At 45.3% G+C, this 288,358-nt stretch overlaps 3 protein-coding genes across 7 annotated transcripts in view; 1 reads left to right on the top strand and 2 right to left on the bottom strand.

Annotated features, from left to right (window-relative positions):
• Positions 1–40,447, bottom strand: part of PRICKLE3 (prickle planar cell polarity protein 3) — a 92,260-nt gene extending 51,813 nt beyond the window's left edge. Inside the window, exons 1-2 of one of the 4 annotated variants that reach the window (XM_068248361.1) lie at positions 40,134–40,447; positions 29,445–29,643 (exon numbers count right to left, since the gene is read on the bottom strand). In XM_068248361.1, the coding sequence (XP_068104462.1) occupies positions 29,445–29,537 (93 nt within the window). In that variant the 5' untranslated portion in view covers positions 29,538–29,643; positions 40,134–40,447. Of the gene's footprint in view, positions 1–146; positions 275–6,645; positions 6,781–29,444; positions 29,644–40,133 lie in introns of those variants that run through there. The other 3 variants (XM_068248362.1, XM_068248363.1, XM_068248364.1) reach the window with 3 other exon arrangements.
• GNL3L (G protein nucleolar 3 like) lies at positions 40,249–74,856 on the top strand. The gene is made up of 15 exons (XM_068248365.1): positions 40,249–40,339; positions 40,426–40,463; positions 43,356–43,466; positions 46,017–46,133; positions 49,543–49,626; positions 53,136–53,271; positions 55,027–55,130; positions 57,415–57,559; positions 58,326–58,413; positions 61,168–61,345; positions 69,209–69,351; positions 69,950–70,086; positions 70,883–71,031; positions 73,197–73,371; positions 74,671–74,856. Exons 1-15 carry the CDS (start codon positions 40,327–40,329, stop codon positions 74,733–74,735), a joined length of 1,683 nt encoding a protein of 560 aa, XP_068104466.1. The 5' UTR covers positions 40,249–40,326; the 3' UTR covers positions 74,736–74,856.
• A 30,690-nt stretch (positions 74,857–105,546) lies between these two features.
• ITIH6 (inter-alpha-trypsin inhibitor heavy chain family member 6) lies at positions 105,547–224,929 on the bottom strand. Of its 2 annotated transcripts, XM_068248359.1 has the most exons (15): positions 224,665–224,929; positions 196,590–196,625; positions 167,498–167,652; positions 147,432–147,542; positions 145,187–145,434; positions 141,308–141,477; positions 141,097–141,213; positions 136,202–136,373; positions 122,929–124,473; positions 120,383–120,412; positions 115,467–115,523; positions 114,590–114,634; positions 110,636–110,749; positions 107,033–107,413; positions 105,547–106,737 (listed from the first exon to the last, which is right to left on the bottom strand). In XM_068248359.1, the coding sequence occupies exons 1-15, from the start codon at positions 224,767–224,769 to the stop codon at positions 106,496–106,498; spliced, it is 3,528 nt and encodes a 1,175-aa protein (XP_068104460.1). In that variant the 5' UTR covers positions 224,770–224,929; the 3' UTR covers positions 105,547–106,495. The 2 variants fall into 2 exon arrangements, with proteins under 2 accessions (XP_068104460.1, XP_068104461.1); XM_068248360.1 differs by lacking the exons at positions 196,590–196,625; positions 224,665–224,929 and adding an exon at positions 175,455–175,539.
• Between the last annotated feature and the right edge of the window lie 63,429 nt (positions 224,930–288,358).

The raw sequence follows: 288,358 nt of genomic DNA, 5'->3' as shown, positions 1-288,358 counted from the left end.
GTACTATACAATTATTCATCTGTGCTCCACTAGAGCAAACCTGAAGTGAGTATAAACTGAAAAAAAAACAATTGTACACACAAATATAGTCCATGTATGCACAGAAGAATGAAGCTCTTGAACGAAAAAAGCTGTGCAAGACTGACCTTACTCACGTGGAGCATGGCGCATGGAGCATGGAGGATTTGATTTCTGCAGCTCAGTCCCCCATCAATTAGCACTCTCAAACTGCGCACAAGACAGAGCTATTTAGGTATGAGCTCCCTATCCGTAGTGGCGCTGATTGAGACTGGAGCTGCTTTGCTGCCAAGCGCTAACCTGCGAGGACAAGAACCTCAGTTTAGTCAGCATTTAATTTAAGCCTGTCGTCACTCATCATTCCTGATGCTCAGCTAAGCATTTATTTTTGGAGTAGGGTCTGTCACGCTAGGTTTGAATGATAAATATACCTGGTTGTCATCAGCGTGGCAGTGGTACGTCAGACCATGTTTTTGGATGATTGAGTATGGTAGGGAACTCCCTACTCCATTCACTGCAGCATTGTTACACCTCCAGCTGTCCCTTAGCAGATTGCTATGCTGCTGTGCGTGATCTGTAGGCTAGTCTGCAGCTGCTTGCTGGATAACAGCATGCAGACTAAAGTTTCATGCATGTGCATAGCTAAAAGGAGCATACAGATGCACAATTTCTGTTGCCCACAGGCATCTGGACTCCATTCTTCTGAGGACAGCCCAGTGCTGGGTTATGTACAGAGGTGCCGCTAGTCTAGAGGCTAGCAGCATGTTCAGTAGCTATGGAGGTGTACGTTGGTACGACAGCGCAAGACGAAGCAGCATGTAAGTAGGAGAATAATAGGCTTGGCCGAGACAATCCACCAGTTCAGATCTCTCAGTGACACATGGGGGGAGGGGGCAGACGTACAGATTAGATGCTAGATTCTCCACAGAGGCACTCCTAAACCATTTAGTGTGTGTACAAAACCTTTCAACATATCGAATACTGATCTTTTATAACAATTAAATAAATGAAGCCCATGGTAGACTAGATTACATTTTTTGAAGTGTCCTGGTGCTTCTTGTTGTTGGGGTAACCCCTGTTAGGGATGATCGGAAACAGCAAATTCCGTTCCGCCGAAATTCACGGATTCTGCCAGCGCTTAATTCCGTCGCTATGAAAATCCGTCGGATTTTCGTAAATTCTGCGGAATTCCCCTCACTCACTCCCTACTCCCTCCTTCTACTCTTGTCTTTCAGGGAATTGTAGGATTTCAAAAGCCAGCTTACATACCTTGGCCGGGAATCGAACCCAGGTCTAGTGCTTGGTAGGCAGTTCTCCTCACCACTATACCACCACCAACACTACATGCTGAAGCCAGCATACATTGGCCAAGAATCGAACCCAGGCCTACCGCTCTGTAGGCTGCTATCCTAACCATTATACCACCAACACAACACACTACAATGCTACATGCTGAAGCCAGCCTAGCATGTACCATTGTGATATACCCAAGAGACCACTCTCTCTCTCTAGGATTTGATGCCATTGAACTGAATTTTCAGCTTAAAACCATCAACGGATACTGACAAAATTTCACAGGCAATTTCGGAATTCCGCCAGATTGAAAAAGCAATCCCGTTCCGACAGAACGGAATGACCAATTTCCGCCCAAAATTGCGGAAAATACAATTCCGCGGAAAGCGGTGACCATCCCTACTAGAGAGAGAGAGAGAGAGAGTTGAATCTACATGGCTATCTGGGGTTCTCTTCGGACAACTGTTGAACACAAAAGGCAAGGCCATGCCTGGGTGGGCTTGAACCACCAACCTTTCAGTTAACAGCCAAACGCACTAACCAATTGTGCCACAGAGACTGTGTACCACAAAGACTGTGCACGCAGTTGCTGTTGAATGATTTTATGGGGATGTATGTGTGTCTTTTGGAGGGAGGAAGTAAGTCTGCTCCAAGAAGTTTCAGCATGTAGTGTTGGTGGTATAATGGTTAGGATATCAGCCTACCAAGCGGTAGGCATTGGTTCGATTCCTGGCCAATGTATGTTGGCTTTTAAAATCCTACAAATCCCTAAGCAAGCTAATTTTTCTCTTGGATATATCACAATGGTACATGCTAGGATGGCTTCAGCATGTAGCATTGTAGTGTGTTGTGTTGGTGGTATAATGGTTAGGATAGCAGCCTACAGAGCGGTAGGCCTGGGTTCGATTCTTGGCCAATGTATGTGAGTTGGCTTTTAAAATCTTACAAATCCCTAAGCAAGCTCATTCTTCTCTTGGATATATCATAATGGTACATGCTAGGCTGGCTTCAGCATGCGGTGGTGGTATAGTGGTGAGGAGAACTGCCTACCAAGCACTAGACCTGGGTTTGATTCCCGGCCAATGTATGGAAGCTGGCTTTTGAAATCGTGCAATTCCCTGGAAGACAAGACAAGACCCCTCCGACCCCTCCCTCCGGGAGGAGTGAGGGAGAAAATAAGGAAGTCTGTCAAGCAGAAATACTTTTTAATAGGCAAAAAAGGTTGGTGGGAAAAAATTAGCATTCCGTAAAATTCAGCGGAATTTTGTATTTTTCCACGGAAATTCTGCCAGAGTGATATAGCAATTCCGTTCCGTCAGAACGGAATCACCAAATTCCGCCCGGAATCACGGAATTCTTAATTCCACGGAATCCAGCGACCATCCCTAACCCCTGTTCCTAGTCCCCGCTCGTCTTCATATTTGACGGAATCCTCCAGTCAAATCTTGAAACCAGGAAGCTCTCCTAGTAACGAAACTGTCCAGGCACAAAGTTCCAAATTGCACAAGCACAAAGAAAGCAATTTCACTACCCAGGCACAGTTTGGAACTCACGCCTGAGCACTTCAGATTAGCTCTGCTCTGCTCAGAGGAACTTCTAGGAGGTGCGGGAATTATGAGGACCAGGGACCTTGGAGACAACAGGCAGTGCCAGGACACTTCTAAAAGGGTAATCTAGCCCACCATGTCCTTAATTTAATAGATTTTACCGTTTCAGGTGTACTATCGAAATCATATAGACAAAAAAGCTCCTTATTATAGCTTACACACTAATATAAAACAGTTGCTAAGCGTCGTGCAAAAATACTATAACCAATAAATGCAAAATTCTGAATACTAAACATTTACAACCAAATTTAGGAATTAAACCACGACAGAATGTTGGTATAATTAGCGCACTGGTGCAAGATAACAGGGGCAAATAAAAGTATGTACTGTTGGTAATGTTTCCATCTGGAAAGGTGGTTGTCTCGCGTGGTGACTGTGAAAACTGAGATGAATAAATAGCCTTATCTTGGCAAGATGGGAAGTTTCTCTGTCAATCACCAGTCCCAGCTGGAAACACAGTGAGGGAAGCAGGTTGGTGCTTGAGTGTGATGAGTTTCCATAAAGGTATTATGACTCCCGGAAGTGACGTCACTTAGCCAACAGCCCAAGCATTTTGAGGGATCCACCTCCCTTTGTCAGGGCATGGTGATGTAGGCCAAAAAGATACATTCCATGGAAAAATCGAATGAGAAATATTATTTTGATCAATGGATTTAAATTAAAGGACCAGTATAGTGAAAAAAGTAAGCAGTTAAAATCTGACAGAACCGACAGGTTTTGGACTAGTCCATCTCCTCCTGGGGTTTTCTTTGTTTTCAAAAATATTTCCTAGATGGCAGTAGGATACCAGCCAGCCTCTCTACTCACTAGCACACTATTTTGGTAGTTAGACTTAGCAACTGCCATTCAGGGAATACTTTTGAAAACAAAGAAAATCTTGAGAATCCCCAATTAGGGGATGGACTAGTCCAAAACCTGTCCAGTTTTAACAGCTTACTTTTTTCTATGTACTGTGGTGGTGCTTTAAGCTTTTAGAAATATTTGAGGAATAACTGACCTGTAAATTACGCTAAAGTGGAATTATATATGATTAGTTGAAGAGATACACTCTATAGCACTGAAAATAACTGCAGGAAATCTTAGTTCCTATTAACCCCTTCCCGACTGCCTAACGCCGATAGGCGACAGGAAGGTGGCAGCCCCAGGACCACATAACGCTGAAAGGCGTCAAGTCCTGGGTGGGGTTTGTCAGGGGATAGCGCATGCCGATGTGCGCGCATCCCCATGTGAGTGACGGAGCTTAGCTCCGTCATCAGTCTACCAGCGGCGATTGACGCTAGCAGATTGTTAGACGAGGAAACAGCCCTGTCACTCGGCTGTCCCCTGGAGAGGCTCCGATCCCCTCTCATAGGCTGATGCCGATGAGAGATGATCGTGGGGACTGGCTGGAAGGGGGAGGGGGGTAAATAGACAAATGTGTTAAAAAAATTTCAAATAAACAAATGTAAAAATAAACAAACGGCACCAGCGAACAGAGCCCACCAACAGAAAGCTCTGTTGGTGGGCATAAAAGGGGGGGGGGGATTCATTTGTGTGCTCAGTAGTATGGCTCTGCAGCGAGCTATTAATGCTGCAGAGCACTAATCTGTAACAAATAGCCTGGTTACTGGGGGGGGGGGTCCTGAACTGGATAAAATAATTCTCCATACTACCTGTCCACAGGAACGGGGGCAAATCCTCTTAATGGGGACAGAGAAAAATCATATACTGTAAGGCAGGGCTCACACTTGAGCCTGTGGGGAACAACTAAGGTTTTCTATGGACGATTCTTTGCACGTTCCACACACTTCAGCTGACAGCTGTCTCGCTGTCGGTGATAGGAATTGCATCTGTTGTGCCAAAGAAAAAACAACAAAGCCATTATTTTCTTCCATGCGGAAAAAGGTACATTACACCTACTGACCGTGAATGTACATAGGGAAGCAGAGCAAGCATTTTTGCATGCATGTGATTTCCCCAAGTGTGATCCCTGCCTAAGGCTTATTTCTAAGGAAATATTCATAAAACCTAACCATTCATAAATATTTATATATTTAAAACCTCTAACTGGGGACCACAATTAATAAACGCTGAAGTATGATGTATAGTGACTCATGTAGACATCAGCCCCATTTCATTTTCATTTCTGTCACAAGATCCTGCAAACAGTGATGCAGCAATAGGGACAGTGGCGTAGTAACAGAGTTGCGGCCCCTGGACCAGAGGGACCCACTAGGGGCCTTCCTTCATCCATCTTATTAGCTTTTAATTGCTGCTATACTGGTAATGAACACCTCTATATCGGGCGCAGTGAAAAAAGGGCTTGGCTTCATAATGAAATGGCAGCGGTGGATAACGAAATCTGATAACGATAAACATCGTTGTCAAATTTTGTTAACGATAAATACCGCTGTTAAAACAGACGGGAAATAATAACGAAAATATATTAACGTTAAGAATCATTACGTAATTCAACAATACAGCTTAACCCAACCCTACCTTCACACAGAACCCCCCCCCTGGTGGTGCCTAAAACCAACCACTTCCCTGGGTGTGCCTAACCCTAACCACCCCCCTGGTGGCGCCTAAGCCTAATTACCCCCCAGTGGTGCCTAACCAAAACCACTCCCCCTGGTGTGCCTAACCCTAACCACTCCCTCTGCAAAAACACCCTTTTACACATAGAAATGATAAAATCTTTGATAACGTAAAATCTGTACATACAAAACGAAATAATATGACAAAAGCTATAACGTTGCAAGCTTGTAAAACGAGAACTACTTCAAAAACTATAATGTTCTAATGTTGTTAACAATATTTTTTCAGCTTTTTTCGCTGTATTAACGATAATTGTATTAAAGTCTATGGCGGCCAACTTTTTAACCACCGTCGTCCTGCGCCCTATTTTCCTGCTACCCTTCCTAGTTACACCACTGCCTGCAAATGAGGCAGTGGTATTTTTAATAGCCTGTATGGGAGTTCCAGTGTTCAGCACAGGTTTCCTGCAGGCTCTGTTCTGTGGGGCAAATCACATCTCTGCCTCCTCATTCCTAATGGCCCATACTCACGGGCTGCAAAAGTGGCCTGTCGCCAGCACACGTGAGCGTGTGGGCGACAGCTCCTCGCCAGGTCCCTCTGCGTACACACGCGGAAGAGAGACCAGCGGTGCGATGGAAGCTGTCGCCGACGTTCCTTCTCCCCCCGCTGGAAGCTCCGTATACCTCAATGGAGGTTGCTGTCGCTAGTCCGCGTACTCACGCGGACTAGCGACAGTTGCGGCGGCGACTGTCGCCAGGCGATTGAAACTTTCGCGTGTTGCGGCGACAATTGTAGCCCGTGAGTATGGGCCATTATGCACAGTATGTTGTATGTGAGCGTACATTGCCGTATCCAATCATATCTCCATGGGGGGAAAGGACGCTATAGCACAAGTGTACCCAGGGTCAGGTGCCCAATCACTATTTTGCCACCCATGATTTCTAGATACACCTCTGCTTACATACAAAGTAAAAAAACAAACAATAGTTCCTATTAGAGTCCATACAGAGAGATATACAGAGGCATTGTGCTGAATTCCTGCCTGGAGAAGCATTCATGGATTTCAGTGAATGGAGAGATGGAGAAAGCAGCACACGTCTGTACTTGTGACAGAGTCACACACTCATGGAAGATAAACAGAGAATGAGAGCTGGCAGGCAGGGAAAGTACACAAGACCAGCCTGACCTGACCAGCGAGCAGCCACCTTACCTGAGACCGGCGCCTCCGGGAACCGCGGAACATCCTGACCCTCTGGATTTCTCCTGATGACTGTTACTCCTTCCTGCTATTCAGTTCCGTTCACCTGAACCAGACCCCACCTCCCACACACAGCACTGCACCTCCCTTAGGGAGAGACAGCCCTACCTGGACAGTGACACTCCTAGACAGGGAGGGACGCCTCCCCGGAAACATGCAGCCTTAACTCTTACAGCTCTGAGCGAGTTCATGGGCATAGAATAATGAGACATGGATGGAAAAGATCTATTTTGCTGCTGTAAAGATAACCAGAGATTGCATCTTGATTCCGCCTGCTGCAAATTATTTCAACAACAGGCGAAAACCCAGACAGGCAAAACCGAATATACAGGCAGTCCCCTACTTACAAACAACTCGAGTTACAATTGTTGATACATGCAAACAAAGTTGTCTCCATGTACAAAATATACAGTACTGTTTTTGTTATTTCATGTTTTGTTATATAGCATTATAGCATTTTATAGACTGTTATAAGTAAAGACAAAGACAAATAACATTTATATCATGCTTTTCTCCTGGTGGACTCAAAGCACCAGAGCTGCAGCCACTAAGGTGCGCTCAGTAGGCAATAGCAGTATTAGGGAGTCTTGCCCAAGGACTCCCAACTGAATAGGTGCTGCTTACTGAACAGGCAGAGCAGAGATTCAAAACCTGGTCTCCTGTGTCAGAGGCAGAGCCCTTAAAGGGATACTGTAGGGGGTCGGGGGAAAATGAGTTGAAGTTACCCGGGGCTTCTAATGGTCCCCCACAGACATCCTGTGCCCGTGCAGCCACTCCCCGATACTCCGGTCCCGCCTCCGGTTCACTTCTGGAATTTCAGACTTTAAAGTCTGAAAACCACTGAGCCTGCGTTACCGTGTCCTCGCTCCCGCTGATGGCACCAGGAGCGTACTTTGCAGGCCCAGTATGGTCTGTGCCTGCGCCGTGCGCTCCTGGTGACATCAGGGGAAGCGAGGACACGGCAACGCAGGCGCAGTGGTTTTCAGACTTTAAAGTCTGAAATTCCAGAAGTGAACCGGAGGCGGGGCCGGAGTATCGGGGAGTGGCTGCGCCGGCACAGGATGTCTGCGGGGGACTGTTAGAAGCCCCGGGTAACTTAAACTCATTTTCCCCCGACCCCCCTACAGTATCCCTTTAACCAGTACAGTGCAAAAATGTGCCATTTTCATAATAAGCTGGGTAACACATTAAAAGCACATAGAAAAAAAAACAAAAATCGTTGTTTATGCTCTATGTTCAAATCCAGAGTTGTCTAAAAGTAAATTATTTATCCATGTTTCCCTAAGTATAACACACTACTCAACTTTCAAACAAATTTAACTTAAAAACAATTTGCCCGGTGACCAAAATCTCAGTAATACTGCTATGCACATACAGCGCATGGCAATATTACCCAGGAGGTGGGGGAAGAGCCCTTTAAGAAGGGAACCCCCAGATGCCCGCCCCCTTCCCAGGAGAAATGAGTATAGGGGTACAAAATACCCCTTACCTATTTCCACTAAGGGATAAATGAAGTAAAATCACGATGACGAGAAAAGGTCTTTAATATTCTTAATTCACCAGAAATACTTCCCTGTACCTTTAAAAAATAGTATCCCACGCCAATATCCTCGGAAAAGGTACCTGTACCTTTAACGTTTTCTTAAAGGTACAGGTAAGTATTTATGGTTAATTAGGAATAATAAAGGACTTTTTTCATTGTTCTGTTTTTATTTCATTTAACCCTTTGTGGAAATGGGTAAGGGGTACTTTGTACCTCCTCCTGGGGCACCGGAGGTGGGGAAGAACCCCTTGTCCATGGATTGGACAAGGGCTCGGGGGGGACGGGGGGGAGGCTCGGCCGCCCCTCCCCCCAGAGCCCTTCCCCCCCCCATACTATGGACCATGCAGGCTGGTATAGCTCAGGGTGCAAAGCCCCATGCGGCCGGGGCTCAGCATTCTGGCTAACCCAGCAAATTGGAAATTTCTAGCATGTAAGGGGGCTTTGCTATTAACCGCTAAAGTCGGCAGCCGCTCACGTGCCATTAAAGTCTATGGGAAAATGCAAACGTGTTGAATGTAAACAGCGAACACCTCTTGTTCGCTGCAAAACTGTTTTCCGGTGAACTGTGCAGCCCATCTCTATACCCTGTATGGTAGTACTACATGGACCAGCAACCCCTATTATTGACTACTAGAACACCAAGGACACCTGTATTGCTGAAGCAGTAAATAAGAGCGCATGTGGAAAGTGCACTAATTGGTCGCTTATGTAAAATATCGGTATTTGAGCCCCGAAGCGGAAATTTGGGCACCCGGTAAATAGTGGCCACTGGTACAGCGCCTGCTATATGTCAGGCACTGCAGGCAACCAAATACCAATATTTTTAGGCGTCTAAGGCGCCCAAGCATTTGCATTTTGTTTTTTCATGGGTGAGTGGGGGGGGAGGTTATGTTCAAGTAGCTAGTGTCTGTGTGTGTGTGAGCGTGTGTGTGTGTGTCTGTGTGTGTGTGTGGGGGGGGGGGGGGGGTGTTAGGGATTAGGCAGGTAATGTGTGTGTGTCAGGAGGTGTTTAAGGGTTAGGCGTTAGGTAGGTAGTTTGTGTATGTGTGTGTGTGTATGTGGGCAGGGGGGTTAAGGGTTAGGTAGGTAGTTTGTGTGGGAGGGGCTAGGGGGTTAAGGGTTAGCGGTTAGGCATTAGGTAGTTAGTTTGTGCATGGAGGGGTATGGGTTAGGCGTCAGGGGGGAGAGTTCTGTGTGAGAGTAGGGATAGGTTCGGCCATAGTAAAATATCGGTATTTAACCACTTGAGGACCACAGTCTTTCTACCCCTTAAGGACCAGAGCCTTTTTCTCCATTCAGACCACTGCAGCTTTCACGGTTTATTGCTCGGTCATACAACCTACCAACTTAATGAATTTTACCTCCTTTTCTTGTCACTAATACAGCTATCTTTTGGTGCTATTTGATTGCTGCTGCGAGTTTTAGTTTTTATTATATTCATCAAAAAAGACATGAATTTTGTCAAAAAAATGTTTTTTTTTTTTACTTTCTGTGCTAACATTTTTCAAATAAAGTAAAATTTCTGTATACATTTTTGTCCATATTTATTGTGCTACATGTCTTTGATAAAAAAAAAAATCCATTCAGTGTATATTTATTGGTTTGGGTAAAAGCAATAGCGTTTACAAACTATGGTGCCAAAAGTGAATTTTCCCATTTTGAAGCATCTCTGACTTTTCTGATCTCCTGTCATGTTTCATGAGGTGCTGAAATTCCAGGATAGTATAAATAACCCCCAAATGACCGCATTTTGGAAAGAAGACATCCCAAAGTATTCACTGAGAGGCATGGTGAGTTCATAGAAGATTTTATTTTTTGTCACAAGTTAGCGGAAAATGACACTTTGTGACAAAAAAAAAAAGTTTCCATTTCTTCTAACTTGCGACAAAAAAAATGAAATCTGCCACGGACTCACTATTCTCCTCTTTGAATACCTTGAAGTGTCTACTTTCCAAAATGGGGTCATTTGTGGGGTGTGTTTACTGTCCTGGCATTTTGGGGGGTGCTAAATTGTAAGCACCCCTGTAAAGCCTAAAGGTGCTCATTGGACTTTGGGCCCCTCAGCGCAGTTAGGGTGCAAAAAAGCGCCACACATGTGGTATCGCCGTACTCAGGAGAAGTAGTATAATGTGTTTTGGGGTGTATTTTTACACATACCCATGCTGGGTGGGAGAAATATCTCTGTAAATGACAATTTTTAGATTTTTTTTTTGCACACAATTGTCCATTTACAGAGATATTTCTCCCACTCAGCATGGGTATGTGTAAAAATACACCCCAAAACACATTATACTACTTCTCCTGAGTACGGCGATACCACATGTGTGGCGCTTTTTTGCACCCTAACTGCGCTGAGGGGCCCAAAGTCCAATAAGTACCTTTAGGATTTCACGGGTCATTTTGCGACATTTGGTTTCAATACTACTCCTCACGGTTTAGGGCTCCTAAAATGCCAGGGCAGTATAGGAACCCCACAAATGACCCCATTTTAGAAAGAAGATACCCCAAGGTATTCCGTTAGGAGTATGTTGAGTTCATAGAAGATTTTATTTTTTGTCACAAGTAAGCGGAAATTGATTTTAATTGTCTTTTTTTCACAAAGTGTCATTTTCCGTTAACTTGTGACAAAAAATAAAATCTTCTATGAACTCACCATACTCCTAACGGAATACCTTTGGGTGTCTTCTTTCTAAAATGGGGTCATTTGTGGGGTTCCTATACTGCCCTGGCATTTTAGGGGCCCTAAACCGTGAGGAGTAGTCTTGAAACCAAATGTCGCAAAATGACCTGTGAAATCCTAAAGGTACTCATTGGACTTTGGGCCCCTTAGGCCCGGTTCACATTAGCGGTGGCTATCCGGAATAGCCGTGCCGGAGCCGCACCGCATGCTGGCCGGACGAAACGGACGCACGGCATAGCAATGTAAGTCTATGCCAGGGTTCACATGTGTCCGTTTCGTCCGGACCGGAGCCGGACCGGATCCGGACTCCGGTGTCCGTTCCAACATGCGCTATTTTTTGGTCCGGCTCCTCCGGCAGCCGTATCCGGGGCGGAGCCGGACTGCACCATCCGGCCAATGGAAACCAATGAGAACCGGAGAGCGCACAACACACTGGCAAAAAATCCGGATGTTCTACCCCACTTCCTATGAGGATTGTTGCGGCGATATTGTATCGGGGACACATGGGCAACCATTTTGGAGTGGAGCAGCACGAGCTGGAGATGTTGGCAGCATGTTGGAGGTGGAGGTGAGTGCTAAACAGCGGAGGGCCTGATTCCACAGGTCCCCCTTCTGCTGACCTCCCAGACCCCAACATTTTTTTTTGTTTTTATACAGGTTGTTATCTCTTTAAGAATCCGGATCCGGACCGCAACCGTGTTCATACCGCACGGAAACCGTATGCAACCGGACCGGATCCGGACAGGAACCGTACGGTTCAGGTCCGATCCGGCTCCGGTGCGGTCCGGACATCCGGTGCGGTTTTTGCAAAACCGCAAGTGTGAACCGGGCCTTAGCGCAGTTAGGGTGCAAAAAAGTGCCACACATGTGGTATCGCCGTACTCAGGAGAAGTAGTATAATGTGTTTTGTGGGGTATTTTTACACATACCCATGCTGGGTGGGAGAAATATCTCTGTCAATAACAATTTTTTGATTTTTTTTTTACACACAATTGTCCATTTACAGAGAGATTTCTCCCACCCAGCATGGGTATGTGTAAAAATACACCTCAAAACACATTTTACTACTTCTTCTGAGTACGGCGATACCACATGTGTGACATTTTTTGCAACCTAGGTGCGCTAAGGGGCCTAACGTCCTATTCACAGGTCATTTTGAGGCATTTGGATTCTAGACTACTCCTCACGGTTTAGGGCCCCTAAAATGCCAGGGCAGTATAGGGACCCCACAAGTGACCCCATTTTAGAAAGAAGACACCCCAAGGTATTCTGTTAGGAGTATGGTGAGTTCATAGAAGATTTTTTTTTGTCACAAGTTAGCAGAAATTGACACTTTGTGAAAAAACAAAACAATACAAATCAATTTCCGCTAACTTGTGACAAAAAATAAAATCTTCTATGAACTCGTCATACACCTAACAGAATACCTTGGGGTGTCTTTTTTCTAAAATCGGGTCACTTGTGGGGTTCCTATACTGACCTGGCATTTTAGGGGCCCTAAACCGTGAGGAGTAGTCTTGAACCCAAATGTCGCAAAATGACCTGTGAAATCCTAAAGGTACTCATTGGACTTTGGGCCCCTTAGCGCAGTTAGGCTGCAAAAAAGTGCCACACATGTGGTACTGCCGTGCTCAGAAGAAGTAGTATAATGTGTTTTGTGGTGTATTTTTACATATACCAATGCTGGGTGGGAGAAATATCTCTGTAAATGACACATTGATTTTGTTTACACACAATTGTCCATTTACAGAGAGATTTCTCCCACCCAGCATGGGTATGTGTAAAAATACACCCCAAAACACATTATACTACTTTTCCTGAGTACGGCGGTACCACATGTGTGACACTTTTTTGCAGCCTAGGTGCGCTAAGGGGCCCAACGTCCTATTCACAGGTTATTTTGAGGCATTTGTTTTCTAGACTACTCCTCACGGTTTAGGGCCCCTAAAATGCCAGGGCAGTATAGAAACCCCACAAGTGACCCCATTTTAGAAAGAAGACACCCCAAGGTATTCCGTTAGGTGTATGGTGAGTTCATAGAAGATTTTATTTTTTGTCACAAGTTAGTGAAAAATGACACTTTGTGAAAAAACAATAAAAATAAATTTCCGCTAACTTTTGACAAAAAATAAAATCTTCTATGAACTCGTCATACACCTAACAGAATACCTTGGGGTGTCTTTTTTCTAAAAAGGGGTCACTTGTGGGGTTTCTATACTGCCCTGGCATTTTACGGGCCCAAAACCGTGAGTAGTCTGGAAACTAAATGTCTCAAAATGACTGTTCAGGGGTATAAGCATCTGCAAATTTTGATGACAGGTGGTCTATGAGGGGGCAAATTTTGTGGAACCGGTCATAAGCAGGGTGGCCTCTTAGATGACAGGTTGTATTGGGCCTGATCTGATGGATAGGAGTGCTTGGGGTGGTGACAGGAGGTGATTGATGGGTGTCTCAGGGGGTGGTTAGAGGGGAAAATAGATGCAATCAATGCACTGGGGAGGTGATCGGAAGGGGGTCTGAGGGGGATCTGAGGGTTTGGCCAAGTAATCAGGAGCCCACATGGGGCAAATTAGGGCCTGATCTGATGGGTAGGTGTGCTAGGGGGTATCAGGTGGTGACAGGAGGTGATTGATGGATGTCTCAAGGTGTGATTAGTAGGGGGAATAGATGAAAGCAATGCACTGGCGAGGTGATCAGGGCTTGGGTCTGAGGGCGTTCTGAGGGTGTGGGCGGGTGATTGGGTGCCCTAGGGGCAGATGGGGGTCTAATCTGATGGGTAGCAGTGACAGGTGGTGATAGGGGGTGATTGATGGGTAATTAGTGGGTATTTAGAGGAGAGAACAGATGTAAACAATGCACTTGGGAGGTGATCTGACGGCGGGTCTGCAGGCGATCTGATGGTGTGGGTGGGTGATCAGATTGCCCGCAAGGGGCAGGTTAGGGGCTGATTGATGGGTGGCAGTGACAGGGGGTGATTGATGGGTGGCAGTGACAGGGGGTGATTGACAGTTGATCGGTGGGTTATTACAGGGAAGAACAGATGTAAATAATGCACTGGCGAATTGATAAGGGGGGGTCTGAGGGCAATCTGAGCGTGTGGGCGGGTGATTGGGTGCCCGCAAGGGGCAGATTAGGGTCTGATCTGATGGGTAACAGTGACAGGTGGTGATAGGGGGTGATTGATGGGTAATTATTAGGTGTTTAGAGGAGAGAACAGATGTAAACAATGCACTTGGGAGGTGATCTGACGGCGGGTTTGCGGGCGATCTCATGGTGTGGGTGGGTGATCAGATTGCCCGCAAGGGGCAGGTTAGGGGCTGATTGATGGGTGGCAGTGACAGGGGGTGATTAATGGGTGATTGACAGGTGATCAGTGGGTTATTACAGGGAAGAACAGATGTAAATAATGCACTGGCGAATTGATAAGGGGGGGTCTGAGGGCAATCTGAGCGTGTGGGCGGTTGATTAGGTGCCCGCAAGGGGCAGATCAGGGTCTAATCTGATGGGTAACAGTAACAGGTGGTGATAGGGGGTGATTGATGGGTAATTAGTGGGTGTTTAGGGTAGAGAACAGATGTAAACAATGCACTTGGGAGGTGATCTGACAGCAGGTTTGCGGGGGATCTGATGGTGTGGGTGGGTGATCAGATTGCCCGCTAGGGGCAGGTTAGGGGCTGATTGATGGGTGGCAGTGACAGGGGGTGATTGACGGGTGATTGACAGGTGATTGACAGGTGATTGATAGGTGATCAGGGGGGATAGATGCATACAGTACACGGGGGGGGGGGGGGTCTGTGGAGAATCTGAGGGGTGGGGGGGGGGGGGGTGATCAGGAGGGAGCAGGGTGCAGTTAGGGACCTAATAAAAAAAATAGCGTTGACAGATAGTGACAGGGAGTGATTGATGTGTGATTAGGGGAGTGATTGGGTGTAAACAGTGGTCTGGGAGGTGGGCAGAGGGGGGGGGGTCTGAGGGGTGCTGTGGGCGATCAGGGGGCAGGAGGGGCAGATCAGTGTGCTTGGGTGCAGACCAGGGTGGCTGCAGCCTGCCCTGGTGGTCCCTCTGACACTGGGACCACCAGGGCAGGAGGCAGCCTGTATAATACACTTTGTATACATTACAAAGTGTATTATACACTTTGTAGAGGCGATCGTGGGGTTAACAACCCGCCGGCGCTTCCGAACGGCCGGCGGGTTGTCGTCGCGGGTGGGCAGAGCCAGTTGCCAGGGAAGCGCACGTCATCAATGACGAGATCGCTCCCCTGGCATGCCGAAAGGCCGCAACGCCCTTGGGCGTATTGCGGTCCTTTCAACGTCCACTTTGCCGCCGCCCATTGGCTGTGGGAGGTCGGCAAGTTGTTAATACCGATATTTTACTATCGGCAGTACTGGGCGCCCAAATTTCCAGGCGCCTTTATTTGATGTAACCTGTATGGGCTGGTAGTACAAACCTATAAAGTATAATATTTTGACATATTACCCTACTGACTGACCCTACCAGCTTAGACAGGGTAGCATAACTCGACAAAGTATAATTAGACACATGATAGATCCATCAGTATGCATGGCAGCAGACATAGGGCTTGATTCACTAAGAAAAATAGCATGCCTTATCAGAGTTAACACGCCTTATCAGAGTAGCATAGCGAGCGCTACTAACTTGTGCCTGCTAATTGGCAATGACGAGAGCTCCACTCGTCCTGACCTGAGCCCCTGCGGTCCAATCACGTTGTCTTGTTGAAATACCCAGCCCCGACGCAGCTTTAGCTTTGTCACTGATTCCTGGACATTCGTCTCCAGATTCTGCTGATACTGAATGGAATCCATGCGTCCCTCAACTTTGACAAGATTCGCAGTCTCTGCACTGGCCACACAGCCCCACAGCATGATGGAACCACCACCATATTTTACTGTAGGTAGCAGGTGTTTTTCTTGGAATGCTGTGTTGTTTTTCCTCCATGCATAATGCCCCTTGTTGTGCCCAAATAACTACATTTTAGTTTAATCAGTCCACAGCACCTTATTCCAAAATGAAGCTGGCTTGTCCAAATGTGCTTTAGCATACCTCAAGCGGCTTTGTTTGTGCTGTGGGCGGAGAAAAGGCTTCCTCTGCATCACTCTCACATACAGCTTCTCCTTGTGTAAAGTGCACCTAATGGTTAAACGATGCAGAGTGACTCCATCTACAGCAAGATGATGTAGTAGGTCTTTGCTGCTGGTCTGTGGGTTGACTCTGACTGTTCTCACCATTCGTTGCTTCTGTCTATCCAAGATTTTTTTTGGTTAGCCACTTCGAGCCTGTGCCTGAACTGAGCCTCTGGTCTTCCATTTTCTCAACATCTTCGTAACTATGGAAACAGACAGCCAAAATCACTGAGATAGCTTTCTGTATCCTTCCCCTAAACCATGATGGTGAACAATCTTTGTCTTCAGGTCATTCGAGAGTTTTTCTGATCCCCTTAAATACTCTTTCTTATAATTGGATTCACCAGCGTATGTAGGTCAGGGGTCACTGAGCTGCCCAAATATATGCACCTGCCCCATTTTATTTAAACAATTATTGCGCACTTGTAAATCCAATAAACTTAATTTCACTTCTCAAATATCACTGTGTGTGTCTCCTATATGATATACAGTATCTAACTGACATTTCTAATCATAACAACCAATGATTTATACTGGAAAATCATGACGATTAACAAGGTTGCTCAAACTTTCGCATCCCACTGTAGCTGCTGGACGATGTCTCCTCATGCTCGCTGCATTTGTCACTTGGGGGCTTATAGCTGCTGGTCGCTGTCTCCTCATGCTATTGGTCGCTGCATTTGTCACTTGGGGGCTTATAGTTGCTGGTCTCTGTCTCCTCAGGCTCATGGTCGCCACATTTGTTACTTGAGGGGTTTTAGCTGCTGGTTGCTGTCTTCTCAGGCTCATACTCACGTCATTTGGGGGCTTAAGGCCCATACACACGGGGCACAGCTGTAGTTTGTTATTGTTACACGAACTGTCGGCAGGTCACTCTGTCGCTTGAACCGTTCAATCGCCGGCAACTTCTGCCTCAAGAACCGTCCCTAGTCCGCCGCGCGTACCGACGTGTGTATGCGGACTAGGGACTAGAGACAACAGGCAGTGAAGGGAACATCCAGCGGGGGGACGAACCCTCCACAGACAGCTTCCGCCACATCTTTGTCCCTCTGTGCTACGTGTGTACAGCTGTCGCACAGAGGGACCTGGCGACGAACTGTCGCTGCTTTGTCTCTTGTCTGCTTGCAACTGCTGGTCTCTGTCTCCTCATGCTCGCTGCATTCGTCACTTGGAGGCTTATAGCTGCAGGTTGCTGTCTCCTCAGGCTCATGGTCGCTGCATTTGTCACTTGGGGGCTTATAGCTGCTGGTCGCTGTCTCCTCAGGCTCATGGTCGCTGCATTTGTCACTTGGGGGCTTATAGCTGCTGGTCGCTGTCTCCTCAGGCTCATGGTCGCTGCATTTGTCACTTGGGGGCTTATAGCTGCTGGTCGCTGTCTCCTCAGGCTCATGGTCGCTGCATTTGTCACTTGGGGGCTTATAGCTGCTGGTCGCTGTCTCCTCAGGCTCATGGTCGCTGCATTTGTCACTTGGGGGCTTATAGCTGCTGGTCGCTGTCTCCTCATGCTCATGGTCGCTGCATTTTTCACTTGGGGGCTTATAGCTGTTGTTTGCTGTCTCCTCATGCTCATGGCCGCTGCATTTGTCACTTGGGGGCTTATAGCTGCTGGTCGCTGTCTCCTCAGGCTCATGGTCGCTGCATTTGTCACTTGGGGGCTTATAGCTGCTGGTCGCTGTCTCCTCATGCTCATGGTCGCTGCATTTTTCACTTGGGGGCTTATAGCTGTTGTTTGCTGTCTCCTCATGCTCATGGTCGCTGCATTTGTCACTTGGGGGCTTATAGCTGCTGGTCGCTGTCTCCTCAGGCTCATGGTCGCTGCATTTGTCACTTGGGGGCTTATAGCTGCTGGTCGCTGTCTCCTCAGGCTCATGGTCGCTGCATTTTTCACTTGGGGGCTTATAGCTGTTGTTTGCTGTCTCCTCATGCTCATGGTCGCTGCATTTGTCACTTGGGGGCTTATAGCTGCTGGTCGCTGTCTCCTCAGGCTCATGGTCGCTGCATTTGTCACTTGGGGGCTTATAGCTGCTGGTCGCTGTCTCCTCATGCTCATGGTCGCTGCATTTTTCACTTGGGGGCTTATAGCTGTTGTTTGCTGTCTCCTCATGCTCGCTGCATTTGTCACTTGGGGGCTTATAGCTGCTGGTCGCTGTCTCCTCAGGCTCATGTCGCTGCATTTGTCACTTGGGGGCTTATAGCTGCTGGTCGCTGTCTCCTCAGGCTCATGGTCGCTGCATTTATCACTTGGGGGCTCATGTTTCTTATATTCTTCACCCAGGGCTCATGGTCCCCAGCATTTGTCATCTCGGGGGCTCACTGTTACTGCAGTTGTCATTTGGGGGACTCATGATTGCTGCATTTGTGACATGGAGGCTCATGGCTGCTATACTTGTAACCACTTGTAACCGATGCCTTATGGTTGCTGGGAAAGAAACATAATAATATGAGTTGTAGATGCAACTTTATGTAGTGGTTCCTCAACATATTCCAATGACTTCCTCCTGCTCAAAAAGGTTGAGAAAGGCTTCTTTACATCCTTTCCTGCGGTTTCAGCTCCACCTCTTCTGGTTGTATGATGATCACATGTGTATGCGGTTGTATGGCTACTCGCACCATTACAGACGACTCTTCTCTCATGTTTATAGGAGTACACAAGCAAGTTTTGTGTACTAAAAGCATGAAGTGTGAGAACTCGTTCGCATCTATCCTCCCTGCATGCAATTTCCAGGTGTGAAAGACACATAATAGAGTTAACAGCAAACAGGCTGCAGTCTGGGCCACTGAGAGAAGCTTGTTCCCTGAATGCTTAAATGAGAAGTACTGAACTGATTTTGAAATTGTACCCATAACTCTCTTAGGGAAAGGCTTGTGTTATTATAATGAAACCTGACGCACCACTGAAGCAATGTGACAATGTCAATGCGTGGATTGTGAAACTATTGCTGTGTGTTGCCGTGGAATGGAAAAGTTATAACGCACTACAAGGCACAGAGTGAACACACACGGAGGCCGGTTTCACACTTATATGAAAAAGTGGTATAGGCGCTCCACTAATGTTCCACAACTGATATATTCCAAAAGTCTATCTGGGTATTCTTCCTCCTCCGCAATATAATCAACAGATCTATTTGGGCGGTTCGCTATACAGAATGGGATTATCACTCCCCTAAAGGTTATACAGAGAATGTCCGTACAACGCTCACTTCTCACAGGCACTCAGACAGTTCTTTGCACAAAGTTCCACTATGTATATTAACCACTTCTCTACCACAGGGTTTTTCCCCTAAAAACCACAGCAATTTTAACATTTTAGGGAGGCAAGGGTTAATGGGCTTAATGGGGGTAAAATTTATTTTAAAAAAAACCTAACTGATGCTGATCACTCACTAATGCTGTATTAGTTATCTGAGATCCTCTCACGAGTGATCTCAGTAACTGTAACAGCATAGTGACTAATACAATGTTTACACACATTTTGAATGAATGAACACTGCCATTGGCTTTGGCAGTGCTCATTCAAACTTGTAAGCACTTTGATTGGCTGACCAGCGGGTGGCGATCGCGACCGCAAATCCGCGTGCACGCGACCGCGCATCCGCGTGCACGCGATCGCGCACGCGAACGCTCACAGCGGGAAAACAAACAGGAGATGCCTATCTACGCCCCTGTGCCCCAGGTGAATTTTAAAGGGGCGTAGATAAGCGTGGCAAGGGTTGCTAAGTGGTTAATCTCTGGGCTCTGACAGACCTAAATACTCTCACCAATGTAAAGTGGCTGATTTGTCACCGATCAGCAGAACTCGTTTTTCAGATAGCTCTCATATCAGTCAGCTTCCTTTCTCCCGTATTGTGGCTGCTCGTTTGCTTCAACTCGTTCCTCAGACATAGAAATCAAAACAGAACATAGGGTCAAACTGTTTCACACTTCACGTCCTGATTACAAGCACACGTGCAAAAGTGAGTGCACCTCTACAACAGTGAGTGCACCCCACACTGTGTGTTCGTGCTCCAACCTCCACCATTCACAATAGAAGGACTGCTCGCTCACCAGATCAATATGCTGACCTATCGGGGACCAGCAAATATCATTTAAAGGTCACCACTGGACTCTTCAAACTCCAGGCTTACTCAATGCCGGCATCCTTGCTTTGGCTTTTTCCTCAAAGAAAAAAGTTGTAATACATAGCGTGAAACTGCATCAAACTCCAATTCCTTATTAACTCCACATGTGCAAAACTGAGTGCACCCCTTGCAACAATGAGTGCACCCCACGCTGTATACCCGTGCTTTGGCTACCACCAATATCACTAGTAAAACTGCACGCTCACCAGATCAAAATGCTGGCCTGACGAGGGACAGCAATCAACGCTTCAATATCAGTAATGAAATCTTTGAACATCAGTCTTGATCAGCACCTATAAGGACTGACATGCAACTCTCATAGCGTAACTCCGTTTATTCTCCAGTAAAAAGATTAAAAATTGCACTCACATTGTATAAAATCATATGGGCATATATAAAATCATTAGGACGTCCTCACCACCGCTCTCACTCGCGTCTTCTCGTCTACTGCTTGAGGCCACGCCCTACCGGTTTCGTCTAGCCCCTGACGAGTCATACTGACGGGCTTTTGGGGGGATAAATACCCTGTTCTGTTGCTCTGTTGCGGCGAATCAGCGTTGCTCTTACTGCTTAGCTTAAGTGGGCAATAAAAAAAGAAAATTAAATTTGCTTCAGACTCTCAAGTGTTGATGGGTAGGTGAGTGTTAGTTGTAGATTGGGGGAGGTTACTGTTAGGTGTAGGTAAGTGGAAAGTTTGCATTAGGTGTAGATGGAGGGAGGTCAGTGTTAGGTGTAGATAGGGGAGGTTAGTGTTAGATGTAGCTGGGGGGAGGTTACTGTTAGGTGTTGGTAAGGGAGAAGTTAGGGTTAGGTGTAGATGGGGGCAGGTTACCATTAGGTGTAGGTAAGGGAGAGGTTAGGTGGAGATGGGGGAGTTGAGTGTTAGGTGTAGATAGGGGGAGGTTACTGTTAGGTGTTGGTAAGGGGAAAGTTAGCGTTAGGTGTAGATGGGGGGAGGTTACAGTGAAGTGTAGGTAAGGGGGAAGTTAAGGTTAGGTGTAGATGGGGGAGGTTACCATTAGGTGTAGGTAAGGGAGAGGTTAGGTGTAGATGGGGTAAGTGAGTGTTAGGTGTAGATAGGGGGAGGTTAGTGTTAGGTGTAGATAGGGGGAGGTTAGTGTTATGTGTAGATGGGGGAAGGTTAGTGTTAGGTGTAGGTAGGAGGAGGTTACCATTAGGTGTAGGTAAGGGAGAGGTTAGGTGGAGATGGGGTAGGTGAGTGTTAGGTGTAGCTAGGGAGAGGTTAGTGTTAGGTGTAGATGGGGGGAGGTTACTGTTAGGTGTAGGTAGGAGGAGGTTACCATTAGGTGTAGGTAAGGGAGAGGTTAGGTGTAGATAGGGGGAGGTTAGTGTTAGGTGTAGCTAGGGGGAGGTTAGTGTTAGGTGTAGATGGGGGGAGGTTACTGTTAGGTGTAGGTAGGAGGATGTTACCATTAGGTGTAGGTAAGGGAGAGGTTAGGTGTAGCTAGGGGGAGGTTAGTGTTAGGTGTAGCTAGGGGGAGGTTAGTGTTAGGTGTAGATGGGGGGAGGTTACTGTTAGGTGTAGGTAGGAGGATGTTACCATTAGGTGTAGGTAAGGGAGAGGTTAGGTGTAGATAGGGGGAGGTTAGTGTTAGGTGTAGCTAGGGGGAGGTTAGTGTTAGGTGTAGATGGGGGGAGGCTACTGTTAGGTGTAGGTAGGGGGGAGTTTAGTGTGAGAATAGGAAAAGATAAGGTGGTAATACAATAACAGTAAATTTACTGATAGTCTACTAACAGGAATAGGAGATAGAATATTGGTGATTTTACGGTTATATTTTTCTATTGTGTACACCATTTTAGCATGTGGCCCTTTTACATGTACGCCAAACAATAGATACTTCCATATTTCATTGTAGAACAGGTTTCCACGTTTTTCTATTCGGGGAAGGCGAATGCTTACCTTAGTAGCACGTTAATTCTATTTTGTATAGAAGCGCAAAGATGCACATATATTGTTAGGGGCCGCACGTGATTCTACAATTTTTTCGTATGTTTGCATTTCCGTTTTCGCATTTTTCATTTTCCCACCTGCCACAAACGTTTTAAATTCAATATATTTTAACTTTGTGCATGCAAACGCATTTCCAAAATCCAAAATTTCACTGGAAAATTCAAACGTAACGAATAGCAACTGCGGCAAAATGTATGCGTTTCCACACAGCCCAGTGTGCAGTGGAGGTATGAGATGAACTGAGACATACTGTACAGAGTGCAGAGCTGTCATTGATTGGTTGATCTGCTTCCCCCATTGATGAGAGAACAGGATTGTCAGGCTGGGAGATGTGGGGAGATAGTGGAAGGGTGGAGACCCTGAACAAGTGACTACACGACAGCCGCTGCTGGCATCCTGTATGAGTGGGCTGCCGAACAGACACAATATAGTGTGAGGCGGTTGTGCAATCCATGCATTCCCTTTTCTGGCATCTGTAGTCACCTCGTAAACTTTCTGTACAGGAATATTTTACAACTCCATTTTATCAGCATTGTGTAGGAGTTGCATAGCCTTTAGCAAAAGTTTTTGTTTTTTTTAAAGGCTGATGGCACTTTCAGAAAAGAATCTATAATGCACACCCTTTATATTTGCAGAGGCCACATTCACAAGGGCCATGTGACAGCAGTGCCGCAAGTTATGCTCCTGTTGCGTCACATACAGTGAGGCCGGTTTCACACTGCAAATTGGCGGCAGCAGTGCGGTGTGGCACGGAAGCCGCACTGCCAAAAACAGGACTAACTTGGTAATCCCTGTCTGGTAGCCGGCCAAGCAGGAAGTGACGCTCACTTCCTGTGGCCAAAGCGATCACTAGCGCAACGCGTAAAACTTGAGGCGTGTTTTCACACACACACGTCACCATAGACTTCCATGACTTCCAGTCCGCCACACGACGCCGCAGAACCGCGCGGTAATGTAGATCTGTCCTTGCGCCGGGGAAGCAGCGAAAACGTCACTTTTGTTGCACCACGCCGCATCGGTATGAATGGCCCCATAGACTTTCATTGGGCTGTGGAAAAATTACCACACCGCCCCAGTGTGAAAGGCCCTTGAAGCATACAGTCGATGAAAAGTATGCTTCATATTGCAACCCGTTATACTGTGACGCACCATCCGCACTGTGAACATCGCTTAGGTGGTGCACTGCAGTGCAGTAACCCTGTTGCTATGGAGGGCGGCGGAGGGACATCAAGTAGCGCACTATGGAGAGGGAGAACAATGGACTAGCTCAGCGCTCGTATAAAATAATCCAGCAATTTGGAACTATTGCTGATGCATTATGGGGGATCGGGGCCTGTCACCGTACACACACTAGATTCTTGGTACAGGCCCAAATTGGCCGCCTTGGTCAAGAACCATCTACATATGTACAAGACTTTACAGTAGAGCTGGGCGCAAAGTGTGTGAAAAAGAGAACATATTGGGAGCTTGACAAGCAGAAACACAATACTGCTTTTCATCCAGACTACAAAGCAGCAATCCTTTCCCCACACACCCACTTCCCTCTAGGAGAAAATCCACAGAATTATCTCATCAGTCTGAGAGAATATGTGCTTTTGTCAGGGATTTCACAAATATTTCTGCACCCTTTAATACTAGTGCAAACTATAGTGCTCACCTCTTAAAGGGAAATGATATCCCAGCTATAAGCGAGTTTCTGCCTCTCTCAATAACACATTACACTGCTGTGAAACTCACACTGACATAAAGCCAGTTGTATGTGTTAGTAATGGAGAGAATCCAAAGATATTACAACAAAAGGTGTTTAAGTAATACCTTAATGAATAACTGTACAAGATTTCTTTGTAAGCTTTCATAACTTAAAGCTTCTTCTTCAGACATGATATAGAACTGGATCATGATTTTACTTTTTAGGATTTTGCAATGGAAAAAGTACCAAAAAGTAGGTGAAAAAGTACTATAAAAATTATTTTGAGTATTTGTTTGCTTGTTGGTGGTTTAAAAACCACCCTGGTGTTCTATTGATTGCGCCAGGGTGGCGGCACAGCAGTATTTTTGCATCTTTTTTTTATTAATTATGTAGCTAGCCTAGCGCTAGCTACATGATTCCCTCCTCCCTGCGGCATCCCTCCCACCCCTCCGAACGCCGCCGACAATCAAGCCCGTCCGGAAATCCCATTCTGAACGGGATTTCCTTTAGGGCTTCCCCTGTCACCATGGCGACGAACAGAATGACGTCATCGAAGTCGTGATGTCACAGGGAGTCCCAATTCACCCCTCAGCGCTGCCTGTTACGTGTTGGGTAGCGGCGCATCGGCCAAGAAGGTTAAATGGTGTTTTATGGACAAGTTTGAAAATTTCACCTAGGATAAAACTCAGGCGATAAAGTGAATTGCATATGGGCCACAGAGTCTTACACCTGGACAGTGCGTTTTCCGGTGCGATGCTCCACCCTCATTGTATTGCACCGCACAAATCGTCATTCATATGACCCTGCAGCAGAATGTGCTAACAGGGCGATATCCATAGCATCGCCCCCCGCAAGCCCCTCCCCCAGTGACGTACTCCCTGCTGGACAGGAAGTGCGTGAGATTCCCGGGTCTCCCGTCATATTTGCGTTGTACCGCCACCAACATGTTTAAAATATATGCGTCTCTGTGGAAGTCTGACAGTAACGCACTGATGCCTTTGTGATGGCTCAGCGGGGAATAGTGCACTTCCGGCAAAACGCAACAAGAGTAAGTGTACTAGGCCCCATAGACTTTCATTTGCGTTACCCTGCGTGCAGAAAGGGTAATGCAGCACAATGAAAACAGCCTAGTGATTTTGTAGGTTTATTCAGTGACCACAAGCCTTAAAGGACAACTGAAGTTAGAGGAACAAGGAGGCTACCATATTTACTTCCTTTTAAACAATACCAGTTACCTGGCAGCCCTGCTGATCCATTTAGCTCAGTAGTGTTTGAATAACACCAGAAACAAGCAAACACCTGATCTGCTGCATGTTTGTTCAGGGTCTATGGCTAAAAGTATTAGATGCAGAGGATCAGCAGGACAGCCAGACAACTGGTATTGTTTAAAAGCAAATAAATATGGCAGCCTCCATATCCCTCTCACTTCAGTTGTCCTTTAAAGCAACTTACTTTAAAATAAACACATAATGAACCTGCAAATTAATATTCCTCTCAGAAACTCACCATTTTCTTCTTACGACGATTCTTTCCAATTCTGACAAGATTTTGTCAGAACTGAAATATACAGTATAAATTGCTGTCAGTTATACAGTATATCAATTGCTGAACTGATGAGCAAGGTAATGGCCATGTTTCCCAATTGCTTGAGTGGGTAATATTACAGTTTAAAGGGGAACTGAAGTAAGAGGTATTCGGAGGCTGCCATATTTATTTCCTTTTAATCAATACCAGTTGCCTGGCAGCCCTGCTGGTCTATTTCTCTGCAGTAGTATCTTAACCACTTGAGGACTGCAGGGCTAAACCCCCCTAGTGACCAGGCAATTTTTAGCTAAAATGGCCACTGCAGCTTTAAGGCCAAGCTGCAGGGCCGCACAACTCAGCACACAAGTGATCCCCCCCCCCTTTTCTCCCCACCAACAGAGCTCTCTGTTGGTGGGATCTGATCGCTCCCCCCATGTTTATTTTTTTTTTAAATAAATATTGTTGTTTTGTTTTGTTTTTTTAAAAAACCGTTTCTGTAAATTTATTCCCTCCCTCCCCACAGCCGGCCAATTATGGCGATCGGCTGTCATAGGCTTCTGCCTATGAGAGCCGATCGCTCTCTTGTCCCCCATGGGGACAGCCGTGTCATACGGCTGTCCCCAGAGCAGCGCTGCTGCTCATCGCAGCGCTGCTGCTCATCGCAGCGCTGCACCTAGTGAATAGACGGCACGATCGCCGTCTAACAGTCTCCCGAGCGGCAATAGCCGCTCGGAGACTGAAGGCGGGGCGGAGCTCCGCCCTCCGAGCATGAGATGGGCGCGCACCATGCGCGCGATCTCATGCAAAACAGAGCCCCAGGACTTTACGCCAATTGGCGTTAGGCGGTCCTGGGGCTGCCGCCGCGGCCACGCCTACAGGCGTGACGCGGGCGGCAGAAGGTTAATAACACCAGAAACCAGCATGCAGCTGGTCTTGTCAGATCTGACTTTAATGTCTGAAACACCCGATCTGCTGCATGCTTGTTCAGGGGCTATGGCTAATAGTATTACAGGCAGAGGATCAGCAGGAGGGCCTGGCAACTGGCATTGCTTAGATGGAAATAAATATGGCAGCCTCCATATCCCTCTCTTCAGTTGTCCTTTAACAGTGTGCTGATCAGGAAGCTGTTATGGGGTAATGGTCACTTTTAAAATGGAGGACACAGAATTCCATTGATCACAGTGGACAAATGGGACGCAGGAGAGGAGATAGAAATTGATGAGTAGACTACATGGGAGGTAAGTATGAGGTGTTTATGTTTCCTTCCAGTTCAGGTTTTCTTTAAAGTGATTCTTGAGTTAAAAAAAATATATTTTAACTTACCTGGGGCTTCTTGCAGCCCCCTGGAGTCCTCCTGTGCCCTCTACGCCAGTCCAAATCCCTCCGGCCAGCAGCGGCGACCCCCACTAAACTGGCCGGTGATTGCACTCCTGCGGGCGGGGTGTGTTCTGCACATGTGCAGTACGTGAACCTCGCTACTGCACATGCGAAAAGCGCTCCTGAGCACAGGAGCGCGATCAGGGTGTGCATGCGCGTTTACAGTGGTGTGATGTAACGACCGCATTGTAACGCGGCTTACCACACTGCGATGCATCACCTATGCAATGTACCCAGTTTGGCGGATGCAGCCTAATGGTGTGTGATGTAGGCGCACATCCCCCCATGCGCAGAAGACACTGTCCCATGAGGCGTCAGCAATCTTTAGAGGCTGCCAGCGGGGCCCAGGAGAGGACAACAGCTGCGGCAAAGGACAGACGTGACTTTCAGAGGCTGGAAGAAGCCCTGGGTAAGTAAAGATAGATTTATTTCATTGCTTGCTTGTCCTTTAATAATTACCATCACCTCTCCTTCCGTGTACAGTTACTGCTGAATACAATATAGATACTCACTACTACTGTTACTTTCTCAAACTTGTCCACACCCACATTCATACTATCCCCCCCCCCCCCCCCCCCCCCACACACACACAAACAGCGCAATGCTCAATGGGCATAAATGTTCTAGTGCTTAAATATAGGCAGTGATTATATGGACAAATAATCAGAAGATACATTTTTCCTTAATTGGTTAAATGAAAAAAGTATTTACTTTCTGAGTGACCCTCCTAATTCTTTCATACAGACTACTAAACTAACCACGGATTGCTAAACTGCAAAGCAGCTTCTTTGCATATAGCTGTATCAATCAGGCTTGGTAGGAGACAGTGGGTGTCTAACCAAAGCAGAAAATGTCTTGGCTGGAATGGCCCCGCATTATACACATCTTATACAGTCTGTCTGACACATTACATACAGTCACATGAGCTCTGACACACATGAATGTGCTTGGCATTGCTCTGCAGCTACTGCTCTCCTAAGGCCTTGTTCACATTGCGTTCAGCTCGCGTGTCCGTCCGCGTTGGGCTGTTTTCTAGGCGTCTTTTTTTCAGATTCCCGGCGCTTGGGTGGGCAATTCGTTTTTGTGCTTAGCAGTTTTCTAAGCGTTTTTTCAGAGCGGTTTTGTAATACACACCTTGACGCAAGTCAGGAAGTGAACTCTTTGACCCGGAAAAGAATAAATACAATGTATGTATTCTTAAAAACGTGAACGCAATCGCTGCACAAAGCGATTTTGTGAGCGTTTTGCGTTTTTCCTATACCTTCCATTGAGGCGGAATCGGCCCGAAAATGGTACAGGCACCACCTTGCTAGCCGCACAGCGCACAACCCGCGCTGATGTGAACCTTCTCATAGACATTCATTGTCCATGCGGTCGGGGGTAGTTTTTAAAAAACGCATGCGGGCAAAAAAAAGCCGAAAACGTCTGCAGTGTGAACATGCCCTTACTGTATGCAGAAGTCAGCAGAAAGCCACACACATCTGTTCACTGCATGCAGAAGTCAGCAGAAAGCCACACAAATCTGTTCTGTGCATACTATTTACTGGTATTGCAGACAGTTGTGTGACCTCGTGTGGCCGCATGCTGAAGTGCATTCCAGTTTCTAGTGATTTATTCCCGTCTCCAGCAGGCGTCAGTGTATATTCTGCATACAGCATACAAAGCGATTACTACACAGAAAAATAAAGAATAGAACCTTTCATAAGGAGCATCTTGGATCTGAAATTAGCAAATAATGCACGCAGGAATGCTACAGTAGAATTGCTACTTTTTTCTGCAACTGCTGTGCTTCACTTTACATTGAAATGAATTGAACAGTTTTGTTTCCCATGACTCTATGTGAAAATATTTTGTAATGCACAAATATTGATGCGTTATACAAAATTTGCGATGCGGGTTACGTAAAAAGACTGTGTCTCACTGTGTTGTCCAGGCTGCTCTGCACTGGCTATTCACAGGCGCGATCCCACTACTGATCGGCATGGGGGTTTTGACCTGCTCCGTTTCCGACCTGGGCCGATTCACCCCTCCTTAGGGCAACCTGGTGGCTCTGAGCTCCCCCGGAGCCACCATATTGATACCAAACTTAGTGCGGACACCCGATCGACATAGCACAGGGCAGACCAGAACTCCTGGACTCAAGCAATCCGGCAGCCTCAGCCTCCCAAGTAGCTAGGATTACAGACGCACGCCACTGCGCCCGGCGAATGCTAAGCTTTGCTGTATGTTACAAGACGTGTAAAGGTTTCTGGCGTCACTAACTCAACACTGACATCTTGTGTCAGCATTGCTAATTACAAGTGTAAAATATTAAAAGGTTTCTGACGTCACTAACTCAACCCTGACATCTAGTGTCAGCATTGCTAATTACAAGTGTAAAATATTAACATTAGCAATTCCCTACATCAGTTGCCCTCTTCTTTTCGTCCTCAGTATTTTTCACAAAAAGGTAATAAAACAAAATCTTCAAAAGCATTGACATGGAACTATTTACACTCCTGAATCTGTGTATATCTTCATGGAATATGTGGGGAATCCCTACCTAAGAGCGTGTTTTTCTCTTTCACTTTATTTGTACAGAACAAGTTACTTGTAACAGGAACAAAATATCAACCCAAGAAAAACTGCAACTTCCATCATTTTCCTTTACATATACTTCTGCCCTGTTGCAGCTTAGCTTTAATGCTCGTGTAAAGTGGATACCTGCTTGTGAGTGAATTTCTGGACGTGAGTGAACCTGGAACTTTTATGCCGGTCTTCTCCTCCCTCCACAGTGAAGGTCTTCAGCATGTCCATCAGGTCCTGGGTGGATGGGGGTGCCGTATTATTCTCCCACTGGCGTAGCTGGTTCTTTATCTGTTTCTGTAGTCGCTGGCATTTCCTGCTGCGGTAATCCTGTTATCTGAGATTCAGACCAGAGAATGCAAAGCTTGCTGTAGTTGACAGGCACACACATCTGAACATACAAGACACAAAAAATAAAGTTCCAGCTCTGTCGGCTGCCAAAGTTCTGCTGGGTCTCCAGAATCATAACAATCCTGTGCAGTGTTCTCCCAAGGCTCTTTTAGCCGGGTGCTCCACCCGGCTAATTTTGGGGAGCACCCAGCTGACATCAACTCATATCTTCATCTTCTTCCTATGCTGTAAGCAGAGTTGCGCCAGCCCTGCATTCTCCCAGTTGCGCCCCACCCGGCTACTTTGTCATGCCACCCGGCTGGAAAAATATTCTGGGGAGAACACTGCTGTGTGAGCCCCAAGCAGGTGCATACTGTGCCTGCACGAAGCCCGCACAGGATTGTTAGGATCCTGGAGTCCAGCACTGCCGATTTTCAGAGGCTGACATCGCTGAAACTGAGAGATGGAGGAGGACAGGAGAAGCCTCATTAGAATCCAGAGGTTTCCCCCTCCCCCATAGGGGCACTTTTTTTCTTACAGATCCTCTAGACCAGGCATGGGCAAACTTGGCCCTCCAACTGTTATGGAACTACAAGTCCCACAATGCATTTGCCTTTATGAGTCATGACTGTGGCTGTCAGACTCCTGCAATGCATTGTGGGACTTGTAGTTCCTTAACAGCTGGAGGGCCAAGTTTGCCCATGCCTGCTCTAGATACATACAGATCCATTTAATGCTGCTGCCGCTTTACCTCCTGCAGCTCTATCATGTATCAAGTTCTCACTTTAAAACTGTTTACACAACAGCAATCACAAACACATTAAAGTGAAAATAAACTGATGAGATAAACAATAGTATTTATGCTCTTACTCCTAAAAACGACTCCCATGGTCTTATTTTATATTTGACCATTTACAAACTAGATTGAATGTTTTGTTGCCTCTGCTCAGTAGCAGCCTAATAAGCGTCCCAGAGTTAGAAAAAACTCAATAGTTTATGTATTTAATCTCTCCCTGCACTCAGAAGTTGTATTCTGCCAGGAAACCATTTATGGCTGTAATTTGCTTATCATTGATGTTTACTGTATTCCTGCCAAGCTACCAACAAGACAGAAACTGTCACTTCCATGCCTAGAAATTAACTCTTTCAGGCAGCAAAATAGAAAAAAGTTAAAAAGCCTGGTTATTAATGTGTTTTGCACTGCACATACACATGTTTATGTCATCATGTCACATGTTGCCTCGGGTACACTTCAACCTTCCTGGCGGTAAGCCCGAGCTCAGCTCGGGCTATCCCGCGCAGGAGAATTTTTCAGGCCCTGCTGGGCTGACTTGCACAATTTGTTTTTTTATTATTACACGCAGCTAGCACTTTGCTAGCTGCGTGCAGTGCCCGATTGCCGCCGCTCCGCGCCGATTCACCGCTACCCGCAGCGCAATGCCCCCCCCCCCCCCCCGAGACCCCATGCGCAGCCTGGCCAATCAGTGCCAGGCAGCGCTGAGGGGTGGATCGGGACTCCCTTTGACGTCACAACGTCGATGAAGTTGGTGACGTCATCCCGCCCCGTCGTCATGGTTATGGGGGAAGCCCTAATGGAAATCCCGTTTAGAACTGGATTTCCTGATGGGCCTGATTGCCGGAGGCGATCGGAGGGGGTAGGGGGATGCCGCAGCTCAGCGGCTGTCATGATTTAAAAAAAAAAAAAAAAGTGCTGCGCTGCCCCCTGGCGGTTTTAATTGACCGCCAGGAGGGTTAATTTACTAATCCTTTTAGAACCTTCACTAAAGTCTGATTTGACCGAAGCATAATCTGCAATCTTATGCATGCTCGAATGGAACATTTTCAAAAGGTCTGATCTGATTTCCAATCGTTTCTCTGATCGATTCTGTACAGAAGTGATTAGAAAATCGATCATAAAAATGATCGTTAATCAGATCAGACCGGTTGGAAATTATTTATGCAACCCAGAATCAGATAGGAAGTTGCATGGTTTATACCAGGCATTATGGGGTCATTGACCAAACACTGCAAGAAAACCAGTTGAAGGATTTTCTCTAGCCTATCAAATGCTTGTTCTTTTATTCTGCAGCGCAGCCATATTAACCATTTCTTGCCCATATCTAGGGATGGTCGGAAATGCTGATTTCCAATTCTGTGGGAATTCCAATTACCGAAAATGCCGATTTCCGATACCGATTTTCGTGGAAAGGGGGTTTTTTTTGTCATTATTGTTACTAAAGCTATGTAATTTAACCACTTTACCCCCGCGCGTACGTATTTCTCCGCCCCTTTTTCCATCCTTTAAAAACCAGGGACGGAGAAACACGTACTTTCCGCGTTCCCGACGCTGCCCGCGCTCCCGCTCGTAAACACGCCGCCCGCCGCTAGTAAAACCGCCGCCGCCCGCTCGCCCAGAGATCAATGAACGGGAAAATCCATTCCCGTTCGTTGATCTAAGCCCCGCAATGATCAGCTGCTCTCCTATGGGCAGCGCGATCATTGTGAGAAAAAACTCACGTGTCCATGCTCATTATACTTCCTCCAAGCTTCCGGAAGGAAGCTTGGAGGTCGCATTAAAACAAAAAGTTACTGTGGCCATCTTGTGGCCAAATAGTAAACTACACCCTAACATTTTTTAACATACAAATAAATGACTTTTAACACATAAAATTAACTCATTACCTCCCACACTCCCCATTTTTTTTTTTTTTTGTAATTAAAAAAAAATTAAAAAATTTACAATTAAAAAAAATACATAAATAGTTACCTTAGGGACTGAACTTTTTAAATATTTATGTCAAGAGGGTATAACACTGTTACTTTATAAACTATGGGCTTGTAATTAGGGATGGACGCAAAACTGAAAAAAATGCACCTTTATTTCCAAATAAAATATTGGCGCCAAACATTGTGATAGGGACATAATTTAAATGGTTTTATAACCGGGACAAAAGGGCAAATACGTTTCATGGGTTTTAATTACAGTAGCATGCATTATTTAAAAACTATAATGGCCGAAAACTGAAAAATAATTATTTTTTCCCCCACATTTTTCCTATTTTCCCATTAAAACACATTTAGAAAAAAATAATTCTTGGCATAATGTCCCACCTAAAGAAAGCCTAATTGGTGGCGAAAAAAACAAGATATAGTTCATTTCATTGCGATAAGTAATAATAAAGTTATAGACGAATGAATGGAAGGAGCGCTGAAAGGTGAAAATTGCTCTGGTGGTCAGGGGGTAAAACCCCTCAGTGGTGAAGTGGTTAAAACATTGTTTTTCTGCTTCTATTTTATTTTGCAGATGTCTGCTATCATGCGGACATCCTTGATACACTACCGAATTCTCTGATTGCCTAATTACCTCTAAGATGGAAGCATTGGACCAATCACAAGCTGCAGAATTTTTCCACATTTCTAGGTAAGCCTCCGCTATCTCTGATTGGTCCAATATCTCAGAGTATTTCTGAGTCTTGTGATTGGCCTAAAATTTCCAATCAAAAGACTTGAAATTTAGAAATACTTGTTAGTACTGGTCTAATCAGAGAATGCGGTTGTAAGATCCGCTGTGTCTGGTCAGCGGCGGAATGCAGAGACTCGGGCTGCAGCTCTGCCTTCCGGGTCTCGGCAAGCCACTGACATCAGTGGAACGCAGGAGGCTTCTCAGTTCCCATTGGATATTTATTTATTGTATTTATAGCAGTGTGGGTGCGGACGGCTCTCCCCGGCGCTGGCCACGCTTGGGGGAGTCGCCTGCGTCACCCAGCCTCCCCCCTGCGAGGTGCCGCTGTGGTTCCCAGGCAGTGAGAGCGCCTGGGACCCCGCGGTCCCCCCGGTTATATGGGGGCATTGGGAAGCCTCCCCGTGGTGGTCCTGGATAGTGCTATTGTAGCATGAACTAATTCCCGCAGGGCGACCGCTTTGCGGCATTGGTTTTTGACCCTGCATAAGTCGGCATGCGAAAGTGAATGCATATTTGCATAAGCATTGCCTCATCAATAGCCAATTAGGCCAAATTTGCTTAGCCAGTTATGTCAGGTGTTCACTTGGGGTTTAATGCACACATTTAATTCTCTGTGTAGTGATGCCTTAATCCTCCACTTGAAGAACTACCAAAAGGTAATCAGGGGGGGAAAAATCATCCTTTCTATCACAAGAGATTGCAAATGCAGTTAACAAACCAGCCCAACTGTTTTGCACAGTGGATAAACTCTGCAGCCCGGCATGTTAAAAACTTAATATCCAGTCTTAAAAGGACCTCTGTGACCAATTTGCCCATTTCTTCTCAGACAAAGTCTCCGCTATAAGGTCCACCATCCAACTTACAGCATCTGAGCTTAATATAGAGCCATAGACCATTAGCAGAGACAAGTGTAACACCTTGGTCAAACTTCAAAGAAATTGATGAAGAAGTCACATCAAGCACCCTCCTTCACCTCCGCCAAACTACCTGTGACCTGGATCCTGGCCCAACAAAGTTCATGTTGAACTGCACCGACCTGTTTGTACCGGTATTCCTCAAGATTGTGAACTGTTCCTTACAATCAGGGATATTTCCTGCTTTACTGAAGGAAGCAATCATCAGGTCTCTCCTCAAAAAACCCTCCCTGGACCCAGATGCAATGACCAGCTACAGACCTGTCTGAGACAGGCTGTCTCTAACCTTCCCTTTCTGGGTAAGCTAATTGAAAAAGCTGTATATCTCCAGCTAGAAGCCAAAATCCTACAAAACAACAGTTATGACCCATTCCAGTCTGGTTTCAGGAAGCATCACAGCACTGAAACTGCCCTCATCCAAATATGCAACCACCTGCTGATGGCAAGAGACAGAGGAGAGTGCTCCATCCTCATACTGCTAGACCTCTCTGCAGCCTTTGATACAGTTACATCTTGATAAACAGGCTACAGGAATACTGCGGCATTGATGGCATAGTTATTCAGTGGTTCCAATCTTTCTTGAGTGGCAGAACCCAAAAAGTGTCTATGGGGCCCTTCCTGTCCACCTCTGCACCACTTAAGTATGGGGTGCCCCAGGGCTCAATCCTTTCTCCCCTGCTTTCCACGATTTACATGTTACCGCTTGGAAAACGAATCCAAAAACATGGCCTGACATACCACTGCTATGCGGACGACACCCAACTATATCTTTCCTTCAAGCCTGGTGTGACAGACCCAACTCTAACTATAAACTCCTGCTTACGTGAACAACAGCAATGGATGAGTGACAACTGGCTGAAACTAAATGCAGACAAAACTGGAGTCCTTCTGATAGGAGGGCAGCACATGACAACAAAACAACTTAACTTGCAGTCTTCACCACTGGGAATAGGAGGCACGGATCTACACAGCTCTGATCATGTGCGTAACCTGGGAGTTCTAATTGATGGGGATTTAAACTTCAGAACTCACATCTCTGCTGTGGTGAAATCATCCTATTTTCACCTTAAAGGATACCACAACTGACATGTGGCATAATGAGATAGACATGTGCATGTACAGTGCCTAGCACACAAATAACTATGCTGTGTTCCTTTTTTTCTTTCTCTGCCTGAAAAAGGTAAATATCAGGTATGTAAGTGGCTGACTCAGTCCTGACTCAGACAGGAAGTGACTACAGTGTGACCCTCACTGATAAGAAATTCCCCTTTTTTTAATCTCTTTCTTGCTCTCAGAAGCCATTTTATGCTAGGAAAGTGTTTTATAGTTGGAATTTCTTATCAGTGAAGGTCACACTGTAGTCACTTCCTGTCTGAGTCAGGACTGAGTCAGCCACTTACATACCTGATATTTACCTTTTTCAGGCAGAGAAAGAAAAAAAGGAACACAGCATAGTTATTTGTGTGCTAGGCACTGTACATACCCATGTCTATCTCATTCTGCCTCATGTCAGTTGTGGTATCCTTCAAAGAGACACTGAAGCAAGAATAAATATCGCTTCAGAGCTTATATTCAGCAGGGGCATGTGTGCCCCTGCTAAAACGCCGCTATCCCGCGGCTAAACGGGGGTCCCTTACCTCCCAAATCCCCCCCTGCAAAATCCGCAACCAACTTGGTCGTAGATTTTGCTGCTGTTGAGGCAGGGCTACCGGCTGCAGCCCTGCCTCTCAGCGACGTCTATCAGCGGCGCATCGCCGCCTCTCCCCCGCCCCTCTTAGCGAAGGAAGACTGAGAGGGGCGGGGGAGAGGCGGAGATACGCGCTGATAGACGCGCATGGAGGCAGGGCTGCGGCCATTAGCCCTTCCTCACCAGGAAGAGATCCCCGGGACTCCACGAGGGGATTTGGGAGGTAAGGAACCCCCGTTTTAGCCGCGGGATAGCGGCGTTTTAGCAGGGGCACACATGTCCCTTCTGAATATAAGCTCTGAAGCGAGATTTATTCTCGCTTCAGAGTCTCTTTAAGAACATCGCAAAAATCAAGCACCTCATCCCCCCAGAAGATCTACCAACCTTAGTTCATGCCTTCATTACCTCCCGACTGGATTACTGCAATGCTCTCTACACTGGCCTTCCAAAAAAGGACTTGTACCGCCTAGAGATGATACAGAATACTGCTGCCAGACTGCTAACCAACCAACCCCGTCACTGCCACATAACGCCAGTCCTGCACTCCCTACACTGATTACTTATAGAATGGAGGGTCCTATTCAAGATCGGCATACTGACATTTAAATCACTGAATAATCTGGGCCCTGGATACATGAAAAAAAATGTTGCAGCTGTGTAGCAATCCCCGCATTTTCAGATCCACAGGTTCTAATAATCTAGTCATACCCAGAGTTCACTTGGAAACTTTTGGTCCCAGAGCCTTCTGTCATGCTGCCCCTACGCTTTGGAACTCCTTACCTCAACAGATCAGGACAGCTCCATCCTTGGACGTGTTTAAATCCAGACTAAAAACCCACCTGTTCAGTTTGGCATCTGCAGAAATATAACTTTTGTTGTGTGAATACTTCATCCTACTGCCAATTACTGAATCTGAGAGAGCCTAAGTGCTTTGAGTCCTATGGGAGAAAAGCGCCATAGAAATGTTATTGTATTGTATAACAGCCAAGATGGCAGCCGTGATTTTAAAATTGAAACCGAACGAAACCTATTTGGTGTAGAATGGTGATTAAGGCATCAAATGAAAGAGGGCAGCACAAGCTACAGAAAGGCACGCATCTTTAAGTACTTTGCAGTACTGGTCGGAGTCTTAAAGGCAGGCCCATGAGAGCTGCTCGGAGTCCCTTTAACCTCTGCTGGATTCCTGCTGCCAACCTTGACTTGTACCTTGATTGCGCTTTGCCTTGCCCCCTGAACTGACCTTTGGTTGAACAAGGATTCGCATGAACTCTGCCTGATCTGACTTCGGCTTGCCCTGACTACGCTACTTCTAGGAAAGTTACTATCTAGACTCTCACTATCACAAGGAGCTCCTGGCCTATCTGCCACTTGATTCTATCGCCTGGATAGCTGCATCCACTAGGCCTCAGGTCTTGCATATTATATATATATTTACATACATATATATATATATTGTGCCCATACTGCATTGCCAGGAATGATCAGGTCCCGTCTGGTGGTTTAGCTATCTGTCAGACTGTATGCTACATCTACCTGCAGGGTGTATTGTAGTATTGTGTTAGGCAGGAATTTGCACAGGTGTTACGGGCTGGGCTCTAGGTCAGTCATATGGGCATACAGTCTGAACCGTGGTTATTGACCAGACAAGCCTGACAGCTGTAGTTTACAGCGGAAATCAGAATACCACAGAAATTTAAGACCAATCACAAGGCTCGTATACTACCGAGTTTTACAGAGTCTTGTGATTAGCCTACAATTTCCACTGTATTATGATTTCCACAAAATTCTGCAGCCTGTGATTGGTCCAATGTTTTTGAGATCTGTGATTGGGCTAAAATTTCAGAGTTGCAGTTATGTGGAATTTCCACAGAATCACTCACCTAAGGAGAGGGAAGGTTCTGGGTCCCATAGAAACTTCCTTTTTCTCTCCTGGTTGTCGTTCCTGTCAGGGCCGGCTCTAGCGTGGGGCAAGAGGGGGCATCGCCCCCTTAAATAATTACTCTGCCCCCTCAAACAGGTGGGGTGGCAGCGTAGAGAGAAGAGGGAGCAATGGGAACTGCGGTGGGGAAGGGGGACGTCCCCTCTCTCACTCCCGCCTCCAGATATCAGCAGCTGGCAGCGGCAACAGAAACTTCCTCTCTTCCCAGCGCGGGAGAGCGAGAGATCTGTGCGCCGCTACTCTGGTCTAGACTAGACCAGAGTAGTGGCACACAGATCTCTGTCCTACACTAGGAAGAGAGGAAGTGTTCTACCGCCACTGCCAGCCACCGGCCGCTCATATCTGGAGTGGGGAGCGAGAGAGCTAGAGCCCCAAGGTGAGGGAAGGGGGGGAGGGGGAAACGCTGCCCCTTCCCCACCGCTGTGCCCATCGCTCCCTCTTCTCACCGCTGCCACTCCACCTGGGGACATCTATACACCTGGCTATACTGGGAGTCGGGACACGGTAAGTCCTGACCACATATACTGGGGACACCTACTGTATACACCTGGCTATACTGGGGACACCTACAGACCTAGCTACATAGACTGGGGACATCTATACCCCTGGCTACATATACTGGGGTCACCTATACACCTGGCTACATACTGTATACTGGGGACATACTCACCTGGCTACATATACTGGGGACATACACACCTGGCTACATATACTGGGGACATATACACCTGGCTACATATACTGGGGACAACTATACGTGCATTTACTGGGGAAACGCTGTCTGTCATTACGTGCATTTACTGGTGAAAGGCTGTCTCTCATTACGTGCATTTGCTGGGGAAACGCTGTCTGTCATTATGTGCATTTACTTCATATTTTTTTATGTAACTACATTAGCTGGTATAACTACATTACAGTTAGCTCCGCCCACATGATGTCATGACCACGCCCATTTCCTCGTCCATTATGCCTCCTACCCATTTTTTGACTGCCCCCTCATATGTGCCTGTCTAGAACCGACTCTGGTTCCTGTGCTGGCTCCCCCGATCGGTTGGAGACTGTTCTCTGCCGTTAGAGGCTTTGGAAGTCTTTGGGTGCCCGAATGCTCCCGAAGACGGGCCGCTCTGTACTGCGCATGCACGAGTGACCTCTCTCGCGCACGCACAGTATGGAGTAGCCATCTTCGGGAGCACTTGGGCTAACCTAAGACTTCCACAGCCTCTCGCGGTGGAAGATTTGAATCGGGGATCCAGCGCTGGAACTTAGGGACCGTGAGAGGAAAGGGAAGGCTCATTAGGAGCCAAAGCCTTCCCTTTCTTTAGGTAAGTATCTTTTGTTTCTCTGGTTTTTTTTTTAAATTAACTTCAGATTCACTTTAATACACAGCACCCAAGATTACTGTGTCTCTGGACAGCTAACATCACAGGGCATTGGTCAGCAGCCTTGTTAAATGAACCCCTGACCCCTATGATGACAAAAACAGTAATAAAGAACAAAATATAAAAAAAAACACCTCTATCAACATTTTTTTTATTGAAAATTAAAATGTTCCCCCAATGTCCCAAAGAGGCCATTTTGGGGAGAAAACCCCTGGCTATCGCCTCTCATTATTTTAACCTTTTCAGTACCAGCCGTCTCTGGCCCCTTAAAGGAAAATTGAAGAGAGAAGTATATGGAGGCTGCAATATTTATTTCCTTAAACAATACCAGTTGCCTGGCTGTCCTGCTGATCCATTTGGTTGCAGTAGTGTCTGAATCACACACCTGAAACAAGCACGTGGATAATCTTGTCAGATTTGACAAGAACCTCAGAAAACATCTGATCTGCCGCATGCTTGTTCAGGTTCTATGCCTAAAAGTATTGGAGGTAGAGGATCAGCAGGATAGCCAGGCAATTGGTATTGCTTAAAAGGCAATACATATGGCAGCTTCTATATACCTCTCCTTTCAGAGACTTTTTTTTTTTTTTTTTTTAATGGATAACAGAGAATTCCATTGATCACAGTGGACAAATGGGACGCAGGAGAGGAGAGAAAGATTGAGGAGTAGACTACACAGCAGGTAAGTATGACATGTATGCAGGGGCGTAGCAATAGGGGTTGCAGAGGTTGCGACCGCATCGGGGCCCTTGGGTCAGAGGGGCCCCAAAGGGTCCACTCTCTATCACAGTATTAGCTCTCTATTGGTCCTGTGCTTGTCATAATCACTTCTATAGATGCTTTGAATAGTAGTAATCCTTAACAAACTGTTCCCCATCCCCTTCTTGCACCTCTGACACTGTAGTTGCCATTGGTAGGTTTTGGTGCGCCGTATAAATTATTACGTATAGAGTGCTTGGGGGGCCCCCATTGTAAAACTTGCATCGGGGCCCACAGCTCCTTAGCTACGCCACTGCATGTATGGTTATTTTCACTTTATATTTTCAGTTCAGGTTCTCTTTAAATGATTGTTATAAAAGGAAGGGGGGGGATTATATACAGTGTATTGGAGTTACCCTGCAAGCTTTGCCATTTCTAGAGATAACTGAAGGCAGTGTAGTAGGCAGATTGGTGGCTTCTTCCAGCACAGTATTTCCTACTGTCCCGTGTCCCCTCACCCGTAGCTCCGCCCACTGCAGAAGCACATGTACTCCTCCAGCAGCTCACAACTCTTTCCTTTACGGCACAGCTGACCGGATTTCACCGAGCATGTCCAGGCGCAGTAAGTCTCTCAGTAATGGTCGTATTGCCGCTCTACGATATCATAACTGCATTTTAAATCCCCCTGCTCTCTGTTTTACCCCGCAGAGCACCGAAGACCAGGGAAGGGAGCCAGAAAACCCCAGGTACACCTCAGAGCAGAACTGCGTGGAAGTGCGGTGCATGATGGGAAATGTAGTTTTTTGTATTGTCTAAGAACAGCTTGGAGGCTCTAAAGAAACTACAATCCCAGCGTGCAGTGCGGCAGCACGCGTTGAAACAGCACTGAACTAAGTTATTCCTTTATATTTCTTCCTTTTATTGTATGTATTACACATACATCAACTTTCTGCTTCCCTGTGTGCAATGACAATCTGTGCTGCTGTACTACTGCCCCATGTAATAAACTCGTGCGGCCCCAAAAGATGATGGGCAGCAGGGATTGTCATCATGCACTTTCATGGGCAAAACTGGGCAAGTGCCCAGGGCACCAGAGCCTACTGCAGGGCCCTGTAAGTCCCTACCCCCACCTTAAAGGGAGTCACTATATGTGTGTGTTGCAAGTAAATGGTGGTCACAGAGCTCTCCAAATTTGTTGCAGTGTTCTCACCTGTCTAGCCAGTGCACACCTCCTCCTTCAGTGTCTTTCTGACTCCATTTCTCCCTGTGCCTTCGCTGTTCATGTGCCTCGCCGACCGGCCCGCTCATGAGGCAGGGTGAAACTTTTTTGCCTCAGGCGGCAAACTTCTAGGGGCGGCACCCGCCTGTCCGTGGGTGCGGGGGGCCGTCCGCCGAGCCGGAGGGGTAGCGGGCAGGACGGAGGTATTGGGGCTAGCGGTGGGGAGGGAGGTCGGACCCCCCCTCCCTCGCCTGGGTTCCCTGATCTGCGCTCCCCTCCAGCTGTAAATAGTTAGGAAGCAGCCGATAGTAAGAGGCACGGGCGGGGGGACTCACCTTTTCTGCGGCCCAGCGTGCGCTCCACTGACGTCACTTCCTGCAACGCCGTCCACTTACAATACAGTGGACGGCGTTGCAGGAAGTGACGTCAGTGGAGCACTTTAGCGATTTGCAAAAGTGCTGCCAGTAAATACCAGGCCTGAAGTTCATTAGACTGATAAGTATGGAAGTCTAGCTATGCAGCGGCCTATGAACTACTGCAGGAGCTGTATTCTTATCACGGCTGAGGAGTCAGTATAAAAATCATCCGACCCGGACTCCTCAGTTTATGAAACCACCGACTCCAGGTACCCAAAAATTGCTCCGACTCCACAGCCCTAATTCTGATCATGCTGGATGGGGAGCTGGGTCATGCATACATTAGAAAGACCTCCAAATATCTGCAGGGAGTCCTGTTTTGCTAAATAAATCCCCAAAACATTGTCTAAAGAAGAAAAGCCTTCCCCAATTCATGGATATATTTTCTTTCGGCTCAGATGCAACATCTAGGGGGATGGGAACAAGAAGATCTGGCAGAATCAATTAGGAATCTCTTAAATTACTGGCTGAGCTCTAAAACAATTTATGAAGCACTGGAGGGAGGTAGAGTTAATATGCTACAATCCAAAATGCCTACATTTACTCTCATGCACAAGGTATGGCATAAAGTTAGGTTCCTACAACAGGTTATTGGTTTTACAATATATACACCGGTCTGGCGAAATTATGAGCTAACGGAACTGGCAGGGTTAGATTTCGGGCAAATTTTGTGGAAAAAGCAGGGGTGGATAAATTATCAATGATATGGAATGGGGAGGGTCTTGTGTCTTTCAACTCAATTGTACAAAGGTGCTATCCTGTTCCCAGGGGGGCTTTACAATTTCAATACTTACGATTCAAGCACGCAATTAAGAAACAGGCAGAGGCATACAAGTTTAGATCTCAATCATCCCCTGTTTTAAATATGGTGGCCCAAGCAACAACCAAACAAGGCCTTATTTCTCAATGTTATCTTATGTTACTTGAGGATTTTCACCGGAAATTCCCGTTGAAATGTAGAGATATGTGGACTAAAGATATTCCGCCTATATCAGATCAGGATTGGCTGGAGGCCCTTCAGGCTATACCCCTGTTATCAGTTAATGCTACCCAAAAGTTTATGCAGCTTCAGATAATTCATAGGTCCCACTATACACCTAAACGATTATTTAAATTTGGCCTACTTCCCTCGCCAGCCTGTCCTAGATGTGCTAGAGATCACGGAGACCTGCTACACATGCTATGGAATTGTCCCAAGTTAAGAAGATACTGGAATAGTATTTTGATGGCTATAGATCAAATTTTTAATATAAAGATTCCACGTACTGAGGTGGTTTGCATGTTGGGGGCATTTGAGGACGGTACTATATCCGATCACACTAGAATTGCGATTCTAAGAGTATTATTTGTGGCTAGAAAATTGATTCTTCAGATGTGGAAAAATCCCAACCCCCCCCACCATGAATATGTGGATAGTGCAGGTAAACGCTCCTCTAAAACTGGAAAAAATTATTTACAAACATAGGGGGGCTGTGGGTAAGTTTGAAAAAATATGGTGTAATTGGCTGGCCGCAGAGGATTATGTAGATCCAGATCTTATTAGAGACCAGATCTTGGCAAATATTGGTTTATCAAGAAATTCGAATGTTAATATTAGATAAGTTATGCTCGAACTTGTTGTATCACTATGTACTTTATTCTTGATGTACGAAAGTTCCTACCTGTTACTGCCTTGTATGACTTGTAAGACCTCAATAAACTGAGTTTTGTTAATTAAAAAAAAAAAGAAGAAAAGCCTTTCATATTTCACAATTGTGGGGTGATACCAAGTCTCCATAACCATGAGTGTTTTGTAATGTTTTGAAGTACCGTAAGTGCAGCGAAAGCAAACCTATAGCGCATAGAACTATATTTGTAGTGGGAGTGCTCCCATAGCTATTGCTTGCAAAAGGGTCCATGGTACCAAGTACACTTGTTTTTAGACATATAAAATTTATTCAGACGAGAGACTTTACGAGAGATTGAAGACAAATGGGGTTCATGCTTTCTGTTCTTTCCACCAGGAGAGCCACCCACTGAATCCTGGGAAGAATGCCAAGAAAGATCCTGGCGTGCCCAACCTGTCTCACTTCAAAGAACAGGCAAGGAAAGAGGCGGAGCAGAAGAAAAAAAGGGTAAGTGTGAATGGCGTTGAAAGAAAGTTTCACTTTCATTTCAAAATTACCCCAAACCTAGACCATTGCAGCAGAAGTACCGTACATTTGCCATGCCATATTACACATCTGGACCATATTACACATCTGGAAGGCAACCACTGGTAACAGCAGACTGGAAGATATATTACTCGTCCTTTCTTGGTTGTGACTAAAGGCCGCCTGTTCATTATTTGGTTTACAGCATTGATCTTTGGCAGACTCAATCGGAGTGATCCACCAGAGATCTATGCTGTGGCTGCCTGATTGTAATTTCGATCGATTTCTGACCAAGATGTCACTTGAAATGGGGCAGTCAGGTGCGTAGCGGCAGTGATGTTTTCGTGACTGGAGGACCCTCAGCTGGTCTTGTCATCCCCATGTGAAATGTGCATCCCCCACTTACTGAACCACTGGTGTGCTCCTCCTGTGTCTTTTCTCCATGTGTTTGGGCGCCTGTACCCTGTGACCTGATTGCATTTATGCGGTCATGTAGGTGCCACGATGTACAAGTGCCCGGCAGCTATGGAAAGAAGACACAGGAGGAGCGTGGGCGGATAGGCAAGCTTATGCCCCACTGTAACATTCTGCACAGCCCGGGGAGCACCTAGATGGGGCAGGGAGCATGCAAGTGCAGAAACGGCACAGATCAGACTGAGGTGCAGCGAGCAGGCAAGTGCACTAAAATGTCATACAAATCCTCAGAAAGCTGCCAGAAGTGGTTCTTTCTGTAGTCACCCAGTGCTCAAACAACATGCAGCACATACATTGTGACCATCACCAAAGACCAAGGCAAGTATTAGAAGGTTCTTTAAAAGGAACTCCTCTAGCAATAAACAAAATGAATCCAGATTTTTTTACCAAAATGCTGGCGCTGCCTAAAAGGAGAGGGCTCCATGACTCATATATGGCACTCGTGCCCTTTAAGTCAACCCTTTTGGGAAAACACATGTACAATTATTAAAGATTGTCTGTCTTAAATATGGAGATAGACAACGCTCCTGCTGCTTTATTACTGCTAATGCTTCCTATGCCAATTCGGAAATGTAAAAAGTCCCTCTTTAGACATTTCCTGTCGGCAGCTTGTCTTACTATTCCCAAATTTTGGAAAACTACTAAAATCCCACCCATTACGGTGGCCATACACTAGTTAGATTAGCATCAGATAGATCATCAGATAGATCTCTGATCTATCTGATGTGTTTAGGAACATTTTTTACTAGGATAAGATTTCCAATAGATTTCAGTATGAAATCTATTGAAAATCGATCTGATGGCATTTTTTGCCATCAGATTTCCATTAGGTCCAATGCAAAATGATAAGCAATCTAAATAGATCGACCTAGATTTTCCAGCATGTCAGATCGATTGAAATCGATCGAAATCGGCTGCAAATCGATCGGCCGCCGCTAATCGGCTCAGTGTATGGGACCCTTTAAGGCTTGGCTTGAAGAAATGAAACATATAGAGCAGATGGAAAACTTAGAGCAAGAAACACATAGTAGACAGCTTTCCCATGCTAACTCTTGGTTGCTTTGGCACATTTATCAAGAATTTGACGAAGGCAAGAAAATGTTAGACAGCTAGAAGTAATTGGGTTAAGACTTTCGCTGAGTTATTTGGTAGCCAAATAGCAATCAATAGCATCTTATCCACTTGGTGTTCTAATTGTGGTGGAAATATTCTTTGGGATCCACCGGGAGAGAGTATTTATGTGGGTGGGGAGAGGATGTTGTTTTTGAAGGAGTAAAATCGGACCTGCATGTGTGGGGGTTTAGATCTAAGACACAGTCGAATTTCTTGCTTAGTGTATTTTTGCTTGCATCATTATGACAAATGTGTCAAAATATCTTAATACTGTTCCTTATACAGTAATTCATTGGCTGTGTATTGATTTTGAATTCTCATTTTATAATTGCTAAATACCTGTACACTTGCGGTCCTAATAAAAACTTTTAAAACAAAAAAAAAAATGTATTCTTCAAGTTAGTTTCAAGTTGGTTTAAAACTGTTACAGCAGTACTCACATCCTAAGTTCTTATGACAGGGACCCTTTGGAAATATCAAGTACAGTATATCGTGTACATACAGTACACACATAAAACTCATGCGCGGAGTAGTAGACCGATGCCGAGTCTCCAACTCCCAACCGGTTTCGGCATTCCACTGTCGTCATGGGTGATTGGAGACTGAGAGCTAAGGTCTCAGAATATATAGGGCGCTGTCACTTACATTGTGCAGAAGGATCATTCCATTACCACACGCATAATTTTGAACCACCACTGCCAGCTGATATAGGAGCTGCGTGATTGGGCGAATAGGGTCATGTACTATCGTTCATGGTAGTCTGGGCTACGTAGTTCTTACACACTACGCTTAGGCTCCTGCTGCTTTTGGTGTTGAATGGTCACATATTCGTCTAACATGCGCATGGCTTGCTGGGACTCGCAGTTCAAACGAGAACCCGGCAAGTCAATAGTTTCAATACAAAGTCACCTGGGGAGCTGACCACTGATTTTTCTTTTCCTGCAGGTAGAAGAAATGAGAGCAAACCAAAAAGCTGCAAGACAGAAAGAGATGGCAAAGAGGAGGAGCTTGGATACATTCCAGAAAGATGTATTAAGGAGGCAGAGGGAGTTCGAACAAAAGGTGATTCTTTTGAAGGCCGGATGCTGATTATATGACACTAATGTCTTTTCACACTGTCTACGCTTGCTAGGTATAACAGGGAATATTAAAGGACAACTGAAGTGAGAAGTATATGGAGGCTGCCATATTTATTTCCTTTTAAACAGTACTAGTTGCCTGGCAGCTCTGCTGATCTATTTGGTTGGAGTAGTGTCTGAATAACACCAGAAACAAGCATGCAGCTAATCTTGTCAGATCTAACAATAATGTCAGAAACACCTGATCTGCTGCATGCTTGTTAAGGGTCTATGGCTAAAAGTATTAGAGGAAAAGGATCAGCAGGATGCCAGACAACTGGTATTGCTTAACCACCCTGGCGTTCTATTGATTGCGCCAGGGTGGCGGCGCAGCAGTATTTTTTCCTTTTTTAAAATCATGTAGCTAGCCTAGCGCTAGCTACATGATTCCCGCCTCCCTGCAGCATTCCTCCCACCGCTCCGATCACCGCCGGCGATCAAGCCCATCCGGAGATCCCGTTCTGAACGGGATTTCCTTTAGGGCTTCCCCCGTCGCCATGGCGATGAACAAAATGACGTAATCGACGTCACAGGGAGTCCCGATCCACCCCTCAGCGCTGCCTGGCACTGATAGGCAAGGCTGCGCTCGGGGTGGGGGGGGTGGGGTTCTGCAAAATGCTAGCTGCGTGTTTTAAAAAAAAAATTGCAAATCGGCCCAGTAGGGCCAGAGCGGTGCACGGCGGCGGTCATGGACGAGTTGAGCTCGTCCATACCGCCAAGAAGGTTAAAAGGAAATAAATATGGCAGTCTCCATATACCTCTCACTTCAGTTGTCCTTTAACCTTCCTGGCGGTAAGCCGCGCAGGAGGTTTTCTCAGGCCCCGCTGGGCCGATTTGAGTAAATTTTTTTTTTTTTTTTGCTGAACGCAGCTAGCACTTTGCTAGCTGCGTCAGCACTTTAATCGCCGCCGCCCCGTGCCGATTCACCGCATTCCGCGTCGCAGCACAGCCCCCCCCCCCTAGACCCCTGCGCTTCCTGGCCTATCAGCGCCAGGCAGCGGCAAGGGGTGGATCGGGACTCCCTTAGACGTCATTACGTCGGTGACGTCATCCCGCCCGTCGCCATGGCGATGGGGGAAGCCCTCCAGGAAATCCCGTTCTTTGGACGGGATTTCCTGATCGCCTATCGCTGGAGGCAATCGGCGCGGCTGGGGGGATGCCGCTGAGCAGCGGCTATCATGTAGCGAGCCCTAGGCTCGCTACATGATTTTAAAAAAATTAAAAAAACGGCTGCGCTGCCCCCTGGCGGTTTTTAATATACAGCCAGGGAGGTTAATGAAATATGGTAATAAACTGTTAATATATGCTTCTTTAATGTAAAATCTCCCCGAGCTTCGGTGTGGGGTGTTTTATAGCAGGCTCAGATAGAGGGTGTTGTTTGATTCTTGCTATCATTATCATTATTATCGTTTTAAACCTTGCATGCTTCATGTTCAGAAGATGAGGTAGCCGGCATCAGTAGGAATTTAAACTCTGGGAATACACCATGCGTTTTTTCGGCAGCTAGATGGTTTGATAAGTCCCGACATGTCCAATCTTGCTTTCGATCGTTTTACCGCTCGATTTCTGATAGAAGTGAATGGAAACTGATAAGAAAAGATAAAAGAATCGAGCGGAAAAACTAATCGAAAATCGATCGAGCGCTAAATCGACTGAAAAAACGCATCGTGTGTTCCCAGCATAAGCTATGTATGTATTTGTACATGGTTTGCTTGATGTCCTGATTGTACTGTGTTTTTAACTTTTCATGTATCTATTCCCCCCACCATTTGTTTTTGTACTATGTATGGAAGATGTTGGTGCTAAATATGTATAGATAATAATAAACTGAAATGCCCTGATGGATGGCTATATAAACTGGCAGCCCCCAAAAAATAACATTAATGTGTACCTGTAGGGGAAAAAAGTGCCTCATTTCAATACTTACCTCAGGATAACCCATAGGCTTGCTCTGTCCCCCTCACCTCCACCGATCCAGCGCTGGGACCACCTGAACCTCTTCAACCAGTCCTTGTCAAAGAGTGCGCGTGGTGACGTCATTCAAAAGAGGAGACAGTCACATGCTTACCTCGGAAGAGGGAAGCGTGTGGATCTTCCAGAGTCTTCCTGCGTCCTCCTTGAAACTACTGACCCCACTGTGGAAGTTTACCGGCTGCACTGCCATCCGGGAAGGAGCATGGCCGCTCTGTGCAGGCACAGGATGTCTTGCCCTGCGCAGTACCACAGAGCCAATTGGAGGAAAAAGCTGATGCTACTGCAGCAGAGTGAGGCGTCCTGTGCCAGCACAGTGCAGCTGCCCTCATTCATGGAGAGTTGGTCTCAAACTTCCAAAGGGTCACTGCGCTGGACCTCGGTGACCTCCAGGAAGACTTGGGAATACTCTGTAGCAGACTTTCTCAACCCTTTTACCCTGGAGGAACCAAATAACTTGCAAATAACTTTTGTATTTGAAGGAACCCCTTGCATTTATTTTGCAGGTGGCGTAGTCTTTAAAAGTAGGCGAGGCTGTTTATTTCACTATAATAATAATAATCCGAACATTTGTATAGCGCTTTTCTCCTGTCGGACTCAAAGCGCTCAAGAGGCCACCCTGCAGTGTTAGGGAGTCTTGCCTTGAACTCCTTACTGAATAGGTACTGACCCTTACCAGGATTCGAACCCTGGTCTCCCATGTCAAAGGCAGTGCCCTTAACCAGTACACTATCCAGCCCCTATTACACTGCCACTCATTATATGGTCTCCCTATCCTAGTGCTTTTTATTAATGTGCTCATTATTATTCTGAACCTTAATTTGGGGCTTCTTTTTACAGCCCCCCTTTATTATAATGTGCTCCTATTATACTTCCGCCACGATGGGGGAAAATGCCAAGAAACCCCTGCAGGGTACTCAAGGAACCCTGGCTGAGAAAGGCTGATCTGGAGGGTCCAGTTTCTGCTTGATAAAGTAATGGACAGGAAATTCCAGCTCTTCTGTTAAAGGACACCTGAAGTAAGAGGGATATGTAGGCTGCCATTTTTAATTCATTTTAAACAATGCAGATTTCCTGGCACTCCTGCTGCTACACTCCCTCTAATACTATTAACCATAGACCCTGAACAAGCGTGCAGCAGATCAGATGTGTCTGACTGGATTAGCGGCTCCTTTAACACTTGCTGCGATCCGCTCAAAAAAAATAAATAAAATTTAGATAGATAGATAGATAGAGAGAATGTAACACATCTCCACTCAGAGGAAGTCATTGGAAACTGCACAGTGTGAATTAGATACTCTCATGTCTCTCATGTAATTGAGGTAGAATTGTTTCATGTTCCATCCTACAGCAGAATAATATGCTATATGTGTGTTGTGCAGGAGTCTGATCTGAGGAACCTGGAGAAACATGAGCAGCTGGAGAATGAGAGTTCCAGGAAAGCCTATTACAGAGAGTTTAAAAAGGTAGGTGCTGGCACACTGGATTATCTGGCAAATCATGCTGCCTGCAATGCCTGTTAATGTCTGCACTATTAAACTATAAAGCTTCATGCTCATTGTATTAACAAAAAATTATCTGACCTCTACATTGGATAGATTTAAAACTACTCATGCTGGCCACATCCTATAAGACACTTTAAGGCCGGGTCCACACTACAATCGCTTTTGTGAGTGCCTGCGCTTGCTGAGCTCTTGTTAAAAAATCACTCCAATTCACTTTTATGAAAATCGAGGTAAAAATTGCTGCAATTTTCTATGCAATTTTTACCACGATTTTCATGAAAGTGAATTGGAGCATTTTTTTTTTGTTTTTTTTTAACAAGCGCTAATCAAATGCAAGGGCTCACAAAAGCGCTTGTAGTGTGGACCCGGCCTTAAAGGGACACTTAAGTCAAACAAAAAAAATGAGTTTTACTCACCTAGGGCTTCCAATAGCCCCCTGCAGCTGTCCGGTACCCTCGCCGTCTCCCTCCGATCCTCCTGGCCCCGCCGGCAGCCACTTCCTGTTTCGGTGACAGGAGCTGACAGGCTGGGGACGCGAGTGATTCTTCGCGTTCCCAGACACATTAGCACCCTCTATGCTGCTATATGATATATGCTATAGCAGCATAGATGGCGCTATTGTGGCCAGGAACGCGAAGTATCACTCACGTCCCCAGCCTGTCAGCTCCTGTCACCGAAACAGGAAGTGGCTGCCGGCGGGGCCAGGAGGATCGGAGAAAGACGGCGAGGGTACCGGACAGCTGCAGGGGGCTATTGGAAGCTCCAGGTGAGTAAAACTCATTTTTTTTTTTTGTTTGACTTAAGTGTCCCTTTAATAGATTAGACATTAGTTTATATATGATCATGGCAAGGAAATGAGTAGCGCTACTTAAAAACAGATAAGTGCCTACCTGCAAGAGAGTGCGAGCCCCACTTGTGGGGTAAAATACACACTGAGCACACACATGACCTGTCTACCACTGGAGGATGTTGGTTTCCTGTAACAGCTTGCATGCAACTTGTTAAGTATTCGTCCCTCCCACTGCGGAGAAGTCATCCTCGATGGGAGGGGACCTAACCCTAACTAAATCCTAGCCTATGTAAATGCATAGCCTTGGTGCGCCACCAAGTAAAATTGAAAATTGCGCAAAAGGTGGATCAGCGCATCACCAGGCCGCCTTCGAATGGCCTCCTATTAGAGGTGCGCTGAGCCCCCCCAGAAACTGCAAACGCACCTTGAACCCAAACAGAAGCTCTGCATATACACCAAAAGCAAAGCTGTTAAGTGGGAGCAGCTGACCAAAAATGAATAAAATTAGTACATGGCAAGGAAATGAGCAGCACTATTTAAAAACAGATAAGTGCCTACCTGCAAGAGAGTGCAAGCCCCATGAAAGTGAATGGGAGCGATTTTTTTTTTTTTTTTTTTTTTTTTTTTTTTTTTTTTTCCCCAAGCCTAATCAAACGCAAGCGCTCACAAAAGTGCTTATAGTGTGGACCCGGCCTTAATAGATTAGACATTAGTTTGTATATGAGCGTTGAATAAAAAAAAAAAAAAAAAAAAAGTTGGGTCCCCCACAGCTCTGGGTTCCCCCTATAGTTACACCCCAGCTCTCTATAGCTCTGACCTGCTCGGCATAGTCCTGGACACACCCCCTTGCTTTGAGCCCTGTGAGGATTAAAAGAACAAGGGGTTATAAGGTTACCTTACAACCTAGATTGTAGCAGCCATCCGAACTTTAGTCCGTTAAAGGGGAACTGAAGAGTGAGGTATATGGAGGCTGCCATGTTTATTTCCTTTTAAGCAATACCAATTGCCTGGCAGCCCTGCTGATCCTCTGCCTCTAATACTATTAGCCATAGCCCCTGAACAAGCATGAAGCAGATCCGGTGTTTCAGACTTTAAAGTCAGATCTGACAAGACTAGCTGCATGCTGGTTTCTGGTGTTATTCAGATAGTACTGTAGAGAAATAGACCAGCAGGGCTGCCAGGCAACTGGTATTGATTAAAAGGAAATAAGTATGGCAGCCTCTGTATACCTTTTACTTCAGTTCCCCTTTAAAGGGGTATTGTGGGGGTTTGGTAAGGATAAAAACCGCCACTTACCTGGCGCTTCGATCAGCCCCCTGTAGCAGTAATGTCCCACGCCGTCTTCCTCCGATCCGTCGTTCTCTGCCGCCGGTCCCGGTCTAGCGCGGCACGCTGTCCAACTGCGGCTGCGCCGCCGTGCTCGCTCCTGCCCACATCATCAGACGCTTACTGCGCAGGCGCAGTACAAGAAAACTTTGTACTGCGCCTGCGCAGTAAGCTTCTGATGTCATAAACGGCAGCGCACATTATTCAGCGATGCCAGACGAATAATGCCCAGTGCCAGTGGCGGAGAACGGCAGATCGGAGGAGGAAGGCGCAGGACATTACTGCTACAGGGGGCTGATAGAAGCCCCAGGTAAGTGGCTGTTTTTATCCTTAGCTAACCCCCACAGAACCCCTTTAAAGGAGCACTATCGCAAAAAAAAGTAGGCAGTTAAAATCTGACAGAACTAACAGGTTTTGGGCCGGTCCATCTCCTCATGGGGGATTCTCAGGGTTTTCTTTTTTTGGGGGGATAGTGGTCCTTTAATTCTACACACTTTTTCGGCTTGTGAGCTACTTTAAAAAATTAGCAAGTCAAAATTATCTACCTATGTACAATTTTAGGAGCACAATTGTATATACAGACTGGAAAATGTAGTGCAGTCATGATCTACCATGTCCTTCACGATCTACCTCGATCTACACATTGGGCACCCCTGCCCGAGATGATTCCCCACAGCAGGCTTTCTCAACCAGGGTTCCTTAAGGACTCTGCAGGGGTTCCTTGGCATGCTGTGCGTTATAGGTGCGTTTATATGTGGTTTTAGCTCCGTTAGACTGTTTGCACATGCTCAGTAAGGGGAGCGTCCCCTATTGTTCCTAGCCACATGGCTAATTAATGTTCACTGCACTGTGGTGTTGTCCAGAACATGAACAATTCGGATCTTCGGATCTTTTTTGTGAGTCAAATCATCCGGATCATCACAATGAAGGATTCGGTTCACAGTGGATGTCTGGAAGAAACAGGGACTGCAGCTTCTGTGCACAGGCACAATCTTCCTGCTGCATCCCTTCCCCATTAGCACCCTCAATGTGCCTTCATTCTCCTGCACCTCTCACTCTGCTGCACCCCTGCTTCCCTAGTAAAATTATTCAAAGATCCGGATCTTTTTAATGATCCGATTCGAATCATCCGAATCATTGAAAAGATACGGACTTCCCAGGATAGCACCAAGAGCCTCATAACGCCGCTCAATCTGACGTCCAACTTCAACACCGCCATGCGTTGCGTTAGGGGCACGTTATGCGACCTTAACGTCCCCTAAAATGCAATGTCTTGGTGTGAAAGAGGCCTAAATGTCTGTTGTATGAAGGACTACTGTAATGCAGTATGATTCTCAATCCTTTTTCTGCGTAGGTGGTTGATGCTGCTGATGTTATCTTGGAAATATTGGATGCCAGGGATCCCCTTGGCTGCAGATGCCCTCAGGTGGAGCAGGCAGTGGTACAGAGTGGAGCCAACAAGAAGCTTGTTCTGGTCCTTAACAAAATAGGTATGTAAGAAATAAAAAGGTCAATTAAAGTCGGAACTGACCATAATGTGATGTACATTAATGTTAGATGTTTGACTCTAGGATCCTTTTACTTTTCACATACATACATACATACATACATACATACTGTACAGACATTAGCTTACCCTGCTATTCCTATTGCTATATTATAGTGTACTGTGGTAGTTGCAGATAGAGACTGGGAATGAGACTGAGTGAATGTATGTGTGTCCCAGATTTCTGTCATCTGCACTAACATTTTAATCCGCTTCAGGACTTTGTATCATCCCTGAGACAAAACTGCTCAGCTGAAGGAAGAGTTTCATACCAGGAATTAGCTACCGTATTTCTTTCTGAGAGGAGTACGGTAATCAGGTGCGAAATAAAAGGCTAATTATCCAGTCTGTTTCAGTGTTATCTGGGAGAAGTGCACAGGCTGTGTCTGCTAGGTCTGCAGAAGTTTTGTGACTTGTGCTAAAAAAAAGTGCTATATTTGGGTTCATTTGGTGTATAGCAGAGGTGCCCACACTTTTTCGGCTTGTGAGCTACTGTAAAAAATTAGCAAGTCAAAATGATGTACAATTTTTGGTACTTATCCGTTAGCCGGGCGCATCCGGCAGGTGGCGCTGTTGATGTTAATTCCAATCATAATTACTTCACGTCAACCTGTGAATGTAAACGCCGGATGCGCCCGGCTTAAACAGATCAAGCCGCCGGCTTGCTTCGTGAGTGTCTCGCTCTCCTCCCCCTCTTGCCCTCTCTCGTATGAGCCTTGGGGAGGGGACATGCGTGTCCCCCCAGAGTCGTTCGTCGCGGCATTGCGACGAACGACTCTGGGGAGACACGCATGTCCCCTCCCCAGTGTTCTATAGGAGAGAGGGCAAGAGGGGGAGAAGAGCGAGACACGAAGCAAGCCGGCGGCTTGATCTGTTTAAGCCGGGCGCATCCGGTGGTTTACATTCACAGGTTGACGTGAAGTAATTATGATTGGAATTAACATCAACAGCGCCACCTGCCGGATGCGCCCGGCTAACGGATAAGTACCCAATTTCTTTAGGAGCACGTTTTGTATATACAGAATGGAAAATGTAGTGTGGTTGTGATCTACCATGAAGTCCTTTCTTATGGGCACCCCTGGTGTATAGGAAGGATTTCTCAGTATTTCAGGTTAGTTAGTAGCCCATGGGAAGGTTTATGTTTATTTCCTGTATATATTGTGAGTAGTTTGTACAGTACGAATAAAGCTTGGAGTTGGTGGACCACAAAAACTGTCTCTTCAAACTTGCTTCCAAATCTGCCTATCCCAGAAGGCAAAAGCACCTTCTACCTATCTCCCTGTTCTAAAATTTTGGTCAAAGTCCTTTTTGCATGAAAATTAGCCTTTTTTTTACCGGAAGCAAAATTCTTGCAACAGGATTTTCGTAGGATATGCAGAGTAGATCTTCACAAAAATGAGAACCTGAAAATGTGGTGTTTTTTTTTTTAGACTTCAGGGGATCTGACATTATTTTTCTCATGTCCATACATTCTCATACAAATTCTTAACTGTGTGAAAAATGTGTTTCCTCGTGCCACTATTGAATCGGTGTGAAAAGTATGGCAAAATGAAAATGGTGACACTCACTCATCACTAAACACTACACAAGACTCCTGTTAAATCTAGTTTATAATATTAATTTGGAATCTTATGTGTACCTAGCCACGCACATGCAATGTTAATCTGGAGTATCTGCATAGAACTTTTCTCTGTTTCAGATTTGGTGCCTAAACCTATTGTGGAGAAATGGCTAAAGTACTTGCGAAACGAGTTTCCTACTGTGGCTTTCAAGGCTTCTACTCAGCAACAGAATAAGAACTTGGTACAGCTGCTTTCCTATTCTTACCAGTTTTATTAACCTCCTTGGCAGTATTCCAGAGTGTGGCTCCGGAATACTTTTCATTGCAAAAAGCAATAACCCTGAGCTACACTTGTGTAGGCCACTAGAAGGGCTGTGTGCAGAGTGCGCAGAATAGCTCTAGGACCACTCACCTACCAGGGATCTGGTCAAGCAACCCATCTTTTCTGTGTCCTATTGGGGCCCAATCACATCACTATGCTGAGATCACTTTCTGTCACGTGACAACAGAGCATAGAGATAGAGCACCCCCAGGAGTACAGAAGGAAGACTGCAACGTGTGGCCCGGTCCCGGGTAGGTCAGCGACCTAAGCTCTGCTACGTTTTATGCATGGGGTAGCAAAGTGGGAGGGCCTATATTCTTAAGGGGTTAAATGAGCACTCTCTGGCTATTGCACTGGTGGGGGCTCTCTACCTAACTACACTGGGGGGGGGGGCACACTGTCTTACTACCTATAATGGGGGAGGGTGGCACTCTCTGCCTACCTATACTTTAGAGACCTCTCTGGCTATCTACACTGGGGAGGGGGTCACTCTCACTGCCTATAATTAGCAGTCTGAGTCATTCCAGATAAAACATATACAGTAATATAAATAAATAGTGAGGTAAGAAAATTTTAAAATAAATCCTTGCCCTCCACATATACATGATGTGGAGGGCAAATATTTATTTTTACTGCTTCGTTTGCTTTGATCGGTGTCCTGCTTCACACCACTGGGGTTGGGGCTGGTGGATGCTTCACATATAAAGCCTTGTATTAATAATATAGTGCCACTGTAATAGCTACAGAGACATTTCCTTATTGAACTCATCATAAAAGGTGCCGATCAGTTAAATTTGGTGCTGTAAAGGCCTGGCCGTTAGTTTAGATGGTAAATTTGGAGTGCATTTAGCAGATACACCAACACCGGTGCCAACCGTGCAGTTGTCTGTATTGTCATATGGATGCCACCTACAGCCAAACACCTCCCACTGCCTAGATGATGGGAGGTCAGTATTAGTTATGGCTAGGTACGAAACAGGAGGGGTAGGGTATAGGATGGTTATTCTTAGCTCTTAAGGTTTAATTAATGGTACAGTCTCCCAAGTAATTGGTCGGGTGCCGTCCATGGTGCTGATCGACAACGAACAATAGTTTTACCAACCTTCAGTCAATCTGAATTTTTTTTAGTCTGATAGGATTGCTTATCACTTTCTCCTCTGTTGGTGGGCCTAAACAATCTTTTCCAACCAAATCGTCAATTATTTGGGAAATTGGATTGTTAATGGGTATGGACTGGGGAGGGCAAGGTTAGGTTTGAATGTCAGGAAGGGGCTAATATTAAGGGGGGGGGGGTAGGTTTAGTTGTCAGGAAGGTTTACCTGTGTGGCTCACAGTGCAAGAGCAGTTGTGTTGCCTAGGTAACACGGGTCACGCTACTTGCACAGCACAGGCTACCTTGGCATTGCTCGTGAATGTAAAATTGGCATGCTTTCCCACACAAGACAACTTTACCGTACATTTGTGTATGTGCCTCAGAGACAGCGGAGTATTAAAGGTTAAAGGGAACCTAAACTGAGAATGATATGGATTTTTCCTTTTAAAATAATACAAGTTTCCAGACTCTCCTGCTGATCCTGTGTGTCTAATACTTTTAGCCACAGCCCCTCAACAAGCATGCAGATCAGGTGCTCTGACTGAAGTCAGACTGGATTAGCTTCATGCTTGTTTCAGGTGTGTGATTCAGCCACCACTGCAGCCAAAGAAATCAGCAGGACTGCCAAGCAACTGGTATTGTTTAAAAGGAAACAGCCATATCCCTCTCAGTTTAGGTTCCCTTTAAGTGTTTTTACAAATATAGCCGTTCTATGGCTCCAAATTCAACACATGTTGGCAATATACAAATCCAAAAATACTTGACAATCTACCCTGGATTTGGGTCTGGTGTTAGGGAAGGTAGATCCACCAACTCAAAGAAAAGGACAGAGATTTGACCTTCATTCCCTGTTCTGAAGGCAACTTGCCACTGAGACTGGAACAAAGGAAATTTTTTACCATTGGGGTGGTAAATTTGGGGGAATTTAATTTTTTTTAAGTTTGAGTAATCGTTAGGTGGGTGAACAGAAGGTTTGGCCATACCAAAGACTATCATCCCCAAGATGCTGTTTTCTAGAATAGAATTTTACTTCTGTGCATGTATTTAGTGGATGATTTTATGGAGTGTGGAATGCTGTTAATTTTTGCAATTTGCCTTTTTGTGGTTCCAGCAACAGAGCAGAGTGCCGGTCACCCAGGCTTCAGAGGATCTGCTCGGCTCTGGTGCTTGTGTTGGTGCCGACTGCTTGATGAAGCTCCTGGGAAACTACTGCAGAAACCTGGACATTAAGACCGCCATCAGTGTCGGAGTTGTAGGTATGCATTGTAAAGTGACCCTTAGCCTCTTTTTACGCTTGCATTGGTAACCTACGTCGTGTTATCCTGTTTTACCGAGGGTAACACAACGACAATTCAAGGCAATGAGGTCTAGCATACTTACCGCGTTACTTCGTGGTGCCCCAGAAATACCCATTACCTAAGCCACGGCAAAGTCAATATAGAGTTACCAGCCGACTTCTGCGTCGGAGGAAGTAATGTATGTGAATAGGCGACGCATAGATTTTAAAAATGTTGGTGGTGTGGTGCGGAAGGACAGGAATACAAGGAAACCCAGGAATCGTAATGATGTACTTCCTGTCCAGCAGGGAGTACGTCACTGTGCGAGGGTCATATGTTAGGCATTTTGTGCATTGTGGTGCAGCAGGGGAGTGCCATTACACTGTGAACTCACATTTGAAGTCTTGGCAGTGCTTGCTGACCCCCAGAAATTGCCAAAAAAGTGCTTTGCCAGTGGATCCCAAAGGAGGTGGTCCCACCAGCAGCATTGCAATCGTGGAGCAATCGCAAAACACTGCTTGCAGCAGTTTGGTAGTGATCCTGAACTGATTGAATCAGTGCCTACAGTAGCCAAAGCACAATCGCTCCAGGAAATCACAGCACTATTAGGCAAATAGTGGGCGCTTTTCACTTCTGAAAACCACTCGAAGGGATTGTTAGTAATATGAGTTCTTCAATGTATTCTCAAAAGTGCTTCTGTGCTGTATAAATGTACGAGAACAAATTGTGTACTTCTTTATTGCAGGCTTTCCAAATGTGGGAAAGAGCAGTTTAATCAACAGCCTGAAGAGGGCGCGTGCGTGTAACGTGGGAGCAACTCCTGGTGTAACCAAGTAAGCAGAGAAGCATAGCATTAACCTCTTTATGAGGAAAGCACAACATATACGGTGCTTAAACCGGACCTGAACGCAGAGCTTCCTCTCTGCTCTAAAAGATAAGCAACAGCATAATAGCTTTTAAAGAAAACCATTTCTTTGTTACAGCTGATACAAATCCTGAAATAAATCTTCAATTTGTCTACTTCCTGCTTTCATGGAAGCAGACATAGGGTTAACATCCTGTGTTAAGATCAAATTACAGCTGTGATTAGGCTTAGATTATGGGGAATTAGACAGGCTAAGCTTTTTAAATACATACAGTGTGCATGTCTCTGTTTTCCTTCTGTCCTGTGCAAGAGTTCATGTCCACTTAAATATAAACTGAAACAAATTCCCCAGTTCAACTTATCTAGGGCTTCCTCTAGCCCCCTGTAGTCGTTCTGGTCCCTCCCCATTATTCCGCTCAGATCCCTGCATCAGCTGTGCTCCTCTGAATGCGCAGCTCTGGGCCGCATGCTTTCTCGATCGCACTCCCATTGGGAGTGTTTTGTGCTTTGCAGTTCGTAGAAATTGCAACTGTACATGTGCCGAATGCTCCCGGCTCTGGGAGTGCAATGAAGGAAGAGCATGGTCATGGCACCGCATGCATAGTGGCTAGGGACTGGCTGAGTCGGCCAGCTTTTCGAGGGGTACAGCAGCTCAAAAGGAGCCGCTCAGAATGACGCCGAGGGACCAGGACCCCACTGCAGGGGGCTAGAAGAAGCCCTGGGTAAGTTAAACTGGGTAACTTTTTTTCGATGTGAAACACTGCATCTATTTTTTTTTTTTACTCACCTGGGGCTTCTTTCAGTGCCTTGCTGAAGCCCCGGTCCTCCACATTGTCCTGTCACTGGTAAAGATCGCGACTCGGGAGGTTGGGTCTTCTAACCCTAAGACCACCTCCCCCCCACCTGGTGGTGCCTAAACCTAACCCCTTCTTGGTAGTGCCTAAACCTTGGGACCCCCCCCCCCCCTGGTGGTGCCTGACCCTAAGAACCCACCCCCCTTGGTGGTGCCTAACCCTTAGGCGCCCCCCTGGTGGTGCCTAACCCTAAGTGGTTAGATTTAGGCCTGTTGGTGCCTAAACCAAACCTATCCCTAGTGGCACCTAACCCTAATTCCCCCCCCCCCCCTCCTTAACATAAACTCCCCTCTTCCGCAAGGTAAATTTGGGCACTTAGAGGTTATCCGCAAGCCACTTTTTTCTCTGCAGGCCTGTGCAGAAAAAAGTCCCCTCTTGCTGCTAACGGGTGTCTCCAGGTGCCCAACATTTACCTTCATAGCTGCATATCATGGCTTTGCGGAATCCGCAATTTGCTGTAAAATTGGGTGCTCTGAGGCACCCGCTAACTGCCGCCGCCACACGCCCAAATTTCCCCCTAATGCCGCTAAATATGTCTTTTATCATAGGCGCCTATGGCAGTGCTGTTTTTCCATAGGGGCTCCTGCACACTTTTTTCCCTGCTTCGGAACAAAGATGGGGACAAGCATAAGATGCATCCCACATCCACATCACCCAGCTACTGTAAGCAGCAGCTGAGTATAGGTTCCAATAAACGCCTTTATACATTACAATCTCTTATCATTTATCTGGGTACTGCTCTTGATAGCTTTTCAGAAGTCAGCAGATATTTGACAGAATGTTAATGTGGCCACCTTTATCCATATACTGCCTGATGCAGTACAAAGTATTACAAAATGTCGCTGAGCGCCATGTCTGCCCACAACTGCCCACTCTTGTCAATCCGCGCGAGAGCAACTTATTCTGATCAGTATACAGACAATCTTCCATTTCAGTTGTAAAATTCATTAGACATGCCCTAGTTTTGTTAGATTCTATACTTTTATTGAATCTAACGTAAAAAGTACCTATTGTATGATGTATGATATGTATGATTCATACAAAATTTAATGTAAAGCTCTGTCTCAGAGCTGCAAGGATCGGTGGATGCCAGCGGCACTAACTCGGCTGCTTTTCCGGCACCCATAAATAATTAGAGGCCTGAAACTCTGCCGTGGTGGTTTTTTCAAAAAGTGTTCAGAAGCTCTGTGGCCGAAGAACTTCAGATAACAGCCATGGTTGTCTTGGCGATGAAGGGGGGGAGGGGTTAGCGGCGTTTCAGACCTCTAATGATGTACGGATGTCGGGCGAGTTACTGCTGCTGACGCCCACCGATCCCTGCAGCTTTGAGCGTTTTGCATTAAACATTTTATAAAACATCTGAAAGTGTATAGTTGTATTAAAGTGTTCTGAGCAGTGTTGTAAAAAATTCCAAATGAACCTCCCCCAAGGAAGGTTCCTAAACTGTGCAGGCTATGAAGTATAAGACTAGCTTTTACTTACCTGGGGGGCTCCTCTGTAGCCCTTAACCCCCCCCCCACCACCACCACCCGTATAGAAGCCTCCATCTTCTCTCTCTATCCGCTGCCACACAATCCTCAAATTCCAGCTGGTTCTTTGTATGTCCCCGGCCATGCAATGCATGTTGGGAGATGTAGTTGCCATGCATTTAATGGTTACATTACATGCATGGCACGGTTGGGGACTTAGGAAGAACCAGCAGGAAACTGCAGATTGTGTGGCAGAAGAGAGAGAAGAGGGGGATTTCTATATAGACATGTGGGGCAACAGAGCAGCTTCCCTAGGTAAGTACATTCTTGTTTTATCCCCCCACAGCATCTAGCATGTGCACAAGGCTTACATCTTATCTCTCCGTTCTTCATCCACAGATGTCTGCAAGAGGTCCACCTGGACAAACACATCAAACTTCTGGACTGTCCAGGTATCGTCATGGCAACGTCAACATCGGATGCCGCCATGATCCTCCGGAACTGTATAAAAATCGAGCAGCTTGTAGATCCTGTGGGGCCAGTGGAAGCCATTCTGAGACGGTGCAATAGAGAACAGGTAACTGTTATTTGCATTTCAAGATAAGCTTGTTACTTTTAGCTTAAAAAAAAAACACTTCCTACAGGTCAGCAAAGGCACACAGACTGGGGGGAAAAAATTAGAGGACATACAGAGACCTATTTTTAGACATATATATTTGGGGCACTATTTTTAGGCATTTATTTTTTTTATTTTTGATGTTACAACTAGTGTTGGGCGAACATGGCCGCGATGTTCGGGTGTTCGACCCGAACTCCGAACATAATGGAAGTCAATGGGGACCCGAACTTTTGTACTTTGTAAAGCCTCCTTACATGCTACATACCCCAAATTTACAGGGTATGTGCACCTTGGGAGTGGGTACAAGAGGAACATTTTTTTTAGCAAAAAGAGCTTATAGTTTTTGAGAAAATCGATTTTAAAGTTTCAAAGGGAAAACTGTCTTTTAAATGCGGGAAATGTCTGTTTTCTTTGCACAGGTAACATGCTTTTTGTCGGCATGCAGTCATAAATGTAATACATATAAGAGGTTCCAGGAAAAGGGATCGGTAACGCTAACCCAGCAGCAGCACACGTGATGGAACAGGAGGAGGGTGGCGCAGGAGGAGAAGGCCACGCTTTGTGAGACACAACAACCCAGGCCTTGCATGAGGACAAGAAGCGTGCGGATAGCATGCTTTGTACCGCCATGCAGTCATAAATGTAATAAAGATAAGTGGTTCAATAAACAGGGACCACGCGGCAACGCTAACCCAGCAGCAGCAGACGTGATGGAACAGGAGGAGGTGCAGGAGGAGAAGGCCACGCTTTGTGAGACACAACAACCCAGGCCTTGCATGAGGACAAGAAGCGTGCGGATAGCATGCTTTGTACCGCCATGCAGTCATAAATGTAATAAAGATAAGTGGTTCAATAAACAGGGACCACGCGGCAACGCTAACCCAGCAGCAGCAGACGTGATGGAACAGGAGGAGGCGCAGGAGGAGAAGGCCACGCTTTGTGAGACACAACAACCCAGGCCTTGCATGAGGACAAGAAGCGTGCGGATAGCATGCTTTGTACCGCCATGCAGTCATAAATGTAATAAAGATAAGAGGTTCCATAAACAGGGACCGGCAACGCTAACCCAGCAGCAGCAGCAGCACACGTGATGGAACAGGAGCAGGCGCAGGAGGAGAAGGCCATGCTTTTTGAGACACAACAACCCAGGCCTTGCATGAGGACAAAAAGCGTGCGGATATAGCAGCAATGCTTTTTGCCGCCATGCAGTCATAAATGTAATACAGATGAGAGGTTCAATAAACAGGGACCGGAAACGCTACACCATCCCAGATGTTCATTGGTCATGTTACTTGGTTGGGGTCCTGGAGTGTTGCGTAGTCATTTCCAATCCAGGATTGATTCATTTTAATTTGAGTCAGACGGTCTGCATTTTCTGTGGAGAGGCGGATACGCCGATCTGTGACGATGCCTCCGGCAGCACTGAAACAGCGTTCCGACATAACGCTGGCTGCCGGGCAAGCCAGCACCTCTATTGCGTACATTGCCAGTTCGTGCCAGGTGTCTAGCTTCGATACCCAATAGTTGAAGGGTGCAGATGGATTGTTCGACACAGCTACGTCATCTGACATGTAGTCCTTGACCATCTTCTCCAGGCGATCGGTGTTGGAGGTGGATCTGCACGCTTGCTGTTCAGTGGGCTGCTGCTGCATGGGTGTCAGAAAATTTTCCCACTCCAAGGACACTGCCGATACCATTCACTTTTGGGCACTAGCTGCGGCTTGCGTTGTTTGCTGCCCTCCTGGTCGTCCTGGGTTTGCGGAAGCCAGTCTGTCGGCGTACAACTGGCTAGAGGAGGGGGAGGATGTCAATCTCCTCTCTAAAGTCTCCACAAGGGCCTGCTGGTATTCTTCCATTTTGACCTGTCTGACTCTTTCTTCAAGCAGTTTTGGAACATTGTGTTTGTACCGTGGATCCAGAAGGGTATAAACCCAGTAATTGGTGTTGTCCAGAATGCGCACAATGCGTGGGTCGCGTTCAATGCAGTCTAGCATGAATTGAGCCATGTGTGCCAGAGTCCTACCAGAATCCTCATCATCCTCTTGTGAGCGTTGTGATAGTTGTTGTGATGCATCATAGTCGTCACCTTCCTCCTGGTCTGCTTCTGCTGACCATTCGCGCTGAATTGTGGAAGTCCAACGTGCACCGCTCTGGCCCTCGTCAGTGGTGGCATGAAATTCCTGCTCCAACTCCAGCTGTTCCTCCTCCTCCTCTTCGTCATAGCTGCTGGGGCCAGCGTTCCCTGAGGCGGATGGCCTGATGTTGGTACCATCACGCTGATCGTTTTCTCCTTCAGATTCCCCCAGTTGCATCATGACAGCTGTTTCCTTGATTTTCAACATTGACCTCTTCAGTAAACACAGCAGTGGTATGGTAATGCTGACTGAAGAGTTGTCACTGCTCACAAGCAACGTGGATTGCTCAAAATTTTGGAGGACTTGGCAGAGGTCCAACATGTTAGCCCAATCGGATCCACAGAAGCTTGGCAGCTGTCCGGATGCGCCTCGGTACTGCGCCGTCATGTACTGGACCACTGCACTCTTCTGCTCACAAAAGCGTGCTAGCATGTGCAGCGTAGAATTCCAGCGCGTAGGGACATCACACAGCAAGCGATGGTGGGGGAGATTGAAGCGCTCCTGCATCTTGGCGAGTGCCCCCGAAGCAGTACTGGAATTTCTACAATGTTTGGCCACTCGACGCACCTTCAACAGAAGATCGGCCACGCCTGGGTATGTCCTCAGGAACCGCTGAACTACTAGGTTCATCACGTGCGCCAGGCAAGGGATGTGTGTCAGCTTAGCCAACCTTAAAGCGCGAATGAGATTACTCCCATTATCACACACAACCATGCCCGGTTTCAGGTCCAGCGGTGCCAGCCACAAATCCGTCTGTTCCTTTATTCCCTTCCAAATTTCCTCCCCTGTGTGCTGCTTATCCCCAAGGCAGATCAGCTTCAGCAACGCTTGCTGGCGCATGCCAACAGCTGTGCTGCACTGCTTCCACGATCCTACTGCTGCTGGGTTAGCGTTTCCGGATGAGGTACAGCTTTGAGATGCGTTGGAGGAGAAGGAGTCAGAGAGGTAGGTGCTGCTGTTGTTATCCAGTGGGAGGGACGGCGGTGCAGCTGTTTGCGGCGTGGGCAACACCCGCGCCGTAGCAGGTGAGGAATCGCTGCCAGGCTCCACAAGGTTCACCCAGTGCGCGGTAAGGGAGATGTATCGACCCTGTCCGAACGCACTCGTCCAAGTGTCAGTGGTGAGGTGAACCTTGCAGGCAACGGCATTCTTCAAGCTTCGGGTTATTTTGCTGACCACGTGCTCATGCAACTCAGGCACTGCAGAGCGCGCAAAGTGGTAGCGGCTGGGAACCACGTAACGTGGGATGGCCACTGACATCATGCCCTTGAAGCTGTTTGTCTCCACCACTCGATATGGCAGCATTTCGCAGGCCAGAAGCTTGGCTATGCTGGCTGTTACTGCTACGGCCCGGGGGTCATTTGCTGGCAATTTCCTCTTGCGCTCAAACATCTCCGACACAGACAACTGAACCGTAGCACTGCACACGGAAGGGCTGTTGGTTGTTGTGTTTGATGAACACTGGGAGACCTCAAGAGCACTACTCCGGAAAGTGACAGTGTCAGCGTCGTCTGATGTTTGTGAATGTTGTGAACCACGCAATGGCTGGGCTACTGCTGCTGCTGAGGCGGGTCTGGTGGTGAGTCTGGTGAACCCAAGGGAGGCAGTGTTGCTGGTACCCTGTCCTGCCGCGTTTGCCCACAGAGTGGGATGTTTGGATAGCATGTGGCGGCTCATGCTGGTGGTGGAGAGGTTGTTAATACTTTTCCCCCTGCTCAGGCGGGTCTTGCACACCTTGCAAATCGCCATGGTAACATCCTCAGTGCAGTCTTCAAAGAAAGCCCAGACTTTGGAGCACCTGCCTCCTTGCTGGCGATTTCTGTTTGCTCCTCTTTTGCCTCTCACTTGAACGTCCACGCTTGTGGTGCCTGAAATTGCGCGCCGCCTACCTTGTGGCACAAGGCGAACTCGTGCAGCAGTGGGTTCTTCAACAGACTCATCTGTGCTGCTGCTACGACGGCGATGTTCTCGTTCAGAAACAAAATCTGGGTCTATGTCCACATTGTCCATACCCTCCTCTTCCATCTCCTCAAACTCGTCATATGTCATTGTGGGGGGCCGCCGCCGTGGAGTAGAGCTCCCCAGAACAACCTCTGCGCAGCTCACTCCAACGTCGTCTTCCAGATCTTGTCGGCCGACCTCCTGCAATTGCAACCCCTCCTGCCCAACTTGCTCTGGGATTTGGGTTTCCGAGTCCTTCTCGGACTCGCCTTGTATTTCAGTGCGCGGTGCATTTCCCACAGTTAATGGTTGTGAATCCGGGCACAACATTTCTGGCTGTTCCTCCATTGACCTTTGAAAGGTGGAAGTTTGTTGGGCTGGGAATAGCTCCTGCGAATACCCCATTGTGTCCTGAGGTAATTCATCGGACTGGTTATCTGGCAGTTGTGTGCGTGGTGTCGCTGCCGGTTGTGTCAGCTTTGTGCCCACTGGCTCCTTGTAACTGGCTGAGGACTCGGACCTCGTGCGTGATGTGCTGGTGCTGCTTAACCCACTGCTGGACGCTTGAGAGGTCATCCAAGTAATTATCTGGTCCTGTTCTTTTGGATCTGTGAGGGTTGTTGTCCTGGACAACATGGGCGGTATTGAGTGGGTTTTCTTGGGTGCTCCCCTGTGGCCTGTATGTGAACCGTCAGGGGAAACACCTCTTCCCTTGCCCCTTCCTCTTTCACCGGATTTCTTCCTCATTTCACTTATCCTTACAGTACACGCTGACTGGCAGCAGTACAGTGGCAGTACAGAAATGCTATACAGTACCACTATTCCCAGCAGCGACACAGAGCACAATGCTATACAGTGGCGGGTGAGCGGTGTACCACTATTCCCAGCAGCGACACAGAGCACAATGCTATACAGTGGCAGGTGAGCGGTGTACCACTGTTCCCAGGCCCAGCAGACACAGAGTGGAAGTAAACACAATGCTATATAGTCTGGCTGAGCGGTGTACACAGAGTGGCAGTACACACAATGCTATATAGTCTGGCTGAGCGGTGTACACAGAGTGGCAGTACACACAATGCTATATAGTCTGGCTGAGCCGTGTACACAGAGTGTCAGTAAACAATGCTATATATAGCGTGGCTGAGCGAGGTACACAGTGGCAGTACACACAATGCTATATAGTCTGGCTGAGCGGTGTACACACAGTGTCAGTAAACAATGGTATATAGTCTGGCTGAGCGGTGTACACAGAGTGGCAGTACACACAATGCTATATAGTCTGGCTGAGCGGTGTACACAGAGTGGCAGTACACACAATGCTATATAGTCTGGCTGAGCGGTGTACACAGAGTGGCAGTACACACAATGCTATATAGTCTGGCTGAGCGGTGTACACAGAGTGGCAGTACACACAATGCTATATAGTCTGGCTGAGCGGTGTACACAGAGTGGCAGTACACACAATGATATATAGTCTGGCTGAGCCGTGTACACAGAGTGTCAGTAAACAATGCTATATATAGCATGGCTGAGCGAGGTACACAGTGGCAGTACACACAATGCTATATAGTCAGGCTGAGCCGTGTACACAGAGTGTCAGTAAACAATGGTATATAGTCTGGCTGAGCGGTGTACACAGAGTGTCAGTAAACAATGGTATATAGTCTGGCTGAGCGGTGTACACAGAGTGGCAGTAAACACAATGCTATATATAGCGTGGCTGAGCGAGGTGCACAGTGGCAGTACACACAATGCTATATAGTCAGGCTAAGCCGTGTACACAGAGTGTCAGAAAACACAATGCTATATATAGCGTGGCTGAGCGAGGTGCACAGTGGCAGTACACACAATGCTATATAGTCAGGCTGAGCCGTGTACACAGAGTGTCAGTAAACAATGGTATATAGTCTGGCTGAGCGGTGTACACAGAGTGGCAGTAAACAATGGTATATAGTTTGGCTGAGCGGTGTACACAGAGTGGCAGTAAACACAATGCTATATATAGCGTGGTTGAGCGAGGTGCACAGTGGCAGTACACACAATGCTATATAGTCAGGCTGAGCCGTGTACACAGAGTGTCAGTAAACAATGGTATATAGTCTGGCTGAGCGGTGTACACAGAGTGTCAGTAAACAATGGTATATAGTCTGGCTGAGCGGTGTACACAGAGTGGCAGTAAACACAATGCTATATATAGCGTGGCTGAGCGAGGTGCACAGTGGCAGTACACACAATGCTATATAGTCAGGCTAAGCCGTGTACAGAGTGTCAGAAAACACAATGCTATATATAGCGTGGCTGAGCGAGGTGCACAGTGGCAGTACACACAATGCTATATAGTCAGGCTAAGCCGTGTACACAGAGTGTCAGAAAACACAATGCTATATATAGCGTGGCTGAGCGAGGTGCACAGTGGCAGTACACACAATGCTATATAGCCAGGCTAAGCCGTGTACACAGAGTGTCAGAAAACACAATGCTATATATAGCGTGGCTGAGCGAGGTACACAGTGGCAGTAAACAATGCTATATATATAGTGTGGCTGAGCGAGCGGTGTACTACTGTTCCCAGCAGCGACACACAATGACTGGGGGGGACCCTGGCTAGCGTGGCTGGAGAGCGAACTACCCTGCCTGCCTACCCAAAGCTAAACCCACAGAGAAATGGCGGAGATATGACGTGGTTCGGGTATTTATTTACCCGAACCACGTGACCGTTCGGCCAATCAGAGCGCGTTCGGGCCCGAACCACGTGACCCGTTCGGCCAATCACAGCGCTAGCCGAACGTTCGGGGAACGTTCGGCCATGCGCTCTTAGTTCGGCCATGTGGCCGAACGGTTTGGCCGAGCACCGTCAGGAACTCGAACATCACCCGAACAGGGTGATGTTCTGCAGAACCCGAACAGTGGCGAACACTGTTTGCCCAACACTAGTTACAACCACTTTAAGGTGGAAATACAGCCATTGCATACGGTGCCTAAAATTACTGTAATGTCCTGCACTCTGTGTGGCATAAAATACTAAAAAAGTAATTAAGCCAAAGATATTTACTATAATTTTTCTGGGACTGTGGTCACTGGTCATAAGTTGTTAACTTCTTCGCTTGACATCCATCTTTGCCTACAGACTAATGTTGTCCACGTTACAGCAGGTCTTGGTGTTTTAAGTTACAGGGAAGGTCCGAGCAGCTTACAAAAATGTAATTTACTTACCACGGGGCTTCCTCCAGCCCCTAGCAGCCACTGTGTCCCTCGCTGCAGCTCCACACTCAGCTGCTGGGCCTGCGCAGTACACTCCACACGCAGGCGCTTTAGAGGACGACCTTGCGAGGTCGTCCTCTGCAGCAGAGGGGACTGGGAGCCAGCAGCTGAGTGCGGAGCTGCGGCGAGGGATATAGCAGCTGCTAGGGGCTGGAGGAAGCCCCGGGTAAGTACATGATGTTTTTTTAAGCTGCTTGGACCTTCCCTTTAAGACTTCACTTTAAAACTTTTTGGGAATGAAACAGTCCCTATTAATGGTAGGATTTACGGCACGTTATTTCATGTTAACCACTCTGGCGGTCTGATTATTTTGGTATTCTCTTAATGTAAAGGGCTGCATCTTTACTGCTTCACATTTAGAAATACTAAAATAATTAGTCTGCCAGTATAAGTAGCCAGAGAGTTACGTAATGTCAGGGATTGGAAAGGATTTTCTTGCTCTTTCCTGTGCTTTTCAGCAGTGCCCCTCTTGTCTCTGGCACAGATCCTGCAGCACTACAAGGTGACGGAGTTCAGGGACACTCTGGAGTTCCTGGCCATGCTGGCTAAGCGGCAGGGAAAGCTGAAGAAAGGTGGCATGCCGGACCACGAAAAGGCGGCTAAATCCGTCCTAACAGATTGGGTCAGGTAATAGCTTTTTCCTTGTCAGGTTTATTGTATGAAAAACATTATTCACTTGACACAGACGAGTTATCTCACTTTAAGATAATGCACTGTTTTTGTCTTTGGCCTGCAGAACTGTTGTGCTGTAAATTCCTGGCTTGCTTTGATCTCTTTCTGCAAGCAGAAAACCTAGAAACAAATTTGTCTCACATTTCCCCCTAGTGACAAGTGGCCATAAATACACATTAAAGCAGTACTAATTAAAAGGTAGGAAATCTAACAAAGAAGAAATAATAAAAAAAAATTGGCTAAAATAAATTGGCCTGGAGCATTTGCAAACCTCTCAATAAATTGGCTGCTAAATGGCTAATGGCCTGTGGAATTGGTGGACAATCTTATTTCTGGCCATACACTATATAGAGTTTATCTGAATTTGGGCAGGATTTACATGTATGAAGCCTATAGACACAAAAGACCAGGTGCCTTCAACTACACCCTATGTTACACCCTATGTAATGTCCAATTTATGCCCTTTTAAACTGGACCTGAAGTGAGGAAACTCTCACCTATTTTGCCCGTCTGACAGTCTTAACCACATTTTTTTTGTACCTCTTTTCTACAGCGGTAAAATCAGTTATTTCACACATCCGCCAGAAACGCACACGCTCCCCACACACATCAGCGCAGAAATCGTAACGGAAATGGGGAAAGCATTTGATTTTGAAGCACTGGAGATGGATAATTCTGAGTCTCTGTCAAGTAAGTAGACCTGATCATATGTTATGGCTTTTTGCAGGACTCCAGTTTCACGGGCTTCAAATGCTGGTCTGTAGACTTATCTGCGCCTTCAATCAGATAATACAACCATTAAACTGGGCCTTCTGTAAAGCAGGAAGGAAGGAAAATCCTATTGGTCCATCTAAATAGCTTATTATTACTTTTGGAACTGAACTTACTTACAAATCACAAACCTAGAATATAGCTCTGCTTTCCTGCAGCTGTGCATCTATCCATACAGGCTTAATCCTTAAAGAGAACCACCTAGCATAGGAGCACCACCTTCCCCCAAGCAGTCCTCCTGCTGAACTCCAGTCCCCCCCAACCAGATCTGCACACATGAGGCACTCTAGTCTCCCATGCCTCCAAAGCAAGTCCTCCTTGCTCTAAATGCACTCTTATGCCTGTCTCAATGTATATCTCTCATGTTTGTCAATGCAGTGTCTGCTATATGTACTACTGCCAACACTATGTGAACCACAAAAAATTCAGTGTTTGACGTCGCAATTGACGAATAAATCTGATTCTAGACAGTGATTATAAAATCACAAAAAAATATCTGTCATTGGAAAAGTCTCTGTATAAAGCGAATATCCCCTGGAAATTGGGCTTTATTAGTACACATGAGGTCATGCCAGTAGGGTTAAACAGAACTGTCTGCATATCCTCACACACTGTCTGTTGTGTAAACAGGATAAGCAAAAATGAATATAGTACGCCATCAGGTGGTCAAAAAGGTTAATTGATGTTAAAATATTTTTTTTTCTTCTTTTTGAAGAAATCCAGTCTGCTCCTCAGGGCATAGCCATGGAGGCCTCACACCCGACTACTGGAGCTGAGCAGGAAGTAGATGATGTGGAACTGGAGGACTCAAATGAAGAAATTGAAGCACCAGCTGACTCCATGGAAGAGGATAAAGATCAGGAGGTAGGAGGAGCATTGTATGGGTGATGTCAGACAGGAGCTCACTGCACTGTGATAGTTAGCCATGAATTTCCTCTACAAGCTTGTTAACAGTACTACACCTGATCTGCCGACACAGTCTCTTTCTTTACCTAGTTTGGTTGAAAAGAGGCTTAAAGAGGATCTGTAACATCAAAAGATCCCCTGGGGGATACTCACCTCGGGTGGGGGAAGCCTCTGGATCCTAATGAGGCTTCCCACGCCGTCCTCTGTCCCACGGGGGTCACGCTGCAGCCCTCCGTACAAGATGACGTCATTATTTACCTTCCCGGCTCCTGCGCAGGCGCTCTGACGGCTGTCGGCTCCAAACTACACAGAAATACCCGATCGCCGTCGGGTCTGCTCTACTGCGCAGGCGCAAGTTTCCGGCGCCTACGCAGTAGAGCAGACCCGACTGAGATTGGGTATTTCCGTGTAGTTCGGAGCGGAAAGCAGCCACAGCGCCCCCGCTGGAGCCAGCAAAGGTAAATATTGATTTTACAGTCGGGTCTGTCGCCGGCTGTTCGGAGGGCTGCAGCGAGACCCCCGTGGAACAGAGGATGGCGTGGGAAGCCTCATTAGGATCCGGAGGCTTCCCCCACCCGAGGTGAGTACCCCCCAGGGGATGTTTTTGAGGTTACAGAGTCTCTTTAAGATGCCCATTAACTATACGGTTATTAGTAAATAATATCTTCAATAAGATCATTCAGATTAAAAAAAAAAACATTGTATTTAATCTATCCAGAGCATTAACCCGTTCCTGACCTTGGTAATTAAAATCTACGCCCTGAACAAAAACTACGCATTTCAGGGCCTAAAGCCACTTCCGCAGGTAAATAAGCCTTCAAAGAAACAAAAATAAGAGCTTTTTGTTTGTTTGTCCCCCCTTTTAAGCTTATTTACCTGAGGAAGTGGCTCCAGGCCACGAAATGCGTTGTTTTTGTCCTAATTAATAAATCAGTTTAAACTTTCAAAGTTTTCATCATTGAAGGTAAGCTTATAGTTACCTTCCTTTAAAGCAGTATTCTTTTTTTATATTTTTATTGGGCGCCTATAGTCACTAGCTACATGTTTTCACTAAAACTAGCTGGCAGGTCCCCAAAGACATCCCCTACATGCTATGCAGCAGTGCAAGTTCTGTCCCTTTCCAAGTGCCCTTTCCTTATTGTTCCCGCTGGGCATGCTACTCACGCTAGTGGCAGTGTAGCATGCTTAACTAAGCAACGGCTGATGCTTACAATAGCCACGCAATAGTGATGCATCATGGCCGCTACTATGTTAATTACCGGTAACTATGTTAATCAACATAGTAGTTGATTAACATAGTAGTGGCCGTGCTAGTGAGGTAGCCCAGTAGCGATACATCTCCACCATGCGGCTATTGTAAGCATCGGCCGTTGCTTAGTTATGCACGCTACGCTTCCACTAGTGCACCCAAAGGGGACATTGTCACGCTAGTTTATTAGTTCTTGGAAGGGGATATTACTGGTGGCTGTTCCACCGCATTAGCATTAGTGAATCAACCTCAGTGTCAAGTGCTCCTTGAAAATGCAGAATTACATAAATTGTGTATTACAGACATATACTGAGCCAGAACAAGGTCCTCATGCACCAGAGGCAGATATTCCAAAGTGCGCCTCCCTCCCCAAATTGTGCCCACACCAGCATAGGTAGCCAGACCTGCCCCCAGTATTACATAGCTCCCCCCCCCTTTCAGTCACATTGAAACGTCTGACTCCAATTTATTAAAACCAGTGGGAATAAGGGGAGCAAAACGAATGCAAAAGAGGAGCTGATGCCCAAATCAAGGCTTCTGATTGGTCACTGCACAGCTGCTCAAGTTTTGCTCCAGTTTTCCTTGTGCTGGTTCTGATAACTCCACCTGACTGATAGCAAAAAAACAAAACATAACCATCCTTTTTTTTTCACACCAAGGGGTTCTTTTATAAAACCCTGCTGGAGAACAACTGAACATTTATAGCAACAGTGCAATCTTTTGCTACTGTACACAGAATCAGAGTACTGGAACTTACACAGTTTATATTCAGTTATGTACACCTGGGATAGTAAAGTAATAAAGCTACCTGGTTGGTTACTCATTGAAATATTTCATATAAATGTGTACACATTTTTTTTTTTCTTTTTAATAGTTTGGGCCAATGACTGTTGAAATTAAAAGCGCAAAAGGCAAAGGCCAGGTGGAAAAGGAGCAACCTGTCCCCCGAGCACCCAGCCTGAAGGAAATTCAAGCAGTTGACCCCCTTCAGCAAGGACAAGCCTTACATGCAGCCAGCAAGAGGAGGAAGAAGCTGCAGAAGAGAGCAAGTGAGTCTGAGCTATGCTGCAAAATGACAGTAAAGGTGCAATAGAACTACAACTGCAGCCAAAGAATCGGGCTGCTGGAGATGGTCCAGGAGATGCTAACTTAGTGTGTGTACAGACACTTAAAGGACACCTGACCCGAGGCAAACGTACCTAAGCACAGATGTATGCTCATGTTGGATCCACCGACCTCTTTGCGCTATGCATTACTCTACTTATCCCTACCTCCAGTCCCCGTAGTCATTCCTTCAAAAATTAGACTTTTGGCTAAAGTCATACATTTCACAGGAAGAGGCAGGCTTGCTATGATGTTCCCACCTATCACCCTCCCATTTCCTCATCTTAAGGGGAGTGAACAGGGGCAGGGAATAGGAGGGAGCATTGCCACAAGCCTGCCTTTTCCTGTGTGATAGTTTGACTGTAGCCAAAAGTAAATGGGCATATGTGGATTCAGCATGAACATACCCCTCTACTTCGCTTAGGCAGCGTTGTCTCAGGTCCGGTGTCTTTTAACTTTGTACAGGCACACCACTCTACCAACCTCAAACCTAGTGGAAGGTGCTGGACGTCAAATTGCCAACCAGGTGTAGAGAAGCAAAGTCCGCACATTCTGGGTTGTAAAAAAATCCAAAAGTTTATTAAGCAAACTGGTGCAGCATAAGAACTTTATGCTGTACCTGTTTGCTTAACCCCCCTGGCGGTATGTCAGGCGATAACAGGATTGATTTTATGCAATAGTGATCTGAAAATCAATCCCGCTATCAATAGATATTCTCAGACATGTCAGAAATTTATTGTTTCAATGCAACGATCTGATGGGAAATTGCATCGTGTGTACCTAGCATTACAGGTATCTGTTTTTGGTGATACATCTGATAGACCTTGCTCCTGTAGATTACCTTTTGGCTGTGTATAGCCAGGCTTGATGGAGGGAACACCTAAAACAGAATTGGTAGGTGTAGCCCTGCCTGGGAGCACTCATGGAGAAGGATGTGATCAGGTGATCGATATGTAAAGCTCTGATTTGCTGTGATGACTTCCTGGTTTAATGCATAATCATGACCAGCCAATCAGAGCATTAAAAATCTATCAGCTGATCAAACTGATCACATGCTTCTCCATGAGGTCTCCTAGGCAGGGCTGTCCACTAACATTGGGTTCCCAACACTATTCATAGTGACATGCCTGCCCTGCAGCAATCACTGCCTCAGGCTGCCTCCAGCAAGTGTCCTAACAGGATCCCTTTCATAACTCCCCTTATGTCATTGTCTGCTGCTCACTATATACCTTCTCTTCCTGCAGATAAAATCGCCACAAAGTTATCCGACACGTTAACACAAGCCATGAATTTTGGACTGGGCGACTGAACAGACAGAGGAGATAAAGTCTTCTACCGCAACTCCTGGCATGTGAAGCTGGATATAGACTGGGCTGTGTTCTGCTATAATATTTATCAATCCTTGCCTATTAAAGAGATTTTATACTAAAGGACCAGCTGTGAGAAAGCAGAATGTTATGCCTCTTTTGGAAGGAAAACAAAACTTATGTGCTTTGACTTATTAGGTGATTTTCAGCGTCACAATAAGGGTTGTAATATCTACAGAGAGCATGGTGAGAAATGGGCAGTCCTGGCTGCTGTCACATCTTTATGGATGGGATTATCTCATCTGACAAATGGCAGTTCCTGTATGTGCAGTGTAGGATTCACTAAAGGAGTTGCAGGATTATGCAAATTTTGCATTAACATTTTTACAACTTGAAGATTGACCAAGCGTATCCCACCTTGGCCTGACTGATCCATTTTCAAGTTGTATACATTTGCATATGAAATTAGCTTAATCCAGTATCAACTCAGAATTTGCATTTCATTAACCTTACCTAGGAATGATAATTCGAAATCGTAACAGTGTTCGGAAGCATTCCCAATGGATCTCAAATCTGAACTGATGTAGACTGTAGCAGATGTGAGGCTAACTCACCCTTCACCCTTATTGCTGCCTCTGTGCGCTGCGTTCCACGTGTAGTTCAGTCTCTCCGATACTTCCTTCTTCTCGCTGTGAAGAAGAAGTATCACAGAGATGGAATGTGATGTGGAGTGCAGCGCACAGAGGCAGAAACAAGGGTGAGGTAACTCCTCCACTGCCACAGTCTTCATAGGCAAACGTGGGGGGGGCGGGCTTGGGTTGGGGTTGGATTACAGCTGCCCAGAGTCCCTCCCCCCCCCCCCCCCACTCCACACACCAGGGCTGGTGCAGTGTCTCTGGACAGGCACAAGTTGACACCAGAATATCTGCAAGTATCCTGCAGCTCACAGCACCGCCCCTTTTCTTTCCCTGCTACTGCTATTTCGCTGCTATTGATTTTGGATGGAGCAGCAGTGTGTGTACAGAGCATGGCGTGTGTACAGGGCATGGGGCAGCAGCGTGTGTACAGGGCATGGGGCAGCAGCGTGTGTACAGGGCATGGGGCAGCAGCGTGTGTACAGGGCATGGGGCAGCAGCGTGTGTACAGGGCATGGGGCAGCAGCGTGTGTACAGGGCATGGGGCAGCAGCGTGTGTACAGAGCATGGGGCAGCAGCGCGTGTGCAGAGCATGAAGCAGCTCTGGGGAACTTGGAACAGACCTGTGCCCATGCTTCACTTTTCCCTTCATTAGCAATGTCGGCTGTCTTCATTATTATCTGTATCCAAACTGCTCCTGATCGATCACGTTGTCGATCGAGAGCATATCTGACATGTTGGAAATAATCTTCAGATACTGTCAGTTGGACAGGAAATTGCATTATGTGTACCCAACATGATATACTACCATATTATTATGAAGTGGGTAGTGGGTGTCAGGACACCTTCTGAAAAAGGACACAGGGAACAAAAACGGGGAGCCCAATGGGGCAGTACGTCAATACAATCGGGTAATTGTAGTAAGTGAAAATCTACTCACAAAGGTTGGTTGCAGAGGGGCAACCGACCGCAGGAATCAGGTGGAGACAATAAACCCGACTCCACTCGGGGAGGTCACCGAGGACCTGGATGCGGTCGCACTCCTTGGGTAAAAAAGGGGGACAGGTGTCTACCGTGGTGTACACCATGCGCGGTCTGTCTCCACCCCTCAAACGGGACACGTATGGGGGTACAAGATGCACTAGACAATTGTAAAGAGGCGCCCTAATCGTAGATAAAAGCATCTAAAAACAATTTAAAATTGACAAAAACGTGAGGTAGCTTACCTCAATGACGACAAATCTTTGTAATAAACAAAAGATTTATTATAGCACAGGCAACGCGTTTCGCGGGTCCAAGCCCGCTTCCTCAGGCCAATACAAGTGCCAAGCTAAATGAAATATTTAGCCAAGGGAGCCTCTCTCTAAATCTTTTGTTTATTACAAAGATTTGTCGTCATTGAGGTAAGCTACCTCACGTTTTTGTCAATTTTAAACTGTTTTTAGATGCTTTTATCTACGATTAGGGCGCCTCTTTACAATTGTCTAGTGCACCATATTATTATACTTAATGTGTGTTGTTGAGGGAGACCTTTCGCTAATCCTGCCCTTGAAAATCCTGGGTTTGCCCCTGGTCTTCATTAGTTCAGATTAGAGTTGTGTTCTGAATGCTTTAAAACGCTGTTCCGATTTCAAATGATTATTGTGATTAGTTTTGTTACTGATCCCCATAGAAGCACATTGCTCAACTCCCCTTCTGCCAGCTCATTTCTGCAATGTGAAAAGGATGATTAAAAAAAAAAGTAAGCTGAAGCTGGATAGTCTCTCAAAACATACAAAATATTTCTTGGACCAATAAAAAAAACAGCAGCTAAGTGTACAGGTTGAGACATCTGATGTGGCATCACTTTCTAAATGCCGGCTCAAACGTCTGGGATCATTTGACGGCATTCTTTCTGAATGCACCGCTTCTACTGTAAAGAGGACCTGTGAGATGCTGATATTCCCATCTGATGCCAGCTTTGTTGCCAGTTTAGATACCTAGCTACATACAAATTTAAACAACATTTTCATGAAGTCAGAAAACTAGTATTTTATTGATCATCTCTGCTCTGCATGTTTTCCTATGACTTGGCCTCTGGATTCTGCCCCTTTTCTCTGGCCTTGTTTCTCACCATAAAGCTAGACCTATTTTCCACGAGCAGCTGAAGACAATGAACTGACCGCCTGTCAGCTATTCTCAGTCACTGGCCTGGCTCTTGCTTATGCATGGCACAGGCTGTGGACAAGTGGCGCCCCCATGGAGTCACATCTGAGCACCATAGTTGCCATGCTCAAACACGACATGAGACTTTTTCTGCCGGGTAAGCCTACAGTGTGTTAAATATGACATGCAGTGTTACCAAGCGCTTCCATTTGGCTACATGTAATTGCAGCAGAATGGCACTTGTGGCTTTCGACAAATGAGCAGTTCAGCCATCTGCGTAAAAGAGGCCTAACACTCACTCATAACTCCTTGCACCATGGCACTGACTCTCACATGGTACATAGAATTAGTGGCCCTAACATTAACTTACCCCTCCCCCATCTCTCCAGTACAGCAGTGGAGAGGAGAGTATGAGTGGTAGAATGCACCTCACCTCCCTATCATAAGGCTTTACCAATGACATGGCAGCCTGTCAGTAAAAGACATAAATGTATTGCCCCATGTGGTGTCATTGTAGTAACCACCCCCTGCTGTAGGGGCGAGTAGGAGGGTTTATTGGATGCTGGGGGTGCTTTTAATTGCTGAAGCAATAATCCGAGGAGATGGCTGTACACTTTAAAGGAGACCTGAAGTGAGAGGTTTATGGTGGCTTCCATATTTTTTTCCTTTTTAACAAATAGAGTTGTCTGGCTGTCCTGATGATCCTCTATCTCTAATACTTTTAGCAATAGACCCTGAACAAGCATGCAGCAGATCAGGTGTTTGACTTGATTAGATTAGCTGCATTCTTGTTGTGTTATTCAGACTCTATTATGCCAGAAAGATCAGCAGACTGTTAGGCAACTGGCATTGTTTAAAACACAATTAATATGGCAACCTTAAAGAAAAACACTTCCATGCACATGACTAAATGTATAAAGTCCTTTAATTAGATTAGAAGTTTGACATCATACATCTGCCTCTGACACAGGAGACCCGGGTTCGAATCTCGGCTCTTCCTGCTCAGTAAGTCAGCACCTATTCAGTAGGAGACCATGGGAAAGACTCCCTAACCGCCTATAGAGCGCATCCTAGTGGCTGCAGCTCTGGTGCCTTGAGTCCGCCTGGAAAAAAGTGCAGTATAAATGTTTTTTGTCTCTTGTCTGCCTTAGCTGTTTTCCATTATGGTATATGTATACTTTGGATGCATGTCTGTGGGCACACAAACTCCCCTATGGTCATTTTTTTTACTTAAGCACGTGGCAATGATGTAGCTGAATTCAGAGCCTGTCTTGCAGCCTTGAGCAGATGGGAACCACTGCTCCTTATGTGTGAAAGATAAGGCAGTAAGCCTGGGAGACAAATCAGGAAGGTCCACTTTCCCAAGCCCCAGGGCCAAACAAAACTCCTCTAGATTCTCTGGAAAACATAAAGAACATGATTTCCCAATATAACGAGCTATGAGTGCAAAGGGGAAACACCAGCAATATTACGGCAATGCTTTCAATAAAGGCACAACAGGTAATGGTGCTGTAGTGTTTTGAAGGCAAAGTCTGGAAAGATCTGTAGTTTTGCGCCATCAAATTATAGTTTGTTGAGGGCTCTGGCCTTACTTAAAATGTCTTCTTTATCTGCGTAATAGTGATGTCGGCTGATTACATCCCTAGAAACTGCATCCACTTACCCCCTAGGCCTCAAAGCCCAATGGATGCGGTAAAACGTTAGTTGTGTTGACTCTAGTTTCCTTAGGTATCAATTAAACACCACTCTAACCACCCTTGCACCCTTGATTCTATTTAACACCACTCTAACCACCCTTGCATGATCGTCATTAGAGGTAGCCTCAGGAGCCCTTAATGGCGCAAATTGTTCTGCAGATTTCTATTTTCTTGATCTTCCTGTCTGTGGATAACTTATCTGAGAAACTGACTATAGTCTCATAGGGCAACTGAAATGTCCATAAATGTACTGTCGTGCGATAGGATCCGCTCCTCCCCTACCTCAACCATATGGCCAATTTGTGCTATATCAGAACAGAGGCCCCTGATCTCAAATCGGAACGTAGTCTACATTTTAGTGGGCAATACGATCAGTGTAAGTCTTGGTGGAGGGTTGGACTCTGTACTCACGATCGGGTCAGACTGCTCTGGAGTTGGTAGAGTGTGTAAAGGAGGCAGCGAAACACGGAGTACCGCAGTGCTTGCTTGCGTGTGCCCTAGAGCAGGGCTTTTCAACCTGTGGTACTTTGCTGTTGGCCAGGTGGTACACACCAGGTTTACCTGCCACTTGTCCTGGTCATATCTTGCCTCCACAAAGTTCATCTCCCCCTCGCTTATTCCTTTCTGTGCTGCCCTGCGGCATACTTCATACCTCAGATCAGTAGTGATGAGACAACCAGGCGAACGGTGCACAGTGACAGTGACACCACTGCTCACTTGCTGTATTTGAAGTATACGTACTGTCACTGTGCACCTTTCGCCTGTGTGTCTTCACTGCGGTCGGGTTAACGTTGATCCGAGGTCTGAACTATTCCTCAGAGCAGCACAGCAACAACGCCTCTGAATGCTAAGGAAACTTCCCCCTTCCTTCTCAGTAGAAGGGGTCCAGTGATAGGGCCCCCCGAAGATCTCCTTGTCAGCATGCCCACATGCGCAGTAGAGGCTCTCCGGATTCTGGTGGAAACAGCTGAGCCCGATCGGGTCCACTCTACTGCGCAGGCACACACAGGTGGTACTTTTCAGGTGATAAAAGTGGTACAATTAGTGAAAATATTGAAAAGCCCTGCCCTAGAGCTCCCAGGCACCATTTTGTCCTTGTCGGTAGAGTGTAAGGATGTTCTCTTGGTCTGAAAAAGCTGGGTAATATTGGAGGACTTTGATTTCTCGTTTTTCTTCATTCTTTTCCTCCCTGTCCTCTACTAGTAGCTGCCCACCTCCACCACAGTTATCATAATTCCAATATAGTCATTGCCTGAAGCCTGTGGAGTACTGTCTTTATTCATTCTATCTCAGTTGATAAAGTTGGTACGAGTAAAGTACCTAGAAAAGGGACTTGTCACAAGGTTGATCTAGTAAGCTTGCTTTTGGTAAGAAAAGATGGATCTTCTTAGTTTTCCAGGTGTTTTCTTCTGTGGTTCTCAAAGGCCATTCACCCTAAAGGAGTTAATTTGGGTACACAGCTCATTTGTTACCCCAGGTGCTGCCATAGCCCCCAATACATACACCTCATTTATAATAGAAATATTTATATTACACTGCCAGGTAGACTAATTAATACTCAGCGCAAGAGCCATTCTTGTATAATTAAAAAACTGAAGTAGAAGAAAAACAGATCAAGGAAATGAAAATAATATAGTAAAAGAGGGGAAAAAAAGGAAAGGGTGAGAGAGAGAAAAATAAGTAATTTATGAGAAGTTTTGTGAAGAGCTCAATGTGTGATCGCTGTAGTCCAACCGTTCTGATCACTGCAGTACGAATGTTTCTATTTAGTCCTGTGCCGATAACACTAGCTCTTCCAGCCTCATAACATCATGAACAGCTTCCACTAAGTCTGTCATGTGGATTATAATCAGCCTTGCATAATTTAGCTATGAGAAACCTAACTGAGGTCACAATATGGCACAATATAGATTTTTTGGCCTGTGAGATGGATCCTGGAAACATAGACAGCAACGCTATCTCAGGAGAGTGTGAGATGGTGCAACAATACAGTCTTCAAACCATTTAAATGCAAGCATCCACGAAGGATAAATCCTCTTGCATCACCTCCACATGTGCAAATAATCTCCAGTCTGTAGTCCACATCTCCAGCAGAGGTCTGAGGTTCCACTTTTCCATCTACTTAGCTGCAAAAAAAGGGTTCTGAACCTCTGATTCAAAATTCCATAATTCCTCTCGTGAGCTTTGTTAGATGCTGAGGGCATGTGAGTAAGAATCGAGGCCTTCTCCTATTAAAGCGAACCCAAACCAAACATTTTTTTAATTAAAAATATTGAGTTGCACCACTCTGACACATACAAAGATAAATAAACACTCCTTCAAGCCTATGAGCATTTCAGTGCATGCTTTTCACCCTTCTCTTTTCATAGCTAGGGTTATACTGGGGGCAGCCATTAGCAATTCATCCATTGCCGGACACCATCTACTCCACCAGTTTGCCGGAAAAATGCTGTCAATTTGAAAGGAAGGGAGGGATTCCTCCAATAAATGTAAAAAATGTTATATTTGTCATTATGCAGCTGAAAAAAGGCTGCTATTTATTATTATAATTTAGAAAATAGATTTTATTTCTGAAATCTTGAATTTTTAATTTGGGTCCACTTTAATGCACAGGGAAGGATTTATGTAAATCATCCTCCCCAATTTTACACAAGAAATACCCAGAAAAATCGGATAAATCTGGGAGAGAACATGCTCGGGCTGAGAGCTACTCACACACAACTCCTCAAACAAGGTACGTTTCCTGTTAATCGGATTAGGGGAGGAAGTCCCAAAACCCCGAAATTGTATGTATTGGAACCAGTGAGTAGGATCTAAGGGTCTATCATGACGTAAATCCGCAAAGCTTGAGAGGGTTCCATGTCTCAAAATATGCCTCAGCTGAGGCCAGTCCTCTGTAGATAAACTAAGAAAGGTTGAGGCATGTACCACAGGAGGAAAAGCTACATTATCAAAAAGCTCTACTAATGGGCCAGGAACAGTGGCTAAGGACCTTGTGGAGGAGAGCCGTGAATCCCAGACAAACACATTGTAAACCCAGGTAGGCAGAGAAAAAAAATGGCAGTATAATTTGAGTGAAAGTGTCTAATTTTGCTATTTTAGATTCTAACTTCACCCACTGGAGTTTGGAGTTTCTGTTGTAAAACTAATCAGCAATATGTGTGATAACCTCAGGCTTCTAATTATTATGTCCTGAAGACCTAGGCCTCTATCAACTTTAGGTTTGCTAAGCAGGGTGTACAGGTATTTAATACGGGGAAGTAGGAACCTTATCTGGGCCCCAAATGTAGTTAATAAAAGCTAAATGTATAAGTTTCAAAAAGGACTTGGGGAGTCTAATCAGAACAGCAAGTAGGATATACTGTAAAGACATTTAGGAAGAATATCCATCTTGAGACCATTAATATGCCCCAGCCATGATGGTCTGCCATATACCAATTTAGCAAGGTCTCAATTACGTTTTGAAGGAGTGTGGTGTAATTTCTGTTATATATATATGAGGTTATTAAAACGCATTAAAAACTGATGTGAAAGAACCCTAAACCCCCCCTTCCTGACACCTAACCCTAAAACCCCCTTCTTTATGCCTAAAACTAAAAGCCCCCTTCCTGATGCTTAACTCTAAAACCCCCTTCCTGATGCCTAACCCTAAACCCCCCCCCTTCCTGAGACCTATCCCTAAACTCCTTCTTTCCCGGCGCCTAACCCTAAACCCCCCTTTCCTGATGTCTAACCCTAACCCCCCCCCCCCTCCTTCCTGATGTCTTACCCTAAACCCCCCCTTCCTGACGCTGCAAATAATGTAAATACTAAAAAAGATACATTTCTAAAACAATACATTTCAAAAACAAATTTCAAAATGATAATTTCAAAATGATAAGTCTCAAATAAGAAACCTTTTGAGTAGATCACCGGGCGCCCACTATTTATCGAGCACCCAAATTTCTGCTTTTGGCCGCCAATAGCCAACATTTCCATTAGTGCCTATGTTGCACTTAAATCGCCAACTAGCCGCAGGCGCCCAAATTTCCTGCTTCCCTGTGAAGCGTGAGCCCCTTGATATAGACCGGAGCGCAGAGGACACTTTCTATATTGATTATGCTGCAGTCCAAATCCATAGCTCACACATTGATCATGATCTCCTCACTCTGAAGAATCCGGAGGTGATGGAAGAACATCAAAGAACACACTGGGCTGGTTCTGTTTTGGTTCTGGGCACGAATCTTCTCAAGGTAACAAAAGTGAGAGAACCAACAAGGAGAACTCAGATCTTTCATACCAGTATGTGGCCAGAACTAAAATTTCACATGCAGAAATCTTACTACATTGAGTAGCTAAGGCCCTATACAAATGCTAGATGGAACTCCGTTAAGGCGGTGTCCCTCAGCCATCCCTCCATCTTCCTGCATAGCAACAGACAGCGAAGCTAGACAAGGGTCCTGATCTCTGCTGGGCGACATGCCCCATTCATGTGTACATGGCTTTAATCCATTAGTAGCTTCTCAGGTCTATATAACCAGTAGTGGATGATTGGTGTCAGGACACCTTCTGGGGAAAAGGCACAGGAAACAAAAAACACGGGAGCCCAATAGTGTAATATGTTTAGTCAAAATTGTCAATGTAGAAGATAAGAATCTACTCACAAGAGTGGGTTGCAAGGGGGCAACCGACCACAGGAAGCAGGTGGAGACAATTAACCCGACTCCACTCGGGGAGGTCACTAAGGACCTGGATGCGGTCGCTCTCCTTGGAAAAAAGAAGGGAGGCAGATGTCCACCGTGGTGTAAACCACATATGTTCTGCCTCCACCCCTCACACGGGTATCGTATGGGGGTTAGGGATGCACTAAATGGTTTAAAGAGGCGCCCTGGTGGTATATAAAAGCGTTTAAAAGCAGTTTAAAACCGAGAAAGGTTTGAGGTTGCTTACCTCAAGGACGACAAATCTTTGTAGGGACAAAAGATTTTATTGGTAGCACAGGCAACGCGTTACACGGGTCTGAGCCCGCTTCCTCAGGCCAATAGCAGTGCCTATATTAGTAAACATGAGACTCCTAAGTATACTAGTATTAAAGATATACATACATTTACAGCATCAGATTGTAATCAGCGATAGCATTGTATCCAGTGTTTCATTTCATATATATTATTACAGATGAAATATTATAAATAAATAATGCACATATTATATTAGGAGTATTTACCCTTGTCTTACGGAGCTGCTGGCGTTTATCAGCCAGAGGTATATAGATAATCAAAACATGATTTTTCAAACATATGGAAAATTATGAAACATTGTTTAAAAAAGGTGGGGGTGGGGGGGGGGGGGGTGGGAAAAAAAAAAAACTTTAGTTTTCCACCTTAAAGGGAAGGTTCAGGGACACCTTGCAAAATTAAAAATCGATATCCACTTACCTGGGGCTTCCTCCAGCCCGTGGCAGGCAGGAGTTGCCCTCGCCGCCGCTCCAGAGGCTTCCGGTCGTCTTCGGTGGCCGACCCGACCTGGCCAGGCCGGCTGCCAGGTCGGGCTCTTCTGCACTCCAAGGACGGGCTCTTCTGCGTCCCACGCGGGCGCGCTGACGTCATCGGACGTCCGCCGGGCTGTACTGCTCCCTTAGCTTGCTATTTCAATTGGCCTGGTAAGTAAATGCTTACACTATATGTTTGCTCTTCATGCACTTCTGCTATGCCAGCGCTCCCCCTGCTGCTAACTTATGTGTACATATGCACTATTTGTTTTTAGCCACCAGTGACCAGCTTACTTTTTAACACATAGAGAAGCGCAGCCTTTTTGAGCCCAGCACTCTTTAAGAAATGTCATTTTATCCCAGTAGCTGGCCAAGTCTTTTTAGGTCTAATTATATGTTTTCATTTATTTATCTGTTCATCATGACAGCACACCTTTCTGGCAATCTCTTTTAATCCAAATTGTCCATAGTAATATGGGCAGAAAATTGTGTGCATATATATAGTTATTAAATTAAAGGAAGTTTTTATTATATTTTTACATTAAGGTGGAAAACTAAAGTTTTTTTTTTCCAACCCCCCCCCCCCCCCCCCCCCCCCACCTTTTTTAAACAATGTTTCATAATTTTCCATATGTTTGAAAAATCATGTTTTGATTATCTATATACCTCTGGCTGATAAACGCCAGCAGCTCCGTAAGACAAGGGTAAATACTCCTAATATAATATGTGCATTATTTATTTATAATATTTCATCTGTAATAATATATATGAAATGAAACACTGGATACAATGCTATCGCTGATTACAATCTGATGCTGTAAATGTATGTATATCTTTAATACTAGTATACTTAGGAGTCTCATGTTTACTAATATAGGCACTGCTATTGGCCTGAGGAAGCGGGCTCAGACCCGTGTAACGCGTTGCCTGTGCTACCAATAAAATCTTTTGTCCCTACAAAGATTTGTCGTCCTTGAGGTAAGCAACCTCAAACCTTTCTCGGTTTTAAACTGCTTTTAAACGCTTTTATATACCACCAGGGCACCTCTTTAAACCTTTTAGTGCTATATAACCAGTGTTTGGGTGGACTTAGGTTGGCCACACATGATACAATAAAATGATCCAATTTTACATCAATTTAATAAAACAATTAGAGAATCAAAAGCTTTTTTTATTATTTGTTTGAGAAATATGATTGCATTTCCATTATTTTTCCCTATACAAGTCCACGGGAGTGGGGGATTTTTCTGATCAATTCTTATGAAAATTGAATGGTGTAGGGTGGGTTTTCAATCTCTCAATGTACAGGTATAGAGGCAAGCAAATTTTTCAGAGTTTTCGATTATTATTTTTTTCCTAATTAAAGTGTAATGAAACCCTGCATGTCTTCTTTGCTCTAATAGATTATTTACAGCATATTATATACAACCAGCATTTTTTTTTACTAGAACAGCATTCAAAGAGTTACACACAGGAATTAGAAGTTCCCTGCCAGCAAAGCTGGATATCGGAACTGCAGATTATGTTATCTTGTATTTAATTGTATCAAGTAAGGAATGTAAACAAACACTTCTCTGATACTGCAGGCTCTGCTGAACAAAGTCAGACAATCAGAAAGCATTTCTGCTTATGTTTGAAGATGAATAAAGCAGTTATAAATAAAATGCAAAGTCAGCTCTCAGAGCAAAAAAGTGTACTTTGGGAACGTATAATTTCTAAATGAATACTAATCCTTATGCACAAAAGCAAATATGATAACCGTATGGCATATAAAAAGTAGGAAAACATGTTTTAATTGAATATTATGTCAGGGTTTTATACCGCTTTAAGGAAACATTGAACACATGTATGTGGTACATTGGTCATATTTTATGAATCAATCTGACAAATTAATTGTAATTCTTGAATTGAAAATACATTTTTAAATTTGATTGGTCCGTGGCCACCTTTAGACTCGTTTCCCACTCGAGGAATTAAAACATACCCTTTTGGTATAATTTCTACACCTCCAAGCAACACAGAAAGTGGATCCTATTATTAATAAGGTCCAAAATGAATCCAACTGTATCAACCGATTGCTCCAGGTGTGGTTTGGCATGGGGCACATTTGGGCATATAAATGGTCAGTGACTATCAAGGCCCCTTGACCCCCCAACGTAGTATTTTTTGGTCTATTTGATTCAGAGCATATGAGAAGACACCAAAAAACACTGATCAGAATATTGTGTCACTACATGAAGGAGAGTGCCTGAAAGTGGAATGGCATTTCCACCCCACTCATAGGACATGGATCCAGGCCATCAATAAAGTATTTGCACTATATAAACTTACCTATCGCAACAAGAACTGTCCTAAAAAAATTAATAAAGTATGAGTTGATTAAACTATGCCCCAGAACTGGCACAATAAATTTTTTTAGGATCACCTGATTCATGGTCCCAGTCTCTTGGTGGGGCGTGCCCTTGTGCCTCAATCCTCTCTCCCTCTTTTCTTTCTATTATCTGTTTTTCCACTCTTATCTCTCACACTAGACGATTAACGCTCTTAGAGCGTTTAGTAGATCCTTACCAAATCACTGTGCATGACAACAATGCATTGGGCTGTAGTGATTGACATTTGTCAGGGCTGGATTTCTAGAAAGACCACAAAGGTCCGGGCCTTGGGTGGCTGCAGGACAAGGGGCACATAAACATGAAAGAGGGGCTGCTACATATGAAAGAGGAGGCTGCAAATGTGGAGCAACAAATAAAAAGGGAAACTGATGCTCAAGGGAACTGTTCATGAAAGAAAGGGACTGGAAGACGGGCTGCACATGGAATGGGAGGGGCACTGCAGCACAAGAAAGTGGAGCCACAACTACTTGGCCTAGGGGCACAAAAAGTATAGATCTAACCTTGACATTTGGTCCTCTATAGTCTATACTCTAGGTTCTCAACGTGTGGTACGCGTACCCCAGGGGGTACTCCTGATGGTTCCAGGAGGTACTCAGGCTTGATAACAAATTTAGAATAACAAATTTAGAGTTTTAGAAATCTTATTTAAACACAACCAAATTAGTATTATAGTTAATTAAAAGCAATAGTCAATGTTTGGACTTGGTTTAGAACCAATTATCATGTACTACGATTAAATATATATTTGTCAAGGGGTACTTGCGATAATGTTTACTATGCTAGGGGGTACTTGGTGAGCACCGGGTTTTAACCTCCTTGCCGGTTATCTCGAGCTCAGCTCGGGATAACCTGCGCAGGAGGATTTCTCAGGCCCCGCTGGGACGATTTTTTATTGCATGCAGCTAGCACTTTGCTAGCTGCGTGCATATCTCGATCGCCGCCGCTACCCGCCGCGGCACCCCCCCCCCTCCAGACCCCTTGCGCAGTCTGGCCAATCAGTGCCAGGCTGCGCTGAGGGGTGGATCGGGATTCCCTCTGACGTCCATGACGTCGGTGACGTCATCTTGCCCCGTCGCCATGGCGACGGGGGAAGTTGAGCAGGAAATCCCGTTCTGAACGGGATTTCCTGCTTGCAAAGAGCGCCGGCGGCGATCGGAGTAGGTAGGGGGATGCCGCTTGTCAGCGGCTATCATGTAGCTAGCGCTAGGCTAGCTACACGAATAAAAAATAATTTTTTTTTTTAAAGTGCTGTGCCGCCCCCTTGCCGGCATAATTGGAACGGCAAGGGGGTTAAAAGGGGTACATACCAATACAATGTTGAGAAACAAAGCTCTATACTCTCTGAAAAAGGTTTTATCGCACTTGGTCTTATAGGCAGTGGGTGCTGATGTGCGTGAATTCAGGATACGTTTTCCTTGCTACTTTATTGTATCTAATGCTTTGCGCTATAACCCGGGTTATTATGTTTGTTTATGGTCCTTTCGGTCCCAGGTAAACAGCCATACTGATTGTATGTTGTTTGTACGATTTTCTGTACTTTATATGATAACCTCTGTAAAGGTTTACCGCTGTAATTACTTTGAAGTGTTCAATAAACGCTTATTATTAAAAATGTAAATAAATAGGATCCAATTGTAAAAAAAAAAAGATCTATTTGTCGCAACACCTGCCTGCCTGCTTTTTCTGCACGAGTGGATACATTTCCTATTGCTACCTCTGGCGAAGCAGGTTACTTTGGCGCCCGGAGCCAAGCGCCAAAGCTGGGCGCCGTCATAGCGCTAACCGCTGGGTATTTGAGTGACAGCAGGGTGACCCATCATTCGACTCACCCTGCGCCCTGCTCTCCGGCAGCACCATTATACGTACGCACCTATGGTGCAGATGCATCCGCCCTGGTTGCGAACGTGACAAGAAAATGGAGCGGAGTGGACCCTGAACTGTCTGCTCCGCTCTGTGCTGAACGGACTGTCACAATATGGAACCCAGTCTTTCCAACTGGTCTGCACTGAAGCATTTCCGTCTTGTTCCATGGAATCCAGCAGTTGGCTGGAAACACAGATTCTTTCAGTGAGATCTCTATCTCAGACATCTATGCAATGTAAGCACTTCCATCCTGTCCCATTTTCACCTTGTTAAACATACCCAGAGCACAGAGAGTCCTTTCTAAGCCAGAATGCCTGTGAAAGTATCATATGCCAGACAGGGCAAAATAAACATTTTCCAAAGAATTAATACTGGTGGAGTATGTGAAAACTGCTCTGCTGAGCACTACATTATATAGTGAAGAGTAAGCAGTTTAAAGAGACACTGTCTAATAGTATATTTCTTATGTAAAGTTGGTAAAAACTTAAGCTTTCTTAGCTACATATTTTATATATTAGAGTCTTATCCATGTCTCCCTCACCAAAACAATGTAAAATTAAAGTCACCAAGCAAGAGATCACACTTGCGCCCTACAGGAACCGCAGACAACTCCCCGCCTTTGTTTTTAGCAGTGCTGTGGAGTCTGAGCCTGAGTCGAGGAGTCAGAGCAATTTTGAGTGGGTAGTTTCATGAGCTGAGGAGTCGGAGTGGGATGATTTTTGGACCAACCCCACAGCCCTGGTTTTTAGTTACATTTTAAGCCATGCGTTTTTTTTACAGTAGCCAATGATTTCAAAAAGAAAATATGTGTGTTGTGTGGAAAAGTAGTACAGGTTGTATCTTCATTTCCAGATGCTTTATTGCTATGTGGCAAAACGCTGCAGTATTTTACAGGTGTGACTCATGCCTCATATACGGTCATAAGAAAAGCATGCAAATGTATGTATCAGTGCGCATATAAAGTTCAGTTCAAAATAGCTGCCAATTTTCTGTTGCTCCAGAAACAGAATCCAAATGTAATGTCCACTTATTAAAATCGGCGCTTCTTCCACAAACGCTCCTTTCCAGCACAAAAAAAACCTCCACCGCACCTCAAAAAATGACCTCACTCACCAGATCCTATGATCATATAGAATGATCATATGCGCTCACTTTGAACCTCTGCCCATTTGGTCTCAAAGGGGCTCCACTGCTTTAATAAAATAAAATTGTAATTTCCCATTTAAAACATACAGATTAAAAACTCACATTTCACAATGCATGTCTATTACAGGCATACAGTTTAGAGCAGGAGTTAATAGAGCAAATGCGGACAAGACCGCTCCAAGGGTTAATTTTTTGAGGTGTGGTGGAGGTTTTTTGTGCTGGAGGGGAGCGTTTGTGGAAGAAGCGGCGATTTTAATAAGTGGACATTGCATAAGAAAAGCATGCTTATGCAAAGCTATACAAAACTCATAACTGCAGCCACTGCCAGATAATACTTTTGCAATATTTCAGTAGAATAAAAAGCTTTTAAAGTGTACCTAAGATGGCCATCAGCGTGTATTTATACTTACCTTGGGCTCCCTCACCATCCTCTTCGGCCGCTCAGTTCACTTGCTACCCCACTTCTGTGCATGCACACGGTGCACACGCGGCCGAGCTGTGCAAGTGCAGAATAATGGAGCCGGCCAGAGTACTGGGCAGAAAGCAACTGAACTGAGCTGCCGGACGGCAAAGGAGTCCACGCACCTCATTGGGCTGAAGGAAGCACCAGGTAAGTGTAAATACATCCCTGATGGGCATTTCGGGTTCCCTTTAAAATGTCTTTTAGATTTGTTATTGCTGCCTGTGTTCCCATTTTTGGATATTTCCCATCACTCCCTGTCCTGACAAGAAGAAGATTTAGCTTCTCACTAAAAGGGATGGAGATAACAGTCAGTAAACGAAGCAAGTCCTTCCCCGGGTGCCCCATATACGTAATGTTCTTATGGCTATGGCCGTGCAGTGGTGTAATTCGGGTGCCAGTGATCGCCAGATAGTAATTAACGACATCATTCAGCTCATCCTGTGAAAAAATAACAGGCGGTGAGTATCCATCTACACATCAGTAAAACCTTTTTTTGCACAGTGGGGAAGAGGTAGAATGTCTGTGAAGTTTTCATACTTATTTTTCCTCACAGAGCTTCCAGAAAAGCCATGGAGACAGGAAGTGTACGGAAATTTCCGCACTGGGGCTGTGCACACATACTGGATTGAACCCGGCTGTGGCCAATAAAGACCGCCTTGGTCAAGAATCTAGAGTGAATCCACAGTGTGTACAACGGCCGCCCTATGCCTCCTAACAATTCCCGATTCCCGAACGCATTCCTATCCCCAATCAGCCCGCCTTCAGTAAGCTGCTCTGTCGCGTGCCGCTCATTGTCCCTCCACCCCTCCCCTCATAGCAACAGACGTGTCACTATACTACAGGCTATTGAAGCATCTGTACAGCATGGGGCTCCAAACTGTGTCCTGAGGGACAGAGTCCTGATCCCTGCCAGGCTACAGTATCTATTAATGTATCATTTCTGGCAGGTCATCCCTTGTCTATAGCCAAATACACACTATGGCCAATTTTACCACTTCTATATAGTATGAAAGATTGCCTACATAATCTGATCATAGTATTCAAAATCTTTTATCTTGTACTACACAGAAATAGTAAAATGTGCCATTGAATTTGTGTACACACAGGACCGGTTTTGTACTTTATACCGCCCAAGGCCCACTATCGCCAGCTGCCCCCGGACTGACAGCATCCTAACGCCCCCAACACAGTATGGATTCAATTGTAAGTTCCTCTGAGGACAATTATTGAAGTGATTGCAGGAATTAAATTATAAATAGATTGTAAGCTCCTTGATGACTGAGCAGCACATTCGGTGTGTGACAGGCAGCTCAGAGGTCACTGTGTGTGTCCATTTACTGCCCCTTCATCCCCTGAGTGCCAGATCTGGCTGTTGGTAGCCACCCACCACTATGTGCAAACTCTGTGTAGCAGGATGAATGTTCAACAGGCTAACTGTCTGCTACTGCCTCCCTGCTGCCCACAGCCCGCCCCTTGCTTTCCTAGTGCCCTAGGCCATGGCCTTTGTGGCCTTGCCTGAAATTCGGCATTGTGTTCACACCCTTAGGGCCCTTTTAAACTAGGACACGCAATAGCTTAGACAATTGAGTTGTGATGCATTTCCTTCTATTTCCACTACCGCGATTTCACCGTGATCCAACCAGTGTACTGCAAAATTGCGGGGCATTTGCGCTTTGACAGGAGGGAAAAAAACACCCTTGAGTTTAAACTGGCAAATTATGGGGAAAATCTCATAGTGGTGCAATTGTTATGTGGTTTTCCTGCCTTCCTATGATTTGTATAGGAGCGCAAATGTAGCAAAAGCACAGCAGGCCGGCGATTGCTATTCAGGAAAAACAAAATTGCACTAGTGAAAAAACAAGACCAGGATTTACATGTTAATCGCGGTGCTGTTGCAATATGCAGACGGCTAATGATCCGATTCTCAGATTGGATCGCAGCTAGTGGAAGAGGGCCGCTTAGCGTTTACTTGCAGTGCTAGTTTGCTGGGAAACTCCATTCTGCTTTCTAAGAAAAAAAAATTATTAAAATATTACTAAATAAAACAAATAATTGTTTAAAAAAAACCACTATTATACATTCTGTTTAAAACAAACCTAAAAGCGAAATTAATATAATGAATTGTATGTGTAGTACAGATAATGAATAGGACATTAGTAGCAAAGAAAAGCATCTCATGTTTTTATTTTCAGTGTTGTAGCTTTATTTATAACATTGCATCATACTGTCACATTTAGCAGTTTTAAAACCACACTCTGTCTTTTAAGTCTTAAGCTGCCTCTCACTTTTTCAGTATTTCAGAAAAAAAGGCTGTATTCCACCCAGTGGGTCAAATAGCTCAGAGAAGCTCTTTTGCATAGATAACTGAAGTTTTTTTTTTAACTCTTCCTGTACTGGAAAACAATATGAGACTCTTTTCTGTACTACTAATGTTCTATTTCTTAGCTGTACTACACATATATTCATTAATCTCAAAGGTTTATTTTCACTCGGGCTTGCTTTAAGTGCAGTGGTCCTCATCATGAAGCTTACTGGAGCTGCTGTATAAATCCCAGTAGTCAATAGGAATGGTCAAAGAGATTCTAAAGTTGATGCAATTTTTTATGAATTTGTACAGATTAAAAATGGATCAGTCACATCTGATCGCTATTGGAGGCAGCCATTACAGGTGTCCACAAATCTTATGGCCAAGTATAGTTAACACAAGGGGTTTATTAGTTTGGTAAGATTAAAACGTTAAAAAACAACACTTTTTATGTTACACTGTCACTTTAATAAGAAAAATATGTTTTTTTTCACTGTAACATTATGCGAATGACCGCTGCTAGCAGCAATCATTCACAATGGGATCAAGGCACAAATGCGGCAGCAGTTTTTAGTGCTGGTCGTAAGCCTTACATCCAGGAACCTATAGTGTAGGTCATTTGGATGTGAGACTTGTGTGGTTACAGTAAGTGGTTAAGCTATTCATTTAAATTATTTGCATCTCATTGGGCACCCCTAGTAGCCAATTACACCCAGCTTCTGCCTATCATTTGGATTTTAGCATGAAAGCTGAGGCGGCACACTGCCCTATTTCTTCCTTGTTTTGTCACCGGGATCCGCAGTGGCTGCATTCTCTTGAAATAATTAGGACTCGGGTCTGTTGGAATGTCATATATTATTGTAAATATTCTGTACATTTTACAGGCTTTACAGCAGAAACCATGTATACGCTTACATAAACACACAGCTTCACTGTACAAATACATAAAGCTTAAAGTCGTTAAAATACAATACAGCTAAACCTTACAGACAGAGTAGAAGAGGAGGGTTCAGGATTCTTACAAATAGTTCCTTAACACCCCGTCCCCTAAAGACATGAAATGCGTACGTGTAGCCGCGCCATCGTGTGAGCCAGACGCCAATATTAGTAAAAATATTGGTCATTTATACTATTTATATTTTATTATAGACTAACCCAGCCTGCATTTTCCCACTAACCATCCATTGTCTAACGCCTAACATAACCCCCCCTCCCCCCGTGTATAACACTAACCCTCTCATCTAATGCCTAACACTAACCCTCCTCTCCTAGTGCCCAACACTAACCCCCTTGTCTAATGCCTAACACTAACCCTCCTCTCCTAGTGCCCAACACTAACCCCCTTGTCTAATGCCTAACACTAACCCTCCTCTCCTAGTGCCCAACACTAACCCCCTTGTCTAATGCCTAACACTAACCCTCCTCTCCTAGTGCCCAACACTAACCCCCTTGTCTAATGCCTAACACTAACCCTCCTCTCCTAGTGCCCAACACTAACCCCCTTCTCTAATGCCTAACACTAACCCTCCTCTCCTAGTGCCCAACACTAACCCCCTTGTCTAATGCCTAACATTATCCCCCTCCTGTGTATAACACTAACCCCCTCATCTAATGCCTAACACTAACCCTCCTCTCCTAGTGCCCAACACTAACCCCCTTGTCTAATGCCTAACACTAATCCCAAGGGCTTTGTCTAAGAGTGTGTGCAGCTGAGCTCCAGTCAATGAACGAGCTGCTCTGAGCTACTGTGTAGGTGTGAGACGTCCTGCACCTGCGCATTGCAGCCACGTTCATTCACAAACGGGAGTGTGGCCCCAAACTTCCAGGGAATCCCGGTGTCCAGAGGGGGGTCCAGAGACACGGTCATTCTAATTTTTTCTCCTTGACAAGGTACAGGTTTGCTTTAAAGGGAACCTAAAATGAGAAGGATATGGATTTTTCCTTTTAAACTAATACCAGTTGCCTGACTCTCCTGCTGATCCTGTGTCTCTAATACTTTTAGCCACAGCCCTTCAACAAGCATGCAGATCAGGTGCTCTAACTGAAGTCAGACTGGATTAGCTGCATGCTTGTTTCCTGTGTGTGAATCAGCCACTACTGAAGCCAAGGAGATCAGCAGGACTACCAAGCAACTGGTATTGTTTAAAAGGAAACAGCCGTATCCCTTTCAGTTAAGGTTCCCTTTAAAGTGTACCCGAGGTGACATGTGACATGATGAGATAAACATGTGTATGTACAGTGCAAAACATATTAATAACCAGGCTGTTTTTCTTGTTTTTATTTTGCTGCTTGGAAGAGTTAATTTTCAGACATGGAAATTACAACTTTTGTCTTGTCTGTACCTTGTCAGAAATATAGTAAACCTCACTGATAAGCAAATTACACCCATAAAAGTTTTCCTGGCAAAATACAACTTGTGAGGGCAGGGAAGAGATAGAAAAAGGACAATAGTTGTATTTTAATTCTGGGACACTTAATAGACTGCCATTGAACAGAGACAATAAAACATTCAATCTAGTTAGCAAATGTTTAAATATAAAATAAAACCATGGGATATCTAAAAAAAAAGGTAATTTTTAGGAGTAGGAGGATAACTATTATTGTTAATCTCATCAGCTTATTTTCACCTTGCGTTCACTTTAAGCTATAATTATTAACTAACATAATAGTTTTAGTTGTGGTCTGTATTGATTGTTGGAACCCTTCTGGATTTCCAGAATATTTTGACCTGTAAACTCCAAGGCTGTGCATAATCAGTATAATGTCTTTATAAAGTGGCTTAAACTCCCTCATAACAATTATAGGAGATGTCTGTTATGTGAGTTCCTGAGTTTGGGTCGGAGAGCTTTATCTGACCTTGTAACTTATTGTCCTTTATAGAATTATTTTGAGAAAACTGCATTATTCTGAGAAATAACATTATGTATATAACCTATCAATTTTTTATATGTGCCTGACAAAAAGATGTCTTCCCTGGGTCACCAAAATAGCCAGAAATTACCCTGATTTCTATGCAGGTCTGCTGAAAGAAACGGCTGTTCTAATTCTGGGTTCCAAGTGACCTTGTTGGGCCGTTTTTACCCGTGGCATCTGTCATTGCTTTAGCCAGAGTACTATAGGACAAAACAAACTTCCTATAGTAGCCTGCCGTTCCCAGGAAAGCCTGTATGTGTTTTTGGTGATAGGCTGCAGCCATGCCACTATGGCATCAGCCTTCCCTATCTGTGGCTACAGGGTCTGACTGCCTACTCTGCGCCCTAATTATTAAACCTTTGTCACAGCTATCTGCTGGATGACGGTGAATGGATGGTCTGCAAAGCCTCCCACATGGGATTGGAATCTTCTATCACATGGCCGTCTCTCTCCGTCAAAGCTTTGATCAGCTGTGCTCTATTGCTGTTCGCCAATGCCTTGCGATTTGCACAAGGTTCGCAAATCAGTGAAATTCCAACTTTGGTATTTCAGAACTGAATCAGACATTCAGAAAAGAATAGTAGAAAAAAAGGAGAGAGCAAAGAAAAGGTGGGAAAAAGCATACCAATCTATTCGCTATCAATGTGAACCATTTTGCGGCCGGAACTCAAGTTCCGCAGGACAGAATACTAAGTAACCACTGTTCTATTGTTCTGATTGCAAAAAAACTGCGTTTGTCAGTTCTTCACGCTCTGATCTCCCAAAAAGCTGACTTCTGCCTAGTTTTGAGTTCTGCTATTCCACCGCTGCCACCAATGTGACAATCACCCACCAATCGCGTTGTATTATGCCACAGTTGCCATACAAGTCTCATCCACCGAGACTCAGTCTCATCCACAAATCCACTGTGAGTACAATAAACAAGATTGGTTGGTGCGCCCATACATGATACAATCTCGACTGTATGTACAATTGGTAAAATAAAATTATCAATTTTGCACTGGAAATCAAGGTAATATGCTGCCACCACTCTCTAGATTCACAAGATAAAGAGATCTCGAAATTGAATTATTCCTGAATGAAAGAAAGCGGTTAATAGCAACCTAACTAGCAAAATCAGCAATTTATAAAAATAAGACAATGTGGTAGTGTGTCTCAGTGTGAGGAAATGGAGTCTCTAACATACATCAGAATAATCAGATAATAAGGGCAAATTGGAATGATTCAATTGTTAGTTTTATTATTAAAACTATACATACAAATATACATTAGCACTGGCAGACAAATATGCCTGACAGCAGAACAGATTGGTTGAATAGAAGGAGTAAGGGATGAGAGAATGAGGTAGAATATCTGAAAGTTCAAAATACCGTGTTTGGCTGAGTCCAGTAAGCGATAAAGTCTTTGCGCTAAAATAATCCAAAGTGTACAGTTGGCCAGTGCCCTTCTGGCCTGTCGATGATGAATATTCAACAACAGATGATAAACAATGGACCATGTGTGTCCCTGGGTTTTACTCCTTTCTCCAGCTGGGAGTGGCTATGACACATTAAAGTCCCGCCTTGCGTAATTGGAACAGGGGGCAGTTCTTGCCCCAGAGAGAGAAAATATGGCAGAACGTGCTTGTCCTGGGCACGTGAGTCCAATCAACAAACAGACTGCACATTGGCACTCAGAGATGCGCTACAAGTTCACACATATGAAACATGAGGGCTATTACATTTGTAGTATTACAGTATTACTTTGAACCTGTATTTCTCCAGGTTCGGAAGTCCAATTGGTCTGAAAACCTCTCAGAACTGGCGCCAGGCTGAGCCCAACAACCTGTGTGAAGGTGAGTAACATTGGAGCCTCCTAACCCATGAAATATAAAGAAAATATGGAAGAGAGGCTGGAAAGCTGGCTCTTAACGATATCTGTCAGCTTTCATTTGAGATGGATTGACTACTAAACCTGGCGGGGTGTACTGTGCTTTCCAGGAATGATCCTTTGGCAAGACCTGGCTAATTGTACCCCTGTCCAGTGTGTTCTGGCAGAGCAAGGAAGAGTTTAATTGTTAGCTGCTTGTTGTGATACTGTAAATGAAATATGGGATGATGCATTTGATAATTAATTATGGTAAATGTGTCACAGCATGTCTCCAAGCATAAACCCTGTGGGACATCCTCAAACTGAAGGCGGAGGAGCGCAAGGTCTAACATCCACCAGGCTTTGTCATGGAGGAGAGAAGACTGCTACTGGAGAAGAAGATTCCAGTAGCAACCTGGCTGTGACGCTCTGGTGATCACCATACAATATTTACAAAAAGGTACTCACTTTTGTGAGATACTTTATGTATACCAGGGGTCTCAAACTCAATTTACCTGGGGGGCCGCAGAAGGCAAAGTCAGGATGAGGCTGGGCCGCATAAGGAATTTCACAATCACGGCCTCTGCCCGCCCCCTCACTCTTCCTTCACAGAGAGGGGCGGGGAGAGGCGGCGATCCGTGCGGCGATTGACGTCAGGAGGGGCAGAGCTGAGGCTGAAAGCTCTGCCCCTTCCAGGAAATGCCGGCGGATTGCCCCCCGGGCGATTTGGGGGCTCTGCAGCCCTCGTTTAGCGGCAGGGATGCGGCGGATTACTTGGGAGCACTGAAGCGAACTATAAGGAAGCTTTTGTCGGCGAGGGCCACAAAATATTGTATAGAGGGTCGCAAATGGCCCGCGGGCCGCGAGTTTGAGACCCCTGGTGTATACATTTTACATGTATCACCCAAAATCACCCACAATGATTGTTTTTACAGCAATCATTCCAAAACTGTCACTGACACACTGCCTGAAGGGGAGAAGGGGAAGACAAGTAGAAAGTCATGGTGGTTGAACATGAAGTGTCGCTAAGAACCTCATCAGGACATCTGTACACACACCCTCACTAGATTTTTGCCTGGCTTACCTACACAAACTGTTCACAGTATTCAAAATCTGTTGGCCCTTTATACTACATGGAATTGGTAAAATGTTTCAGTCTTTGGCCAATCAAAATAGGAAGTGTTTACACACCCTTTGTTTCTTCCCTTTGACATTTCCAGCCTTCCTGCTGGCCCTTCAATAAACCTAAAATACACCAGAAGCAAACACAGCCATCAGAAATAGAGCATGTGATTAAAACAATTACAAAATACGAGACTACCATACCATGAAAGTGAAAACTGTTAAAATCATCAGTAGTTCAGTTCTACAGATTGGAGAAGAAATAGGGAATAGAAGCTAGTAAAATGAGTTAAACTTCCCCATTAGTTGGCGAAGGCCCCCACAACATTTAAAGGTTAAGAGAAATGAGAGGAATATGGAGCCTGCCATCTTCATACCCTTATAAACAATGCCAGTTGCCTGGTTGCCGTACTGAGCTTTTGGATTTAGTTGTGTTTGAGTCACACACCTAAACAAGCATGCAGCCAGTGGAGTCAGAGCAGAATGCATGCTCATTCTAGGCCAGTGACTAATAGGACAACTGTAGCTAGAAGGCTATGGAGGCTGCCATATTTATTTCCTTTTAAACAATACAAGTTACCTGGGCCTTGAGGATAGGATTGGGGAACTGTGCTTTAACGTATTAGAAGCAGAGCATCAGCACAGACATCAGGCAACGGGCATGGTTTATTAGGGGAGATTTCTCCTCACCACCTGTTCTGGTCAAAACTTCAACGGTACACAAGGGGCGTCACAGAGTGGGGGCGGGGTGAGGGATCAGCATACACAGCAGCTAGTAGTGATGAGTCACAGATGAGGGGGGATTAGACAGGCCAAACACTAAATACATACAGGGTGGATTTTTCTAGGTTTTTCCTTCTGTCCTGTGCAAGAGTTCAGTTCCACTTTAAAGAGCTGTGGAAACTGAGGCAATACAGTGGTGTGGGCAGGGGAGCATCCACTAACAGAGGGGACTATCCGCACATGGTACATTTTGGCAGGGGACAGACACAGCGGTAAGTGTCTGTTCCCCTCACCGTATTGCTTCCGTTTCCACAGCTCTGGTCACCTCGGGTATCTTTTAAAAAGGTGGAAAAATCAATAAAAGCATGTATACGGCGTTACTCATTAGGGCTTCAGTTTAAAACATTATTATCACACTAAGGTATAAGAAGACTAACATAGAAAGAAAAAACTCAACAAAGCAAAATTCTCTGAATGACTCGTGAGAATCGCCTAACTGTGCATAGCAAGGCCAGATTTACATACTAGGACCAAGTTCTGGTGCCCTAAATTCTGCTCCCCCCATACCAGCAAATCCTGACACAAACCCGGGTTCTGGGGTCCCCCTGCCGATCTGCACCATAAGTGTGCTGGCTGGCTCTATTATCTGGCCAGCCTGGCCGTCACCTCGTCCCTTTTACCTGACCGGCGTAACTGTGCTCACCATCCTGGACCCATGCTGATGTCACTGCCCCTGAAGCATACAGAACTGGATGGGTGTGCTGGATGGCTGTGCTCATCCAGCTCTCTATGCTCCAGGAATGGTGACTTCAGTGCAGATCCAAGATGGTGAACGCGATTCCTGAACCCAGGACAGTCGCCTCTCAGCACACTGATGCCTCTAGGCTTAGTGCTAAATTCAGCCCTGATACAAAGGCGTAACTAGTCGAGGTCCTGGAGGAACAGCCACTGCAGCTGAAGGAGGGCCCAGGACTGTTGGTGCCCCAACCGCTTACCCTCCCAATAAAGCCCTCCCTCTAGAGAAGGCATTGTTGTGGCCTGACTTGTTATATGATCCCTAGCAGATGGCCCCCAGGCTGTGGGGATTGTCACAGGGAAGGGGGAATGGAGTGTGAACCATGGGAGACACCTCGTTTTTCTGGGACAGGCCTCATTGACATGACTTGAGCTTTATAAATGTGTTGTTGTGGGAGGGAGCAGACTGTACAATTTTCCGTGACTTGGCGAAGGAGCCTGTGTAGGAGGACACAAACTGAGGCAGTAGTTATCCATGCAGAGGTGACACAGGGGGACTGAAGGAGGCACACAGAGACGGAAGGAGGTACAAAGGAAGACAGAAGGAGGAATAAAGGGAGACAGAAGGACAAACAGGGGTTCAGACATGGCACAAGGGACTGAAGGAGACAGAAGGAGGCACAAAGGGGGGAAAAGATGCACAAGGCACAGGGGAACGCAGTGGCAGCTGTCTGCAACTTACGCTAAGCAGATGCAGCAGAAGCAAGCAATAGAACACCCACAGGGCGGGGCTTAGTCAGAGGGTGGGGCTTTGTTCTGGGGCGGGGCTTATTCCAGCAACATGGCGCCCCCAGGACCAATGGTACTCCAGGCAATGGCCTGTACTGCCTATGCCTAGAAGCGCCCCTGTTCAGTCCTAGTTAGTCACATTTCACCATGAAAATGATTAAATTCTGTTTTCTGCGCAGTATTACAGATAAAAAGTACAGATTTCATGCAGGATAATTTTTCACTACTATCCAGTGAATAAACTGGTTGAAAAATATTTCTCTATGAACTGGAATAATGTGTGGCAGGGACTTGTGGCCAACACAAACCTCTTGGTGCAGCTCTCTTGATGTTCTTCATTATGGCTACTAACCGTTTTGTCAGAACACAACTTATATTTGCAGAGTTGTCCAATGTTGCCACCTTTAGGTCTATACTACAAGCCTTGGTAGCAATATATTAGCTAGTTTGCCACAGCCTTATTGTTCATAAGCAGACAAAGAGTTACCTCTGATAATAAATGCCCTGTCTGTTGGTGGCAGGATAAGAAGTAAAGGAGCCACATGACTATTCACCCCTGCCTCAAACACCAAGCTCCAGTCTTAGTTTCATGCCTTAAAGAGACACTGAATAGAAAAAAATATTATGATATTATGATTTGTATGTGTAGTACAGCTAAGAAATAAAACATTAAGATCAGATACATCAGTCTAACTGTTTCCAGTACAGGAAGAGTTAAGAAACTCCAGTTGTTATCTCTATGCAAAAAAGCAATTAAGCTCTGCGACTTTCAAAGTCATGGAGAGGGCTGTCTTCTGACTTTTATTATCTCAAGTGTTATTGAACTATTTACTTTTTCTCTGCCAGAGGAGAGGTCATTAGTTCACAGACTGCTCTGAAAGAATCATTTTGAATGCTGAGTGTTGTGTAATCTGCACATATTATAGAATTGTTCAATGTTAGAAAAAACACTATATACCTGAAAATAAAAATATGAGAATATTTTCTTTGCTGCTAAACTTCTAGTAATTATTCATAGTACACAACCAATTCATTATATCATATTTTTTTTTCGCTTCAGTGTGTCTTTAACAAGACGGTGGTTGATAAGGACTACTATCACGAAAATCATAAAATGTAAAATTCATGTAAACGTATACAAATAAGCAGTACGTTTCTTCCAGAGTAAAATGAGGCATAAATTACTTTTCTCCTATGTTGCTGTTACTTGCAGAAGGTAGAAATCTGACAGAACCGACAGGTAGCATATTTTGTAGCACATTACCACAGCAGCTACAGCATGTAAATTTGGGTCATGCGCTTTTAAGCTTTTCCTGCTATTTGATCTCAATCACAATCTATTGTAGCCATGTCCATTCAATGCCACAACATGCTTGGCGTCCCATATGTTCTTTCTTTTACCGGCTGTGTGCTGTAGGGGACATGATAGCCGCACATTTTATATGCTACAGCATTTATTTCATGCGGAAGGTGTCTTATTGACTAGTTGTCACGGATGAACCGTGCAGAAACACAATCAATCGGTTTTCTGATTTTGATTCCCAGTACAATCCAGAATGCATGTCTAGGAACAGCAGAGAGCAAAGTCTGGGGTCTGGTCTATTCCAGCTGGATACAGCTGCTATTCTGGGATTACAATATTTGTCTTTAATTACCAGGAACAAAAGAATCTTCCTTCAGCAGGCCACTAGCAGCTAGCATGAAAAGGGACCGTTTGGTCCTTTTGTTGGCAGAGGAAGTCTGAGCACAGCAAGACTGCAGACTTGGTGGAACCAGATTTTAATAACTGTATTGTATGATGTTTTACCATTTTAAGAGATACCGTACTTATGATCTATATGAAAATTAAATCATTTGATTGCTAAGGTCCGTCCGAGCATCCTCATATTTCATTCATGAAGCTGACATACCCAACCGGTTATTAACCTTCTCAGTAACGGAATGTCCTACACTATTCATGTCTGGTATCAATGTGATCCGTATTCTTTGGGGATTGTGACTTTGCTATTATTATTGGTGTGCAATGAATGTGGCCTGAGATAAGGAAATGCCACATATTCTGGATTTAACATTCCTTCCCAAAATAAGATAATTTTCCAAACCAAGCCCAGGGGCTGGCACTGCATTCTGCCCTCAAGAGCTGGGTCCTATATATACAAAAGAACTGAAATCTGATAACTGTTCTCCATTTAACACTCTGTATATATTAAAGCTAGCACGAGAACCCACGGCTAGCTTCCCTGAATTCTGAAACAAAGGAACGTTGATTTCTTGGATCTCCACACAAAGGACATACATCTTCCAAAACTTTAAGTATTCATTAAGCAGTCCGGCCACTAGGGGCGTGTAATACTAGATATTACAAAGTGTGCTGTACTTAGGTGGAGTCCAGGGGTGCAGCTAAGGTTTTTGTGGCCCCAAGCGGACTGTAGCAAGAGGCCCTATCCTGCGGCGCGCGAAGCGCGCCGCGGCGAAAAATGGGTGTGGCTATCCCGCATAAGTGGGCGTGGCCATGACATGTGGGTGGAGCAGGAGGGCGGATTGGGGCGGGGCTGTTTGCGGGGAAAAAATGGATGTTGGGGTGATTGAGGCGCGCGTAGCGCGCCGAAAGATTGGCGCGGCCATGACATTGTATGGGCGAAGCTTAACCGTAGCACAGCAAATATAGCCAACTATGACCATTAAATAATAAATGCAGCAACAGTTACCCCAGACACCAGAAAATAAAAACGCAATTTGGGCCACATTTCAGCAGAAATCAAACGCAATTAGGGCACATTTTCAGCAGAAATCAAACGCAATTAGGGCACATTTTCAGCCGAAATCAAACGCAATTAGGGCACATTTTCAGCAGAAATCAAACGCAATTAGGGCAGAGTTCAGCAGAAATCAAACGCAATTAGGGCCACATTTTCAGCAGATATCAAACGCATTTAGGGCACAGTTCAGCAGAAATCAATCGCAATTAGGGCCACATTTTCAGCAGATATCAAACGCAATTAGGGCACAGTTCAGCAGAAATCAATCGCAATTAGGGCCACATTTTCAGCAGATATCAAACGCATTTAGGGCACAGTTCAGCAGAAATCAATCGCAATTAGGGCCACATTTTCAGCAGATATCAAACGCATTTAGGGCACAGTTCAGCAGAAATCAATCGCAATTAGGGCCACATTTTCAGCAGATATCAAACGCATTTAGGGCACAGTTCAGCAGAAATCAATCGCAATTAGGGCCACATTTTCAGCAGATATCAAACGCATTTAGGGCACAGTTCAGCAGAAATCAATCGCAATTAGGGCCACATTTTCAGCAGATATCAAACGCATTTAGGGCACAGTTCAGCAGAAATCAATCGCAATTAGGGCCACATTTTCAGCAGATATCAAACGCATTTAGGGCACAGTTCAGCAGAAATCAATCGCAATTAGGGCCACATTTTCAGCAGATATCAAACGCATTTAGGGCACAGTTCAGCAGAAATCAATCGCAATTAGGGCCACATTTTCAGCAGATATCAAACGCATTTAGGGCACAGTTCAGCAGAAATCAATCGCAATTAGGGCCACATTTTCAGCAGATATCAAACGCATTTAGGGCACAGTTCAGCAGAAATCAATCGCAATTAGGGCCACATTTTCAGCAGATATCAAACGCATTTAGGGCACAGTTCAGCAGAAATCAATCGCAATTAGGGCCACATTTTCAGCAGATATCAAACGCATTTAGGGCACAGTTCAGCAGAAATCAATCGCAATTAGGGCCACATTTTCAGCAGATATCAAACGCATTTAGGGCACAGTTCAGCAGAAATCAATCGCAATTAGGGCCACATTTTCAGCAGATATCAAACGCATTAGGGCACAGTTCAGCAGAAATCAATCGCAATTAGGGCCACATTTTCAGCAGATATCAAACGCATTTAGGGCACAGTTCAGCAGAAATCAATCGCAATTAGGGCCACATTTTCAGCAGATATCAAACGCAATTAGGGCACAGTTCAGCAGAAATCAATCGCAATTAGGGCCACATTTTCAGCAGATATCAAACGCAATTAGGGCACAGTTCAGCAGAAATCAATCGCAATTAGGGCCACATTTTCAGCAGATATCAAATGCAATTAGGGCACAGTTCAGCAGAAATCAATCGCAAATTCGCAATTAGGGCTGCGGCTGCAAAAAGAAAAGAATTTACTCACCTGGCAGGCTGGCACTGGCAGAAGTCTTCTCTCCCTGGTCTCCTCTCCCGGCCGGCTTCTCAGGCGCGCAGTTCCCACGGAGCTCCCTTCCTGGCTTCCTCCTCCAATCTCCCGCGCTGATTCATGCAGGGCTACGGGTCGGGAAGATGGCCACCCGAAGCCCTGTACTGGAGACATAGTCTCCAGAGCAGGGCTTCGGCGGCGGCCATCTTCCTGTAGCCCTGCTCTGCTCTGCCAGCCCGGCGGGGCTGCGGGGAAAAAGTGACGTCACGCCGACGTCACGGAGCCGCCGAGGCCCCTAAGATTGTGAGGCCCCAAGCGACCGCTTGGTTCGCTTTATGCCTCGCGGCGCCCCTGGTGGAGTCAGCAAAATGTGTGTTTCATTTTGCTATTCCATGATTAATCTGGCCCCTCAACTGTCTCAAGGACAGTGAACTAGCCCTCTGCTTTAAATCCGTAGTCATATTCAGGTGGATTCACTAAAGATACCGTGCTTGTGCAGTGCCGGTTAATACAAGCGAGCGCACACTACGTGCAGTCCTGTCACAGTAGCATGCGCTCTTAACTTCCACACAACCCTTCCTACTGCTATGTAATGTGATGGTAGCCCAACCTGATATTTCACTAGTGTGGCCCCTTCTATGTTAATTAGCGTAGCTTGCTTGTATTAACCTGTGCTGCTTGAGCCCGGTATCTTCAGTGAATCCACCTGATTGTCCTTTGTACACATTTTCACCAAGTTTTCCAAAGTTGACATTTTTTGTAAAATAACTTTGCTCCATGTTATGCTTCGGCCATGTCTTCCATATCCACCTTGTCTCAGATACTGTGGTTGCCTTTGAATATCACCAATGCCCTCCAATGGGTAATGGAGAAAAGGAGATTTATTTGGCGTCATTGTAAAATCCTTTAATCATGAAGGTAATTTGCTGAAACATATTTTCACCCATTGGTTCTGGTTTCTCCTGTGGCTTTTTCCAGTTCCCATGTTCGTTTTCTAGTTTCTTCTGCCTTCCAGGGTCCATTCTCATAACTGAGCTTTTTGTCTGGCCAAGATGTATAGCTATATGGGAAGAATGTTTTACTTCTTGTCTGACCTCCTGTAGACAAGACATGAACCCCAGAGATAACGCTATGTGTTCCAATGACATCAACAAGGAAAGGATTTTGTGTTGCCTACAAGAAAATAAATCATCTTTCATGATGTGTTTCGTAGCTGTGCAAACTGTATCCATCTCAAATTTATAAAACACCTCCATATGCTATATATCTGCTCCAAAATAACCAGTCTCCTTAAAAGTCCTAGTGCCCCGATGGAGCTCACATCTCCTGGAATACTGATACCAGGTAAGACATGTATGGTCCATCTAAAATTTCTTCCACATCTGTGTGTTTTACCAGCCAACATTTGGACATGTGCACTTGTGTCGTGGAGTCTTTTAGGGATTTATTTACAAGAACAGCTGGAGCTTTGCGATTATTTCTTTTCAGCATTCCTGATATGGTCAAATCATTGTTCTTTTTCCGCTCTGTCACTTCAATGTGTGCATTTTGGAACTGACCTAAAGAAAGAAACAAAGTAGGTTTCATTTTTGAATAGAAGCAATATTATTATTTTACAATGCTATTCATTTATTTAGTATTTATATAAAGCTGACATCTTCCACAGCACTTTAGAAGGTATAAATAGTCCTGCCACTTATTGTACCTCAGACAAGCTCACTAGAAAGGACCCAGCACTTCAAGGCAAGAGTGCTATCTACTATTGAACTTCTATTTCTGGTCTTTGCTATTTCAGAAGAACATGTCTGTCTGTCTCTGAAACATTCATTATCAATTGGTTATAGGTGATCTTACCTAACAAGCCTCCAGAGTTGGAAGATAAGCCATCTCCTCTAACTATGTAGAAACCCAAGTGGTTGAGCTGCAGGTATGTCGGATGCTGGTAGTGGTGAAACAGGACGAGCAGCTCTATGTTGTGGCCAATCCATATGGTGATGTTGGTGGAAGATGCTATTTTGATGGCCAGCCTTGGTTTTCGTAGCAGGGCAGATCGGTTTACGGGGAGGGTAATTTGTTTCTCTCCAATAAGTGTCAAGTTGTCTAAGGTTATATTGATGATGTAGTTGGAGCGTGGATGGTTGATGGTGATGGTAAGCATGTTGAGGTAAGTTCGTAGCCGGTTTTCATGACCAGTTCTCAGTGGTGCCTTCGTCAAATGTCCATTCACAGTGATACCTGTAGAGAGTAGCACTAGATATTACTTATTATTTCTCCAGACATATTGTATTAGAAGGTTATGGAATTCAAACATATCCTACACCTCAGAAAGTAAAAAAATAAGAGATATTTCTCATATGGTCCTACAGCTTATCTACTGTCAGGTCCAAAAATATCGGGAGATCGACACAATTCTAACATTTTTGGCTCTATGCACAACCACAATGGATTTGAAATAAAAACGAACATGATGTGCTGCAGACTGTCAGCTTTAATTTGAGGGTATTTACATCCAAATCAGGGGAACGGTGTAAAAATGTCAACAGTTTGCATATGTGCCTCCCACTTGTTAAGGGAGCAAAAGTAATGGGACAGAATAATAATCATAAATCACTTTTTAATATTTGGTAATCAATTACAGCCTGCAGTCTGGAACGCATAGACATCACCAGACGCTGCGTTTCATCCCTGGTGATGCTCTGCCAGGTCTCTACTGCAACTGTATTTAGTTCCTGCTTGTTCTTGGAGCATTTCTCCCTTCAGTTTTCTTTTCAGCAAGTGAAACTTTTGTTTTTTGATCTATGCACCCGAGCTCTGCACGGCTATTGTTAAGGTTATCTGTTTTATCGACCTGAGGAAGCGGGCTGAGTCCCGTGAAACGCGTTGTCTACAGTATAACCGTTATTTTAATAAAGACTCCTTTTTCTACCCACATGAGTCTTCTTTGGAGGTAAGAGACCTCCTCATCATACCATTTTTTTTTATTTATTTATTTTTTTTATTTTTTTTAATATTTATTTTTATTTATCTAATTTTATGATCAAAATTATCTAGCTGTTGCTACAACATATTTTTGGGCGCCTCCAGCAATGTGCTTCACTTGTATACTCCACACCTCCTTGAGGTGTCATCCCTATCCCTGGGTAACATTATCTACCGGGAAACAGGACTAAAGGAGGAGAGCGACCACCCACATCCAGAGGGTCCGGGTTACCGAGCGGAGACGGTTATCTTTCTGTAGGCATTTACGGTGGTTGCAGGACTGCAACCTACCTTTGTGAGTATATCTTATTCAGAAATTTACACCTCCAATTTATACTAACAGTACTGCACCATAAAGGCTCCCGGTCTCACATTTCGTACAGGTCAAGGTTAACCCTCTCCATTGTGAAGGGCGCACCCGAGACCCACCCATTGCGTAACATTCTACTTCTTTCCCTTCAATGGCTTCTGCCATGGTCAGGGACTAATGAATAGTTTTTATTGAAAAGCAGAAGGGCGAAACCTGGTCAGGTGTGGCAATTACTGTGATACTGCACTGACCACTTTTGTGTGCTGATATGAATAAAGATGCAATAGAGTCTCGTGAGCAAGGACCCGCAATGTAAGTTTTTTTTTTTCAATGTTTTACAAATGGAAATTAAAGAACTTTTTAATTTGAGACAATAGCTGATCTCAGTTTATACCTCTGTGGTGGCGGCCACTGCGTATGTGTTGTTTGAGCACTGGTGGCTGCAGTTTGATCAGAGTGTGGGAAATCCTTATACTTGATACAGCACTGAGGTTTTGATTGCTTTCACTGGTTGGCCATTTGTCAGGAACCGGCCCGCGGCACGCCTGCGTATACGGTTCCCGACTGCGGGTTTGACCTGATCAAGCGGGTAACAGCCTTATTTAAGCTAAAAACAAGGCTGGGACCCCTCAAACACTTCCCACTGCCACCACTAGCCGTTGCTAGACACGTTCACTCAGCTGTCGAGTGCTCAACACGCACTCCGCGTTTTCGTATTTGGGTCAGCTTTGCGCTTAGGCCGAATACGAGTACGCCACGCACACACACACAGTTGCAATCTTACGCTGTAATGAAGCAAAACCACTAACAGTCGTTCCGAACGATACTGTTAGACTTCCCACTCGGCTGTCGAGAGCAGAAGTGCCTCATACACACAATGCAATTACAATTTCATACGGTAGTGTTGCCCAAGCGTACAATTAGGCATGAACTTATACACGGTTACACTTCAGTCTCTTCTAGGCTATGAGTGTTAGTTTAGCACAGCAGAAGTCAAGCTTATTAAATAACGATTTAATATTCCATAAAAAACGTGGAACAATGCAGAACTTAATATATACAAAAGATGTACAAAAACAAAGTAAAAAAGTTACAAAGATAAAAGTTACAAAAATAAGAGGTTACAAAGATACACACACGGATATTTGCGTAAAAATAAAAATGGGGATTAAAAACGTTACCAACTTGAAGGTCTCAACGTTGTCGGCAGGAGTATGCCGCTTGTTCGACCAGAAGTCGAGATCATCTCTAGCTATGCGCTATCTCCAAGAGAAGATTCTTACTAGGTATCTGCCTCTGCTTTTTATACTCTGAGCTACGCCTGGAGGCTGCAACTTCCTTGGGGAGGGGAGGAACTAGGTTTTAATTAAATCTCAGACATATTCCATTTCCAGGTAAAAGTCTATACATCAAAGATTGTGAAGTGAGGCTTTCAACTCCAGGTGAAAACTTGATTAAGGCTTTTTCCTGTCTCCGTTTTTAAAGTCTGCAGAGATTCCAACCCCCTTCCAATAGATGTAATTTACAGGGTATCGTTTGCACCTCCACTAATAATTTAATTTCCAGTAGCCTGTCATGTACATTTCCAACATTCCTGTGTTAGTCTCCAGACTCTGGTCCTCTTGCTTTGTGTATTGAGACAATGGGCTGTCTCCTGGGTTCAAAAAGCCAGGCAGATAATCCCATTAGCACTCTCAGCGGAACTGCATACAGAAACTCAAAGCACCTCATATGGTCAAGACAATCACCCATTTCCTTGCCCCAAGCAACTCAAGGTAACAGCTCCCTTCTGGCAGACCTACACGGAACACAGGCAGAAAAATGAAAGAATATGTTCCTTTATTCCTAACATCATCAGCACCCCAATATATCACCACACCATTGTGGATTGGTTACCTCTAGCAGCTCCTTTGTCTATATACTTATCTGTGTGACTATAGCACCTGCATTTTATGATAGCTACAAATTACAGGTATGTTACAGATCTTTTGTCCAGGAGAACACTAGTAAATCAGGCTTGGTGTAGGCAGTGGTGTAACTTTAGCTCCCACAACTGTTGGAAGAGAGGGGGCGTACAGGTGGTGTTTACATCCCAGGGGGCCCCATACCATTTATGCTGGGGGCCACATGGGCTGTTGTTATGCCCTAGCTTTTAGTGTCTTACACACCTGTAATGGGGTCAGAGAGAAGCCTTAGAACATCTCCTGGTCGTCCATCTAGAGTAAAGCACAACTTCTCGTGTATCTGAGGTAAATTCACCACAAAATGTGGATCTCCATCAACTGTCAGAGAGAAGATGAAAAAAGATTAGCAGTATTTTACTCGGTAAATATAACCAGATCACAAAGCCAATATAACGAGACCACACAGCCAATACTGAAATAATTGTAAAACAAAGACCGAGAGCCAAATATAGTGTAGTAACTTTGTTATTCACAGTCGTAAACTGTAAGAAGTAATAGATATACTCACAAACAAGGGTTACCACACAGGCAATCACTCAAATAGCAGGTGGGGAGAATCGTAACCTGACCCCACTCAGGTTTTAAGAAGTTGCTCCCTGTAGGCAGGAAAAAAGATGGGGATAACTCCCCTCAACCAAGGGTGGACTAGCCTAGGTATAGAGGTTTGAACAGAGGCGCCAAAATAAAGTAAAAGTGCCTAAAAACAGTTTAAAAGGGGGAAGTTGACAAAGGCACTCGGCTGTGGTCCAGACAACTAGTAGCTTTTTTCTCCAATAATTGCCTGATGAAGCAGGATTGTGCCCGCGAAACGCGTTGCAAACTGGAGCTTTAAATAAACGTTATTTTTTGATAAAAATAAATAATTCTTCTCTGTTTGTCTTCGAGGGAGGTAAGTCCACCAACTTCCCCCTTTTAAACTGTTTTTAGTCTATTTTGGTGCCTCTGTTCAAACCTCAATACTGAAATAATGTTAAATGATGAAACTGAACCTTGACCAGAGATTATAGCTGAGGGCCAGGAGCAATAGTGAACTAAAGCTACCCATACACTGTTTGACTGTGGTGGCGATCACTAGTGATGGGCGAACAGTGTTCTCCACTGTTCGGGTTCGCCCGGATTTTGGCCTGTTCGGGTTCGGTTCGGCACCCCCCGAACACCTCATGGTGTTCGGGAGGGTGTTCGGGCACGCTGCCCGAAGCCGAACAGGCCTTCTTTGTTCGGCCGAACACAGCCGAAAAAGGGAGAGCTTAGCGGGGAAGGGTGGGGGGCATTTCCGCCCCCCCCCCCCCGCGCTCGGGGCATGCTCTCCCTTTATGCTGGGACCCTATAGGGGCCCCAAAGGGACATGTTCGGGTTGGGTTCGGGGTTCGGCTCGAACATGCCGAACATCAGGGTCATGTTCGGCCGAACCACACCGAACCCGAACATCCAGATGTTCGCCCAACACTAGCGATCACCCTCCGATCTACTTGCGATTGACAATACAACCGATATCGTGGGTCAAATGGGGAAAAATGCTTATCCCAATCATGGGATGTCGCCCACAGTTTGACCATGAAACAATGGCGGTAAGGTGGGGAACCACAATTTTTGCCCAATTCAGTGTGTGAAACCCAATTCAACTTTTGAATGTGGAATTGGGCCATAATATTGTGTAGTGTATGGGCTGCTCTAGGATCCGTACCACATACAGAGAGGAAGTTTGTTGCCACTGGTTACCGCCATGCCCCAATCATTGAGAAATATTGCTGAAGGGTACAAAAGACCTATGATCCTCCTGGCCAGTGTGCATCCCAGAAGCCAATCCCTGGGATAGACATATCACATCACATCTCGTACTCCATTACACATGGCAAAAAGGTTTGAATCCTGTGACATTATTACTAGATACTGAAAGCTTGCTCTTTTAATCTTACAAAGTCATCCAAAAAATGGTATCATCCTGATTCACAACTTTCTGCCCTATCTGATGGCTGACTGGTTCAATACTCTGCACTTTTCGCCATGTTATAATGAAACAGTTGTAGAGGTGCAGTTCATGTATTAATACACGAATATCTCAATAATTTATTGAAACAGAGAATCTCAATGCGGCCAGCATGGGCGAGGATTAGGGATGAAAATCAATGTGGCGTAGGTTCGCCAGCAGCAAACTTACACCCCATAATACCAACAAGGACCTTCACCTGAAGTCAGCTGGCCACTGGTGTCCGCAAAATCATCATTGACATCTTTGTATAGATCTTTTCCAGTGAGTGCTACCCACTACCTACTGTATGTGCCATCAACATAGCAAAGTAATTGATAGTCATTTTACTTTGTGAGAAATGTACATTTTAGGCCTCTTGCACACTGCAAGTGATTCCGATTCAGATTCCGCTTTTTAATCAGTTTTTACATTCGATTCAGATTCAGATTTGCAGTGTGCAGGGAGCAAACTGCAAATCGGAATCTGAATCGGATGTAAAAACTGATTAAAAAGCGGAATCTGAATCGGAATCACTTGCAGTGTGCAAGAGGCCTTTAAAACCACCCTGGCGTTCTATTAAGATCGCCAGGGCGGCTGCGGGAGGGTTTTTTTTAAATAAAAAAAAAACTATTTCATGCAGCCAACTAGATTGCGCTCCGGAGGCGTTCTTCCGATCGCCTCCGGCAGCCAGAAGTAACACGGAAGGCCGCAATGAGCAGCCTTCCGTGTTTGGCTTCTCCTGTCGCCATGGCGACGAGCGGAGTGACGTCATGGACGTCAGCCGACGTCCTGACGTCAGCCGCCTCCGATCCAGCCCTTAGCGCTGGCCGGAACTATTTGTTCCGGCTGCGCAGGGCTCAGGCGGCTGGGGGGACCCTCTTTCGCCGCTGCTCGCGGCGGATCGCCGCAGAGCGGCGGCGATCGGGCAGCACACACGGCTGGCAAAGTGCCGGCTGCGTGTGCTGCTTTTTATTTGAGCAAAATCGGCCCAGCAGGGCCTGAGCGGCAGCCATCGGCGGTGATGGACGAGCTGAGCTCGTCCATACCGCTAAGATGGTTAAAGAGAACCTGTACTGAGTAAAATTATTTAAAATAAACACATAAGGTAACTTCAAATGAACGTTAAATAGTAACCTCGCCGTCAGTTCCTCTCAGAAGCTCACCATTTTCTTCTGACAATGACCCCTTCCAGTTCTGACAACATTTTGTCAGAACTGAAATATATCAGTTGCTGTCAGTTATATATCAGTTGCTGTCAGTTATAGCTGAGTGGACAACTGATGTGCCCGGTAATGTCCATGTTTCCCTATGGCTCAAGTGGACGATGTTACAGTTTAACAGTGTGCTGACCAGAAAGCTGTTATGGGGTAATGGCCATTTTCAAAATGGAGGACGGAGAAGTCCCTTGATTACAGTGGACAAACAGGACGCGGGAGAGGAGAAAGAGTTTGAGGAGTAGACTACACAGGAGGTAAGTATGACCTAAATATGCCTATTTTGACTTTTAATTTTCAATTCAGGTTTTCTTTAAGTGTACCAGAGCCGAAGCTCGGGTACACAAAATCAGATACTTACCTAAAGAGAGGGAAGCCTCAGGAGTTTTTTGAGGTTTCCCTCGCTATTCCTTGGTCCCCCATTGCTGAGTGCGGCCCCCCATCACATCGGGGGTGCGTAGCTCCTCATCCTGGTTTATGCACGCTCAATGGCCGACCGAGCCTGCCAGTATCATGGAGCCGCATGCGCAGGCCGGCTTGCATGGCCAGGAAGAGGAGCTACGCAGCCCCGATGTGAAGGGGGGCCGCACACAGCATCTGTGGGGAGCTGCAGCTCGGCTTTGCTTTAAATTTATGTATTTTAACATTTTTTGTGATAATGATCTTTTCAGGTCAGAAGTGTCGAGTCAAATTCCATCCCTAGAAATGATTTCATTAGTGGGTAATGCCTCAATGGGTCCTGATGCACCAACTAGCAGTAAGATTGCCATGTGCAGGTAGGGCACAGTAATTTTACCATTGCTAAAACTGGGGAAAAACCGCCCGTTAACCTCTTAGCGCCTGTTAGCATTAACCTGATAACGCATGTGGCGCTTATGGGTTACCGGGCGGCGCTTCCGACATAAGACACGGCAATCTTACTGCTAGTTGGTGCATCCAGCCCTGTATACCTTGCAAGTTAAGGAATTTACTTACCAGAGGACATGAAAGTCTGAAGCAGAGGTGCACCAGCAGGAACGCCTAAATAAAGATAATTTATGTAAGTATTTGTACAGTAAATTGTGTAGTGTATGCGTTATACGTTAGTTGCACAACTGGGAGGACAAATGGCGGCAGAGGAGGATACATGGGGGACCTGGAGACATTTGGGGGTACAAGATACAGGGAGTCCCCAATGTCGTGGCAGGTCGGCGACGGGTCCGTATCGGCGGGCGTTCGTAAGTCAGGGACTCCCTGTATTCGGCATTAAAATAATTTTTCTCCCTATTTTTGGGGGAGAAAAAGTGCATCTTATATTTCACAAAATTTGGTAATTCCAAGTTTTCCAACAGTTACTGACAATTTTTTATATAACTAGTAAACGCCTGCTGATCTCAACCACAGCCATCTTTATAAACAGACAAGGCCTAGTTCACTGTGCTCAGCAGTGTTGCAAAATAATTCTGCATATCAACTCACTGCAAAACAATTGCGATCGCTTTTTTGCATAATGATGTTTTGGAGATTTTGTAGTGATTGTGTTTTGAAAATCTCATTCCAATGAATGAAAATCACAGCACAATCGCTGGTAAAAAGCTGCATGCACCACAAGTGCAATTGGTCGGAAATTGCATTCGCGGAGCACTTGCCGCAGTGCGAGTTATCCCATAGGACTAATTGTGCTGCAGCTCTTTGCAGATCACCGGCAATCAGCAAAGCGCAAGCTGAAAGCGCCCGAGTGAGAACAGGGCTTAATGCATGCGTTATGCAACTGACCACTGAGAATTCAGCTGCAGTATATTTTTGTCTAGTAGCTGAATAACTGCTTCACAGATGAATTGACATTTAGTGTTCAGGAGTTCTTTGCACTCACCATCATAGTCAATATCCGGTTCCATAAATGGATCTACGATTATTTCATAATCTGAATCTGCAAAACCAAGGAGGAAAGGAGTATTAATGTTTGTAATTCAGAATCTGGACTCCCAGTTGCTACACACTTGTGTGCCAATGGACACAGCATGAATGATCTTTGTGTCACTGTCTTGAAGGGTGGCTTCAAATCATCAAAAGATAGCAGAAACAACATTTATAAATTGGTTCTAACCTGTGGACAAAGGCTTGAATAAGGACAAAAACTTTTTATACTGGTATGAGCGCTGACGATATCTAATGCCATAACTCTTACTCAGCCTATATAGCTAAACCTGTGAACTCGGAATTTACGATACCTCTGTGACAGTCTGACTCCCAATTCTGTGAGTATTGTGTAAACAAAGTCTTATCTCAGCTAACAACCTCCCACCCCATTTAGATGTTCTGTTTCACTTAAAGTCAATGGGAACCGTTTTTTGTGTGTGTGTTTTGCTATAGAGGACAACTGACCTCATTCTCCTCTACTATTCTGTCCCCATTTCGTTTGTCTTTCTGCAGGCTGACCCCCAAAATATCAGTTTTTATTGTTTGACCAGTTCGGTCGAATATTGTATCAGGGTAGAGGAGGCAGATCTTCTTTTCCCTGCTCTGTCACACCGCCGTCATGCGCGACCATCTCCTCCCCTTGCTCCGCCCTCTCAGTCGCGCTCCCGCTGATGCCCGGCTCCCCTGCTCTCATTACAAGAGCACGCAGCGCTGAGGGCAGGTCTTCTTGCGTGGCTCCCTGCTACACACAGCGCACATTGATTCACAGGCAGTGCTGCAGGCAGATAAGGAAGGACATAAGAAAGTACGTATGAGTGTAATATTTATATAATACCAAAGCGGCAGCTCCTTTGACTGTGCAGTGACGAATCACAGTCACAACGTACTGGGTGCGCGCGCTGTTGGATATACGTGGGAGCGCGCGCACGTGCTCACGGCCGCGCACCCGAAATTCTCATTGTCTCGCGCTATTTTAGCTCTGCTTGAGACTGTGAGATATTTGGGAGCTAGAGGCTGCCGACTCGGAAGATAAAGCAAAGATCGGCAGGCTGCAGCCATCTTGGAATAATAAGGCAACTATTTACTGCTATATTTAACGAACCAGAGGCGGGGGAGCGGCGAAATTTAGAAGAGGTAATAGTATTTTTTATTTCAAAGCCGTACATGTCATTTTTTTGAAAAATGAAAATCTGATTCCCAATGGCTTTAAGGCATCTTAATGACATGTATTTATGTTCGAAAAAAATATATGTATCCCCTTTTGATGTTGCATGTATATATATACTGTATATATAGCTGTCTGTTACATCAGTTTGTAAGAAAACAGGATTGAAGTCCGACGAAGGCTATGCAGCCAAAAGCTTGCTTACTCTTATCCTATAAGTTGGCCAATAAATGGTATCATCCTGATTTAAAACTTCTTGCAAATTTTTGCAACTGCTTAATAGGCTTATATTGTGCTAAGGACAAAAATATACTTCAGGGATAATATCCCAGCCTGGAAAGCAGATGTCCTTCCAACCAGGGATCAGAGGCATAACTTGACCAGGAACCAGAGGCATAACTTGAAATCATTATTTACGCCCTCCTCCCCTATTTTCCTTCTAGTCAGGTAGTGGAAGATGGACCAACCTAACCACTACCATTTTTCATAATGCAAGTGATCACATTTGCATGATACAAAGACCAAACAACCACAGTGCCAAGCTACACAGACCAAGAGACCACAAAAGAGAGACGAACTGGGCATAGTCCATGCTATATACACTCACCTAAAGGATTATTAGGAAAACCTGCTCAATATCTCATGAATGCAATTATCTAATCAATCAATCAATCACATGGCAGTTGCTTCAATGCATTTAGGGGTGTGGTCCTGGTCAAGACAATCTCCTGAACTCCAAACTGAATGTCAGAATGGGAAAGAAAGGTGATTTAAGCAATTTTGAGCGTGGCATGGTTGTTGGTGCAGTCGGGCCGGTCTGAGTATTTCACAATCTGCTCAGTTACTGGGATTTTCCCACACAACCATTCCTAGGGTTTACACAGAATGGTGTGAAAAGAAAAAAACATCCAGTATGCGGCAGTCCTGTGGGCGAAAATGCCTTGTTGATGCTAGAGGTCAGAGGAGAATGGGCCGACTGATTCAAGCTGATAGAAGAGCAATGTAGACTGAAATAACCACTCGTTACAACCGAGGTATGCAGCAAAGTATTTGTGAAGCCACAACATGCACAACCTTGAGGCAGATGGGCTACAACAGCAGAAGACCCCACTGGGTACCACTCATCTCCACTACAAATAGGAAAAAGAGGCTGCAATTTGCACAAGCTCACCAAAATTGGACAGTTGAAGACTGGAAAAAATGTTGCCTGGTCTGATGAGTCTCGATAGAGTCAGAATGTGGCACAAACAGAATGAAAACATGGATCCATCATGCCTTGTTACCACTGTGCAGGCTGGTGGTGGTGGTGGTGTAAGGGTGTGGGGGATGTTTTCTTGGCACACTTTAGGCCCCTTAGTGCCAATTGGGCATAGTTTAAATGCCAAGGGCTACCTAAGCATTGTTTCTGACCATGTCCATCCCTTCATGACCACCATGTACCCATCCTCTGATGGCTACTTCCAGCAGGATAATGCACCATGTCACAAAGCTCGAATCATTTCAAATTGGTTTCTTGAACATGGCAATGAGTTCACTGTACTAAAATGGCCTCCGCAGTCACCAGAGCTCAACCCAATAGAGCATCTTTGGGATGTGATGGAACGGGAGCTTCGTGCCCTGTATGTGCATTCCACAAATCTCCATCAACTGCAAGATGCTATCCTATCAATATGGGCCAACATTTCTAAAGAATGCTTTCAGCCCCTCGTTGAATCAATGCCACATAGAATTAAGGCAGTTCTGAAGGTGAAAGGGGGTCAAACACGGTATTAGTATGGTGTTCCTAATAATCCTTTAGGTGAGTGTAGATTGAATGACAACTGAGCCATGTTACAAAGACCACAATGCCACGCCATATAGACTGAGTGACAAGAGGGACCTGTCTGTCTCTGTATTAAGCAATAAACAAGGAATATCAGTGGTAAAATACCTTCCGGACCTAATACCGAGTTCTGGATTCCTTTCCTCTGGCATGCTCCTTCATACAGTGCTTTCCCACATTCCACCAATAGAGTTTGTTTTTTTGTTTTGTTTTCTCGGAAAAACAAGTAACTGCTGTAGTTATTACCTTCTCCATTCTCCAAACTGGTGAAATGGCCAGACAATTGTTTTGCTGTCTATGTTAGCCCCCTCCAAGAGGATGAAGGACACTGTCCTGTGGCTGTAGGACCTGTAATTTGTCTCAGACATGTTATAGGACAGGAACAGACTTTCCAAGTACAGAAGCTCCCCTCTTCCACATAGAGAACGCCTCTTTTTGAGAGGTCTGTTGTACCTACTAGTACCTGTTGTCCTGTCATGAGGTTGGTTTATATTCACAGTCATTATGGGTAGGATTTTAAGAATGCACAGTACTTTGGGGTAATATTTGACTCTGCGCTCAATTATTTCACACATTCATGGTCTAAACACTTTTACAACTCAAAAAAGTCTAATCCTACTTCATGAAGGACACAACTTAAAGTGATATGAAACTCAGCATTATTACTTTGCTCTGAAAGATTCTTTACAGCATAAGACCTACTACCAGAAGAACAAAATAGTAGCAGGACAGCATTCAAACAGTTAAACCATCACTTTCTTCTTCCGTTTGAAGCTTAGATCCGAAGCTGAAGCTTATATCAGAAGTTGAGGAAGTGATTACATTATCTTGTTTCACAGAAGACAAATTCTCACTGGATACATTACAATATATAAATACAGCAGCTATGCAATAAACGGCAATGGCCACTTTCAGAGCAGATAAACTGTACTTTGGGAACTTGTCATTTGTAAACAGATAATAATACTTGTGCACAAAAGCAAATATGGTAACTGTATAAGTAGTATAAAGTATAAAAACACATTTTTATTGAATGTTATGTCAGAGTTGAATGACGTTTTAAATGCTAGTGCATGCCCTAATTATATTCCATCTTGATCGTTGTAACACCATCCTCTGTGGCCTATCAATTAACAGACTAGTATCTCACCAGTTGAACTCTGTTCCTTGACTCTTCTACCTCTCTTCTCACTCCTTAAAGTGTAGTGCACCCGTGGGGAAACAAAGTGGCCAATTTTGATACTTACCTCAGTAGAAGGAAGCCTTTTAGATAATCCACATGTTCCCCCAGGCTCGCCATTCCAGCACTAGCACCCTCTCAACTAGAGCCGGATAAACCTCAATGCAATTCTAGGCAGTTACCTAGGGCCTGGAGAGAGTCTAGGGGCCTGGTGGATGCTAGCCCCACAAATCATACTAAAAAAAGGATCTGGTCTAGCACCCAATCATGTAACTATTCTGATATAGGAAATATTTGAAGTAAGTTCCTGCCACAAAGACAATTTCAGGCATTCAAAACTACTTTCGGAGAAATTAATTTCTTTCACGACAGACTCGACTCGACTTGGCTGCCTGACTGTTTGATTATGGCCTGACTGACAAGTGTAAACAGACACTTGCCAAAAAAGCTCAGAGTCAGAGATAGCCCTTAAGTGCCTGTAGCAGATGTCAAATGTCACTTAGGAACATCAGCTGTGTGGTTATGATAATTTCCAAAGGCAAGATGGCAGCCTCCATAAAACAAATTCTATACCTCCAGCTGGCAAAATAAGATGATGCTATACAATAATACAATTATGTGAAAATAAAATTAGAAGTTTAATTCAGTTTTGCTTTAGGAGCTTTCAACATACAGCACAAGACGGTAAGAGAAAATACATACCTTCTGTGGAATATGTTTTGCTGCTAACACCTGGGAAATAAAAAAAAATACATTTTATGAGAAACTGTATTTTAAATTGGTTAACTATTCAAAAGCCACTTACAACATATATTTATCGACTGAGCTGAATATTTTCCTGTACAACAAATATGGAAAACTTTATGATGGATTTTTAACTTTTTGATTGGCTGGCTGCAATCATAGATCACATCTACTTCCTGTTTGTGACTATACAGAATGCAGAAATGATGTGTGATCATGAACAGCCAATCAGAAATTCAAATTGATAACGATTAAACAAATCACATAATTGTTCAAGGTTTCTAAGATTTCTTTTTCAGGAATTCAGAATTTGTCTTTTTCGATTAGGGCATTTTCCCTTTTAGGCCCATTACAAACATTATCTGATTCCAATTCTACTCTAATTCTACTTCTAATACTTCATAGCAAAAGTAATAAAAAGAAAAAAAAATCACTTTCTAGTAAAGGTGCATAGGCCATTTTCACTACGCAAAAGTTTGCATTGCAATTTTGCGCTCAAACACTGAAACCAATGCAGTTCAATGGACTTGTTTCCATTGAATGCGTTATTCCAAATGTACTGCAATGCAGAATAAAATATGGACTGCATGCTGCAGATTTCGGCCTCGCACACTGCCCCACATGCAAATTACGATTAATGAAAGTCCATGGTCCCGCAGGCAATTGTTTTGCATTTTCAATGTAAATTTTAGTATCCGTTGTCCCATCTAACATGCACCTTACTGTTTTCTGTGGAGTCACAGTAATGTCATGTTGCTATGGAGTTTAAAAATCAGATGTGAAAATTTGCATTAAAAATGCACATAAAAATGCATGCAGTTTTCAAATTGCATTCAACTCCCATATGCGAATTCAATGCGAAACGCACAGTATACTAGTGGAAAGAGGCCCTAAGGCTTCATATATGAACAAATCCACCAAAAGGCAGAGGCGTAACTACAAATCATGGGGCCCTTCAGCTAAACCTTGATGGGGCCCCCTTAATGTTCCAAAACATGCAACAAATTCCAATATAGGACTCGACCTTCCATGGCTATATATCTATGCTCAAGCACTTGACAAATGGCGACAGGCCCGAAATGCTGTGCTGGTTTAATGTTGTACTACCGCTCTTTAACCTCCTTAGCGGTAACCCCGTGCTGGACACGTGGTAAGCCGCTGCAGAGGATTTCTCAGGCCCCGCTGGGCCGATTTGCATAATCTTTTTTTTCATACACGCAGCTAGCACTTTGCTAGCTGCGTGTTACCTTTGATCGCCGCCGCTCTGCGCCGATTCGCCGCTACCCGCGGCGATAGAGGGTGCCCCCCCCCCCCCCCCCCCCGAGACCTCGTGCGCTGCCTGGCCAATCAGTGCCAGGCAGCGCTGAGGGGTGGATCGGGACTCCCTCTGACGTCACGACGTCAATGACGTCATCGCGCCCGTCGCCATGGCGACGAGGGAAGCCCTCATGGAAATCCCATTTAGAACGGGATTTCCTAATGTGCCTGATCGCCAGAGGCGATCGGAGGGGGTGGGGGGATGCCGCTGCTCAGCAGCTGTCATGTAGCTAGCGCTAGGCTAGCTACATGATTTTATAAAAAAAAAAAAAAAAATTTAAATAGTGCTGCGCTGCCTCCCTGGCAAATTTAATTGACCGCCAGGGAGGTTAAAGGTTAAAATACTTAATCTTAAAAGTTAAAATACATGTAAACATATACATATAAGAAATACGTTTCTTCCAGAGTGAAAGGAGCCATAAATTACTTTTCTCCTACGTTGCTGTCACTTACAGTAAGTAGTAGAAATCTGACATTACACTAAGTGCTTTTAAAAATAAAGAAAACCCTGGGAACCCCCCCCCATGAGAAGATAGGCTAGTCCAAAATCTGTCGGTAATGTCAGATTTCTACTACTTACTGTAAGTGACAGCAACATAGGAGAAAAGTAATTTATAGCTCATTTTACTCTGCAAGAAACGTATTTCTTATATGTATATGTTTACATGTATTTTAAATTTTAAGATTTTCGCGACAGAGGTCCTTTAATCGAATAAAAAGGATTTGGATATATAACCATGGAGGGTCGAGTCCTATATGGGAATTTGTTGCATGTTTTGGACTGTTGTATGAGTGGATTGATGGACCTTTCATATCATTAGGACTCCCTTCTATATATTGTTGTACATCCCTGATGCTAGCGGACATCCCATTTCTACAGCCCACTTAATGTTTGCAACCCTTCCCTTGCCTCCCATTGGTGACCCCTACAGCCTGGGGGCTCATCTTTTATGAAACAAGCTTGGCCATCAAGATCTTCACACCCATAAAAAGTGTAGCCACAAAAACACCTAATCTGAAGGACAGACCTCTTAATCAGAGGGAGTGAAGTAGTAGTTGGGCCCCCTTACATCTCTGGGCTCCCCTGAAGTTGCAGGCGCTGCTCCCCAGTAGTTACGCCCCATGGGCATAACTGAAGGGATTACTTACGCAATAAAGGTGGAAATTTACTTTTATAGGAAGTATACCTGTTATCTCTTCATAGTAGCTGTAGCTTGGAGGGGGGTTGAGTGACTCCACAAATGTTGGATATGCGAATGTGCCAGGCAGAAGTTCAGTCTCGTCAGGAAGCATTAGAAGCCTCAGAGATGTCGGATTGCTAGGGGACATTGTGGCTTCCACCTCAATCTGAGATTCTTCAATATAATCCACATCCTCTTCATCTGGAGTCAATGTTCTGGCTTGTGAAGGGGTAGTGACAGTATCGGTAACTATCTCCTGCACACTTTCTGTCGTTGTTGCTAAGGACACATTGTTGGTAACCAAAGAACTAGTTGGACTTTCGGATTTGGCAGAAGTGACAAGAAGTTTCTCTGTCCTAGATATTGTTGTTCCGGTTGGTACAAAACTGGTAATATGGAGAGCACTAGTGGGTGACAAAGTGGCATTGGGTTGAGGGACTACGTGAGTTGTTGGAGTTGAAGTAGAAATGGAAGCCACTGTTGTGATTTTTTCTGGAGTGCTGGTTGTTGTTTGCACTGCTTGAGTACCTTTGTTGGATGTAACTTGAACAGTTGTAGTTTTAGTAGTGGTAGGCCTTGTCATGCTTATCTTGGTAGTTGTTGAAGGTCTTGTTGCTTTACTGGTAGGTCTTGTTGTTCGGGGTGCTGTAGTCATCTTAGCTTTTACAGAAGTAGTACTTGGAGTAGGAGTGGTCACAGTAGACTGTAAAGTTGTAGTGATGGGTGTAGCTGCAGTGCTAGAAGGTGCTATAGTTGTAGCTTGGGTTGTCTTTGAATCTTCTGGGTCATCAGGCTTCACAACTATTAGAGATGTGACAGGTGTCACAAAGTTGTACTTAAGGGATAAGTTAGTAGCTTTCTCTGTCAGAATCCTTCGAGCTATAGTGTCATTGGCTTTGATTCTTGCCTGCAGCAAATCCTGAATTGTGAAGTAGGCCCACAGCCTTTGGACAAACCATTGAATTTCATCTACATTTCCAGAACATCCAAAATTGGGCTGTGTGGCATTATCCACCACCGCAATATCATTCTCCAAACTTATCTTTTCTTTCTGGTTGTGGGCAGTCATTCTAACCTGAAGATTTTTAGTCTCGGGCTTTAGTTTACCAGCGACCACCAATTCAGAACCCTCAAAATAATTGGGAAATAAGGTCTGTGTCACATTTTGGGCAGTTTCCCCCAGGTAGACCATTTCAATATCAAAGAGGAGAGGACTGGCAATTTCATCATAAAAGCCTTTGAGCTGTAGTGTTGCGTCAGAATACTCATAGATGCGACGTGCTATACCACGGTTTTCCAAGGAAAGTCTACGCATAAGACTGTAGTCAGCATCCTCACCAAATGCAAGGCAAAAAAGTGAAATGGTTCCCTTCAAGGCCTTTTGCGTATTCTCAATAATGCGAATGGAAGACGTCACTCCAGAAGTGGCTTCTCCATCTGTGAGGAATATGATGAGGGGGATCTTCTGCTTGGTGGGACCTTTCTCTGGTTTACTTGAGGTCTTGTTGAAGATGGAAGCAGCAGCCAGAATTGCAGCATTAATATCAGTCCCTAAAGAGATACATATGATTACTAAATTTATCAACATACATTTTAATACTTTCTTTAGTTAACTGCAGAATGCTGGTCAGATTTCTACAATTGTGTCTGTTTACCATTTATACTGTTGAAACTGGAACTCAAGGAGGCTCATCTCACACGGAAGTAGCATAAAGCACACTTAACAGTTGGCCGGTTAAAGGACAGCTGTAGTGAGAAGAATATGGAGGCTGCCATATTTATTTGCTTTTAAACAATACCAGTTCCGTGGCAGCCCTGTTGATCTATTTGGATGCAGTAGTGTCTGAACAACACCAGAAACAAGCATGCAGCTAATCTTGTAAGATGAATAATGTCAGAAACACCTGATCTGCTGCATTCTTGTTCAGGGTCTATAGCTAAAAGATTAGGGGCAATGGGTCAGCAGGACCGCCAGGCAACTGGTTTTGCTTAAAAGGAAATAAATATAGAAATCTCCATATACATCTCGTTAAAGTTGTACTTTAAGTATACTTATGCACGCAAGCATACATGTCCATTGGTCTCTTGCATAAAGCCAATTGTACCTCCTAACTCAATGGTTAAAATTGGTGGTAATGATGCCCTGGCACTCAGCAGGATTGGTTGTGAAGGCTGTCTGTTGTAATTTTCCCTTTAGTCACTCTATGGCAAAATGAGAGAAGACGATTCCAATAGTGGTTGTGATTTTGGACATGCCAACTCTTAAGCATGGTACACACTTTCAATTATGATTGGCCAATCACTGATCAATGACTAAAGAGTAGAGGACCTTCTTTGTTTATAAATGATCATATGAAAAAATAGATGAGAATTAGGAGCTATAATTGTCTTTGCTGAGATATAAGAGAGAAAAACAACAGTGGTGCATTCACTTATCCTTTTCAAGTCCCAAACCTCGAACGTAGCACAATACAGAGGATGGATGCCCAATAGGAATAATACAGTGATTGAACTGTTGGAGTTGGTATTGCAAAATAACTGTTTTATAGCGGACAGGTCAATGTACCGACAGACGAGGGGGACGTCGATGGGGGCGGCGTGTGCGCCGGCCTATGCATGCTTGCATTTGGGGGCATGGGAGAGGGGTGATGTGTACACCCACCCCCTGTTTGGCGCACACGCCGCCCTCTGGCTTCGTTACATGGACGACGTCTTCCTCGTCTGGAGGGGACCACGAAACAATTTGGTGACATTTTTGGAGGATTTAAGTCTCAACTCCAGAAATTTAAGGGTAACATACAGTATAGAAAATGATAAGTTGTCCTTTTTGGACGTGATGATAATGAAAAGAAGAGGTAGACTTGAGACAACCATTTTCAGGAAAGAGACAGCAGGAAACACATATCTTCATGCCTCAAGCTTTCACCCAAGGAGTCAGAAATGGGGTATACCTTATGGTCAGCTCGTGAGAATACGTCGGAATTGTTCGGAAGAGGAAGAATTCGGGATAGAAGTAGAGAAAATGTGTGAACGTTTCAAAAAACGCGGGTATCCTGAACAGGTACTAAACGATGCCAGAGAGCGGGTCGGTACAATCGATCGTGACGGCGTTCTGAGAAAGAAAAACAAAACTAAGAATTTAGGGCAGGGGAAGGTGAGATTCATAACTACATATGGGTCTCACTGGCCCCAGCTCAGGAAGGTGTTGGAAAAACACTGGCATATCCTGAGTTTGGATCCTGATCTTTCCAAAATCGTAGGCCCTTACCCGCTTATGACCCCAAGAAGGGCCCCAAATCTTAAAGACGCTTTGGTGAGGGCTGAGGTGCATTCCAAAAACATAGACCCAAACTGGGGGAGAGGGTTTTTGGGCCCCATTCCAGTTGGGATGTTCCCATGTGGGTCTTGTAAGTATTGCAAATTAGTGGATAAAACAAATGAGTTTGAAAATTCGAAAGGCAATAAAAAATATGACATCAGGAGCTTTGTGAACTGTAACTCTGAGGGTGTGATATATATGATTACTTGCCCTTGCGGACTGAAGTATATAGGGAAAACAAAGAGAAAGATTAAAGAAAGAATTGGGTAACATGTAGGAAACATTGCTGCTGCGGATGAAAAAAGCCCGTTGGGTACACATTTCGCGGTATTTCATGATAGCAATCCAGATTGTTTGAGGTACAAATGTATTATTAAACCAAAAAGGAGCACACGGGGAGGAGACTTTGAAAAATTACTATACCAGATAGAGAATAGATGGATTTACACTTTGGGAACTTTAATCCCACGAGGACTCAATTCTGAGTTGAATTTGGTCCATTTCTTGAAAGAATATGGGTAAAATTAGTAGTTTTTGTTAGGATTGTATGTATTCATCTCCCCCTCTATGAATAGGTGGGATTTGATTAGGTGTGACTATTGCTGAGAACTAATCTGGATTGCAGGGATGCTGCGAAATGTATCAATATTGGTGCTGAGGATGCTTGAATTAAGAACTAGGAAATAGGTGTCATGGATGTTGTGCAGATTGGTTGTATGTATCCCTGGAATAGGCGTGATGAGAAGATCCCTATGGAAGATGTAGATGAAAATGCATGAAGCTGCCTGCAGAAGTGCAGGCCGCTTGGAGGCTAATGGTGGCAAATGGGACAGAAAACGGGGAAAAGGGATAGATATGAGTATAAAAATGAATTACATATTTAACAACTAAAACATTTATAATCACCATGAAGAAAATAAAAACAACAAAGTGGCACCGGATTATTAAACTTTATACAGCACAAACTCTGAGACTCTATTGTTTCTATGACATGTAGCCACGTTCCTGGATAGTACTATCTATAACATCAGAAGATGGATTTGTGGAGCAAAGTCACATTAAGGATATAGAGCGCAGAATCAGAAATGACTCAGAGGAAGGCGTGGAAGGAAGACAGTTTTGTTTTAAATAGAAGAGGGTGTTCCCGTTATGACCCAGTCACAGCGTCATCACACTGACGAAGCTCACGTTGGTGGGCGTAACGCGTATGTGGGCGTGGCCAATACGCTGGTGATGGAGGGCTGCTCCAGGCGTCTGCACGAAGGGGATGCATGACAGGGTACAAGCCGGCTAAACATCATACACACACAGGTACCTGTATACTGCGGGACGCCGCAGTCAGAAGCCTTGACGACCATCAACTGAGGCAGCGAGAAGGTAATACCTTTATGCTGAGGGAAACACTAGAGGCCATACAGCCGTGTGGAGAGCCAGAGGGCTTATGATGGTATGGTGTGTCGAGGGAAGCCTATGATTAACTCCATAAGGAAGCGTTGAAAGATATGTGATTTGCAGAGGTTGGGCGCAGTTGCTGAAGACATACTCTGAACTGTGACAAAGTGCTGCATGAGGAATCATTACATTGTATATTCCGGAGTGAATACAGATAGGCGGACGTGCCTTGGCGGAACTGTTGTCATGCAATTACCTCCATTTGTTTAGCCAGTAGGGATTGGAAAATTCTATGGTTGATGAATGAAGGTTGGATGTGTATGGTGTGACCAGGAGCGCTCCTGTTAGTCCAGCGTTGGGATGGGAGTTTTAAGGGGTGGGGGTCTGAGGGAAAGTATTGTTGTGTATAATCACCTTTGATATAATAAAGATTATATAGTAAGTGAGTGGCGGTCCATTAGTGCATATGATAAAGCCAATTGTACCTCCTAACTCAATGGTTAAAATTGGTGGTAATGATGCCCTGGCACTCAGCAGGATTGGTTGTGAAGGCTGTCTGTTGTAATTTTCCCTTTAGTCACTCTATGGCAAAATGAGAGAAGACGATTCCAATAGTGGTTGTGATTTTGGACATGCCAACTCTTAAGCATGGTACACACTTTCAATTATGATTGGCCAATCACTGATCAATGACTAAAGAGTAGAGGACCTTCTTTGTTTATAAATGATCATATGAAAAAATGGATGAGAATTAGGAGCTATAATTGTCTTTGCTGAGATATAAGAGAGAAAAACAACAGTGGTGCATTCACTTATCCTTTTCAAGTCCCAAACCTCGAACGTAGCATATGCATCCTCAGTAATTCTCCCACATTTTTTATTGACCTTGCACGTAATATCAGCTTGTCTTGTCCGTTGTGCACCATGGTCTTGGCCAGTTGTTTATTTAGGCTTTGGCATGCCACAAGAACAAACATTTTATCCAAATGTTTTATTTTAAACTATTTCCTGCTCAAATAGAAAGCTTGGCTTTTTTAAGAGCTCCACCCTGTGTCTTCCTGCTGGCAATAAACCAATCATTATGGGCACTTCTTGTGCTCTTACAGGATATTGGAGGACAGGAAGGGGCAGTACAGAGCTCCTAGTCTGAAAAGGCAAGTTAAAACTTGTGTTATGTCTGTGCGTCTAGGTTTCTGGAGCTCTAGTGAAAGAATTTACCATATAAAAAAGGTACTGCAGATCACTCATGATCTGTAAATGTCCTTAAATCCTGGTGGTGTGGCTCCTCTTTGCCATGTCTCAGTTTAACTTCCAGCAGTGTCCTCCACATTCAAAGAACAAGGCTTTTTAAGGTTATGGATTGCACCCAGAACTTCCTGTCAGTGGTCCACACTACAACACTTGACAAAAGCCTGAACAAAAAGGACAGCCAAATTAAGGAAAATTGGATACTTACCTGCCGGTAATTTTCCTTTCCAGATGTATCCATGGCAGCACGATAGGGTTAAGTCCCGCCCACTTCACCCCATAGGACCAATAGTGAATAAATTGAATCCCTAGAGCGTCCCTCCCCAGTCTTGTCACTCGGAATCACCGAATCTAGGGAGGGAGCCTCGTGCTGCCATGGATACATCTGGAAAGGAAAATTACCGGCAGGTAAGTATCCAATTTTCCTTATTCCATATGTCTCCATGGCAGCACGATAGGGACATAACTAGTCAATAAAACATCGGGAGGGATGAGGTGCAATTCAGAAGTTTTAATTAGATTCATACATTATTTACAGTATTTACATTCAATACACTTGCACCAAATTGTACAGAGGAGTTTGCTGCTGGGTCTACTCTGTAATGCCTCATGAATGTGTTTAGCGAGCTCCAATTTGCTGCCTGGCAAATCTTGTCGGGTGACACTTTTGAGAATGCTGCCCATGAGGCAGCCATGCCTCTAGTCGAGTGGGCACGGACCTGTTCTGGTGGCACTAAGCCACTCATTTTGTAAGCCTCCTGGATAGTCCTGACTAGCCAATTTGCTATTGTTCTAGATGATGCTGAGAGTCCTTTTCTGTATCCTGTCGGTATTATAAAGAGTCTCTCCGATTTTCTGATAGCTGCCGTTCTTGAAATATACTCTTTCAAGACTGTGCCTACATCTAGCGGATGAGGAGATGTTCTATCCTCCTGCCAGAACGTAGGTAGAGTCCAGTCCTGGTTAAAATGATATACAGATGCAACCTTTGGAACAAAGTGTTGAATTGGTCTAAGAACCACCCTGTCTGGAAAGAACGTTAGAGATGGTTCCTCTACACCCAAGGCTTGGAGTTCTGACACTCGCCTGGCCGATGAGATGGCCACCAGAAATACAGCTTTGTAGGATAGATGTATTATGTCACAGTCTACTAGTGGTGTAAATGGTGGCCCTGCTAGAACCTTCAGCACAAGAGGTAAATCCCATTTAGGGAAAATCGTCTTTGTGGGAGGCTTCTGTTTCATCACCCCTCGAAGGAACTGTATCACTAAGGGGTGCAGGGCCCACCTGAAGTCGGTGAGTGCAGATAAAGCCGAGACCTGAACTTTCAAGGTGTGATAACCCAAGCCTTTGTCTAATCCTGTTTGTAGGAAGTGTAGTATCTCCTTAACCTTTGGCTTAAATGGATCGAGTTGTAGCTGATTCATGAAGGGTATAAATCTCTCCCAGATGTTCTGATAGGATAATCTGGTTGACGGCTTCCTGGCTTTCAATATTGTTTCAATAACTGAACTTGTGAAGCCTAAGGTTTCAAGTTTTTCCCTTTCAATGTCCACACCGTTAAGTCCAGCCTGCCTGGGTCTGGATGTAGAATCGGACCTTGGTGTAGAAGGTCCTGGCATTGTGGCAATCTCAGAGGTTCCCCTGATCTCAACTCCCATAGCAATGGGAACCAAGGCCTCCTTGGCCAGAATGGAATTACCGCTATCAGGGTGACTGACTCTCTCACCAACCTCAGGAGTAGGCGATGGATCAACGGAATTGGTGGAAATACGTATCCCACCTTGAAGTTCCACTCCGCTAATAGGGCATCCGTCGCTAGTGCATCTCTGGACTGCCATCTGGACATAAAGGTCTTGCACTTTGTATTCTTCGACGTTGCCATTAAGTCCACTTCTGGAGTAGCTATCTGGTTGCAGATCATTTGAAAGATGTTGTCGTTGAGGGTCCATTCGTTGTTGTCTAAACGATTTCTGCTGAGGTAGTCTGCTTCTGTGTTCTCCAGCCCCGGGATGTAGGTTGCTGATAGACTTAGGAGATGGTTTTCTGCTAGATTGAATATCGGTGCCACCTCCTGAAGAAGGGTCTTGGATCTCGTTCCACCCTGTTTGGACACGTACGCCACCGCTGTGCGGTTGTCCATGCGTAATAGCACTCGTTTCCCTTTGAGAAAAGACTTGAATCTCTGAAGAACTAGGTAAGCGGCTCTGATCTCCAGAATGTTCGCAGGGAGAGTCACATTCTTCTGCCCCCAAGCACCTTGTACAACCTGTCCCAACAGGTGCCCTCCCCAGCCCATCTGACTGGCATCTGTAGTCACAATGACTGGAGAAGGCTGGCATATTAGTAACGGGGTCGACAGATTCGACTTTTCCGTCCACCAAAGCAGACTGTTCCTCATTCGGTGCGTTATCAATACATCCTGTGTTAATCTCCTGCTGTACCACTGATTCAGAAATCCTGTTTGCCATTCCCTGCAGTGCCACTGGGCCCACCTGACCATCGGGATTGTCGAGGTCATTGTTCCAAGAAGACTTAAACATTGTGTCGCTGTTGTTGTTGACAAACATATCATATTGCGTACCTTTTGAATGAGTTTTTCTTGTTTTTCTGGCGGGAGGCTTATGGTATTTGCCTGAGTCTGGAACAAAGCACCTAGAAATATGAGCTGTCTTGTTGGTGTTAACTGACTCTTCCTGGTGTTGATCTTCCAACCGAACATTTCCAATTGGTGTAGCAGAATCTGCCTCTGTAACAGCAGCTGTTGCCTGTCTTGCCCTAACAGAAGTAGGTCGTCCAGGTAATGGAATAACCTGAGTCCCTTTATTCTTAGAACCTCCACTAGCGACAACAGAATTTTTGAAAAAGTTCTCGGGGCAGTACAGATGCCAAACGGTAGGCAACGGAATTGGAAGTGGCGGTTGCCGATCGCAAACCTCAGAAACTTCTGGTAGTGGGAATGAATCATGACGTGAAGATAGGCGTCCTCTAGGTCTATCGAGAGGGCCCAGTCGTTCTTCATAATTACGTTTGTTATAGTTTGTAAGGTCTCCATCTTGTATTTTTTTAGACTGATATGTCTGTTTAGAGTTCGTAAGTCCATTACTGGACGTAGCTCCCCTGATTTCTTCTTTACGAAGAACAGGGGTGAGTAGACGCCCCTGCCTCTTTCTCTCTGAGGAACTTGTATGATTGCATTTTTGTTCAATAACTCTTGAACATATTCCATCAAAATCTGTCTTTTCTTCTGAGAAACTGGTATTTTTGTAGTTCTGAATATCTGTGGTGGTCTTGTTGTGAACTTCCACCGGTGTCCTATTTTTACTGTCTGTACGACCCAGGGATCCTTGATGCCATCCGCCCAGACGTCCCCAAAAGCCTGCAGCCTCCCGCCAACTGGCAATGTCTGGGCGGTCTGAACATCAAAACGACTTCTGCTGGCCGGGACCCTGGCTGGTCTTTTTCTGCTTATTAAGTCTTTGCAGAGTTGATTGGGAGCTCTGCCAGTTCCGTCTAAAGCCTCCCGTTGGCCTGTAACCTGTAGTGGATCTAAATCTGTTTTGCTGATATGTAGGTCTCTGCGTCAGGTTCGGTCTTCTGCTCTTGCGATCTTGGGGAATCATCCCAGACTTTCCCCCAGTTATCCTTTTAATGGCCGTATCCAACTCTTGGCCGAACAGATTCTTCCCATCATAAGGGATCTTGCACCAGTCCTGTTTAGATACCTGATCAGCAGACCAGTGCTTCAGCCATAGGGCTCTTTTGGAAACAACAGAATGCAGCATTGATCTGGAGGAGCATCGGAGAACGTCAACTGCCGCCTCACCGATAAAATCGGCTGTAAGCTTGAAGTCATCCAATGCTGCAATAATTACTTCCTTATCTGTGTCAGCCCTTAAGGCGTCCTCAATGTTCTGAGTCCATCCTCTTAAGGCCTCAGCAACTGCCGTGAGAGCGACCGCTGGCTTGCAGGCACCTCCTGAAGATAAATAAGACTTTTTAAGCTCCGAGTCTATCTTTCTTTCTAATGGATCTGTGAATGATACAGAATTCTCACGGGGTAATGTTACATGTCTGGCTAAGGACATAATGGATGCATCCACTCTGGGGGGCTCGTCCAATACAGTCGTTTTGTCTTGTTCAAGCGGGTATAGCTTGTTTAGCTTATTAGCCATAGACGGTTTCTTATCAACCTTTTTCCATTCCTCTAAGATAATGTCATTAATATTACTTATAAACGGGAAGGTCTTGATACTCTTATTGAGATGTGAGTAGTATTCCCTCTGTGCTTGTGCAGAAGTACTTGGGGTCTCCTCATCTTGCCATTCCATGGCGTCTCTGACTGACTTAATATATGGTTGTACCAGGCTGAAGTCGAAACCAACTGGTGGTTGGTCCGGCTCTGTCTCGACATTAGTTGGTATTCCGGGATGTGTACCCGTATCCATGTTCTGGGTATTTGGTTGGGAGGGCAAGGTAGCTATATACTGGTTCATGGACTCCTGAACCGCTTGTTTGATCATATGAGCAATGTCCATTGGTCGTTCAGGTTCCCTGGCCATAGAGTCAAAGCATGCCCTGCACACTAGCTTGCCAGTCATGACTCTATTGCCACAGGCCCAGCATTTCTTCCCAGAAGGTGAAGGTGACTTTCTACGTCTGGGTGATCCGCGATCTTCCCCTCTTTTTGACAAAGAGCGCCTACTGGAGCGGGAACGAGATCGAGAGCGGGATCTAGAAGATGATCTTCTCCTTGGGGTAGATTTCCTCCCTGGAGAATATCCCTCATCTTGACCTCTGTAAGGATCCGCCTGGTCTAAGCCTCGTACCTGCTCCTGAATTAGGCTGTAATATAAGCAAAAACAGCCTATTAGTAAGCACTCTTTTGTAAATGAGAAGAAAGGCCACTTACTACCTGCTTCCTACCTCAGGCCATCCAACTGGTCACTATCAGGCAAAGACTCCATGATACAGCAACCCTGCCGCAGAAAACACAGAGCATACTATTAGTTTGCTCAAAATAATAATAATAATGCATGCCCCAGCGCTTCCCACCGAAGATTGTTTCTTACCAGTCACAGTGAATTACTGCCCATTCAGCTGGTCCCCACACTGACCGCGCTGCACTTCCGTCAGAAGCCAGCGAAAACTGACAGCTAGCTTCTTAAATATCCCTCCCCAGCTCTCCTGACCAATGAGGAGCGGAGGGGGAGGAGTCCCAGCCAGTCAGCCGCCGAGCGACCAATCACCGCCCCCGGCGGTGGAATGATGCGGCTGACGTCACAGAGCCGAAAGCGGAACTCCGGATGGAACGCACGCCAGAGCGTGCATCCTACTGCAGGGGGAGCGCCGGCGACACGCCATTAACCAGGTAACTAGTATGGAGTCAGCCACAGCAGCGCCTTGCGCTATGCATAAAAATAATTAGTAGTGTCTGGGTGCATTGCGGCCCGCACTAACCTTCACCATGGCCAGAAATGGTGTCCTTCTCCAGCCAGCGCCATTTAGTTGCTGGCAGGGAACCTCAGCAGGAGAGGCTCAACCTGCTGGCATGGTAGGAAGCAGGATCTCTGCAACATGTAATAACTTCTAATCCTCTTGCACCGGTCCAGGGGTGAGGTGATTACGAGGACAAAAGACTGGGGAGGGACGCTCTAGGGATTCAATTTATTCACTATTGGTCCTATGGGGTGAAGTGGGCGGGACTTAACCCTATCGTGCTGCCATGGAGACATATGGAAACACTGTTACTAGGCTCCAGTACTCTATTTATCAAGTTTTGGCCCTGCTACTCAATCAGTTCCAGCTTAAACTTCCAGCTTAATCTTCCAATCCTAATGAAAAATGCAATAATTTCGTATTATGGTCTACAGTAAGTCCTTTCTAACTCCTGCATGTTTTGCAGTGGACCCACAAGCCTAATCAGCTGTCAATCACCTAATCATTGTCCTCACCTCTGAAATGTGTAGGTAACACAGAGGGTCCATAGATCAACTGGCATCTGTTAAATAAGATCTATTCATAACTATGGTACCTAAATAAAAGCAACGGTGTAAGTTAACAGTTAATACCAACCCTGACAGTATGCTTTGCATTGATGCCTACTGTTGCTGTCAACTTAAAGTTAAAAAAAAAACAACAACCCTGAAGATGTTCTACATACTGTATGTATACAGTGGCACAACTGCTTTTAGAAGAAGATTTTGTTCCATAACATGCAACATTAGTAAATTCCCCAGAATCAGAATATTGTTATTAAACATCCGTGTACTGTAGTGGCCTAGTGCATAACACTGTTGCCTTGCAGTCAGGGTCGGGTCTAGCTGCAATGGGACCCCTGGACAAAATTAACCTGAGGTCTCATCTGACAAACCCTCCCTCCCCAACAGACCTGACCCCCTTCCCAAAAGTGTAATTGGGGGCCCCTTTGTTGAAGCCCAAATCACCACCAGGGGCCCAAAGCTGGCAGCCTTGTCCCACTGAGGTTTCCCCATAAATTCCCCGGGCCACTAATGAGTACCAGTGGTGCAGTGTCTCAACTGTACCAGCGGGCAAACTCCTCTGTCAGTCTGTGGCTTCATGTGCTCCCCAACTTCACCCAGGGACAGATCTAAGGGGGGCAAGTGGGTATCTTGCCCCAGGCGCAGTTTGTTGAATATCCGCTGGCTGCATCTTCTCTGTTACCCGTAGCACGTGATTATGTAATAACATGTGCCGAGTCATGGAGGAGAGGCGCACCTGGAAGAATAAAGACAGAAGTGCAGGGATTCTTGAACTGACAGAGAAGTGTGCCCGCTGGGTCAGGTGAGACTCTGCCAGAGACTCCCTGCAGGCGTGCTGGGGAGAAACAGTTAATTTGGGGGGGAGAAGTGGGAGGTCCAGCAATTGCCATATGGTAGCTTCAGTCCTGCTTGCAGTGCTAAGGTCCTAGGTTCAAATCTGGGCCAAGACACTGCTAGGGGTGGCTAGATAGTGTACTAGTTAATGGCTCTGCCTCTGACACAGGAGACCAGGGTTAGAATCTCGGCTCTTCCTATTCAGTAAGTCAGCACCTATTCAGTAGGAGATCTTGGGCAAGACTCCCTAACACTGCTACTGCCTACACAGCGCGTCCTTGTGGCTGCAGCTCTGGCACATTGAGTCCGCCAGGAGAAAAGTGTTTGTGTCTTGGTCTTGGAGATTAGAGTATGGCTATGGTAGTGATAAGAATATGACCTAAAGGACAGTTAGTGACATGGCAATGCACGCTATAAAGCAGTACACAATAATCATTCTTGATTACAAACAAGGTTATTTTAAATTGTTAAATAAGTCACTTACATCCGTCAGCCTCAATCTTATTCACATGCTCCTTTGCTGTCTTGATATTTTGGGCCGTGGCCTGGATGGAAGTGCCAGGTTTCCATACTTGCACCACATCTGAGAAGGTGATGATGTTGAAGGAGTCATCTCGGTGGAGGTCATTCAAGATGACATGCATGGCGCTCTTTGTCTAAGTAGGTGTACAAAATATGGAAGAGTAATTGGACTTAAAGCACGAAGGTCAGCCATGCTATCCCAGGAAAAAAACAACTCTTACATCAGTAGATAAATAATGGTTCTACTTAAAGGGGCACTATGGTGAAAAAAATGTAACTACGTGGAAACATACAAATAAGAAGTACGTTTTTTCCACAGTAAAATGAGCCATAAATTACTTTTCTCCTATGTTGCTGTCACTTACAGTAGGTAGTTGAAATCTGACAGAAGCAACAGGTTTTGGACTAGTCCATCTCTTCATGGGGGATTCTCAGGGATTTATTTATTTTCAAAAGCACTTAGTGAATGGCAGTTGCTCTGTCCAACTGCCAAAAAACTGCGCAGCAAGCAGGGAAGCTGGTCAGCATCGTTGATTAAATCCTTTTTAGGGAATATCTTAAAGAGTAACTGTCAGGCTGCAGAAGCTAATTTAAACCTCTATTCTCCTGTGTTAAACAGTTTAGAAGGAAGCCCAAAAGCCATTAGTGAAGATAAAAATCTCAGTTACCTTTGATGTGTGCTTATCAGTAAGGCTGTTAAAACCCAAAAGGACGCAAGCCGCATACTATACTGCAAAGCATTCTGGGGCCCTCCCCTCGGCTGCTAATGAGACGTTACAGCAGCTTGTAATCAGTCCAGCGCGTAGCTCTGATAAATCTCCGGGCAGAGTACACTGCAGGAGTCAGCTATTGTTCCTAGCCACATGGCTCATTAATATTCACTGCACACTGTGTTGTTCAAGTACGAGCTTATCTGTGATCAGGAAGCAGGCAGGACATGATGACACATTTGACAGAAAAACATGGAGCCTGCCATGAGCTGTCAGGAGCATCTATCTCTGCATATACTATATACAAATTCTGTGAAATCCAAACGTGGACAGTGAAATGCATATGTAATGTAAGTACAGCCAATCTTTAGCTACTGATATATGTGTTTATTTTCTCTGAGACCTTATACCTAACAGCTCCTCTTTAATAAAGAATAAAAGCCATGCTGAGAATCCCCTATGAAGAGATGGACTAGTTCAAAACCTGTCGCTTCTGTCAGATTTCTACTACCTACTGTAAGTGACAGTAACATAGGAGAAAAGTAATTTATGGCTCATTTTACTCTGGAAAAAACGTACTTTGATACTTGTCTATGTTTGCATATATTTAAAATTTTAAATTTTTTTGCCATAGTGCCCCTTTAACCACTTGAGGACTGCAGTGAGTAACCCCCTAAAGACCAGGCCTTTTATTGTGAAAATAGCCACTGCAGCTTTAAGGCCAAGCTGCAGGGCCGCACAACACAACACATGAGTGATTTCCCCCCCCCCCTTTCCCCCCACTAACAGAGCTCTCTGTTGGTGGGGTCTGATCGTCCCCCTGTGTTTATTTTTTGTGTGCAAATATTTATGTTACTTACTTTTCTTTATTTTTGGCTATGTTTGTATTTATCTATTTATTTATTTGAATCCCCTCCCCCCCCCCCAGCCAACCAATCCTAGCGATCGGCTGTCATAGGCTTCTGTTACACGGCTGTCCCCAGTACAGTGCTGCGGCTGATCGCAGCGCTGTACTGTGTGTAAAGACGGCAATCGCCGCTCAGAGACTGAATGCGAGACGGAGCTCCGCCCCTCAAGCAGGAGATGCGCGTGCACCCTGCGCGTGATCTCCTGCTGTAGCCGGCCCCAGGACCTGAGGCCAATTGGCGTTTCGGCGGTCCTGGGGGACCAGGCATTTTCCATCATTACTGCCTCTGACTGAAGCCAATCCTGATGTCATTTCTTCTTTTACTCATCCCTCCTACCCATTGAGCTCTGTACTAGAAACTACACTGTCATATCTAGCTTGCTTTGTAAACACGTGTTAGCAGAGCATAGACTGTATTTCAGCAGCTTCTGCAGATGGGTGCAGTATATTTCCCTTCTCGGCTTTGTGCTACACTGAACTGCCCTGCGTGGAGCTGGAAAGTGGGAGGGGAGATAACTTGCTTCCCTTTCCTCAGCAATGTACCAAATAGAGCCAGGTTGACTGTGATAAGATTCATTATAGCAGACACATTTATGATTATATTTGAATGCTTGCATTGGATGTAGACTAGTTAATAAACTTAGAGCAGTGGGTAATAGGGATTGACAGCCATAAAATTAAATCCCTCTTTAAAGCGGATCCGAAATGAAAAACTAACTATAACAAGTAACTTGTCTATATATCTTATCTAAAGTGTAGATAGTTTACACAGCAAATCTAGCTGCAAACAACTTCAATAGAATATGATTATTTCTTCCTGTGATACAATGACAGCAGCCATGTTGTTTGTAAACATTACACACAGGCAAGCTTATCTGCATCTTCAGCACTCAGCCTGTGAAAAAAACCTAATCCCCCCTCCTCCCCTCTGCCTCTGAAATCTCTGGCTAGTAATACCTCCCTCTCCTCCTGCCCAGACTGAGCTCCCATGAGCCCTTGCTACTGTCTGAAAATGCCTTGGCTCTCTGAAATGCTGTGGGCGAGGCTTGTTTAGTTTATAGGGAATTAGAGTATTAAAACAAAAACAAAAAAGTATTTGGCTTGAGGAATGCCCTATAAACTATAGGAAAGGAACACAATTATGCAATGAGTAAAAGTTCATCTCGGATGCACTTTAATAAGGTAATTCACTAGTTCACTACACAGCTGAACAATGGGGGTGATTTATCATGAAAAGTGTTCAGGAAACCTGAGGTTTTAAACTAACCAAGCAAGGGATTAATTACCGATAGAAAATTGTTTAGGGCATTGTGATTTGTTTTCGCACCATGCAATACTTGGTCTTGATCTGAATCCTGCTGAAATCTGACTGAGAATCACTTAAAGGGGAACTGTAGTGAGAGGTACATGGGGGCTGCCATGTTTATTTCCTTTTAAGCAATACCAGTTGCCTGGCAGCCCTGCTGATCCTCTGCCTCTAATACTATTAGCCATAGCCCCTGAACAAGCATGCAGCAGATCAGGTGTTTCAGACTTTAAAGTCAGATCTGACAAGACTAGCTGCATGCTTGTTTCTGGTGTTATTCAGATACTACTGCAGAGGGATAGACCAGCAGGGCTGCCAAGCAACTGGTATTGATTAAAAGGAAATAAATATGGCAGCCTCTGTATACTTCTTACTTCAGTTCCCCTTTAAATTGCTTCCCATTAGTGTTGTCCTGCTCAATACAGTACAAATCTATGCAGTCATTGACTCCCTGTTGATCCTCCTTAGTTGACAGCTAAAGAATGAAACAGATTTTGATTGCTCGCTCTAACGCTAGGTAATGCTTCACGTTTACCCCAGTATTTCTTGAATCAGTTCTTGATGAATCATCCTCAGTATATTTTATTTCTGCAGCCTAAAAGTAACCATACAGTGGTCAACATTTCCAGCAGATTCTATCACTTTGATCAAATCTGATCCATTGGCCCCAACACATCCTATAAACTTCTGGTTCTGATTTTGAACAGTTTATTGATAGGAATGGGTAATTGCATGTGGTTATACATTTTTACCGAGTGGGCTGGATGGGGGAGGGGAAGAAGTGGGGTATCATTGTCCAAATAGCATTGAGCAGGACAACATAATGTGAGCAGCAATTTGGTCAATTCTGGGTCAGTTTTCTGCTGTGTGTGTAGGGGAAGGGAGGGTTGTTGGGATATGGGGCAGGTGACACAACATCTTATTAAAGGTCAGGGGGCCCACATCTTACCGGAAAGGAGGGGGAGGGGGCCAGACCTCTTAGGCTACCTGCACTTGCAAGATACAAGTGGGTCAAGGTGGCCATTCAGGACTGTCTCATCCAATACTCCAGCAGGTGTACAAGTCAGTAAGCCCCGAGTGCACTTCTCTCCTCCTTACCCTGTCCACCAAAGCCACTCTGTCACCCCTCCTCCCCTCCCCATAGCAACAGTGGACGTCACTCTGGTTTACATGAGTTCAGCGCCTGCACAGTGCTCATCCTCTGTAGTGTTAAAAAATGGGTTACAGACTACCCAGCAAGCTCATGGTGAACCAGAGTGTGTAAGGGGCTACAATGGACCAAAAAGCCCTCTTACTAAAATGCTATGGTAAACAAAAGTTTGCCTTCTTAAAACAGTAGGTATTTGCGATTATTCAGATTGGAGTGAGGATATGAGGTCTCCTATGGTGCATCACTGCTGAATATGCAAAGCATCCTTTGTTGTCCATGAAAGCTAGACACACCTCCATAACCGCTGGAATACAATGATGTGTCAGCTTATGGCTCTGTATATTTAACATGCTGAGACCTCATTGCATTCTAGCGGTTCTGGAGGTGTGGCTAGCTCACAAGGACAAAAAAGGATGATTTGCATATATAGCAGTGATGCATCATGGGAGACCTCATATGCTCACTCCAATCTGAATAATCGCAAATACTTTCTGTTTTAAGAAGCAAACTTTTGTTTTTAAAAAAATTAGAATATGGATCGGTTTAATGGATCCAATCTGGCATAGTTATAGGATACAAGAAGAAAAACGTAGAGCTTTTACTCCCAGTAATCCACGAGTCTGCCTGTTTCATTTTAATATTGGTAACGGACGGTTTCTTCCAAACAGTCAACAACCTAGCTTAGCACCATGCATTGCCTCTTATCAGATCTAGTCACACATAGCAGGGCTGTGTGTGTTTTGCACAGGACACGTTAGCTTTTATATCTCACATAAGGTCTCACCTGTTTCATTTTGGTGCCGAACATGGAGCCGCTGACGTCAATGACAAAGATAACATTTTTCTGGATGGCTGGAAGTCCTCGTGGAGCGAAATAGTGGACAAAATATCCATTGTATATCTAGTGGGCAGACATGAGAAACGGCGGGTGATTTTCCATGTTTATAACCGCCTGTGACAAATAGCAGCTTGTGTGTGAGATATCACATATATACCTGAACATCTCCTGCCAGGTCTTTTGAGGCCACATCGTACTGGATAACAAAATCTGCTGCAATGCCAGGCTTGGAGTGGGCAGCCTGATCCTTAGGAGTTGGTCGAAAAGTAATTCGGGCACAGTGTGGGGTCTTCTCAAGTTCAGTAGACGGAGGCATTGCTGTCTCCCCTACAAAACAGATAAACATTTAAACAGGTGAACATTCAAGGTGGCCATAAATTAGTCAATGTGCCACCAGATTGACCATGAGATAGATCTCTAATCAAAGACCGATCTATTGCCTGCCCATACACGCACACAGATTTCCAATAGGTTGCAGCATAAAGTGTATTGGAAATTGTCCTGCTGTCACCCCCCCTCCCCCCAAATGTATACGTGTTCCACCCCTCCCACCCCTTCCGATCAAGAAAGGAATTGATTTTGTGCAGAACAGAAGCAGATCGGACATGTTGGAAAATTATCAGAATTATCCCATCGATCTGACATGAAAACTGTATCATTTGTGCCCTGCATCCGGATGGGAAAGAGTATGAATAAAGCTTTGTTACAACTGAGCTTCCAACTATACTGCATTTAGGGCCTGTTCACAAGCCATATGAAAAACGTCCACCTCTGCCTAGAATGCCCAACAGCTTTGTTCTCCCCACTTAACTCGCCCACTGCACTGTGTTACATAGTTACATAGTTTGGTTAAAAAAAAAAAAGACATCCGTCCATGAAGTTCAACCAGAAAAAAAAACCATCCTGAACCTGCACATATCTCTGTTGATCCAGGGGAAGGCGAAAAAAAAAACCTTACAAGGCCTTGGCCAATTAGCCTTAAAGGACCACTATCTGAAATTTCTGAAAAAATTAAAAATAGAAAATATTTATTCTGGAAAGAATGCTAGTAGAAGGGATAGGGAAGGATTAAGAATTAGTTTAAAAAAATAATCACCCTGCTGTTTACACTTTCAGGGCAGCGTGAATGTGACAGCTCTTCCGATGGAGGACAGCTCCAAGATAAGTTTATTAGACTGTACTTTGGACTGCTAACAGCTTTTCAAACAGTAAAACTGTCTCTTCCTGTGATGTTAGCTGAGCAGATAGGAGCTGTCCTCCCTTGGAAGAACACTCACATTCACGCTGCTGTAAATGTGTAAACAGCAGGGTGATTTATGTTTTAACTAATTCTTAACCCTTCACTTTCCCTTCTACTAGCATTATTTCCAGTATAAAGCTTTTTTAGTTTTTTTTTTTAGAAATTTTGCGATAGTGGTCCTTTAAAAGGTAAAAATTCCTTCCCGACTCCAGATGGCAATCAGATAAATCCCTGGATCAACTCTTCTCTGAATTACCTAATAATTTTAGCCGTGGATGCCCTTTAATGAAAGGAATGTAGCCAAGCCCTCTTTAACCTTCCTGGCGGTAACCCCGAACGTAGTTCGGGGTAAGCCGCGCAGGAGGTTTTCTCAGGCCCTGCTGGGCCGATTTGAATAATTTTTTTTTTGCTGAACGCAGTTAGCACTTTGCTAGCTGCGTCAGCACTTCGATCGCCGCCGCCCCGCGCTCGATCGCCGCTACCCGCGTCGCAAGACAGCCCCCCCCTCCTAGACCCCTGCGCTGCCTGGCCTATCAGCGCCAGGCAGCGGCAAGGGGTGGATCGGGACTCCCTTAGACGTCACGACGATTTCCTGATCGCCTATCGCCGGAGGCGATCGGCAGGGCTGGGGGGATGCCGCTGAGCAGCGGCTATCATGTAGCGAGCCCTCGGCTCGCTACATGATATAAAAAAATAAATAAATAAAAAAACGGCTGCGCTGCCCCCTGGCGGTTTTTAATATACCGCCAGGAGGGTTAAATATATAGTTTGCCATAACTCCTTCCTGAGGTAAGATATTCCAGATTTTAACCACTCTCACTGTGAAGGACCCCTTTCTAAATAGATGGCAAAAACTTTTTTCCTCCACCAGCAAACATGTCCCCTTGTATGTCGTACGACCCTAGGGACAAAAAGCTCATCTGCCAAAGTATTGCCCTCTGATGTATTTATACATGTTAATCAGGTCACCTCTCAGTCGCCTTTTTTTCCAAGCTAAATAAGCAGAGTTTGTCCGACCTTTCTTGGTAAATGAGCTCTCCTATTCCTCTGATTAATTTGGTTGCCCGTCTTTGTACCTGTTCTAGAAGGTCAATGTCCTTGCTATAGTGTGGTGCCCAAAACTATATCCCATACTCCAGACGTGGCCTCACAAGTGATTTACACAGAGGGAGTAGTATACTAGCATCTTGAGATAATCCTTCCCTATTTATGCATTCCAGAATTGTATTTGTTTAGCTATCAATGCTTGGCATTGTATATGATTCCGTAACGTGAACCAGTATTCACAAGTCCTTCTCCAAGTCTGATGTTCCCGGCTACATATATTTGAATAAAAATTTACATAATTCTGCATGAATTCGGAAATATTTGCATCTCATTGATCGTCCCTAAATAGAACATCTCGCTCTCTTGCAAGCAAGAAATGCGTGTGCGTAGTCCCTGCCCTGCAATGTCACCCGAGGGATGATGGGGTGCCGATTCCCGTCGAGCACATTTATTTAACGTGTGTACGGGCCTTTAGGATACAATCAATTATTGTGACCCGGGTGCATAACCCTTCATTATTGAAGGTTACATGGCAGCTGCTACTTAAATCAGCTTTCAATTTGTTTTCAATATTTGAGCGCAACTTCCATTTGCCGCCCACTCTTCCAAAAGACTTTCCACAAAAAGAAAACAAACAGAATAAAGCGTATACAATTACACAATCCACCTCAAAAGTTCTAAAGGTGGCCACACACGATACAATAAAATGATCCGATTTTACAGTAATTCGATAAAAAACGAGCGTATCTCTCGAAAAAATCGAAAGCTTTTGTTTCAGTCGACTGAAAAATCCGATTTCCCGTTCTTTTCGATTTAAATCGATCCAAAATGCCAGATATTTCTCTTCAATTTTTACTAAAGATTGTATGGTGTGTGTTGGATTGTCAATTTATTAATATACACACCCTAGCAATTTTCTCAGAGTTTCCAATCATTTTTATCATAATTGAGGAAAAATTTAACATTTATTTTTGCAATTCTGAAATTGAACAGATATTTAAAAAATTGTATGTTGTGTGGCCACCTTTAGATTATGTAATTTTGTGGCTATACCACCACTTACTCTTTAGTCTTGTTGCTTTCTATAGGAGAAGCAGCTTACTGTCCCTTCCCCACTCCAGTAATTTGTTAAAGAGGACCTGAACTGAGAACTTACTCTCTGCTCTAAAACATAAGCAACAGAATAATAACTTTTAAAGAAAAATGTTGTTACAGCTGATACAAGTCCAGGTGTACATCTGCAGTGTCTACCTCCTGCTTTCATGGAAGCAAACAGATTGTTAACACCCTGTGTTTACAAATTGCTCTGCAGTGGCAGTCAGCTGGCACAGCTGAATGATCAAATTACAACTTGTGTTTAGTCACAGATGGGGGGGGGGGATTTGACAGGCTAAACTCTCTAAATACATATAGGATGCATTTCTCTATGTTTTCCTGTCTGCAATAGCGATATTGCGGACCGGAACGCGAAGAAGGGTACGTGTGGCCAGAGCCGTGCAGGCGCAGTGGCCCGGCGGTGAAAAGGAAAGTACCAGGCGGTAGGAGAACGGAGGATCGTGGAGGACCAACGCGGGACAGGACAGCTGCTGGGGGCTTGCAGAAGCCCCAGGTAAGTGAAACAGTTTGTTTTAAAACTAACTTCAGTTCCACGAATATTGCAAAAATAAGCTGTAATATTCAGTAAAGGCCCTTTTAACAATTGGGTTGATCTAAGGATGCTTTAGCACTTTATCAGAGACCATCACATACCTCGCACATTGTTGGTGATCAGGCGGTTGGTGCGTAGAGGCATCACTCGGACATACTCAATCCCTGTCCTTTCAGAGATTGTCACCTGCACAGTAAGGTTTTGTACTATCTGTCCAGGCCTCACACTAACAGCATGCTCATATTTCCCAAGTTGTCTTCTCAGTAGCTCCTCGTAGGTCAGGGCAAAGGCTATTTCCCCACCAGCCTCCACATTCACCGACACACGGAACTTCTCTGTCTCCCTGTCCCTGCAGTGATGGAAACCCAGTTAGCTATACATCTCACTTAATCATCAGGTGACAGGAGGATTGAGCAGACAGTCTCGCAGTTGTGGCATTTGACAAAAAAGCAGTGTGAGTAGATTTTGAAGGCTATCTGATAAGTGCTGCCCACCATAGAGAGCATTTGCAGTGTGTCTCCTTATATTAACAAACAAGCAAACACAGAACACTTATATCGTGCTTTTCTCCTGGCGGACTCAAAGCGCCAGAGCTGCAGCCACTAGGATGCGCTCTATAGGCAGTAGCAGCGTTAGGGAGTCTTGCCCAAGGTCTCCTACTGAATAGGCGCTGGCTTACTGAACAGGCAGAGCCGAGATTCGAACCCTGGTCTCCTGTGTCAGAGGCAGAGCCCTTAACCATTACTCCATTCAGCCTCCGTTATTACTAGCTGATGGCCTGGCATTGCCTGGGTATGTATTTGGCTGGTGTTGGCCCCACCCACTATTTTTAACCCTAACACATAATTAGTCAATTACTCAATAACCTAGTATGTTAACTTTGTGGTCTTTGGCATCAATAATTTGCATTAAAATGAAACAAATCTGATTGGCTGTTTGTGGCTCCAACCCCTTTTCTGAATTTGAACCCCAGTCACCCAATGACCAACTGTACTAGGTTTGAGGCTTGTACCATTAACAATGCAAGAACGGCAGCAATTAAAGTATTCTTCTTGAAAATCAATAGGTGAATTTTGATTGGCTTTTGTAGGCCCCACCCACTTTTCTGAATATTAATCCCAGTCACCCAGTGACCAACTGTGCAAAGTTTGAGAACCCTGCCATTAACAGTGTAAGAATGGCTGCAGTTTATATTTTCCCCGTGAAATTTGTATTTGTCTCCGCCCACTTTTTGGTTATGGGGATAAAAAGTATCCTATATGTTATTCCAGGTAATGTACTATGGATGTGCCAAATTTCATTCAAATCCATTCAGCCATTGTTGAGTGATTGAGTAACAAACATCCAAACATCGTAACTTTCACATTTATAATATTAGTGAGATTATTAACAATGGTGGAATCTCTCTATCCTGTATTGCTGCACCATTGCAGTTCTCAAAAAAGAACCCATTGAAATTGAAGAGTGAAAGGAAACAAAGAGTGGGTGTGCACAACAAAGGTGGAAGAATATAAATGTCATTGTTCTGCAGCAAAGAGTGTGTGACCAAGGCTGTGGTATCTGAAGGCCAGGCCAGAGTTTAAAGCGCACCGGAAGTGATAGTGATATGGAGGCTGTCATATTTATTTCTTTTTAAACAATACTAGTTGCCTAGCTGTCCTGCTGATCTCTTTGGCTGCATTAATGTCTGAATCACACACCTGAAACAGGCTCGCCGTTTATCCAGTCAGACCTTAGTCATAAACACCTATTCCGCATGCTTGTTCAGGGTCTATGGGTAACGCTGGGTACACACCATGCTTTTATCCGCTCGATCCGCGGATCGATTGGGTTCAATTCGACTATTTCCGACATGCTCGATTCGGGCTTCGATCGTTCCTGCCGTCGATTTGCAAGTATGCAAAATCAATGGCAGGAACGATCGAAGCCCGAATCGAGCATGTCGGAAATAGTCGAATCGATCCCGATCGACCCGCAGATGGAGCGGGAAAATGCATGGTGTGTACCCAGCATAAGAGTATTAGAAACAGAGGCAAGATGAGATACTGAGATACTTAGTAGGAAAGGACATGGAACAACAGGATTGTTATGGTGGAATCACTGGGATTGGAGGTTCACCTACAGATTGCCTACCATAGGCACTGCAGGCTACAGACTATGAATCTGTCTGTTGGTCAGGTTTCAGCCAAGAAAGTTTGGCTAGTGGAATGGAGTCTCTGCAGATAGGCTACAAGAATACACAACGCTCCCCTGGTCTTGTCTGAAAGAACTCCTCCTTCTGATCTTTCCTGCTTTTTATGTGGGTAGATTTAATGACAAGGTGGTGAAGGAGGCTGGGATTTATACCTGGTTCCTACATGAGCTGTGGTCTTCCCCTGCCTTCTTGCTTCATCATACATCTTCTTAGCCTGGTGTTTCTCCTTAACTTCAGCGATATGTGTCTTGCCATTCACTGTCCTGTAGGAAAACATTTTTTTTAAATTAATGACATTGACTTTTAGGTCCTGATGATTTCCTTTTATCAGTCTTTATACCATTTTTTTCTCAGCAAATATGTCACATTGTTATTACCAGGAGATTAAATACATGCAAAAATGATCACAAATAGGTCAACAAATAATCATTCTTGAATGAGTGGATGCTGCCTTGCTCACCTGTAGTTTGTGCAGATACCTAAGACTGGTACAGTATAGCAAGGTAAACCCCAGTGAACTTCTGGAAACACCCTGCTAGCTGCTTTGCTAGCAGTAGCAGGGCCACTATAAGCCATGTTGTTCAACAATAAGGAGCTTGCACAGAGATTGAAAAGGAACCACATGTCTCATGGCTGGAAGCATCATTTCCCTCACATCAGAATCGTTTATTTTCGCCAAGCATAACAGGGTTATGCCCGGAATTGGATTTGGCACAATACAGAGCTCAAAAAGAAGACATACATAATAGGTTCACAAGCATGCAAGAACATCAAGCAGAGGAACAACAATAACCATTTACATCGTTCGTTCATGACAGATCATCCTGTGGTTCCCGTCCGAACACAGATCCTGTCTTACGTAGAGTTAGTCAGACCTGAGGGATGGTTGGTTGATTGATTGGCAGTGTCACAGCTCAGGCCGTGATCCTTGATGGGGTGGGAGTGCTGATGGGAGTATTTGGAGAGAGTTTAGGAGGCTGACAGCCAAGGGGAAGAATGCGTTCATGTGCCTAGCAGTCCTTGTTGAGATGGCCCAAAGCCTCTGGCCCAATGGGAGCAGATTAAAATAGCGGTTTCCTGGGTGGGAAAGGTCGTTTGCGATCCTCAGTGCCCTAGATTGCAGTCTTTTGTTGTATCGGTGGGCAAGTGAGTGGAGGGGTCTCCCAATAATCATCTCCGAAGTTCTGATGACCATCTGTAGTTTGTACTTGTCGTTGGCACCGTTAGGCCAGACCAAGATGGAAGAGCAGAGAATCGATTCAATGGTGGCGTGAAGTAGAAGCTTGTTAGAACCTCTTGGGCCAGGCCGAATTTTCTCCATTGATGTAGGAAGTAAAGTCTCTGCTGGGCTTTCCGCTGGATAGCAGTGATGTTGGTTCTCCAGCTGAGGTCATTGGAGATGGTAATGCCCACAAGACGAGCGCATGGTACTCTCGCAACCTCCATGCCGTCGATGAAGATGGGAGGTGGGGTGGAAGCACCCTTCCTGAAGTCTATGATCAGCTCAACAGTTTTTGCCGTGTTTAGCACTAGACCGTTCTCCTTACACCACTGGCAGATTCTCTCCACCTGCTGACAGTACTCCTGGACATTATCCTTGGTGACCAGGCCGACAATGGTGGTGTCATCAGCGAACTTGATGACCTTAACAGAGTCTGCCTTGGATCTGCAGTTGTTCGTGTAGAGGGAGAACAGCAGTGGCGACAAGACACAGCCTTGTGGTGCACCAGTGTTTGTTGTCATTACTTTTGAGTGGCTATTGCCCAACTTGACGACTTGTGTCCTGTTGGTGATAAAGTCTGTGCTCCACAGGCGTAGGCCGGGATGGACACCAAGTGCAGTTAGATCATCCTGGAGGATGCATGGGCAGATGATATTAAAGGCCGAGCTAAAGTCCAGGAATAGTATTCTGGCATACACATCTGATCTGTCAAGGTGGTCATAGATAAGCTCCAGGCAGATGTTTATGGCATCATCTGTGGACCTTTTTGCCCTGTAGGCGAACTGGTAGGGGTTGAGGAGGGGCAAGGTGGAGAGTTTCAGGATGGATAGGACCACGCGCTCCAGGGTTTTCATGATGATGGACGTCAGTGCCACAGGCCTGAAGTTATTAAGGTCGGAAACACCCTGCTTCTTGGGGACCGGTATGATAGTAGACCTTTTGAAGCATGCCTTCCGTTAGTGACCTGGAAAAGATGGAGGAGAGGATGGGAGCAAGTTGCCGAGAGCAGGTTTTCAGGCAGACAGGGGACACGCCGTCTGGGCCAGAGGCTTTCCTGGCGTTTAGTGTTGACAGGAGGCGCAGGACCTCGGTCTCTCCCACCACCAAGGGGAGGGGGGGGGGGGGAATTGGTCTTTGGCGTCATTCTTAGGGCCCGGAGGGGGAGTAGGTGTTACTAGGTGCTCCCCAGGTGTTGCCTGACCCTCAAACCTGCAGTAGAATTTACTAAGATCTTCCGCTAGTTCAGTGCTGGGTGGTGCCCGTTGGGGGGGAGGCTTGTAGTTTGTGGCAGCCTTGAGCCCTTTCTATACAGCCCATGAGTCATTTGAGCGCAGGTTGTGCTGCAACTTCTCAGCGTACTCCTTTTTGGCAGCTTTCAGTTCTCACTTTAGGTCATTTCTCGCCCTCCTGTAATCTTGCAACCTCTTTGTGCTTCCGCAGTTGCCGTAATTTGTTGGAGAACCACGGCTTGCACATCCCAAGCAAGCCCTCTGTTCTCTGTGTAACATTGGCCTCAATTCACCAGAGGAGAGTTAGTAAGTGATAAAAGGTCTGTATTTTACCTCATGCGGTATTTTAACATTTTTTTTTCCAATTCACCACTGTGCGAGGATAGTTAGGAGAGTGTTCGGTAGTAGGCGATAATGGAGCGATATGGATGCAAAAACCGAGCGAAAAAAGGTCGGTAGTTATGCGGTGTTAATGATTTGCATGCGATACTTTGCCGCTCTGGATGCTGGAATTAAAGTATTGTGGGTAGGAGGAGGAGGTTATTACCAGCACGTGACTGCAGAAGGTTTCCCTCCCTGTTTTTTGACCCCCTGCTTCCATTACAAATCCCTCCCTCCGTTCTGCATATTAAGCAACTAGTAACCTTAGCCTGTTTAAAAAACGGGCTAGGTCTGTCACCACTTCGCATGCGTGCGCACACACCCCCACCCCTTCTGGCCCCATCCTCCCTCAGCTCTCCTCAGTGTCTCTGCGTCCCTCCCTGCACATGCGCAGTGCTAAAAAGCACTGACACAGGGACATAGCGGACGCAGAGACACAGGTATATTATATAAAGAGACATTAAGCATTTACGATATTAAGTGGATGGGTGAAACGGAGCAGGTATTTGGAAACATTTTCACACTCCCTCCCGATGAAAAATGTATCCAAATTCCTCTTTCGTTTCTCCCATCCACTTAATATTGTAAATGCGTAATAATGCTTAATATGCTTAATATTGTAAATGGGCTGCTCTCTGGTGCCTGAAATATGTACAGTATAAGCTGTTACTGTGTGCTGCTAGTAAACTAGCTGCAGAGTGAGGTGCAGCAGCTGTGAGAAAAACCACATATCGCTAGGTACATATAGGTGAAAAATAGATCTAAAATAACTAATAGTCACCCCTTCTTTTTTTCCCTGGTGAATTGTGATTTTGAGAAAAATTAACAAATAACTACCATCTATCGCACAAATTTCGCATGAATTTCGACCTGTCAGTATTTCAGCCTATATTTCTGGAGAATTGCTATTTTGAGTTACCACATGAGGTAAATTACCGACGATGTTATAAATAGTTTGGTAACCTCTGGTGAATTTACGCCATTGTGTATACCTTCAACTGACAGCTCTCCTCTTTCATATGTAGCCCCTGATTAGCAACCTCCTAAATTTACTGTTTGTGCAGCCTCCTCTTCCTAATAGAACAACTCTGTCTTTCTTGTCCAGCGACTTACTTAACCACTTCTGGACCTTGGTAACTGAAAACTTTGTACTGTTTATTGCCTCTTATCCCTGCCAGGACGTAGATTTCAATCGCATGGCACTACACAGTCCTTGCTCTGGAACCTGTGCAGCCTGCTTGCTCAGCTGTCCGAATGACAGTTGAATTCCGTACGTTGGTCAGGAGACAATTTTATTGGCCCCTGGCCCTGTGATCACTGTAAGCCAGTCAGAGTGTAAAAATAGGAAAAGGCCGGCTACAGTCCTTAACCAGTAAAGTGGTGGTATATTGGTGCACGTTAAGAGTCCTCCCCTATAAGACACCACCCTACCCAGGTTGTTCTTCCTGCGTCAACTGAAAACATTTGGAATGCCGCGAGAGTTGCTGACCAGCTTTTACACTTCCACCATCGAATCCATCTTCTGCTCCTCCATCATCATAATCTGCAGGTGTAACCGCTAGCAACAGGTACAAATTCCAAAGAGTAATCAATGCTGTGGAGAGGATAATTTGGATCAGCCCTGCCACCCTTGGACCTCTTCCACACTTCTAGAATGAAGACCAGGGCCACCAGGAATACGCATGACCCTTCCCACCTGGCAGTACTACCAGCTTTTCCCAGCTTCGTAACATCTGTAAGCTTCGCCCTTTCCTGACCTCTGCCACCACCAAACTCCTCATCCATGCCCTCATAATTTCCCGCCTTGACTACTACAATGCCCTGCTGTCTGGTCTCCCTATGACCCGAACAGCCCCACTGCAGTCCATCATGAATGCGGCAGCCAGAATTATCCACTGCTCCCATCGCTCCACCACGGCAGATCCCCTCCTAGAATCCCTCCACTGGCTTCCTATCCAGTCCAGAATCAGATTCAAGATACTGTGTCTGACCTACAAATCTGTCCACAAAACCTGTCCAACCTACATTTCCGATCTTACTCAGAGGTACACACCTAGCCGCTCACTCCGCTCTTCCAATGAACTTCGCCTAACCGCCCCCCCGCATCACCCAGTCCAATGCACGCCTCCAGGCAGGGCCGGATTTCTGGCAAGGCCACATAGGCCATGGCCTAGGGCACCAGAAGTTTAGGGGCGGCTCAGTGAGGGGCAGGAAAGCTGTTCTATGCAGTCATCCCTATCTACAAGAACAGCTTTAACATTTGAACTCTCTGTCCTGTACTTGTGCCATCCCTGCAAGACCTGTTAGCTCTATCCTGCAGGTATACATCAGTATAACTCTCATGGTGACGCAATGGGTCCATCATTAATGAGATGGCAAGCATGACATAAAATTTCAAAATATAACTTCTAATCTATACGCATATTACTAAAATAGCTATTGTCTGTGACACCAATGATGGAAAGTAAGGCAAATTCTCATTGGGGCACAAAGAGATAACAACCATACAGATGGTATAATTGGCCTTGGGCGGAAAAAAGTACAAATCCGGCCCTGCCTCCAGGACTTCTCAAGAGCTACTCCAACACTATGGAACTCCCTACCTCAACCCATTAGGACAGCCCCCTCCTTCAACATCTTCAAGAAAGCCCTCAAAACTCACCTTTTTACTCTGGCCTACTAACCCCTCACAAGTGCTCTAAACCTACAGCTGAACTCTGGTCCCCTACCATTCGTGTCCTTACCTCTCCCTCTAGATTGTAAGCCTTTGGGCAGGGTCCTCCTCTTGTGTCCTACCTGATCTTGCACCTCCATTACTGTGAACCCATGCTATGTATCTGAGTGAACCTAACTTGCCTAATCTCCATGCTCCATCCAGTGACTGACTAAGCATTACCTTGTACTCATACTATGGTGTGTGATCTGGTTTTCTTGTATTCCTGTATTGTCATATTGCTGTATGTCACCCCTAAATATTGTCTGTAACCTAAATTAATGTTCAGCGCTGCGTAATATGTTGGCGCTTTATAAATACAATAAATAAAACAATAAATAAATAATTGGGCCTCCACTACAGAACAATCCCATCCAAACAAAGCAGGCGCAGGAGCACCTTCTTCCCCCCAAGCAGTCCTCTTGCTGAACTCCAGCATCTTCCCCATAAAAAAAACAGTCCCCCAGAAAAATTCCCAGCCTTCTACTCTAACCTTCCAGGCATCGTTGTGCAGTACTGCACCAACACCTTAATATCTTTTTTTGCAAACAATTATTATTGAAGAGGAGATCATACAAAAGTGCTATATAACAATTCACAATCGCAAGAGCATGCTGAGGAAAGTAATCATCACTTTGATGTCACTATATTATTTGTTCCACACCTTAATGTTTTAATCTCTATGTCTGTCTGCCATGCTTGTCAATTTGTCTGTCTTATACAAATGCCAATGCCATGTGTACCACAAGCGCGTGGCAAATAAAGCTGATTCTGTTTCAGCATCTACCTGCAAACATGCCTCAAGCAAAAGATCTCCTGCATTCCTCTCCTGAGGAGAAGCAATAGAGTGTTGTACCGTGTTAGCAATCAGTAAAAGCAAGACATTTTAAATCAGGATGATACCATTTATTGGCCAACTAAGTGATACATACAAAGTAAGCTTTTAGCTAATAAGCCTTCATCGGACTTAGCTCCTGCAGGAACTAAGTCCAATGAAGGCTTATCAGCCAAAAGCTTACTTTTTATTTATCTCCAAGTTAGCCAATAAATGGTATCATCCCAATTCAAAGCTTCTTGCTTCTCCTGAGGAGGAGAAGAGGAAGCACAAAAAGAACCACTTGGTACAGAGCCCCAATTCCTACTTCATGGACGTCAAATGTCCAGGATGCTACTAAAGCTGGTTCTAACTGTATGTAAACATGTGCACTAATGGAACTCCACATGTGCTGCTCATACCTCTACCAGTTGCTCGGTCAGCAATGGTTATAGCTGTAGTTACAAGCTTGGTAGACATACCAACAAATGACTGCTTCTTCCCATTTACTGTTGCTCTATGTTGCACAAAAAGCAGATGGGCATTTAAATCTATTTACAACAACAATTGGGTGTTCCGTAGTAAGTAAGCTGTTCTGAATTTCTAATTCCCACAAGATAAAAAAAAATCCCTCCACACTTTTTTGCTCTGAATAAAGCGTAATGAAAGAACTGCATCTAATTAAAAAGACAATACTTATTCATTGTGGTAAATCACAATCTAGCACACTCTGTTCTGAACCTCGCTGAGTCCCCTATTTTTAAAGAGTGGCTGCTAGCATTAATTAGTGATGGACTTCAGGAGGACAACAACATGTCCAATTGGTAATGTCCCTGACTTCAAATTAAGGAAAACACTAGCATTTAGGACAAATAACGTTGAGAGTTTCTTTCTTTTTTTCTCTCCTTAAAAAAAAATGCCAAGCAACTGAAACAGCCACTCCTCTGTTTGCAGGTCTCCAAGTGAACTGAAGTTTGAGAGAGACACGCATAGATGCCAGGCCAGCATAAACTTGAGAAGGACAGGGTTTGGCCAAAATTAACTTGGCCTGAGTGACAAACCCTTTCCTTGTGACAGGGAGTTGTGTGTGTGCTCGGATGCTGTGCTCCATTTCTTCCCCTCTTCTGTGTATCCTTGGTCACTTTCCAAAGCTCACTTCAAAGCCCGAGGTTATTTTTGAGTTCTTTTTCCGTGGCCAACATCAGCAGAACTTTAAGAAAACGGCAGCAACCTTTTCTGCTAATGCCTCCCTCTTATAACAACCCAGAGACAAGCAAACTGGCACTGTGACCAAAACATCTAGGGAGATTTCTATTGCTAAACGGGAATAAAAAGATGACATCTGGGGTATTTAAAGTGCACCTGTTGTAGCTATTTCTGACGTAAGTTAAAGGGCAACTGAAGAGAAAGGAATATGGAGGCTGCCATAATTATTTTCTTTTAAGCGATACTAGTTGCCTGGCAGACTTGCTGGTCCTCTTCCTCCAATACTTTTAGTAATATACCCTAAACACACATGCAGCAGATCAGGTGTTTGTGACATTATTGTCAGATCTGACAAGATTAGCTGCATGCTTGTTTCAAGCGTTATTCAGATACTGCTAAAACCAATAAGATCAGTAGGGCTGTCAGGCAACTGGTATTGTTTACAAGGAAATAAATATAGCAACCCCCATGTTCCTCTTACTTCAGTTGTCCTTTAAAGTGGAACTAAATTCAGAACTTCCTCTTTGTTCTAAAATATTAGCCACCGCACCATAACCTTTAGGTAAAAAAAAGTATTCATTAAAATTTATGGAAAACCTAAAAAAAAACCTGAAATTGTAATTGGCTTCACTTCTGCAGAAGGCACTGAAGGGGTTAAAGGGAACCAGAGAGGATCAAGTATACATACCTGGGGCTTCCTCCAGCCCCATAAGCCTGGATCGCTCCCACGCCGCCGTCCTCCGCTGCCTGGATCCGCCAATACCGGGTCCCGTCAATCCCGCCAGTCAGCCAGTCGGCCGGCGGACGCGGCCAATTCTCCGCATCACAGGGGGCTCCCTCCATACAGGTACGCGTGTGGCTGCCTACTGCGTACAGGTATGGAGGGAGCCCCTGTGATGCGGACAATTGGCCGCGTCCACCGGAAGTGACGGGCCCGGTACCGGCGGATCCAGGAAGCGGAGGATGGCGGCGTGGGAGCGATCCAGGCTTATGGGGCTGGAAGAAGCCCCAGGTATGTATAAAATCTTTTTCTATTTTAAAGATGCATTCCTCTCTGGTTCCCTTTAAGCCGCAGTCTATATTATATGGAGAGCTGCTCACAATATGCAGATTCTATAGTTGCTGATAACAACTAATTAGACAGGTTTATCAGTCTAAACAAACAGAAAAGTAATTTTTTTTCAGCAACTACTTTTGTAATAAAGACTTTAAATGTTTTAAACAACCACTATCGTAAAAAAAAAGTTAAATTTAACATGTATGGCAGGAATACACTAGCAGATTTGGTAAACAACTAATAAAGCCCAATCTACACGATAAGATTCTTTGTGCGATTCAATTACAATTCTAGTTACGATCCGATTAAATCCGACATGTCCGATCAGGATTCGATTCGATTAAATTCTATTTGCCATTGCAAAACAATGGCAAATTGAATTGAATCGAATCCCGATCGGACATGTCGGATTTAATCAGATCGTAAATAGAATCATAATTGAATCGCACAAAGAATCGTATTGTGTAGATGGGGCTGAACATCTACCTTTATAGTGCATTGTGCATGCTGACACATTTACCTGTTTGGTGGCTCCAAAGATTTATTTGGGGAGGTCTTTCTGGTGGAGTGGACGTCCTATCAGAGCTAGGAATGATGCCATCTGGAACACAGATTGTTCACTTCCTGCCAGGGCCGGTTCTAGCCTTTTTGCTGCCTGAGGCAAACTTGTGAGGATGCGCCCCCCGCTCCCTCCTCCCAAACTGGAATGATCACACAGCAATCGACAATTTGCACTGCAAGTTATAGCTGCAGTGAGCCCCCCAAAAAACATCCTCAGTATAGGTAGGTAGCCAGGTATAGGGACCCCTAGTATTGGAAGCTAAGTACAGTTTCCCCCGGTATAGGTTAGAAAGGTACAGTTGCCCCCAGTATAGGTTGGCCAGGCACTCTCTTCACTTCCTGTTTCTGCCTTGTGTTGTCCCCAGACTTCTACCGCCTGAGGAAGTTGCTTCACTTGGCATCATGGGTGGACCGGGCCTGCTTCCTGCCAACCTATCCATGCACATTCCATCTTTCTAATTTCCATGATTATCATTCTCAAGCAAGCATGGTTTTACCTCGGTACATAACTCTATCTGTAACTCAATATGTAAATACTTTAGATGGTCCTCATTTAAAAAGATCATTCCTGATCATTTTGGTTGAAAATGTAGCGTGCCTCTGATGTTGCTGTCCTCCCCACAGCAAATACAGTGAGATGGATCACTTTTGCCTGATACTTTTTTCTCCCTGCAGGGACCTCAAAGGAAGCTCCTTCAGCAGGAGACCACCCTGCATGTGAATGTCCACACCCTCCGCCTCTCTCCATAGAGAAGAATTCACTGCTTGGCCAGGAACTAAGCACTGTGTGTACAAGGCTTGTATAAAATCTGTCGCCCAAACAATCTCTATAATTTCAGCTAACAGTAATTAAAAATGTGGACAGAGCTTAAGAGTGGAAGTCGGTGCTCATATAATTGTGGATTGCGTCACCATAGAGGAATCAGGGAAATCGCAATGCTCATTTCCTTGGAGACTGGACTTCTAAACTTATACCAGTGCCTTGAGTCACGTGACTGAAGCGTTGCACAGAAAAAAGGGACCCGTTGAAACATTCATGTTCGGAGCATACAGGCAGCAGCATAGCAGGGGATTATGTAATGCATGAGAGGGAAAAATTCCTGGAAATCAGCCTTAGACTTGTTATGGTGAACTCCGATGGAAGAAAGTAATTAATTTTGAGGGATAACAAAGCAGGGGGCCACATGAGTTATACTAAGGGCTGCTCACAGCCAGCTGCTAAGAAGTATGGCAGCACTCAACAAGAAACCTCTACGTATGTGGTAATAACTTTTCTGTATTGAATTACTGACAATTCTCACAATATTAACCATTCAAATGTGCAAGGAAGCTTTCTCTAAATGGCTTAAAGTAACTAGATAAATCATGTACGAAGGAGAGCTCTAACAGCCCATAGAACAGCTTATGGCTTTATTCAGTTGTAAAATCTACAAACTTGAGATCCTGGGTCATCCTAGTCTGCACTCTTAGTTCTAGCTATAAAGTTATTTGGGTTGAAAAAAAAGACACATGTTCATCAAGTTCAATGAGAAAAATAGGGTACAACACTAGCCTGTACCCTCACATATGAAAACTAATACAAGATGAGTCTATAGAACAACACCTTAATAAGGCGTACGTTAAAAAGGGGCGCTGGGATAAAAGGGCGCGGGGTTTTTAACGATAAACATGGATAACGTTTAAAAATATAATGTACTATATTTCGTTTAAAAATAATGTTTTATAAAGTTATAAATCATTAAATAATGTGCATGAAATTGGCAATTGTGAAAACGTTAATCTTCCGTTTAAAAATTGAAACGTATAATAAAGTTTAAAAAAAAATAGTAAGTAACCCTCCCTGTACCTACCCCTAACCCCTAGACCCCCGTGTTGGTGCCTAAACCTAAGACCCCCCTGGTGGTGCCTAAACCTAAGACTCCCCTGGTGGTGCCTAAACCTAAGACCCCCCTGTTGATGCCTAAACCTAAGACCCCCGTGTTGGTGCCTAAACCTAAGACCCCCGTGTTGGTGCCTAAACCTAAGACTCCCCTGGTGGTGCCTAAACCTAAGACCCCCCTGTTGATGCCTAAACCTAAGACCCCCCTGTTGGTGCCTAAACCTAAGACCCCCCTGTTGGTGCCTAAACCTAAGACCCCCCTGGTGGTGCCTAAACCCAAGACCCCCCTGGTGGTGCCTAAACCTAAGACCCCCCTGGTGTTGCCTAAACCTAAGACCCCCCTGGTGGTGCCTAAACCTAAGACCCCCCTGGTGGTGCCTAAACCTAAGACCCCCCTGTGATAAGCATTAATAACGTGTGAAAAAAATATTGTGCTGTTTTTCGTTTAAAAATAATGTTTTAAAAAAGATTGTACTGTTTTTCGTTTAAAAATAATGTTTAAAAAATGATAAATCATAAAATAATGTGTAATCATGAGAAGCAGTTATAAAACAGTAAAAGTCTCCGGGCGCCGCTTATAAAACGTTATTTTTCTCCGGCGCCCTTTTTTCCTGTCGGGCGCCCATTAAACGATATTTATTATGGGAGTGAATGGCAGCGCCCGATTTGTCCACTTGCCTCAGGCGCCCGAATTTACTGTTACCCTTAATAAGTGCCTCAACAGATGATGCATCGGAGCATCCATGAACAAGAAAAGAGCATCTGTGTAGAGGGCTCCGTAATCAAAAAACTCTACGACCAGATAATGCTACAAAATCATTTTATTGAAGACATCCAGAAAAAAACATTAAAACAAGCAGCAAGGGGGTCCAACAAAGTATTGTATATCATAATAACAGTGTCCACAAAGGCTGTACAATATTGCTCAAAAACAGGCTTCCCTCAGTTACAACAAATATTCAAACAACACTCTCAGTCTAAATGACCTATATAAAAATCAGTAATACTCCAAATAAAAGTGGCTAGGCAGTGAGCAACATAAGTGCAATATCAAGACCTGATTTAATATGAACAAATGCAATATGGTTGCTAGTGCTACACGGTCAGCAGCGCCTATAAGGAGAAGAGTGCGTATAGACTGGAAAGATCAGGTACTTTTCTCCTTTTCATTCTTTCAATCTTTCCAGTCTATACACACTCTTCACCTTATAGGCGCTGACCGTGTAGCAACCATATTGCATTTGTTCATATTAAATGAGGTCTTGATATTGCACTTACTTTGCTCGCTGCCTAGCCCCTTTTATTTGGAGTTTATTTATTTATTTATTTGGAGTTTTACTGATTTTTATATAGGTAATTTAGACTGAGAGTGTTGTTTGAATATTTGTTGTAAGGGAAGCCTGTTTTTTGATCAATATTGTATGGTTGGATCAATTCAATGGTTGGATTGACTTCTTATCAGTCTTATCAGCTCTTTGAACAATGGTAAAATACTTTTTTAGGTGTTTCAACTTGATTCACAACAAAAGTTGTGAAAGCATAAAAGACCACTGACCACTGTTGAACGTGTGTATGGGGCTTAAAGAGAATCTGTAACGTCAAAACGTCCCCTAGGGGGTACTCACCTCGGGTGGGGGAAGCCTCCGGATCCTAATGAGGCTTCCCACGCCGTCCTCCGTCCCTCAGGGGTCTCGCTGCAGCCCTCCGTGCAAGATGACGTCAATATTTACCTTCCCGGCTCCTGCGCAGGCGCTCTGACGGCTGTCGGCTCCGAAGTAGGCGGAAATATCCAATCGCCGTTGGGTCTGCTCTACTGGGCAGGCGCAAGTTTCTGGCGCCTGCGCAGTAGAGCGGACCCGACTGAGACCGGGTATTTCCGTCTACTTCGGAGCCGAAAGCAGCCACAGCTAGAGCCTGCAAAGGTAAATATTGAATTTACAGTCGGGTATGTCGCCGGCTGTTCGGAGGGCTGCAGCGAGACCCCCGTGGGACAGAGGACGGCGTGGGAAGCCTCATTAGGATCCGGAGGCTTCCCCCACCCGAGGTGAGTACCCCCCAAGGGATGTTTTTGATGTTACAGAGTCTCTTTAAATAAACCCAGCTTATCTTAACTTTCCTGGTAAGTGAGAACTTCCATCCCTCTAATCAGTTTTGTTGCTGTACCTACTCTAAAACTGCAATGTCCCTCCTATAATGCAGTGCCCAGAACTAAATTCCATATTCAAAATGCAGCCTTACAAGAGAGCTAAAGACAGACAGTATTATGCTAGCATTCCAAGTCTTTATTTCTGTTTTTAATGCAACCCGACATTTGATTTGCTTTAGCTGAAGCTGTTTGGCATTGAATTTGATTATTTCATTTGTTGTCAACGAGTGTTTTATTCCTAAATCCCTCTCCAAGTTTGATGTCCCCATCCATATCCCTTTTATAATTTGGTATGGTGCTAGACTGCTAGTACGACCAAGATCCATGATTTTACATTTTTCAGCATTGAATTTCATTGGCCATTAGCCATTCAAACCAGATACTTCTGCGGTATGTCACTATCTTCCTGTGTGTTAATAATTTTGCAAAATGTTGTATCATCTGCAAGAATAGCAACATTACTTTCTACTTCATCTGCTTGGTAATTAATAAATAAATGGAACACTACTGGACCCAGGACTGACCCCTGTGGGACCACACTAGCAGTCACCCACTTTGAATATGATCCATTGTCCACAACTCTTTGCTTTCCATTAGCCAGTTTCTTATCCATGCACACAGATTCTTCCCCAAACCTTTTGTGCTGTGACCTGGATTACCTTTCTATTGTGGAAACCTGGCAGTGCCAAGCGGCAGGCCTAACCACCAAGCTCTCACACATGTTATACAGTATATTTGTTGATAGCAGTCATACAATATAGAGCCGGTTTATAGATAGTTCAAGTAAATCTGAGATGTCCAAATAAAAAGATTTTATACTCACCCAGGGCTTCCTCCAGCCCCATGAGCACTGATGCGCCCCAAGTGCCTTCGTTTGCGTGATATCGGTCCTGGTAATCTGGCCCAGCCAGTCAGCTTTGCTGCGCATGCGCAGAGGGGTCGTGCATGAGCAGAAGGGCCGACTGGTGTGATTTTGCCCCTCTCTCAATCCCTTAAAATTCCTTACATCTTAACCCTAGGGAGGGATCTTTGCAAGGTAACAAGCCAATTAGAAAGCCTGCAAGGCAAGATTTAAATTACTGTAATATGTTGATCCTTACCTTACTACGTTACATGTGTAGTTTGGTATATGGTTTAATGTTCCATATTAACATGATTTACATTCAGTGTATTGCTTATAGAGTTGGGCCGAACCTCCGATTTTAGGTTCGCGAACCCTGTTCGCGAACTTCCGCGAAAGCGAACCGCAATAGACTTCAATGGGGAGGTGAACTTTGAAAGTTTAAAAAAATTCTATCAGCTGGAAAAATGATAGAAAACATGTTTCAAAAGGTCTAATACCTGGAGCCACACCTAATTGAGTGAAATACACATCACTGCTGGAGGACCCGCCCACCCTCCCTCCCTCCTCCAAGCAAGGTCCTTTATACCATTTGACTCAGTTGTCTGCCTACACTAATTAGTTATGGGACAGCTGCTACACACTCTGCTAGCCGGAGGGAGGAGGGTCTCTTCTGCCAGGGAATTATACTATTTTAAAAACCAGTATACATCATACCATAGCTGGGAATCGAACCCAGATCTCACTGTGTGGTGGGCACATCACCCTAAGCACTGTACCACTACAGTAGTAAGTGAAGCTAGCCTAAAATGTACCATTTATGCTCAATGCAATAGAACCATTAGGTTGCTTAAAGGAGAACTGTAGTGAGAGGTATATGGAGGCTGCCATATTGATTTCCTTTTAAGCTATACCAGTTGCCTGGCAGCCCTGCTGATCTATTTGGCTGCAGTAGTGTGAATCACACCAGACACAAGCATGCAGCTAATCTTGTCAGATCTTACAAAAATGTCAAACACCAGATCTGCTGCATGCTTGTTCAGGGTCTAGGGCTAAAAGTATTGCAGGCAGAGGATCTGCAGGATAGCCAGGTAACTGGTATTGCTTAAAAGGAAATCAATATGGTAGCCTCCATATACCTTTCACTACAGTTCTCCTTTAAAGGGAACCTTAAGGGCCCATTCACACTTGAACGGGAATCGCACGATTCCCGCTCACGGCAAACCGCTAGCGGTTCTGCAAGAACCGCTACACAATGTAGCGAATGGCAGTGTTCTCACTGCCGCGGTTGCGGTTAGCGATAACCGCAACCGCGCTGCATGCAGCGGTTTGCCGGCGACGAGCGTTCCGCGATTTGCGATCGGGATTAGCATGCAAAGCACGCTAATCGCGATCGCTCCAAAACCGCTGCAGTGTCCAGTGATTTTTCCGCGATAATCGCAGGAAATTCACTCCCGCAAAACGCCGGCGGTAATCGCCAGCGTTCTGCGGTTCTAAGTGTGAATGGGCCCTAACTGAGAGTGATATGGCTGTTTCCTGTAAACAATACCAGTTGCCTGGCAGTCCAGCTGATCTTTGTGACTGCAATAGTGGCTGAATCACACCCTGAAACAAGCATGCAGCTAATCCAGTCTGACTTCAGTCAGAGCACCTGATCTGCATGCTTGTTCAGGTGCTGTGGCTAAAAGTATTAGAGACACAGGATCAACAGGCGATTCAGGCAACTGGTATTATTTTAAAAGGAAAAATCCATATCTTTCTCCGTTTAGGTTCCCTTTAAGGATTTGTAGTATAAAAGCCAACTCACATTGGCTGGGATTTGAACCTGGGTCTCACTGTATGGTGGGCAAGCACACTAACCACTATACCAACTAAAGCTGGCCTAAAATTTACTATTTATGCTCAATACAAGAGAAAAAGTAGACAAGACAAATAACATTTATATCACACTTTTCTCCTGGTGGACTCAAAGGACCAGAGCTGCAGCCACTAGGGCATGCTCTATAGGCAGTAGCAGTGTTAGGAAAAGAGAGAGATATGAATCTACCTGGCTATCTGGGGTTCTCTTTGGACAACTGTTGAACACAAAAGAGAAGGCCATGTCTGGCTAAATATCTGTAAGCAGTGGCTGCATGGTGTAATGGATAAGGGCGCTGCCTCTGACAAAGGAGACCAGAGTTCAAATCTCAGCTCTGTCTGTTCAGTAAGCCAGCACCTATTCAGTAGGAGACCTTAGGCAAGTCTTCCTAACACTGCTATCTTGTCTAATTTTTCTCTTGACAACTGTTGAACACAAAAGAGAAGGCCATGTCTGGCTAAATATCTGTAAGCAGTGGCTGCATGGTGTAATGGATAAGGGTGCTGCCTCTGACAAAGGAGACCAGAGTTCAAATCTCAGCTCTGTCTGTTCAGTAAGCCAGCACCTATTCAGTAGGAGACCTTAGGCAAGTCTTCCTAACACTGCTATCTTGTCTAATTTTTCTCTTGACAACTGTTGAACACAAAAGAGAAGGCCATGTCTGGCTAAATATCTGTAAGCAGTGGCTGCATGGTGTAATGGATAAGGGCGCTGCCTCTGACAAAGGAGACCAGAGTTCAAATCTCAGCTCTGTCTGTTCAGTAAGCCAGCACCTATTCAGTAGGAGACCTTAGGCAAGTCTTCCTAACACTGCTATCTTGTCTAATTTTTCTCTTGACAACTGTTGAACACAAAAGAGAAGGCCATGTCTGGCTAAATATCTGTAAGCAGTGGCTGCATTGTGTAATGGATAAGGGCGCTGCCTCTGACAAAGGAGACCAGAGTTCAAATCTCAGCTCTGTCTGTTTAGTAAGCCAGTACCTATTCAGTAGGAGACCTTAGGCAAGTCTTCCTAATACTGCTACTGCCTATAGAGCATGCCCTAGTGGCTGCAGCTCTGGTGCTTTGAGTCCGCCAGGAGAAAAGTGTGATATAAATGTTATTTGTCTTGTCTACTTTTTCTTTTGTATTGAGCATAAATGGTAAATTTTAGGCCAGCTTCATATGGTACAGTGGTTAGTGTGCTTGACCACCACACAGTGAGACCCAGGTTCAAATCCCAGCCAATGTGAGTTGGCTTTAATGCTACAAATCCTTAAAGGGAACCTAAACGGAGAAGGATATGGATTTTTCCTTTTAAAATAATACCAGTTGCCTGAATCGCCTGCTGATCCTGTGTCTCTAATACTTTTAGCCACAGCCCCTGAACAAACATGCAGATCAGGTGCTCTGACTGAAGTCAGACTGGATTAGCTGCATGCTTGTTTCAGGGTGTGATTCAGCCACTATTGCAGTCACAAAGATCAGCTGGACTGCCAGGCAACTGGTATTGTTTACAGGAAACAGCCATATCACTCTCAGTTAAGGTTCCCTTTAAAGGAGAACTGTAGTGAAAGGTATATGGAGGCTACCATATTGATTTCCTTTTAAGCAATACCAGTTACCTGGCTATCCTGCAGATCCTCTGCCTCCAATACTTTTAGCCCTAGACCCTGAGCAAGCATGCAGCAGATCTGGTGTTTGACATTTTTGTAAGATCTGACAAGATTAGCTGCATGCTTGTTTCTGGTGTGATTCACACTACTGCAGCCAAATAGATCAGCAGGGCTGCCAGGCAACTGGTATAGCTTAAAAGGAAATCAATATGGCAGCCTCCATATACCTCTCACTACAGTTCTCCTTTAAGCAACCTAATGGTTCTATTGCATTGAGCATAAATGGTACATTTTAGGCTAGCTTCACTTACTACTGTAGTGGTACAGTGCTTAGGGTGACGTGCCCACCACACAGTGAGATCTGGGTTTGATTACCAGCTATGGTATGATGTATACTGGTTTTTAAAATAGTATAATTCCCTGGCAGAAGAGACCCTCCTCCCTCCGGTAGGAGGGAATAGGTAGAAGGGGTGGAGGGAGGCCAATTAAAATCTCCCTAGCAGAGTGTGTAGCAGCTGTCCCATAACTAATTAGTGTAGGCAGACAACTGAGTCAAATGGTATAAAGGACCTAGCTTGAAGAGAGGGTGGGCGGGTTCTCTAGCACTGAGAGCAGTGTGTTTGACAAAAACATGTCTGCTGACAGTAATATGAAGGGTCAAAATTTTGCTCAATAGAGCATTATGGGGCGAATCGAACTTCCGCAAAAGTTCGCCTGATGCAGGCGAACGCGAACCCCCAAAGTTCGCCTGGAACTGTTCGCAGGCGAACCGTTCGGCCCAACTCAAATTGCTTATCACAAATAGGAAGTGCAAAATGTTGCTGGCATGTTTCATGCCATTACATTGATTCTCTCAAAAATGTAATCGGCCATTTTCGTGCCAATATAGCCACCTGTACTATATCCTTCTGCAATATGTCACTATCTTCCTGTGTGTTAAAAATTCTGCAAAATGTTGTATGATATCTGCAAGAATAGCAACATTACTTTCTACCATTAGCCAATTCTGTCCATTAGCCATGCACACAGATTATTCCCCTGTGCTTGCAATCTCAACTTCTGCACCAAACCTTATTTTGATTTAACCACCCCCGGCCAAAGGTGGTGGAAAGTGGCCGGTGCCGGCAGGATTTAGTCTGGCTCCTTAATCATAGCTGTCTAGCACTTAAATTATCTCAGCTTGTAAAGGTAGGTTTTAGATCCATACACGGGTGTTACATTTAAAGAGACAGTGGACATAACATTGAAACACAGACAACAATCTACCTTAAAAAATCCTGAATGAATCTTACAAAGAGCATCAATGTCCCTGACACCCGGAGTGTAAAATTAAGGTGACCCAAAGAACCAAGCCCTGTTCTGTGCATGTTTGGATAATGGCATAGGGACAGGGATAATTCCCCCCCCCCCCCCCCCCCCCCACTCATTTCTGTTCATGCTCCACACCTTGAAAAATGATAGTAGTCATATCTAACGCATGTTGATAGAAGAAATGTGTAGAAACACTGGACAAGTTGAGGGCTTTCCCAGAGGGTCTCCTGAAATTGAAACAAGCCTGGAGACAAGAAGGAACCTAGGGTCTTAGACCTACAAGAAGAAAGGGTGCAGGTTTGTTTTATCCAGCCAAGTTTGTAGTTGTAGAGGATGGGCAGGCATCACTGGAGGCTGGCAAAGGTGAGATAAGCATAGGACCATACCTCCCAACATAGGACAGTCCCAACCAACTTGAGATGGTTCGGAGGTATGGTGTAGGTTTCAGGCAGACTGGAGAAAGTAAAAGAAGGATAGGGTTCAGGCAAAGAGAATAGGTGTCAGGTGATCTGCAGCAAGTTAGAGGAGGATAGGTGTCAGGCAGACTGCAGGTAGTAAAAGGAGGATAGATGTCAGGTAGACTGCAGGAAATAAGATGAGAATAGATGTCAGGCAGACTGCAGGAAGTAGGAGGAGGATAGATGTCAGGCAGGCTGCAGGAAGTAGGAGGAGGATGATGTCAGGCAGACTGAAGGAAGTAGAAGGAGGATAGATGTCAGGCAGACTGCAGGAAATAGGATGAGAATAGATGTCAGGCAGACTGAAGGAAGTAGGAGGAGGATAGATGTCAGGCAGACTGCAGGAAGGAAAAGGAGGATAGATGTCAGGCAGACTGAAGGAAGTAGAAGGAGGATAGATGTCAGGCCGACTGCAGGAAGGAAAAGGAGGATAGATGTCAAGCAGACTAGAGTGCAGGAAGTAAAAGGAGGATAGGTTTCCGTTACACAGCAGGAAGTAGGAGGAGGGTAGGGGTCAAGCAGACTGCACGAAGTAAAAGAAAGATAGGTGTCATGTAGACAACAGGAAGTAAAAGGGAGTTAGGGGGAAATCAAACTGCAGAAAGTATCAGGCAGACTACAGGAAATAACAGGACAGTAGAGGTCAAGCAGACAGTGGGGGATTCCAGGGTCATTACAGTCTGGCATACAATTTTCTCTGCAACTAAAGTGGAAAAACCCTCTCAGAAACTTTTTATGAAGCATTTCCCTACAAAGGTTATCATGGCTTAGCTAATGATAGAGTGGAGAGCAAATTTAAAGGGAAACTCTAGACTCTTGCCTAGTGTGTAATAAGATAAAGGGGAACTCCTGATTATGCATCTCAGCCATGATAGACATCTCTTAAAAACCCTAGATGTCAACAACCTCAGTTTAGCAATATTTAAGAAAAGAAAGAATTTACTTACAGGGTGAAGTTGGATATGAATGCTGAACTTGGCAGCTCCAAATCAAAGATGGCCTCCTTAGACTCAGCATGAGGATTAAGCATGACGGTTTGTACCTTTGTGTAGGCATAGCGGGAGACTATGGTTGACTGAATAAGGAAGCTGTTGATCTTTAGCTAAGGAAGATAAAAGATAGGCATAATGTTAAAGTGCCAATGCTTAAAATGGAAATAAACTGTAATCTAATCGGCATTTCTTTGATTTCTGTAACGTTTGTTCATAACCACCAAGTTTAAGGCTTACTGTGGATATTTTTATAACGCTGATAAATTAGCATGAAAACAATTTAATGTTACCGAAATCTTAGATTCAAGATGACATTGTAGAGATCCACATGTATATATGTTGTGCTGATGATCACCTTCCTGTAATACTTCCTGAATCACTGGCCTAGAACAGGTATTAAGATCGCTTGGTTAGATCTGCCTAACTCTTCCTAAACCAGGCAAATACCAGTTTTTGCAGGTGTGTAATGCATAACCAGGCAGACCATTGGGCATTTATTCACAGTTTTGATTGGGCTATGACCACGTTTTTTATGATAAAAGGTCTGTTCAGCCCACTCCCCTCAAACGTGTACAGTGCATGATCCTGGATGCCCGATCCAAACACAACAATGGAAAGAAAAAATGATCTGCACAATGTCCAAAGTTGTGTGACTTTATTCTGGACGTATCCAATAAAATGACCAGCAATCACAGATAGCGAACATGTTTTGGCCAGGTATTTGTCCTTAATCATAGCTGTCAGGTAATGGCAATACAAAGCAGAAATCTTGATATTCAGAAGATTTTCTATTAAACTCTACAGGACATCAGTGCTTTCATTGGTGGTGTAGCAATAGGATGCAGAGGTTGGGACTGCATTGGGCCCCTGGATCAGAAAGGGCCACCAGGGGTCCTCCTTCAGCTGCTGTAATAGCTCGTCATTGGTGCTAAGCTGATGATCACGTGAATATGTGCTTTCAATAGTGGTGATTATTAAACTGTTCCCCTCCCCAGCTTGCAAATCTCTGATACTATGGCTGTCTGTGGCAGGTTTTGGTGTGAAACTATCAATTGTTATGTTTAGAATGCTTGACGGGGCCCAATGCAAAACTCACACTGGACCCACTACTCATCAGCTACACCACTGGCACTGATTCATCATTATGACCAGCTAACTAGACACTGGTTCCATGTAATACCTATACACTTTAATCTCCCTGGCGGTATGATTCCTTCCTGATTTAAGGGTCTAAAAGTGGTACAATTTTTTAATGTGCTTTTAGACCCTAACAGCAAGAAAAAAAAATCATACCACGAGAGAGTCTGGAGCAGCCTCTGCTCTCGCTCACCTCCCTGGGATCCAGCGCTGCAGTTCTCCCTATGTCCTCTGGGTGGCGCTGTAACCCTAAAGTGAGATGGCCGGCTGTCGTAAGCGATCTCACCAGGGGGAAGCAAAGCCTCTGTGGACCAGAAGATGAATGGCTGCCAGCGTCTGTGAGTGAGAACGCCTGCTGCACGCAATGCTCTGCATGGACCTCCCGGCGGCTACCATGAGTGTAGCATGAGGTTACCGCTCTGAGCTGCGGTTTTCCACCCCGAGTGTAGCTCGTGGTTACCGCTAAGGAGGTTAAAGAAAACATGAAGCAAAAAAAAAAACAAAAACACCTTATGATATAATAAATTGTATGTTCAGTACAGCTAAGGAATAGAACATTAGCAGCAAAGAAAAGAGTCTCATTTTTTTCAGTTAAATAGCTTTTTTTTTAATAACATTTCATCACGTCACAGGTGCAGTTTTAAAAGCACACTCAGCCTTTTAAACTATAAACCAAAGCAGAAATAATGACCCTTTGAACTTTCCTGCAGTAAAACCTTATCTCAAGCTGTCTCTCACTGTTTCTTTGCTGTTTAATTGCTTCAGAAAACGGGACTGTATTCCACCCAAGTTGGGTCGAATAGCTCAGAGAAGCTCTTTTGTGTAGATAACAAATGAAGTTTGTTTGAACTCTTCTTTTACTGGAAAACAATTTGAAATTCTATTCTTTGCTACTAATGTTCTATTTATTAGCTGTACAACACATACAATTCATTATATCATAAGTTTACTTTCGCTTCAGGTTTGCCTTAAATGAGTCCTGTTATAACTGATATGACAGTGACAAATGGGTCTGCTATATAGGTAGGCCTACAAGTTTTAGGCTCTTAGAAAGTACTACCACCGACAGCTGGTCGTGAAGAGATGTAGGAGGTTGGCATGACAAAGACAGAGCAAGAGGCTGCATGTTTTCTTTATTTTATATACTGATGAATTTATGAAACATGGTTAGTTTTGCCTTGCTGGAGGCTTTTGGTGGGACTTTGCAGCCAGACAACCATGTTGTTTTCCATGCCATCTGCTTGTATGTCAAGAAAACCTAAGTTTCATCTCATAGTAGTAAGAAAATATTTGAAGATTGCTCATTTCCTTTTTCCAAGACAAAGTTCCATTCAAAGTCAAAATAGCTGGAAATGATGAACCAACGACAAAAAGGAAACATTTGCACTGACATTACACCATATTTTTTTCTACAGAATTTAAAAAAAAAACCCTGTTTCATAGTCAGCTTTTTGTTTGATGGTCCATATGTTTAATCTGTCAGGCGGCTCAATATGAAGGAAGTCTATGAGGGAACTCTGTGAACTGAGCATCACAGGAAGTATTTCAATATTTGCTCCATTTACAAGTGATTTCATTAATAATGTGTCATTTGAAGAAGATCAGTTGCCTAAATCCTGAAGCATTTGTCATTCTGGCCTATGGTTCCTCATGGCTCTCAGGGGACTAGGGAGATACTAGATACCATAGCTATGTAAACCATTCGCTATTTCAAAGAGTAACCTACAATGGAAAGTGTTGTGTTTAGGAATCATGGATGCAGAGTAACTGGAACGAGGTTTCTTTACAGGATTCAGCAGCTCTCTACATTAAACTTAATCCGAGGTGTGAGTTGTCTGGAGGCTGCCATATTTATTTCCTTTTAAACAATACTTGTTGCCTGGCAGTTCTGTTGATCTTCTGACACCAGTGGTGTCTGAGTCACAGCCCTGAAACAAGCATGTAGTTAATCCAGTCAGACTTGACTGAGCGTAAGTGGAGCGCACGCAGTGTCACTGTGCCTGTCCGCTACCTGTCTGTGTGTGACAGGTGCACATTGTAATACCCATTACTGCATTGGGACAAGGTCCTCCAGCACCCAAGGCTGAGACACCAAAGTGCGCCCCTCCATCCCTGCCACCCCAGCCATCACACACTGATTGCTATTAGACTAAGAGGTGCCACAGGGCCCACAACCTCCCCAACACCTATAATATCTAGTTTTATGGCTTGCAGTCACTGCCATGTATCCCCTTTTCTTATTTCTTTCTGCTTCAAACACAATTAGGAATGACAGCTGAATGAATTCTGCGCCCCCTCCTACACTGCGCCCTGAGGCTGGAGCCTCTCCAGCCTATGCCTCGGCCCGGCCCTGACTGCATATACCTACCTACCTGTTGTTCACAGTGCACCCACCTACCTACGTGAGTTGAGCACATGCAGTGTCACTGTGCCTGTCCGCTACCTGTCTGTGTGTGACAGGTGCACATTGTAATACCCGTCACTGCATATACCTACCTGTTGTGTTCAGTGCATCCACCTACCTACGTGAGTGCATGCAGTGTGATATACCACTCCGTGCAGACCTGTTAACTGCACCTGTGTGACTGCACATTGTATTAGTCAAGTCAGTGCATACCTTTCACTTCACCCCCCCCCATTATGGACAAAACAAAAGGCAGAGGCAGGCCACCTGGCAGGTCTGTTCGAGGTCGTGCTGTCGTGGTGTCGTGCGTCCCTCGACCAAAGTACAGTGTTCAGAAGAAGGCACGTGCCATCAACCCTCAATATTCTCAGGACGAAGTTGACTATTTAACACAGAACATCTCATCTTTCTCAGCATCCGCACGGAAGCGTGACATATCTTCCTCCTCGGATTCTGGCACCCCACTTAACACTCAGTCGCCGCCGCCACCACCAAAGTGCCATCACCCCAGGGCTCAGCAGTGTGGACATTATTTTGTGTGTCTGCCTCAGATGAGAGCAATGCCGTCTGTACTCTCTTCCCCCAAAAATTGAGCCGTGGAAAGACCAAGACCTGCATAGGGACAACTACCTTAAGAAGGCACATAATTACAAAGCACAAACTGCAATGGGATGACCACCTGAGGATAAGCAGCACACAAATGCCACACACCGGTCCATCTGACCACGGATGCCTGGTCTGCAAAGCATGCTCATGCCTGCCCGAAGACTAAGTCAGCCCTACACACAGCATCTTTGCCTGCACGCTGTGTGACTGCCTGCCCCAAGACTAAGTCGCTTCCCACACAGCATATCTGCCCGCAGGCCGCTTGACTGCCTTCTCCAACACCACCAACAGGGTCCAGGACTCCAGGCGGATTCCTGAATTTTTAAGGCCGCTGCTAGCAGCGGCCGCTATAATAATTTTTCTGGTGCGTGTACATGCCTGCCTAATTTTTCTGCCTGCACTGCGGCTGCAACAACCAAAACAAAAGTCATGTACATGTGCCCATTCCCCTTCGTGATCATTACCTTGCTGCAGTGAAGGGGCTTGCGTATCACAATGAAGCAAGGACCACCGGCTATTCGAGTGTCTCGGGGTTGGCACACCAAAGATAATAAGGTCGTTGCTTCATTGTGGACAGACCAAATTTGATCAGCTGGACAGTCACTGTTGTTCTATCATTGAGCTACCACAGCCCGTCGACCATATGGGCTTGAAAACCGCCACGGCCTGCACTCACGCCATGGTACACACCAGTCCAGCATGGCCGTCATTACACAAACAGCTGTTTGCGGTGTGTTACACTGTGAGTTTAGTGTGTCAGTGTGAAGTAGTACTCTAATTACACTACCTGATTGATGTATACACATGCAAGATGTTTTAAAGCACTTTAGACCTGCAATTTAGCATTCAATGTGATTTCTGCCCTTAAAACGCTGCTTTGTGTCCAATCCGGATTTTTCCCCGGGACTTTTGGCGTGTATGCCACTCCGCCATGCCCCCCCTACAGGTGTTAGACCCCTTGAAACATTTTTTCCATCACCTTTGTGGCCAGCATAAATTTTTCTCGTTTTCAAAGTTTGCCTCCCCATTGAAGTCTATTGCGGTTCGCGAAAGTTCGAGCGAACCGAACTTTTGCGGTAGGTCCGGGCTATCTCTACTTCCATATCCCCAAACATCAGTGGCACATTCCACGGATCTATTCTGGGGTGCCCGATGTCACCCAGGCACAGTCAGGCAGCGGGTGGCAGTCCTCATCTCTGACCGCTTGGCCTCCAGATTCTCCAGACATCTTTTCTTCTGGGCTTCTCTCAGCTAGTGTTTGGTGCTAGGGGGAGAATTGCTAGCTGCAGAGCTGATTGAGAAGTTGAGTAGTTCCTTCCGCTGTGCTTTTTGTATTAATCAGAATCAGAAGAAGAAGAATCAGAATTTTATTTTCCGCCAAGCACGACTGGGTTGTGCCCAGGATTGGGCTTGGCATAAGCAGGGCATAATGTGGAGGGGGCTTCATCCAACATTTTGCTGGCCAGGCCTACATAGACCACTATTAAGTTCATGAAAATTTGGCTCCACCCATGGTCACACCCACATTCTGATGTGCGTTCATACCCATTTTTCATCTGGAGTGCCGAAATTTACCCCAAATCTCTTAGGATTCTAGCAACGCCCTGGGTAAAGGGTGTAAATTACGCTAAAACAAAGTAAAAAAAAGAAAAGAAAAAACCTGTAGCCCTCACATCTGATTGCTATGGGTGGCAGCCATTACAGGTGTCCATAAATCTTAATGCCAAGTATAGGTGACACAAGGTGTTTATTAGTCTGGTTGGGGTAAAACTTAAAGAATAAGAAAAAATGTTTTAATGAGCTACCTGTCACTTTAATTTATTTTGATTGCTGGTTGCTGGAGTGAGTCTCATGTCCAAGAACCATAAGTGGTTAAATAATGAATAAATATAATACTACTACATAATCTGCACAACATGAGATGCAATCAAAATCTACATCTTCACAAGTTTGCCCCAGGCAGCAAAAAGTCTAGATCCGGCCGTGACAAGGACCGATGGGGAGCTTTGAAGGTCTCCTTAGTGTAAAGAAGACTTCCAGTTGCAGTGGAAGGCGTGCGTTAGGGACTTAAATCACCAAGTGAGTCTTTTAACACCTTGCCGGGAACTAACTAGAATAGGATCAGCTTAACGCTGGCGAGTTCAAGAATAGGAAATGACCCCATGGGCTCAAACTAATTCACTTTTTCTCCTAAGTTTTCTTCTAGCTGATAATTTTTCATCTTCTGTTTAAAATAAAGTTTTCACTCTACAATTAAAAAAGTAACAAAGTAGGTGAAAAAAAAGTCTGTCAAAATTATTTGCGCCTGTGCAGTAGAGTGGACCCGGTCGGGCTCGGCTATTTCCGCCTGAGCCCAAACGGAAAGCCGCTACTGCGCCTGCGCTGGGGAAGGTAAATCTTTACCCTTCCGCTGTTCAGGGGCTGCCAGCGACGCAATCGAGGGACAGAGCAGGACGGTCCCCGTTCCGAGGTATGTACTGCCCAGGGGATGTTTTTATTTTTACAGATCCTCTTTAACATAGTCTAAGGCCAATTTGGGAGGAAGCCACTGTGCAACTGTGCCTTTACTAGGATGTTCAAAACTGTAAGGCAGAGTATGAGAGAGAAGGAAATAATAATATACTTAAACCTGATAAATAAAAGAAAAAATACTATGCATTAAGTGTAGTGCACCTGACACTATTTTAAGGTAGGTTAACTATTGACAAGTTTCTATAGGGTAAAAAAAAACAACAACAAAAAAGTAGCTCAGTAGCCACCTCTTTCATCGTAGTTGATACATGTTTCATGGCCAGAAGCTACCAGCTGGGTTCTGGCCATGAAATGCGCGTCCAGCAATATTGAACTACAGTGAAGCTCTTGCATATTATGGATTTTTATGAACTTTCCGCACATATGCATTTCTTGAACTTCTGCATCCCCCCTATAAAACCCTAGATTGGAGTAGGTTGATTGTTGTGTATATAAGATTCCATACACGAACGTCCGTTTAGTAAAAATTCCTGTCTTACTCTGTGAAGTGGACTGTAACGCGTGATTGTTTCACTCTGCTGTGCCCTTCTATTGTAAACCAACATCTGGCAAAGAAGCAGAAGACACAGTGAGGTGCCCAACATGTGGCCTCAGGGCTGCATGTACCCCTCCAGTAGTCTGGTCCTCATCAAACGTTTCCAGGAATCCCAGCCATGGGTGGGTTACAAAGGCAAAACCAGTGGAGCTCAACTCTAAGTATAATGTACAGACCTTTGGTAAACTAATGGGCTGCACATGAGGCCTTCTCCTGTTACTAGAAAGTGGACTACCACTGCCCTAGTTTCTGGAGCATCTGTCAAAGATCCCTCAGTGGCATCAGTTCTGCAGGTAAGGTTATTTCCAAAATGTCCAAAAGCAAGATGGCTGCCTCCGTGAGATTAGATCATGAAGCTCTGGCTACTGGCTAGCAAGGTAAGGATGATACCGAAACTTCATGTTTGCGTTAACAACTTTAAACTTGTCCTAGGGATACTTTACAATTACATGTTTAGTAGAATGATTGAAAATTCACACTTAAGGCTTTTGGCTGGTAACCCACCCCTTGCTTATAGCAGTCATGGGGAATGTTTGCATATTGATGTGTTCTGGTCATGGAGAATATTACTACATTAATGGACTTGTTCTGAAATCAGTGAGGGCCAGGTGCTGCATGTCACGGAACACATTCAGCTCATGTTTATTTACAAGGGACTCTGGGACATTGGGGCACAGAGATGATTGGGGCTTTTATACCTCTTCTCAGCAGGCACAGACCGCAGGCTTGTTGTGTAAACATCCTGTCCACCTCGCATTCCTGAGATGCTTCCTCTTAACTGAGGGAAGCCAGGATCTTAGCAAGAGGTACCTTCTAATCAGTGAAAGGATATGCATGCAAGATGCGAAATATAAAAGCGCCGTTTAACAGCACAGCCTCTCATCAACTGTACACATGCTGGGACGCTAAATACCGTTCTACACTTACATCATACGGTAACTGACTTCTTACAGCAGATGGTATTCACATGGGCCTCTACACTAGCAGATTTACAGTGCTGAAACACTGCATTCATTCTTACTCATACTGACGAAACATACAACTTTCTCTATGTATAAGCAACCATACACTATAATGCTACACTGAATGTAATACTGTAAGTGTTTTATTATTTATATTAATATTACAATGTTTTCTTTTACAGGATAGATACAAACTTCAAGCGAATGACTTGTTTGTCTTGTATTGTGCATAAGGGTAGCTGTAGGGTATTGTACTTAACAGGCCAGGATTTACATCACAGGAGCCTATAGGCACAGATGTCCTGCCACCTTAGAGTTCCCCCGCCATGAACCTACAAACCACCACCAAACTGCACCGCATGTGTGCTGGCTGGCCCAGCTGTTACTTTTCCCTTACCCGTCATAGGTAGTTACAGGTGCCCCTTAGTATTAGGTAGCCAGAGGTACCTTCAGTATTAAGTAGGTAGTGGTGCCCCCGAAAGAATGGAGATCTCATCAGTGAAATGTTGAGAACAGGTTGAGTAACCTCTCATTTATACTCCGCTCAGTATTCTGCATAGGAAAGGAGGGAGGGAGGCGCTCGAGGAGGGGATTGAGCCGCCTTTCCATCATCAGGCGCCTGTAGGCACATGCCTACAATGTCTTATGGTGAATCCGGCTCTGCGTGTTAGCCATCAGTAAAAGCAAGAAGTTTTTTTTTTACAATTTATTGGCTAACTTAAAAAAATAAGAGTAAGTGAGCTGTCGGCTGTATAGCCTTTGTCGAGCTTCAATCCTGTTTGCTTACAAGCTGATGGAACAGACAGCTATATATATACATTCAACATCAAAAGGGGATACACAGATTCTTTTCAAACACGAATACATGTCATTAAGATGCCTTAAAGTGGACTTGAACTCTTGCTCAGGAAAGAAGGAAAACATAGAGAAATGCACCCTGTATGTATTTAGAGAGATTAGGCTGTCTGATTCCCCCTCATTTGTGTCTAATCACTAGTTGTAATTTGATCCTTACATGTTTCACATGACTGCCTATGGCAGATAAGCAGATAAGCCCATTTGAAAGCACAGGCTGTAAACAATATGTCTGCTTCCATGAATCAGGAAGTATGAACTGTGCAAATGTATTTTAGGATTTGTATCAGCTGTAACAAATACATGTTTTTGTTTAAAGGTTATTATGCTGTTGTGTATCTTTTAGAGCAGAGAGAAGTTTTAAGTTCAGATCCACTTTAAGTGAAACAGAACATCTAAATGGGGAGAGAAGTTGTTAGCTGAGAATTGAATTGGGAGTCAGACTGTCACAGAGGCATCGTAAATTCCGAGTTCACAAGTTTAGCTATATAGGCTGAGACAGTTATGGCATTAAATAGCATCAGCCTCATACCAGTATAAAAAGTTTTTTTCCTTATTCAAGCCTTTGTCCACAACTTTGAACCAATTTATAAACTGGGTAAATTGGATATGGAGTGGTGGCAAAAGCCAGAGGGTACTTGGGGGGGGGGGGTTATTCCTATAAAAATGAGAATTTACCCTCATTGTTTTAATGTTTTAATTTGGGAGGGAGGGGTTTCATGTTACGGCCGGATTTCTGGGAAGGCCACCTAGGCCCAGGCCATGGATGGCTGCAGCTCAAGAGGGTGGCTGAACATGGAAGGGGGCAGCTGGACATGGAAGAGGGGGGTTGCTGCATATGAAGGAGGAGGCTGCAAATTGAAAAGAAAGGCTGCAAATGGGTAACAACAAATAGAAGAGGAGAGCGGCTGCCAAAGAGAGCTGTACAAGAACGAGAGGGGCTGCTACATATGGGTGATGGGCTGCACATGGAATGGGAGGCACGCTCCTGCACATGGAAGGGGAGCAAATGAAATGTTGGCCTGGGGCACTAAAAGTATTAATCTGGCCTTGTTCCTTGCAATCACGCTCAATAGCCATCATTTGAAAACGAACGATCCCCGGGGAATGACCAATGTCTGTTGACAACATGACACATTTGAAGTCAACGATGGTGTTACAACCATCGATGGTGTAACTAGTTACCAATCGTTAGTGGTTCAAGTTTAAAACTGAGGATCCGGTAGAATGTAGTGTGAATGTTTTGAATGGAATGATCTTTCACCATCGTCCGATACCTGTATTTTCTACCGATTACCGTTGATTATCGTCTTAACGGATTGGTCAAGATGAATGGGCCTGTTTGACGATAATCGTTCATCGGTCATTCATCATTTGTTTTCCAACGATTTTATTGGAGTGTGTGTATGTGCGAGGCTTAAGAGAGAAACTTTTTTACCAACTACCTAATAATGTTGACATACCGGGTTTTTGGTGAACAGACCAATGCACAGCTCTTGCTGAACTGATATCAGTTGAACGTCATACTGTACATACACACTATATGAGAAGGGCCTTTAAATTAGACCAGTTTTTTAGGGCTGCAGATGATGCTGTGTACAAACAAGAAAATGTTAAAATATGGAGCAAAGTTTTTGTTGCCAACGTAGGTGATCACTGATGGGAGGGCCGGAAATGACTGTTAGGGATTTTGTAACACTATGTGCAGGATAAAGGAGCCACAAAAACATCTGAATTGAAGGGTTTGCTTCTTTCCCATGTTGCCATCCAAACCACATAAATGGGCTTCTCTCGACCGCTGTACACAATGTACCCCTTTTTTAAATAGCACAATGTTAGCATCGGACATTTGGTGGTCTTCCCATACCATGTTGGTGAATTTCTCTAGAGACCAGGACAAACCATCAGAATTGTTATCCATTCAGATATAAGGTCTCCAGACACCTCCAGGCTCATTACTGTGCCCAGCCTCCTCTCTGTGCTGCTGCTTTCGCCCCAGGGTCCATGCTCTGTCCATACACATGCCCTTTGCATACGCCCTCACTCAAGGAGTGTAGCAGCCATCACTGGGAGCATCCTATGCATAGGCAGTTCCAACTGTTCCCAAATCATGCATGCTCAGGAGCAGAGCAGGATCATCCCCAAGACAACCTGGGCAGGAGCCTGATGCCTAGTAGGTGTCAGGGGGCCCAACTGACACTTTCTCTGACCCCCTTGCCCATCTCAGATTACTAAAAGGACCATAAGGTAGCTACTATGTTGCCTACAGTCCCATTTCATCTTAATCCATCTCTAATTCACACCCTGCCGCAAGCATGTGTCATCTGTGCCCACTATATAATGCAGCAAGCATATGTCATCTATGCCCATGAAATACTGACATTTTCTCTAACCCCCTCTCCCATCTCAGATTACCAAAAGGACCATAAGGTAGCTATAGCTGAGAAAAAAAACTTGTAGGAGGCGCCCAGAATATAACTTGAACTTTAAATCATAGAGTATAGAAGTAAATTGGTCTTACCTCCATCAATGAACAAACCATATGGGTTGAAATAGATGCAATGATGCACAAAAAATAAGACAACGCATTTCACAGATACTAGCCCGCTTCCACAGGTCAATAACAAAGTGCCTAAGTCTGCAGCAGTAGCAAGTGTGGGCGCTTCTTTGTCTTTGAAAGAGGTGCCCACACCAGCTACTGCTGCAGACCCAGTACCTGCTGAGCAGATCTGGGATACCAAACGGGAACGGTTATTTTCCCGTAGGCTCTGTTGTTGGTTGCAGGAGTGCAACCTACCCTTGTGAGAATAATCTATTACTCTTTCCTAACCTCCTTTTACCTAACGGTACTGCACCATCGGGCTCCTGGTCCCTCTCATTACAGAACCTTGGTGGTTGGAAGTATAACCACCAGGAACCATCCCACAATCATAAGGTAGCTACTACATTTCCCAGGGCCCCATTTCATCTTAATCCATCTCTGCTGCTGTACAGAACTGTTCAAGAGCGTGATCCACGAGGGCGTGCGTAGTGGACAGCGCAAGTGTCCTGCTCCAACTGGGACCAGTCAGTGATATGAATAAAAACTATAGTGGCAGCATGGAGAGGAAGCCAGGCACAATAAGGATGCGCAGTATGTATAACTCTTAAAATGTTTTCACCTGAGGCAGTGATGGACAAAACCAACAGTGGACCCCCTTGCACCGATGCGTTAAAAATGTACTTAGTTTGGTTTTTACATATCCTGCAGAACATGAGTTGTTGGCTAATTTTGTTAATGTGATCCTGTTTAAGGCAAGTCCAGACAATGAAATACTTACAACTGCACGGTATGCTATATTTAAAGTGGACCAGAACGGACCAGAACCCAGAGAACTTCCTCTCTGCTCTACAAGATAAGCAACAGCATAATAACCGTTAAAGAAAAAACATTTCTTTGTTACAGCTGATGCAAATCCTGCAATAAATATGGAGTGTGTCAACTTCCTGCTTTTATGCCCCAACACCCTGTGTTTACAAATTAGCTGCTCTGCTGAGGCAGCCAGCTGACACAGCAGATAGATCAAATTACAGTGGTGATAAGTCACAGATGAGGGGGAATTAGAGATGCTAAACACTCTAAATGCATACAGGAAACATTTCTCTCTGTTTTCCTTCTGTCTTGTGCAAGAGTTCAGGTCCACTTTAAAGCTTACTCAAAGTGACATGATGAGATAGACATAGGTACGTACTTATAGTACAAACCTTACTTATAATTTTCCTGAAGTCCCTTTCAATTTTCCAGTACAACAAGTGTTAAAAAACTTGAGTTGTTATCTATGCAAATGAGCTTGTGAACATAATAAGTAAAAATAAGTAAATAGAAGGAAAAAGCTATTATCTAGCAGGAAAAAGGCTTGCGATAAGGTTTTAGTGCAGGAAAGTTCGAATGGTCTTTACTTCGGTGTGTTTTGCAGCAAAATTAAGTAGATTTTGCATCAGATTGCCACAGCTGCTATTTAAAATCCAATCTTAAAAATGAAGCTACAGTATTAAACTGAAAATAAAAATACGAGACTCAGTCCTACTTTGCTAATGTTGTTTTTAGCAGTAGTACTACACATACAATTAATTATTTTATATATTTTTTTATACTTCAGGTTGGCTTTAGAGGAAATCTTTTAACCCAAGCTGTCAAGTTGACAAATATATGAGCGTATCAGGCTACACTTTAAAGTGATTTGTAAAACCCATTGGGAGACCGTGTTTCTGTTAGGATCATCTTATAAGCTTCTTCCTGCAATCCACACCACGTCGCCAAATGAATCCCAGTTGGGCAATATATTATTACAATAAAAAGGAAAGAGAATGCTAAACCTTGTGTTAAACTGTGTCATACATTTGAGTTCTGCAAAAGAGCACAATGTTACAATAGTGGTGCGCTCTTGTGATGAAGATGCAATCTTCCCAAGTTCAAAAAGTTTTTGTTTTGTTTTTGTAAGTTTATTTTCTAACTTTTTTTGATTCAAATAAAATGTTCCACTAGGCTAGGGCCACCACCATGACCACCCAATAGTGGATAACTTACTGTATTCTATTGACCCTCCCACATTCTCCTGTGTCAGTTTTGTCAAAAAGTGCTTGTAGGGTATTGGTGTTACTTTAAAGAAAGCGTGTAACTAAAAAAGTTCCCGTGGGCGGTACTCACCCCGAGTGGTGGAAGCCTCCGGATCCTATCGAGGCTTCCCCCGTTCTCCTGTTTCCCATGGCGGTCTCGCTGTGCCCCTCTGAACAGCGGGGATGTAAATTGTTACCTTCCCGGCTCCAGTGCAGGATTGGCTCTCCGCTCGGAGATAGGTGGAAATAGCCGATCACTCTCGGTCCACTCTACTGCGCAGGAGCAAGTCTCCTGCGCCTGCTTAGTAGAGCAGACCCGACAGAGATCGGCTATTTCCGCCTATCTCTGTGCTGAGAGCCGCAACAGCGCCCCCGCTGGAGGCAGGGAAGATAAATATATCAAGCCTTGTCAGCCTTGTCAAGCCAGGATTGCGGGTTGCTTTGAGGGCAACCGAGGCTGGATTACCTGCAGCTACAGGGGAGGGGGAAGCCTCATTGGGACCCGGAGGCTTCCCCCTCCTGAGGTGAGTACCCCAACCAACCCCCCCCCCCCCCAGTAATAGATTCCTTGCAGATCAGATTTCCATCAGAAAGGGATCTATTTCTTAGTCGAATCACTTGTAGATGACCACCTTTGGGGTCTAATTCCACTAGCATATTGCATTTCGCATACCTTTTCCTGTATTTCCACGTTTTTAAAGGATACCCGAAGTGACATGTGACATGATGAGATAGACATGCGTATGTACAGTGCCAAGCACACAAATAACTATGCTGTGTTCCTTTTTTTCTTTCTCTGCCTGAAAGAGTTAAATATCAGGTATGTAAGTGGCTGCCTCAGACCTGACCCTCACTGATAAGATTTTCCCCTTTTTATCTCTTTCTTGCTCTCAGAAGCCATTTTCTGCTAGGAAAGTGTTTTATTGTTGGAATTTCTTATCAGTGAGGGTCACACTGTAGTCGCTTCCTGTGTGAGTCAGGACTGAGTCAGCCATTTCCATACCTGATATTTAACTCTTTCAGGCAGAGAAAGAAAAAAAATACACAGCATAGTTATTTGTGTGCTTGGCACTGTACATACACATGTCTATCTCATCATGTCACATGTCAGTTCGGGTATCCTTTAATGTGACTTTTTCATATGCGGCCATCAATCCTTACATGGGAAACAAATGCGTGGTGCAGAAATCTACAGAAATGATTCCAATGACATGCATTGGTTTCAGGTTGAATGCAAATAATCGCGTTGGGAGTTCGCACTTTTTTTTGTTATTTTTTATCACTGTGAGACAATTGCAGTGATCATAGGATCAGGAGCCAATGAGATGAGCTCCTGACCTGCGTATGGAACCCAGCTGTCGGAGTAGACCAGAACTGTAGGTAGCCCCAACTACTAACCTCCCCTTCCTCTGATACAGGGGACTATACTTTAGATCAGGTGTTTTTGTGGCTACACTTGTTATGGGTGTGAAGACCACGCTGGCCACACTTGTTGTATGACCCCTGTGAGATGGGCCTCAAGGCCGTGATGGGCACCAAGGGGAGGCTAGGGAAGGGGCGTGAACATGGGGGGGGGGGGGGGTTATCAAAGTGTTGCTGCAAGGCCTCATGAATTGTAGTTACGTCACTGCATCATAGTGTGAACCCAGTCTTCGTCCCATGAAATGTTTTCTCCATGGAGTCTTGCCTTAATGCGATGCCACCATTATTAGCCTCTGAGCTCCACTTTCCATATGAGTCCTTCCCTTGTGGATTCTAGATCCATTTCCTTCATACTGAGTGAAATGCTCCGTGTTGGATGTCAGTTCCTGATGAATTCTGAAACGTTTGCATGTGTGTTTGTGAACATCACGACTTACTGCCTCCTGAGTTTTGTGGTTCCTTCTGATTGCAGCGATGTGTAACCTAACTGCATAATTATTCCAAATGAGTCCTAATAAGTACCAGGCTATTAGATCTAGGCATGAAAGGACAAGCCAAAACCATTAAGTAGCCATTTCCAAACAGAAGAATGGAGGTAATTTGTTGGTAGCAGACATTAAGCGTAATTCCCATCTCCACAAAACACATACAACCATAAATGGTCCCTTGGGTCCAATACTGCTGGAGACACTGACGGGAGCAGTTATACTGGAGTTAACCTGGAGCAATGAGCCTCTTTTTGTGGTGGCAACATACCTGGATTCCTAAACTGTGCTTGCTAAATTCCTTCATACGGTTTAGCTAGGTATTATTTTTAGTCTTTATTTAGAAGAACATCAATGAATGTATATCTTTACGTGCACCGTTAATACAGTCACAACCGCCATCATAACTTTCCAGTACACTTCAGAGACCTCTTTGGACCCCATAAAATTTAGACTTAGAAGCCCTCACCCAAGGCCTGGTAGTGCAGCACTGTCCTGTCCCCAGAATACAGGACCTGTGCAGTGTCTGAGGAGTGGAATTCACAGTATGACTTTCCTCCACACATGTACGTGAAATAACATTATTTTAGAACCAAAGTGGCAAAGGGTATTTAAGGTGGTGGTATTTAAGGAAACCTAAACTGAGGAGCCATTGCTGACTCCAGACTAAAAATGCTACTTGCCTGACTTCTCTATCAATCCCTGACCTTTAACATGTTAATGTACAGTATATATACTTAAAGAGGAATTGTAGTGAAAAATGACATCATGAATAAAAAAAATTATTTGGTCAGTGTTTGCTCATTGTAAAATCCTCCCTCTCCCTGATTTACATTCTGAAGTGTATCACTGGTGGTGGTGACATCTTTAGTCCTGCCAGGTGATCTGTATGGAATGTTTGTTACTGCAATGAGAGTCACAGACAGCAAACTCTCAGAGCCATAGTCATGACATCATGGGAGGGGTTTCAAAGCAATGTCAGCCACACAGACCCCCAGGATGATCTACTGTATTTGAAAAAAAGTAAAGATTTCTCTTGGGAAAGGGGGTATCAGCTACTGTTGGAATGAAGTTTAATCCTTTGTTAAAGTTCCTCTTTAAATGTGCTTAAAATGTCCTTCAATGAGGTACCGATAAATAATTATATCAACTAGCAGGGACAAAACAATTGCCTCTGTGACCCCTGCAACATCGCTCCATACCACTGAAATAGTGAAACAGAGCTTTATCTAGTTCGATGTCAGGTCTGCCCTTCTCTTCACCGCAGTCATGTGCTGTGCTGCAGCATACCTCCGCTCTGTGTGGCTCTAGATGCATGTCACATGGCAAGCATTGGGAGTCTTATGGAGCAGAGGTATGCTGCACAGCAGACAGCTGCGGTGAAGAGAGCCAACTGGAGTTGGAGGCAGGTAAATGTTACCTTGCCCTGCTGCGAGTGGGAAGTTAATTTCCTGAGAAGGGGATAGGGGTGTTATGCTGGGCAGCAGGAAATTTGGGGCCCCGCTAGCGGTGGAAGTTTGGGCAACTATGAAATTGCAGTATTGAGGGGAAAATTGGGGGCCCGCGGGGCCCAACAAATAGCAGGCGCTGGGTCCAGGTTTTTTTTTTTTTTGCGGCAATTGGCGGCATGGGAGTCGTTAAAGGGACTCCGAGCAGTAAATAAATACAAAATCGGAACTTACCTGGGGCTTTCTCCACCCCAGTACTGTCATGCCGGCCGCCGTGATGACGCAAGGCGGCCGGCGTGGTGACGACTGACGTCACCTTTCAGGAAGAAGGAGCCCGACACTCGGGCCCAGTGTTGCCGGGAACCACCGGGAGCCATTTCTGGCCAGGCCCTGGGAGGGGAGCCAGAGGGACGCGGAGGGACCTTCCGACCTACGATGGGGTGGAGAAAGCCCCAGGTAAGCTCCGATTTCGTATTTATTTACTGCTCGGAGTCCCTTTAAGGGTAGGAGCGAGGGGGTGGTTAAGGTTAGGCATGGGGAGATGGGATCAGGCATCATACAGTGTGTTTGTGTGGGAGGGCTAGGCATCAGTCGATGCTAGGCATCGGTGTCTGTGTAGGAGGGGGTGGGGGGTGTTTGGGTGGGGCGGTTAGGGTTAGGCGTCGGGGGAAGAGGGTTCTCTGTGAGGGTTGGATTTATCTATAGTAAAAATATTAATATATTGGTATTTAATACCGATATTTTCCAATCCTTCTTTACACTTTAATAGTAGATATATTTCCCAGCATTACTGTCTAGTGTCTAAAACCTGGCTAAAGGTGGTGGCATAGGGGCGGCGAGAAAGGTGGAGCATACAAATACTACATGCACCTGTTTTCCCTGTTATATCTTTGAGGCTCTTGCTGTAAAGTGGTGCGCTCATTTGCTTCCTTAGCTGCCTAGTACACTGCTATTCTCATCCAATCAGTTTTTGCAAAGGAGATGGGTGGGAGATTATATCAAATGCTGGCCCGGAGCTTTGAAACAGTCGAACATAAATTAGGACATTACGTGTTCTATGATAAAATGAAAGCAATCCTGGACGATAAACGGGAAATCTTTTAAAAACGGTGGTCCCCACTGCATAAGAACTATCATCAAATGCTTTCCCCACCGTCTTTACCCTGAGAATCCTTTTAGATTTCAAATCGCTTTTAGTTAAATTCAAGCGAACTGCTAGCTGCAATACAGCCTTGGAACAGGGAATAATGGCGCACAGCGCCTATGCATAAAAATGGCGCCGCATTAAAAAGATACGCTTATCGCTATTTATCGTTAGTACTGCATAATAATGGCGCACAGGGAAAAAAGAAGAAAAACGGCACACACTAACGTTATTTATCAATAGTGGCACACACTAACGTTATTTATCAATAGTGGCACACACTAACGTTATTTATCAATAGCGCCCTACATAAACCAAACTGCAGATGTTATTTAACTGCAAAACGGGGAATGGATTTAATGCAACACTGTCAAGGTTAGGGTTAGGCACCACTGGGGGGGTCTTAGGGTTAGGCACCACTGGGGGGGTCTTAGGGTTAGGCACCACGAGGGGGGTCTTAGGGTTAGGCACCACCAGGGGGGTCTTAGGGTTTGGCACCACCAGGGGGTCTTAGGGTTAGGCAACACCAGGGGGGTTTTAGGGTTAGGCACCACCAGGGGGGTCTTAGGGTTAGGCACCACCAGGGGGGTTTAGGGGTTAGGGATAGGTACAGAGAGGGTTCTGTGTTAACGGTAAATAACAATAAGGCTTTAACGTTAAATAGCGATAAGCAGCAAACGGATTAGCGGCAACACCGTGCGCCATTATTCGCAGGCGCCATTTTCAGATGGATGCTTGGAACCAGACCTTTTGCCACCTCCACTGAAATGCCATGAGTTACCCTCTCCTCTCCTTTTTTGTTTCTTATTCCCACTCTCCCCCTTCCCTCCTCTCTCATTTCCCCTTCTTTCTCGGCCACGTCAAGACTCTTAAGGTGGCCACTAACAGTCCAATTTCTAGCGAAAAATTGTTAGAGCGATCAGAAATTCTGATCGGATTGGTTGTAAATAATCTCAGTTAATGGGCACAATCGATTACAAACGATTGGATTTTTGACAAACCAAAATTTGGATTTTCTTGTTGGTTGTGATAGATAGGAAGCAATGATTGGTTTGTTGATGGTGTAGTGAATGATTTTTCGTCCGATCAGAATTTCTGATTGCTCGAGCAATTTTTCACTAGAAATTGGACCGTTAGTGACCACCTTTACTTTACATAGGTTTACTTTGCCTCAATTAGGCGCTCACTTTACGTTTACTTCCAGATCAGTGCCACCGCACGAGGGCCCCTGAAGTTCCGTTTTCTTCAGGGGCCCATTAAGTATTTTTTTTTTATATATTTTTTTTTATTATTTTATTCCCCCGGGGGGCCCCCCGACTCCTATCCTCCCTCCCTCCCTCACCTCGGGGGGCCCCCCTCCCGATATGCGCGGCGGGAGAGCGAGCGAGCGAGCGGCAAATGCAGGAAGTCTTCAGGGCTCTCCAGGCATCCGCTAGACTAGAGGACTCAGCCGCTTGGTCTCCGATATGTCTCCAGTTGGAGACATATTGGAGACTAAGCGGCTGGGCCTCTAGCGGATGCCTGGAGAGCCCTGAAGACTTCCTGCATTTGCCGCTCGCTCTCCCGCCGCGCATATCGGGAGGGGGGCCCCCCAAGGTGAGGAAGGGAGGGAGGGAGGATAGGAGTCGGGCCCCCCACCCGGATAGCTACCCACCCGGCTACCTAACCACCTACCCACCCGGCTACCTACCTACCCACCCACCAGGCTTCCTACCTACCCACCCGACTACCTAACCACCCACCAGGCTTCCTACCTACCTACCCACCCGGCTACCTACCCACCCACCAGGCTTCCTACCTAACCACCCACCCAACTACCTAACCACCCACCCGGCTACCTACCCACCCGGGTACCTACCCACCCACCAGGCTTCCTACCTAACCACCCACCCAACTACCTAACCACCCACCCGGCTACCTACCCACCTACCCACCCGGCTACCTACCCACCCGGCTACCTACCTACCTACCCACCCGGCTACCTACCTAACCACCCACCCGGCTACCTACCTAACCACCCACCCGGCTACCTACCGGGCTAGTTACCAACCCACCCACCAGGCTACCTACCCACCCACCCGGCTTCCCACCCACCCACCAGGCTACCTACCTACCTACCCACCCGGCTACCTACCTAACCACCCACCCGGCTACCTACCTAACCACCCACCCGGCTACCTACCTAACCACCCACCCGGCTACCTACCGGGCTAGTTACCAACCCACCCACCAGGCTACCTACCCACCCACCAGGCTACCTACCTACCCACCCACCAGGCTACCTACCCACCCACCAGGCTTCCTACCTACCCACCCGGCTACCTACCTACCCACCCGGCTACCTACCCACCCACCAGGCTTCCTACCTACCCACCCGGCTACCTACCTAACCACCCACCCGGCTACCTACCTACCCACCCACCCGGCTACCCACCCACCAGGCTACCTACCTACCTACCCACCCGGCTACCTACCTAACCACCCACCCGGCTACCTACCTAACCACCCACCCGGCTACCTACCGGGCTAGTTACCAACCCACCCGCCAGGCTACCTACCCACCCACCCGGCTACCCACGCACCCACCAGGCTACCTACCTACCTACCCACCCACCCGGCTACCTACCTAACCACCCACCCGGCTACCTACCTAACCACCCACCCGGCTACCTACCGGGCTAGTTACCAACCCACCCACCAGGCTACCTACCTACCCACCCACCAGGCTACCTACCTAACCACCCACCCGGCTACCTACCGAGCTAGTTACCAACCCACCCACCAGGCTACCTACCTACCCACCCACCCACCAGGCTACCTACCTACCCACCCACCGGGCTACCTACCTACCTACCGGGCTAGTTACCCACCCACCCACCAGGCTACCTACCCACCCACCCACCAGGCTACCTACCCACCAGGCTACCTACCCACCCACCCACCAGGCTACCAACCCACCCACCCACCCACTCACCCACCCACCCACTAGGCTACCTATCCACCCAACCACCCATGGGAGCTGCGCGCTGGATGGAGGCTGGGACAGGAGGTCTGCTGCTGCAGGTGAGTAAATGTTTTTGTTTTATTTATATTAGCAGGTGTATGTTCTGGGCAGGTCTGCCACATGATTGCATGTATTTTCTTTGCAAATCTGCCGACATGATTGCATGTATTTTCTGGGCATATCTGCCGACATGATTGCACGTATTTTCTGGTCATATCTGCCGACTTGTTTGCACATATTTTCTGGGCATATCTGCCGACTTGATTGCATGTATTTTCTGGGCATATCTGCCGACTTGTTTGCACGTATTTTCTGGGCATATCTGCCGACTTGATTGCACATATTTTCTGGGCATATCTGCCGACTTGATTGCACGTATTTTCTGGGCATATCTGCCGACTTGATTGCACGTATTTTCTGGGCATATATGTGTATTTTCTTGAGAAAACCTGCACAATTATGTGAATTTTCTGGGGAAAGGGTCACCAAAACTTGGGCCCACTGTCTTTGCGTTGCACTTTTCAAGGGAACCTGAGGTGAGAATAATATTGAGGCTGCCATATTTCTCTCCTTTTAAGGAATACCAGTTGCCTGGCTGCCGTGCTGGTCCTCTGCCTCTTATTCTTTCAACCATAGACCCTGAACAAGCATGCAGCAGGTCAGGGGTTTCTGACAATATTGTCAGAACTGAGAAGATTAGCTGCATGCTTGTTGCTGGTGTAATTCAGTTTATTACTGCAGCCAAATAGATCAGCAGGGCCACCAGGCAACTAGTATTGTTTAAAAGGAAATAAACCCTCACCCCGGGTTCGCTTTAAGTTACAGTTAGCTCCGCCCTCATCCGGTCATTGCCACGCCCATTTTTTGCCCTATCCACTATTTTTTGCCGCGTCGCGCGCTGCAGGTTGTAGCCACGCCCATATTTTGCCACGCGCGCCGCAGGTCATAGGGGGCCCACAATTACAATTTTGCACAGGGGCCCACTGCTGGCTGTGTCCGCCACTGTTCCAGATTCATTACCTGGACCAATCAATACGAACCTTACTGCCATATAAGTGCCTTCTCAAACTAGGGCCTCCATACATTATCTTCCCTCACAAGGACCCACGAGATAGTGGTCAGCTAGTGCTGGATCCTGAAGCAGAGACTTATGAGGTCTATTGACAGTCTCTGCTCAGCTCCTGGCCTTCCCCCTCCATGTTTCACTCCAACCATCCTAATGGGTTTGTACGCATCTGAGCTGAACGTACCCAAGATTGCCCTATGATGTGTGTATGAGAGTTTTATACTTTACGAGGACCTGTTACTCATATGGTCTTATGCTGCTTTTATATGTTTATAAGTTAACTTACAAACATTTTCTTCTTTGATCCCATTTGGGACTGTTTTTGGTACTTTTGCCTGTTCGCAATACATTATAAGTTGGATTGATTTTACGCTTGTTTCTATGTGTTTGATGTTTTCTTCTTTTTTCTGAAGTTCAATAAAAATTATTGACATCAAATGTTGGCACAGGCTGCTGAACTTCGAGTTCACCAGGAGCAGTGGCATAACTAAAATTCAAGGGTCATGTGTACTTTTTCAAGATCAACTACCCTATCCGGTAAGCATGGAGCACGCCACACCAGTGATCCTGGACTGAGCCAGAAAGACTCTTCTAGTCCTTACGTCTTGTCTTCTCTATCCCACCTCCATCTCAAAAGCAATCAACTCTCTGAAGGTGTCCATCCAACTTCCTAAATGTTCAACTGTCTGATCATTGTGATCGATCAGAAATGATTGTTCAGGCCCACCAACGGCTGAAAATACGAACAGCAATCTGATCAGACTAAGAGAATTGTTCCAAAATTCAGAACAACGGAATGATCGATCAAATGATCATTTGTCTTCGAACAGCACCATCAATGGTACCCAATCCGATTGATTGTACATTTAATTGTTCAGGAGATTGTATCATTAATGGGCACCTTTAAAATAAATCGAAGCTTTAGTAAAGTTTTTGTTACAAAAAAAAGAATATTCTACACAAGAATAAAACACAATTGGTGTTCACAATGGAAGTATATTGGTATCACTATTCTGGTTGTACTTTAGTTTAAAAAAAAACCTGAATACCACATTCCAAATCAAGCGATGCACTTGAAACAAAAAGACAAACCGAGAGCCCAATATAGTGCAGTAAGTCTAACAATTGTTGGCGAAATAATTAACAGATGTGGATATACTCACAAACACGGGTTACCACATAGGCAACCACTTGAAATGCAGGTGGGGAGTATTAGAACCTGACCCCACTCAGGTTTAAGAAGTCGCTCTCTGTAGATAGAAAGAAGGGGACAGTCCCCTCCACCCAAGGTGGACTATATACTGTGCAAATTTGGACAGAGGCGCCAGGCAGGTTAAAATGATCTAAAAACAACTAAAAAGGAGGAGTACAGGTGGACTTACCTCCTGAAATGATGGACAATCGAGATTGTTCAAATCGCAAATAACAATTTATTTTGGCACTCTGCAACGCGTTTCGCAGGTATAACCCGCTTCATCAGGTAAGGAGTGCAAGCTCAAAAAGGTCCAATAGTGGCAATGCGCCTCTCCAAATCAAGCGAATATGCAAAATTCTTATCCCGATAATCTGGTCATGTCATTCCATTACATGGATAATCTTTTTACCAATGCATCATCAATACATTCACAGAGCTGGTTCCATAATGTAGCCATATAGGTTGGATCTCAAGTGTTTTGTGAAACAGTCTTGAGGAACTACACCATTCCTGATTGAGTCCCATCAATTAATTTGAGCTGTGCCAAAAATGTGGACGGAAGGAAGTGGGGCCACCATGAGTTTCTACACCCATAACAAGTGTGGCCACCATGACTATCTCCACCCACAGCAAGTGTGGCCACCATGAATTTCTACACCCATAACAAGTGTGGCCACCATGACTCTCTCCACCCATAACAAGCATGGCTACCATGAGTTTCCACACCCATAACAAGTGTGGCCACCATGACTCTCTCCACCCATAACAAGCATGGCTACCATGAGTTTCTACACCCATAACAAGTGTGGCCACCATGACTCTCTCCACCCATAACAAGCATGGCTACCATGAGTTTCTACACCCATAACAAGTGTGGCCACCATGACTCTCTCCACCCATAACAAGCATGGCTACCATGAGTTTCTACACCCATAACAAGTGTGGCCAGAACACTGCTGCCTATGGAGGGGGGCATATATCAAATTGAGGGTTAGAACATGGTGCCCCTAATAAAACTGGGCCCTAACACTGATCTGTAATGGGAACTGTTAGTGTTTTGGGCTTTGTTTCAGTTATACCTTATCTTGACCTAATACTCATACTAACCTTCCCCTCACCGGAACTAGCAGATCCCTTCTTAAAATAATTATAGTTTGCTATGTACTAGCAATGTGAGAGCCAATAACAGTGGTGTGTAGCATCCCACTGAGATCATTTTGTTCTAAGTGCAAATGTTTTGTCTACCGCTTTTAGAGCAGCGGGCGTATAGGTCAGGATGTTTTGCTAGGCCTTTCTAACCCAACATAATGTAAACATTAGCTGGTGGCTGAGTTACAAGCACTCAGTGTATGAAAAGCTGTGTCCTGCATCAGGTGCAACCTGTACAGACAGCAGAGTTTTGCTAGCCAAATTATTCACTTGCTTCAGCCAACGTTCCATTGGCAGGCGGTGACAGCTGATTCTGTCTTGGCTCAGCTAAGTGGTATGTATAGTCCTATGGAGAGGGGAGGAGAAGCTGGAGGCTTCCTGCAGCATTTGGAAACAAAGCAATGGTCTAGAAAAAGATCCGACATGTCATCTGTGCTATGACGAGCACAGAACAAGAATGATGCCTAGGAATCAAATGGTCAGCCAAAACCATCATGAAAGATTGTGTTACCCACCAAAAGGTTAGTCTGTACAAAACTTAACCACTTCAGCCTTCAGTGTTTTTTCACCTTATGCATCTGAGCAACTTTCACCTCCCATTCATTCGCCAATAACTTTATCACTACTTTTCACAATGAAATGATATATATCTTGTTTTTTTACGCCACCAATTAGACTTTCTTTGGGTGGTATATTTTGCTAAGAATTTTTGTTTTTCTAAATGCATTTTAGTGGGAATATTAGGAAAAAATGGAAAATATAATTATTTCTCAGATTTCGGTCATTATAATTTTAAAATACTACATGCTACCATAATTAAAACCCATGTATTTTATTTGCCCATGTATCCCGCTTATTACACCATTTAAATGATGTCCCTATCACAATGTATGGCACCAATATTTTAATTGGAAATAAAGGTGCATTTTTTTCTGTTTTGCGTCCATCACTATTTACAAGCTGATAATTTAATAATAGTAATATACCCTCTTGACATGCATAATAAAAAAGTTCAGACCCTAACTGTTTTTTTTAATTGTAATTTTTAATTTTTTTAATTAAAAGTTTTATTGGGGTATTTTTAGAACTGTGTTCCCATTAATTGATCTCCGGGCTAACGGGAAGCTGCGGGAGCACGTGTGATCGCCCATGGGAGCAAGCAGCAGCAGGAGCAGCCTTTTGGACGTAGCAGCTACGTCCAAAAGGCTTAAGTAGTTAAAGGACACCCGAGGTTAAAATAAACTGATAAGATAAACTATTGCATCTATCCTCCTTCTCCTAGAAATTACTTTTTTTTTAGATATCTCACTGTTGTGTTTTATATTTAAATCTACTTTTTAAAGAGACTCAGAAGTCTCCCAAAATTTCACTTTTAATCTAACAATTCTCTTAAGCAGTATAACCCAAGCTAAAATGCTGCATCCCAGCGGCAGAACAAGGCTCTTATACCCCCCAAATCCCTGGGGCTAAAATTAGGGAGCGCTTCCTGATAGAGGCAGAGCTTTGGGCTGAAGCTCTGCCTCCAGGCACGTCAATCCCCGCTGATTGCCGCCTCTCCCCGCCCCTCTCAGTCTTCTTTCACTGAGAGGGGCGGGGAGAGGCAGAGATATGCGCAGATTGACGCGCATGGAGGCAGAGCTGCAGCTCAAAGCTCTGCCTCCCTGGGCAGCAAAATCCACGACTTTGAAAGTCGTGGATTTTTACCCCGGTATTTGGGGGGTTAAATATAGCGATCTGCAGCGGGGATGTGGCGTTTTAGCTTGGGTTACACTGCTTAAGAGAATTGTTAAATAAAAAGTGCAAATTTGGGAGACTTTAGAGTCTCTTTAAAGAGACTCTGTAACATCAAAAAGATCCCCTGGGGGGTACTCACCTCGGGTGGGGGCAGAGCCGGATTAAAGCTAAATGGGGCCCTAAGCAAAGTAACTGATTTGGGCCCCCCCATCATGTCGTAATAGAATCAGAAGATGCAGCTGCACAGCAATATGTCGCACACACCGGGCAGCCGAGCTACTGGTTGCTATGGGCAACAGCACGCTTTCCTCTGTGCGCCAGATATCACAGCAGCAGCACTTTCCCCCTGCATCTCCAGCCTGGCAATAGCAGAAAGCTCTGGACACCGCCAAACCGGAAGCCGTTCCCCAGACAGAATTACATAACCACTCCCACCACCGAACAACCAATTTCCTCCCAAACTAGACAGCCACCATGCAGCCTCCATCCCAGTGAATACGATAGTCCAGCAGAGAAGGCAGCCGCAGTGGGGGAGAATGACAGCACCAGATGAATCACATTCACCTATTGCGATCCAAGCAATAGAGGTCCCGTCATCCGGAGCCCATCTGTCTCCTCTAGAGTGCTGCCGCTCTGTTACTACTACTATTACTACTTCCTACTTCATGTCTGATCTGAGAATCAGGAAGTTCAGAGCGAGCGGCTGCACTGTAGAAGAGACAGATGGGTTTCAGATGACGGGATCTCTATTGCTTGGATCATGGATAGGTGAGTGAGCGTTTGCCATCTGCTGCTATCATTCTTGCTGCAGCTGTGGTTCTCTGTGGGAAGGGAGGGTGGAGTGGGCAGCGGCAGAGCGCACAGTAGCAGGAGGGGGACCTAGGAGGAGAGCCTGGCTCTGAAGACAATCAGCAGCGCACGGCATCATTTGACAAGACAAGACAAATAACATTTATATCGCACTTTTCTCCTGGCGGACTCAAAGCGCCAGAGCTGCAGCCACTAGGACGCGCCCTATAGGCAGTAGCAGTGTTAGAGAGACTTGCCTACGGTCTCCTACTGAATAGGTGCTGGGTTACTGAACAGGCAGAGCTGAGATTCGAACCCTGGTCTCCTGTGTCAGCGGCAGAGCCCTTAAAGGGACTCCAAGCAGTGCCTGTGGATATGCCTTTAAGCATACCCACAACTAATTCATTACATCCTCACACCTACCAGCATGATGTTTGTAATTATATCCCCCTGGGTTCCTTATATTTCATTGCATTGTGCTGAATCGAGCTGCCAACTTTGGAGAAAAGTCGTCCTGTGGCCGTGATTTCGATCGTGAAAATATCAAAAACTAAAAGGCATAGAGCAGCTGTTTATATATCATTGGAAAGAGGAGAAAGAGAGCTTTAAAATGATATAAATCTTTCCATAGCTACTGCACTGCTCAGCGTCCTTTTAACCATTATACCATCAGCCACCGCTGACTTTGGAGAAAAGTCGTCCTGTGGCCGCGATTTCAATCGCGAAAATATCGAAAACTAAAAGGCATAGAGCAGCCGTTTAGATATCATTGGAAAGAGGAGAAAAAGAGCTTTAAAATGATATGCATCTTTCCATAGTTACTGCACTGCTCAGAGTCCCTTTAACCATTATACCATCCAGCCACCGCTGACAGGATGGCAAGGGCTGGTTTATGTGCTAATGGGGCCCCTTTGACTCTGAATGGGGCCCCAAGCGACTGCTTTTGTTGCCTGGTCGGTAATCCGGCCCTGGGTGGGGGAAGCCTCGGGATCCTAATGAGGCTTCCCACGCCGTCCTCTGTCCCACGGGGGTCTCGCTGCAGCCCTCCGAACAGCCGGCGACAGACCCGACTGTCAGTTCACTGTCATTTATCTTCCCTGGCTCCAGCGGGGGCGCTGTGGCTGCTTTCGGCTCGGAACTAGATGGAAATACCCGATCTCCGTCGGGTCCGCTCTACTGCGCAGGCGCCGGAGACTTGCGCCTGCGCAGTAGAGCAGACTCGACGACGATCGGGTATTTCCGCCTACTTCGGAGCCGACAGCCACCAGAGTGCCTGCGCAGGAGCCGGGAAGGTAAATATTTACGTCGCCGGCTGTACGGAGGGCTGCAGCGAGACCCCCGAGGGACGGAGGACGGCGTGGGAAGCCTCATTAGGATCCTGAGGCTTCCCCCACTCGAGGTGAGTACCCCCCAGGGGACATTTTGATGTTACAGTTCCTCTTTTTACTATTTCATTGTTTCTGCTCAATCATTGACAGGAACGGATCTAGACCAAGTTGCGCCTGGGGCAAGGTCAGGTTTTGGCGCCTAAATTGCCATGCCCCATCCAAATTGTGCCGCCTTTTTAAGAATTTAACAAACTGCGCCTGGGGCAAGATACCCGCTTGCCCCCCCCCCCCCCGATCCGTCCCTGATCATTGAGGTATGCCAGAGCTAAAATCTATGAACCATTGACCCTTTAAATCTCTTTCCTGCTCTGAGAAGACTTTTTCTGCTAGGAAAGTGTTTTATGACTGTAATTTCTTATCAGTGAGGGTCACACTGTAGTCTGACCCAGTCCTGACTGAGGAACTGTCACTTACATACCTAATTTTTTAACCTTTTAGGCAGAGAAAGAAAAAAAAGAATACAGCATAGTTATTAGTGTGCTCGGCACTGTACATACACATGTCTATCATGTCACCTCGGGTGTCCTTTAAAGCTGAACATAAGGAGATACAATAGTTTTCAATTTACCACCACTGAAAAAAAAGTAGTATCTTACCTCAGTCTTTGATGCTCGAAGATGACGCTTAATTCTCTGTAATGAGAAACATAGCATTTATTAGGTTTGATAATGCTGTGGGTTTGTGCTGTGCCTCGTATATGTGATAAAAAAAACACATGCAGTGTAACACATAAGGAACTAAAGCGGCAGATGGAGGGGGCAGAGTTATTTACGCACAGCGGGGAGTAAGAACAGTCACTTCCTCCCCGATAATATCCAACGTTCTGCCTCAGTCGAAGACTTTGACTGAGCAGAATTGGGGCTAGAGGGGGCACAGGAGGGGGAAGGCTGGTGCTGTGTGCTAGTCGCAGCACCAGCAATAAAGCAAATTTAAAAGTTTAAGGTGAGGGGGGAAGAGGGTAAGGGGTACTTTAAAGTTACGACTGCTCATTACTCAAAATGGTTATTGGAAACATCACATAGAGGGTACGGGCCTTTAGATGAGTCACAATATCATGCAACCTCACAATCCATCACAATAACTTGCAACATCATAATCTACTACACTGCTGTGCAAAACTTCAGGACAGTATATGAGCTCATCCAAGTCAGAGACAGAGTACAACACGTACATCACTCAGGCAGGTGGTGTTGGATCTACCTATTAGCCCTTTGCAATCTACCAGTACATCATGATCTACACAATGACCACCCCTGGCCTACAGGGATGCCAAGATGCAGTGTATCTTATTATGGGTCTGGTAACAGGGCCGAGTAGAGGCAGAGGCGAGAGAGGCTCCAGCGCAGAGCCGGATTAAGGCTAAATGGGGCCCTAAGCAAAGTAACTGATTTGGGCCCCCCATCATGTCGTAATAGAATCAGAAGATGCAGCTGCACAGCAACATGCCGCACACACCGGGGCAGCCGAGCTACTGGTTGCTATGGGCAACAGCCCACTTTCCTCTGTGGGTGCACAACGCAGGGAATAGCAGCGGCAAAATGCAAAGTGAGAGATGAATGGCTGGGACATTTGCACTCAGGGGCTGGGGCACCCCTGTGAAGAGGGCGCCAGATATCACAGCAGCAGCATTTTCCCCCTGCATCTCCAGCCTGGCAATAGCAGAAAGCTCTGGACACCGCCAAAACAGAAGCTGTTCCCCAGACAGAATTACATAACCACCCCCACCACCGAACAACCGATTTCCTCCCAAACGAGACAGCCACCATGCAGCCTCCATCCCAGTGAATACGATAGTCCAGCAGAGAAGGCAGCTGCAGGGGGAGATTGACAGCACCAGATGACTCACATTCACCTATTGCGATCCAAGCAATAGAGGTCCCGTCATCCGGAGCCCATCTGTTTCCACTAGAGTGCTGCCGCTCTGTTACTACTACTATTACTACTATTACTCCTGTCTGATCTGAGAATCAGGAAGTTCAGAGCGTGCGGCTGCACTGTAGAAGAGACAGATGGGTTTCAGATGACGGGATCTCTATCGCTTGGATCATGGATAGGTGAGTGAGCGTTTGCCATCTGCTGCTATCATTCTTGCTGCAGCTGTGGTTCTCTGTGGGAAGGAAGGGAGGAGTGGGCAGTGGCAGAGCGCACAGTAGCAGGAGGGGGACCTAGGAGGAGATCCTGTCTCTGAAGACAATCAGCAGCGCATGGCATCATTTGACAAGATAAGACAAATAACATTTATATTGCGCTTTTCTCCTGGCGGACTCAAAGCGCCAGAGCTGCAGCCACTAGGACGCGTCCTGTAGGCAGTAGCAGGGTTAGAGAGACTTGCCTAAGGTCTCCTACTGAATAGGTGCTGGCTCACTGAACAGGCAGAGCCGAGATTCGAACCCTGGTCTCCTGTGTCAGAGGCAGAGCCCTTAAAGGGACTCCGAGCAGTGCCTGTGGGTATGCCTTTAAGCATACCCACAACTAATTAATTACAACCTCACACCTACCAGCATGATGTTTGTAATTATATCCCCCTGGGTTCCTTATATTTCATTGCATTGTGCTGAATCGAGCTGCCGACTTTGGAGAAAAGTCGTCCTGTGTAATACAATGTAACTATGGAAAGATGCATATCATTTTGAAGCTCTCTTTCTCCTCTTTCCAATGATAGATAAACTGCCACCCTACGCCTTTTAGTTTTCGCTATTTTCACGATCGAAATTGCCATGGCTGCGAATTCGATCGCGAAAATAGCGAAAACTAAAAGGCATAGGGCGGCGGTTTATATATCATTGGAAAGAGGAGAAAGAGAGATTTAAAATGATATGCATCTTTCCATAGTTACTGCACTGCTCAAAGTCCCTTTAACTATTATACCATCCAGCCACCGCTGACAGGATGGCGAGGGCTGGTTTATGTGCTGATGGGGCCCCTTTGATTCTGAATGGGGGCCCCAAGTGACTGCTTTTGTTGCCTGGTCGTTAATCCGTCAAGGCGCAGTGTAGGAGGGGTGCACTAAGCTCAGCTATCATTCCTCTATTGTGTTTGAAGCAAAGAGAAATAAGAAAAGAGCATGCATGGATAACTAGAGATTAAGGTGTTTGGGGCCCTGGGATGCCTCTTAGTCTAATAGCAATCAGTGTGTGACGGCTGGGGTGGGAGGGATGGAGGGGCGCACTTTAGTATCTCAGCCTTGGGTGCTGGAGGACCTTGTCCAGGCTCTGTCTAGTAATAATCATGTGACTAAAGGGCCGACATTCCCACCTGACTTACGATCTACAGAATATTAACAGGGAGAAATGTAGTATTGTGGCATCATTGTGTGCTTAGCTATCAAATGCAGAACCATCTTTCAGTAAACAATCATTTATGATCGGTTGCTATGAGTTACTGGTAGTCACTGTACCTTGTACACCACTACACTGTGATATCAAATAACTCCTGCAGTGGAAATATACTAAGAATAATATATTTTCTGTTCTGAAATAATGTTAAAATATTCTACCTCCAAAAAATAACAGAAAATGTCTGCACCCAGCAAAACATGTGCAAATTATGTGGAAAATTTTCCTCCACCATACTCATAAACCGAAAATTATTCATGACTTTGGTGGAATTTTCTTTCCATGATGGAGGGATGTCACCTTTTAATGTGTGGTTACCCTAGAAGTCTTGAACAGAAGCCCAATTTACCATGTATCCGACCATAATTCTGCTAATGAACCTACGTCAACGTACACACATTATAATTGATATTGGTTATTTAGAAAGCACCAATATATCCTGTGGCACTTAGAATTTCACTTGTTTTTTGGTGTTAATATTAATTGTTTTGTGTTTATTGTTAATATCTGAGCTATTTAGGGGCGCACAATCTTATCCCTACCATAGTCATATGTCTATGTATGTATCGTGTAGTGCATGTATCATAGTATAGGGCCAATTTTTAGGGGGAAGCCAATTAACTTATCTGTATGTTTTTGGGATGTGGGGGGGAAACCAGAGTGTCCGGAGGTGTTATGATCGCTTCTGCAGCGTTTACTGCTGACTGCAGTGGTATTGCAAACCAAACAGTTCTAATGTCATTACATGCATTTGCTTGCATAGTTTGGTTTGCACTTAAACTAGTTGCTGATTCCATCTGCAGTCGCTCTGAAGTTAATGACAGTTTAATATGCTTTTGTGTAAACAAACATTGTCTGCTGCAGTGGAGGGGCGGTCCCTTTCCTGCAGGCTGCATATCATTGTCTGCCTTTTCCTGCTATCAGCCTGTGATTAATTACCATTCACTTGTGGGGGAATCTGCAGGTCTGCTCCCATTGGATGACCTCAGTATAAAGAACTGCTTCCTGCAATGCCTCATGGGCTACCATAGTTTCAGACTCTATCTGTTACTCTGCTCGTGCCCCACCTCGTTCCTGGTCCGTGTGGACTGCGCTGACTCCTGCGAAGGGGTCAGCGAGTCCTCCTAGTTCTGCTCTTGTTCTAGAAGTTGTTACTTGCTTGTCTTGTGTCATATATTGGTTCATCGCCAATATATACGCATACTTGCGCATTTTGTTATTTTCCTTGTATCCGTGTTACGTTGATATATCAGTGTTGCTGATATATACGTACATGAACTGTTTATTTCCTGTGTTCAGTTAGTCAGTTTTCCAGCACGTTTTGGTAGTTTGCGCGTATCGTGAACACCCGTGCTGAGCTAGTTATCCTGTTCCTGGTCCTGTTTGTGGATTGCGTTCATCTCTGCGAAGAGATAGCGAATCCTTCTGAGTCCTGTTCCCTGTATTACTCCAGTTCTAGTCAGCGTTCCTGCTTATGTCATATATCGGTTCATTGCCGATATATACATATGTTAGTCAGACCTTACAAATAGTTTCATTGATAGCTGTAATTGTAATACGCTAGGAAAACATACTTATTGTATATTTATCTGTGTTACGTTCATCTATCTCGATCCTGCTATTTCCTGTCTCTCCTGTCCTGTCTTTGTGAGGCACGCCATCGCCGCAACGCATTGGCTGCCTCATTCCAGTCTGTCTGGTTTTGGACGCTTGCTGTCGCTAAGTAATCGCTAGCTAGCAAGCGTTCATTCTGTCTACCTGTCCTGATCTCCTCAGTCCTGGTTTATGCGCTCAGCGCTACTTTGCGCTGAGACGTTATTACGAAAGTGTTTGTGGCTGTTCAGATCTGCACCGGCTCTGTGCACCACAATCTCCTATTGGAGTCAGTCCTCTCCTCCACTAAACTGGGGATATCCTGATCCCTTGTGCTGGTGTGTGTACCTCCTTCACGTCAGCTTATGTGTTGTATGCTGACTGTGGAGATTACACCCCCAAGCTTAACATTATGGTAGCCCCATTACCAATCCCCATTGTGGGGGGGGTTCCCAGCAAAAATGACACTGTTTGTTATGGTTCCTGTTCCTTTAAGAAATTTGAGAAGCTCAATTCTGAAACAGAAAATGAGTTTTTTTCTGAATGTGCCAGGTTTCTGGCCAATCCTGAGCTCCAGGCTACTCCTGTTTCAACGTGGGCCCCCCAGCTAGTTTATGTTTTATTTAAGGGAAGATTGTTTCAGTGGGCCTACGATGTCTTGGATCATACCAATTTAAAAGAAAGACCACTGGAATTTCTAGCGTTTGTGATCCATAACTGGCTGCGCAAAACCGATTTGCCTAGCCCTTTTGATAAGCTCCTGGCAGCTTGTCAATCAGCTGCTCCTTCTACTGCCTACAAAAATAATCAGCAAGCAGATAATTGTTCTGATAACTTTTCTTCTGCTAAGGCAACAGGGTCTAAAGCCAAACGTAAACGCTCCAAAAGAAAAGCGTTACAATCAGCGGAGTCGTTGCCCTTGGCGACTGCGCATCAGATCTGTAATGAGACTCCGCCAGTAGCAGATAATGAAATTCAGTCACCATTCAGGGGAGTCAAATGGACCTATGAAACTACTAATGAACTTTCATTGCTAGCCAGGGAAAATAAAAGTTCTTGTTTAAATGAATTATCTGAATATGATTATGAAGATATATTACAGAGTATTGAACAGATCAATTTATTCGTGCAGCAAGGGAAATTTGCATACACTACAGTTCAACACTTGCTACAGGTATTGGAAATCCTTAGGAATAAGAAATCGGCCAATTACCTGCTAAATAACCCAATGTATGTTTCTGCCACTAACACATTTGCAAACTATGATCAGCCGGAATGCTCAGCTGTTAAATATGCATGGGATCCTCCATTTGAGAAAGGAGAGATGGAAGCTCTGGTCTATGAATGGAAGAAAGATGCAAGTTCATTTTGTCAGTTTTACAGTGCAAAAAGTGAATTAGTATTGAATGCATGCATTAAGTCTGCCTATAACCTAATAAAAACTGGTGTGTGTGGGTATGACTTTGTGGCTCCATTGATCGATGTGTGGAGAATGATTCTTGACGATTTTTATGCGATTCAATCAGTTGATACCAGGGAAGACACACTGTCAAGTGGAGATTGTTCCACTTCCTCAGTTCCTGAGGACTCGCCTGCTTCAGCACCTTTGGCTGATTCAGCGAGTGATTCAGAGCTCCTTTTGTGTGAAATTGAAGTTCCTGTAATTCCACCCTGTACCATGGATAACTCAGTGTTACTTCCCAGTAAGACAGAAATTACTAATACTTCCTTAATCTTGCCCTGCACAAATTTCTCAGCAGAGGACCCAGAGGTCCTGCTGACTTTTGAGTCCAGCCTAGCCAGTACTCATGACTCTTTGTTTAGTGAAACAGACACCAGAAAAATCTTGCCTGTCTCTGCAAACATTTCTGCAGAAATTACCTGTGTTAATAAAGTTCAACTCCTGTCTGATCCAGCAGATGCCAATAGATGCACTACATCAGTTTCTGAGTCCCAGCAATCCTGTCCAGAAATCTCAGAACCCCAGCATCTGAATTTTCCAATTTCACAATTGAATGGTGATTTAGATGCGCAAACATTGTGTTTTGATCTTCCTGTTTCTACACCTCGCTCTAGTTTCATGAATAACTCAGAGCGTCTGCTATGTGAGTCCGAAATCGCAGAATTATTACCGTGTTCAGAAAATGTTCCAGTGAACTTGCCCTGTACCATGAATTGTGCAGTAGATCTCTCCAATGAAACTCAGGTCACAGAGTCATTATGCTGTCCAGCAGGTGCTTCCATGGTTTTGCCCTGCAGTGTGGACTGTTCGGTGATCCTGTCCAGTGAAGCTGTGGTCGCAGAGTCTTATGCTTCACCCAGTACTTTGGATACTTCAAACCCTCTAGCAGAACAGTCTGAGGCACTGCTTACCTCAGTTGGTGTTGCAGTAATATTCACTTGTCTAGCAGCTGTTTTGGAATTACAGTCTGCTCCAGGGGCGGACTGACAACTCATGGGGCCCCCGGGCAATAGGAGAATATGGGGCCCCCATACCAGTGTTACCCACCTTTCTTTACAGACTAAGGTATAATAATTTATTGACAACAGTAAATATGTTATATTGTACACTGACAAAAACCCCTGCGCCGCGCGCAGCGTGGCGCGCCAAAAAATGGGTGTGGTCACGCAACAGAATGTGGGCGTGGTCATGGGTGGGGCAAAATATACATGACCTTAGCAGTGGTGTAAAAGGTCTGCCGGGGAAGTTTGAACTCTGCCATAGTGTTTCCCCGCAAAATACATGTAATCTGACAGCATTTCACCAAAAATCCATGCAATTTGGCAGAGGTTCCTCCAAAATACAGATAATATGGCAGTCGTTCCCCCAAAATACACAGAATCTGGAAGCAGCAGTCCCCCCATTATACACAATCTGGCAGCGGTTCCCCAAAAATACACATAATCTGGCAGCTGTTTCTCAAAATACACTTAATCTGGCAGCAGCAGTTCTCCAAAAATAGTTAATCTGGCAGCAGTTCCCCCAAAATAGGTTCCCCCAGTAAAGGTAACCAGGTCAAAAGGTATCCCCAGTGGAAGTATCCAGGTCTATAGGTTTTCCCAGTGCAGGTATCCAGATCTATAGGTGTCCCCAGTATAAATAGCCTAATCTACAGGTGTCCCCAGAATAGATAACCAGGTCTATAGATGTCCCCATTTAAGATAGCCAGGACTATAGATGTCCCCAGTTAAGATAGCCAGGTCTATAGGCTTCCCAAGTATAGGTAACCAGGTCTACAGGTGTCTCCAGAATACAGTAGGTAGCCAGGCCTATAGGTGTCCCCAGTACAGATAGCCAGGTCTATAGGTGTCTCCTGTATAGATAGCCAGGTCTTTAGGTGTCCCCAGTATATGTAGCCAGGTGTATAGGTGTCCCCAGTATAGCCAGGTCTATAGGTGTCCCCAGTATAGCCAGGTCTATAGGTGTCCCCAGTATAGCCAGGTCTATAGGTGCCCCCAGTATAGCCAGGTCTATAGGTGCCCCCAGTATATACAGTCAGGTCTATAGGTGCCCCCAGTATATACAGCCAGGTCTATAGGTGCCCCCAGTATATGTAGCTAGGTCTATAAGAGCCCCCAGTATATGTAGTCAGGTGTATAAGTGCCCCCAGTATATGCAGCCAGGTGTATAGGTGCCCCCAGTATATGCAGCCAGGTGTATAGGTCTCCCCAGTATATGCAGCCAGGTGTATAGGTCTCCCCAGTATATGCAGCCAGGTGTATAGGTGCCCCCAGTATATGCAGCCAGGTGTATAGGTGTCCCCAGTATATGCAGCCAGGTGTATAGGTGCCCCCAGTATATGTAGCCAGGTGTATAGGTCTCCCCAGTATATGCAGCCAGGTGTATAGGTGCCCCCAGTATATGCAGCCAGGTGTATAGGTGCCCCCAGTATATGCAGCCAGGTGTATAGGTCTCCCCAGTATATGCAGCCAGGTGTATAGGTGCCCCCAGTATATGCAGCCAGGTGTATAGGTGCCCCCAGTATATGCAGCCAGGTGTATAGGTCTCCCCAGTATATGCAGCCAGGTGTATAGGTCTCCCCAGTATATGCAGCCAGGTGTATAGGTCACCCCAGTATATGCAGCCAGGTGTATAGGTGCCCCCAGTATATGCAGCCAGGTGTATAGGTGCCCCCAGTATATGCAGCCAGGTGTATAGGTCTCCCCAGTATATGCAGCCAGGTGTATAGGTGCCCCCAGTATATGCAGCCAGGTGTATAGGTCTCCCCAGTATAGCCAGGTCTGTAAGTGCCCCCAGTATAAACAGCCAGGCTTGTAGGTGTCTCCAGGAGGGGAGACAGCCAGTGAAGGAGGGCGATTTGCATAGCAGCGGAGAAGGGGGGAAGTTTCCCCCCCCCTCCTTCTCTCACCTTGGGCCCCCCCTTCCTGGCTCTCCCCCCTCCGTAATCTGCAAAGTGCAAACAACTGGAAGCGGCTGACAGCGGGCGGAGACTTACCGCTGTTCAGCCACCGGAGGCATCGCTGATCTGTGTGCAGCTAGTCTGGGCTTCTCAAGCCCACACTAGCTGCACACAGATCAGTGATCCATCCAATGGCTGAACAGCGGTAAATCTCCGCCCGCTGTCAGCCGCTTCCAGCTGTTTGCACTTTGCAGATTACGGAGGGGAAAGCCAGGAAGGGGGGCCCCAAGGTGAGAGAAGGGGGGGGAACTTCCCCCCTTCTCCGCTGCTATGCCCATCGCCCTCCTTCACTGGCTGTCTCCCCTCCTGCTCAGGGTTCTCTTGCGGGTGGCGGGCCCCCCCTGACCACGGGCCCTCGGTCCGTGCCCGAGTGCCCTAATGGTCAGTCCGCCCCTGGTCTGCTCTAATAAAACTTGATGAATTTCTGCCCAGCGAAGCAGAAGCCATTGAAATGTTGTCCTCGTCAGCAAGTGTGTTAGATACCTTGCCCTGTACACAGTCTGATTTAACCAATGTTGTTGAGTCCCTCTCCAGTGTTGTAACAGCCGAGGAACTCCAGCCCTGTCCTCTGAATGTTTCAAAAGTCTTGCCCTGTAACATGGATAATTCTGACTCGCTGGAAAAAATAATAGAAATCTCAGAATTTCAGTCCGGGTTAATGAGTGTTTCTGAAACCCAGCCCTGTATCCTGGAAAATTCTGGTTCTCTGGCCGGTGTGGCAGAAGTTCCTGAGTCCCCTTCCTGTCCAGTGAGTTACTCAGTTTTGCCTAGTTCAGTGGGGATTGCTGCACTACTGACTTGTTTTGCAGCCCTTCATGAGCTCCAATCCAGTGTATTTGATGAGTCTCTGTCTAGTCCAGAAGAAGTTATGGGAACCCTGTCTAGTTCGGTGCATACATCAGAAGATTTGTCCTGTCTTGTAAATGCCCCTGAACATGATTTGTTAATAACTTTGCTGGAATCAGAGACATCTAAGTCTGATCCTGCATTTTTTAGTGAGAATCCAGTAACTGTGAAGTCTAGTCATGATGATTTTTTTTTGCCCAGTCCTGGTTTCGGTCCTACCTTGACTGACTTTGAGGTTTGCAGTTCCTTGACATGCCCAGAAGTCTCTCTTGTGCCGGTGTGCCCAGATGTGCTTCGTATGCCAGAGTGCCCAAGTGTGTCTGTGTTGGCGTGCTCACACGCTTTCCTAGTGGAGACATGTTCTGATGTTGCCGGTTGGCCTGCATGCCCGGAGATGGTTCTGGTCCCTAAAAACCCTGATCTTGATGTTTGTCCTTGTGACCCTGACTCTAGAGTTGCCCTGGGTTCCATAGGGGTTCTTGATGGTTCTCCATGTGAGCCTAAGGGGCGTTCTGACCTGTGGGGATCTCTTTGGAGCTTCCAAGTGTTCTGGGAGATCTCTAAGGAAACTTGTCCTGGTACCTTGGACTGGTTCAACGGTGGGTTTTGTGTTGGTGGGGACAGTTCCGGTGGGCATTGCAAAGGCTTTGGCGTTTTTGGACAGTCCCGGGAAGGCGGTGGGTATCGCTCAGAGAGTTTCTGGGGGCTTTTCTCTGGAAGTCGTGGTTCTGATGGGTATCACACTGAGGCTTGTAGTGCTGACGGGCATGGTTCGGTAGGTTCTGGTTCCAATTGGTCTAGTTTTGGTGAGACTGATTTGGGAATTTGGTTTTGTCGGACGGATCCGACCTTCATGAATTTTCAGTCAGATCAGTTTGCTGGATTTCCCACTTCTGATTTTTTGGTTTGGGTGGTTCAGGAGAAATATGTCAGTTTTCATAGGCGTCCAGAGGCCGCGTTTAAGGGAGGGGGTACTGTTATGATCGCTTCTGCAGCGTTTACTGCTGACTGCAGTGGTATTGCAAACCAAACAGTTCTAATGTCATTACATGCATTTGCTTGCATAGTTTGGTTTGCACTTAAACTAGTTGCTGATTCCATCTGCAGTCGCTCTGAAGTTAATGACAGTTTAATATGCTTTTGTGTAAACAAACATTGTCTGCTGCAGTGGAGGGGCGGTCCCTTTCCTGCAGGCTGCATATCATTGTCTGCCTTTTCCTGCTATCAGCCTGTGATTAATTACCATTCACTTGTGGGGGAATCTGCAGGTCTGCTCCCATTGGATGACCTCAGTATAAAGAACTGCTTCCTGCAATGCCTCATGGGCTACCATAGTTTCAGACTCTATCTGTTACTCTGCTCGTGCCCCACCTCGTTCCTGGTCCGTGTGGACTGCGCTGACTCCTGCGAAGGGGTCAGCGAGTCCTCCTAGTTCTGCTCTTGTTCTAGAAGTTGTTACTTGCTTGTCTTGTGTCATATATTGGTTCATCGCCAATATATACGCATACTTGCGCATTTTGTTATTTTCCTTGTATCCGTGTTACGTTGATATATCAGTGTTGCTGATATATACGTACACGAACTGTTTATTTCCTGTGTTCAGTTAGTCAGTTTTCCAGCACGTTTTGGTAGTTTGCGCGTATCGTGAACACCCGTGCTGAGCTAGTTATCCTGTTCCTGGTCCTGTTTGTGGATTGCGTTCATCTCTGCGAAGAGATAGCGAATCCTTCTGAGTCCTGTTCCCTGTATTACTCCAGTTCTAGTCAGCGTTCCTGCTTATGTCATATATCGGTTCATTGCCGATATATACATATGTTAGTCAGACCTTACAAATAGTTTCATTGATAGCTGTAATTGTAATACGCTAGGAAAACATACTTATTGTATATTTATCTGTGTTACGTTCATCTATCTCGATCCTGCTATTTCCTGTCTCTCCTGTCCTGTCTTTGTGAGGCACGCCATCGCCGCAACGCATTGGCTGCCTCATTCCAGTCTGTCTGGTTTTGGACGCTTGCTGTCGCTAAGTAATCGCTAGCTAGCAAGCGTTCATTCTGTCTACCTGTCCTGATCTCCTCAGTCCTGGTTTATGCGCTCAGCGCTACTTTGCGCTGAGACGTTATTACGAAAGTGTTTGTGGCTGTTCAGATCTGCACCGGCTCTGTGCACCACAATCTCCTATTGGAGTCAGTCCTCTCCTCCACTAAACTGGGGATATCCTGATCCCTTGTGCTGGTGTGTGTACCTCCTTCACGTCAGCTTATGTGTTGTATGCTGACTGTGGAGATTACACCCCCAAGCTTAACAGGAGGAAACCCACGCAGACACAGAGAGAACATACAAACTCCTTGCAGATGTTGACTTGGCTGGGATTCGAATCGGGGACCCAGCGCTGCAAGGCGAGAGTGCTAACCACTACGCCACCATGCTATCAGCATTAGGTATAAAGCACACATGCTAGGCTGCACCCTCTAGACCAGGCATGGGAAAACTTGGCCCTCCAGCTGTTAAGGAACTACAAGTCCCACAATGCATTACAGGAGTCTGACAGCCACAGTCATGACTCATAAAGGCAAATACATTGTGGGACTTGTAGTTCCGTAACAGCTGGAGGGCCGAGTTTGCCCATGCCTGCACTAGACCTTCAACACAGCAATATCTCATGTACATCTTTACCCAGTAGGTGGCAATTCTCCAAATTAAACTGAAATCTATAGGTGGGTAGCTTGGTGACTTAGTAGGTAAGACAATGTATGGGCAGATTGACCAAGAGACAGCTCTCACTCTTATTGAATCTGATCAAAGAGAGATCTGTTGCCTGCCTATACGCTGCAGGTCAATTCCCGATCGATTTCATGCTAAAATCGATTGATAATTGGCCTTGTGATTACAAATCCGCCGCCTCACCAGCCCGGCGCTACCCCCTTTAATGTAAAATGTTCCCCCGGTACAGTATACTTTATCTGTCCGCCGCTGGCTTCGCCTGCAATCCGTGTACACGCGCCCCACGTGGTTGCTGGCATAAAAATCTTAGTTTTGTGTACTGATGTGAAACAAAGCCTGCTTTCTTAAAGAGAAACTCTGACCAAGAATTGAACTTTATTCCAATCAGTAGCTGATACCCCCCTTTACATGAGAAATCTATTCCTTTTCACAAACAGATCATCAGGGGGCGCTGTATGCTGATATTGTGGTGAAACCCCTCCCAAAAGAAACTCTGAGGAGCGTGGTACTCCTGGCATTTTCCTGTCTGTGAACCTTGTTGCATTGTGGGAAATAGCTGTTTACAGCTGTTTCCAACTGCCAAAAAAGCATGCAGCAGCTACATCACCTGCCAGCAGTAAAAATGCCACCATGTTATAAATGTCAGAATGTAAATTAGAGATTTAAAAGATTTTACAATGGGCAAACACTGACTAAATCATTTATACATAATTATTGTAAAAGTTAAGCACTTTTTTATTACATTATTTTCACTGGAGTTCCTCTTTAAGCAAAAATTTGAGTATTATGGAGTTAGCACCTTTCAAGGGGAAAGCCGTAGGTGAGATATCAGGAAAGCCACGGAAGCCTGTGAAATGTAATGCATCAGCACGTGATCAATACTTTTTTTAAATGTATTTTAGTATTTACAGTATATAGCACATACATATTACGCAATGTGTACAGAGTATATATATATATATTTTGCCTCTGATTTTGATTGGCCTGGTTTCAAGTCTATGGAATTTGCATCACATTTTCAACAAAGTAGGAAAATTACCATCCCATTGAATTCTTGACAATTGTTTTAAATTTCTAATAAAGCCCTAGTGATAGGGGTCCATTTGGCAAACAGTGGAGGGGGGTGGGGGGGACAAGTACAGTGTCCACTCCGCTTTAACGCTGCCTTCCCATCTGGGGTTGGACATGTTGCACCATAGGTGGCTATGGGCAACGCATCAGCTTATCGGATCGGTACTCTGCATTTGGATCAATTTTCTTTTAAAGGGATTGTTAGCCACAAAATCAAATTCCATTTACACACTGCTCTGTGTTTATTATGACGTCTACATGAAGTCTGCATTGCAATCATTCCAATATAATCATAAATGTATCTGCTGTAATGAATCTTATCTCAGTCAGACTGGCTCTATTCTGGTACACTGCATGGGAGAGGGAGCCTTGCTAACTCCCATCCTACATTCCTGCTCCACATCGATTAGCTGAGGGCAGATCAGTGTGACAGGAGGCTGAGAAGGGAAATACACCTCACCCCTCTGCAGAAGCTGCTGAAATACCATCTATGCTGTGCTCACATGTGTTAACAAAGCAAGCTAGATATAACAGTGCAATTTCTAGGAGTAAAAAAAAGAGTAAAGTTTGCCATACACTGGCCCGATTTGCCGCCGTTTCAACAGCAGATTCGATCACTGGGATCGAATCTGCTGCCAATCGTTCGCTCTACACGCCGAATTTCGATCCATTTCGTCCGATCCCGTCGATCGCTCCATGTGGAAAATTACCGTCGATCGCCCGCGGAGCGCGTCGCTAGCAGCGTTCGAGTACACGACGCCCGATGCAATAGGGCCGCATACATTACCTGCTCCGCTGGCACGACTACCCCCGGTCACCGCTGCTCCGTGTCCGCGCTGGTCTCCGGCATGCTTCAGTTCCTCCTGCCCGGCAGGAAGTTTAAACAGTAGAGGGCGCTCTACTGTTTAAACTTCCTGCCGGGCAGGAAGAAGTAAAGCATGCTGGACCTGGAGACCAGAGCGGAGAAGACAGCGGAGACCTGGGGACTGGAGTCGCGCCGGCGGAGCAGGTAATGTATGCGTGTATGCGGGCGGGGGGAGCGGCGGCAGCACCACCACCACCACCACAACAAATTATGAACGGTTTTAGGCTGAAATCGGTTCACAACCTGTTTGCAGTAAAGGTAGCCATACGATCCCTCTCTGATCAGATTCGATCAGAGAGGGATCTATCTGTTGGTCGAATCTGATGACAAATCGACCAGTGTATGGCTACCTTAAAGGGAAGGTTCAGGGAGGGGATTCAAAAAATAAAAATAAATTTCCACTTACCTGGGGCTTCCTCCAGCCCGTGGCAGGCAGGAGGTGCCCTCGCCGCCGCTCCGCAGGCTCCCGGTGGTCTCCGGTGCCCGACCCGACCTGGCCAGGCCGGCTGCCAGGTCGGGCTCTTCTGCGCTCCATTTCCTGGGACTTCTGCGTCCCACGACGGCGCGCTGACGTCATCGGACGTCCGCCGGGCTGTACTGCGCATGCGCAGTAGTTCTGCGCATGCGCAGTACAGCCCGGCGGACGTCCGATGATGTCAGCGTGCCGGCGTGGGACGCAGAAGTCCCAGGAAATGGAGCGCAGAAGAGCCCGACCTGGCAGCCGGCCTGGCCAGGTCGGGTCGGGCACCGGAGACCACCGGGAGCCTGCGGAGCGGCGGCGAGGGCACCTCCTGCCTGCCACGGGCTGGAGGAAGCCCCAGGTAAGTGGAAATTTATTTTTATTTTTTGAATCCCCTCCCTGAACCTTCCCTTTAAAGGAGAACTGTAGTGAAAGGTATATGGAGGCTACCATATTGATTTCCTTTTAAGCAATACCAGTTACCTGGCTATCCTGCAGATCCTCTGCCTCCAATACTTTTAGCCCTAGACCCTGAACAAGCATGCAGCAGATCTGGTGTTTGACATTTTTGTAAGATCTGACAAGATTAGCTGCATGCTTGTTTCTGGTGTGATTCACACTACTGCAGCCAAATAGATCAGCAGGGCTGCCAGGCAACTGGTATAGCTTAAAAGGAAATCAATATGGCAGCCTCCATATACCTCTCACTACAGTTCTCCTTTAAGGGAGGATAAGACATCAGGTCAGTCAGAGGCAGTAAAATATGGCTGTACCTGCTGCTTTAACAAGTGGAAACAGATCTTATTTTTACCATTAGGACCCACTTGTGTGTGTAGAAAACATACCGAGCGCTTGAAGCCAGCTAGAGAGCTGTTACTGGTAAACATGTTTCATGTGAAGTGTACGAGCCTGGGAAAGTAGCAGGAAATAATCCGCAATACCCAAGAGATAAAAATCAAATGGGCTGTAATTACATACTCTACCACCAGGTTGACTTTACTGGAAAAACTGTTTATTTGTCCTCATCTGGATAGTTTTAAACTAAAACTTACATTCACCCAGCCCTAAATATGAAAACAATTTCCTGCATGGTTACCCATTACACTGGTGCTAAACACTGCGAGACTATTCTAGCAAGCTCCACTCCACATCAGAAATGTTCTGTACATACACCCCACAGACACCAGCACAAGGTATGAGGAGACTGTCATAAAATGCTTGTGGGAGCGTATCATGGTTGCAGTGGGGCTATAGTCTGTTCATCACTGACAATACTGTTTAGGGTAATTATATACCCTGAGGATCACTGAGGCCTCACTGAATACCTGACGCTCCACTCTCCCAGGCTGCGGTCAGTTAGAGTGGACCTGAACTCTTGCACAGGACATGAGGGAAACATAGAAAAATGCCCCCTGCATGTACTTAGAGAACTTAGTCTGTCTAATTCCACCTCTTCTATGACTAATCACAAGTTGTAATTTGATCTCTCAGCTGTGTCAGCTCATGAATCCCCTTTGCCATGGCAAAGCAGCTAATTTGTAGACACAGGATGTTAACAATATGTCTGCTTCCATGAAAGCAGGAAGTAGACTGCCAATTTATCGCAGGATTTGAATCAACTGTTACAAAGAAATATTTTTTCTTTAAAAGTTATTATGCGGTTAAAGAGGAAGATCTAAGTTCAATTCTGCTTTAAAGGAAAATTCCGTTTTTGAAAAACAAAAATGGCTCAGAGGGGGCCACAATATTACTAGCAGCAAGCTACGAATTATTAAAATGAATCACCACAATCCCAAATCATTAAAAAGTGGAGAAATAAAAGACATTTAGGGGGGAATCCATGTTGAAGCAGGTGATTTTGGCACAATGGTGGCTATGCAAATTAGCGGCTAGGGGGTACCAGGTGCTTATTTGGGGTGCGGGTGCTCCAATATGCTATAGCTGAGTGCATGTGTGGCCATTCACTAAGCGTGCCGCATTTGGTAAAGCAGAAAGCAGCAGATTTTACGGAACATTTTGTTAGATGCTAATTCACTAATTCTGTTACAGAAACCAGAAATGATCGACTAGTGAGGTAAATGACCAACTTGTGCGGTAAATATCCCAATGTCCATTAACACTGAATTTGACATCTGGTAAAACAAGTTTGGAATCTTATCTCCAGCCTGGTGTGGTCCATAAAGGATACCTGAGTAACATATTTTGAAGTGGGAGAGTAGACACACTGCAGACTTGTGTGCTAAGTGGTACGGCCCTGCAGCGAGCCCTTAAAGCTGCAGTGGTCTGAATTGTAAACAAAAATAGCCTGGTCACTAAGGGGGTGTAAGCCTACGGTCCTCAAGTGGTTAAAGGTTAAAGGACCATTATCATGAAAAAAGTAGGCAGTTAAAATCTGACAGGACCGACAGGTTTTGGGCCAGTCCATCTCCTCGTGGGGGATTCCCAGGGTTTTCTCTATTTTTAACAGCATTTCCTGAACAGGAGTTTAACTGTCAAAATAGTAAGATACCTGCCAGCCTCCCTACTCACTCGCACACTGTTTTGTCAGTTAGACTTTGCAAATGCTGTTCAGGAAATGCTGTTGAAAACAAAGAAAACCCTGAGAATCCCCCATGAGGAGATGGACTGGCCAAAAACCTGTCGGTTCTGTCAGATTTTAAAGAGAAACGCCATTGATAATAATGTAATAAAAAATGATTAATTTTTACAATAATGTGGATTTAATCAGTGTTTGCTCATTGTAACATTTTTCCTCTCCCTGATTTACATTCTGACATTTATCACATGGTGACATTTTTACTGCTGGCAGGTGATGTCACTGGAAGGAGATGCTGCTTGCATTTTGGCCATTGGAAACAGCTGTTATTTCTCACAAAGCAACAAGGCTCCCACAGTGTGATGTCAGTACCACAGTGATGTGAGGCACTGACATCACACTGTGAGAGGGGTTTCACCACAATATCAGCCATACAGAGTCCCCTGATGATCCATTTGTGAAAAGGAAAAGATTTCTCATGGGAAAGGGGGTATCAGCTACTGATTTGGATGAAGTTCAATTCTTGCTTACGGTTTCTCTTTAACTGCCTACTTTCTCATGATAGTGGTCCTTTAAAGGCGCGTACACATGCCATACTTTAGCAAACGACGGGTCCATCAGATTTCCCCGCTGGGCGGTAGTTCTGCCGACAGTAGGACGTGTGTACACGTTGTCGGCAGACTGATAAGACTGTTTATGACAGCGGATCTGTCAGAAACAGTCTTATCAGTCTGTCAACAGCGTGTACACACGTCCTACTGTCGGCAGAACGTCCGCTCAGCGGGAAGGTCTAACGGACCCGCCGTTTGCTAAAGTATGGCGTGTGTACGCGCCCTTAAGTATCCAGGGATCTAAATGACAGCTTCTCTGCTGCTGGACTGCAGTCTTAACTCTCACTGATAACTAATAACTCACTGATAACTAATGACAGGTGATAAACCTTACTGTGGCTAAGAAATGCTTCTGAATGCATGAGACAGATAAAAGTTTAATTGTTCAAGATTTGTCTGTATGAAAAGTGAAAACCATTAAAAAACTACCCATGAGTACCTGAGACTGTATAAAGGCAGATTTTTAGAGAAGTATAACGGTAGATTTTAATCTTTGAATACAAAACAAGTCTTCTGGATTCCAGGAATTCTTTAGGATTAGGTTGATAAATACCAGGGCCGTTTCTTGGGTAGTGCGGGCAGGGTGGCCGTCCTGGGCACCGACCAGCAAGTAGAAGAAGGACATGACCGCAAGGCGTTAGGTAGTTGGTGACGCTCGCTGCAGCCAAATGGAAGAAGAAAGAAGATTACCAGCACGATCCACTTCCTTGTCTCCTCCTGGGCTGCCTGCGTCAGACGTCAAGTCATTATCACGTCACCACCGTGTGATGACACCTGATGTCCTGTAGCGGTATTGCAGGCTGTCAGTGCACAGTGCCCAAGGAGGAGTCGGCTTTCCGGGCTCTCTTCACCTGTGTGTTCTCCTGGTCCCTGCTTCCTCCTGGATGAGCGGCTGGTCACTAGTAAGTAGGCAGATCTTGTGACCTGTGGCTGTGTGACTATTCCTAAAGAGGTAAGGGTTCGCGAGTCCACGGGGGTTTTTTACACCCTCGCCCTGGGTACAATTTAGCCTAGAAACTGCTTTGATAAACACAATGGTTTATGTCATCCGTTTATTTTCATTTCAGGCTTGCTTTTAAAACTTGGTAACTAAACATTCTTATATGCAAAGAATCAGTTCCACATATGATGCATAAATGTAAAGGGTAGTTGTGCCCTTTCCTCACATTGGTGCTGCTGACAATGCATGTGGCCTCCCAACACACGGCAGTGACGGCACTTGCATTGCTCTGTTATTCTCCTCAACGCAGTTGTTCGCAATGCATTTGCAGATTTTTGAAGGAAACCACGTGTTGCAGTTGCGCAGTGAATCACATTCACACGTCAGACAGTGGAGTCTATGCAGTTCTGAGGTGTCTACATATCACATCACTGCGCACTGCTGAAACCGCTTCTTAAAAGTGGCAAGTGGGGAAGGGACCTAATAAAGCACTGCTTGATGACTTGCAGAATCTAGATGTACCTCATTATGTGGGAGAACACAAAGGACTTGATTCCCTAACCGCCACTAAGTGATAGCGCCAGAGTGAAAAGCCACCTAGTGCCTGAAAAGTAGCTTTGCGGGCAGGAATAGCCGCGCAAAGCTACATGGCGCACAGCCCAGTGCAATGTGCGCGCAGCCATTAATAGTGCGCGGTGCGACGGTAACGTCGCACCCACTGCCCTGTAAACGTCGCACTATTAACGGCTGCACACGCAATGCACTGGGCTGTGCGTGATGTGTAGGCGCAAACCACTTAACTCCGTGGTTTGCGCCCACTAGGTCTTAAGGCACACTAACCAGCTTAGCGCTGGTTAGTGAATCAAGGCCCAAGAGCCTTAATGTGGAAGAGACCAGTGTGGCAGCATAGCGATCTGGGAGCTGGTCCGGCAGCCGACATACTGGAGAGAGCCCGTTTAAAGAGGAACTTTACCTCAGTCAGTAGCTGATACCCAATTTCCCACAAGAAATCTTTACCTTTTCTCAAACAGATCATCAGAGGGGTCTGTATGGCGGATATTGTGGTGAAACCCCTCCCACAGCGTGATGTGTTGACCATGGTCCTGACAGTTTCCATGCCTCGTTGCATTGTGGGAAATAACAGCTTTTTCCAACTACCAAGCAAACAATATCTCCCTCTGTGCATAGAACTCTCAATAATGAACATTCTGTACAGATCCCCTGGCTGAACGAAAGATGTCACCACCAGTGATAAATTTTAGAATGTAAATTGGGGTGAGGAAAGATATGAATATTGTAAAAAAATAAGCAATTTTATTCATTATATTAGTTTTACTAGAGTTCCTCTTTAAAATGTACCAGAGTTGGTACACCAGGCTTAATTTATACTTACCCAGGGTTTCCTCCAGCCCCATGAGCAGCGCTGAGTCCCTCGCCGTCCTCCTCAGCCCCTCCGTTCTGGCGCTACGACTGCTGGTAATCTGATCAGTCTACGTCAGTTGAGGTTTTCTGCGCATGCGCAGCTCAGCCGGGCGCCCCAATCCCCTGGAGCGTTCTGCGCCGTAGTATTACACAGGCGCAGAAGGCTCCAGGGAACGGGAGCATGACGAGGGGCGCGCACCTGAGCCGCGCATGCGAAAAAGGCCACGACTGCCAGAAGCTTAATGGAGGAGTCGGCGGAGGACGTTGGCGAGGGACTCAGCGCGGTTCATGGGGCTGGATAAATAAGCACTTGTATAAATAAGTATAAATAATCACTAAATAAGCACTTGTATAAATAAGTATAAATAAGCACTTGTGAGCCATCTCTGGTTCATTTTAAACTCATGCTATTTGAAATATAATTCGTATGTGAGTGCACAACTTTATTTTAACAAATTGTATTACGGTTTTACACTGTAGAGAGTTTATCCTACTTTCTGAGGTGATTCGTCCATGCTGTTTCCATAGGATGGAGAAGGTGGTCTGGAGATTCATAATTGAGGCAAAAGGGAGGCCTTTGACTACCCTAAAAGGGCTGCAGACCAATTTAACATTAGGGTCATTCTTTAACGGTGAGTTCATCTGAAGGGTGTGGTGGAGGTATTCACGGATAGTCAGAAGCATCCATTGCCAGAAGTAGGACACTGACTGCATGTTGTGAAGGAGAAATACCTTACACTGTGGTATGGATTGTAGAGCACTTTCTATAAAGACGGTTAGAAAAATAGTTTGGCTCAAGTATAAACCTAGGGTAGAAACCCAGGCCACTGCTTTTAACATTTCTATATGTTAAAAGTATGCTATGGCCAGTGTTTGTAATGCAAAAATTAACTCTTGCTCTCTTGGGTGATCATAAAGATCGCCTCCGTAGCATTTTACATTTATTTTACATTAATAAAAGATTTTAACCCCACACCCTCAAAAGCCAAACTGGGTACCGAATATTCCCGAACAATAACATTTTGAGACCCAGAGGAACACTGTGAGGGTCCGGAAGGCCAAATTTGGAGGGAGGGAACATAGAGGGGACCTACTTCAGCACGCATGTATTGTGTACTTTTATCTCCCCCAAATGGCAAACATGCCAGAGTTGCGCCATAGGTAACTGCAACTCAGAAGTTTTTTGAGTCCACCAGGAGAAACGTGCGATATGCACATTATGGCAAGCATGCAATATTTCATTGTGTACCCACCGCCATTCTACCGCAGCAAACACCTATTGCGCACACTCCCCTAGGCAGCAATATAGGGTGGCTAGTGTGTGTTTCCCCCTATCTTCCCTCATGTTATGCATACCAGCGGAGCAGATTTACCTGTCTATGATAAGGGCCTCTTCTCTGCCTGCACTACACCTCTCCTACCACTGTGCAGCAGCATATCTCCTTAGGCTCTCCATGCATGTCATGTGACATTGGGAGCCTATGGAGAGATGAATCTGCAGGGTGGTTGGAGAGGTGCAATGTGCAAGCAGAAAAGAGGCCCCGACCATAGACAGGTAATTCTGCTGTGCTGCGGCTGCTCTGCATAATGTGGGAGGGGATAGGGGGGGAACAAAAGTAGCCACACTATATTGCTGCCGAGGTGGGATTGTAGGTACACAATTGCACAACAGCTTTTTGCTGGGGAGGATGGGGGGATATGATTTCAGCACACATTTCAGTGAAGTTACTGCAGAAGCGGCAAAAAACTGGAAAAGTGAAAAAAAAAAAAACCTGCCAGAACAAACCACAACTTTGGTTTATTGGCAAGAGGTCAACAGGTCAGCAGCATAACTGGATATTATTAGAGCATCCCGGGGAAGCTGATAGTTTTAGAAGTAAATATGTGTGTAGAGAGGTACACCATTCTATGAAACACTGTAATGATTGCAACACTTTATGTGTAACATTCCTTCATGTACAATTTCAAAGATGTTGGGGGTTACATCACAAAATCCTGAGAAATCTCGTACACAAGGGACAGGTTGAATGCCAATATTGGATGACTGTGACCTTTGTGCCCTCAGGTTCAGGCGATTCAGTACAGGGAATCCCTACATAGGCTTAGGAACACTTCTGAAAACCATTGTCTGTGAATACCGTTCATCGCTGCATCTACAAAGGCAAGTTAAAATTCTACAATCCACTGAAGAAACCATATGTAAACATAACATGGAATACCAACATTTGTTGTATTGTTTTTCTACGGTTTTCATTTAAAGGATACCCGAAGTGACGTGTGACATGATGAGATAGACATGGGTATGTACAGTGCCTAGCACACAAATAACTGGGCTGTGTTCCTTTTTTTCTTTCTCTGCCTGAAAGAGTTACATATCAGGTATGTAAGTGGCTGACTCAGTCCTGACTCAGACAGGAAGTGACTACAGTGTGACCCTCACTGATAAGTAATTCCCCTTTGTATCTCTTTCTTGCTCTCAGAAGTCATTTTCTGCTAGGAAAGTGTTTTATAGTTGGAATTTCTTATCAGTGAGGGTCACACTGTAGTCACTTCCTGTCTGAGTCAAGACTGAGTCAGCCACTTATATACCTGATATTTAACTCTTCCAGGCAGAGAAAAAGGAACACAGCACAGTTATTTGTGTGCTTGGCACTGTACATACCCATGTCTATCTCATCATGTCACATCGGGTATCCTTTAAATGTGAGGTTTACATTTGATCATGGTCCTTACATTCTGCTTGGAAATGGGTTGTACTCATGTCTAACACTTAACACATGTCCCTCCCTCTACCTATGTCTAACCCAGGGGTCTCAAACTCGCGGCCCGCGGGCCATTTGCGGCCCTCGATACAATATTTTGTGGCCCCAGGGCCCCAGAGCTTGTAGGGGCCCCCAGTGGCTACAAGAGGAAAAAAAAATTTCAAATCGGCCTTATAGTTTTTGAGAAAATCGATTTTAAAGTTGCAAAGGAAAAAAATACACATTTAAAAACCCGCCGACTTTAATGGTTAATAGCAAATCCACCTTAAATGCTAGAAACCCTAAATTTGCAGGATATGTTAAGGAGATCATTAGGAATAAGAGGAAAAAACTATTTTTCAAAAAGACCTTATAGTTTTTGAGAAAATCGATTTTAAAGTTTCGAAGGAAAATAGTATACTTTTAAATGCGGTAAATGTCACTTTTAGTAGCAAGCCTAACGGTAGTGTAATTTTACATGTATCAAAAGAAAGAGCAATACATTTCCTGACAGGGTTTCCAGGGGGTCCATACGCAGCCGCAGCGCTTTGGCCAGGGATCGCTATACAGCCGCAATATGGCTGTATGAAGATTCCTGGCATTTTATCCTATTTTCCCAATTTTTTTTTTATGTTTAGAGTGTGGGAATTTTTTTATTTTAAATTATGTGGGGTCCCCCCTCCTGAAACTTTTTAACCCCTTGTCCCCCATGCAGGCTGGGGTAGCCAGAATGTGGAACCCTGACTATACCAGCTGCAAAAAAGGTCCCTTAATGCCGATTTTTGTTCCAGGGTATCTGTTGCGGGGGGGGGGGCAGGTTTATTTTGCTCTGGGGACCCATTGTTGCTTAAACCGGCCCTGCCTGCCGGCAACAGCAAAAGAGACACGGAAGCGAACTATATTTGCTCATTTTACCTTATAGTTCGCTTCAGTGCTCCCAAGTAATCCGCCGCATCCCCGCCGCTAAACAAGGGCTGCAGACCCCCAAATCCCCCGCGCAAACATCCACGACTGCGCTGAGGGGAAGAGCTTCCAGCTGTAGCCCTGCCCCTCCTGACGTCAATCGCCAAATGGATCGCCGCCTCTCCCCCGCCCCTCTCTGTGAAGGAAGAGTGAGAGGGGCGGGCAGAGGCGGTGATCCGCCACGATTGACGTCAGGAGGGGCAGAGCTGAAGCTGAAAGCTCTGCCCCTTCCAGGAAATGCTGGCGGATTGCCCCCCGGGGCGATTTGGGGGCTCTGCAGCCCTCGTTTTGTGGCGGGGACACGTGAACTCCCTTATGCGGCCCAGCCTCATCCTGACTTTGCCTCCTGCGGCCCCCGGGTAAATTGAGTTTGAGACCCCTGGTCTAACCCTAAGACATCCTTCTACCAATGCCTAACCCTAAGACCTGCCTCTACCGAAGCCTAACCCTAAGACCTCCCTCTACCAATGCCTAACCCTAAAGCTGGCCACTAACGGTCCAATTTCTAGCGGAAAGTCGTTTGAGCAATCAGAAATTCTGATCGGATTGGATGTAAATAATCTCAGTTAACGGGCACAATCGATAATGAACGACTATAAAAACAATCGTCATATTGAATTTTCGTCAAACCAAAATTTGGATTTTCTTGTTGGTCGTGATAGATAGGAAGCAATGATTGGTTAGTTGATGGTGTAGTAAACGATTTTTCTTCCGATCAGAATTTCTGATCGCTCGAACGATTTTTCGCTGGAAATTGGACCGTTAGTGGCCACCTTTAGACCTCGCCCTACACAAGCCTAAACCTAAGACCTCCCTCTACCGATGCCTAACCCTAAGGCCTCTCTCTTCTGCCTCTACCGAAGTCTAACCCTTAGATCTCCCTCTACCGATGCCTAATCCTAAGACCTCCCTATACCAATGCCTATCCCTTAACAATTTATCTACACATGCCAAACACCCACCCACCTCCACTCACCCCCGTGGGACCTAACATTTAACCTTTGGCACCCCCTCCTAACCTTAACCTACACCCTGCCACAAAGCTGCAATTTGCAGCAAAGAATGGAAATTTGAGCGCCAAGGCTACCAATATGCAAATTGTGGCATTACATATCAGCGCTCAGCCTCTGTGCGTCCAAATTTCTCTTCATTGCCGCGATTCGGCTTTTATAGTGGTTGCCTATGGCAGTGCCCTTTTTCCTGCAAGGTGTACTAAATAGTGGCAATAAATTTTCCTAATAAGCCAAGTGGCTTCATCCAGGTAGTAGAGCTGGGGTTAGCAAATCACTTATTTAACGTAGTGTTGGGCGAACAGTGTTCGCCACTGTTCGGGTTCTGCAGAACATCACCCTGTTCGGGTGATGTTCAAGTTCGGCCGAACACCTGATGGTGTTCGGCCAAACCGTTCGGCCACATGGCCGAACTAAGAGCGCATGGCCGAACGTTCCCCCAACGTTCGGCTAGAGCTGTGATTGGCCGAACGGGTCACGTGGTTCGGACCCGAACGCGCTCTGATTGGCCGAACTGTCACGTGGTTCGGGTAAATAAATACCCGAACCACGTCATATCTCCGCCATTGGTCTGTGGGTTTAGCTTTGGGTAGGCAGGCAGGGTAGTTCGCGCTCCAGCCACGCTAGCCAGGGTCCCCCCAGTCATTGTGTCGCTGCTGGGAATAGTAGTACACTGCTCGCTCAGCCACACTATATAGCATTGTGTTTACTGCCACTCTGTGTACCTCGCTCAGCCACACTATATAGTATTGTGTTTACTGCCACTCTGTGTCTGCTGGGAACAGTAGAACACCGCTCGCTCAGCCACACTATATAGCATTCTGTTTACTGCCACTCTGTGTCTGCTGGGAATAGTAGTACACCGCTCACTCAGCCACACTATATAGCATTCTGTTTACTGCCACTCTGTGTACCTCGCTCAGCCACACTATATAGCATTGTGTTTACTGCCACTTTGTGTCTGCTGGGAATAGTAGTACACCGCTCGCTCAGCCACACTATATAGCATTGTGTTTACTGCCACTCTGTGTACCTCGCTCAGCCACACTATATAGCATTCTGTTTACTGCCACTCTGTGTCTGCAAAGAAACATGACATTTTCCACATTTAAAAGTTTTTTCTTTGAAACTTTACAATCAATTTTCTCAAAAACTATAAGCTCTTTTTCAAATATTTTTTTTCCTCTTGTACCCACTCCCAAGGTGCACATACCCTGCTAATTTGGGGTATGTAGCATGTAAGGAAGCTTTACAAAGCACGAAAGTTCGGGTCCCCATTGACTTCCATTATGTTCGGAGTTCGGCGCGAACACCCGAACATCGCGGCGATGTTCGGAGAACGTTCGCGAACCCGAACATCTAGGTGTTCGCCCAACACTAATTTAACGTGAATGCTTTTAAAGGAATCAGCTTCACAACATACCTCTGGTGTAATTAAAAAAACAAGAGTTGGTAAGTTATAACTACCTGGCACGCCATCTGTGTGAGTATGTTCCCCGGAGCCCCATCTCAGCTGGTTCTCTGTCTACCTCTGTAGTAACCTGTCTCTTCTGTGGAAATGATACCCATATATTTCTGCCTACATTTAATATTTCAACATATCAAATCTCATAGGTGTCCTGTTATCATAGACAGATATAACAGCTGCCCCATTGGAAGTAGCTTTCCATTTTAGTTTTCAAAGTTGAAAACAATTTTTTTTCAGGTAAATTCAACTTTGGATTAGCTTTCTGAAACCTAAAATATAATGAAAAGTAGGTAGGACACACGTATTGCAGACTTATGTTCCCTAAAAAAACCTTGTGTACAACGGCGTTCCTATAGAAGTGTCTATAAAAGGGTTTGTGTACATAGGCGTTTGTATATTTGTGGTTCATTTGTTTTTGAATAAACATTACCTTTGTATACAAATACTGTTCAATTTGCTGTTAAATAGTGTTTTGTTATAAGGGATATCATTTATTAAAACCAGTGCTTTAAAAAAACAGAGCAGTTGCCCAGAACAACTGAACTTACGGTTTCATTAAATTGCCGAAAATTCTTTGGTTTCTATGAGCAACTGCTACACTTTTGCTGCAGATATTCTTCTGCTATTGATAGCTCTGTCACACTTGTTTTAACATTTATCTAGAATGCTTCCAGAATCTTACTAAAAAGTCTGTAAAAGGATATACTATAATAATTATACTATAATAGGGCAGCACAGTGGCATAGTACCTAGCACTCTTGCCTTGCAGCACTGGGTCCCTGGTTCATATCCCGGCCATAGCACTATCTGCACGGGGTTTATATATTCGCCCCATGTCTGCGTTGGTTTCCTCCGGGCACTTCGGTTTCCTCTCACACCCCCAAAAGATACAGATAAGTTAATTTGCTTCCCCCTAAATTGGCCCTAGACTACGATACATACACTACATGATACATACATAGACATAAGACTATTGTAGGAATTGGATGGTGAGCCCCTCTGAGGGACAAGGCAATATACTGTGTACAGCGCTGTGGAAGATATTGGCTCTATATAAATACTAAATAATAATACAAAATCACAAATATAAAAACTTGTGATAGTATACCTGGTCTTCTGGCATTTATCTGCATAGTTATCTAGGTTAAAAAAATTGTTGAACAAGTTAAGTCTCATGAGAACTTCAGTTTATATTGAATCATATGCCTGTGCAGTAAATGGCTTTAAAATTGTATAAGTATTTTTATTATTATTATTATTCTTGATGTAAAAATCGCCAACATATTCCGTGGCGCTGTACAAAGTAAGAAACAAACATGGGGTACATAATAATACAGACAATGGTGTACACCAATATACAAGATACGTAATTAGTGACAAAATACAAAAATGATACAAAATATAGAATACAAAATACAGAATTGGTAATGACAGTGATAAAAGTAACATGATAAATAAAATGTATAATGATTTCCAAGACACAAAAGGGGGAAAGAGTGCTGCCCTTGTGAGCTTACAATCTTATTATTTATTTTTTATCTCATTGTTGGAAAAAAAAAGTGTTAAATTACATTTAAAAAAATGCATGTCAGAAGCCAAATTCAAACACCTGTGTACTCAACCCCTGAAAGCTCCAGATAAATGTTCTGTGACAGCATTGCTTACCTCCAGGTAGGGAGTCTGCAGCCTGTTGTTTGGCTCTGCGAGAGACAAGTCAATGATGGACAGAAACACCATCAGTAGAATGCTCTTTCCTGATAAAATCCCCATGCTTGACACTCCAGAAAAGTTACTGATTTATCTGCGAGGCATCAGAAGGAAGACCCAGCTCTATGAATCCGCTCCTTGCGGATGGACTTTCCTTTGCACTTTTAAACCTAGAGAACTTTTTCTTTTGGGTGTTAAGGTCTATAAAAGATGCATTCATTCCTTTACAAGCCATGATTGTCCAGATGAGTTAGGCTCGGGACGCTTAATTGGAGCCAGGCCAGCTTCTTCCAAACCTCCCCCTTTGCGCTAAATGAAACCAAAATATTTTGAAGTTCAGCCCAGATTTCTGAAGTGTGTCAATTGCTCTTTAAATGAAGTCAAATGCAGAGGCATACATCAAAGAGACAGAGAGGAGGCAGAGGGCTGAAAGACATATTTACTTATTTACTGCTGGGTCAACTTTGACAACTGCCCCCGCTACCAGGAAGGAGATTAGCGGTTATAACCTTCTCAGAAAAAAAATGACTTGCCCAAACAACCACATTCTATATATATTAATATTCTTTGCTTTGTGTGTATTTTTGACATTTACTATTTTGAATGAAAAGAAGTGTTTTACTGAGAAGAGATTCAAGATGCAGTCCTCAGATATTCTCTGCTGGGAATGTTTATGAGGCTACTCAACACTTTCCACTACAGCAGTGCTTCCTGATGTTTACAGTTGTTTACCAAGATTTCACACTCTGCCAGACCTCTGCACTGTGTCTACTACTACTACATACTACTGAGGACAGCAAAGCAGCGATACGTGCCACCATTCCTCTGGTTGCCAAGCTGCACCGGTAGGTAAGTATTGCTATCTCAGATTAGGGATGTTAGCAAGGGCATACAGTGCAGCCCATAATTATTCATACCCTTGGCAAATTTTGATTTAAAGAAAAGACATAGGTGTCTCCCAAAAGATAATAAGATGATGTACAAGAGGCATTATTGTGGGGGGGAAAAAAAACATTTCTCAACTTTTATTTACATTTGAGCAAAAAGTGCCCATTCCAGAATTATTCATACCCTTCTCAATCTATAAAAAAAGACCTTTATTGGCTACTACAGCAATCAAGCGCTTCCTATAATCACAGACCAACTTTTTGCATGTCTCCACAGGTATTTTTGCCAATTCATCTTTAGCAATGAGCTCCAAATCTTTCAGGTTGGAGGGTCTTCTTGCCATCACCCTGATCTTAAGCTTCCTCCACAGATTCTCAATTGGTTTCAAGTCAGGACTCTGGCTGGGCCACTCCAAAACGGTAATGTTGTTGTCTGCTAACCATTTCTTCACCACTTTTGCTGTGTGTTTTTGGGTCATTGTTATGCTGAAATGTCCGCTGGTGCCCAAGGCCAAGTTTCTCTGCAGACTGCCTGATGTTGTCATTGAGAATCCTCATGTATTGCCCTTTTTTATGGTGCTGTTTACTGTGATTAGGTTCCCTCGTCCATTGGCTGAAAAAAACACCCCCAATTGGGTTCCCACCACCATGTTTGACAGTGGGGATGGTGTTCTTAGGGTTGAAGGTTTCTCTTTTTTTACACCAAATGAAGGAAATATCAATGTGACCAAACAATTCAATTTTTGTTTTATCTGTCCATAACACAGAAGACCAGAAGTCTTCTTCTTTGTCCAGATGAGCATTTGCAAAAGCCAAGCAAGCTTTTGTGTGCCTTACCTGGAGAAGAGGTGTTCTCCTTGGTCTGCACCCATGGAACCCAGCAATGTGCAGTGTCTGTTGGATTGTCTGCCTTGAGACATTGCCACCAGCGTGCACAGATTCACCAGGATGGCCTTGGTGGTGAACCTTGGATTCTTTTTCATCTCTCTCACTATCCTCCTGGCAAGCGCATGTTTCACTTTTTGCTTCTGACCACATCCTCTGAGATTTTCTACAGTGTGGAACATCTTGTATTTTATAATAATACTTTGCACTGTAGCCACTGGAACTTTAAAACATTTAGAAATGGCCTTGTAGCCTTTTCCTGACTTGTGAGCAGCCACAATGTGCAACCGCAGGTCCTCACTGAGCTCCTTTGTCTTAGCCATGACAGTCCACAAACCAACTGCAGAGAGCTGCTGTTTTTCACCTGAGTTGTTTAAAACAACTGTTCCAAATTAATCAGGGTAATTAGGATGCTTTAGAACAGCTTGGACTATTTGGAATGGTATAGAACTTTGGATTTTCCAACAGACTGTGACCGTTTGTGAAGGATATGAATAATTTTTGCCTGAACACTTTTTGCACAAATATAAATAAAAGCTGAGAACTTCATCTTATTATCTTTTGGGAGACACTTATGTCATTTCCCGTCAAAAAATTACTTGTTGGTTGAATAATAGTAACTTTAAGTCAAAATTTGCCAGTGGTATGAATAATTATAGGCAGCACTGTACCTCCAACTCTCCTAGCAAAAATACAAAAGTGCCCCCCCCCCCCCCCCACCACCAGTACCACCATCACTCACAAACAGAGGCGTATCATCAGGGGTGCAGGTAAAGCATGTGCCATAGGCGCCACTTGCTGAGGTTGCGGCTTCATCCTGGTTTTCTCCATACAGATTCTAATTTTTATCTGGGAGACTTTCTGTTTGTTGCCTGTATTTGTATAGACTAACCTATTGTAATACTACATTCTTACAGGTCCAATATTTGGAGGGTGCAGCCCCTTCCCCATTGGCGGATTTCAGTGGTTGCCATAGGCACCGTTTTCCCTAGATATGCCTCTGCTCACAAAATCTTCAATGCTTGCTCAGCCCACAGGTCCCTTCTTCTCGATCACTTGCTTAGACTGAGCAGGTGCTACTCCCCAGAGGTATTAGACTAAGCAGGTGCTCCCCCCAGAGGTATATCTAGAAAAAACAGTGCCTATGGCAAACACTGAAATTGCATTTTGGGGTAATTGAAAGTGGCGAGCCTTCCAAAAAAAAGATAAAGCGGACCTGCACATTACCTATTCAATGGGCCCTCTTCTCCTATAATGCTACAATTACCTGCTGGGTCTTCTTGTGAATCAGACCTCGGAGCTCTTTATCAGATGGCTTTGTCAGACTGATTCACAAGAAAAAGACCCAGCAGGTAATTATAACTTTATAGGAGAAGAGGACTTATTGAATAGGTATGTACACTGGAGGTCCGCTTTGAGGTGTAGTCTTAAAGGGACTCCGAGCAGTGCAGAAACTATGGAAAGATGCACATCATTTTAAAGCTCTCTTTCTCCTCCTTCCAATGATATATAAATCGCCACCCTACGCCTTTTAGTTTTCGCTATTTTCGCGATTGAAATTGCCGCGGCCGCGATTTCGATCGCAAAAATAGAGAAAACTAAAAGGCGTAGGGCAACGATTTAGGTGTCGTCAGAAAGAGGAGAACGAGAGCTTTAAAATGATATCCATCAAGCCATAGTTATATTGTATTACACAGGGCGACTTTTTGTCAAAGTCAGCAGCTGCATTCAGCAAAATGGAGCTGCTGACACTGGGGAAAGTGTCGTCCTGTGTAATACAATATAACTATGGCTTGATGGATATCATTTTAAAGTTCTCGTTCTCCTCTTTCTGACGACACCTAAATCGTTGCCCTACGCCTTTTAGTTTTCTCTATTTTCGCGATCGAAATCGCGGCTGCGGCAATTTCAATCGCGAAAATAGCGAAAACTAAAAGACGTAGGGTGGTGGTTTATATATCATTGGAAAGAGGAGAAAGAGCGCTTTAAAATGATATGCATCTTTCCATAGTTTCTGCACTGCTCGGAGTCCCTTTAAGGTGGCCACACACCATACAATTTTTAAAAAATCTGTTCAATTTAAGAATTGCAATCAATTTTTCTGACTGATTGTAACATTTCAAAAATATGATCAATGTACCACACACATATGTTCAATTTTCCCCCAATTATGATAAAAAATTATTGGAAACTCTGAGAAAATTGCTAAGGTGTGTATATTAATAAATTGACAATCTAACACACACCATACAATCTTTAGAAAGATTGAAGAAAAATATCTGGCATTCCGGATCGATAAAAATAGAAGAAAACGGGAAATCCAATCGGATTTTTCAGTCGAATGAAAAAAAAGCTTTCGATTTTTTCGGGAGATACGATCGTTTTTATCGAATTGCCGTAAAATTGGATCATTTTGTTGTATGGTGTGAGGCCACCTTTAGTTTTGTCAAAGTTGAAGAATAAACATATACCCCAAATAACAATTAGGCAACTTGACTCCCCAAAAATGTAAACTGGAAGAAACCAGGCAATAAAATATATTGTATTCAACAATTTTTTTCTCTGCACGCTCACAATATGAGGGTGCATTTAATATGTGTATTTGTATAATCACTATTAAAATATGCAGTTGAGCAGCATATACTGGTTTTGGTGTTGTTTTCTACTGTTTGGTTCTTGGTTACCAGTGCTGGTACCTGCGTTCATGCACGTCCCATAGATAATTCTATTTATTTGGTTTGTTTATTAACTGCTTCCGGACAGCGGTGAATGAAATCTACACCCTGTTTGCAAGCTGTTATTCCTGCCAGGGCATACATTTCCTTGCGTTTTCGCCTCTCTGCCGTTTCCCCGCCGCAGATCACCCTGCTGTCGGTATGACAGCAGAGCTCCGTGAGCCGGTCAGGAGACGATTTCTTTGGCTCCTGACCCTGTCATCAACGTGAGCAAATCCCATCGGCTTACATTGAACACATGGTCAGGAGCCGACCGTGACAGCAGAGTGGGTGGCCTGAGGCGACGAGTGAGTGGCATGTACAGCGATTTGTCGGTAGCCAGCGGTCTATGGTCCTTAAGGGGCCGCAGACCGCTGGTATTGAAGGGGTTAAGATATATTGTCAAATGGGAAACAAAATTGAACTGAAATTTCCCCCGATGATCTCCATCATTTTAGTCGAATCTAAAAATAGGGCTGGGAAAGGCGGGAGTTATTGGTGGTTCGGAGGGTATGGTTTAGCTTGGGGTCAGTACATGAAGGGTGGAACCCAAATGGTCCTGGTGGTCTCCCCTGAGGTTTCACCTGACACTGGTCTCCATTACGGTTGTTTTTTCTGTAATTCCAAAAGTGCTAAATGTTGTATGATTTTATGTTCTTATTATTAAATAAATTGTGCATAACAGAACCTTTATTCAATAAATATATTGAGAAAATAGGAAAGCTAGGCAGCATAACAAAAAAATTAGGAAGGCTTTTCCCCCCAAACAACATAATTAGGCAGCTTGGCTCAGCAATGAACCTTTGAACCTCCCCCGCCTGATCCTCTCTGCTTCCTGCCCCCCACATCACATGACACAGGAGAGCAGAGGCCTATTCAGGGCCACAGCCAGCTGCTTAATCTATGGGGAGAGAGGATGAATCTATATGGAGAGCACAGAATCTTGTAGAGCAGCGCCAACAGCTTTTAAGGTAAGGCGCCTGTCAGGAACCGGCCCGCGGCACGCCTGCGTATACGGTTCCCGAATGCGGGTTTGACCAGATCAAGTGGGGAGCAGCCTTATTCAAGCTACAAACAAGGCTGGGACCCCTCAAACACTTTCCACTGCCACCACTAGCCGTTGCTAGACACGTCCACTCAGCTGTCGAGTGCTCAACACGCAATCTGCGTTTTCGTATTTGGGTCAGCTTTGCCCTTTAGGCCGAATACGAGAACGCCACGCACACCCACACAGTTGCAATCTTACACTGTAGTGAAGCAAAGCCACTAACAGTCGTTCCGAACGATACTGTTAGACTTCCCACTCGGCTGTCGAGCGCAGAAGTGCCCCATACACACAATGCAATTACAATCTCATACAGTAGTGTCGCTCAATCATACAATCAGGCATGAACTTATACACGGTTACACTTCAGTCTCTTCTAGGCTATGAGTGTTAGTTTAGTACAGCAGAAGTCAATCTTATTAAATAACAATTTAATATTCCACACAAAAAAAATGAACAATGCAGAAAATAATATATACCAAAGATGTACAAAAAACAAAGTAAAAAAAAGTTACAAAGTAAAAGTTACAAGATACACACAAGGACAGTTGCGTAAAATGCACGGGGGAAAAAAAAAGAACGTTACCAGCGTAGGTTAGAACGTTGTTGGCGGGAGCACGCCGTTTTTCGACCAGGAGTCAAGATCATCCCTAGCTATGCGTTATCTCCAGGAGAAGATCACTGTGACTGTCCTGGACCAACTTAAATAGTCTGAAGTGTCCCCTGGGGCATTTAATGTCCAGCCCCCAGGAACTAATGCAATCTCCTAGATTGTGACATCACAGAACGCTAGTCATATCCTTCCTGTGATCTGCGAACTTCAAAGGGTTCCTGTTTTAGCTTTTTGAAGGTTGCAGATTTCAACAGGTAAGATTGTATCCTAACAGACATCAAAAGGCTTCTCTACTCCAGGTGAAAACTTGATTAAGGCTTCCTCAACAGTCCAGACAAAAGGGGATCGTTACCTAATTACCTGTATCCTTGATGACCAGAGGAACTGTATGCTAATGTCCAAGCTCCCTGCTTCCAGAGGAATTTAATGCAAACATAGCTCTATTGACACATTAGCAAATCCATTCAGAAGTTCCTGCTCTCCTGTTCACAAATGTACTATATACAATTAGTAGCTTCCCCCAAAGCCAGACTTGCTTGTAGCAGGCACACACATCTGAATTACACAGCAGACAGGAAAATGAAAAAAATATGGCTTCGGCGCGATACCATACGGCGGCTATATTCTGCATATTACCGTACATATCATCCTCACCCCAATATATCCTCACAGCGCCCATGACACATTCAATACATGCACCCCTGTAGACATGCCTTTGGCTTCCCCCCTTAAAATCAAACCACGCTGACTAAGAGAATAGAGATGAGCAAATTTTTCAACCTCCGTCTTAAAGGGAACCAGAGAGGATGAAATATACATACCTGGGGCTTCCTCCAGCCCCATACGCACGGATCGCTCCCACGCCGCCGTCCTCCGCTGCCTGGATCCGCCACCACCGGGTCCCGTCATTGCCGCGAGTCGGCCAATACTCCGCATCACAGGGTGCTCTCTCCATACAGATACGCATGTGGCTGCCTACTGCGCAGCCGCATGCGTACGGGTATTGAGGGAGCCCCTGTGATGCGGACAATTGGCCGCGTCCGCCGGAAGTGACGGGCCCGGTACCGGCGGATCCAGGAAGCGGAGGATGGCAGCGCGGAAGCGATCCAGGCTTATGGGGCTGGAAGAAGTCCCAGGTATGTATAAAATCCTATTCTATTTCGGCTGGCCATTCCTCTCTGGTTCCCTTTAAAGCAAATTGGCCAAAACTCACCAAAAAAACTTGTGAAATTGCCAGGCATTTCAGATTACATTTTGCATTTTCAAGAATTTGCATTGAAGTCAATGGTGCAGACTTCTGTGGATATTAGAAAAATGCTATACATGCTATGTTTACCAGATTTGCTAGGTAGACTAGGGAGAGTAGTGTGAACAAGTAAAAAAAAAATCAAAAAGAACTTGTAGTTTTTAAATAAATTGATTTTAAAGTTACGATAGGAAAAATGATCTTAAAGAGAATCTGTATTGTTAAAATCGCACAAAAGTAAACATACCAGTGTGTTAGGGGACATCTCCTATTACCCTCTGTCACAATTTCACCGCTCCCCGCCGCATTAAAAGTAGTCAAAAACTGTTTTAAAAAGTTTGTTTATAAACAAACCAAATGGCCACCAAAACAGGAAGTAGGTTGATGTACAGCATGTCCACACATAGAAAATACATCCATACACAAGCAGGCTGTATACAGCCTTACTTCTGAATCTCAAGACATCACTTGTGTGTGTTTACCTTCTGTCCCCAGCTTCTCTCATGCACTGAACATTACAGGCTTCCTGCAGACAGCTCTGCCTATGTCGTTAATTCCTCAGTATGTGACAGACCAGCTCCTTTCACAGCCTCCAGAGGAGGATTTTTATCCAGCTCTCTTCTATCACTGATAAGATAGCAGAGACCTGCTGGCTTATGTAAATAAAACACACACTGGAGTGTGCATAGAGGAACAGTTCAACACTGAAGAACTTGGCAGCCTTCCAGACACAGGCCGACAAGTCTGACAGGGGAAAGATATACATTGATTTATTACAGAGATGGTTATAGTAGAAAGAGCTGCAGCAAGCCAGATCACATTAGAATAGGTTTAGGAACTTGTAGGATGGTAGAAAAAACGTTGTAATTTTTGTTACAGAGTCACTTTAAATGTGATTAAATGACCAGATTGCTGAAGTATCCTTATACATACTGTCATATGTGTTTTTATATATATATTTACATTTTAAGAATACAGACAGAATGCTTCCTCCCCTCCAGCCTCCTCTTTAGTCGGCACCTATGCAGACTGGTATGGCCAGAATTCCTAGACTGGACCATGTGGGGATCCACGTCCTGAACTATACCAGCTTGCATGGTCCATAACATGGAGGACGCTAGGAAGGAGGGGCAGTAAAGCAGTAACAGCTGCATAATATATGGAAATAATGAAAATTCAGCTTCACGAACAATGAAAGATCCACAATGCTGAACTATGTTTTTAATGCAAACAGCCACTGGACTCTCTAATTTTATTATTGCAAGTATACTGGATTACCATCCAGGATTACCACCTTGGATGTTAATTTAATGTCCAAATAAGTCCCCCAGTGGGGTCACGGACATTGAATGAATGTACAGGAATAAAAGCTGCCACTGCACACTTCCATGCATGCATTCCCATAACGGGGGAAGGTGTATGTGCGCGTTCATACACGTGCTCGTGCACACCTGTGCAACCATTCCAAAGTGAATGATTGCAGCCATAGCAAATAGCAGCAATCATTCATGAAACCTCAGGGGAAAGAAAAAGTTTATTAAACTCAGAACGTCCTCTCTGCTCTAAAAGATTAGCCTTAGCATGTTAACTAATGTTAGAGGAAAAAATGTCTTCATTACAGATCCTTAGTCATAGCTAATCCATGACATGTTGCATGCCATTTTGCATAAGGTGCCAGGTCACTGTGAAGAGGCAGGCAGCATGGAAGAAGATGGGTTCGCATGGACAGGGCAGTGTCCCAGGACAGTTACAAGGCTGGGAGCATGGCTTGGGGGCCCAGGGGGATGAATGGGGGCCCCGGGGGTCCCATCGGAGCTTAAAACCAGCCCTACCAGGGCCCCAAGCTCCTTAAAGGAAACCTAAGACCAATCTAATTGCATGGTTTGGGCTTCCTCCAGCCCCATGAGGACTGTGGGCTCCGTCACCGTCCTCCCAGCTGCTCCATTCTCCCGTTCTGAGCTCTTTTAGATTGCCCAGTTGCATGAGGTTCTGCGCATGAAGACGGATGTGCGTAGAAGAGCATGACTGGCTGCAACTGGCCAAACAAACAGTGCTCAGAACAGGACAGCCGGGGAGGACAGCGATGGAGCCTACAGTCCTCATGGGGCTGGAGGAAGACCCAGGTACGTATAAATCATGAAATTAATCTGGTCTTCAGGTAGACTTTTAGGGCCCCATAACTCAGGGATTGTAGAGGTCACAAGTTTACAACCAATACAGCATGAATATGTAACCCAAATTAATTTCTGCCATTTCTGCCTAGGGCTCCATTTTACCTAAAACCGCTCCTGTTCTTGGCTAAGGCAATGTATCTGCTTATTATTGTGCAGGTTGGGAATATCTGTAGCAGTATCACCAGGGAAATTCCTGTATACGGTGATAACGGACTATGTGAACAGGCCCTTAGGAAATATGGGTCCATTTCACATGTCTGCTGGTTTTCTGTGCCCACTCTGACAAAAAACTGGCGGTAAACCTGGCCTTAACTGACCCTCAGGGCTCATACACAATTATAATGTGGATGAAGATGCAATTTGTACTTACACAATAAGTGAAGCACGCTGTGCACTTTTGCATGCATTAAATGTTGCGCATTTTCAATTTTCGGCAGCTGCGGCAGAGCAGCTAAATGTAAACACACGAAGTTAACCCTATGTCTGCTTCCATGAATCAGGAAGTAGACACACTGCAGATTTATTGCAAGATTTGTATCAACTGTAACAAAAATGTTTTTCTTTAAAGCTTATTATGCTGTTGCCTATCTTTTAGCGCAGAGAGGAAGTTTTGAGTTCCGGTCCGCTTTAAGTTTAATAAATAAATAAATCTATAGCCATTAAAGACTAAAGTGGAAGGAAAATATTTAATGGGGGTTTTTGTAGCGATGCCATATGCTATACAGATGTTTGCACTAAAATGGATAAGATAATAATGAACAACTCAGCGTGCCTGCATAACTATTACAGCTTATAGTGAATGACATGATTAACTGCAAATGCCCATTCATGACTGGTTCTGCTCAATGCAAACAAGCACAAATCAATCCAGTCCCAAGAAACGGTTAATGTAGAGTCGGTCTGTTGGTCTGTGGATTCCTTTGCTGCTCCCCACTCACCTCCTGTCAGTTGATTGAACTGCAAGGGAACTCTAGACATCTCCCCGAAGGCTCATCCTCCTCCACAGGTCTGTCACATGGAGACCTTAGTAGGAAAATAAACAATGATGTCATTTTCTCGCTAACTGTGAATGAAAGGCCTTTTAAAATATTGAAATGCAGAGAAAATCAGGAGCCGCTTCTCACATTGACAGCGCCAAGACTTGTTCCAGTGCGGTAAATGGTGTAGAGTGACCCCTGCCCTCTCGCTTTCTCCTCTCCTGTTGGGCTGCTAGACAAGAAACACAAACACATTCTTTGCCTGGGTTCAGCTGAATCATGAGGGTTGTTTTTAGGCATTGTTGCTTATAAACCACTGAACTAAACACAATATAAAATGCGCCCCTTAAAGAGAATCTGCACTCTAAAATTCTTACAATAAAAAGCATACCATTCTATTCATTATGTTCTCCTGGGCCCCTCTGTGCTGTTTCTGCCACTCCCTGCTGCAATCCTGGTTTGTAATTGCCATTTTTAGGCAGTGTTTACAAACAAAAGACACGGCTTCTAACTAGAGTGTGATAGGCTTGAGAGTAGCTCAGTCTGTGACTCATACAGAGCTTGGAGAGGGTGTGTATAGCTTCTGCCAATGACAAGCAGTGCAGCACATTCCACACATTCCAGCCTCAGCCGACAGAAGAGAGAAGATTAGATCATATAACAGTTATAACACAGCCACTGTGCAACTAGAAAAGGCTGCAGGAACACAGACCACATTAGAACAGGTATAGGAACTTATAGGATAAAAGAAATAAGGCTGAAAATTTTGTTACAGAGTCTCTTTAAAGGAAACGTGTACTTCTAAAGTAGAATCCTTCTAAGAACGCTTACAGTGTTATAAAACTCTCCAAAGGACCCCGATACCTTCTCCAGGTAGGTAGGATTTCAGCACGGGAGTGCTGGGTGCCGGTGTCCAGACTGCACAAGTGACAATTACCTGTCACTCAAGTGGAGGAATATGCTTTGGTCAGGATTATTTGGCATTTATTTCACATTGTTTTCCTAACCCTAGCTATAACCCACACGCCTAAGGCGACCGATAGTCGGGCGTATGTATAGTGGCCGCCTAATCCCAATTTGTGTGCGATCCGCCCGGCGGCTCAACTCACCTCCACCCGCCGCATGAGTCATGACATCAGGCACATGCCGCTCCATCCACGGTCACCCTGTATGGCAACAGAACATAGTTGACATGCGTCTGTACAGGCCAGCCAGCGATGTCGCCCAAGGGGACCAGGTCCCAATTGCCAAGGGGCGAAATAAATCAAGAGATGTGTGCGCACCTTAAGTCCTAAATGTTACCTTTCCCTTTTATGAAAGTCAGCCCTAACCTTCCTTATCTATGCCTAACTTTAACCTTCCTTATCTACGCCAACCAAACCATACCTTCCTTACCTCCGCTTAACCTTAACCTTCCTCTTCTATGTCTAACCCTAATCTTCTTCATCTCTGTCTAACCTCCCTTAAATACACTTAACCTTCACCTTCCTTATCTATGCCTAACTCTAATCTTGCTTATTTATGTCTAATCCTAACCTTTTCTAAAATATGCTTCACACTAACCTCCCTTATCTACGCCTTAAGACTGGTTCAGACGGACGTTTGCAGAGCGTTTACAGCCAGCGTTCAGGGCTTGGTGTTAAACGCTCCCATTCAAGTGAATGGGAGCGTTTGTACCAAGCTTTCAAGCGCGTTTACACAAACGCGGCGTTTGGATCCCGATTTTCCCTGGCGTTCAAGGAGCCCCTGGAAGCTACATGTAGCTTTCAGGGGAGGTTAACCGCGACGGCTAATGTCCCCCTAGGGGAAGAAAAAACGCGACCGCATCCAAACGCACACGAACGCTGCTAAACGCGACGCCAACGAACGCAACGCCTCCAAACGTCCATCTGAACCAGCCCTAACTCAAATCTTTATCTATGCCTAACTCTATCCTTCCTTGTCTTAACTAGTCGATATGTGAATTCTCCTCAAACTCGGCAGTGCTGGAACCAGGCAACTGAAACCCACATGCAACAACAAAATTAAGGAAGTTCCACAGAAATGTCCATTGCAAAAGTATAAATCTGCCTTTATTTAATCCAGGTTATAAACCAAACAACCTTGCTGTTTGGTTTTTAACCTCGATTTAATGAAGGTGGATTTATACTTTTGCAATGAACAATTGTGTGGAGCTTACTTCATTTTGTAGCCTTAACTAGTGTTAGGGTGAATTTGGAATGATGTTTTGAATTCAAACACCAACAGCACACTTCAGCACCATTCAGCACCGAACCTGTGGACAGGGCCAGGGGGGCCTTCACTTCCTTGTGCTCCATGGTACTTCCTTCTTCCAACTTTGGAAGGAGGAAATATGGAGTCACATGAAAAAGCCATGAAGCACAAGTACAATGGGCTAATGGGCTGGTGCACACCAGAGCGGTTCTGAAGCGTTTTTAAAACGCTTGCAGGGGGAAAACCGCTTGGCTAATGAAAGTGAATGGGATGGTGCACACCAGAGCGGCTCGTTTTTTCCACAAACGCAAACTCCCGGGCTGCAGCATTTTTGAGATTTCTGAGGCATTTCTGCCTCCATGTTAAAGTATAGGAATGTGGAAAACAGCTCTGAAAAACGATAGATCAGCGGTTTTCCAGGTGTTTTTGTTACAGAAGCTGTTCAGTAACAGCTTTACTGTAACAATATTTGTAATCTGCTACACAAAAACGCTCCAAAAAACGCTAGGTATGTTTAGAAAACCTCTCTAAACATGCCTAGAATCGCTCTGAAATCTGCTTCAAAAACCTCTAGCGTTTTGCGGATCTGCTAGCGGTTTTTGGTGTGCACTGGGCCTATAAGTGAACTTTCCCCAACCCTGCCCACAGGTTCAGTACTGAATGGTGGTGACGTGTGATGTTTGGTGAATTCAGATTGATGATCCAATTACGAAAACACAACACTAATATAAACCTTTCTCATCCATGCCTAACCATAATCTATCTTTATGCCTAACCAACTCTCTCCTTGCATTGTCTATTTTGGCTTCAGCACAGGGTGCCCAAAAATGGTTACTCCCTCAATTATGGCTGCCAAGGGCGGAGCCAGAAACCTAAGCAAGGGGGTTCAAATGATCTGAGGCTGAGAGAAAGCCCCTCTCTTACTTTTTTTTGTTACATACATGGGGATCCCTTTAGCTTCCTCCAGGCAGTTACTCCAGGCCTTCCTACAGCAACAATGGAGTACACATAGTTTTCCAATTTTCTGCTAGCAAAAGATGTACATGATCACGTGAGGCCTATTAAAGAGACTCTGTAACAAAATTTTCAGCCTTATTTCTTCTATCCTATAAGTTCCTATACCTGTTCTAATGTGTTCTGGATTACTGCAGCCTTTTCTAGTTGCACTGTCTCTGTAATATATCTAATCTTATTTTCTTTGTCAAGCTTTGTCGACCCAGGGAGGAATGCACTGCCTCTGCTGTGATAGGGAGAAGTTATGCACACCCCCTCTACGCCCCCCTATGCTCTCCTGTGTGCTGTGTGTATGAGTCACAGGCAAGGTCTCTGCTCACAGCCAGCATGGAGCTGTGACCTTGTGAACAGCTGTGAGTGCAGAAAGATCAGTTCAAAGTCCAGACAAGCAGCTAAGGCAACAAATGGGAGTAATATTCCAGCAGTCAATTCAGGCTTGAGAGGAGCCACTGCAGAACGGGCACCTGCTCTGATGATGTATATCCTGTTTGGCGGCCATCTTCATGGTTTACAAAAACAATGAATAAAATAGTGATTTTATCACCAAGAAAGCAGCGGGGAGCGGCGAAAATGTCACAGGGGGGCTAGGAGAAGACAACAAACAGGCTGGTACGTTTTATTTAAATGAGATTTTCACAGTACAGATTCTCTTTAACATCAGTGGTGTAGCTACAGAGCCTTGGGGCTCCAGTGCAAATTTTGTACCGGGCCTTCCCAATCCCAGCACTGTACATATAATAAGCCAGCTTTCCAGGGAGCTGAGCGAGGTGTAAGCAGAGGAAAAGAATTAGTATTTTTAATCATTATCATCAAGGAAGCTACGGACGAAAGCGCACGCGGGGACATCAGGCGTTAGCACGGAGAAAGAAACACAGCCCAGCATGGCAACGGGGGAACCTGTGAAAAAAAACTCTAGGCGATTACACTTGGATGGAACATGTGAGTGGAATTTTTAATAAAGTTTTATAAGGTTATACTGTATCACGCTATGAGGAGTATTCTTTTGAGGTATTATGATGCAAGAGCCTCTGCTATGGGAACATATTATGTGACCTAGTAATCCATCACCAATCTACCGCTGTGGCACCAGGACTATGAGGTTCCAAGGCTCCTGGATATGGGCATACTTTGACCAGTCTAGCAGTGGTCAGAGTGATCTGATGAGTCTGTTGGGTGTCTATGATGGAGGATTGTATCACACTACTGGAGAAGCTGGAGCTTGCTTATGAACTTTGAAGAGACTCTGTTGATGTGCACTTGAGATTTGTATTTATAACAGTGTGGTATGCACTGCTTGGCACCACTACATACAGTATGTGAACGGCCCTATCTATTTAAAGAGGAACTCCAGTGAAAATAATGTAATAAAAAAAAGTGCCTTATTTTTACAATAATTATGTAATAATGATTTAGTCAGTGTTTGCACATTGTAAAATCTTTTAAATCCCTGATTTACATTCTGACATTTATTACATGGTGCCATTTTTACTGTTGGCAGATGATGTAGCTGCTGCATGCTTTTTTGGCGGTTGGAAACAGCTGTAAACAGCTATTTCCCACAATGCAGCATGGTTCACAGACAGGAAACTGCCAGGAGTACGTACTCAGAGTTTCTTGTGGGAGGGGTTTCACCACCATATCAGCCATACAGCGCCCCCTGATGGTCCGTTTGTGAAAAGGAATAGATTTCTCATGTAAAAGGGGGTATCAGCTACTGATTGGGATAAAGTTCCGAGTTTCTCTTAAAGCTGCAGCAGAAAGCTCACATGAAGGGCAGAAGCGTGACTCCTTTTGTACTAATGATGTGGAAAAATTGAATATTCCTTTTTTTAATCGCACTGTAACACAGATTATATCATTATATTACATAAATATAGTCTTATGCTCAAACCATGGGGATTAGGCTTACGTTTATATTTTTCATACATATTCTTGCGTAACATACAGAAAATGACCCCAATTGCCAATGTTGCCATGCGCTTTTTTTTTTTATTATAGAAAATATACAAACGAATTCATAAAGAATGATGACATTTAATTTCATCTAATTGGCTAAGATGGCTCTCCCAGGAATAGCCATTTCCCTTAAATGAGCTCATTCAGAGTGATAATATGAATCTGGGTTTCACGACGCCACACCCATTTCAGAGTTTCCTGTCTATTTGTTTTATAATTGCTGACGATTTGTATGCCAAACTGCTAATGTAGCTCAGGGATTCTTAACTTGATTCTTAGCTGAATGTGGCAAAACATTTACTAAATGGGCAGAGGCATCGCAACTTCCTGTACTGAATATTTCTGGTCATGAGAAACCTGCCATATTCAACCCACACCAGCAGCAGCATGTGGGGGAATTCTGCAAGTCCTTAACCACTTGAGGACCCAGCCTTTACCCCCCCCTTAAGGACCAGCGCTGTTTTTTGTGATCTGTGCTGGGTGGGCTCTGCAGCCCCCAGCACAGATCAGGTGACATGCAGAGCGATCAGATCGCCCCCCTTTTTTCCCCCCTATGGGGATGATGTGCAGGGGGGGGGGTCTGATTGCTCATGCTGGCTGGCATGTTGCGGGGGGGGGGGCACCTCAAAGCCCCCCTCCGCGGCAAAATTTCCCCCCTCCCTCTCCTACCTGTCCCCCCTGGTGATCGGGGCTGCACAGGACGCTATCCGTCCTGTGCAGCCTGTGCCAGGATGTCCTCTGTCACATGGCGGCGATCCCCAGCCGCTAATTGGCCGGGGATCGCCGATCTGCCTTACGGCGGTGCTGCGCAGCAGCGCCATTCAATGTAAACAAAGGAGACAAACGTCGCGGCTCGCAGGCTATTCACGAAGACCCGCTTCGTGATCTAACAGGAAACGGCCGCTCGCGCGAGCGGCCTTTCCTGATTAATTAGGGAGGCACCTGGCGACGCAGATGTGCGTTGCTGGTCCTCCAGCTACCACTTTGCCGCCGCACGGTATGAGTGTGCGGTCGGCAAGTGGTTAAAGAGGAACAATAACCAAGGATTGAACTTCATCCCAATCAGTAGCTGATACCCCCTTTCCCATAAGAAATCTTTACCTTTTCACAAACAGATCATCAGGGGGGTCTGTATGGCTAATATTGTGGTGAAACCCCTCCCACATTGTGATGTCATGACCTAGGTCCTAACATTTTCCTGTCTGTGAGCCTTGTTGCATTGTGGGAAATAACAGCTGTTTCCAACTGCCAAGCAACTAGTATCTCCCTCTGTGCATATGTATATCTATGAAAAAACAACCTTTTAGTCTATCGTCTTCCAGTATTAAAGATAATTATGTGCAGGCTGATTGTGGATTTAACAAATATGCACAAATTACATGGCGAATATCAATCATTTCTTGAAAGAACAAAGAGAAATCGAGAGCCCAATATGTTGTAGTATTGTTGAGTTGGTTGTAGTTTAAAGCAAAATATTTAGATATACTCACAAACATGGGTTACCCATAGGCAACCACTTCAAGTGCAGGTGGGGAGTATTAGAACCTGACCCCACTCAGGTTTTTAAGATGTCGCTCTCTGTAGATTGAAAACGGGGTAGCACCCCTCCACCGAGGGTGGAATCAAGATTTCAGCAAGGCTTGGTGTACAGAGGCACCAGAGTAGAATAAAAACGTTTAAAAACCGTCTTAAAGAGGGGGATGTTCAGGTGGACTTGCCTCCCACAAAAATATAAAACTCAATTGAGTCACAATATATCAATACAAATATTTTATTTAACTCCACTTAGTGCAACGCGTTTCGCAGGTGTGGTCCTGCTTCATCAGGCAAACAGGAGTATAACTCAATAGGTCTAAATGCAGAAGTGAGCGCCTCACATATTTGTATTGATATATTGTGACTCAATTGAGTTTTATATTTTTGAGGGAGGTAAGTCCACCTGAACAGCCCCCTCTTTTAGACAGTTTTTAAATGTTTTTATTCTACTCTGGCGCCTCTGTACACCAAGCCTTGCTGAAATCAATCATTTCTTGAGCTCTCTATTTTTTAACTTCTCATTTGACTTCCCCCCCCCCCCCCCCCTTTTCGCTAAAGCTCTTCTTTAAACTCTGTTATTAAAAAATTACCTGTGTGCCCAGTTAAACAATGAAAAATTATACTGACCTCCAATCGTCACAAGACTTTCTACTATGAACTTGGAGAAGTGAATTGCATCATTCTCATAGAGTCGTAGTAAAGTTAATTTGTAAAGATTGTACAAATAAGTACAAACTGGCATGCATTTTAGGGGTGATCAGAGGCGTAGCTAGGGTTTTCAGCGCCCCCTAAGGTTAAGGGTCGTGACCAAATGTGGGCGTGGTTATGGGTGCTCCACATTTGGTCACGCCCCTTCAAATGTACATGGAGGTTAGCAGGCTCACGCTCACCCACCCTCCCTCAGTATGTACCTTCCAGCATGTTCCAAGACAAATTCAGCAATCATGAGCCCCCCCCCCCCCCATCAAGACAAATTCCGCAATCATGAGCAAACATGAGGCCCCCAACATGACCAACTCAGCAATCATGAGGCCCCCAACAAGACAAATTCAGCAATCCTGAGGCCCCCAACAAGACAAATTCAGCAATCATGAGGCCCCTAACAAGACAAATTCAGCAATCATGAGGCCCCTAACAAGACAAATTCAGCGATCTTGAGGCCCCCAACAAATCATGAGGCCCCCAACAAGACAAATTCAGTAACCATGAGGCCCCCAACAAGACAAATTCAGCAGTCATAGGCAGCATTTCACATAAATAGGCAGAATGCCCCCTTAATATGGTAGACACCTCTCACCTGGCAGCAGTTCCCCAAAATACACTCAATCTGACAGCAGTGCTTCCCCAAAAATAGGTAGCCCCAGGTCTATAGGTGTCCCCAGAATAGGTGGCCAGCAGTATAGATGTCCCCAGAACAGGTAGCCAGGGGTAGAGATGTCCACAGAACAGGTAGCCAGGGGTATATGTGCCCAGTATATGTAGGCAGGGGTATGTGTCCCCAGCATATGTAGCCAGAGGTATATGTGCCCAGTATATGTATCCAGGGGTATATATGCCCAGTATATGTAGCCAGGGGTATATGTACCCAGTATATGTAGTTAGGGGTATATGTGCCCAGTATATGTAGGCAGGGATATATGTGCCCAGAGTAGGTAGCCAGGGGTATATGTGCCCAGAGTAGGTAGCCAGGGGTATATGTGCCCAGAGTAGGTAGCCAGGGGTATATGCCCAGTATATGTAGTTAGGGGTATATGTGCCCAATATATGTAGGCAGGGGTATATGTGCCCAGAGTAGGTAGCCAGGTCAGGTGTCCCCCTCCCCAGCAGGAGGGGAGCAGCGTAGAGAAGAGCTACTCTCCCTCCCTCGCTGTCCCCTCCAATGTCCGGGTGGCTGGCAGCGGCGGGCGGAACTTACCTTCGTCTCGTCGCAGCGCCGGATGGATCTGCCACTACTCTGGTCTGGTTCAGACCAGAGCAGCGGCTGCGCACCCGAACTTCCGGCCAGCGCTGGAGCGAGACGGAGGTGAGTTCCGCCCGCCGCTGCCAGCCACCCGGACATTGGAGGGGACAGCGAGGGAGGGAGAGCACCTAAGGTGAGGGAAGGAGGGGGGAGATGGCCCCCCTTCCCCACCGTCCGCACAGCTCTCCCTCTTCTCTGCGCTGCTCCCCTCACCCGCCGCAACAAAACAAAAAAAAAAACCCGCAGCTCAGCCAGGCGGAGGGCGCCCTTGGGGACCAGGCGCCCCGGGGCACTTGTCCTACCCCGACCCCCCCTAGCTCCGCGCCTGGGGGTGATAAACGTGTGCATCTATAGCACAGCTAGAGGTTGAAAGGAGGGCTGTTCTTATGCAGTTCTTATTTCCAACAGCTCCGATCTGATTTCCGATCGATTTTCCATAGAAGTTAATGGAAAATCAATCGGAAATCAGATCGGACCTGTCGGAAATAAATTGATCTGATGGTAAATCTGTCAGAAAACTGTACTGTGTGTACCTAGCATTATGCCTAATACACATGATGAGATTTTCTGGCAGATTTCTTGGCAGATCAATTATTTCCAACCTGTCCGATCTGATTTCCGATCGATTTTCTGTTCACTCCTATGGAAAAGCAATCGGAAAATTGATCTGGCAGGAAACCTGCCATAATATCTCATCATGTGCATTAGGCACAGACTGACTAGGCCAATGCATAGGGTAAAATCTGTGGGAAGGAGGGGGAGCTATTGTTACATACTGTCTTTTGTAGAACTCATATACACAACTCCTAATTCCATTAAAGGTGCGTACGCACGCCTGATTTCTTCAAACGATGGGTTGTCAGACCCGCCCGCGGGGTGGCCGTTCTGACGACTGTTTCCCCGTGTGTACAGTCTGTCGGCAGGCTGATACGCTCGGTGGATCAGTCAAAACCAGCCTTATCAGCCTGCGGACAGACTGTACACACAGGGAAACTGTCGTCAGAACGGCCGCTTCGGGGGCAGGTCTGATGACCTGTCGTTTGAAGAAATCAGGAGTGTGTATGCGCCTTAAAAAAGGAATGGATGTTTACTTTAACAACTAATTGGGCTCTGTAGATTACCATAACAATGGAGGCCCGATTCCCTAACAATAATTTAGCAGGTGCTATTAATTTGCTAGTTCAGCTGTTATTTTTTTTATTTGACTCAAAAGGTGCCTTGCATGGGGCATCCAAATGGCCAGAAATGGCTCTGGCTAAAAGGCAAAAAAGAGCAACTTTATTGTGAAACTTTGAAAAGACTTATAGACCATATAACTCAATAAAAGCTCAAAAACACCCTAAGGTGAATATCTAGAACAAACAATATACTTTATATCTCAATATGTTAATGTAGCAGTAGAGCGGACCCGACAGAAATCGGCTATTTTCGCCTATCTCCGTGCGGAGAACCGCAACACCACCCCCGCTGTAAGGTAAATAAATCAGCGCTTGTCAGGCTTGTCGAGGGAGGATTCCGGGACACTTCGAGGGAGCCAGCGCTGGACTGCCTGCAGCTACAGGGGAGGGGGGAAGCCTCATTGGGACCCTGAGGCTTCCCCCTCCCGAGGTGAGTACCCCCCAGGGGAACTTTTTTTTGTTACAGGTTATCTTTAAAGACCACGGGCTTAAACCCCCCTAGTGACCAGGCCATTTTTTTACAAATTAGGCCACTGCTGCTTTAAGGGTTTGCTGCAGGGCCGTATAACTCAGGACACAAGTGATTCCCCCCCCCCTTTTTCTGCCCACAAACAGAGCTTTCTGTTGGTGGGCTGTGATGGCTCCCCGGATGTTTATTGATTTTTTTTTGTAAATATTTATGTTGGTTTTTTTTTAACAATAAATATTGCTATTTTGTTTTCTTTTTTCTATTATCCCCTCCCTTCCCCCGGCACCAGCCGATCAGCGCGGTTGGCTGTCATAGGCTTTAGCTAATTTGTTGCTTTAGCCTATGACAGTGGATTGCTTTTCTTACGCCCAGTGGGACAGCCGTGTGACATGACCTGTACAGAGCTGCCATAGATTGCAGCGCTTTACAGAGTAAATAGATGCCGGTTTCACTGTCTAACAGTCTCCTAGCGGCGATCGGCGCTGGGAGACTGATGAGCTCCGTCATTCAAGCAGAGATGCGCGCGCATCGGCATGCGATCTCCTGCAAAACACGCCCCCAAGACTGCACGCAAATTGGCGTTAGGCGGTCCTGGGACTGCCGCCGCGTCCTTGCCAATTGGCATGGAGCAGCCTTTAGGTAGTTAAACTGGGCTGTAGCAGATGATAATGCCCACCTGTGCTCAGAATCTAGAGTGTATCCTCCTCCGCATGTCGGAGAGTGATCCACCTTGCTAAGGACATTGTTCTCCCCACTGCCGGCTCTGAGACTGTCCTCGTTTGCCGCTCTATCAGCCCACGTAAGTCCTGATTGCTACCGGGCCACATGCCTTATGTGTATGTATGAGGCGGTCAAGTCAATGCAAAGCAGCATTTCAACATCCAAACATGATTGTATTAATATTTGTGTACAGTCAGTCATGTTAAAAGGATGTCCAGTGGGAGGTGTCCTAATGTGATTTGTTGCCAAGAGATACTTTCTAAGAGGACCCATGAAGGAAAAAGGGGGTGTTTGGCTCAAAGGACCTCAATGTACAGTAGAGTCTCTGTTATCCGGCACTGATGGGGATTGGCTGATGCCAGATAAGTCTGCTTTCTGGTTGCATGAGACTCAAAGTTAAAAATAGGCCTAACCAATATAGTACTAGTACCTCACTCTACTCGTACATATCATGAACTCTCTATTAAATGTTAGAAAACAGTCATTGAAAGTATATTAACCTTGAGGGAGCAGTGGAACCCGGTCAAAGCAGAGCCCACAAACAACCTAAGAAGTTGCCCTTCATCACCGTGAATACTACCGGTGGTTTGTGCTGGTTGGCTGAGACTGCTGGTTAGTTGAGTTCCGGATAACACGACTCTACTGTACTAACATTCAGCAGGTTAAAAAGACAAACTGGTGCTGAAGAAGACCATGCAGTTGGCCTGGTAATATCAGTGGGGACAGTGAGGATGCCCACATGGTGTAATAAGAGCATGTTTTCATGTGCCTACTGATCATCCGTCAAAAGCAAAAACAAGCATTTTCATCTACTCATGTACAATTCTTTAATATAATAATGAAGGCATAGGAATCACATTTTTATACTTCTCTTTTCTTCGGATAGAAAGAGGGCAGTTTAGAGCCTCTGAAGGTTTCTTACCCCATTGGGTGTCTCTGTTATAGAGATTTCCCACCACTTCCTGCCTGGTGACACTCAGACGTCACATGTTGAACTAATAGGCCAGGGTGTTGGACACTGTAAGGCTGGGACACATTTATAGCTACCAAACAGCAGGCTGACAAAGTGATTTGATTTGGCACCAGTGGATTTGTTGGCAACAAAAATCTGAACAGGGAATCTATTGGCTGGAGCCGCAAAATTAAACAAAAAGCAAAACATTTAGCAGCAGCCTTGCGGCTTGTAGCAAGGAATGAACAATCTCAGCTTTAAACAAAAACATTTACTAGCGAACAGGCGGTGTCTTTGCCATCAGGGGGAAGACAATGTTAGTGGAGTGTCTATCAAGGCTAGGGTTAGGCACAACTTACCCCTGCAGTAGCTCTCATGGCAGGGATGATGGAGTTTGCTGTCTATATACTCCCATAAATAGTGCAGATGGTTAACACATCATAAACTTCACCCAAGAGGTGTCAATAAAAACGCAGGCTTTAGTGAGAGGGGTGGGGTGTCTCCTGCTTACCCCACAGCCTTCTAAACCACTTATGCCGTTCATGGCAGTATATCTATGCCCCGCAGAGCTTCAGTTCCTGCCCAGGGGCGTAGATATTCATCCATTGCAGCAAACAGCCATCACTACCCACGCGTGCTTGCTCCTGCCTGCTAGTAGGGAGATCAGTGAATGGGAACTCGGTTCCTATTCATTGATCTAAGCCCCGTGTCAACAGTCGCCGACATCAATAAGATGCCTGCGGTCATTGTAACAAACGTGTTACGTTCTGTTAGTGTACTAACTGTACGGACAGGGGAAAAAAAGTGCGAGGACATCTTGTGGCCAAATAGTAAAATTACACCTACTTACTGTAATAGATAGCGGAGATACCGCCGCAGAGGCAAGCGGCATGGCGGCTATCTCCGCGTATCAGCCGGCGGCCTCTGCCGCGCAGTTACATGCTGCTGCTCTGCCTGGTCCTTCTGTTGCACATAGATTGAGGGCTGCGCGCATGCCAGGTGACAGGACCTTTATGCGAATAGATTGGGAGTCAGCTGATCTGCCAAGTCAGCTGACTCCAACGGTACTTTGGATTGGCTGAGTGATGGGGGCGGCGCTGCGGGGCATCTCTGTATATATAGTACTAGTCTGTCAGTTGCCCCGTGTCTGCTGTTGCGAATGCTAACTTGTTAGCGCTCAGACCCTAGTCAGATCCCAAAGTGTTCTAGAACCAGCTGGAGCTGGGGATCCACACTTAGCCAAATTCTGTTGATAGCTTAAAGTACTAATTGCATTTTATTATCTGTTATGACCTTCTGCTTCCTTTGACTACTCTCCTGCTTGTTGATTCTGTACCTCTGCCCATCTGATTCCTGTTGCCGACTCTGCCTGAACTTAACACTGAATCAGCCTTCCGTCTTGGTACTTTATCTGTCCGTACGTTGCCTACTCTGCTTGTCTGACCTTCCTGTCCTCACCAGTGGGCCTAGCCACTGGTGAGGGTTCTGTGGTAGCCTTCACCTACTCCTCAGGTGAAGCTCAGCTGCAGCACTGTCTGTAACACCTGCTCCTCATGTGTCCGCTAGCTGCAGTATAGTCTTAATCGCCTGCTCCTCAGGTGATCATCCTTTGCAGCACAGTCAGTGGTCCCTGCTCCTCAGGTGTCCACTGGCTGCAGTATAGTCTTAATCACCTGCTCCTCAGGTGATCATCCTTGCAGCAAAGTCAGTGGTCCCTGCTCCTCAGGTGTCCACTGGTTGCAGTACAGTCTGAATCACCTGCTCCTCAGGTGATCATTGGCTACAGTACTGTCTGAGTCACCCACTCCTCGGGAGATCTCCTCTTCCTCATTACTGTTGCACCAAACACTACCTCTCATTGGTTGTCCTGTGTCTGGCTATACTAGCATTATTGGTGATTCTGCAGATCACCACATAATCAGGTATAGCATCTGTATTATTGGTGATACTGCAGATCACCAATAATCAGAAAATCTGTTTGCTGACACCAATCGTTACACTTACATTTTTCTTTAGTAAAACACCTACACATACCAAATTAAAATGACCCTCTTACCTCCCCCACTCTCCTAAAGTTACACAAACAAAACATTTGCATATTAAAAAAAATGACAATTAAAAAAATACATAGTTACCTTAGTGGTCCTGGGGGTATATTACTATTATTTTTTTTAAATATGGGCTTGTAATTAGTGGGATGCAAAACGGACAAAATACACCTTTATTTCCAAATAAAATATTGTTGCCATACATTGTACTAGGGAAATATTTTAAACATTGTAATAACCGGGACAAATGGCCACATACAATGTGTGGGTTTTATCCACAGTAGAATGTTTTATTTTAAAACTATAATGGCTGAAGATGGAGAAAATTAATTTTTTTTTTTTTCTTTTTATTCCTGCTGAAATGCATTTAGGATAAAATAATTATTAACAAAAGGTACCCCCCAAAGAAAGCATAATTGGTGGCCAAAAAAGGAGATATAGATCATTTAGTTGTGTTAAGTAGCTATAAAGTTACTGGTGAATGGGAGGAGTGCTGACAGGGGAAAATGGCTCTGGTACCGAAAGGGAAATACCCCTTAGTAGGGAAGTGGTTAAACACAACTTTTTTAAACACTTAGTCAACAGTGATGTGCCTCAAATAAAAAGCCACTGACGAGTCACACGGTGGCGAAACCTGTAGGGGGGAGCCGGGACAGACACATGCTAGACTGTTAGGGATATACAGAGCTGCTGTACCTCACAGCACAGAGTGAGCAGGGGAGCAGGGGCTATACAATTATAAGCTTTTAATCCTATGCATATGCAATACTTTTTATTTTTTATTTTAAAGGTTGTTTTTACTACATTAAGGTTTTTATTTGAAGTACCGTACATCCCTGCCATCAGGGCCGGATTTGTGCTTTTTACTGCCCAAGGCCCACTATCACCAGCTGCTACAGCGTCCTAAAATCACCCCCCCCCCCCCCCCAACACGGCAGGGATTAGATTGTATGCTCCTCTGAGGACAGTTACTAAAGTGATTGCAGTGGTTACATTATAAACTCCTCTGAGGACAGTTAGTGAAGTGATGGAAGTGATTACACTATAAGCTCCTCTGAGGACAGTTAGTGACATGATGGCAGGAATTACATCATAAGCTCCTCTGAGGACAGTTAGTGACATGATGGCAGGGATTACACTATAAACTCCCCTGAGGACAGTTAGTGACATGATGGCAGGGATTACATTATAAGCTCCTCTGAGGACAGTTAGTGACATGATGGCAGGAATTACACTATAAGCTCCTCTGAGGACAGTTAGTGACATGATGGCAGGGATTAGATTGTAAGCTCCTTGGCAAGAGACACATTCAGTGAGTGACAGGCAGCTCAGAGATCCCTGTAAGTGCCTGTTCGCCGCCCCTTCATTCCCAGAGTGCCAGATCTGGCTGTTGGTAGCCACCCACCGCTATGCGCAAACTGTGTAGCAGGATAAATGTTCAGCAGGCTAACTGCTACTGCCACCCTTCTGCCCACAGCCTGCCCCTTGCTTTCCTTGTGCCCTAGGCCATGGCCTTGGTGGCCTTGCCTGAAATCCGGCCATGCCTGCCGTGAGCGCTACTGCAGGGAAAAGTTTTGCATGTTTATGTGACAAAGGTGGTCATATATAGTGTGCTCCACCATTCAGAATTTGCAAATCGAAACTGTGCATTTTGGGGTAAATAAGGAAGCAAGTGAAGCGCAGCAAAACAAATCTGTTTAGGGTTAGGCACAGATTAGGAGGATGTACAATGTAGAGAGAGGTCACCTTTACTTCTTTGTGCTACACGAAATCCACATTGACCTGAACTAGTACTGCATTGGAAAACCCATTCCTGATACTGCGCCAAAACCACCATGCCGGCCCCCCACACACCTCTCTAGAGTGCTGCAAGGAAGCATCATTCAGTATGTCTAGAAATTCATATCTAGCTGCCAGCTGACCTGGAATGATCATTTTAATAACATTACATTATAAAAAGTTTTTTGTATCATTGACATGCATTTTAATGGAGGTGGAGTTAGACATGCAGGCTCCTCTGCTGGGGATGGGAGGAAGATGCTTTATTGCTTTGCCAGAATCTCTGGGAAATATTAAATACAAATAGTTGCCTCACCAAAACAGCATCTTCCCATAGCCGACATATGTTTTTCAGATTAAATGACACACTGAATTAGAATTCTTATCAATCAAACTACATGTGACTGCGCACTGCCCCGTAAATAGCATGCTTAAAGAGGCACTGTAGTGACATACAGTAAAATGCACTAATTATTCAGGATACCCACTTTCATGGTAATTTTCCTGGTTTCAGCATCAGAAACACTTCCTGGGCCCGATCCAACTCACTTTTTCTCCTACCGTGTTTCCCAGAAAATAAGACACTCGCTTATATTAATTTGTCTTTTTAAAAGTTGTGCTAGGTCTTATTTTCGGGGAGGTATTCTATGGTGGTAGCCAGATCCCCTTCAGCGTATACAGCTGGATTTCCCCCACCCACCCGCTCCCTTTACCTCCCCTGCTCTTGCTTCTGGCCCCCTCCTTAAAGTCCGGAATCCTGTGCTGATTATGCCTGGGATAATACACACCGCAGATTAGCGATGACTTGCAGTGAAAGCAGCCATGGCTGGGGAGTCGGTACAAAAATCCACCGACTCCGACTCCTCAGGTTAGGATTCCACCGACTCCGACTTCTCGACTCCAACTCCTCTAATTTGCATATTACAATTTTGTTGATTGAAAGTATGCAACATGAAATGCATCTCTTAACTGCCGACGCTTAGGAATTTTAAAATACAACTGAAGTGAGAGGGATATGGAGGCTGCAATATTTATTCCCTTTTAAACAATACCAGTTACCTGGCTTGCTGGCTGATCTTCTGCCTCTAATACTTTTAGTCATAGACTAAAACTAGTCCTTGGTAAGAGTACTTGTAGAAGACAGGAACAAAGAACATCTTTCAGACGTACATCAAAAAAGGGCGTCGGGAAAAAAGGGCGCGTGGTGTGAACGATAATCAGTATTATCGTTTATAAAAATTATTGTGTAGAATTTCGTTTACAAATAGTGTTTTAAGAATTTATAAATCATGAAATAATGTGTATGAGATCGGCAATTCTTAAAATGTTCATCTTCCCTGTTTCTAAACTGAAACTTATATTTGCGTTTGTTAAAAACTCTGCCTGTACCTATCCCTAACCCCTAGACCCCCTGTTGGTGCCTAAACCTAAGACCCCCCTGGTGGTGCCTAAACCTAAGACCCCCCTGGTGGTGCCTAAACCTAAAACCCTCCTGGTGGTGCCTAAACCTAAGACCCCCCTGGTGGTGCCTAAACCTAAGACCCCCCTGGTGGTGCCTAAAACTAACCACCCCAAAGCCCTCCCTGTACCTACCCCTAACACCTAGACCCCCTGGGGGTGCCTAAACCTAAGACCCCCCTGGTGGTGCCTAAACCTAAGACCCCCCTGTTGGTGCCTAAACCTAAGACCCCCCTGGTGGTGCCTAAACCTAGACCCCCCTGTTGGTGCCTAAGCCTAAGACCCCCCTGGTGGTGCCTAAACCTAAGACCCCCCTGGTGGTGCCTAAACCTAAGACCCCCTATGGATAATAATGTTTTACAAACATTAATAAATAAAAAATTTAAATAAAAAAATGTAAGGTCCCGTTTCCACTATCGCGAATCCGCATGCGTTGCCCGCATGCGGATTCGCACAGTCAGTACAAGTGGATGGGACTGTTTCCACTTGTGCGTTTCCCCGCACGTTTTTCTGTGCAGAAAAAATCTGCATGGTAGGGCCCTGAGAATTCGCCTGCGTGTGGAATGCAGGCGAATCGCACGCAATGTATTTAATAGGGAAATCGCATACGTTTTCCCCATGCGTTTTTTGCTGCGAATTCGCATGCGATTTCGCATAGGTATTAATGTTAATTTACACAGGCAGTGACATGGTTAAATTCGCATACAGCCTTAACTATGCGAAATCGCATGCGAAATCGCGGCAAAAAACGCATGCGGAATCGCACCCGCATGCGATTTGCCTGCGGTGATTCGCCGGCGATTCCGCAACGCTATAGTGGAAACGGGCCCTAAATCATTTTTTTGGGTGGATAATAATGTTTTAGAAATGTTTTACAAATAGTGATTTAGTATCTTTATAAACGTTATTCGTCACGGGCTCATTTTGTAAAGGTAAATCATCACAAGCACAGTTATAAAACCTTAAAAATCTCCGGGCGCCGTTTGTAAAACGTTAATAATCTCCGGCGCCTTTTTTTCCCTGTTCGGCGCCCATTAAACGATATTTATAATGGGAGTGTATGGGGCGCCCTTTTTGTCTACTTGTCTCATGCGCCCAAATCTCCTGCTTCCATCTTTCAGGCCCTAAACAATGTAACTGTGGGTACATGTAAGAGATTGCAGGGGAATAAGGAGAATCTTCCTCTATTACACATTCTTCATGCACAATCTGAACATGGATCATGCCCTAGATAATGTAACTGTGGGTACATGTAAGAGTGATGTGCAGGTACTCTGCAGGAGAATGAGGCTATTCTTACTCTATTACACATTCTTCATGCACAATCTGATCCAGGTTTATGGGTGATAGACAACACCTCTGTGTTCAATGTGCACAACATTCTCAGTGGTTTCCCTGCTGCTGTGTGGGGAGCGCAGATGTAGAGTATAGTACTACTGTGTAACAAAGTAAACCGGAGACAGATGAAATGAAAGTTTTATACATACCTGGGGCTTCCTCCAGCCCCCTTCAGGCTAATCAGTCCCTCGCTGTCCTCCTCCGCCACCTGGATCTTCTGCTTTGGGTCCAAGTACTTGAGCCAGTCAGGCATAGTGCGGATGCACACACTCCGTCACTGGGAGCGTACTACACCTGCGCAGCACTATTGCGCAGGTGCAGAATGTTCCTGGCTGTGGGAGCGGCACGCGGCCGGACTGCGTTGACTAGCTGAATTACTGGGACTCATAGCAGAAGATCCAGGTGGCGGAGGAGGACAGCAACTGGATTAACCTGAAGGGGGCTGGAGGAAGCCCCAGGTATGTATAAAACTTTTCTTTTCATTCGCCTCAGGTACCCTTTAATTCGTAGTCACCAAAACAAATTTTAACAACATATCAAATTATTTGAATTCATGTGCAAAGGGAGTGCATACATTTGCATAAACCAGCATCAACGCAGAATTATTTCCATCTCATTGACCATCTCTATTAGTGACACGGCTACACATCAGGCTTTATTCTTACAGCATAGATGTTATTTAGATGTTATTTAGTATATATATATAAAAAAGATTCCTGTGTACACATCATATATACTGTACAGTTACAATCAGATATGTACACTCACCTAAAGTATTATTAGGAACACATGCTCAATTTCTCATTTATGTTATTCATTCAGGGAATTATATAATCAACCAATCACATGGCAGTTGCTTTAATGCATTTAGGGGTGTGGTCCTGGTCAAGACAATCTCCTGAACTCCAAACTGAATGTCAGAATGGGCAATTTTGAGTGTGGCATGGTTGTTGGTGCCAGACGGGCCAGTCTGAGAATTTCATAATGTGCTCAGTTACTGGGATTTTCACGCACAACCATTTATAGGGTTTACAAAGAATGGTGTGAAAATGGAAAAACATCCAGTATGCGGCAGTCCTGTGGGCGAAAATGCCTTGTTGATGCTAGAGGTCAGAGGAGAATGGGACGACTGATTCAAGCTGATAGAAGAGCAACGTTGACAGAAATAACCACTCGTTACAACCAAGGTATGCAGCAAAACATTTGTGAAGCCACAACATGCACAACCTTGAGGCGGATGGGCTACAACAGCAGTAGACCCCACCGGGTACCACTCATTTCCACTACAAATAGGAATAAGAGGCTACAATTTGCACAAGCTCACCAAAATTGGACAGTTGAAGATTGGAAAAACGTTGCCTGGTCTGATGAGTCTTGATAGAATCAGAATTTGGCGTAAACAGAATGAGAACATGGATCCATTATGCCTTGTTACCACTGTACAGGCTGCTGGTGGTGGTGTAATGGTGTGGGGGATGTTTCCTTTGCACACTTTAGGCCTCTTAGTTCCTTAGTGCCAATTGGGCATTGTTTAAATGCCACTGGCTACCTGAGCATTGTTTCTGACCATGTCCATCCTTTCATGACCGCCATGTACCCATCCGCTGATGGCTACTTCCAGCAGGATAATGCACCATGTCACAAAGCTTGAATCATTTCAAATTGGTTTCTTGAACATGACAATGAGTTCACTGTACTAAAATGGCCCCCACAGTCACCAGATGTCAACCCAATAGAGCATCTTTGGGATGTGATGGAATGGGAGCTTTGTGCCCTGTATGTGCATCCCACAAATCTCCATCAACTGCAAGATGCTATCCTATCAATATGGGCCAACATCTCTAAAGAATGCTTTCAGTACCTTGTTGAATCAATGCCACGTAGAATTAAGGCAGTTCTGAAGGCGAAGGGGGTCAAACACCGTATTAGTATGGTGTTCCTAATAATCCTTTAGGTGAGTGTATATTGTGGAAAGAATTGTATAATTAATCTGTTAATCTTTATGTATATCCTTATAGCCACATGCACAAGATTAGATTATTGTGTTAGAGTGACACTTTAAGTAAAAGGATTATTGTTAACCAAGGAGTTATCACGATACCATTGAATATATGTTATATATGTTTTTGAACCATATACTGTGCAGTCTTCTATGTCCTTCACAGTGAAATTCCAGAACAACCTCCAAACCTTCCCCCAGTGTCATTCTGTACCAAGCACGGGGCAGTGAGTTGGAAAGAACAGCCTAAAACCAGTTCTCTGAAAGTGTGGGTGATTTTGAAGGACATGAGACAAGGAACTGATGTCAGAGGATTTCTTGTTCCTGTTGACTTTCATTTATTCATGAGGGACACAGAGGAAGAACAGACCCACCCAAAAGAAGAAACTGGACATTGCTCATTGGACTTATGGGATTACAGACTGTTTGGAGGGAGGAATATATTAGCATGTTAACTGGGGTATAAAGATCGACAGGTGGAGGAAGTCTCCACCCTTTTGTGACTAGCCGGGCTGCAGCTAGCCTGTTTCTCCCTTAATAAATGCTGGTATATAAAAGGGTCCTCAGCTGAGTGAATAAAGATTTCATTTTCATTGGCACGAAATGGAGGAGTGTCATTGAGTAAGTTTATTTGCTTTTAACATCTGGTCTTCATCGAACCGGAAACCTATCGTCACAGAGAGGTGAGGCCTAGGAGCGCGTTTGCGACTGGCGAATCTGATAGTAAGCTGGTGAAAGCCCACCGGGATTATATTTCCTTTAAACAGGTGGCCAAATGCAAGATCTAGATCTCACGTCTTTGTGACATACGGTTTATTTCGAACCGTGAGACTTCTTCAGCCAAGGTCGGTGAAATCGCCTGCTTAGGATTCTAAAACAAACTTCTCGGGTGTCCTGAAAGCTTCTTAAATTGTAAGTACTACCTTTTATTTCTGTAACTTCTCATACACAGGGCTGCGCTTAGAGTCTAAGTATTGATGTGTTGTTATATTGTTTTGTATGACACAATCTGTGGTCAGTTTCCTAAGCTACTGTGTGCCTCAGCGGAATTGTAAGTTCTCGTAATAGAACACAGCCGCGTAACAGGCAGTAATATCGGAGTGGATCTAGATCACAGGTTGTTTCTGTACTTCAGTCAGTATTAGCCCACACAGAGGTTCATCACGTTGAGTGTTGTCCAGGTCTCAGCTGCAGCCCTCGAGGTGCCTCAGCAGGAACGTTTCCATCTTAGTGCAGGCACTCTGCCTCAGCGGGAATTGTAAGATCTTTGCGCTGTAAATGCAGGAATTGTTACATCTTTGTGCATAGAAGGCAGTATATTCCGGGAGGGGACCGCGGGACATTGTAAATCCAACAATAAGTGAGTGAACGAGATTGAAACAGCAGGAATTGTTACATCATAGTGCTGTATATAGATCAATGGGGCAAGGTACAGGCAAAATTAAAGCTACTGATGATGAATATGTCATGCGCAGGAGGAACAAAAGCTGGGTGAAATATTGTAGCCTGTGGAGGAGTAAATTTGGTTTTTCGGGACACCTTCACCCTGAGGGGTGCAAGAAGCTCGTTTCTCAAATAAAATGTGAAGCACAAGGTGACAGGAAGCTAGAAGGTCGGTTTGGTTTAGCGGAAGCTAAAATATGGCTGGAAGAGGCGCATAAGAGGCAGAAACAGGTGAATACATATTGGTTAGGAAAAAAGAACAAAGACCTGGAGTGGTAACATGCACTCCACGCCAAGACCCTCAGATCCCTCCCCCAGTCCAGGGCCAAGCCGTACCAGTCTTAGACCAGGCTGCGGCCCTCCCACATGACGCAGATGGGGCCCCACAGGGAGGTGGAACTAAGCAGGAGGAGGAAGGGGGGGCCACGGGAGGTTTTGAGGTAGGAACAGATAGAGGAGGAGTGCTGACGAGGGCCACCAAAAAGAAGATAGAGGGGGAGGCAGGGGTGCACGTTTCACAAATGTATCCACCACTACCCCCACCATATGTGCACCTGCGGGCTACAGCCCCTGCCTGTGAGGCAACTACTATGCCCATGATTCAGATGCCAAACCCTGCGGGGGGTGAGGCTGTGAGGGTTTATAGGCCATGGACAGATAACGATGTGAAGGAAGCTCTACAGGGCATACCCTCACATCGTGAAGACATAGATACATGCATAAGGGATATGAAAAACCTCCGTATCAGCTATGGCCTAGACGGGTTGGAATGTGAGAGGGTCCTTAGAGGGAAGTTCCAAACAGTCTGGCACATGGTAGCTGGTACCTGGAACCCCTTTGATGCAGGGGATCCAACAAAAAATCCACCTGCTCCCCCTAAACCCCTGGTCTGGGACAGCGCTGATCTGATTCAAAGATATGATGCTGTACTTGACAGGGCTAAGGAGAAGTATAAGACGTCACCAGATTGGGGCCAGATTTCCATCATCACCCAAAAAGATGGGGAGGGAGTGGATGAGTTAGTAGCCAGGGTGGTGGAGGTTTTCAACAGACATAGTGGCATAGCTCCCCCTGCTGAACGAACAGTAGATTCCCCATATGAACAGCAACTTAAGATTGCTGTACACAGAGCTTTGAAAGAAGATGTGGGCAAGTTTGTGACAAAGCATATGGTTAACCATAGAACTTGCAGACTGACTGATTTCCTGGAATATGCCCGACATGCTGAGCGTGTTATCAAAGAAAAGGGAAAGAAAGGGAAGAAAGCTGCAGCATATGTTTTCGATTACAGTGATGATGAGAATGGTTGCTATGTGAATGACAGTGGGCGTCCACCCCGCCCACGATGGCGCAAAAGTAAGGATTATGAAAGTCGCAGAGAACGAGGGGAATGTTTTGAATGTGGAAAGAGGGGTCATCTGGCCCGACAGTGTCCCGAGAGACACCGAGGTCCACAATGACTAAGCGTGGGTAAAGGTACCGAGGTTGTAGAGATTAACTATGCAGATCGCTACAAGCCTGAGATTACCTTATTGGTGGCAGGTGTGAAAGTTAGATTTTTGGTGGATACAGGAGCTTGCAGATCTGTGCTGATGGCTGAAAGTGGTGTGAAGTGGAAACAGCAAGGATCAGTCCTTGCTAGGAATGCTGGAGGTGGGGCATCCTGGGAACCAGTTAGTGACCCAATAGTAGTGGAAGATCCCTGTACAAAGAAAAGGGTAGAATGTCAGTTCATTGTTTCAAAAGCCTGTCCGATTAACTTGTGCGGCAGGGACCTGATAGGTGATCTAGGCATCACCATAGCTCCTAGGGAGGATTCCCTTAGAGTGATAAGGGGGGGCTCCATAGCAAAAGAGGGTTACATCTGGTATGGATTAGTGTTGGATCAGTCCGCACACCAATGGGTTAAAATACAACTGGAAAGGTTCCCTGGAAAGGGGGACTGTACTACCAAGCCCCATGTAACTACCCACTTCCTCAACACATGTGTTCCAGACATTGAATATGAGGAAGAATATCCCCTGGGGAGGAGGGCGAAAGTGAAAGTGACACGTGTGTATGCAGACAGCAAAGGGAATGTTGTGTGTGCGTGTGCAGTACCAGGATACACCAAGAACTCCCCTTTTAACTACATGGGAGATGAAATGTACAGGTTGAATGAGGTGGTGCCCCATGTACCTTTGAGAAAACCACAGTGGGGTGCATGGAAACGGTGTGGTGAGCTTGTGACTAAGTGGGAAGGTATGAAGAAGGAAGAACTGGAGAAAGAGGGTGTAAGGTGGACGGATGTTGATCATGTCTTTATTGGTGAATTGACCAGGTATCAGGAGGCCCCTCCCAATTCTGCCTGACGGTTACTAACAGAACAGGACATCTTAACCGATGTCCCAATTCAGCTGTGGGCCAAGTCAAAAACTGATGTAGGCCTGATCAGAACAGCAGACCCCGTGGTCATTACGCCAAAAGGAAATTACAGACCTTACCAGAGACAGTATCCTTTGAAACCGGAGGCCGAGGCGGGCATTGCCCCTACCATACAGGGACTATTTGAACAGGGGGTAATCAGGGAAGAAAAAGACTCTCCATGCAACACTCCTTTGTTCCCGGTACGCAAGAATGATGGGACGTACCGTATGGTCCAGGACCTACAAGCTGTAAATGCTGCCATCGTCCCCAGGGCACCGGTGGTCCCAGACCCCAGCACCCTGCTTAACTCAATACCACCAGATGTGCAGTTTTTTACGATTGTAGATCTTGCTAATGCGTTTTTTTCTGTAAAATTGCATAAGGATAGTCAATTTTGGTTTGCTTTTACCTTCCGGAACAAAAGGTACACGTACACAAGGTTGCCGCAGGGTTTCTGCGAGAGTCCAGCAATTTATTCAACTGAAATTGCACGCTCCCTGGAACCCTTCCCTGTCCCACCTGGGTGTGTTCTCTTGACCTATGTAGATGACCTTTTGATAGCAGCCCCTGACAAGCACCTGTGTCTGAAGGTGTCCCTTGACCTACTTAAGTTCCTAGCACAAGAAGGTCACAAGGCCTCAAAAGCCAAACTACAGTTCTGCCAACAGGAGGTTAAATACCTTGGTCACATTCTGACTCCAGGGGGCAAGTCCCTAGACCATGACAGAATAACTGCAATCACTGCCATACCCCCACCTGTCACTAAGAAAGACATGATGACTTTTTTGGGTACCCTGAACTACTGCAGAGCCTGGATAGTTGACTGTTCCATCATTACACGTCCATTGTATGATGCCATACATTCACAACCAATGGGTATGCTAGACAAGATACAGTGGGATGACAAGCTGATGGAAAGCTTCCAAAAATGCAAAGACAGACTTAAAGACCCCTTAGTCTTGGCCTATCCCGACTACAACAAGCCATTTCATCTTATGACAGATTGCAGAGAGGGATGCATGACAGCAGTTCTCTGCCAGGAGTGGGGTGACAAAATGAGGCCTCTGGCCTACTACTCAGCACCATTAGACTCAGTCACCAAAGCACTGCCACATTGTGTCCAAGCCGTCATAGCAGCAGCCAAAGCTGTGGACAGCACAGCAGGTATTGTTTTGTATCACAAACTAACAGTGAAAGTGCCACATGCTGTCCATGCCCTGCTCCTGCAGGAAAAGATGGTCTTGCTAACACCTGCTCGTCACCTGTATTGCACAGCCACTTTGCTTGGACAACCCCACATCACTGTTCAACGCTGTACCACCCTGAACCCCGCCACTTTACTACCCTTGCCATCTGACAACCAGTCTCCACATGACTGTATTGAAAATTCCCATCGTAGTTTTCTTCCCCGTCCAGACCTCCAGAGTGAGCCCCTAGAGGGGAGCAAAGTAGTCTTTGTGGACGGCTCTGCAAGCAGAGGAGAGAATGGAGAAAACCTAGTGGGTTATGCAGTAGTGACGCTGGAATCAACCGTGGATGCCGGTAAGCTCCCTTCCACGTTTTCAGCTCAAGCTGCGGAACTTTATGCTCTTACTAGAGCCTGTTTGCTGCACAAAGATCAATCCCTCACTGTCTACACTGACAGCCAGTATGCTTTTTCAACCGTGCATACATTTGCAGCTCAGTGGCACCAGCGGGGTATGGTTACAGCGGCAGGGAAGCCTGTCCGTCACAAAGAGTTGCTTCTCCAACTAATAGAAGCTATCCAAGCACCCTCAAAGTTGGCTATCTGCAAATGTGCTGCCCATAGAAATGATGACTCCCCTGTCACTCGTGGCAATAACCTGGCAGACAAAGCAGCTAAATTAGCCGCAGTTACACCCCCTGCTGACTTGCATTCCAAAGAACCTGAGTCTTTGCAGTCCACAGACCTGTTGAGTTTCCAAAAACAAGTCCCCCAACAGGAGATAGATAAGTGGCTTAAAGCAGGTGCCACTCAGTCTTCCACAGGCTTGTGGATGGTTGATGATAAACCTTGTATACCAAGGATTTTGTTCAGACTGCTTGCAATTGTGACACACGGGGTTTCACATGTGTCAACAGGAGGGATGGTGGCTATCCTTGAACAAAGATACCATGCCCCAGGTATACAATCCTTCCTTAAAAGTTTCTGTGCCCAGTGCACGATTTGTGCCCAGAACAACACGGCCAAAGGCTTAAAGCCAGTGAAAGGACACACCCCATCAGGTACATACCCTTTTCACACCATTGCACTAGACTACATTGAGCTGACACCTTCTGAAGGGAAGAAATATGCCCTGGTCATACTGGACATATTCTCTGGGTGGGTGGAGGTGTTCCCCACCAACAAAGCAGATGCATTAACAGTTGCCAAGGCCCTCACTAGAGATGTAGTACCAAGATGGGGGATCCCAGAGAAGATGATTAGCGACAATGGCAGCCACTTTGTAAATGAGGTTATATCCCACCTGACTACCTCATTGTGTATAGATGTCAGAAACCATTGTGCATACCATCCCCAGTCAGCAGGAAGTGTGGAAAGAGTTAATGGGACAATTAAGAATAAACTCAGTAAAGCCATCAAGGAAACGGGGAGAGGTTGGGTCTGGTGTTTGCCAGCAGTACTACTGAGCATCAGAATAACACCAGCAAAAAAGAGACTGTCACCTTATGAGATATTGTTTGGCAGACAGTACAGACTTCCTGACTTTGACACACAAGAACAACCCCTAGAAGACTGTGAGCTTGCTGACTTCCTGAAGTACACTTGCAGACAAAGACAGAGGGCCAGGTATCCGGGTCCAATACCCAAAGGGGAGGTGGAAGAGGGACAGGAACTGAATCCTGGAGATTGGGTGTGGATAAAGGTGGTAAAGAGGAAGTGCTGGTCCTCTCCAAGGTGGGAGGGCCCCTACCAAGTCTTGATAAGCACACCAACCGCTGTCAGAATAGCGGAAAGAGCAACATGGGTACATCTGAGCCATTGCAAGAGGGCGCACATGGGCCTTCCGGTCTAGATTAATTGAAGATCCAGAGCCACAACTTGCTACAAACACTCACATGAAAACTTCGGTGGTTTTGAAATAAAAAAAAAAAAGAAACTTTTTTTTTAGTACCTCGGTCATAAAAAGTGGTTAGATTTCCTTCTAAAATAGTAGCCAGATCCAATCTGTTCTTGATAGTTAGCACCACGGGGTAAAGAGGGGCGGAAATTTGAGATCCTGAGGCGACGGGAACATTTGCTTGAGCCTCAGTGCGACCACGATCTCAAAGGCTGTGGGAAGATATTAGAGGATTCTTCCTAAGGCACAGGTGTAGTTCTTTATCTTGAACCGTGGTGAAAGAGGAGATAAAAAGGGGGGGAACAGATACGTGAAAGGCTACATGGAGGAATTACTTTTCTTGAACCAGGTTGGGTCAAAACTATAGTATTTTAAAGAAGAAGAAGAGCCCTGGAATGATAACGACAGATACTGACAATAACATCGCAGACCCTAGAAGTGACTTGTTTAGAATGATAAATCTATTGACTGATTGACTGACGGGTCTGTTGCATGGTAAGGAGAACATGCCCGAAATCTTCCTCACGGCCAATTGAGACCTATATGTGTACATTCATGTTACAAAGGATATATACTGGGATATGTGGATGTGTAAACTGAAAGGGAAACTGGATTGTATGACGACACTGGTGAAAGCCTAAAAGGAGACCAGTGCCTGAAGCAAATGCCAGACAGTCCCTGAGTGAGAATGCTCATTCTCTTGTCCCTATGCTCTTATGCTAGATATGTATGTAATCTCAATGTAACATGATGATGGCATGCTGGAGGGGGATGGCCAGGCCGACGTGTGAGCCAGCTCACGGCCAGAGCCTGATTTTTGTTTTTGAGCATTTCACTTCTATGCCTTGACTTGCTGTAGTGCATACCCATTTGCAGCAAAGGGGAGTAGAAGGCTGTGTTTGCTTGAACCTCTGACCCCTGTAGTGGAGACACATTTGCAGATACCTGAGGCTTAAGTAAGCATAAGCATAGAAATGTGAATGTAAATATTCTTTTTTTATAACACATATAATCAAGCCACAACCCACAGTATTAATTATAAACAGGAGGGAAATGTGGAAAGAATTTTATAATTAATCTGTTAATCTTTATGTATATCCTTATAGCCACATGCACAAGATTAGATTATTGTGTTAGAGTGACACTTTAAGTAAAAGGATTATTGTTAACCAAGGAGTTATCACGATACCATTGAATATATGTTATGTATGTTTTTGAACCATATACTGTGCAGTCTTCTATGTCCTTCACAGTGAAATTCCAGAACAACCTCCAAGCCTTCCCCCAGTGTCATTCTGTACCAAGCACGGGGCAGTGAGTTGGAAAGAACAGCCTAAAACCAGTTCTCTGAAAGTGTGGGTGATTTTGAAGGACATGAGACAAGGAACTGATGTCAGAGGATTTCTTGTTCCTGTTGACTTTCATTTATTCATGAGGGACACAGAGGAAGAACAGACCCACCCAAAAGAAGAAACTGGACATTGCTCATTGGACTTATGGGATTACAGACTGTTTGGAGGGAGGAATATATTAGCATGTTAACTGGGGTATAAAGATCGACAGGTGGAGGAAGTCTCCACCCTTTTGTGACTAGCCGGGCTGCAGCTAGCCTGTTTCTCCCTTAATAAATGCTGGTATATAAAAGGGTCCTCAGCTGAGTGAATAAAGATTTCATTTTCATTGGCACGAAATGGAGGAGTCTCATTGAGTAAGTTTATTTGCTTTTAACATCATCTGACTTTAAAAATACGGGGACTGCTTTATTGAAGCAGCACAAGTAACTATTTTTTGATTGGTTTATTTCATTTTTGTGGACTAAGCACAGCTATTACTGTATATATGTATGATGACTATTATCTGAGAAATAGAACATTTTATCATATTTTCTATTTTAATTACAGTTTAAATTCATTAGGAGTCGGAGTCGGTGCATTTTCTCCCGACTCCAACTCCAGGTACCCAAAAATTGCCCCGACTCTGACTCGGACTCCACAGCCCTGAAAGCAGCTATGGTAATGTATCCAGTAACAGCGCTGACAGAGATCACTTCCTGTATAGGGCGGTGCTGTTATCGGATTGCCAAAGCCGAAGGTAAGTACTCCCTCCTGCTCCTCCTGGACCTCTCCTCGGCATTTGACACTGTCGACCACTCCCTCCTCCTCCACTCCCTGAAGCTAATGGGCATTCAGGACCTAGCCTTAGCCTGGATCTCCTCCTACCTCTCCAATCGCTCCTTCACAACATTTTTCAATGGCTCCTCATCCACTCCTACACCCCTCTCAGTTGGTGTTCCTCAAGGTTCCGTCCTAGGACCACTACTGTTCTCACTCTATACTGCCTCAATTGGCAAAATCATATCCTCCATGGGTTTCAATTACCACCTGTATGCCGATGACACCCAGATATATCTCCACACCCCAGATCTCTCCTCCTCTACCATGGACAAAGTCTCTGCCTGCCTCACATCCATTTCCTCCTGGATGGCTGCCAGGTACCTGAAGCTTAATTTGGACAAGACTGAGCTTCTAATATTCCCACCCCGCACAGCTGCTCCCCTCCCTGATCTGCACGTCACTATCGAAAATACTACCATCCGCTCTACCTCCCAAGCCCGCTGTCTAGGCTTTACTCTGGACTCTGAACTTTCCTTTAAACCCCACATCCAAAGTATTGCCAGATCCTGCAACTTCCACCTCCGCAACATCTCCAAGATCCGCTCCTACCTGTCCCCTGACACCACTAAACTCCTTATCCACACCCTTGTCATCTCCCGCCTAGACTACTGCAATTCTCTTTTGTCTGGCCTCCCCTCTAACCATACTGCCCCATTTCAATTGGTAATGAATGCGGCAGCCAGACTGATACATTCTTCTCACCGCAGCGCCTCTACAACTCCGCTCTGTAAAGCCCTACGCTGGCTCCCCATCAGCTTTAGGATCAATTTCAAAATCCTGTGCTTGGCCTACAAATCAGTGCACAAGACCTGCCCGACCTACATCTCTGATCTGGTCCACAGGCACATACCAGCCCGCCCCCTCCGATCCTCCAATGACCTGCGCCTAGTCGCACCACGCATAACTCAGTCACATGCACGATTGCAGGACTTCACCAGGGCTGCCCCTACTCTCTGGAACTCGCTCCCACCAGCTGTCAGACTCGCCCCCACCTTTAATACCTTCAAACAAGCTCTCGAAACTCACCTCTTCATGCTCGCATACCCCCCTACACCAGCACCATAATATGTTCTGTTAGACCCCCTCTCAAAAGATGCACCTATTGTCTCCACCCCCACCCTTTAGATTGTAAGCCTCTAGCAGGGCCCTCCCCCTTAGTGTTTCCAGCTTGATTATGCAATCTTACTGACAATCACCGCTCTTGTGGACTAGAACAGTCTCTATTTTGACCTATGACACTGTATTGTCATCAAATCATTTGCATGATCTTGTTTTGTTGTGAGTTTCCGTATTTTCTACCTTGTATGTTAACCCATGTATCTATTGTGCAGCGCTGCGTAATATGTTGGCGCTTTATAAATACAATAAATAATAATAATAATACATTACCGTAGCTGCTTTAACCGCAGGTCACCGCTAATCTGCGGTGTGAATTATCCCAGGCATAATCAGCAGAGGCTTCCAGACTTTAAGGAGGGGGCCAGGAGCAAGAGCAGGGGAGGTAAATGGAGCGGACGGGCGAGCGAGCGGGCAGGCAGGCGAGCAGGAGCAGGGCTGCCACTAGGTCTTATATTAGGGGGAGGTCTTATGTTTCGAGCATACTCAAAATATATGGTAGGTCTTATTTTCGGGGGAGGTCTTAAATTCAGGGAAACACGGTATGTTCCCTCCTGGGAGATATTTTAACATTATAAATAAAATGCCCTTTAAGCCACCAGCATGCAAGAAAATACACAGAGTAACTTTGACAGTACCTTTCACCTACTTTTTGGTACTTTTTCAATGGCACAGTCAGGGCCAGTTCTCTCATGAGGCAAGGTGAAACATTTGCATCAGGCGCAGAGATTACAAGGGAAGCATGGAGGAGGGGAATGGGAGGTACAGTAAGTATTTGAGTATGTCCCCCTACCCAGTACAACTTAAAGGGAACCTAAACTGAGAAGGATATGGATTTTTCCTTTTAAAATAATACCAGTTGCCTGACTCTCCTGCTGATCCTGTGTCTCTAATACTTTTAGCCACAGCCCCTCAACAAGCATGCAGATCAGGTGCTCTGCCTCTGACTAAAGTCAGACTGGATTAGCTGCGTGCTTATTACAGGTCTGTGATTCAGCCACTACTGCAACTAAAGACATCAGCAGGAGAGTTAGACAACTGGTATTGTTTAAAAGGAAACATTCATATCCCTCTCAGTTTAGGTTCCCTTTAAGTTTTTACCAAAACCTTTTGGCTCTGGTATCCTATAAAGGGGAACTGAAGAGAGAGGTATATGGAGGCTGTCATGTTTATTTCCTTTTAGACAACACCAGTTGCCTGGCAGCCCTGCTAATCCTCTGCCTCTAATACTATTAGCCATAGCCCCTGAACAAGCATGCAGCAGATCAGGTGTTTCAGTGGTTCAGACTTATAAGTCTGATCTGACAAGACTAGCTGCATGCTTGTTTCTGGTTTTCATCAGATACTACTGCAGAGAAATAGACCAGCAGAGCTGCCAGGCAACTGGTATTGATTAAAAGGAAATAAACATGACAGCCTCCATATACCTCTCTCTTCAGTTCCCCTTTAAGCACTCCTAGCCTTTGCTTTATTTAACTTATCTCTGGTGATTGAAAGTTCACGGGTTGTATCCTAAATCTAGTGCCCTATTTCCTTAGCAAAAAGGCAAGTCATCAAAGAGAGTAAATGTCCACTTTAAAAAAAATAATGCTGGTCATGAAAGTGAAATATATAATTCCATGAATTGCCATAAACATATGTTTTACTGAAAACCGATAAACTCAGATGTTTAACTGACTCAGTGTGTGTTTTGTTTCACATTTAGAGGCATGAAAAGGCTGAAACATTATAGGAACCGAAATATGTATTAAATGCTCCCTAGTGGTCTTCTATTTTACACAAACATGCTTAGCACCACATGTTGTTCTACAGCAAAAATAGTCAGGTCTTGCAGATGGTCCACATAAAAAAACACGCTGCCCACGCTTTGTTTGTTTCAACTCTTGCTTCATCCCCTTTAAAAACCTTAAAACACGCAAGTCCAACAGATGTTTTGGCTATGCTTTGCAAGGGGCCGAAGGTGACAGAAATTCCTTTTATGAAGGAAACCGTCCATTTGAGGACAGTAAATAAAGGTTCATCAATACGAAACTGCAGTCAAGATTTCCCCTCTGCTCCAATATTGAAGCCACACCATCATAAGTTCTGAGAACAAAATATTAAAAAGTGAGCTCCCTAGAGATTGCTGTTTTATCTCTGACTGCAGGAGATAAAGCTTATTTATAGCAGAGAGCTTCTGTATACACGCAGCTATACTGATAGACAGCTGCGTAATTCTGGAAAATGTCAGTGGTGTGTGTGCTCCGATAGAACTGGATATTGCGTTATTATACAAGGTGGCTGCTTGCAGTTGCATCAGCTGTGATTTTCCCAAAGTTCATATTACTTTTTTTATTATTATTATTTAGTATTTATACTAAATAATATATACAATATATATATTAACATTGTACAGCGCCACGGAATATGTTGGCGCTTTATAAATAAATAATAATAATAATAATATATAGCGCCAACATCTTCCGCAGCACTGTACAGAGTATATTACCTTGTCACTAACTGTCCCTCGGAGGATCTCACAGTCTAATGTCCCTACCATAGTCATATGTCTATGTATTTATTTTGTAGTGTATGTATCGTAGTCTAGGGACAATTTTTTTAGGGGGAAGCCAATTAACTTATCTGTATGTTTTTGGAATGTGGGAGGAACCTGGAGTACCCGGAGGAAACCCATGCAGACACAGGGAGAACATACAAACTCCTTGCAGATGTTTGACCTGGCTGGTATTTGAACCGGGGACTCAGCGCTGCAAGGCGAGAGCGCTAACCACTACGCCACTACTGTGTCACATGTGACGATCTTAAACCTCCTCTCTCTCTCCCCCCCTGAAAAAAAAGTGTTTAATCTTCTGGAAAAAAAAGTAAATTAATATATAAACAATGCAAACTGTAGGAAACATATTCATGTGAATATATACCTGCCCAGAGCATGCATATTAGATGGTACAGGTTACATTGGAGATAAACAAAATTACTCCCACCCAAAGTCCATATCAAACACACTGTTTCACATCAGTGCACCTTTCTTGGGGACACAATTACTGGAACTTTGGGTAAAAGGCAGACAGGATAACTATACAGTTTTCAATTTTCGAATTTACTTGATTAGACGCACCCAGGCTTTGCATATACATAGGTCAGGATTTAGTTAGTGTTAGGTCCCCTCCCATGGAGGATTGACTTCTTCGCAGTGGGAGGGACGAGTACTTAATAGGTTGCATGCAAGCTGTTACGGAAACCAACATCGTCCAGTGGTAGACAGGTCATGTGTATGCTAGGTGTGTATTTTATCCCACAAGTGGGGCTTGCACTCTTTTGCAGGTAGGCACTTGTCTGTTTTTAAGTAGCGCTGCTCATTTCCTTGCCATGTATTAATTTAATTCATTTTTGGTCAGCTGCTCCCACTTAACAGCTTTGCTTTTGGTGTATATGCAGAGCCTCTGTTTGGGTTCAAGGTGCGTTTGCAGTTTCTGGGGGGGGGGGGCTCAGCGCACCTCTGATTCGAGGCCATTCGGAGGCGGCCTGGTGATGCGCTGATCCACCTTTTGCGCAGTTTTCAATTTTCGAATTACTTGATTAGCCTCACCCAGGCTATGCATATACATAGGTCAGGATTTAGTTAGTGTTAGGCCCCTCCCATGGAGGATTGACTTCTCCGCAGTGGGAGGGACGAGTACTTAATAGGTTGCATGCAAGCTGTTACGGAAACCAACATCTTCCAGTGGTAGCCAGGCCATGTGTATGCTAGGTGTGTATTTTATCCCACAAGTGGGGCTTGAACTTTTTTTGCACGTAGGCACTTGTCTGTTTTTAAGTAGCTCTGTTCATTTCCTTGCCAGGATAACTATACAGTCAATAAAAAGTTAGAAGATAGATTTTTAATTTATGCTAGTGTACATGGTGATTCCGCCTTGACATTAATATGATAGGCCGCATTTCATGCACTTTTTCCAGAGGAAAATTGGTTGCACCATACCTATGGGTCAATTCTGCATAAACAGCAAAATGCAAAGTGGAAACTCAAATATGGTAGCATGGTGTGATAATACTATGGAATTCTACGCAGCCTCACTCACCTACTGCATGTTCTTTGCATGGCAATGAAATGTCACCACATTGGATGCCCATCTTTAGTTCTGCCCCTTGTAAGCCCACCTGAGTACTTCCTTCTATGAACTTCAGTTCCTAAAGTACAGCAATCCTACTGGTGGCATTACACTACTGAGCACAGTACAAAGGAGCAGTGGTGTAGCTAAGGAGCTGTGGGCCCCCGGTGCAAGTTTTACATGGGGCCCCACAAGCACTCTATAAATAACAATTGATATGGTGCACCAAAACCTGCCAATGGCAACAACAGTGTCAGAGGTGCAAGAAGGGGATGGGGAACAGTGTGTTAAGGATTACTACTATTCAAAGTATCTATACAAGGGATTATTACCAACACAGGATCAATAGAGAGCTAATACTGTGATAGAGGGTGGACCCTTCAGGGCCCCTCTGGCTCAAGGGCCCAGATGCGGTCGCTACCTCTGCACCCCCTATTGCTACGCCACTGCAAAGGAGTCATTTGGAATATTTTAAAGGAGTACTGTAGGGGATAGGGGGAAAAAAGAGTTGAACTTACCCAGGGCTTTTAATGGTCCCCCGCAGACTTCCACCGAAGCTCCGGTCCCTGCCTCCGGTTCACTTCTGGAATTTCCGACTTTAAAGTCGAAAAACCACTGCGCCTGCGCAGCTGTGCCCTTGCTACTGCTGACGTCACCAGTAGTGTTGGGCGAACATCTAGATGTTCGGGTTCGGGCCGAACAGGCCGAACATGGCCGCGATGTTCGGGTGTTCGACCCGAACTCCGAACATAATGGAAGTCAATGGGGACCCGAACTTTTGTGGTTTGTAAAGCCTCCTTACATGCTACATACCCCAAATTTACAGGGTATGTGCACCTTGGGAGTGGGTACAAGAGGAAAAAAAAATTTTGCAAAAAGAGCTTATAGTTTTTGAGAAAATCGATTTTAAAGTTTCAAAGGGAAAACTGTCTTTTAAATGCGGGAAATGTCTGTTTTCTTTGCACAGGTAACATGTTTTTTGTCGGCATGCAGTCATAAATGTAATACATATAAGAGGTTCCAGGAAAAGGGACCGGTAACGCTAACCCAGCAGCAGCACACGTGATGGAACAGGAGGAGGCGCAGGAGGAGAAGGCCACGCTTTGTGAGACACAACAACCCCGGCCTTGCATGAGGGCAAGAAGCGTGCGGATAGCATGCTTTGTACCGCCATGCAGTCATAAATGTAATAAAGATAAGAGGTTCCATAAACAGGGACCGGCAACGCTAACCCAGCAGCAGCAGCAGCAGCAGCAGCAGCAGACGTGATGGAACAGGAGCAGGTGCAGGAGGAGAAGGCCACGCTTTGTGAGACACAACAACCCAGGCCTTGCATGAGGGCAAGAAGCGTGCGGATAGCATGCTTTGTACCGCCATGCAGTCATAAATGTAATAAAGATAAGAGGTTCCATAAACAGGGAGCGGCAACGCTAACCCAGCAGCAGCAGCAGACGTGATGGAACAGGAGCAGGCGCAGGAGGAGAAGGCCACGCTTTTTGAGACGCAACCCAGGCCTTGCATGAGGACAAAAAGCGTGCGGATATAGCAATGCTTTTTGCCGCCATGCAGTCATAAATGTAATACAGATGAGAGGTTCAATAAACAGGGACTGGAAATGCTAACCCAGCAGCAGCAGACGTGATGGAACAGGACTAGGAGCAGGCGCAGGAGGAGAAGGCCAAGCTTTTTGAGACACAACAACACAGGCCTTGCATGAGGACAAAAAGCGTGCGGATATAGCAATGCTTTTTGCCGCCATGCAGTCATAAGTGTAATACAGATGAGAGGTTCAATAAACAGGGACCGGAAACGCTAAACCATCCCAGATGTTCATTGGTCATGTTACTTGGTTGGGGTCCTGGAGTGTTGCGTAGTCGTTTCCAATCCAGGATTGATTCATTTTAATTTGAGTCAGACGGTCTGCATTTTCTGTGGAGAGGCGGATACGCCGATCTGTGACGATGCCTCCGGCAGCACTGAAACAGCGTTCCGACATAACGCTGGCTGCCGGGCAAGCCAGCACCTCTATTGCGTACATTGCCAGTTCGTGCCAGGTGTCTAGCTTCGATACCCAATAGTTGAAGGGTGCAGATGGATTGTTAGACACAGCTACGTCATCTGACATGTAGTCCTTGACCATCTTCTCCAGGCGATCGGTGTTGGAGGTGGATCTGCACGCTTGCTGTTCTGTGGGCTGCTGCTGCATGGGTGTCAGAAAATTTTCCCACTCCAAGGACACTGCCGATACCATTCCCTTTTGGGTACTAGCTGCGGCTTGCGTTGTTTGCTGCCCTCCTGGTCGTCCTGGGTTTGCGGAAGTCAGTCTGTCTGCGTACAACTGGCTAGAGGAGGGGGAGGATGTCAATCTCCTCTCTAAAGTCTCCACAAGGGCCTGCTGGTATTCTTCCATTTTGACCTGTCTGACTCTTTCTTCAAGCAGTTTTGGAACATTGTGTTTGTACCGTGGATCCAGAAGGGTATAAACCCAGTAATTGGTGTTGTCCAGAATGCGCACAATGCGTGGGTCACGTTCAATGCAGTCTAGCATGAATTGAGCCATGTGTGCCAGAGTCCTACCAGAATCCTCATCATCCTCTTGTGAGCGTTGTGATAGTTGTTGTGATGCATCATAGTCGTCACCTTCCTCCTGGTCTGCTTCTGCTGACCATTCGCGTTGAATTGTGGAAGTCCAACGTGCACCGCTCTGGCCCTCGTCAGTGGTGGCATGAAATTCCTGCTCCAACTCCAGCTGTTCCTCCTCCTCTTCTTCGTCATAGCTGCTGGGGCCAGCGTTCCCTGAGGCGGATGGCCTGATGTTGGTACCATCACGCTGATCGTTTTCTCCTTCAGATTCCCCCAGTTGCATCATGACAGCTGTTTCCTTGATTTTTAACATCGACCTCTTCAGTAAACACAGCAGTGGTATGGTAATGCTGACTGAAGAGTTGTCACTGCTCACAAGCAACGTGGATTGCTCAAAATTTTGGAGGACTTGGCAGAGGTCCAACATGTTGGCCCAATCGGATCCACAGAAGCTTGGCAGCTGGCCGGATGCGCCTCGGTACTGCGCCGTCATGTACTGGACCACTGCACTCTTCTGCTCGCAAAAGCGGGCTAGCATGTGCAGCGTAGAATTCCAGCGCGTAGGGACATCACACAGCAAGCGATGGTGGGGGAGATTGAAGCGCTCCTGCATCTTGGCGAGTGCCCCCGAAGCAGTACTGGAAGTTCTACAATGTTTGGCCACTCGACGCACCTTCAACAGAAGATCGGCCACGCCTGGGTATGTCCTCAGGAACCGCTGAACTACTAGGTTCATCACGTGCGCCAGGCAAGGGATGTGTGTCAGCTTAGCCAACCTTAAAGCGCGAATGAGATTACTCCCATTATCACACACAACCATGCCCGGTTTCAGGTCCAGCGGTGCCAGCCACAAATCCGTCTGTTCCTTTATTCCCTTCCAAATTTCCTCCCCTGTGTGCTGCTTATCCCCAAGGCAGATTAGCTTCAGCAACGCTTGCTGACGCATGCCAACAGCTGTGCTGCACTGCTTCCACGATCCTACTGCTGCTGGGTTAGCGTTTCCGGATGAGGTACAGCTTTGAGATGCGTTGGAGGAGAAGGAGTCAGAGAGGTAGGTGCTGCTGTTATCCAGTGGGAGGGACGGCGGTGCAGCTGTTTGTGGCGTGGGCAACACCCGTGCCGTAGCAGGTGAGGAATCGCTGCCAGGCTCCACAAGGTTCACCCAGTGCGCGGTAAGGGAGATGTATCGACCCTGGCCGAACGCACTCGTCCAGGTGTCAGTGGTGAGGTGAACCTTGCAGGCAACGGCATTCTTCAAGCTTCGGGTTATTTTGCTGACCACGTGCTCATGCAACTCAGGCACTGCAGAGCGTGCAAAGTGGTAGCGGCTGGGAACCACGTAACGTGGGATGGCCACTGACATCATGCCCTTGAAGCTGTTTGTCTCCACCAATCGATATGGCAGCATTTCGCAGGCCAGAAGCTTGGCTATGCTGGCTGTTACTGCCACGGCCCGGGGGTCATTTGCTGGCAATTTCCTCTTGCGCTCAAACATCTCCGACACAGACAACTGAACCGTAGCGCTGCACACGGAAGGGCTGTTGGTTGTTGTGTTTGAAGAACACTGGGAGACCTCAAGAGCACTACTCCGGAAAGTGACAGTGTCAGCGTCGTCTGATGTTTGTGAATGTTGTGAACCACGCAATGGCTGGGCTACTGCTGCTGCTGAGGCGGGTCTGGTGAACCCAAGGGAGGCAGTGTTGTTTCTGGTACCCTGTCCTGACGCGTTTGCCCAAAGAGTGGGATGTTTGGATAGCATGTGACGGCTCATGCTGGTGGTGGAGAGGTTGTTAATACTTTTCCCCCTGCTCAGGCGGGTCTTGCACACCTTGCAAATCGCCATGGTAACATCCTCAGTGCAGTCTTCAAAGAAAGCCCAGACTTTGGAGCACCTGCCTCCTTGCTGGCGATTTCTGTTTGCTCCTCTTTTGCCTCTCACTTGAACTTCCACGCTTGTGGTGCCTGAAATTGCGCGCCGCCTACCTTGTGGCACAAGGCGAGCTCGTGCAGCAGTGGGTTCTTCAACAGACTCATCTGTGCTGCTGCTACGACGGCGATGTTCTCGTTCACAAACAAAATCTGGGTCTCTGTCCACATTGTCCATACCCTCCTCTTCCATCTCCTCAAACTCGTCATATGTCATTGTGGGCCGCCGCCGTGGAGTAGAGCTCCCCACAACAACCTCTGCGCAGCACACTCCAACGTCGTCTTCCAGATCTTGTCGGCCGACCTCCTGCAATTGCAACCCCTCCTGCCCAAATTGCTCTGGGATTTGGGTTTCCGAGTCCTCTTCGGACTCGCCTTGTATTTCAGTGCGCGGTGCATTTCCCACAGTTAACGGTTGTGAATCCAGGCACAACATTTCTGGCTGTTCCTCCATTGACCTTTGAAAGGTGGAAGTTTGTTGGGCTGGGAATAGCTCCTGCGAATACCCCATTGTGTCCTGAGGTAATTCATCGGACTGGTTATCTGGCAGTTGTGTGCGTGGTGTCGCTGCCGGTTGTGTCAGCTTTGTGCCCACTGGCTCCTTGTAACTGGCTGAGGACTCGGACCTCGTGCGTGATGTGCTGGTGCTGCTTAACCCACTGCTGGACGCTTGAGAGGTCATCCAAGTAATTATCTGGTCCTGTTCTTTTGGATTTGTGAGGGTTGTTGTCCTGGACAACATGGGCGGTATTGAGTGGGTTTTCTTGGGTGCTCCCCTGTGGCCTGTACGTGAACCGTCAGGGGAAACACCTCTTCCCTTGCCCCTCCCTCTTTCACCGGATTTCTTCCTCATTTCACTTATCCTTACAGTACACGCTGACTGGCAGCAGTACAGTGGCAGTACAGAAATGCTATACAGTACCACTATTCCCAGCAGCGACACAGAGCACAATGCTATACAGTGACGGGTGAGCGGTGTACCACTATTCCCAGCAGCGACACAGAGCACAATGCTATACAGTGGCGGGTGAGCGGTGTACCACTATTCCCAGCAGACACAGAACAGTACACAGAATGCTATATAGTGTGGCTGAACGAGCGGTGTACCACTATTCCCAGCAGACACAGAACAGTACACAGAATGCTATATAGTGTGGCTGAACGAGCGGTGTACTACTGTTCCCAGCAGACACAGAACAGTACACAGAATGCTATATAGTGTGGCTGAACGAGCGGTGTACTACTGTTCCCAGCAGACACAGAACAGTACACAGAATGCTATATAGTGTGGCTGAGCGAGCGGTGTACCACTATTCCCAGCAGACACAGAACAGTACACAGAATGCTATATAGTGTGGCTGAACGAGCGTTGTACCACTATTCCCAGCAGACACAGAACAGTACACAGAATGCTATATAGTGTGGCTGAACGAGCGGTGTACCACTATTCCCAGCAGACACAGAACAGTACACAGAATGCTATATAGTGTGGCTGAACGAGCGGTGTACTACTGTTCCCAGCAGACACAGAACAGTACACAGAATGCTATATAGTGTGGCTGAACGAGCGGTGTACTACTGTTCCCAGCAGACACAGAACAGTACACAGAATGCTATATAGTGTGGCTGAACGAGCGGTGTACTACTGTTCCCAGCAGACACAGAACAGTACACAGAATGCTATATAGTGTGGCTGAAAGAGCGGTGTACTACTGTTCCCAGCAGACACAGAACAGTACACAGAATGCTATATAGTGTGGCTGAACGAGCGGTGTACCACTATCCCCAGCAGACACAGAACAGTACACAGAATGCTATATAGTGTGGCTGAACGAGCGGTGTACTACTGTTCCCAGCAGACACAGAACAGTACACAGAATGCTATATAGTGTGGCTGAACGAGCGGTGTACTACTGTTCCCAGCAGACACAGAACAGTACACAGAATGCTATATAGTGTGGCTGAACGAGCGGTGTACTACTGTTCCCAGCAGACACAGAACAGTACACAGAATGCTATATAGTGTGGCTGAACGAGCGGTGTACCACTATTCCCAGCAGACACAGAACAGTACACAGAATGCTATATAGTGTGGCTGAACGAGCGGTGTACTACTGTTCCCAGCAGTGACACACAATGACTGGGGGGGACCCTGGCTAGCGTGGCTGGAGCGCGAACTACCCTGCCTGCCTACCCAAAGCTAAACCCACAGACAAATGGCGGAGATATGACGTGGTTCGGGTATTTATTTACCCGAACCACGTGACCGTTCGGCCAATCAGAGCGCGTTCGGGTCCGAACCACGTGACCCGTTCGGCCAATCACAGCGCTAGCCGAACGTTCGGGGAACGTTCGGCCATGCGCTCTTAGTTCGGCCATGTGGCCGAACGGTTTGGCCGAGCACCGTCAGGTGTTCGGCCGAACTCGAACATCACCCGAACAGGGTGATGTTCTGCAGAACCCGAACAGTGGCGAACACTGTTCGCCCAACACTAGTCACCAGGAGTGTATTGCTCAGGCCCAGTACTGTGTGTGCCTGCGCAAGTACGCTCCTGGTGACGTCAGCAGTAGCAAGGGCACGGCCGCGCAGGCACAGTGGTTTTCTGAGTCTGAAAAAGTCAGAAATTCCAGAAGTGAACCGGAGGCGGGGCCGGAGGATCGGTGAGTGGCTACACGGGCACAGGACGTCTGCGGGGGACCATTAGAAGTCCCAGGTAAGTTCAACTCTTTTCCCCCCTACCCCCCTACAGTAGTCCTTTAAGTCTGAGTGGTGCAAATGTACAAAAATGGGAGGACTCTAGATCAGTGTTTTCCCAAACTTATTTACATAGATTTGGAAAATACTGGCTTAGATGATGAAGTGCTGGAGCTTCTCCCCCTATAACAGAGTGGCAAACAGTGCCACATATTACAATTAGATTTTGACAAAGCAGCAGCGCTCCTCTAGTGTGGTCCTGCTTTTCTGTGCCCCATAGTGTGACACGACACTGCTTTCTGGTATCCACCTCATTTTGTGTCAAAAATTTCTAGTGTAGCCAGCAGTTTGTTGCAGATTTCTGCTGCCTTCCTTGGTGTGCCGTATCTTTCTAGTTAGCCACACAGCGCCTACAGAAGCCCTTTTATAGCTTCTTCCAGCTTTTCCCAGTGCTCCTATATTGTTCTCCAGCTTCTTGCTGTCCTACAGTATGCTCAGAGCTTCTTTGGGCTTCCAATGTAGTGCGTCTCCAGTGATGCAGTGCTTCCCACAGTCAGTGGGGATACTTGCTAAAATTGGCCCGGGAACAAAATTAATATTCCTCCCCACCCAATTTAACAGTTTTAGGTCTCTTGAGACCTGGACTGCTGCCAGTGGCAGAGCTAGACATTATGGGGCCCCATAGCAAAACTTTCATGGGGACTTAAAATGTAGACATTCTTGAGAAATGTCACTTACCTCGACCCTATGGATACGAGCTAACTGGGAGATTTGCATTCTCATGTTATCTACACTGCATAGAGTCCATGGGCACTTAGATAAAATCAAAAGGTGGAGGAACACAAGAAATTTGGCAAATACATCAAAGTACCACCTGAACCCCCTCTACTCCAGGGCACCATAGCAGCTGCTATGACTATTGCTACTCCTTTGCCTGCTGCAGAACTAGGTGTCCCCCCATTAAGTAGTAGCTTTAGGTGGCCACTTCCCCCCCCCCCGCCCCAGTTAGTTTTTAGGCTGTCTCCCTGCTGAGGCCCCAGAGCCAGCTGATTAGCCTTTCATGCCTTTCCCCAAGTTACTATTGGTTTCCTAGGGCCCCATTACCGTATATACTTGCATATAAGCCAACCAGGTATAAGCCGAGGTACCCAATTTTCCCTAAGAAAACGGGAAAAAGCGATTGACTCGTGTATAAGCCTCCTCACCAGTATAGCCCCCTCCACAGAAGCTAGATGTGCCCCCAGTACAAGTCAGCACCCCTCCCCAGCCAGATGTGCCCCAAGGATGATACAGCTGTGTCTCAGGACAGGAAGAATTCCCAATCATTGCAACGCTAAGAAGTTGCTGGCACGATCTGCTTCACATGCCAGGGGGACACAGGTAGTCTTGAGCAGCGCACTCTGCACACTATGTTGCAGGGAATGGGGGGCACAAAAACAACAGGGAGCCAGATAGCAAGAGCAGGATTACTAGTGCACAATCGTTACCCTCCAATGCCAGTAACAAAACCCGCTCCACCAAGCCGAGGGGGCTACTTTTCAGCACATTTTTTTGTGCTGAAAAATGAGGCTTATACGCGAGTATATACAGTACATTGCCGAGTACTCGCGGAGCTTTCTCACTTGTCCGGCCAGCACTCCCCCTTCTTTTGTGAGTGTCCATCCATCTCCATCCCTGTGGTGTCTTTGTCCGATGAACCAGCGGCATGTATGTATTCAAGTAAAATGCACAGGGACAGTGGGGCTACTGATGGACCCAGACTAAAGGAGGGAGTGCGGCAGCCAGACAAGTAAGTTGGTTCTGCTGTGAGTACTCTTCAGCAACACGGGGTACTGGGGGACCACTATTAACTTGGGGGAGAGACCTAGGAGGCCCCTCAGCTGGTTCTGGTGTCCTAGACAATTGCCCAGTGTGACCCTATGGGAGTGTTGACCCTGCTCAAGTGTGTCCCCAGCTTTGGAAAAACTAATTACCTATTTACTTTTGCATAAGACCTGCACAGAAATGAATCTCGACTGTGCTTTATTCCTATCTTTAAAACCTTTTGGGTAGGAAACACTAGGCAGAATCGCATATGCATTTTCCAAGCACATAGTGGAAAACGCATATGCGATTCTGCCTAGTGTGTTCCTACCCTTGGGGTTTTTTTGGGCAAGGTGTGCTGTAAGCAGCACAAAGCTGATTGACTAGTAAGGCCAGTTTCTGTGTCCTTCACCACAACTCTGCCCAAAAATAGATCAGTAGCTGATACCCCCTTTCCCATGAGACATCCTTACTTTTTATTATTTGTGGTGAAACCTCTGCCACGGTGTGATGTTATGACCAAGGTTTGACTGTTTGCGGTCTGTGAACCTCGTTGCACTGTGGGACATAATGGCTTTATTTCCAACTACCAAGCAAGCAATATCTCCCTCTGTGCATAGAACTCTTAGTAACGAACATTCAGTAAAGATCACCTGGCAGAACTAAAGATGTCACCACCAGTGATAAATTTCAGAATGTAAATCACGGAAAGTAAAGATTTTGCAATCTGCAAACACTGACTAAGTAATCTATAAATGAATGAATATTGTAAACAATGGTTTTTGGTTTTGTTGCATAATACTCAAAAACGCATCAAAAATGCACATAATGAAAGTCAATGGGAACGCAATGTATTGCATTTTGTATGCGTTTTTCATATGTTTTTTAATTGTTTTGTGATGTATTTCCATTTCTTGTTGTTTTCCTAGTGATTTGCAAAAAACACAATGTAAAAATGCATTGAAAACGCATACAAAACGTATATGCGTTTTGTATATGCGAACTGCAAACCCGTAAAAATGCACGCAAAATGCTAGAAACACACATATGCGGGGGAAAAAAATGCGAAAGCACTAAAAATGCACACAAAAACCCCCGCACATGACAGAAGACGCAACCTTTCACGCTCTGTTTAAAGGGTCATTATTTCTGATTTGCTTTACAGCTTAGTTTCAAATTGTTTTATTAAAGTTTAGTAACAAAACAAGTTATGCAATAAGGTTGCCCCGATAGGGCCAAAATTACAATGGTATGCTTAGGGGGTAGGGGAAGAAAATAAAAAGTAAACGGTGGTTGACATCATGAGAAAGCAATGGGTTTGTTAAATACAGAATCAACAAGAATGGTATTCAGATTATGCATGCAGGCAATCAAGGTGTTCATATGTTTAAGACCATGGTTCGTAGCTGTTGCGTTTCAGTCAGGGATAGCCAGGGTTGCCAGGTTCTAATGAAAGGTAAGGTGGAGTCGTTAGCAATTGCCAGAAGGCGTTCATTTATAAGAATATCGTTTATTATTTCTTTAGTTTGGGTTAGAGATAGGGTTGGTTGAAACCATTGTCTGGCCAAATGTATTCTGGCAGCCTTGGCTATGTGCTGAGCTAATCGATGTTGAGGAAATTTCCATCCTTTAGGCTTGTGGCCTAGTAGTAGAAGAAGTGGATCGGTTGGTTGTGCTTTTTCAAGTGTCGAGTTGATGAGGGCTGACACCTGATCCCAGTAATCTCGGGCAAGTGGACAAAACCACCAAGTGTGGGCCATGGTTCCAACCCGACCACAGTTCCTAAAGCAATATTTAGACTTGGATGGGTCGAATCTGTGAATCTTATTTGGAGTTTGGTAGGTGCGGTGAAGTATTTTCATGTTGGTCTCAATGTGCGAACAGTAGCTGCTTCCTTTTGTGAGGGTCAAGCTAGATTCCGACGATTGTTTTAATGGTAGGGTTACACCTAGGTCATTTTCCCACTGTATCATGGTGGCTAGTTTGGAAGTTTCTAATGGTTGAGAGAATATAGAGTACAAGTAGGAAATCAAACCCCCTTCTAGTGGCGTGTTTAGGCACCAAAGTTCAAACTGAGTCCTGGGGGGGGGACCCGGCCCCTGGTGTGGGAAGTGATTTTAGATAGTGGAAAATTTGGAGTGCTGGAAAGTATTCCGATGGTGGGAATGATGTTTTCTCTTTGAATTGGGCCCAAGAAGGGCATTTGTCGTCTACCAGTAAGTGTTTAATTAGGTGGTAGCCACTGTTCTTCCACCAGCGAAATGATGTATTTTCCAGGCCAGGGATGAAGTCTGGGTTCCCAAATAGAGGAGTTAATTGCGGGAGGGCCGATTTTAGTTGCTTAGTGGTTTTAAGTTTGTTCCAGAGTGTCAGGGTGTGGACTGAGAGTGGTGATAAAGATTTGTGGGACGGGGGAAGTTTGTTGGACGCCCACATTAGTGCTTGTAGGGTGTACGGTTCGAGGAGACTATTTTCAATTTGAGTCCAGAGTGGTGGGTTGTGCAGGGAGAAAAGTTGTGATAGTTGGGCTATTTGGGATGCTTTGTAGTAGCTATAGAGATCTGGTACCCCAAGCCCACCTCTAGATCTGTTCCAGTACATTACTTTGCGGGAAATTTTGGCCTTCTTGTTATGCCAGATGAATTTAAAAATATGACTTTGAAGGTCTTTCAGGGAGGCCTGGGTGATGGGGATAGGTAATGATCGGAAGAGGTAGAGTATGCGTGGTAGTAGAGTCATGCGGACGGCGTGAATACGCCCTGTCCAGGATATGGAGGGGGAGGACCATTTTAGTAAGTCTGATTTTAGCTTGGCTAGCATTGGCTTGATTGAGGACCTAGGGCTTTCTACCCCTTAAGGACTGGCCACTTTTTTTTAATTCAGACCACTGCAGCTTTCACGGTTTATTGCTCGCTCATACAACCTGCCACCTAAATGAATTTTGGCTCCTTTTCTTGTCACTAATAAAGCGTTCTATTGGTGCTATTTGATTGCTCCTGCGATTTTTACTTTTTATTATATTCATCAAAAAAGACATGAATTTTGGCAAAAAAATGATTTTTTTAACTCTCTGTGCTGACATTTTTCAAATAAAGTAAAATTTCTGTATACATGCAGCGCGAAAAATGTGGACAAACATGTTTTTGATAAAAAAAAACATTCAGTGTATATTTATTGGTTTGGGTAAAAGTTATAGTGTTTACAAACTATGGTGCAAAAAGTGAATTTTCCCATTTTCAAGCATCTCTGACTTTTCTGACGCCCTGTCATGTTTCATGAGGGGCTAGAATTCCAGGATAGTATAAATACCCCCCAAATGACCCCATTTTGGAAAGAAGACATCCCAAAGTATTCACTGAGAGGCATAGTGAGTTCATAGAAGATATTATTTTTTGTCACAAGTAAGCGGAAAATGACACTTTGTGAGAAAAAAAAAAAAGTTTCCATTTCTTCTAACTTGCGACAAAAAAAAAATGAAATCTGCCACGGACTCACCATGCCCCTCTCTGAATACCTTGAAGGGTCTACTTTCCAAAATGGGGTCATTTGTGGGGTGTGTTTACTGTCCTGACATTTTGGGGGGTGCTAAATTGTAAGCACCCCTGTAAAGCCTAAAGGTGCTCATTGGACTTTGGATCCCTTAGCGCAGTTAGGCTGCAAAAAAGTGCCACACATGTGGTATTGCCGTACTCAGGAGAAGTAGTATAATGTGTTTTGGGGTGTATTTTTACACATACCCATGCTGGGTGGGAGAAATATCTCTGTAAATGACAATTTGTTAATTTTTTTACACACAATTGTCCATTTACAGAGATCTTTCTCCCACTCAGCATGGGTATGTGTAAAAATACACCACAAAACACATTATACTACTTCTCCTGAGTACGGCGATACCACATGTGTGGCACTTTTTTGCACCCTAACTGCGCTAAAGGGCCCAAAGTCCAATGAGTACCTTTAGGATTTCACAGGTCATTTTGAGAAATTTCGTTTCAAGACTACTCCTCACGGTTTAGGGCCCCTAAAATGCCAGGGCAGTATAGGAACCCCACAAATGACCCCATTTTAGAAAGAAGACACCCCAAGGTATTCCGTTAGGAGTATGGTGAGTTCATAGAAGATTTTATTTTTTGTCAAAAGTTAGCGGAAAATGACACTTTGTGAAAAAACACAATTAAAATCAATTTCCGCTAACTTGTGACAAAAAATAAAATCTTCTATGAACTCGCCATACTACTAACGGAATACCTTGGGGTGTCTTCTTTCTAAAATGGGGTCATTTGTGGGGTTCCTATACTGCCCTGGCATTTTAGGGGCCCTAAACCGTGAGGAGTAGTCTTGAAACGAAATTTCTCAAAATGACCTGTGAAATCCTAAAGGTACTCATTGGACTTTGGGCCCTTTAGCGCAGTTAGGGTGCAAAAAAGTGCCACACATGTGGTATCGCCATACTCGGGAGAAGTAGTACAATGTGTTTTGGGGTGTATTTTTACACATACCCATGCTGGGTGGGAGAAATACCTCTGTAAATGGACAATTGTGTGTAAAAAAATCAAAAGATTGTCATTTACAGAGGTATTTCTCCCACCCAGCATGGGTATGTGTAAAAATACACCCCAAAACACATTATACTACTTCTCCCGAGTACGGCGATACCACATGTGTGGCACTTTTTTGCACCCTAACTGCACTAAGGGGCCCAAAGTCCAATGAGTACCTTTAGGATTTCACAGGTCATTTTTGTTTCAAGACTACTCCTCGCGGTTTAGGGCCCCTAAAATGCCAGGGCAGTATAGGAACCCCACTAATGACCCCATTTTAGAAAGAAGACACCCCAAGGTATTCCGTTAGGAGTATGGTGAGTTCATAGAAGTTTTTATTTTTTTGTCACAAGTTAGCGGAAATTGATTTTAATAGTTTTTTTTCACAAAGTGTCATTTTCCGCTAACTTGTGACAAAAAATAAAATCTTCTATGAACTCACCATACTCCGTACAGAATACCTTTGGGTGTCTTCTTTCTAGAATGGGGTCATTTGTGGGGTTCCTATACTGCCCTGGCATTTTAGGGGCCCTAAACCGTGAGGAGTAGTCTTGAAACCAAATGTCGCAAAATGACCTGTGAAATCCTAAAGGTACTCATTGGACTTTGGGCCCCTTAGCGTACTTAGGGTGTAAAAAAGTGCCACACATGTGGTACCGCCGTACTCAGGAGAAGTAGTATAATGCGTTTTGGGGTGTATTTTTACACATACCCATGCTAAGTGGGAGAAATATCTCTGTAAATGACAATTGTTTGATTTTTTTACACACAATTGTCCATTTACATAGAAATTTCTCCCACCCAGCATGGGTATGTGTAAAAATACACCCTAAAACACATTATACTACTTTTCCTGAGTACGGCGGTACCACATGTGTGACACTTTTTTGCAGCCTAGGTGCGCTAAGGGGCCCAACGTCCTATTCACAGATCATTTTTAAGCATTTGTTTTCTAGACTACTCCTCGCGGTTTAGGGCCCCTAAAATGCCAGGGCAGTATAGGAACCCCACAAGTGACCCCATTTTAGAAAGAAGACACCCCAAGGTATTCCGTTAGGTGTATGGCGAGTTCATAGAAGATTTTATTTTTTGTCACAAGTTAGTGAAAAATGACACTTTGTGAAAAAAAAACAATAAAAATTAATTTCCGCTAACTTTTGACAAAAAATAAAATCTTCTATGAACTCGTCATACACCTAACAGAATACCTTGGGGTGTCTTTTTCTAAAATGGGGTCACTTGTGGGGTTCCTATACCGCCCTGGCATTTTACAGGCCCAAAACCGTGAGTAGTCTGGAAACCAAATGTCTTAAAATGACTGTTCAGGGGTATAAGCATCTGCAAATTTTGATGACAGGTGGTCTATGAGGGGGCGAATTTTGTGGAACCGGTCATAAGCAGGGTGGCCTTTTAGATGACAGGTTGTATTGGGCCTGATCTGATGGATAGGAGTGCTAGGGGGGGTGACAGGAGGTGATTGATGGGTGTCTCAGGGGGTGGTTAGAGGGGAAAATAGATGCAATCAATGCACTGGGGAGGTGATCGGAAGGGGGTCTGAGGGGGATCTGAGGGTTTGGCCGAGTGATCAGGAGCCCACACGGGGCAAATTGGGGCCTGATCTGATGGGTAGGTGTGCTAGGGGGTGACAGGAGGTGATTGATGGGTGTCTCAAGGTGTGATTAGAGGGGGGAATAGATGCAAGCAATGCACTGGCGAGGTGATCAGGGCTGGGGTCTGAGGGCATTCTGAGGGTGTGGGCGGGTGATTGAGTGCCCTAGGGGCAGATAGGGGTCTAATCTGATAGGTAGCAGTGACAGGGGGTGATTGATGGGTAATTAGTGGGTGATTAGGGTAGAGAATAGATGGAAACACTGCGCTTGGGTGGTGATCTGATGTCGGATCTGCGGGCGATCTATTGGTGTGGGTGGGTGATCAGTTTGCCCGCAAGAGGCAGGTTAGGGGCTGATTGATGGGTGGCAGTGACAGCGGGTGATTGATGGGTGGCAGTGACAGGGGGTGATTGATGGGTGGCAGTGACAGGGGGTGATTGATGGGTGATAGGTGATTGGCAGGTGATTGACAGGTGATCAGTGGGTTATTACAGGGAAGGACAGATGTAAATATTGCACTGGCGAATTGATAAGGGGGGGTCTGAGGGCAATCTGAGCGTGTAGGCGGGTGATTGGGTGCCCGCAAGGGGCAGATTAGGGTCTGATCTGATGGGTAACAGTGACAGGTGGTGATAGGGGGTGATTGATGGGTAATTAGTGGGTGTTTAGAGGAGAGAATAGATGTAAACGCTGCGCTTGGGTGGTGATCTGAAGTCGGATCTGCGGGCGATCTATTGGTGTGGGTGGGTGATCAGATTGCCCGCAAGGGGCAGGTTAGGGGCTGATTGTTGGGTGGCAGTGACAGGGGGTGATTGATGGGTGATAGGTGATTGGCAGGTGATTGACAGGTGATCAGTGGGTTATTACAGGGAAGGACAGATGTAATTAATGCACTGGCGAATTGATAAGGGGGGGGGGGTGTCTGAGGGCAATCTGAGCGTGTGGACGGGTGATTGGGTGCCCGCAAGGGGCAGATTGGGGTCTGATCTGATAGGTAACAGTGACAGGTGGTGATAGGGGGTGATTGATGGGTGATTGATGGGTAATTAGTGGGTGTTTAGAGAAGATAACAGATGTAAACGATACATTTGGGAGGTAATCTGACGGCGGGTTTGCGGGCGATCTAATGGTGTGGGTGGGTGATCAGATTGCCCGCAAGGGGCAGGTTAGGGGCTGATTGATGGGTGGCAGTGACAGGGGGTGACAGGGGGTGATTGATGGGTGATAGGTGATTGGCAGGTGATTGACAGGTGATCAGTGGGTTATTACAGGGAAGAACAGATGTAATTAATGCACTGGTGAATTGATAAGGGGGGGTCAGAGGGCAATCTGAGCGTGTGGGCGGGTGATTGGGTGCCCGCAAGGGGCAGATTAGGGTCTGATCTGATAGGTAAAAGTGACAGGTGGTGATAGGGGGTGATTGATGGGTGATTGATGGGTAATTAGTGGGTGTTTAGAGGAGAGAATAGATGTAAACAATGGATTTGGGAGGTGATCTGATGTCGGATCTGTGGGCGATCTATTGGTGTGGGGGGGTGATCAGATTGCCCGCAAGGGGCAGGTTAGGGGCTGATTGATGGGTGGCAGTGACAGGGGGTGATTGACGGGTGATTGACGGGTGATTGACAGGTGATCAGGGGGATAGATGCATACAGTAAACAGGGGGGGGGGTGGTCTGGGGGGGGGGGGGGTCTGGGGAGAATGTGAGGGGTGGGGGTGATCAGGAGGGGGCAGGGAGCAGGGGGGGGGGATAAAAAAAAATAGCGTTGACAGATAGTGACAGGGAGTGATTGATGGGTGATTAGGGGGGTGATTGGGTGCAAACAGGGGTCTGGGGGGTGGGCAGGGGGGGGGTCTGATGAATGCTGTGGGCGATCTGGGGCAGGGGGGGGAGAAATCAGTGTGCTTGGGTGCAGACTAGGGTGGCTGCAGCCTGCCCTGGTGGTCCCTCGGACACTGGGACCACCAGGGCAGGAGGCAGCCTGTATAATACACTTTGTAAACATTACAAAGCGTATTATACACTATGTATGCGGCGATCGCGGGGTTAACATCCCGCCGGCGCTTCCGTATAGCCGGCGGGATGTTGCGGAGGGCGAGCGGTGACAGGCGCCGGCGGAGGATCGCGTCACGGATGACGCGATCGCTCCCCCCATGCCCTAAGAAGGACCGCCGCCTCTGTGGGTGAGACGGTCCTTCAGGGCTCCACTTCCCGGCCGCCTCTGTGCGTTAGGCGGTCGGGAAGTGGTTAAGTTGTATAATTCTGATGGATTACCTGAGATTTTGATGCCTAAATATGTTAGGTACTTGGGCTGCAATTTAACTCCTAGTGAAGATGTTAGGGAGGATGCCGCTGCAGATGAGAGGTGTATAGGTAGGATCTCTGTTTTGCTTACGTTAAGCTGAAGGCCAGATAGTTTCCCAAACTGTTTAACTAATGAGAGGAGGTTTGGCAGGGAGGTATGTGGGGAAGTGAGGGTTAATAGTAGATCGTCGGCAAAAAGATTGGCCTTATATTCGTGGTTTGCTATTTTAATTCCTTGTATGTCAGGGGAGTTACGAATTTTTTCTGCCAAGGGCTCAATTACTAGGGCAAAAAGGGCAGGGGACAGAGGGCATCCCTGACGTGTGCCTCGTTGGATGGGGACTAGTGTGGGATGGTCGGTTGGTAATTTTAAGGTAGCGGTCGGGGAAGAGTAAAGGCAATTGATAGCTTGGAGGAAGGGGCCTCCAATTCCGGCTTTTCTCAAGGCTTCCATCATGAAAGGCCAATTGATAGTATCGAATGCCGTTTCCATATCGAGGGAGGCTAGGACGGTTGGATGTTTGCGGGTCTTAGTTATGTGAATAAGGTTTATTAATTTTCTCAGGTTATCAGGAGCTTGTCGTAGGGGGATGAATCCCACTTGGTCTTTGTGGATTAGTGGTCCCAATACTTTATTTAATCTGGTCACCAGAATTGAAGTAAGAATTTTGTAGTCTAAATTTAATAAGGATATGGGCC

Source organism: Hyperolius riggenbachi, chromosome 8, assembly GCF_040937935.1.
Source record: "Hyperolius riggenbachi isolate aHypRig1 chromosome 8, aHypRig1.pri, whole genome shotgun sequence".
In the NCBI taxonomy this organism is placed as follows: Eukaryota; Metazoa; Chordata; class Amphibia; order Anura; family Hyperoliidae; genus Hyperolius; species Hyperolius riggenbachi.
Note: the sequence above shows the minus strand (reverse complement) of the source record. Positions and strands in the feature narration are given on the sequence as shown.

Bases quoted from the DNA above. Each gene is read 5' to 3' on its own strand.
- ITIH6 (XM_068248359.1), bottom strand. From the start codon at position 224,769: ATGGGGATTTTATCAGGAAAGAGCATTCTACTGATGGTGTTTCTGTCC. The intron at 147,543-167,497 runs GTAAGTAAATTC...GTTTTCCTACAG, and splicing joins TTCATATCCAACTTCACCCT to GACAGTGAATGGCAAGACAC. The intron at 107,414-110,635 runs GTGTGTAAGACA...TACTCTCTACAG, and splicing joins TCTCTCTGACCCCATTACAG to GTATCACTGTGAATGGACAT.
- GNL3L (XM_068248365.1), top strand. The intron at 46,134-49,542 runs GTGATTCTTTTG...TGTGTTGTGCAG, and splicing joins AGAGGGAGTTCGAACAAAAG to GAGTCTGATCTGAGGAACCT. The intron at 70,087-70,882 runs GTAAGTAGACCT...TTCTTTTTGAAG, and splicing joins TAATTCTGAGTCTCTGTCAA to AAATCCAGTCTGCTCCTCAG.